Raw genomic sequence first — 216,480 nt, forward strand, 5'->3', positions numbered from 1 at the left:
CGAACTCCAGGCAAGTGTCGCTGACAGAGAACGCTTGCAGGTCCCCGACCCTCTTGATAGAGGCGAGTGCGATCAGCAGGGCCGTCTTAAGAGAGGGCCCTGAGTCCAATTGATTCAAGCGGCTCGAAGGGGGATCTCTGGAGTCCTGCCAAGACTACCAAGAGATCCCAGGAGGGAACTAGGCCTGGCCGGGAGGGATTCAACCTCCGGGCGCCTCTCAGGAACCTGAGGATCAGGTCGTGCTTACCCAAAGACTTGCCATCTACAGGATCGTGGTGGGCGGCAATGGTGGCAACATACACCTTGAGGGTGGACGGGGACAGCCTCCTGTCCAGCCTCTCCTGTAGGAACAGGAGCACTGACTTGATCGCGCATCTCTGCGGGTCTTCAGTTCGGGAAGAACACCAATCTGCGAAAAAGCGCCACTTTAGGGCGTAAAGGTGCCTGGTAGAGGGGGCTCTGGCTTGGTTGATTGTATTCACAACGGTCGCCGGTAAGCCGGCCAGCTCTTCTGCATCCCGTCCAGGGACCAGACATGGAGGTTCCAGAGGTCTGTGCGCGGGTGCCAGAGCGTGCCCCATCCCTGAGAGAGGAGGTCCTTTCTCAGGGGAATTCGCCAGGGAGGAGCTGTCACAAGAAGCCTGAGTTCCGAGAACCAAGTCCGAGTGGGCCAGTAGGGGGCCACTAGCGTGACTTGCTCCTCGTCCTCCCTGACCTTGCACAGCACCGGTGCAAGAAGGCTCACTGGGGTAAATGCATACTTGCGCAGCCCCGAGGGCCAGCTGTGTGCCAGCGCGTCTGCCCCGAGGGAAGCCTCTGTTAGGGCGTACCAGAGCGGGCAGTGGGAGGTTTCCTGGGAGGCGAGCAGGTCTACCTGGGCCTTGCCAAACCATTCCCAAATCAGCTGGACCGACTGAGGGTGAAGCCTCCACTCCCCGCCGGGCAGGCGTTGTCGTGATAGCGCGTCCACTACGATGTTGAGCTTGCCGGAGATGTGAGTGGCACGCAGCGACTTGAGTCCATAGGAGGAGACGGCTGGCGAGTTGTGACATGTGGCGTGAGCGTACGCCACCTTGGCGATTTATGTACGCCACCACCGTGGTGCTGTCCGATCTCAGGACGTGTTTGTCCCGAACTAAAGGGAGGATCTTCCTGAGAGAAAGAACGGTCGGCAAAGAAAGGACGGTCAGCAACTCCAGGCAGTTGATGTGCCAACGCAGCGGGGCCCCTTTCCAATGACCCGCTGCTGCCTGCCCGCTGCACACGGCACCCCACCCGGACCGGGAGGCGTCGGTTGTGACCAGAACGCATCAGGACACCTGCTGCAGGGGCACTCCTGCCCGTAAAAAGCAGAGGTCTGTCCAGGGTCGGAGTGTTTTGAGGCAGGCGGGGGTGATCCTTACCCGATGCGTGCCGTGGTGCCATGCTTGTCTAGGGACTCGAGTCTGGAGCCAGTGCTGGAGTGGTCTCATATGCATCAACCCCAGCGGCGCGACCGCCGCGGAGGACGCCATATGCCCCAGGAGCCTCTGAAAAAGTTTTAGAGGGACCACTGTGCCTGGCTTGAAGGAAGCGAGGCAATCCAGCACCGACTGAGCAAGCTCGCTCGTGAGACGTGCTGTCATTGAGACTGAGTCTAACTCCAGCCCGAGAAAAGAGATGCTCTGAACCGGAGTGAGCTTGCTCTTTTCCCAGTTGACCTGAAGCCCCAAGCGGCTGAGGTGCTGGAGCACCTGGTCTCTGTGTGTGCATAGTAACTCTCGAGAGTGTGCTAGGATGAGCCAGTCATCGAGGTAGTTGAGAATGCGGATGCCGGCTACTCATAGCGGGGCAAGGGCCGCCTCTGCGAACTTCGTGAAGGCGCGAGGGGACAGAGACAGGCCGAAGGGGAGGACTTTGTACTGAAACGCCTGGCCGTCGAACGCGAACCGTAAGAAGGGTCGGTGTCGTGGCAGAATTGAGACGTGGAAGTACACGTCCTTCAGGTCTACCGCTGCGAACCAATCTAGATGCTGAACGCCAGCCAGAATATTTCTCTGCATGAGCATTTTGAACGGGAGTTTTAACAAGGCTCGATTGAAAACTCGCAGGTCCAGGATTGGTCGTAAGCCGCCGCCTTTCTTGGGTACAATGAAGTAAGGGCTGTAGAAACCCTTCCTCATTTCGGTTGGAGGGACGGGCTCTACCGCACCCTTGGCTAAGAGGGTCGCGATTTCCGTGCGCAGGGAACTGGCATGCTTGCCGTGTACTGCGGAAAAGCGGACGCCCCTGAAGGGGGGCGGGAGCCGGGCAAACTGAATTGTGTAACCGAGTCGAATGGTCTGGTGCAGCCAGCGTGATGCGTTGGGAAGCGCAAGCCACGCTTCCCAGCTCTGCGCTAGGGGCACCAAAGGGACGAGTATTTTGGACGTACCGGCGGGCCTCGCAGCGGGGCGGAACAGGTAATGCAGCGTCGGGCGGCTTCGTCGCGGCCTGAGGCTGAGGTGCTGAGAATAGACTCAAAGCACTTACCTTGCTCCGCACACCCGGCAGGGGGCGGGTTCGTGACTGAGGAGGAGGTCTGATGCTGGGGTCCTCTGGACTCGTCTGAACCGGCCGGCCGGGGGACAGTCGTGGGCAGGCAGAAGGCGGGATCGCCACGTCCGGTGTACCGGGGCTGTCGTAATCTGAAGGCAGATTGCCGTGAGAACGGCATTTGTGGGCCAGGTGACCCAGAGGCAAAGCAAATAGCTCTTATTGAGAATGTGGGTACCACAGCCCCCGTCAGGGGGTGTGGCAAATGAAAAAACAAAGGATTCTCCTCCCGGCCCTCCACCAGGGGACGGAGCAGTCTTGCCACCTCTGGAGCTAACGTCTTCGGCTCTGGGTCGGCTGTGGGAAGAAGGAGCAATGCGGGGTGCAGCTGGGGTGGCTTGCTTTCTGTTGAAAGCAAGCCGCGACCGCAACGTGGTCATGGTCATGTTCTCGCAGTGAGAACATGAGCCATCCACAAACGCTGTCTCGGTGTGATCGTGGCCCAAACGCACGAGATGGCGCCTGTGGACGTCTGAAGCGGAGAGCACTCTACCGCATCCAGGAACAACACAGGGGCGGAAGGGCATCTTGAAAAAGACGCGTTCTGAAAAGAACGTTCAACGCCGCTGTGTTTTGCTCTTTTAGAGAAATTACTCTTTTAATAGGAATTTACTCTTTTAATACACAGTGTGTGTGTGTGTGTGTCTGCGCTGTCGAAGCGCTCAGGGGCAACAATGCACGCCGTGCAATGTAAAGGAGAAAGCCGCTGTTGTGCGCGTCAAGATCCAACAGCATGCAGATCGTCAGAGGAAACAGGAACGTTTTAATGTGGTGTGTAACTCGCAGCAAACTGCAGACAGACCATCGGCTCCGAAAAATTTTCTGACTAAACTTCCGTATTTGCCCCGCTTAAATACCCGTATGCCGGGGGCAGGGTATGCAAATACTGACTGCCAACTCTCATTGGCCCTTTTCAATATGTCAGAGGTGAATATCGGCGCTCAAGAGAGACCCCTAGTGTCGCTTCTCCGACACAACGTGGAGAGAGCGACAGAAGGGGAACTAAAGCTTCTGACTCATATTTGCATGATTATACACACACACACACACACACACACACACACATATATATATATATATATATATATATATATATATATATATATATATATATATATATATATATATGTATATATATTAACCATCAGAATAGGGATAAATGTGATGTTCAAACAATCTATAAGCACAAATAAACCTCATCCAACAGAATTATAATAAAGATTAACTCTTCTGTACAATCATTGTTACAGGTTATAGGCAGATTACAAAGTAAACTGTAATATTTAACACAGTATCCATCACAGTGTAAGAACTCCAAGTTCGGAGATGGAAGGGAGGAGACGGAGAGCAATGATGCAGTCAAGTAAGACTCTTTATTTCTCTGCCTTCAACACTCTGCGTGCACTCTTATCAGAGCTTTTCTCAGTTCAATCAGATCTGTATCACACAAACTTTGTCAACATAAACTTCTCTGAGACTTCAGCTTCACATCAACTTCAATATAAACTCTTCAGCCTCACAATAAATATTTAATAAGACACGCCAATCACTGGTCACAAACCCTGTATAATATATGTATATACTAGGGATGGTAAGATTCACCGATTCGCATCGGTGCATTAATACCAGTCGATCGCAAAGGCAATGCTGGTAGATCGCACAAAATTAAAATATGCTTTTGTAAAATTTTTAAAGAAATAAATATAATGTCTTTCCTTCTTTTAATTTCTGTCTGACTTGCACTTGACAAGTACATTTTGACCAGGCGAGAGTTTAGTTTATTCAGGTGCCATGACAACTAGGTTCACGCCTTCCAAGGGCTTCGTGAACAGAGCGCAAAATTGCGAAGCTAGCAGTGTTTGAGACTAGCTACCAGCAGCTACAACCTGGATTATGCAAAACTGTCTGATTCCATTCAGTGCAAGTCATCAGAATATGATAAATGCCCTGGCTATTGTAATCTATTGTACTGTAGGTGTTTTGGGTTTAGTGTTAAAACTGGATGATATCAACATTGAACATTATTAAATATTTTTTAATTCATTAGAAGATGAATTCCATGTAGGGATACATGCAGTAGTCACAACAAGCATTTTTTTTTTTATGAAACTGTGTGTTTTGTTTAGTTAGTAGATCTTATTGAGTTGGTCATTTAAAAGTAGATGATCACGCAAAAAAGTGTGGGCACCCCTGACATAGAATATAGATTAACATGGCAGAGGCAGAGCTCCACCAATTAATTACAAATCCAATGTTTGGAAACAATTTGGGTTTATAAGAGAGATGGAGATTTTGATAAAAACCCATGCAGTTTGTAAAATATGTCGTGCTGCTATAAAATATACAGGCAGTGCGACTAATTTAACAATACACTTGAAGCGCCGACACGAAAGCACATTCGTCTGCTGGCAAGTTACGGAACATTTCTTCATTGTTTATCCCTGAGCATCCTTAAATTATTTCACTGTTATATGTGTGAGCTGTTAAAAGTGTAACTGGAGACAGAACAGGAAAATAACATCTGGTTTTATTTAATCTTTTTTATTTTTTGCACAGCAAAGGCCTGTTTGTGAAAGGGCCATGCATTATAAGTCAGAAGGCACTTAAGTTAATTTATGATTTGCTGTCTGTCTGAACCAAAGAAATAAAAGTGAACTATCTGTACCATTTTGAATTGCATAATATAATATTTTTTCCCATTGCATCGTATTGCATTGAATCGCATTGTGTTGAATCGAATCGAAATCGGATCGCACTGCATCGTAAAAGGGGTGAATCGTATCGCATCGGTAGCTGCTTCATACGTATCTTTAATGTATCGTATCATTGGCTATGCATCGAGATGCGTATCGCATCAGCCTCAGTTATGGAGATGCACATCCCTAATATATACTGTTAAATATATACAGGAACTGTTGAATGCTTGATTTTGATTACTGGTTTTCCAGTAAACGCACGATGTGCGTATGAAGTAGTTCCAGGTCTTGACCGCATAACGTTCCATATATCACTTTGCCTTCCTCGTCCTCAGGAATTCCAACAATTCAGACGTTGTATCGGCAGTAACGTTTCTCAAGGTCTTCCAACTTTTCCCAAACACGCTCCAAGGCCATCTTGGTTGCTAGCATTTAGCAACTAATTCACTCTCCGATGACTCCAGATAATCGATCCGTTTCTCAACATCCAACACTCTTGTAACCATCTCATTGAATTTCGTCTCCATGGCTGCGATCGATCAACGTATTACAGCAAGATCCTCCAAGTCAGTAACGACCTTCGCAAGCATTGCCGACATGTTTAACAGTTGATGTTGAATCTCTTTCACCGCACTGTCAAAATTGAGTCCCTGGTCTGCGGCCTATGTCAGGGGTATCAGCTTGAGCATGTGTCTTTTAATGTCGCCAGAACCCTAGGATTTTGAATTCTTTGACATATTGTCTTCCAAGAACAGTCAAGAATCAGAGTGCATTGAATCTCACTGGTTTATAACATAAAAAGTATTAAAACTAGCAAACTGCGCAGAGCTCGCAATTCACACGGCCCTCGCATGGCCCACGAGTCATTTTAGGGATGAAAACCAGAAAATTTCTTGATATAAAACCTTGAACGATGTCTTAAGGTGTGGTAATCGTGATATAAGCGTAATAATTTACTCTGACCAGCTGCATGTCGGGCCACATTACCATTTCGGGGTGTGCATTATTTTTCAATAATGAAATGGTTTGCCATCAATTATGCCTTACACATATATAAATATACATACAGTATATATATATTATATAAACACTCACTGACCACTTTATTAGGTACAACTGTACACCTACATATTCATGTGATTATCGAATCAGCAAATCATGTGGCAGCATTGTAATGTATAAAATCATCCAGATACGGTTCAGGAGCTTCAGTTAATGTTCACATCAAACATCAGAATGGGGAAAAAATGTGATCTCAGTGATTGGTGCCAGATGGGCTGGTTTGAATATTTCTGTAACTGCTGATCACCTGGGATTTTCAAGCACAACAGTATATAGAGTGAATAGAGAGTGGTGCTTAAAACAAAAAACATCCAGCGAGCGGCAGTTCTGTGGGAGAAAATGGCTTGTTAATGACTGAGGTCAGAGGAGAATGGTCAGACAGGTCCAAGCTGACAGGAAGGTTACAGTAACCCAAATAACCACACGTTTCAACAGAGCCATGTTTAAATTTACATGTAAATGTAAAAGCATTTCCAAACATAAAACACGTTGAACACTGAGGCGGATGGGATACAGCAGCAGAAGACCCTTCTGGCTAAGAACAGGAAACTGAGGCTGCAATAGACACTGGTTGGTAGAAGATTGTAAAAACATTTTCTGGTCTGACGAATCTCGATTTCTGCTGCAACATACAGATGGTAGGCCCACTGCAGCCTCAGCTTTCTATTCTTGGCAGAACTGGAACACGACGTGGTCTTCAGCTGTTACAGCCCATTCGCTTCAAGGTTCGACTTATGCATTCTGAGATGCTATTCTGCTGGCCATTCACCTGGCTCTTTTGGACATTTGTTGTTGAACCTGGTGCATTTTCTCCATTAGTTCAGTGCATTTAGGCATATACAAACCTGGCAATAGCACTCAGATGTTACACATATTAATTTTATGAACACAGTTTTGGTCCGTTTTGAAATGTTGCCTTGTGAAAGTGAACTGAATCAAAAAGAAAATGCAACATTGTAAAAAAAAATTGCCTGTTTCAAAAAAAAAAAAAAATAGAATGAGCTACAGGTCTGAAAACAACCTTAGTCTGGAGCCCTGTATCGAAAACTAGGCTCACTAGGTTTTGGAACTATTAGTTTCTTATACATATATTGACTAGCATCTAGACAAAAATATTAGGAAACTTCCTTTTAAATTCTTTCAAATGTTTCCCTCTGTATCACTCTATCTACACACATATTATGTTAAACTCACATTAAATGTATCATTCAATCTTTCTTTCAAGAAGCTTTTGAAGTTTTCAATCGTGATGTGGCACGTTTCTGCGTGCTAAAACAAAAAGAGAGGAAACCTGACTCCCAGACTTTAAGGATGGAGGTATGGAATGGAATGAGGTGTAATGATATCTCAGATTCACGTCTCCAAAAACTGGAGCCAAAAGCAGCATGCCAGAACACCTAACAATCTCTTGGATTGGGTGAACTGGGTTTTACACACAGGGCGGAGATTCAGCGAGGTGATTTTTGCTTTTCCCTCTCGCTCTATTGGCCCACAGTCGGGATGTTTGGTGAGGTTTAGATAAAGCCCTTGACCTGGTTCATTGGCAGATTGCCCACCACTGTAGACCACCAGCACTCCTCCAGGGCCAAGCTCATGTTTACCCAGGCTGGCCTGAGCTGGTGAGCCCCAAGAAGAGCTGCAATCTGACACAGATGCTGGGAGATTTAGTCATCAGAATTTGGAAAAGTCAGAACCAACAGAATCACACTTGAGCAGAAAAACATGATGCATTATAAAGCATTACAATTATTCTTTAGAGCAAACGAGACGTATCAACACAGGGAGCAGGTTTATTGCTCAGAGGTTACTCTTTCTTAGCTCAGGAGACTTAAATTGTGTGGAAAAAAAAGATGTTTACTTTTATGTATTTTAACATACTTTCTTATATCTCAGTTTAATGTTAAGTCAAATATCGGTAAAACATTGAAGACAAAATTAGACACAAATTAGTTGTTTGTCGACATACAGTAAGAGTATAGAGCTATACAAATGTATGTTGATGACTCAGATCATTTGCTTTTGTAAACATTTTATGTTGAAATGTTCGAGTTGGCATTGAGATTTCTGACTTTTGATTGCAGACTTGAACAGTTTGAGAGTGTTAAGATCTCTTGTGAAACTCTAGAGGAGACAAATTGGAGATTATTGTGGGGTCTTTTTCTCAGGAGAAACATCTGAGAAGCAGGAGACTCTACATTTAATCTCATTGCTGTCTAACAGAAAAGAATTGAGAGGGTTTGTACTATTTGCAAGTAAGATAAAACTTACAGATGGAATGTGACTGAGAATATTCCACACTGATGACATGTTGTGCTTTCAGATTTAGTTTTGGCAAGAGATTCGACTGACAGAAGATGAATTGTAGAATGCGAACTGTGGTATCGTGCAACTAATCAATTAATCAATCGTCCAAGCCAAAATGAATTATTCCGCAATATTCCCAAATGAGAGATAGTGAGGTTAAACCCAATCCTCAAAAACTCTTAGCTACAGTGTATGAAAGCGCTTGATTGGAATAGCAACTTAAGAAAAGGGAGTGACTTTGGGACAAACAAACTCTGTCATGTTTTGGTGGAGTTTGGTAGGAGACTATAAATCTGAATTTTTTCACTACAGTGTTGTGTTTATGAAGTCATTTTTCTCAGAAATATACACTGCAAAAATTCAATTCTTAATCAGTATACTGATGTTGTTTTTCAGTAAAAATATGGCTTTAAAACATGAAAATTCACTTGAGAAACAAATTTTCCATAATGCATTTAGATTTTCAGAGAATGTATTTACAGCCAATAGTATCCAACTGTAGTCCTGCGCAGCACCAGCCACTTTATATCAATATCTTTTAAATAGATTATATATTTTCTGTTAATGTTGTGGAAGCTTATATTTGTTTCCATGCATTGTGCAGTGGGGCTGAAAAAGATGATAAACAAATAATTGAAGGTGTTCCATTATATTCATATTGGCCAAATCACTGGCCTCACCTCTTATAAATATAGATCTAAATGAAAGGGTTGATGATAAACATAGCACGCGATAGCTCAGTAAAATGTGTTTTAGGTTGCAATCTAAAAAAATATTATTATCGTTGGACCACAAAACACAATTTCACTGTTCTACTTTCCATATTAGATGAGATCGAGCCCAGAGAAGTCAGTTGAGATGTTGCTACCGAATGTTCCAATATCCTGACATCGACCTCATTCTACCAGTAACTGACAATCCCCCAAGCACAAATATAGCAAAGGATCGAATTGTATCATCATAGCTCTAACCCTAACAAAAATGCACTGGAATGAATGTCACACACACGGTGTCATTTTGCCCCATATGTTACATTTCCATACCTGGGCCTGTCTGAAACAAGAAAAAAAGTGTCCAATAACAGGGTGATTACTGTGATTAAGCAAGTAGTATTTAACTGGTCATGTGATCCTAAAATGGCAGCCCCCATGAGGTGACCCTCTCCATTTGAATAAAATGGCTTATATAAGGTAAATTTATTCTTTTTTTAGAGAGAGGAATAAATTACTGAGTGCACCTTTTACTGCATTAACTTAACTGTTAGGAATGGGTAAACAGATTTTCTGATGCATTGCGATTTTCATTTGAACAATATTGATTCATAAATCCCAATCTTTCACTCTATGTGCAACCTTCTACAATGCCCGTAAATGACTCGTATATCTGACCAATTATTAATAATATACCCAGCAGAGCAACGCATTTGTGTGAAAGAGTGTGTGTGCTGAAAAGCAGTCAGACCTTGAGTTGTCATGTGTTAATAAAAGAGTGAAAAAACCTGTTTCATGAACCCCGCTTCCTCTGTCCTATACTGTCCAGACCTGTGTGATGAGGTCGGAGGGACGCACGGCCGCCCCCCAATCGGACTAATTAGCCGAAGAAAGGGATAAGGTGGAGGAGCCGCTGCCAGGGGCGGAGGGGCTTGCTACCGGCCACCAGAACGCGGAGGGGTGTTCCATCTGCCAGGGGTCGGAGGACTCGCTCCGATGCCCTGGCGGTACCAGGGCCGTCTACATCCAATCCACGTCAGGATTATGTAAGGGTTTGGCTCCTCCCGTCCTTAGAGGATTTCCCAAAAGATTTCTTGCTGAAACAGTTGTGAGATGAAACCCTTAAGCACAACTTTGACCAAGTGAAAACTATTGATGACCAGCATCTCCGGCCAGACATTGCACTCTCTAATACCCCCCGGTAATGTACAACCTGGAGTTAGCCTCTGTTCTCCATTCATAGCTCGAGCGAAAAAAGTTTGGCTACACCCATTCCAGCAAAAGATGACTAACTAAGATGCACTACATGTCTTTCACTTGAAGCTTTGTTAGGTTCACAATAATCAACAGTGTACTTGTAAGAAAGCTAAAAAAATAAAACTTACCACTGTGAAACGTCCCTCTCAAGTCGTGCTTGCAAAGGTGGTTCGGGTCTTTCAGCTTGTTCTTCCAAACTTTCCTTATCGGACTCAAACAGGTACAGCAAAAACTGATGCCACTGTTACCATAGTTACAATAGTGTTTACAGCTGTTAAGGAAGCCTGAAACTCAGTTATGGTTAGGGGCATTACATTTTCAACACACGCTCTACACGGTTGACCAATCACAACAGACTAGGCCAGCTGACGAATCAGAGCAGACTGAGCTTATCCGAAAGGTGGGCTTGAAAGAGACAGGAGCTAATTTGGAGCGTTTGAGGATGAAAATACTTTTAGCAGAAATGTACAGTATTAGAAATATAATGTGTTTTTTGAACATTAAAGCATGTAAACCTATTCTAGTAGATCCCCAAAATAAAATCATGAACCTGCAAATTAGCATAGTATGGGCTCTTTAATGTTGTGGCTGTTCGGTGAAAGTACAACAGCAGATGCACCAACAACTGCCCAATGCTTTTTATTGTGCATTAAACAGTGTTCCTTGTAACCTTGTTACTGAATCATCACATGAGTGTTTCAACAATTACTTTACCATCTTAATGGTTTTCCAACTAAAATGACTGATATCTTCTGATCATTAGCAGTTTTTGCTCAGTCAAGGATACGTAGTGATTTGAATGTAGTTTGACTTAAACATAGTTTAATTTGCAAGGCAAAGCAAGAAAACTGTGATTGTTTTACTCCCCATATGCCCCTCAGATCTACCTCGGTCTTGCACCAATTCGCAACTGTCTTTACCAAGAAGTCAACTTTAATCTTCTATATACCCGCAGCTCAATACTGTCTCTCTCTGTTTTATTTAGCACAAACATAAACATTATTTTGTCACTCAAAGATTAGACAATTTGTCTAAACCACAAGCTAAACAATAACACAGTGTGGCAGGGCGGGGCCAGGTCGTGATCCTACACACCCGGTGCCATATTAGGCTAATCAAGCCTCCCGAGAGGGATAAAGATCGACTGCAGAGGATCGTGCGGGAGAGAGAGATAGTTTACGGACATGTCTGTCATGTGTGTGGAGTCTTTTGTTTAAGTTTGAAATTAAACAAAAGACACCACACACATGAGGGACCGGCCCCGCCCTCCACCCTGCCACACACAGCTTGAGGCAGTCGACCCTACGGCACGTTATTTGCAGGTTTTGTTTTCAGTAACCAGAGATGAGGAATGCAAAGCACAATGGTTGCATTTCAGAATACACCGCTAATTGTTCTTGTCTTGGTCTGATGGAGATCTCATGACCTCAGAATTGCCTTTCAGAATTGGGCCAGAAAAACCCAAAACCTGTACCAGAACTATTTACACCAGTATGACCTTCATATGACAAAACAAGCTATTTTACCTCAGTAAATCATCCCTTTCATTGTATGACAATGAGCAGTGTGAGGGAGAACTATTTTCAGCACGAATTTTAGTCATAAACAGTCTCAGAAGGTTGAGTTAATGGAACATTATTTCTCACTTCCACGTCTCTCTTTAATTGTTTGTTCTTCACCAGCACAGACATTATTTTTAGCAATCCCACTCACTGTGCTAAACTTGGTTCAGTGCAACCAGAAACCAGCTGTACTTGTAACTCAGAAGTAACCAGAGCTATAACCCGACTTTCACATGTGTTACGTCCACTTTAGTATCTTAAAATTACGCTAAAATGTTAGACACAGTGTCATAGATAGAGGAGAACACAGGAGTCTCAAGGCAATTTTTTTAAGAGTTTAACAGAAAATTTTTTTTTTTTACTTGGCATTCCGTCTAAAACTGATGCAACTTTCTACAAAACGGAGTGTCAAATTTGGCAAATGGAATGCTTGTTAATTCAAACTCCAACTGGCAAAAATGTAAAAGTAAACAAATCCACAAAATGCCTGGGGCCGAATTAAAAACAAAATGTACTTAGGATAAATTATAAGTACGTAAGAACGTTCCTAATTATAATTCTTGAAAAATTCTTAAGTTCTCAAATATTTTCTTAAGAATAAAAAGACCTACAACAAATTCAGTACTTCAACACTGGTAAATTGTAATGATACATTTACCTATTAACCTTTTTTTTTAAAAGTAGACTTTTCAGAGTCACATGGTCAAATGGGCTGTCTTTTCAGTTGATTTTATGGTCCTTTGTTTTGGATTATTACAAATCTCCCGCACAAAAATATTCCATATTTAATCATGAACTTGTATATCTTGAGAATGGTACAAGAGTCATTGTCATCAAATTGTCATCAGCTTCCTCCATGTAACTAAGCGAGCATTTGCATACCATATTTGACATTCTTTCATTATTATTGTACGTGTAGGTAACAAAACATGAAAATCCCTGGTTACAAATCATACTGGTTAATTCCTTGGTCATACAACATGGATAAATCACACACATTTTAAATCATTTTAACATCAGGCTATAATCATTCATTTGTCAGTTATACAAGTTACCACAGTTCAAAGCAATTTTCAGAATTACCTAGCAATACTAGGTATTGGATAAATCGTGGATTTAAATGCATTCTGTACATTTTAGAAGGTTAAATCGGTAAAGTACTGTGACTTTGTATAAAATGTTCCTGGATTAAAATGAAATGTGTTAGTATTAGAGTCGTACAAATCTGATGGTCTTTTGGAAACCTTTCCATGAAAAGTCTGCTTTAGCTCTGTGTGGAAGTTCAGAAGGTCATGCTGAGGGGCCTTTCTGACCAATGACCCTTTTTGCTTTAAATTAGAGTGTCTTGACCATTTTATTGTCCAAAGACAGGCCTTCAGTAGGAAGTTCATGCTTGGTCCGTTAATTTGTGATGTTTTTTTTCCTAGATTGAATTCATGTCATTTCAATTCTTCTGCATGTATAATACTACACATGATTGGTCACCACATTAAGAAGCTTCAAAACAACATTTATTGTTTGAATTTAGTGATAACATTTACATGGTTTACAAGCTGAAAATAAAACAATAATAAAATAGAAAACAGTAAAAAAAGATGTTTGATCTAAAATAAAATTTCTACGTAAACAACCCACTACAACTTTAAGACAACTGTGAGGTTACCCTTATTTTAAGATGCTATTTACGACGATATTTAAGGAAAAAAGAATTCGAAAATTTTAATAAAGAACAATCTTAAGAAAAAAGATAAAAACTTTCTTAAGAAGTTTATTCAGGAATACAAAATATTCGTAACTTTTGTTTTAAGTTACAAATTAAGAAGAAAAATGGCAGTTAAGAAGAAATTTCTTCTTAAGAACGTTTCATGAATCCAGACCCTGTACTCTCCTTTAAGTTGATCTCTATTGCTCTCTCGTTGATTTTACAGTGGTGTCTAAATATCAACAGCATGTTGGTCAGTTATTGGTGGTTAAGGCTGTGGGGTTAGGGAGGATAGACAGAATCAACAAACAGAGATAGAAGAAAAGAAGAAAGATGAAGATGCAACATACACAAGCGGGCGTTGAACGTCCTTTTCAGGACGCGTCTTTATAAAAATGCCCTTCCGCCGCTGTGTAGTTCCTGGTGTGGCCGGTATCTCTCCAGATCCGATGGTCATAGATGCTACCTCGTGTGCCTGGATAGTGATCACACTGAGGCAGCATTTGTGAATGGTTCATGTTCTTACTGCGAGGACATGACCATGGCAAAGTTGCGGTCGTGGCTTTAGTTTCTAAAAACAAACGCCACTCCAGCCGTCCCCCGTGTCGCTCCTTCTTCCCACAGGATACAGGATGACCCAGCTGGCAATGGAGGTGATTTGGGGATGGCAGCGGGCACAGCCCCATGAACCACCAGCCCTCCAGCATACTCATTTGCTTATTATCCCCATCTCGGGATGACGGTGGCTTGCTTCAAATCCAGTTTGCCTCATCCCTGGAGTCAGGTCTGGATGACGACATCGCCGCTGCATCGGAGAGCATTCAGGCGTCTGACGCTGAAGACCTGACTGGACTCCCGTTCTTGGGCCAGCCTGCCCAGTCAGAGTCTGACGTGCAGATGGCCAACATGCTTTCCCGGGCTGCCGTCAGCGTGGGGTTGGACTGGAAGCCTCCATCCTCCCCGAAGCCTTCACAGCTTGATGATTGGTACCTCGGCTCTGGGCGCCGCTCACAGCCACGCCCTCTCCCTTTCTTCCCGGAGGTGCACGATGAGCTGACGAGGTCGTGGAGGGCACCTTTCATGGCCCGCAACCGACCTCCTCGCTCATACGGTCTCACTACCCTCGAAGGCAGGGCGGCCCACGGGTACTTGGAGGTCCCCCAGGTGGACAGAGCGGTTCCGATCCACCTACGTCCTGAAAACGGCGCCATCTGGCGGGATCATCACTGACCACCAAAGCCTACAGCGCCACCGGACAGGCCGCCTCCGCATGCCATGGCCCTCCTGCAGGTTCACCAGGCCAAGGCACTCAAATATCTGCAATTGAGTAGTCCTGACCCCAACGTGTTGCAGGAACTTTGCTCAGCTACCGACATTGCCCTCCAGGCCACGGAGGTCACAGCGCGGACACTCGGGCAGGCGATGGCCACCCTCATGGTCCAGGAACGTCACTTATGGCTGAACCTGTCTAAAATGCAGGAGGTAGACAAAGCCCACTTTCTCAACTCCCCCGTCTCCCAGCTCGGCCTATTCGGCGACACCATCAATGACTTTGCCCATTAGTTCTCGCCGGTGAAGAAACAGATGGAGGCCATTTCCCACATCATGCCCTGCCACCATTCCAGCACGGGCCGTGCTCCGTCTGCTCGCCGAGGGCATCCCCCTGCGGCTCCCAAATGCCAGGCAGCTCCGCCTCAACCTGGGCATAGCTTTTTAGCCCTTTTGATGGCGTCCGCTTTACCTCGGTGCATGGTGAAGAAGCCAACACCCTACGTGCCCTTTCACTCAAAGACTCGATAGAGCCTGTCCCTCCAGCCGAGATGGAGAAGGATTTTTACAGTCCTTACTTAATCATACCCAAGAAAGGCGGTGGCTTACGACCGATCTTGGACTTTGCTAAGGGCAGTGGGTATCCGCATACTCAATTACCTCAAAGACTGGCTCATCCTAGCCCACTCTCAAGTGTCACTGTGCGCCCACAAGACCAGGTGCTTAGGCACCTCAGAGCATCTCTTTTCTCTGCATGGAGATAGACTCAGTCTCAATGACAGTGCGCCTCACCAACGAGCGTGCACAGTCGGTGCTGAAATGCCTCACCTTATTCAAGCCAGGCACAGCGGTTCCTCTAAAACAATTCCAGAGGCTCCTGGGGCATACAGCATCCTCCACGGCGGTCGCGCCACTGGGGTTGATGCATGATGAGACTGCTTCAGCACTGGCTACAGGCTCGAGTCCTGAGATGGGCATGGCGCCGCGGCACATGTGTTCATCACCCCTATCTGCCACCAGACTTTAAAGCCCTGGACAGACCTCTTTTTTTCTGCGGACAGTAGTCCTCCTCCAGCAGGTGTCCTGTTGCGTTCTAGTCACCACAGTCGCCTCCAAACGGGGTTGGGGTGCCGTGTGCAACGGGCACATAGCCGCCAGCTCCTGGACGGTGCCCCGGCTGGGTTGGCACATCAACTGCCTAGAGTTGCTGGCTGTAATCCTTGCCCTGCTGAGGTTTCTCCCACTACTTCGGGGCAAGCACGTCTTGATTCGCTCAGACAGCACCACCACCATGATAGCGTACATAAATCGCCATGGCGGCATGCATTCTCATCACATGTCGCATCTCGCCTGCCATCTCCTCCTTTGGAGCCAGCAGCGACTTGAGTCATTGCACAGCATTGTGCGCCACTCATATCCTGGGCAACCTCAACGCGGCAGCTGGCCCCGGGGGCTGCACAAGTATGCATTTCCCCCAGTGAGCCTACTTGCACGGGTGCTGTGCAAGGTCAGGGAGGACGAGGAACAAGTCACTCTAGTGGCCCCCTATTGGCCCACACGGACTTGGTTCTCGGATCTCACGCTCCTCGTGACAGCCCCTCCCTGGCGAATTCCCCTTAGGAAGGACCTTCTTTCTCAGGGACAGGGCACCCTCTGGCATCCGCGCCCATAACTCTGGAACCTCTACGTCTGTCCCCTGGATGGGATGCAGAAGATCTAAGTGGCCTACCACCTGCTGTTGTTGACATGATCAACCAAGCCAGAGCTCCCTCTACCAGGCAGCTTTACGCCCTGAAGTGACGCTTGTTCATGAATTGGTGTTCTCCCCGGTCTGAAGACCCACAGAGTCTGAATGACCTGATACTCAACCTGCAGATACATGTAAACAGATACATGTTTCCCTCCTTTTATACCCATATGTCCAGGGGAGGGACATGCAAATTCTGTCTGTCAAATTCTCATTGGCCTTTTTTCAAGTTCAGAGGTAACCAAGGCCTTCAAGAAAGTCCCCTAGTGTCATCGACACAACGTCTCATTCCCTCCATCAGGGAACAGAGGTTACAACAGTAACCTAGACGTTTTTATGATCTTACCCTCCGATTAAAAACAGAGGGAATGTGTCACACTTAACGACTGCCTTTGACTTTTCTCAAAAGTATATTCAATAGTATATTAAAGTATAAGTATATTAAAGCACCATGAACTAAAATAAAACAAAAGTACAAACTTGTACACATAATGTTATTTAAATGTAGACTAAAATATATTCATATAATCTAAAGCTGGATCCAAATATAAAGCTTATGTTTATGTTATATAATATAATATAAGTATAAGACCCAAGTATTAAATATAAAAGGTTTTACACATTTATAGAAACGTTCTGCACGTTGGGCCACTTTTAATAGAAGCTTGGTGACAGAAATCTGAGTGCAATGAAAGTTTCACATGAGCTTGACATCTTGTGCGTTCTTCACTAAAAGAAGAAGCTCATTGGTCACTTGACAAGAATACAAGACCCCGCCTCAGAATGATTTTTTCAAACAAAAAGGATGTGTTTTTTCTGTCTTTGAAGCCATTAACTCATCAGAAAGTCCCGACAGTCAGGTTATAACACCTCCCACTGAGACGCTAATGCGTGCTTTGTCTCCCTATGCCTGGCCGGTGATGATGTTAATGAAGCTAACACCTGAAAAACATTGGAAACATCAGCTAGTGAAACTGCACCTTTAGTTATCGGAATCTGCAAAATCCACAATCGGTCAAACTCAATATACAGTACTGTGCAAAAGTCTTAGGCGCATTATATTTTTCACAACATTTGTCTTAAAACGGTTATTTTATATATCCTACTTTTAGTGTATCAATAGGAAATATAAATTTTATTGTTCAACATTCCCTTTGCAAATCAAATTGAATATAAGAACAAGGTGCCCTACAACAGATGGTATGGCCCCCACAGAGCCAGGATCTCAACATCATTGAGTCAGTCTGGGATTTCAGCCTAAATAAATAGTTGAACTGTGACAAGTTCTCCAAGAAGCTTGGAAAATCCTATCTGCCAACAACCAAGGAAAACTGTGTCCAGGTGTACCTAGGAGAATTGGTGCTGTTTTGAAGGCAAAGGTGTTCACACCAAATACTGATTTGCAGAAAATGCACTTCAAACAATGCCAAAAACATAAAGCTTAATTTGTATCACTTCCAAGCAATTCAATGAGAAGATATAAAGGGATTGTGAAACATCCATTACACATCTAAATAAGTGTTTGTCTATAGCAGGTTTTATCACAGGTAAAAATTAATAAATACACAAATAGATTAATAAATGTCACAAAATCATTCTGAAATGCTGCAATACAGCAAAATTCAGACCATCTTCCTATGAACCTGATTAGACTACACCGTTTCGAATAAAGTTTTCTTTTATCCACAAAAAAAGAAAAAACATTTTGGCACTAACTATTTCTCTATTTCTCTAAAACTATTTTGAAAAATTCTCCCCATTTTACTCAAAGTAATGGGTAACTATGGCAACCGAGATTTGTTTTCACCCACGTTAAACCACACCTCCTGTGTGTGATGTGTAGCCAACTGTATCTGTACGCACATTCTTGTCTTCACTCTTTAGAGGGATATTTTTATGTGTATGTATTTATTTAGTTTTGAAGTGACATCTCTGTGTACTGTTTAACTTTACCTGCCATTGACTTTGCCACCAAAGTTTCAATGTGATGTAGATTAGATCATACTTCACATCAGGCTGCGTTATAAATAATATGTGCTGCTGGCATCATTTCCTGTACGAGTCGCAAAATAGATAGCAATCATGATGCCCGTTTCGCTGCATCTTTGAACAGTCAAGAGATACAATCAGCAGCATTAGCTAGCGCTTACCTTTGTCAGCTCGGTTTTGAATTTTTCATTTTTTTTCCATGATTATTTGGAGCTGTGGGCATTGCTTTTAGAAAAAGTCGATGACTGCTTAATTGCATCCAAAAACAGCAGTTTATTTGAAGTGGGGGGAAAATTCCTATGAGACATTTAGAAAAATGCACTATTCTCTCTGGGTTCCACCAAAAACCATTGTGTTGACTAATCCTGAAAGTGTGGTGACAGACATTCTCTCTCACCATCATGAAAGAAAACTTCTTAGCGTTGACTTGTATTTGACTCACTAAAGTCTAGCTTCACTCATCAACTCACACACATAAACACACACCTCTCAATAGTTGTGTCACAACATGATATTAAGCTATCATTAGCCAAAACTGTGTTTGCATCGGCATCTCTGACATGCAACGCCACTGCTACCACAAGGTGGTTTATAATACCTGGAGTTAGCATTCCAATTCATCTCAATGGCAGTTGCTCAGCTGGTACAGGAAACCCTGGGGGGTATGCACTTTAAATGGCAAATTTGCTCATGTGCACTCTGCATCCAGGGTTTTTCGAACCTGACCTTTAATTCCTTACCTAGCAACTATCCTGATCTGTGACATCCGAAGGAAAAATGAGTCCATTTTATACTTTAAAGAGCCCTTCAAAAAACATTGGGCACTAACAAAACATCTGCTATAACAATAACATCCCCCAACCACCCCCAAAATCCACAAATTCTCCTCATTTCCTTCCACTATCAGAGGTCTGAAAGGTGTAATAAAACGATCATTGAAAATTCTGTCTGGAACGATCCTACAGCATGGCCACCATTATTGTTTTTCCTTCAAAGGGCCCTGTGAAGGCATAATTTATGCCATTTGGAATGCAGTATACATCTTCTCATCTCAAAACCTGACAAAACTCTGGTCGTGCACAACATTTCATTAAAAAAACACATGAAATCCAATCTCATCGTTCAAACTAAAACTATTAATCAGATTCCAAAACACCAAAGAATGTGGTTTGGATCAGGCTTATAAAATTCAGATTTTATGTGTTTTTGACCTGTTCAGAATACAAAAACCTAAATGGATTTGAGTCATTATAGGCCACACCCAAACAGATATTGGTTTATATCTTCTAAATTCTGCTTTTTGTCAGGAGCATCTCTAGATCATACCTACCAAATGATGTGCAAAATCTGACAAATGGCCTGGAACAAGTTTTTATTTTTAAAAATACTTTATTTTATTTTATTTTTTTAAATAATTAATTAATTAAATGTGGACATAGAAATCCACATGACAGATTGATTTGGGGACACTGAAGGATTCAGAAGACAATACATTTTTTATCCTAGCACTTGCATATCCTAAGTTATTAGCTTATTTTTGTGCCACTTTTTGGCTGATTCTCCTAAATTTGGTTTATGGCCAGTCTCTATAAGTTGTGTCGAACTTTACCAATTTTCGTTAAGTTAGGACATTGCGTTTTGAAGATTTAGGTAAAAAAGTGAAAATAGGCTATTCCCAAATATTTTATTTGATTGTAACTTCAAAGTGTGTTCACAAATCAAAATAATTTTAATAACTTTTAATCAGGAGGGTCTATAGATAATCTCCACCAAATTTTGTGATATCGGAAAAGCAGCCAAGCAAGAGGTTTGTTTTTTCGTTGTTTTTTTTTTTTTATCTACCACGATGTAATGAAATATTTGCAATGTATATGTTACTTGCAAAAACTTTGTCAATAGACAACTACTTTTTAAATGGAGTAAGACACTCTTTGTGCCATAACGATGCAGTTAAAACATCGACCAGCAGGGGTTTACAGTGCTGAGCTAACCAGCCAAACCTTGACCCCTTACTAGCACCACAAAAACAGTCTGCCCAAATGCTTTTCATGCCAAACGCTTCCTTGAGCTATTTTCAAGTTTGCTTCTCATGACCAAGACTACTTAAACCATACTATGAGACACGTAATAATTTCAAAACCAGCCATTTGTCTCTCTGAAGCTAAGCTCAAACTCATTTTGAGTCTCTAAGAAGAGGACAAACATAATAACCGGCACCAAATGAATAATCATTTCCAAGAAAAATGCATCAAATCATTGGCGGCCTGGCTGTGACCCGTGAGCAGTCATCTGTCCTGTCTGAATTTTTAACATGAAGGAGGGATGTGGGCGGTGGCTGCAGCAAGGTTAAGCATGAATTCATGGACTAATTCCCTCTGAAAAGTCACATTGTTTGTTGAATCAAGGCTTCAGATGTGGGTAAAGTTACAGTGTTTGTGTGGGTGCTTATAAACAGGTCCTTTGTGATTAAAATTCTCTCTGAGTCTTTGGTTTTTAAGCTTTATCTCACTTGTAAAGGTCTGTGAGCGATGGAGCCTGTCATCTGTAATATAACATCCAGCATCCTGACAGGTGTTTGTGATCGTTTAGTTTAGGTTTTTTTGGGTGATTTGAGGAGAACTTAGGGTTGTCTGACCTCCTGTGCTCTTTATTACACTGAAATCACTTGTGTTGGGAGTATTTTGTTTGGAATAAGTAAATGATGACAACATTTTAATTATAGGGTTAACCAACTCTTTTAAAAAACACAGCTTACAATTGATTCATTGTGGTTTCAATGAGTGATCGGTTACAAAACATCAAACTGCTGACTTCCTCAAAACAGATGCATGAAATAGATGCTTTCTGTTTCTCAAAATTCCTGAAATATCTCTATGAAAGATTTTATGTGTGTGCACACATAGGCAAATGTTTCATGCCGAACTTCAGCATCGGTCAAATGATAGCAAAGTAATTGACCACTTCAGTTGACTCGATAGGCCTTTGTAAATACAGTAAGCTGCAACTATGAACTCAGATGTGGTGGACATATTGGCCGATCCACATGAAAGGGAACACTCAACTGGTTTATGTTCATGCACATAAAAATCTGAAAATACTGTGCACATCTCACTGTTTTATTTGGATGCACACGTCACACACACAATCCACAGGTCATGGAAGCAGTGTAGAGCTGGCAATTATAAAAAAAAAATATAGACCATAAACTTGTACCAGTAAACAACCAAATAGCAATCATCCAGAACACCCTAGCAACCGCACAGACATGTGCTTAAAACACTCAGAACATCCTAGCAACGACATAGCAACACCTACATTGAAGGCAACCACCTACATCAATGGAATATTCTGGGTTCAATAAAAGTTAAGCTCAATCAACAGCATATTTTCATAATGTTGATTACCACAAAAATTTACTTTGACACTTTTTCTTTAAAATAAACACACACATAAAACACCTGAGGTTACAGTGAGGCACTTACAATGGAAGTGAATGGGGACAATGAAAATTAATGTGGTCAATTTTTGGAAGGTATAAACAGAAATAGTGAAGCTTATAATTTTATAAAAGCACTTAATTTCTCTGTTAAAACTTGCGTATTATTTGAGGTAGAGAGTAGTTTAATTGTCATTTTTACAGTCATTTTAGGGTTTTAGTGTTTGGGATTACATTGTCATGGCAATACATTTGTAAAATTGGCTTTAACTTTACACAGAAAAGGTTACGTGATTTTATCACACTAAAATCATGTTTACAAATATCCTTTATGTCTTGTGGCTACACTTTTGAAACAGCAAATTTTAATGTTCAAAAATTGGCCCCATTCACTTCCTTTGCATGTGTCTGTAATGAGTAGCAGGCAACCAGGAGCAAGACGAAGATGAAGTGAGAACCCAAGTTCAGTGTTTATTTAAAGTGAATATCCAACATAAACTAGAACAAATGACTTAACTAAACCTGACTTGACTAAGATACAACATTACAAGATCAATACACAAAACGGACAATGGCAAACAGGAGGTCTTAAATACACAGATAGGTAACAAGTAAACAAGACAACCAATCACAAGACTAAACTAATAACAAGACAATAAAACACATGAAATAACTACTTAAAGATCCCAAACTATAATAGCACTGGCAGGGACCAGGGCAGAGCTGGCAGACAGCCGGGAGACCAGGAGACCAGGCCAGAGTCGTTGGAGGCTCGGAGGTCAAGGCAGCCGGCGACTCAGACGTGGTGGACTCTGACTTGGCAACTACTGTAGGAGTGCCGAGTGCCTCTTCAGCCACTCCCACAGTGAAAGATGAACTGCTCAGTATAGGAGCGTAGTCTATATACTGAGCCAGAGTCCACGGAATCCAACATCCAGGTAGCATGGAATAGAAATCCACATGGTCACAGAGTCCTCAAAAGTCCACCACAAAGTCCTTGAGGGGACAATTCCCCTGGCGGAGACACATCAGAGCTACTGCTGGGTTAATCCTTGGGTCGTGTATTCTGTAACATGTAGCAGGCAACCAGAAGCAAGATGAAGACAAACATGATGATGATGTGAGAACCCAAGTGCAATGTTTATTTACAAAGTATCCAACATAAACTAGAACATACTTGGACTTGGACATGGACATGGACACAACATTATAAGATCAATACACGACAAAGGACAATGGCAAACATGAAGGCATGAATACACAGTCATTGGTAACAAGTAGACAAGACAACAAATCACAAGATTGAACTGATAACAAGAGAATAAGACAATAAACACATGAGACAATGACATAACAGAAATAACAGGATAACAAGACTCATGATCATAAACCAATTAGAACAAGACACGTGGAGCCAAAGAGGATCACATGAGGAACAGGAGATCACATGACATGACACATGACAATGGAACAGGAACAAATAAAAAACAATGAAACTTAAAAATAAGACTATAAAGACACAGGTATTACAGAATATCTTACAGTGCCTCACTGTAACCTACATTTTTTTCTCAAAATACTTTGCTGAAGTGAAACATAATTAACAAAAAAGTATCAAATAGTACTATAGTATAACCATGTTTTGTACATGTACCATCCTAATACCATAGTTTTCTTTGAAGTACCTTGGAGTACCACTTAACAAAAGCCACTTTCTGAATGACATCATCTTCCAGGAAGTGACATCATTTTGGTGGGAAATCAACAGCACAATCATAAGTATTAGCAATGGATTTAAATTCTGTGATATTTTGTGGTTTTAGTTGGTTTGTGTCAATCTAAAACATTCCACCAGCTTGATAGAACTACGGAAATCGCTATGATGATATAAACATTTCAAAAGTTGGTTAAAAGTATCAAACCCTGATAACATGCATCACCCAGACGTCTATTTGTTGTGTGTGTTTAATATCTGGATGACGTATTTTTTAGGTTGTTTGTTCATCTGCAATAAGTCTATAAGACATTTCCTCTCTGATGTCAACATTCAGCAGATGACTTTGAGACGTATATGATTTAGAATGTTTGTAAATCTGATCTTTTTAAGATGTTTAGCAAATGTTGATTAAATTGTGATGCTTTCCAGATGAAACGCTCTTAAACAGACATCTCACAGAAATACGTGTGCTATCTAGGAATTTGACGGCCTGATGTAGTTTTCAATCCCTCACTGAGCAATGGCTTGATCATCAACATCAACTAATAGTCTGAGCATCAACTTGTCATGATGGGGATTTTGATTTATCCCAGTGTTTTTAATCATTTCACCAAAAATATTTTTTCACTGAAGACAGACGGTTGTCATTTATGTGGGTTTTTTTCTTCAAAAAAATTAAATAAATACAAATATAAAATAAAATAAAATTATTCTCTTCATTTACTTTACCCTCAAGCCATCCCAGATATATATTAATTTCTTCTTCAGAATACAGACAAAGATATTTTGAAGGACATATGATGTCTGTTTGTCCATATAATGCAAGTGAATGGTGACAAAAAAAGTTAAAGCTCCAAAAAGCACATAAAGTCAGCATGAAAGGAATCCATTTGTCTGCAGTGGTTTTATGTCTTCTGAACGATCCAATTGGTTTTGGGTGAGAACAGACCAAATTATAACTCCTTTTTCACTTAAAATATTGACATCAGCAGTCTCTAGCAGTCTCTATATTTTGTCTGTTCTCACTCAAATCTGACTGGGTTGCTTCAGAAGACATGGTTTAAACCGCTGGAGTCATTTGGATTACTTTTATGCTGCTTAAATGTGCTTTTTGGAGCTTTAGTTTTGGTCATCATTTACTTGCATTGTTCAGACCTACAGAGCTGTACTGCAGAACAGGAATGACTGAAATACACAAACTTATATGACTATAATAAATGACTACTATAAAATATAAATAAATTCATAGTTACAATCAGTTGATGAAAAACAAGGCTGTCTTAGAGTCTCATTTGCCAGAAATATAGCTGAATCAAACATCAAATGAACAATGCTGCGTCTCACCTCCTGCCCTCTCATTAAGGACATCAGTCCTGCTCTTCATCATGGAGTGTCAAATCAAAGGATGCTGGAAAAAGACGTTTTTCCATTTATGGTTAAATCAATATCTTGTGGCATAACAGCCTTCTGTTCCTCAAATAATTCATAATTGCACTTATAGTGCTGATACACTGTACTAAAATGCTATACTAACGTTCTCTAAACAAATCTAGCCTGTTCAAATTCAGAGTGGAATATAAAATCAAATGTGAGCTTCTTGCGCCACCTGCTGTTTACACTGTCCTGAAGTCACCTTACAGAACAGGACTGTGTGTGTTGCACTGGTACAGTGATGGTGTGATTTGTTAATAGCATAGTAATTTGATATATACCATGGTACAAATGTACTTTAAAAAATATGGTACATTACATTAATTGTTTTATAATCATGTATAACACCCTGGTACAATCTGTACAACGTGTTTATGGTTCATTATTAATATTAATTATTCAATATTAATTATAAACAATAACATTAGAAGCATTAAACTTCTTATTGTGAATCTTTTTTTAAATAATTCTACATATCGGTAATTAAGATCACATTTCAAGCAGTGTTGTGAAGTTTGACATGTTATACTTCATCTATAACTATTTTAAAAAAAAATCGAATTCTTGTATAATTATTAAACATGCGAATTTTATGAGCTCATTATTTGAGAGACTCCATGGAATATTTGTAGGCTACTTTACAGTGCCGGTCTATTGAAATGAACGGCAAAAGAGCGAAAAGGTGAATAAAGGATATACTTTTATATAACAACATCTAAAGTGTCACCTAAACTCTATATTTTGAAATAACATTTTGTTGTATTTGTTAGCCTGTGTTGTTTGTCAATTGCACAAAAGTCTGTAAATGACGTCAACTCTCAAGAAATTGTTGGTGTGTGCTGCCATCTGGTGGATTTGTTGTAACTTTTAATAGATTTTAAAACCCATTTTAAAAAACAACAACCAATCATTAGTTGCAGTTAAGGTAGACTTTCAACTCTCTATGTGTAAGTTGTGACTAGAAAACGGCTAATTAATCCATATTCATAAGAATTTTTGTGCATTATTGAATTAATTGATTCATAGTATTTAGCTGTTGAACATTTAGCTCCCTTCTAAAGCATAGATTTGAAATGTACAAACAAAATCTCAATGTAAAATGTATGTAAAGCTTGACTCTTGGTAGTGTATTAATATTCACTATAGGACCCATAGTGGTTTGAAAGACCATTGTTGTTTGCAGCATTTGACTCAGAACAATGAGGATGGGATATAAAGTTTCATTATGTAATTTAATTAGTCCAAACTCCATATGTGTGGTGTTCCCGCTCAGTTCGCTTGTGTTCTAGGTCGGTGTGTACTCTCTCCCTGGAGGTCTAATAAAATCTGACCCTTTAAACACGTTCTAAACGAACCGTGAACGAGGAGGAAACCCGCTTTTAAGGAATGGTCCACCTTAACAGCTCCACAGCTGGGTTTAAACCGCCAGCCCCTTCTCTCCCTCATCCAAATCTACAGTCAGCTGGATGCAGGGGTGGGCTGGGAAGATAAATCGGCCTGGGATTTTACATAGAAACCGGCCCAAAATTTGTTGAGCGGGGGGAGGGCCGGTTCTCCCGAAGGCCAGTCCCTGATCGGCCCCAAAGTGCGTCGGTTCACCGGGAAAATGCCCGGTATGCCAGAATACCAATCCAGCCCTGGCTAGATGTCATATCTGGTCACTTACTATGACACATTTGAAACCAGACTAGTGTTCCAAGTGTCCTCAAGAACCGTGTGTCAAACACACTCTTGCATTATGAATGGACTTTAAGGAGATTCTATAAGCTTGACTAAATAGATTGATAAAGACTTTAAAGGTCTAATATAACGGTCAAACACATGTTTTAGGGCCATAGGTGTTGTAGTCTGATGATTGATGATTGTGGCTGTGCGCCAGCTCCCTGTTGCGCAGGAGATGAAAGGGACTTCAGGAAAGGGGTGGTCCTGCACCGGGCATATATAGAGAGCCGGACTCTTCTCGGTTCTAAGAGAAAAGGAGAGCTGAATCTTGAAGAGACAGTGAGGAAAACTGTCCAAGGCCATATTTTCCCATTTTAAAAATTCCTCTTTTTCTCTGGGAAGTTGAAGCGGAGAGATATTAAACATTCAAGCTGCTGCTATTGACTCTCAAGTCCTGGAAACAGCTCTCATTTTATTATTTTTTTTTTTTCCATTTTAAGACGGCATCGGCACTGGATTTGGTACCTATTTCAGTTTTTATTATTAGTTTATGTAATATTCCTTGAGTTGTGCGAGTCAAACGGTCACTGATCTGAAACTTTAGTACGTTTTTTTTCACTCTGGTCCACCAAGTATTTTGTCGTTTTCTTGAACACCCATCGGGAATATAATGTATTTTTTGCGCTTAGTACTGGGATTCACTGCAGCTCTGTGCGTAAACGCGGCGCAGAGCGCATGGGAAGAGAGCACGGTGGTACCGGTTCGGCTGGACTCGTTCGACACCGAACCGACCCATACGGCAGAAGCATGGGAAAAGGAATCAGAGAGACGCATCTATAGTTTGGACGTTTTTGGAAAGCGGATGATCTTGGTAATGGAACCTGACCAGACCTTTTTAGCGCCTGGGTTTGTGTTCCAGATGGTGGGGAAACCGGAGAGCGAGGAGTTTGACAGCGCCGGAGATGCGCGGTGCTTCTTCTCCGGAACCGTGAACGGAAAAGAACTTTCCGCTGCTGCGATCAACCTGTGCAATGGATTGCAGGGAGGTTTTTACGTCAGCGGTGAAGAGTATTTTATTCAACCTACAAACACCAGTGGAGACGCGCAGTCTTCAGATGGAGACATCCACATTATTCGCCGAAGAAAACAGGGGTACATGACTGAGGAGAACGGTTCTAAATGTGGCGTCAATGAAGAGGAGGAGAGGGTCTCCGAGAAACCAGACGCGAGCAAATCAAATCCAGAGCCCACCCAATCCGACTCTAAAGGTAAATAATTCTAAAAATGTAAAATTGTATTATTCATCATGATATTGTGTAGTTGGTGAAAGACATCACATATAGATACAATTATCTATTATCTGAGAGTATACTTCCCAGTCATTCTTAACGCACGCCTCCGGTAACTCCAGTAAACCCGGTGACTCCGCGTCATTGGGTGCGCTCTGGCGCATGAGGAGCAAATTAACTAGGATGGAGAGTAGGAAAGTCTGCGTTAACGCATTAAACACCGAATCACGTAATTTATGGCTAGCGTAACAGCAATTAATCGTCTGCTAATATGCCTACTTAAGTTGTTATTCACGCCAATTCTGGCAATATGTCAAATTAACTTATTGAATAATAGATATGAATGATCTTAAAGGGTAGATGAGCATTCGCTAAAAGCAAGGCGAGGGTTAACTCGAGTGGGTAGAAAGCTCTCCATTCACGCAGGAGGAGGAAGGGGAGTTAGAGCCTTTAAGAGTTTGGGCTGAGAGAGAGAGGCGGGAGGGAATGGGCTGGAGAGACGTGGAAGTTCTCCTCCTGGTACCGCATGTTGCGCTGATCAGTCCCGGAGGACAGTAGATGGCTTGTATTTCCGCCAACTGGCCCCGTGAATGTGCGCGAGTTTGGAGAAGCTATTAATAGGGCGGAGCAACAATACCCCTTCAGGCAAATGCAGAAGAAGTCTACTAGCTAGCTTTCTATTCCTTTTAAAACACATACAGTTCTATCTTTTTTTTTAACAAAAATTCTGTTTAATGCACATACATGAACTGTCATCTTGCTTCACTATGAAAAAATGATTTTTTTTTGCGACTTTCAGTTAATGTTGGCTTATATTAGATTTAAAGTTATTATTCATGCATACTAGATTTAAGTTGATTATATGCTAGTTTAGGCTACTACTATAATTTGAAAAGAAAATAACTATCAGCAGGTATACATATATAAAATATACAGTCTTTCTCATACAGAATATATACATATACACACAGGGTTGGGGAGTAACAGAATACAGGAAACAGGATTATGTATTTAAAATACAAAATATAAGTAACTGTATTCCACAACAGTTACAATTTAAGTCATTGGTAATTAGAATAGAGTTACATTAAAAAATCATTTTGAGAACTGAAGAGATTACTGTGCATTGTACTGTCATTTGTTTCATTTAATATTAGTCCTTTCAGATGGAAAACATTTATACATATAAATTATGCAATCCAAATTCCATTTGATCAGTGGTGAAACCCTTTCTTATAATGTGTTACATTTATACGAGCAGACAGATAATGTATTTTTAACATGCATATTTTGAGTTTTTATAGTGAAAACAAGAGAAAAAAATCTACTAGTGCTGAAGAAGTAATCCAAAGTATTTAGAATACGTTACTGACCTTGAGTAATCTAACAAAATATGTTACAAATTACATTTTATAGCATGTGTTCTGTAATCTGTAGTGGAATACATTTCAAAAGTAACCCTCCCAACCCTGTATATATATATATATATATATACACATTTTTGATGACATCATCTTTCACATTTGTGTATACAAATTGTCTAAAAAAAATACTGTTTATGTACTAATATAATACTGTTCCTCTCCCTTAAGGCTCGGATATAGTTATTTTTTTCCGCGTGCTGTTCTGTCTCACACAGTCAAGCACATACAGATGTGTTCAATGCACAGACTAGATCACTGTTCTTGTGAGTAGAAAAACTGGGATGCATACCGACAGTCTTGCAAAGAAATTTGCGTCATGCACATTGTATGCACGATGTACTGGCACATGGGAAAACCTGAGTATACTTTGGCCTTAATAATACCACCTGTCATCGACTAGCAATAGTAAGTAGCAAATCATGGTTCATGGCTGTTATGTAAACTAAAGGCTATTGGCTATTTAAAAACAGGATGGGACCTTCAATATAGCCTGCACCAACTTCCTGATTCAATAGGAAAGAACAGGAAAGATAGCTTGTCAAGCCATTACTTATGGTCTTTAAAAGGCACAGTAAAATGTATAAATGCCCTTTTCACTTTGGTATAGAGGGTGGATTTAGATTTCAGCTTAAAAAATAATTTGTTCTGATATACTGTATCTATGGCTTCAATTACTGTCTTGATATCCTCCAGCACACCACAGATCTCGTCGCTTTGTGTCCACACCTCGCTATTTGGAGATCATGATTGTGGCAGACCAGTCAATGGCAGAGTTTCATGGTGCTAGCCTCAAATCCTACCTACTAACCATCATGGCAGTTGCATCTCGTCTTTATCGTCACCCTACAATTCATAATTCAATCACTCTGGCGGTTGTGAAGCTACTGGTTGTTTATGAGGAAGAACATGGACCCCAGGTCTCCTCCAATGCTGCGCTTACCCTTAGGAACTTCTGCCAGTGGCAAAGACAGCACAACCCTTTGAGTGACCGCCACCTAGAGCACTACGACACAGCAGTACTGTTTACAAGACAGGTAAAGTTTTATTGAAAAAACACCCCTAGTTTCATTGGAGTTTATAATTGTATTTGTGAATTTATGAAAAACTTATATTTGTCAACCCTGTTACTTGCAGGATCTTTGTGGAGCTCACTCATGTGACACTCTGGGAATGGCAGATGTGGGCACCGTGTGCGATCCTGATCGAAGTTGCTCCATTATTGAAGATGATGGTCTGCAGGCAGCCTTCACAGTAGCACATGAGCTTGGTAAGGCACTTTCCCATGTCCCTGCACAAACCTCATGACCTGAAACTAGGCAAAGTTTACATTAAGACATTGGTTTTGCTTCTCTTGTAGGTCATGTGTTCAACATGCCCCATGATGATGCCAAACAGTGTGCCGGTGTTAATGGCGACCATTGGAGTTCCCACATGATGGCATCCACCTTGTCAAATCTGGACCAGCTTCAGCCCTGGTCTCCTTGCAGTGCTCTAATGGTCACGTCCTTCCTGGACAATGGCTACGGTCAGTGTCTACTGGACAAGCCCCAGAGGCCTCAGCAGTTACCCCAGACTCTGCCAGGTACTGTGTATGATGCTGACAGACAGTGCCACCTCACATTTGGAGAGGAGTCACAGCACTGTACTGACCTGAGCACCACATGCGCTGCCCTTTGGTGCACCGTCACAACGGCAAATGGCTTGCTGGTCTGCCAAACCAAGAACTTTCCATGGGCCGATGGGACACCTTGTGGATCTGACAACTACTGTATGGCAGGCCAGTGTTTGAGCAAGGCTGAAGCAGCCAGGTATCAGGTGAGAACCACTTGGTATAAAATTTGTTTTACATAATGTGGTATGTATTGATCTAATAAGTGGTAACTGACAATGGTTCTGTATTGTTGACTTTAGACTCCAGTCAATGGTGGATGGGGAACCTGGGGTCCTTGGGGAGACTGTTCACGTACCTGTGGAGGAGGTGTGCAATACTCTTTCAGGGACTGTGGCAATCCCCTTCCCAAAAATGGGGGCAAATATTGTGAGGGCAAGAGAATTCAGTACCGCTCCTGCAACACAGAAACCTGCCCTGATAGCAATGGTATGCCATAGTCTTGTCATTAAACAGTTGGTTCATTAGTATGATGAGATGTTAGCCATTTGATACTCATCTCTGTTTCACTATGCTTAGGTTTGACATTCCGTGAGGAACAGTGTTTGGCCCACAATGACATCTCCTCTCAGGTGTCATTTGTCTCAGGTGAAGGTGTTGAGTGGGTGCCGAAGTATGCAGGAGTATCTCCCAAGGACCGCTGCAAGCTGGTTTGCCGTGCAAAGGGAACTGGCTATTTCTTCATTCTGAAGCCAAAGGTGAATGTCTCGATTAGCTTAGACCCATCAAGAGTTGGAAAATCTAACACTGGTTTGGTGGATACAAGTGTGAGGGCCAGTGATGTTTAATTTGAGGTTTTCTCTAATCCCTTCAGGTGGCTGATGGAACACCATGTACCCCAGACTCCACTTCAGTCTGCGTCCAAGGTCAGTGTGTGAAGGCTGGTTGTGACCGGGTTATTGGCTCCAACAAACGTTTTGACATGTGTGGCATCTGTGGAGGAGATGGATCTGCTTGCAAGAAAGTATCTGGGTCAATGGAACGTGCTAGGTAAGCCCACAATCTGCTCAACAGATTCTTCCAATTAGTTTGAGTTTTCCTAATACTTTCTCAGATTTCATTTAATACTGACCTTTGCTTGTTCTTCAACTTTAGACCAGGCTATCAAGATGTAGTGACAATTCCAGCTGGTTCCACGCACCTTGATGTCAAACAGCGCTCTATTGGAGGCCGTCGCCACGACAATAGCTACCTCGCAGTTCGCGGGAAAGATGGCACATACCTACTGAATGGTGACTACAAACTTACCACCTTAGAGACTGACATCTCCTTACGAGGTACACTGCTCCGATATAGTGGTTCCTCTGCCACCCTGGAGCGCCTGCGAAGCTTTGCTCCTTTACCTGAGCCTCTTACCATCCAAGTGTTGTCAGTCGGTGACTCTCCTCGACCTAAAGTAAAATATAGCTACTTTGCCCCACGTCTTGCCTCTGGTCCCATCGGGTCGAATCGACCCTCCATTAATGCTATCAGAGAAGCAGAAGATGCTGAATGGACCCTCCGTGAGTGGGGACCCTGCTCGCAGACCTGCGGTGGTGGTGTCCAGAAGCGAGATGTCCTCTGCCTTGATGCTCATGGCCGTCAATCAAAAGACTGTCCAGAAGAGCTGTGCCCTGCATCATCACAACCCTGTGCTGTGCAGGCTTGCCCATTCTGGCTGCTGGGCGATTGGTCCGCTTGTTCAAAAACATGCGGCAGAGGCTTCCGCAAGCGTCCACTGCACTGCATAGGACATGATGGCCGCACTTTGCCTCATGAGAGCTGCAATGCAAAAGATCGACCACGACCTCTTCTGGACTTGTGCAACCAGACTCCCTGTTGAAAAAAAATAACAACAAGGCTTGAAACCACCTTGGAATGGCTGTGGCATCTGGTGCTGAATAACAAACTTTTGGGGATTCAAAGGGACCCCTAGAGACTGCAACCAAACTTTATTTAGTGTTTTAATTCCCACACATCCAACACTGGGAACAGGCCAAAAGGCTGGCACACTGTGTACCTGTCATGCCAGGTGTGATGGAGGATGATAATACAGACACCTCTGCTGCTTTGGATGCTAATGTCATGCTTATTGGATTTTGAGTGTGCATGGTTGTTTATGATGGATGATTAGTGGAAGAATGTATGAAACAACTATGCATTTGTACTGTCTGTCTGAGCTGGACCGGACAGACAGGTTTAATTTGTCATAAACAGTTATAAAATTGAATAAGATTAGAGGGGAGAACATATAGGAACTATTGTCTTTTTGCCTGGGTGAAAAACATTGCTTGGAACAGAAAAAAATGTGTCAGTAGGATTGTTACATAAAGCGTCCTCTAGTGGTTCTCCACTGAAAAGTTGTAAACTCCGGCTCAGAGCACATATTTAACATATGCTATTTTCTTGCCAAAATCCTTGCCATATCTCACCTCAGTTGGACACATGCTACTAATCAAACACCACAACAAGTATTATGTATAGATTAGCTTTAAGTTCAGCTTCATAGGTTTCACCATTTTGCAAAGCCATACCCAATCAAGAGGGTGCATATTTTTGAGGGTGAGGGAGACCAGAGACCATGGATTTTATACCTGAGGAGAGAGTGTGCTTGATTGTGTGCAAGTATGTTTGGGTGTGTTAGTTCTGCTTGATTTTGTGGAGATATGGCGAGGGACTTCTCTCCTACAACTACTTCATAAGTAGCCATCCTATCCTGCCTTCTGAGAAGGTATCTTTGTAATGAGGAATTTCTTTTTGTACAAAAAATACAAACATTATTTATTTTTTTACAGCCCATTTAACATAATCTTGTTGCTTTTTATAATTATTGTATTTCTATTTGTTTTTATTATAATAATAATTATTATTATTGAAATAACTGAAGGATGTAGATTATATTAGAGTATTTATACAATATCAATGATTTTAGGTTTATGAATAAAGTATCACGTTCATTTGTGGTCCAATATTGCTGAGTTGTGTTATTTTTGGTGTGGACTGGATGGTGAGACTGAAGCGCTTTAGATTTCAGGATTTTTAAATGAGGGTATGTGGACCCCTGGTGGTTCATGGAGTTACTGCAAGGGGTCTGTAGACTGATATTGATAGACTGGCAATAATACATAATTTAAAAGCTGTATTTCAAAATGTTTCTGTAAATTTAGTTAATGTGTTCTGTAGAATTCTGTATTATATATATATATATATATATATATATATATATATATATATATATATATATATACATACATAGGCCTACATACATATATATTTATTTTCTTTTTTTAGATTTGTAGTCAAAAGAAACAACAGTTTACATCATCTTAGGGTGATCTGGTTGCTTCTATAGAGCAATTATTCAATAAATGTATAGATAAAGTACATAAGTGTAAGTATCTGCATTCATAAAACAAAAAATAAAAGCGTGTCAATATGACTAGAACAAGTCATGACAACGATAAGTAAGCTCAGTTTGTCCCTAAGACTGGCACAGAAAACATAATAATCAAATTAACATGAATTAACAACTGTTCAAGGAAAGCCATCGTGGCTAGCATATTCAGAAGCACTGGGAATAATCACATCACTAGATATAACGAGAAAGACTTAGTTACATAACAAGCCTTAATAATTAAAGAGTACAGCGTGGGGTTAGTCATTATGTTACAAGGGTGGCTCAAGTGGAGGCATATTCACCAGCTTTGCAAGCCAACACTTCTGCTAAATAATAAATATATTCATTCATTCAGCACAATATTAAGTGACTTTTTACACCAACTTTTTCTTGCCCACTTTTTCTTGGGCAAGAAAAAGTCACTTTTTCTTGCCCAACCAAGAAGCTATAGCGCCCAATGGTCAACAGATGTAGAAAGGAAGTCCCAACTTACTGGTAAAAGAGCTAATCACCTTTTAGATACAGACATCACCTGTCAATCAACTCATGAACGTGCATGTGTATTAGCTTTACAAGCCAGGACCATTGCGCTTTTTAGCATAATATGAGGTAAAGAAGCACAATTTATGATACCAGTGTTGTCAGATCTTTCTACAGATTTAAAATATGCAATTTAAACGTAAGCTTGGCAAGCAGTTTTTTAGATTTTGGTATTCCCCATTCAAGTAGATAGGAGCTGCACTGTCATAACTGGAAATAGCCTCCCGGGAGCGTTCCAAAGATGACTGACAGTGGACTGACTTGCTAGAAAGACTTTGATACAATGCAAGTGAATGGTGGCCAGAAAGTTGAAATTCCAAGATGCAAATAAAGGCAGCATAAAAGTAATCCATATGACTCCAGTGGTTAAAATCTTTAGAAGTGATACAGTATGGTTAGTGTGTGTGAGAAATAGATAAATATTTAAGACCCTTTTTTACTATGTAAATGTTGGAAATTTGCTGACAAATTATCATAGTTTATGAAATAGGATTATTTACTGAACAAATACTGGCAAACATACAGTCAAATCATTGAGCCGATTAGAACGTTTACGAGTAGAATACAAAACATATTATTTCACTTACATATCAAATGGCAGCGTGGTAGCACGCAGCGGATACTCCGGATCCAAAATGGTGCTATTTTTGTCACTTAGCCCGACTTTTACGGCACATGGACATCGGAGCAACCGGTGTTCGTGTCTACCATTGCCAGACACTGTTAAAATATAAGATTCATGCAACAACCAAGCTGCATGATGATCTGCAGGAGTTGCTACGCGAACTCGTAGGCTAAAAACAAACCCTAGCTGGCCAGCTCTCCCGTCTATCCTGCGCTCAAATGTTTGCTCCCTGGACAATAAACTGGACTACATCCGACTCCAGCAGTGTGAGCTTAGAGACTGCTGCGTCTTTGTTTTCACGTATACGTGGCTAAGCGACAGAGTTCCGGACGACGCCATTCAGCTAGACGGGCTCACCTCGTTTCCTGCCAACAGAAATGCAGCTCTGTACGGTAAGACTCGCTGTGGTGGCTTGTGCGTTTACATCAACACAGAATGGTGCAATAACTCTATGTAAGTCTCTAGTTACTGCTCATCACTGGTGGAGCTTGTGACTGTTAGATGCAGACCTTTTTATTTACCACGGGAATTCACCACTGTTATTATAACCAGAGTTTACATTCCCCCCAGCGCTAACGCTAAGGAAGCACTCTGTGAACTGTATGGGGGTATGAGCGAACTGCATTACGCTCACCCTGACAGACTGTTTATTGTCGCCGGAGATTTCAACCATGCGAATCTCAAAACAGTGCTCCCTAAATTCCATCAGTATGTGGACTTTCCCACGAGAGGGATGAACATGCTTGATCATGTTTACACAAACATCCCAGGCGCATACCCACCCCCCACCTCGGCTACCCAGCAGGAGCCATCTCTGCTCTTCAGAACTGTTTTGAGTGTACTGACTGGCACATGTTCAAAGAGGCTGCAATATATGGCGACTCTACCAACTTGGAGGAATACACAGCATCAGTGACCAGCTACATTAGCAAGTGTGTCTCTCTCCAAGACCATCACCACACACTCCAACCAGAAGCCGTGGATGACTGCGGAGATGCGTGCGCTGCTGAGGACCCGAGACTCCGCCTTCAGAGCAGGCGACAAGGCTGCCCTAAGAATAGCGAGGGCCAAACTGTCCCGGGCCATCAGAGAGGGACTATTGAGAGCATCCTGGGCAGCTGCATTACTGCCTGGTTTGGGACTTGCACCGTTTCGGACCGCAAATCCCTGCAGAGTATAGTGAGGACAGCTGAGAAGATCATCTGGGTCTCTCCTCCCTCCATCAAAGACATTTACAAAAAAACACTGCATCTGCAAAGCAACCAGCATTGTGGATGACCCCACACACCCCTCACACAAACTCTTCACCCTCCTGCCGTCTGGCAAGAGGTACCGAAGCATTCGGGCCCTCACGGACAGACTGTGTAACAGCTTCTTCCCCCAAGCCATCGGACTCCTCAATACTCAGAGACTGGACTGACACACACACACACACACACACACGTGTCCTGAGTTGCACTTTAATTATTGTCACTTCATACCTGGCTGCTACCTCAATAATTGCTATGTGCATATAACACTCATCTCATAGTATGTTATGTTTACATTTGGCATTTTTAGAAGCTGTCATCTTTTTGCACTACTGTGTACTGGTCGGCGCTGCACTGTCTCTCACTGTGCCTATTGTCATGTTAATTTTTAGTAATTTAGAAAAATGCATAAGCTGTAAACAGATTTCTTTTGTTATAATTAGCTTGTAACTTCATGAAACACAAACAGAATAAAAAAAAACAGCACATGACCCCGATTCCAAGCACAATGTAATGTAATGCATAGCTTTTAAAATAAACTTGGATAAAATGTGACGCTACCTCAGAAATCCTTGTTATCATTCTGGGGGCTGGTCTCTGGTTAAAGTGGACCAATCACAGCTGTTGTGGTCTGTGTCAACAAGACGTGCAGTTTCATTTTTTAAGAGGTGCACGTTCTCGCCGTAGCTACATGTAGTCTACGTGTGACCTAGAAGTATAAGCAGCGCCTGTGGCAGGTTGAACTTCTTCAACTGGTGATGGAAATTCAAGCTCTGCTGGGCCTTTTTCACAATGAGTCAATGTGGGTCTCCCACTTCAGGCCCTATGAGATGGACTCCACTGCTGCCACAGTGCTGTTTAGAATGGTGAGCAGGATCAGTGTTGGGGTGTTCCTCCTAAAGTCCACAATCATCTCCACCATTTTGAGCGTGTTCAGCTTCAGGTTGTTTTGACTACCTGTCAACTTCCTTCTGTATACAGACTCATCGTCATCTTGGATGAGGCCAATGACAGTAGTGCCATCTGCAATCTTCAGGAGCATGACAGTGTGGTCCTTGGCTGTGCAGTCATTGGTATACAGGGAGAAGAATAGTGGGGAGAGCACACATCTCTGGGGGGCATCAGTGCTGATTGTACATGTGCTGCAAGAGAATTTCCCCTGACTCACTAGCTGCTGCCTGTCCATCTGAAAGCTGGTGATTCACTGACAGAGAGACCTGTGAACAGAGAGTTGGTGTAATTTAGTCTGGAGAATAGCTGGGATGATGTGTTGAAAGTCGATCTGAAGTCCACAAAAAGAAGCCTTGCATATGTCCCTGGTCTGTCCAGATGTTGCAGGATATGATGCAATCCCATAATTAAGGGAGTTGGAACATTATTTGCATACTTTTCCATGAAAAAAAAAAAATAATAGTTTACAGCACCTTTAAGTTCTGAAACTTACAGTATATATTTTTTTATAGTACAATGACCTCTTAAATGTCAAAAGATAAAGAAAATTGTATTCATGTTATGATCCCTTTAAATATTTATCTGTTTTCTCAACCACACCTATCGGATCTCTTCTGAAGACATGGATTAAACCACTGGAGTCGTATGGATTACATTTTTGCTGCCTTAATGTGCTTTTTGGAGCTTCTAATTTCTGGAAACCATTCACTAAATTGAAAGGACCAACAGAGCTGAGATATTCTTCTTAAACTGTTTGTTTTCAGCATGAAAGTCACACATCTGAGATGGCATGACAGATTTTTCATTTTTGGGTGAACCATTTCTTTATGTATCTATACAGCAAAAAATAATAATAAATAAAGTTGATTCAATGTGGATTTAACAGATGCATACAGTAGACTATGACACATTTACCGTTTCACTGTTCACATGCATAACTTTCTAACAGAAATGGGAGGGAGGACGACTAAGACATATGCCTGTAAAAACTTTGAATGACAGTTTAAATCACCTAGGCTATATTTGTGTCTCGATTACCCTTGTATTTTCAGTGAGGTCAGAGCTGTGCCATTTAGAGCTAGCACAATTGAAGAGAGATATAAATATAGATTTACGGACAGTCTAAAATGAGAAAAAGAAGCCGCAATTTGGAGCTATTGAAAATGGGTTACGTTCCCCAAAAACGATCGTGCGGCCCTTGTGGTTTTTTATCCGGTAACCGGAGTTATGATGAATGCCGGACTGAGCACTGCATGAGGAGTCGTGACGGCGGAGGCGGTCAGTGTTTTGTCGGGGAGCTGGTTCAGCCTTCTCACAGTCGCATCAAGACTCCTTTTTAGTCATTTGGGCGCAGTTCCTGGGGGAGGGGATCGAGGCGAAGAAAAGAAAATAGCGAAAGGAAGCAGTTAAGACAAAGAGGTGCGTGCGAGTCAAATGAGAAGTTCGGGAACCGAACACGTGGAGCCTAACACAAGAGTTCGTTCATTTGAACATCTGAAGCACAGAATTCTTGACAAGTCAGCACTGACGGATCACTGGCGCGTTTGTTGTCGTTTACAGTCAGATTGTGACTTAAAGAACATTTAACATGTAAAAGTTGGGTAGACGCATTTTTTAGGATTTTCCCCAGATAAATCCACTGGAAAACAATGGAAAATCGGAGGACAGTGAGTTCTCAGAAGAGCTGGAAGTTCTTGAGGAACTCGCTGATTCTTTGCTTATTTGCAGGTAACATATTTTTCTAGTCGCGTATTTAAAACGAAAACATTCCAACGGTCAAACTTACTAAGTAGTTTTGCAATTAGCTGATATTTAAATTAATTACGTACGCATAAACAACCCAAGACAAACTTACTTATCCAGTTATGCAGCTTTTCCCAAAAAAAAAACTGTATATGTTTGCAGACACTTTATTGCTATAATTATAGCTACAGTATTGCTTTTGTTATAATTCGTGACGCATTTAAAGTTTTTTTCAGTTTTCTCAAAAGTTGAATCAGTAAAGTCTTATTTAAACTTATATGTTGAATTTGATTATATGGATTTATTGTCACATTAAAAAACTTATTATCAAAAAGTGCTAACGGTAGCCTACTACCATGATTTTAAAACATTTACCGTGTAATACAATGTTTTGGGCATACACGACGGTGTTATTTGAAGTACTTTGTGAATACCATTGTGTTTATAAAAATACCATGGTGTTACCATCTGATAGTTCACTGGACAATTTAACTGCCACAGTACTTTTTTGTATGAGAAATGTCTTGTGAATTTTGTGATTAAACTATTCAGACATACAGGGGGAGGTATTTGTGTGTGTAGTCACACTTAAATCACCAGTGCTTGTAAAGGGTCTTTGTCCCAAATGTGCTGACCAACAGGACACAGAGCTAAAGTGAAGGCCTCCAGGGGACCACCCAGTCTGCAGGCCCCCACATTTAGTCAATTGCACTGGGAAGCCAAACAGACGCCACTCAAATTAAAGCCAAATTTTGGCTCTTCAGAAGTGATAATTACACCACTTATACCGTGATGTCTGTGGTAAGGACAGGATGGCACTTTAATTGTGTGCATCCAGCAAAAAACATCATCCACCTTGAAAATGGGTTTAAATTGATCAACAGCATTTGTAGCAAAGTGTTGATTACAACAAAAGTATTTTTATATTTTTACGATTTATGCATTTGAATTTCATAACAAAATTCTATCAAAATGAATTAAGTAATCTTTAGTCAAATTAAAATAAAAAACTAAATAGTTTTATTCATTTAATTTAATTAAACATTACACAATTCAATTGAATGAAACGTGTATATAAGCAATAATTGCACACTATGTAATAAGCAAAAACAAATTTGAGTGCATTCACTCAAAAAATATTTTAAGATTTATGCAGTTCAATTTTGTTACAAAATTCCATCAAATTGAAATGGAAAAAATGAAATATTTTAAGTTGAATTTATTTAATTTGGTGATAAACATTACACAACTAAATTTTATGGAATTTTGTTATGAAATTTAAATGCTTAAAAAAAAATAAGCAAAAATATTTTATTTTTGAGTGTTGGAAGTGCCTTACTGTAACTGTGCCTTTTAATAAATGAGGGATATGATGAAAATATTCTGTTTAGCACAAAAATTGCTTTTGCAAATGTTACAAGCCAAAGAACTCTAACCTGGTGCTATTTTGAACACTATTTCATTATGTCAAAGCATGTGTTTATAAGAAAAGTAAACATAAAATGTATCAAATGAAGAGCTTTGGCCTAACCAAACAGGAAACCATTGACTCATGTTGGACTTGGTTCATACAATCTTAATAGTCATGATGCATGTTCCCTTTTCAAGATCCAACAGTAAAATGTGTCATAAATCTTGCTGAATCACTGATAAATTCCATTTGATGCCAAAAGAAACATTATTAGAGCTGCGAGCATGCAGCACATGAAATTAACACAGAAGCGCTGATGGTTCGTTCTGGATTAGACTCATCTGTTAAGGGCAGGAATGATCAGAATAGTTCAGCACAGCCCTACAAGATTTCTCTACAGCTGTATGTTAGAATAACATTTAAGTGTTCCATAGATGTGGGTTATATAAACTTGCAAGCCAGAATAAAAAGCATCAGTCTCAAACTGTGGAAAAAAATCCTACTCAGTATTGTTGTCTTTAAAAAGATCTAAACATTTAAAGTCAACATGTCATGAAACAACATTTGTTGCTTCCTGTTACGTCCTAGGGCTTCCATAATGTGACATGATATTCAGAATAGTCTATGAGAATGAAATATAGACTTTTATTCCATTAGGAAGTGAAAGGATGGTAAATAGTTGGAAAAATAAGCTAATAGGTTTTGGAGGTGGAACAAGTTATTTCATTAATACATATGGCAGCTTGAAAACTAGACTATTTCAGATTTAATTTAACATTGAGCAGATGTTCTATTGTGTAGTAAAGGTGTATTCAGTTGCATTGGTGGTCCGTGATGGAATTTTGTAATATGTAAATCTTTATTGAAAGATCACGCCAATAAAAGATTGCAGTAGGTTTAAATATCATGTTTTATTATGTTTTTTGCTGGTAATTATGCTCCTGTACACAGGTGATCTCCTCTCCCTAATATCTTTAAAAAAAAGTCTTGATAACTACTGTTGCGTTAGAACCTTTCTAATCACCAACACAACACTTGTCAATACAACAAACAAACAGAAAAATCGATGCAGTGCCAGTTACAGACTACAATCAATGCAAACTTATATAAAAGAATGCAGGGCTCCATTCTATCTTGTAGTAGCATCTACTCTCCTAATACAGTATGTGCAGAGGAACTGCATCCTCCACTGCTTCGTTGAGTCAAATTTATATATGATCCTGTTGGTACATGTTTTTAGATCTTCCAGTAACTTTTATTCCATCGATATTTTAACATATTTTAAAAGTTTGTCTTCACCTATCACATTAACCACAAGCAGTCTTGATGAAACGTAAACATAATACTGAAAGCTGATTGGCTTGAATGGTTACTTCTGATAATGGTTGGAGGAAAATGTCATTTATCCTCCGTTTGGCCTTTTTTGGATGCTGTTTGAATGGAAGCAGATGACATTGCATCATTTCAATATGCATTTTGATTGGTCAGTTTTCTAATGACAGGAGGCTTTATGCCGTCAACATCCTCTGGCATTCATATCGATTCATAGAGTAATTTAAACTCACCTGGTTACTGCGCATAAAATAAAAAATAAAAGGCATCTGATTTTTTAATAGATAAACTGATTGAAACAGCTGTTAATTTTACCACTTTTGTTGTAACTTTATTTTTTGAATATATTTTTGAGGAGGCTCTGCCTCCGCTGACGAGCCGCCACTGTTCAATTGAAGTTTAAATAAGTTTTCAATCATACCACAGTTTCAGGAGGCAGTATGTTGTATGGCTTTGAAAAGTATAAGCAACAGCCATAAGACCTTGTAAAAGTAAGAAATAGTCAAAACAGTCTCCCAGTTTGTCCAGTTTAGAACTGCAAATAATTATATTTTGGATTCAATAAAAGTTAAACTCAATCAACAGCATTTGTGGCATAAAGTCGAGTAGCACAAAAGGTCATTTCAACCTGTCCCTTGTGTCTTAAAAAAAAAAACAAAAGCAAAAATCTGAGTTACAATGAAGCACTTTCAATGGAAGTGAATGGGGCCAATTCGTAAATGGTAAAATACTCACTGTTTCAAAAGTATAGCCACAAGATACAAGCATTTTATGCAGTGCTGGAGTGGGATTCATATTCAGCCTGGAAATTTCATGTAGGTCAGAAACAGATCAATATCCTTTTTTTTTATTATTAATCTCCACCTTTACTTTCCTAAGGGCTCTCCTCTCCTAAGAGTTCTATTCTGTGATTTTGGCAGGGGGGAGAATTTGTAGTAAAAAAGAAAAAAATCACTTAAATATTGATCTGTTTCTCATACGCACGTATCATGTCTGAAGACTTGGATTTAACCACTGGAGTCTTATGGATTACATTTATTGTGCTTTTATGTGCTTTTTGGAGCTTCTGCTTTCTGGCCACCATTCACTTGCATTGTATGGACTAACAGAACTGAGATATTCTTCTAAAAATCTTTGTATTCTGCAGAAGAAAGTCCTACACATCAGGGATGGCATTTGGGTGAGTAAATGAAGGATTTTTTATTTTTGGGTGAACTTTCCCATTGATATCATGTTTGTTTTAAAGTCTACTTTAAAACAAACAAAATAATATTACTACAGATCTGAATCTGCACGTAAATACTTCAAAATGTTCACTCACATTTCAAATGGTCAGTGCTTCGTATTTAAGGTAATTAACAAGGCAACAGATTCAAAGAAAACATGTGCAGCAGGGCCTGGGTAGCTCAGCAAGTAAAGACGCTGACTACCACACCTGGAGTCGCAAGGTCGAATCCAGGGCATGCTGAGTGACTCCAGTCAGGCTTCCTAAGCAACCACTTGGCCCAATTGCTAGGGTGGGTAGAATCACGTTAAGTTAACCTCCTCGTGGTCGAAATAATGTGGTTCCCACTCTCGATGTGGCAGGTGGTGAGTTGTGCGTGGGTGCTGCGGAGAATAGCGTGAGGTCTCTGCGGTAACGCGCTCAACAAGCCATGTGATTAAATGCACGGATTGATTGTCTCAGACACGGAGGCAACTGAGATTCGTCCTCCACCACGCGGATTGAGGCGAGTCACTACGCAACTACGAGGACCTAGAGCACATTGGGAAGAAGTGCCATTTTCCAACAATAAGAGTGCAAAAGACTCAAAATAACAAATGTGTACTTTTCTTTTACTTGGAATATAAATGTTATGGACAGTGGCAATATGGTTACTGTGTCTTTAAGAGGGTTTTAGTGCATGCTACAATATTGAAGGCACACTGTGCAGTTTGTTTCGTTGAGTAAAATTTTTTGAGAGCTGTAAAGTCCCTTTATTTTCGTTCTGTGTCTTGCTGTTTCATTTGTATTAATTTACTTCAAGTATTCTTTTATTTTGTGACAATAAGCAATATTATAATCATTTTGCAATGCCAGGAATGAGGATTTCAGAGATTAACTGATGGAGATTTTGAGACCAATCAGTATTAAACTTGTGATTATCTTGTACCAGAAGCACGTTCATACATATAACTAATAGTATCTGTTCTCACTGGATATTCCGTGATCCTTCTGCCACTGTCAAATGAAGTGTCCTGATGGCACAACAGTGAAACCTTTTGTCTCTCACATCCCGCTCTCTCATTGTTTGGTTGTGAGACGATAAAATAGAGTAGAGACTACGTCCGCGATAATACGGAAAGCATATCTGATCCCTTAAATACCAGATGTTACGCATTGTCGGAAAATCCCCTGAACCTCCCGATTAGCCACTCTGTCCCTGATTATACTGTATGTGTAACATAATTTTAGTCTGAAAAATTAAGGAATATAATGGTGTTACTTCGATTACCAGATTACAGGGTTTACCGGTGTTACATCATCATAGCAATGAAGTTACAGATTAGATATTTAGATATTATTTTAGTTTAGATATTAGAAAAGGTTAATAAGCGATTTTATCACACTAAAATCATGTTAACACACACATTATTTGTGTCTTGTTAAAACAGTGGGTATTTTCATGTTGGTTGACTGGCCACATACATTTCCGTTGTAAATATTATGCAGTAACTACGATTTTTGCTGGGTTTATATATAAACTAAAGATGAGGAACGAGACAAAACACATTTTTGTTGTTATCAACATTATGCCACTAATGCTGTTGATTGAGCTTAATTTGTGTTAAATCCAGAACATTCCTTCAAAACACCTTTGGAAAAGGTAAATATACAAAACTGTTCATTTATAATTATATAAATTTATAAGACGTTATTCACAGTCCAGGTGGAACCCAGATGGAGTCTGATTGGTGACCTGTGGTGTAGACACATTTGTTTCCAGCAGCATTTTCAATGAATTATTTTGTGTTAATGTGTTTGTAGGACGCGGTGACGCTCAGTGTGATGGTTGTGTTGAATACTGCTGTGATGGAGTGCCTCCTTTCTGCTGCTCGTACTATGCCTATGTGGGAGATGTCCTCTCGTGAGTAATTGTGTGCAAACACAGACATGCAACAGTCTTCCTCATTCAGTACTTTTATTTTACTCTCTTATTACAATACTGTTGAGTTGACCTCTGACCCCGCCCACCACATCACCCCATTGGCTGCTGTTTTTTCACGTCAATTACAAATACCAAACAAGATTTTGTGGTATTTTTTACCTAAATTACTCAGTTATTCCATTCCTGTCTATATAAAATGAGCACGTTATGTTATCTTCACTTCGATAAAAACCTTCAGTAGATTGAAAGATTGTCAAAACATCTGGAATAAATCTTAAATAAATAAATCTAATAAAAATAAAAATTACATGAAATGACAACAATGGCCAGTAGATGCCTCAGTGATCTCCATAACCCAGTGCTGTAACAAACTTAATTTTTAGATATTATCACAACTTATGCATTGGATATATATTTAGATGTTATAAAAGGAAATTATTTGTACACACATTGTAGCCCCCAACAATATTATTTTCAATTATATTTTGCACATAAAAAAATCAAGCCTATATTTAGGGCCATTACGAATATTTTCATGAAAGTTACACATTGTAGCCCTAATACTCATTAACTTAATGGGAAAAATATGATATATTTTTCTAATTGTAAAATATTAATACATTATAGTAGTTCTCCCTTGGTACTGCCTTTAATTTCCACATATTTTAAGAAATAGTTTTTTATTGTAATACACTAAAAAGTTAACCATGTTATGGTAATGAGTATCATTGAAAACAATGTAAGGAGTTAAAGTATAATGTCTGGACACCTGACTATACTATACATTGGATGGTAAAATGTCATAATTTAAAATATAAATGAAAAAATCATAATAAATGATAAACAAAAATAATGTCAAATTGACTCAATATAAAGTGTAAATATTATACATATATATATATATGCATGTATAATATGTGTTTTTATTTAAGGTTAAATATACCTGGACATTTTCTAGACATGTTTTCACCCATCGGCTTCTTATCTTTTATAATTTTGTGGAAAACAGTGACCTTTTGAAACACATATTTCTATCACGATCAGTGTCCTTAGTATAAAATCAACTCAAATACTTTTTTCCATAGGACAGGAAAATAATCACAAATAAGATCTATCTCATATTTAAATTGTTTCTTTGAGATATCAGTAGATTAAATGAAAAACTTTGCTGAAGCAACTTTTGCTTTGTTTCATTAAAGTATCAATTTTATGGCAGATATTTCTCCTAAAATTCCTAAAAGGAGAAATAATTTGACATAAATGAGACAACACATATAGTAAGAGTATATAGAGCTGTAACATTAACCAAATCTCAAAGCAGCATGAACTAACTTCTCTACACTCCCACATTAATCAGTCTTTGAAATGGTATGACTTGTCTTTTGTGCCACAGAAAAGGCTTGTTTAGTCAGGTGGCTGTTGGCAGAACTGTTCCTGCCCCAGAAATGGATCACTGTTGATTCAGTCTCTGATCAGACAATACAGGACAGAAAATAAATATGAACATGCTGGGTGGTCTGGATTCATAAAGTCACAAAAAACACATGAACTGTACTTGGCACTTCCGTAGGGTAGTTGCATTTAGTTAAATTTTTGACAGTTTTCTACAATGATTCTACAATGATTTATCACTTCAACACAATGTTAAAGGTTAACTCCTGAGAAACACTGTTGATATTTCAACTCAACTACCCTTCAGTACTCCTTAGAAAGCTCCGCCCTCGATTTATCATAATAGTCCTTTTTCGTTTATATTCGTCTGACCTTTTTCTCTTGGTCTGTTTCTCAGCCATTTGTCCTCCTTGAAGTTTAGAAAGTTCGCATCAGCCAGATTTGCTGTCTCTCTTGTAATTAATTTTCTTGTCACTCTGCCCCCACCCCCCCATCCTGTGCACGCACAAGAACCACAACCTGTTGCAGATTGGCTGGAGTAGTGTTGTGTGGATCGGTCCGATCCACTTTGTTTTTGTCCCATTTACAGAGCCAGGGCTGTGTACAAATACTAGATTTGTTTTCAGCCCACCCACAGAATGGACAGCTAGCAGACTGTGAGGAGATTTTTGCAGAATTTGACAAAAAGTGTATTGGATTAGAATTACTGAGTGCACATTTAAATTATGAATTTGCTGTATGATTTTAATTGTTGGATACGGTCGAAAAGGTCAAGAGTCAAGACCTGTCATACGAAAATCACCATGTTTGGGGGCATTTGATGCATTTAAATCTAAATACTTTTCAGTCTATGCTAATATCATGTTATTATTGTTTTTTTCTTACATATCTGATAGGTATCTCTCCATAGAACATGGGATTTGTGCTTTAAAGAAATATTCTGTGTTCAACACAAGTTAAGCTCAATCGACAGCATTTGTGGCATAATATTGATTACCATGACACATCATTTTGAATTGTCCCTCCTTTTCTTTAAAAAAAAGCAAAAATCGAGATTACAGTGAGGCATTAACAATGAAAGTAAATGGGGCAAATTTTTGGAGGGTTTAAAGTCAGAAAACTGAAGCTTATAATTTATTAAAGCAGTTACACTAATCCTTTTGTTAGTACTTGTGCATTATTTGAGCTGTAAACCGAGAGACAATTGAAAGGATCCGGTGTCCAGCTGTGGGGGGTGGCAGGGAGACGTCACTTACACCACCAGGAGATGTTCTGGGATCAGTCGGGTGAAACATCCGTGATAGGTGACTCCCAGCCGATGGCCCCATAGCTGGACAACTGAAGGCACTGGCGGAGGTGCAGCAGGCAGTAATGCCCAGCAGGTTTAGACATATACATGTGCATATGAGAGTGTTGTTTTTACAGTCGTTTTGGTGTTTACGGTGTTACAGGTTAAGTAAGGTTAGTAAGATATTTGATCACACTAAAATCATGTTAGCAAGCATATTGTTTACATCTTGTGGCTATACTTTTGAAACGGTCAGTATTTTAACATTTACAGAGTGGCCCCATTCGCTGCCATTGTTAGTGCCTCACTATTTCCCAGATCTTTGTTTGTTTGTTTTTTAGAAGAAGAAAGAGAGGGACAGGTCAAAATAATCATTTGTGGTAATCAACATTATGCCACAAATGCTGTCGATTGATCTTTTGATATTCTGGACTATTGAACTCTGAATATTCCTTTAATTGCTTTAAAAAAAGCCAAAATAACATTTACATTAATTCTAATTGTTGTCACAATGTTTCCTTTAGCCAACATAACTCAATAAAGTGCCAATAATTCAGATTTTTCCATTTCAGAGGAACTGCGATTTCAGGTATCGTGTTTGGCGTAGTGTTTCTGATGGGCGCAGTGGCAGCCATCTCTCTGTGCATCTGCATGTGTGTGAAGAACGGGCGTGGGGCGAGAGTGGGTGTGTTCAGCAACTCATACATCAACACAGTCAGTCAGGGTTACCCAGGTAACACAACAACCCACAAAACCCTTCAGATGGCACAAAACGGCAAACTAGAGTGCTTACAACAAAACAATTGCCAAGCTTGCTGGAATAAGTGATTGCTTATCAACTATAAACCTTCAAAGAATTAACAGCCAACAGAATTCATAATTATTTATTTGAAAGATGTCACCTATTAGCTTTGACCAGCATCTTTCAAAGGCCACATTCTAAATTTTCTCATGCAGTAAGCAAAATATCTCAAATTTCATATTAGCTACAGACCAATAATTTTTAATGTTTTCTTTTTAAATGATATTACTGCTAATTGCCACAGGGGGTTTTGAAAACATTTTTATTTTTTTTATTTGCATTTAAAATAGGCAAAAGCATGTTCATTTATGTACTGTATATAATAAAATTATGGCCAATGTCCCGAGGGGTACATATATATATTTGGTATTGTGTTTCAATAAAAAAAACTTATTTTATTTATACACTATTTTATTTTGTCCTCATTGCTGCACCTGTTTGTCACAGCTGTCTCGCCTTTCTTTTCACTTTTGCACATAGTTCCATCCCACTTTTTGCTGACACTGATTTTGATGCACTGCATAAACATTTACACATAATTATCTGGGAAGATATATTGAGGATTTCAGAGATATATATATATATATATATATATATATATATATATATATATATATATATATACATACACGCATACACACACACACACACACACACACACACACACTGCTGTTCAAAAGTTTGGGGTCACTTGACTGAAATATTTCACATGATCTTAAAAATCTTTTGATCTGAAGATGGTTGAGAAAATGCCAAGAGTAAATTTCTGCAATTCTAGGCAATTTGTAACTACTTTGAAGATGCTAAAATATAACATAGTTTTGATTTATTTTTGTTTTATAGTCACAACATAATTCCCATAGTTCCATTTCTGTTATTACTAAAATGTGAAAAATAAAGAATAAATAAATGACCGTAAACTTTTGACCTTTAGTGAAAATACACTGTATATAAAAACATTTTACTCTGCTGGTGCCGGCCCTGAATAAAATGCTTCATTAAATATTTTATAATAGAATCTTTTAACAGAATAGTATGAAAATATCCAACTAAGCACTGAATTGTTGATTACATTTTTTTTTTTTTTTAAGAATTATGGTTTATTATGCAAAATTGTGTGCAATAAGATTGAAACAGATTGTTTTTTTATATATAAACAATTTTTTGAAAGGAAAAATTCAAATTGTCTGTTCGACTATTGTAATTCACTGTTAGAGTTGGTAGTTTGATGATGGATAAGGTATAGCAAAAACAAATTACATGGCTACTTACAACATAAATACATGAACTTGAAATATTGATTTGAGTTTTTTTTTTTTTTTTTTTGGAGAGCGCAGATTGATATGAGAGACTTAAATGTTTTTCTCTGTAATTATCTCACAGGCCCTCCACCTCCATACAACTATGATTATGAGATGTACCCATCTGATCTTCGCCCGCCTCCTTATACTCCAACTCCACCCAGAGACGCAAACTACTCCCCACCTCCACCGTATCCAGGAGAAAATAGGAAATGAGCCTCATTCTTATATGAGAGACTACTGATGATGATATTTGCACTCTGTGCTGCACAGAATAAAAAATCCCATTCACAACATCAGGTGACGACCGCACAGCATATGCCCTGTTGAACTGTCGCAGGTGAATATGGGCCTACGGACACAGACGCCACACAGACGCTTCTTAAATGGGGATGTGAACATTTTTGTATCACTGGGATCTAGGGATATTTATGGTCCAAGATTCCATGGTCATGGAAAACCTGGAATTTCAAGAGAATTTTAAAAAGTCAGGACCAGCATAAAAACGCAACCTTTAAATGAAATTAAATATGTGACTTGAGCTTGTAAATGTTTCATTGTGATGCAGTTTGTTCTGTCTGAAAATCAGTGTTGTGTCTTTGATACAGTGAAATTAACTTAAATGTAGAAATAAACTCCATCAGTGTTATTTGTGTTGCAGATTAACATTACATTCTTATATGATGGCAATGTGTCTGAGTGACTAATGAACAATCAGTTTTGTTTTCAACTTTGCAGAAAAGCCACTAAAGAAATGGAAATAAGCTACAACACAACAAAATAAAGCCACAACAGATCTGAAATAAACCACAACAGAAAAGCCACAACACACTGGAAATGATTAACAACACAACAAAATAAAGCCATAACACAACTAAAAAGTATTTTCTTAATATTGGCTTAATGTTGTAGTATTGTGGCTTATTATTTTGCGTTGTGGCTTATTTCCATTGTGTTGTGTATTAATTTCGTTGGGCTGTGGTTTAATTCCATTTGTCTTAAACTTTTGCTTTCTAATCTTGTTGTGTTGTGGCCCCTGAGCCACCGTAGAAAGTCTATTGAACAAGGTGAATATACAAGAACTGCTTTTTAAAGAGCATCCACTCGATGGCAGCAAAGAACAGCAAATACATTTTCTGCGAATAAATATTAACTGTTTACAAACTAAAACGATTTCGGGTTTAATTTCGTTGTTTTTACACATGCATGAGACATGACTGCTACGACTTATTGCTAAAATATGTAAAAAGGTAAAAATAAAACTAATTAATGTAAAAAAAAAAAAATGCAAATGCTTTAAAATGTACAGGTGAAACTCGAAAAATTAGAATATCGTGCAAAAGTTCATTAATTTCAGTAATTCAACTTAAAAGGTGAAACTGATATATTATATAGACTCATTACAAGCAAAGTAAGATATTTCAAGCCTTTATTTGATATAATTTTTATGATTATGGCTTACAGCTTATGAAAACCCCAAATTCAGAATCTCAGAAAATTAGAATATTACATGAAATCAATAAAAAAAAAGGATTTTAAATACAGAAATGTCGGCCCTCTGAAAAGTACAATCATGCATATGTACTCAGTACTTGGTTTTGGCCCCTTTTGCATTAATTACTGCCTCAATGCGGCGTGGCATGGACATGGCCGTGGGAAGAGGTTTTAAGTTGGGGGTGCTGTAGTGGGAGGTGCATTTTTTTTGCGTCAGGTGGACACCTCTTAATAATAGTCTAATAATAAAGTAAACTCACACCAATAAGAACCAAACATATTTATCTTGTAACCAGACTCCGTTGCACACAGCCAGACACATACAAATAGCCAAGACAGTTAAACATGTCCAAAAGGTTGTTGCGCACAGGCAGCTGACAGGCAGCGGACAAGAACATATTCACAACAAAAGCAGATATTTATATTTTTAACAGCACATATATATTATTTAAACTTCCTCTCTGTCAGTGCGCAGACACACACTCACAGAACACAGCTAATGAGAATAATTCAGCCTATGCATAATTAAAACTGTCCACAGGCTGAAAGCGCACACGAAAATATCCAAATATAGGCACATTTTCACTTTTTCAAAAGCCGAATTTGCACAGCACACAATAATATAACCAAATACATTTTTTGCAGCAAAATTATCAGTGTGAAATTAATGCGTAATTTATGTGACGTTAAACTGCTCATCGTAAGCTCATAATAAACCAAACGCTTTACTTGAGCAGGGAGCCCGTTACATTACTCCAAATGTGGCTTGGCGCTCAGGAGTTGAGTATATAAAGTCTCTCATGAGGGAATGGATGTCCAAAGCGTTCAAAACGTCTGTGTGGACATTCATTAGGGACAAGTGTGTGAGTCTCTTCTCTAGATACCTTCACTGTTGCAACGGTTGCAACGTGACGTCAGTTGACATTGACAATGATGCTTTGCGTTATTTTAATTATTAATAATTGTTTAGTTTTGCTCAAAAATTCCTCAAAACTTCCTCATGCTTAAAACTTCTTAGGTTAATAACAACCAGGAGCATTTAAAATATTTTTTAATATGTTTATTTATTTATTTTTTGCATCTGTCAGAGAGTGCTGTAATGTTTACATTTTCCAACGGGGAGTGCTGCAGCACATGCAGCACCCCTACTTCCCACGGCCCTGGCCATGGATGCTATCAGCCTGTGGCACTGCTGAGGTGTTATGGAAGACCAAGATGCTTCAATAGCGGCCTTCAGCTCTTCTGCATTGTTTGGTCTCATGTCTCTCATCTTTCTCTTGGCAATGCCCCATAGATTCTCTATGGGGTTCAGGTCAGGCGAGTTTGCTGGCCAATCAAGCACAATAATACCATGGTCATTGAACCAGGTTTTGGTACTTTTGGCAGTGTGGGCAGGTGCCAAGTCCTGCTGGAAAATGAAGTCAGCATCTCCATAAAGCTTGTCTGCTGAAGGAAGCATGAAGTGCTCTAAAATGTCCCGGTAGATGGCTGCGTTGACTCTGGACTTAATAAAGCACAGTGGACCAACACCAGCCGATGACATGGCTCCCCAAACCAACACAGACTGTGGAAACTTCACACTGGACTTCAAGCATCTTGGATTGTGTGCCTCTCCATTCTTCCTCCAGACTCTGGGACCTTGGTTTCCAAATGAGATGCAAAATTTGCTCTCATCAGAAAAGAGGACTTTGGACCACTGAGCAACAGACCAGTTCTTTTTTTCTTTAGCCCAGGTAAGACGCTTCTGACGTTGTTTGTTGTTCAGGAGCGGCTTGACAAGAGGAATACGACATTTGAAGCCTCAGTCCACTCCTTGTGAAGCTCCCCACACATCTGAATGGCCTTTTCCTGACAATCCTCTCCAGGCTACGGTCATCCCTGCTGCTTGTGCACCTTTTTCTTCCACACTTTTCCCTTCCACTTAACTTTCTATTAATGTGCTTTGATACAGCACTTTGAGAACATCCAACTTCTTTTGCAATTACCTTTTGAGGCTTTCCCTCCTTGTGGAGGGTGTCAATGATGGTTTTCTGCACAACTGTCAGGTCAGCAGTCTTCCCCATGATTGTGAATTCAACTGAACCAGACTGAGAGACCATTTAAAGGCTCAGGAACCCTTTGCAGGTGTTTAGCTGATTAGAGTGTGACACTTTGTGCCTACAATACTGAACCTTTTCACAATATTCTAATTTTCTGAGATTCTGAATTTGGGGTTTTCATAAGCTGTAAGCCATAATCATCAAAATGATATCAAATAGCTTGTAATGAGTCTATATAATATATTAGTTTCACCTTTTAAGTTGAATTACTGAAATTAATGAACTTTTGCACGATATTCTAATTTTTCGAGTTTCACCTGTATGTAAGAATTAATCAAATTGTCGACAAAATTGGAATTTGTTTTGTTTTACAAATGTAAAATAAAACGTTCATCAGGCGAGCAATAACAACTGATTTAAATACAAAAATAATGTTTAATTACTTCAAAAATTAAACAAATAATATATATATATATATATATATATATATATATATATATATATATATATATATATATATATATATATATATATATATATATATATGGGATCTGCGGAAGACTGTATCAGTGAAATAAATTATGCAAAGTATTTGGTGATTAATATACGGTCATAACAACTGCATGTATAATAATTTGCCAATGCAAGATTGGGATATATATATATATATATATATATATATATATATATATATATATTTTTTTTTTTTTTTTATGAAGATAAAAAATGTGTTTAAACAATGTAAAATATCTGATACAGATTGAGGACTACATTATTGATATTATTATTTTTAGTGTCTAAATACAGTATTTTAAGAGGCAAACAGTATTCCCTACACCAGGCTGAAGACCTCGCCCCTCCCTTCCCGTGCATTCCCTCGGTGTCCGGTCAGGTGACGCGCTTTTCTGACTCGCCACCGTACTTTCAGAGCATTCTTCGTGGAGTCGATACGAACAGCACGCGTACATTTGACACCGAACGGATATTTACAAAATAAAGGCCGACGCCGTTATATTGGAAGCGAGAGAATGGGGTGTCGAGAGGTTTTTATACTGTTGATGTTCGCGACATCGACACTCGCTGTTGAGGTAAGAAATCGACAAAAGGTCGAAGCGACAATGTAACAACGAGTCGATTCAATACAACATTATACAAATGAACAATATGGGGATTTTATATATATATATATATATATATATATATATATATATATATAATGACTGTAAATTATGAAATGTGGAATGTACTCTATTATTCTGTTATTTATTTGGCCTAAATGGGTTCTTCGCCCAGTGCAATTCCGTAAAAAAGAAAAATGCGTCGGTTGATTTTAAAATATGTCGCAGATTTTTTTTTCCCGGTTTCATAACGGAAACGTAGCCTACTATTATCGCAAATTTTGATGTGTAAATAATAGCTATGCTTTCTGCGGAATGTATTGCACATCGTGCGATGTTTTCTTGGAGATGTAACACCCGACAGAAATCAGGCTGGATCAGCTTTTATTGTGTAATACATCTACAAATTATTGTAATAAACAGATTTTCGCGGATCATTCATAACATATTGTTCAAACAATTGCGCAGATCTGCTGCTGTCGGAAACACGATGTGTCATTTATCACCTTCATTGTTAGATTATATCTGGTATACATAGCCTACATTCTTTATTTAAATCGTTCTGGTGTAAAATTGCTGTGGGATCAAACAGCACGGATTAAAATGGGTTCAAGCAATAATCCCTGGAATCAAATGAGTTCATACTGGACAAATTGGGAAACTGGAATTTTAATTAATCCTCTAGGATCTTGTTGATGGACCTATTTGCATTGGTCCTAAATTATGACTTGAAACATAACTCTATACATTTATCAATCGCGTCGCATCTTGCTATTTTAACAAGTTCTCGCTGCGTCAGTCAAATAAAAAATACTTAATTCCATTAAAAAACGCATAGTCGAGACCCCTGCGTTGTGTTTCCTTGGGTCTTATTATTGTGAACGAATGACGCGTCGTGTGAACGCCCCCTAACATGGCGGCGAATCACTGCGGCTGAATCGACGCGAGTGTTTTGAGGAACACGCTTTTTCAAATGTAGTTTATTTTTAGCTTTACTTAAAGACTAGCTCATTTGTGTGCTGGATTTAGCTTGTAATTTTCCACACCGCAGTCCGGGTTTTTGTTTACTGAACTTTAATGAACTGAAGGCCTGACACCCTATAACAAAAAGTACCATGGTAATAGCAAGTTTTTGTGTACATGTTTCTTTGTAAATAAAAAAAATGACAAGATATTATTTCAAATATCTCTGAGTACCATGCAAATACCATGGCAAATGAATATTAAGGAATGAATACCTAGATTACCATCAGATTATATGGTACCTTCTCCAAAATCCCAATTTAACCCTTGAAATTTCTATTTAAAACAATCATTGTAGCCTACCATTATTTTATGTTTTGGATGCATTGCTAATGGATTTGGTTTCGTGGCAACATTGCCACGCTCACAAAAATGTTCCACGGAATCCCCAATTTGTAATTTTAGCCAAAACATTGTAGTTGCTAGTTATTTTTACAACTACACAACCATAATTAATTCTTTTCTAAAAGCATAAGAAGCTATCAGATAATGGGATCAAGCAAGCTTTTTTTTACTGATTATTGATGTTTAGTGGTGATTACCTCTTCTATCGCTTCTTCGTGACAGCAACAGCACAATTATGAGTGTTACCACTTTGTGGATACACTAATTAGTACAAGTAATTCCTGGTATCTGCGCATTCAGAGTAAGTGTGGTTAGAAAAAAACAGGGCGTATGAGTTCAGTTCTCGAGCACTCTTGATGACGAAATTTGCATCAAGCTTTCTGTTTGCAGACACGTAAGGCTCCAACACACTTAAGTCGGATTTTTTCTATGGAAGAAGCAGAAATAGTTTCTCCTGGATGAACTAAAGCAACCTAGGCGAACGAAACCCGCCGTTTAGACCACACTTGATGCTGTTTTAAATTGAGTTTGTTTAGGGTGATGTTATGGTATTCAACATACTGTTCAAATCACGGAATTAATGCCAATAATGCAATTATTTCTCTCAGTGAATTCCCGGTTTTAGCTCTGTGTCGCTTCTTTGCTTTAATAAATTTGTCACAGAATCCCTTCTGCATTTAAAAACTCCAAGCTCTCTCCATACATTTGTCGTGGCCACGCCGTCTTTGTGGAAATTGTGCTGCAAATCATATAAAAAGTACACTTCTGCACAATCTCTGAGAGACCGGCTTGGCACATGCCACGTTCAAACCCCACCCACAATTAGCCTAGTTTTAACCAATTATCAATGCTCTTCGACTAGCCAAGTTCTCCTAGGTCAAGAATTTCAGAGATATGTGTGATCAGGAGAAATATCACCAAGCAATATCACATTGGCAGAACAAAAATGTCACTGTATTTTTTCATCATTTGCAGGTGAACTAAGCGAAGCCTTTTCACCAAGTTAGTATTAATTAGGCTTTACAGAGAAGTGCGTCTTCATTTTTCATTCAGAGCCAAAGGAAGTTCGAAACAGCTGAGCAAAGATATACTTTTTGTGAACATTCATGCATGTAAAAATGAGGACACTCAAGACTACATGTAAAACATCAGCTAATATGACATTAAAATGTGTTATCAACAACTTCATGCCTCATTTTATGAGTAGAATTCACACAAGATAAGTGTTTTAACAAATTGATGTTGATTTTCGAAAAGTATGCAGGAGATAGCCTAATGCAGTGGTTCCCTACTGGTTGTGCTTCGGAACCCAGATTTTATATTGGAATTCAAGTGACAACCCACTATAGTAAAAACTTAACCTGTATTAAATGTATCCTGGGTCACATTTCCTTTTTTCTCGCATAGTTTTAATCATGGTTTTGAAGTATAAGGGCATGCATCAAGTGGCATTATCTCACTAGAATTCAAATGGGTCACATCAGTTTTGTGGTCTGCATGCCGGAATATTGAGGGAAGCCCGGTTGATGTGCACGCACATCAGAGAGCAGAGCAGAAAAGTAGCATGAGCTGGTATTGTTACACTCACACGAAAGCTTTAATCGCACCGCGAAAATATCACAGTGCAGATGTGGAGCCTTTAACTGAATGCAAGATTATCATTCAATCTCTTCATTACACATTAAAGTATCATTAAATAATCTCTTTCACTTCGGCGGCCACCAAAATTCTTCAATGGGAGGAACCATGGCATTGTTCTTTCCCTGCTGTCCACGACCCACATTTGGGTCACGAACCACTAGTTGAGAAACACTGGCGAATGTGTACATTTGTCTTGTTTACACTCTGAATTCATGGAGCTAATAAGCTATAACTGTTATTTTGTGATGGCACTGATACTACTGTAAAGATGTGTGTATTATAAAAAGTTTCAATGGGTAGAATATAGACAAAAGAATGATGATAGGCATGTCTTAATTTGGGCAGATGTGTGAATGGCTTTCGCTGCAGAAGGCAAAAGAGTGAAACGGCATGTATAACAAAAAAGTTAAGTCACTCAAGAGTATTTAAGTAGTTTTGATTTCATTTGTAGACTAATTAAACAAGAAAATTGCATGACATGTTCTTGGAATACAGATGTAGGCAAATTTGCACCAGCTCGCTAATAACTCGAACCGGTGTGTTCATGTTGTCTGATCTTAACTGACTGAACATGAATTAGTTGTCAGCCTCAAAGCAGGTGGGGCTCCAGGTTAGGGCTGCAACAAACAATTATTTTGATAATTGATTAATCTAACGATTATTAGAATGATTATTTGACTATTCTGCAATTATTGCAATGATTAATCATTAGCAGCTTGTGCCCCAACTTAAAATGTTGTATTAAACGTGCTTCCTAACAATAAAGAGGACAAAATCATCTTTTAAAAATACCTCTAAATGACATTCACTGAATTAAAGGAAAAATATACTTTTTATTAAGTTTAATTCAGTAAAGAAATTCACTGCAAAAAAATCATTTTGTTATCAAGTGTTGTTAACCCTTTTTCCAATTAAAATAGTCTAAAAATCCTTAAAACAAGATACATTTACTTGAGAAGCAACAGATAAGATATTTAGACTTGCCTTAAGATAATGTATCTTAAATATAAGTGTATTTTGTGTATAATTGTATTTTTTCACTTGGTTATAATTCTGCAAGTGCAGTAAAAACAACATATACTTGTATTCAAGATCTTTTCTCTAAAAGCAAGTCTAAATATATTGTCTGCTGCTTAGGTGAATACATCTTTTTTTTTTTGTTGAGATTTTAAAATATTTGTATTTTTTATATTATATTCAACATTCTCAGATAAACTTTTTTCTTCTGCAGTATAGCTGCTAAAGAAAATGTAAGCTGTTTTAAAGGAGTTTTAAATATATTAGAAAAAAAAGCCAAAACAAAAGCAAATCAAAAACATTTTTTTGCAGTGTGTAATGAGGCGAAGACTCATCTTTTGGTTCACTTCAATCCATCTTTAACTCACAAAAAAACAAACTCTGCATAAAGCGTAAAGCTGCATATTTCCAATATTCTTCATAAGAAATGCACAGTGGCACATATATTATGATTCAATAAGTCACAAGCCATCACGTTATAATCTAGCTCAGACATGGGCAACATACGGCTCGTGGGCCGAATGAGGCCCTCCACATGGTTTAATGTGGCCAGTGGTTCATTTATAAATATTTTTTTCTTTGGATATTTCAGTTAACTTGCATTGGGACCTAACGCCTCTCCACAAGCGTTTAACATGCTCAGGGTTGCCAGATAAGAGACGCAACTCACCAGTTTGAGATTTATACTTGCACAAATTGGAAATATTCTGCCTAATGTTATACTTATTTTGTGCAATCTGGCAACCATGCACACAATGCGCTTTTTCTATCTCTCGCTTTCCCCTTTTAACAAACTTAACTCAAACTTTAACAAACTTGCCAAAGGAAATGTTATACGGCTACTCTGTGTCCATTCTTGAGGCTGCTTGTGATGTTTGGTGCTACTTTGCAGGTAAACCTTCTCAGTGATTAAATTAATATAAAAGTAGATCTCGGCATCATTGACATGCGAGCAAAAGCAAGCCAGAGATGAAAATGTATATGTATTTCTTATTTGTGCAATTAAGAAATGTTGAAGTCCCTTCACACCTGTATGTTACTCTAACTCTTTCAGTAATTATTTATCATAGTCATGTAGCCTGTGTTATTCAGTTGTGTGCTGAAAGTCAAACCATCAAGGAGACTCGCATCATGACCCTTTAAGCATGTAAACGGGTAATGTTTTAGAAAAAAATAAGTAAACTTGCCTGCTTTGCGACAAACATTAAAAGTTCTATAAATTTCCATTTTTTTATTTATTAAAACAGATTACTGATGTAGAGATTGTTAAATTGAATAATACATTTACAGGGAAGTAGAGATGGTAAAATAAATTTATAAGCTCAGCCTTTATTCAGTTTTTTAATGCCTGATACAAAAGTATCTACCTTTGTAGCGCAATACAATACTTTAGGCAATTGCATAATAGTCCTATTAGTCACAGATATGCTTCAGAAAATTGAGTACACAAATTTTTGGGCTTAAAAGATACAAAAACCAAATCAATGCAGAACATTGTATCTCAAAAGGAATACAATGTGGACCCCTATGCACTACTTAAAGCCTGATGTGGCCAAAAATAGTTGCCCACCCCTGATCTAGCTGCATTAAGCATGCACGCTTGAGGAATGAGCATCCCCGCGACAGTGTACATCAGCCGGGTGCAGTTTCAATCTCCCCCCTAAGATCGGAACACATTGCGCAACTCATATAAGAGGTGCTGAATTAAAAAAAAATCCTTCTAAATGAAGAAAAAAAGTTCTAAATGGCGTTACTCCCATTCATTCTTCGATTTCGTAGGAAGTAAGCAAGGGCCTTTAACGTACGAGCATAACCAAAGTATATGTTGGGCTTAACTGGTGGTGTTTTCATGGAAACTATGGGTTCAGATTCTGGGTTCCCATGGTCATGGAAAACTTGGAAATACCAATGAGTTTTAGAAGTGTGTTTTCCAGGCCTGGACAAATCATGGAAATAAAAGTAACCAAAAAGTTATGGAAATTTCTGTAGCGAATATACATTTTTTGAGTTACACTCTGCTTTAAAATATGTAATCACCTAAATGTTGCTCTTTGTTGGAGCTTGTGTAGAGAAAATCTTTCAAACCAAAGTGATTTCTTTTCAATTTATTTGCTCAAATTATTCGCAAAACTATTAATTAGTGAACCCTGTAAAGTTCATGATGAAATCTTGTTTGTTTCAGCTGTAACTTGTGTAACTCCATATTCTGTGTGATCTGTTTGCACTCCAATTAAAATGTCGTCCTCCTTTATTGAACACTAAAGGTCAAATGGCTCACAGTGGTATGGCTGGCATTCTGAGCTGAGCTTTGTAAAATAACCTTTGTGTTTGCATACTGAATTAGCAGTATTGTTTGTAGCAGTGTGAATCAGCAGGTGAATGAAGTAGATGTTGTATAATCGAGATTGGGTTGGTGTACAAACCTCACAGAACGACTGGGTGGTATATCGAATATTCCCTATTCATATTTATATGTATATGTGGTGAGCAGGGCGGAGCCGAGTGGCATCTGGGCAGAGCGAGGCTCTAAGTGTCAAATAACTTCCACCTATGTGCCACACTGGCCTCACGTTCCAGTGAGGTGCAGCAGGAGTATTTGAGGAGAGGAGACAGTGATTTGATGCAGCTGGCTGAAAAGCAGTGCAGAGCAGTGCGTTACACTGATGCCGAAGCCCGGGAAGGAGGAAGGATGTGCCATCCAAGGAGTCCTCGCCGCTGACTGGGGGTCGCTACGCAGAGGGAGTGTTCGATCCGGTGGTACTGGAGCCCCGTGTCAACTGGCAACTGGAAAGAAAGTCTAAGGGGTCCAGTGTCGTCACTCGGCGTCAGGGACGGAAACAGGACAGCGGGCCGAAGCCCTCTCGACGGCATATCTGGGCCGGCGAGCACCTCTCTCTCTCCCCTCTCTGATTACTCTCTCTGTTATTCCTGCCCCCTCTTCCATTTCTCCTCTGTTTCACCCTGTTCCCCCTCCCAGGTGGCAGAGGAGAGAAAGAAATGTACGAAGCTTGTCCGCATGTCTGAATGTCTTTATGATTTGATTCAGCTGGCTGAAAAGCAGTGCATGTTTTTGTTTCTTTTCAGCCTCCTCCTTTCCCATCTTAAGCGTTACAGTATAATATGGTAATGTTATATAGACTGACCATAATGTTTTTTTAGCGTAATAGTAGCTTCACCCATTCATGATATATTCAGTATATTTATTTATTGAATTGAACACTAGGACCTATTACGATTTTAATTAGATTAATACTTTTTTTTTTCTCCAAATATGTCAAATTCATGTGTGAAGATTTGAAGGCAGTCGTATGTCAGATAAGAGTGCATTTATATAATTGAGTCAGTACTTGATACTAATACTACAGAAGCACTGGTATTTTTAAATGTTTTTTTCTAGTATCGACTTGGTATTGAAGCACCGGCACTTGTGACATTCCTACTCTAAATTATGATGATTTGATCCATTTCATGTTGAGATTGGTTGTCACACACAGGTTTGTGGAGCCAATGTGATAATCCATAGGAAATGTATATCTCTCACAGTGCATCTGCTTCCATGGTAACAACCCCGCTGAGAGTCTTTATAATGAGAGAGCTGTGAATCACCCAGGCGTATCTTGACAGAAGTTTCTTGTGGTTGGATTTAACCTCTGAACTCTGCAGGATCCGCAACTGGGAAGTGTGATTAGCACAGTCCCACATGCCTGCTTCAGCCACATCCTAGTGGAAGATTAATGATGCCGTAACCTTGACACCGATGTTTGAAATCACCACAGGATAACTGCAGCCTGATGCGCCTTCTGTTGCATATCATTGAGTGGGAATCATGGATACCAGCAGTAATTAGACATGTTTGCTAAGTCAAGTAGCATTGGTACTATTGTATGTACTGATTTGAACATAACCCCTACTCTTAAAGGCCAAAGTATTCTTCGGTTTTGACGCAAATGCTTAGTGGCTGCATACAGACTGAAACTCTTTCAAAAGAATACTCCATTTTAAAGTGCGCGACGGCTGCTATGACATACTGGACTATTTCTCTTCAAGATTTTAGACCTTTAAACATGTCTTTATATACCTTTAGACTCAAGTTGCAGGTGTCTCCTGACCTCCTCACATATGCACGCTTAATATGCACATCCAATTATGTTGTTTCCACCTTCTGTCTCCTGATGCTTGGCACCGATTAAATATTCTTCTTGCAAGTCTTTGTGAAAGCAATGGCTCAACTGTGAGTGTTGCCACCTTGTGGACCAACTAATAAGTGCAAATAATTCCTTGTGATGCACATACTACGTGTTCAGAGTACGCGCATCCTGTACGGTTAGCGTCTGCTTCTAACAGTGTGTAAAGCCCAAAGTATACGTTGATTTTGATGTGAAAGTCTGTGTACCATTGAACACGAGCCTGTCAAAGTATACTCCATTTGGCAATGTGCACATCAAAGGTGTTTGTCACATGCGCACTACGACTGCTATGAGATGCCGGACTATTTTTCTTCTGGAGTTTAGATCCATAAATATGTCTTTATATTTACCAGACTCTAATTATACAGATGCAGATATCCCCTGACCTCCTCACACACACTTATTTAATGTGTACTAACACATATTCAGTGCTTGAGCACTCTGCTTTTGACAAGATTTCTGTCACATGTCCTGAGCGTTCACGTCTAGTTAGTGCATAAGTCGTCCTGCAGCATTACATTAAGCAAAACTAACTACACAGACACAGCTATTGAAATCAGCACATCCTGTGATAAGCTAGAATATCAACGCATTCATCTTTATTTACAAAACATCTCAGTGCGGATCTTATCCTTGAAGCTGTAATGAGTGGACGCTGGAAAACTGGCAGGAATGAGAGCAGAGACAGGAATATTGCAGCATGCCACGCCCCAGTGCTCGCTCCGCTCTCGCAGGGGACTCTAATCATAGAATCGGTGTTGAGCTCTGAGGGAGATCTCATGAGACATTCAAGGTCTGTTTATGAGACATTTATATTGTTATACCTGTATGGTATACCTAGATTGTATGTTGATCCTCCAATGAACTGTGTTTGATTATTGAGCTCTTCTGATTGGCTGTCTAGTGTGAATGCTGCACATAGGCTGTTCGTTCTGCATCCTGTTTATTCACAGAGAGGATGTCCACTAATTTTACCGAAAGGGTTTGGACACAGACGCAGTCAGTGCTGTGTGTGTGAGGTTGATTTGTCTAGCTGTAGTTTGTAAGTAATCTGCAGCTTGAAAGATGACCTGCATTTCCAGTATAGGCAGTACATTTTAAGTCAACACTATCAGCTACATTTCTCACTCTCTCAGACACGCACACAAAGTAATACTGCAGCATTATGTTGTCTGAATGATGTAGAACTGCTTTATTACACTGTAAAAACAGCATTTTGAAGCATTGTTTAGACTACAGAGTAAAGAAACATTTATCATCTTGCCGCTGTTGTTGCCAGAAATTTAAATATTATAGGGTGGTACATTTTCACCATTTACTAAGAGTTAATTCATATTTTTTACTTATTAAATACAAATAAAAAAAAAAACATTTTTGCATATTTTTTCTGTTAAAATGACAGAATATTTTTACAGTGTAACTAAATGGGCCATGGTGGTGGACTAATCATTTAACAACTGACTAGTGGATTAGAGGTTGACTAGTTTATTTAAAATAAATAAAAAATAGTTTTATTTTTTTAGTGGTGATGTTTTAATTAGCGTGCTGTGCTTTAGTCCTTATACATTTAGCATTGTAAAACCCTATAGGAAAAGTTCAATTTCATTCTCTGTAAAGCCTCACCACTACAGACATCTTTTGCCTTTGCTTTGTGGGCTGTGCAATATAGACAGAAAAAATAAATATATATTTTTTTTTAGATAATGCAATTGCGATTTTAATTATGATTTTGTTGTTGCCCCCTTCTGCATAACGCTCATTCGGCCCCGTTTCGCGGCTGACTCTTCAGGAAAAGGCTGTTAGGCTGCACGCATGTAAACATAGCTTGCATGAATTCTGGCTTGTGAGTATAATTGTTTAACCGATATACAGTGCGTTCAGAAATTGAGACCCCTTAATTTTTTTTCCACATTTTGTCATGTTGCAGCCTTATGCTAAAATGCTTTTATTTATTTATTTTCACATCAATCTACACTCCATACCCCATAATGCAAAGCAAAAAAAAATGTTTTCTATAACTTTACAAATGTATTTAAAAGGGGAAAAAAGGAAATATCACATTGAAATAAGTAGGGGTGGGGCAATATACCAGTAGGCATGATAAACCGGTAAAAATTAGCAAAACGGTACACGTTTTGGATTATTGTCTCTATCGTGGTAACGCAAAATTGCCACACAAGAATTGTGTACAGACATAACACGTAGGCCAACACATTACACACTGTCGGATAAGTGGAGGAAGGCGGAGGACCTGCTCATTCCTCAAATTCATTTGAATGAGAAGATGATAGGAAATTATAAAGGTGCATCCTCCGTGGTGTGGAATTGGTTTTGCTTTAGAGAACACAATACCGAGCAGCAAACAGCGATATACAAGGTTTGTACATTGTGTTTGTCGATATATCATGTGTGCATATATATCAGTGGTCAGGGCTTCATGTGAGACTGGTAGAAATAATGAAACCGTTTTTCACTGACAGCTGCACGTTTCTTTAGATGAAAAGCTTGTCTAGAACGTGAGGAAAAATTACACTAAATCCACTTCTGCGGCATGAAATTTCACTTGAGCCACCGTCAAAGCAAATTCAATGACATTTCATCCCACGCTCCAAAAATGCCTCCCATCCAAACACGCAGCAGTGTTTTTGGCTGAAACACGCAAGTGCGCGCGAGTATTGAAGTCATCCCAGTCCCTTAATTTGTGCTCATGTGACACACACCCGTTACTCATTGATATCAAGTGGGGATTTTAAAATGCACATCAAAACCCTTTCTAAAATTCTGTTCGAAAGATGTTTGATATCAGGAAACAAACCAGCCATATTTTCCTTCAGATATTTTATGTTCTTTATAGAGATTACTAAAAACACAAAGAGCTAATTAAGTATTTTATTTATGGATTTTATTTATTTATGTTATTTTACTTTTTGTTTTGCTTAGAGAATATATTAAGTTTCTTGAGGAAAGTTATAACAATAATCATAATAATAAGGACAAGAAAAGAAAACAATTTGTGCACATCATTAGACTGAAATGTGGCATTTATTTGTTTACTTTGACTATGTCAAGTTCAAAATAAAGAGAAAGTTATATAAGATGAAGTTTTAATTTTCTATATTATTTGATTCACTACATAGATTACTCAAAATTACACATTGTGGCATGGCTTGATAAATAATGCAAATTTATTGATTTTTCAGAAAAATTTGACTAAATCAAAATCGTATAGCATTATCGTTATATAAAATGCCTCCTATTGTGATCTAGGATTTTGGTCATATCGCCCGACCCTAGACATAAGGATTCAGACCCTAAACTCAGTACTTAGTTGAAGCACCTTTGGCAGCGATTACAGCCTCAAGTCTTTTTGTGTATGATGCAACAAGCTTTGCAAACCTGGATTTGGAGATTTTCTGCCATTCTTCTCTGCAGATCCTCTCAAGCTCTGTCAGGTTGGGACCATCAGTGGACAGCCATTTTCAGGTCTGGCTGGGCCACTCAAGGACATTCACAGTGTTGTCCCTATTTCCAATTGCAAAGTTATCAAAAATCTGGGTTTTGCTTTGTTGGTATGGGGTATGGAGTGTAGACTGATGAATGCACGTTTTTGGAAGTGAATGCATTTAGAGGGTGGAATGTGAAGATGAATGCACATGGAGGGTGGAACATTAAGATGAATGCTCGGGGGTGGGGGGGTTGTCATGGCAACAATCTCTGTGGAAGCAGACATCTTTATTGCACTTTGGGGACAAATTTGTTAACCCTCAATCTGACAAACCCTCTCTTTTGGGACATCCGCTGATGCCCTCAGTTGGAAAAAAGGATTCATATTCATACATAAAATTATGTTTGTTTTTTTTCTCTTTTAGGGAAATTTCGGTACTACTTTTACAAAATGATTATTTATTAACATTAGTAAATGCTGTGAACAATGCATTTATTAATCTTTGTTTACAAAATATAAAATACCATTGTTCATTGTTAGTTCAGTTAGTTTATAATACATTAACTAATGTTAACATATACACCATTTGATTTAAAAAATGCATTGGTATATGTGAAATTAACATTATGCATCATTAATAAGTGTTGTAAAAGTATTGTTCAATATTAGTTAATACTTACTAATGTAGTCAAGTAAATTTTATTTGTATAGCACCTTTCACCACACACATTGTTTCAAAGCAGCTTTACAGAAGGTAAAACTGTAATGTCTATAATGTCGATGTGTCATCATTGTGTTATTAGATAAAATATGATTGTGAATCGTGTTTAAAATAAGTAATTAAATAATAATTGTATTTATAACCCCAGTGAGCAACCCGAAGGTGACCTTGGCAAGGAACACAAAACTCCATAAGATGTTGGTTAATGGAAGAAAAATAACCTTGGAAGAAACCAGGGCCAGTTCCCCTCTGGCTAACGTCATGAATATAATGCCAATATTTCTTATGTATAGTGAAAGCCATTGTTTAAAATTATTAAACTAAGTAAGTGTTAAGGGACAGTGTTTAAACTTTTTGTATGAACTGTAAGATTAATGTCTTCGAAGTCCATCCTGGATTAACTGCAGAAGTTCTCATAGATGCTATTGTTCTTGTTAATTGGCTGATGAATGCTTTTGTTGGCAATTGAAAGTCTATGTATTCCATTTCAAAAGTGTAGTCCATCAATAGACCGAGGTGATGCAGACAGAGATCAGATAGGTGCATCGCAGTTCAACCTGGCCGGTAGTTAACAAATGTTAATGAATATAATCTTATTGTAAAGTGTTTAGTAAATTATATATTTTTCTAGTTTCTCTCTACTCTGATATAATGGTTTAAGAATCGGTCTAAATAATTAGTTAGCAAATAGATTGAACCAATATTATTTTTTAAAATCTGTATCCAGTAATCAAAGTCATGGAAATGTATTGGTTAAACAGGGTGGGAACACTGCTATTGTGGAGAATTAAAAAAAAAAACTAAAAAGAAAGAAAGAAAAGTATGATTGCCTAAATCCGCCACTGTGTGTGTGTGTTTGGGGAAATGAGTGCCCTGTAAACACAGTAACACACCCACCCAGAAGATCCGGTCTCAACCAAGAGCAGATATTATCACGCACACATAATCAGTGCACACATGGGATATCAGATGTGTGTGTGTTCTTATAGTCCTGTAGATTTCCCTTTATATGAACATTTATAACACAGTGTCCTAACCAGACACAGCACAATAAAGCTATCATCTCAATACCACTGTGTTCTGTTCCATTGTGGGCTAAATTTCATAAAAGTTTTTGAATGCAAGAATGTGTATTTTGTAAACACCCCCTAAGAAATGTGTGACCAGGTGAACCTGACACTAGCCTAAGTACACCGGACTCCCTTCCTTAAGACTGATTAGTCAACTCATGCACTGATTAGTGAATTGTTTGAAAATGTGTATAGCAAATATAATAAATAAATACTAATATTACATTTTGTTCATTTCTATATTATGTTTCTGGCATGAAATTGTGTAGACGGCACATTGGTTCGTGAATTTACAACCCGGTTTCTATCAGTGTGTGTGTGTGTGTGTGTGTGTGTGTGTGTGTGTGTGTGTGTTTTTGAGCTGTCACTCCTCCACACAGTTTTCCTAATGCTGATCCCTTGTCAGTCAATGACATGCCCATCGTTTCCTCCCCTCAGGTGCATATCTAAGCAGCGACTGTGTGTCTGCCTCTGGGGGTTTCCCTCTCGCTTGTCTGTCTGATTGTGTATACAAACACACGGGCCTGCGCCTCTACGATAACAACATTTCCCAATAAAAAAACAACCCTACCTGCTGAGAGTGGATTAAACATACTGTATTTGCATGTAAATATGATGTCACAGTTCAACTCATGGACTGAAATTCATTGGCAGGAACATATCCTACTTGGTAATGTCACAATGTCGAATTGGCTGATTAAATACGATAATATTTACCCTCACGATTCCATTGCAATTACTAACATATTAAAGCTGTTTTGATTAGACATTTGATAATTGATTTCTTTTAAGCACATTAAATATAAGAAAGAAAAAAAAAATACTTTTACAAGTGAACCATAAGGAACATTAAAATATTAAAAAAGGCACGTCATGACACCTTTAATCTAAACATTGTGGTAAAATCTAAGTGAACTGTTTTTTTTTTTTTTTTTGGTTTGTTTGTTTGTTTCAAGTCAAAAATATAGTTAATGTAACTAAATTAACCTGAATACATCATTAGTTTACTCCAACAAATGTCAAAAATACTGTAACACTAATGACTCCAATAAGAAATTGTGATTAAATGTTGCCAAGAAATTTCTGTCTACCAAACATGCATGCAACATGTTGTCTTATTCTCACACAATTCAGAGGGTTATTGGGTTACTTTGAGGTTTAAACATTCTGCTTTAACAAGTTAAAGTTTATTCTGTCAAGTAAATGATCAAACAACACTTCAGTCTTTTCAAGGAAGCTGACAAACATCTAAAACAAGTCTGACGTGTATATTAACTCAAATAAATTACTTATTTTTACCAAAGGTCTTCAATGTCGTAGTGTAATTTTTTGCTGCTCTCCTTTAAAGGTGAAGTGTATAATATCTGCTCTTTCAGCATCACCAACTGTGGAATTATTGTCTGATTTCAAACTGGGTTCTTAAGCACTGCCTTTGTCTGCCATTGGTCAAAAAACAGGTAGTCCTGCCCCAAACTCACACTATTGGTTGAGTCAGAAGTTGACATGAGCAATGTTCTGAAAGTGTCGTGGAGTCACATTGTTTACACACTTCAGGATGTCAAACTATCTATGGATTACATTAATCAGACAGACCAGAAAGTGTTTTAACATCTTTATAGCTTTTAAATATTTTTTTTGGTCCAGTGTTGTTAGCAGTGGCAGGTGTGTTAGCTGGATCTTGTAGCTGGATCTGACACTGTTGTTCCGTACGGAAACCTTCTATCTACTCGATTAATATCTCAGTTTACTAGAGGAGGTCAGAGGTCAGATCGTAGATTTCTCTCTCTGATCTGTTGGATTCCTCTCAGCTGTAGAAAACAGATAACAGACGGTCAGCCAGCATTACGGGACGAATACGATTAGATGGCAGCTGCTGCGAGGGCAAGCAGCAGTTACATGCTCTGTCACTTTCATTCTTGCTCAATCCTCTGATGCCCCAATCTCTTTGTGGATAAAACAAGTGACCATTTGCTAAGCCCCACCCAACTTAGTTACTGTTTTTAAGACTATTAAGAATTTTTATTTATTTATTAACCATTTTTATTCCCTATTTTCCAACTACTTAATAGGTCCTCGTGGTGGCATGGTTACTCAGCTCAATCTGGGTGGCAGAAGACAAGGTTCAGTTGCCTCCCACTTCTAGGACCATCAGTCTTATCATGTGGCTCGTTGTGCATGACACCGTGGAGACTCCACATTACCACATGCCCCATTGAGAGTGAGAACCACTAATCATGACCACAAGGAGGTTACCATGTGACTCTAACCTCCCTAGCAACTCGTCCAATTTGTTTGCTTAGGCGACCTGGCTGTAGTCACTCAGCACACCCTGGATTCGATCTCGCAACTCTAGGCGTGGTAGTCAGCATCAATATTTGCTTGGCTGCCCAGGCCCCAGCCTATTAAGATTTTTAGCATTGTGACATTATTTTTATAAAATTTAAAGACATTTTCTCTTAAATTCTCATTATAGAAATGCAAAAAAAAAAAAAAAAATCCTCATTGATCAGTCGGTAAAGTTTTTAAGGCAGGGCTTGGTGAAGGGTCAATTGATGCTCAAAGTCAAAATGAAACATCATTTAGAACCAATTTTACTTCCCTAGCCTGTTCCATGTGAAACAGGATATTGAACAATGAAAGATGTAGGATGTGCTTGACTTTTATCTAAGGGAAATTGACTGGAGTGTAAAAAATGGGCGTTCCATTTGAAAATGTAGGCAGACTTGAATTTGAGCTTGCTGAAACATACTATTGGTCAACATTATTTCAGACCTAGGTGACATGAAACAAAAAGGAAAGTTTTTATGCAGATTAATTGATTGCTGGAATAATGTGCAGTGATGAATTGTGCACAGTAAGACCAGGAACAAATATTAAAAAAGTAATTTTTGAATAATTGATTAAATATGTTAGAATGCAGAGGTCTTTAAAATGTCCTTGAAATGTTTTAGGACCCTATTATTTCCAGAATCGCTGAATCCAGTCACTGAAATAGAATCATCGCTAAAATGTGAAATGTCATGGAATTTTACATATTTAGGATAAAAATTAAAATCATGAAAAGCGCTAGTGCAATTAAAATGACAAATTTATTAAACCACAAAAGCTGCATTTTAATTAACTATTTTGTCAGCATGTGCTTCAAAGTGAATGTGTGATAGCCATGAGCATCACACACACGCTTTGTGTTTAGTAAATGTGGCAGGGTGAAGGGCGGGGCCCCTAATCAGGCTAATCAAGCCTCAGAGAGATTTATGGGCAGCTGTCTGATACCTGTGTGTTTGGGATTTGCAGCTTTGCCGAGTTATAAAGTGGATGTCTTATTAACCTTGATGGAAAGCAAAGCATCTTATCAATCTTTTGTGTGTTATGGGTTTGCAGTATGAACGAAATTCAAGATATGAGTAAATGAGTGCTAAATAATGGGATGTCGTAATTATTTTTTCCTGACATTTAACAAAAAATATAAATGTAATTATTAAATTAACATGTATTAGTAATTATAATTAATATATTAATTATATTAATAATTTGTTAGAATTATTTCTATTAAAGGAACTAGGATCTATCTACTTGTCCCTCATTTCTTTAAAAATCATGGTTACAATAAATCACTAACAATGAAGTGAATGGGGCCAGTCAATAAACATTAAAATACACTTTGTTTCAAGAGTATAGCCACAAGATGTAAACCTTGTTACGTAGGCATAACCTGTTAATATGATTTTAGTGTGATAAAATTGCTAATATGGTTCAACGGCATTGCGTCATTGTGCAACGAAATTGGATACATCTTTAAACAGAAAATGTTAGTAAGTGATTTTTATCACACTAAAATCATGTTAACTCGCATAATGTTTACGTTTTGTGGCTATACTGTTGAAACAGTGAGTATTTTAATGTTTTTGGACTGGCCTCACTCACATAATTTTTTAGCGATTTTCTGTAATCAATTTTTTTTTTTACTGTAACCATAAAATATTTTTTGTGGTAATCAATATTATGCCACACATGCGTTTTTCTTTTTTTTTTTGACTGATCTTAACATGAATTCCTTTAAAATATTAAACTAAATATTTATTAAATTATTGTATTAAATAGCGTTGTGAAAATGCCTATTTAAAAAAAGAAAATTTACTTTACAAATGAAAGTTTTTTTTTTTTTTTTTACTGTTTCATTTATTATGTAACAATTGATATGTTAGCACATACACAAAACTGTAAAACTACTAAAATGTATAGAATTTCTACAGGTTGACACATCTCACTGTACATACATTTGTAATGCCCAGTAGAGCTGTTTAATTCCAGAAATTAAGATCCCAGACTAATTTTCTTAATTTAAAATAAATAAATACAGTAAACAGTGCAATATAAGGCACACTTCACACTATTTATGATTTATAGTATGAATGGCAAAGGTTTGTGCTTTAGAGTGAACTCCAATGACTTTGGATTCCCAGCGCCTCGCAATCAAAGAATCAATTCTTTTTGAAGTCAACTCCCAGCCCAAGTGTGTCTGTGAAAGGGTGAGCGTGTTTATTTGAGTATTTATCAGAAGTTTCCAGTATCTCACTGTATTCATACTGTAGCAGTACACTATGCTAACAAGATGTTGTCTTCTTGCCAACACATTCAGTCTACTAACAAGATTATTGAACACAAAACGCTTGCACACCCTCCTCTTTGTCCTTGCTTCCCCTACCAATGTCTTTGTTCTTTTTTTCATAGCACAATGCTGTCTTTGAGCAGCGTTTCTCTTAGCCTTTACTAAAACCTTTTCACATAGTAATTGAGGTGCACACTCGAGCTGAAAACGACCCGCAGATAAATGTAGAAGAATTCCTCCCTTATGAACTGCTGTTTGATTGTGAAATGGTTAAAAATAGTATGGCATGGTAAGCAAGTCGCTATTACTGATGGAGGAGTTGTAGTCTCAGTGCTGGCACCTGTAGGTGATATGTGGATGAGCACTCAGTCATTGTGATTACACATTTGTTTTCTCAGGTTCATGGAGTAACCACAGCAGAATTTATTTAGTAAAATTCTGAGCGCAGATAAGAGTTCAACACAATAAAAACAAATGAGAGTTCAAAATCAGACACATTTGAAGTGTTTTTAACTTCTTGACATTGTAGTTCACTAATGGTCGCTTGATCTGTCTCCCAGTTGAAATACTTAAACTGTATAATAAAAGTATATACTTTGCTGGTGATAGGAAAGTTCAGAGTTTCCTTCAAATGTATGTGCCATTAAATCATATGTAGTATTATTAATGTAACTAGCTAAACATGTCAGCATGTCAATTAGTGGATGACTGATATGGGTTGTTCAATGGCTGATGCTGATATCGATATCTAAAGAGCAGTGAAACAAACTTTTTTTTATGCAGAATTTACTACAATTTGTGTAAACTTGAAAATATAAAACCTTGAAAACAGAAAGTGTTGACTAATTATTGACAAATCTGTTGGTAGATTTTGAAACTGACACAAGGGAAAGTTAACAGTTTTGTTGATTGGCAAAGTAAACACTGTTATCAGCTGATGCCAATAATCGTAAAATGGCCAAATATCGGCCGATATGTGAAACGTGTATGCCTCGCAAGATGGCACCTGTGTTTGGCCTGGCTGCTGCCTGCTTACCTCATTTTTTCCTACCTGTCCTGTGTATTGCTCTGTTTTTTCTTCTGCTTGTTAACGATGGACTTGCTGCTCGGGAGTATGATTGCCAGATTCTTCTATACATACATACTATGGTGGATCATGGTGTTCTGTCTCCGTGGGCAGATATTCCACAATATTTGCTGCCCCCATTTGTGCCAGCGCCTGGTGATTCCAGGAGTGTATTCCACCACCGAATTCCTGCCGTCACTTGAAGAAGCGAGGGAGAAGGTCTGTGTAAAGCTGAGCCGGCTCTGGAAGTGAAGAGTCGCCAGAAAATGGCTTTGTAGAATAACATCCCCTTGCCCATGGTTGGAAATGTCAGATCCTTCTGTCTTCCCTGACACTCTTGCAGAGATTGATTTCCCTCTGGTGAGCGGATTTTACTTGTGCGGCAGAATGAGTCCTCATCAACTGCACACTTTTCCCCACGGTCATTTAGGCAGGACATACTAATCCTTTTTATGGTATTTTAATTTACCATCCACACTGCCAAAAACTGCTCCATTATAAATAATTTTTTCGGGTTTTTTTTTTTTTTCGTTTATTATCAAGCTATCTAGATTTGTGATTCTTGGTAACTATAACATTGATATTGATTATTCTTCTGATAAATCTGCTTCTAGCTTTATAGTCTTTTAATCTTACTCAACCTGTAACTGGCCCTACACACATCAGAGGGCATACTCTGTACCTTGTTTTTACTTTTGGTTTAAATATCTATTCTGTTCTTTCCGATGATCTTTTTATTTCTGATCATAATTGTGTTATATTTGACCTGTCTCTTAATTTGGTAATTTTACCTTGTTGTCGTGAAATTCATTTTCGGATCCTAAACCATCTCTCTGCTGCAAAGTTTTCTCCTTCCTTTTATAATCATCCTTTTATTATGTCAAATAGTGTTGTTGATTCTCAAGTACAATCTTTAAATGAGCACTACCTTTCAGACCTGGATAAAGTTGCTCCTAAAAAGACTATATTGGCTCCTCTGATTAATTCCTCCCCTGGATGAATGAGAGTACTCGTTCTTTTAAATGAACCTGTTGCAAAATTGAGTGTTTGTTGAAATCCACCCATCTACATGTTCACTATCGGTGTTTAAAATAACTTCTAATGGATTTGAATAATATGGTTAAGGATGCCAGAGTTACATACTTCTCTAAACTTGTATCAAATAGTAGATATAATCCCCAAATACTGTTTGGCACCATTAGTAACATTGTCTCCTGCATTACCTGCTGCTCTAATTTCTTCAGTTGATGAGTGCAAAAACTTTCTCTCTTACTTTGTTGGTAAGATGACATACAAGCAAACATCATTCAGTCTATTTCCCTCAAAATATCATGCCGTTCCCTGCCAATAATCCTGGAAACGTTTTCTCCAATCTCACTACAAGAGCTTACCAAACTGGTTAGCACTATGAAAACAAGTCCCTTTGACATTGTTCCTACTGCATTTTGGAGCACAACTCTATAATAGATTTGATGGCAGATAATTATCTACTGCTATACAGAGAAAACAGAAGTTCTTATTTCTGCCCCTGATGGCATTGTCCCAAAAGTGATGGAAAGTCTTGGCTTTTAATTAGAGCCTGACCGATATGGGATTTTTCAGACCGATACAGATTGTAAAGGGTGAAAATTCACTGATTGCCGATATGGTGGCCAATATAGCACATTTTTGAGCTGGAAAGAAAACAGAACTTTTATATGTGGATTGTGCACCGATAGGACTGCAAAGATACTTAGAAGGCTGCTTTCTTAAACATATTTGACATTATTATTATAATACATTGTCAACAAATTCTAGAAATGAACACTGAGAAAATTAAGAATAAATAAAAATGCAATAAATCTCTAAATCAGTAGTACTGTTTAGTATCAGTCAAATGCAGTCTATTTTAATACTGCCAGTCAATTAGGGGCAGGTTGTAAAACAAGAAGTATTTACACCTGCCGAGTCAAGAGATAAACAGCGACAGCGATGTTACACCGCTATAAAATTTTTAAATATTACATTTTGTTGATGCAACAACTGGAATTGTTTGGTTGAAGGGAGTACCAAAAATACGAATCCTGAACAAAATAGTTTGGTAAATACATGTTTATACATGAGCTTCCACTCAGCTGACAAGCAATAAAAGTAGCTACGTAGTTATCTATAAGCTCGTTGTCACAGAGAACAAAAGATGGACTTTATTTACTTTCCAGCATTACGTCTCACCAACTAGATAACAACGTAGCATGAAATCAACACTAAACAGACACAATCCACCACCGCACCGTTGTCTCCTGAGCTGCAAAAAGATGCTCTGACAAACTATAGCTGGCTAACATTGCAAACAGATGTGATAGACATGAGTGACATGATTGTCAGGGAGAGGGTTAATGTTATATTAGTTATATTGAAAAGGGAACTTGATGGGGTCATTATTTATTAACTTTCCAACATGTATTTCACAAACTAGTTAGCAACTTCAAATATCAATAAAGCAAAAATATTCACTGACCTTCCGCAAGGGGGTTGACCATATTATCAGATATCGCAATATTTTAAAGGCGATTAATAAAAAAAAACAATTTAAATATCGCTTAGCCCAAAAGGGAAGTTAACATTTTCATGAACAACTGTAAAATGAAGTAATTTTATGGAGACCTGCACAAACACATGTACTCAATTCCATATTACAATATGTTACCTTTTAATTGTTGCATATTTGTTTTAATTTTGTGTTTTTGAGTAGTCTATGGGCATAATAAACCTTTTATTTTATTGAAAAACTTAAATACTTGAAAATAGTAAATTTTTGTGTTATGGCTCTTTCGACAAAATGTATCAAGCAAAAATTAAAAAATGGTCTCCTCAGGGATAAAAGGTACCTGACCCCTGGTTTAGAGCCTTGCATGGTCAGGCACCTGCTTATATTAAAGAGCTACCACAGCCATATATTACCAGTAGGAATCTGAAGTCCTGTGATCAGGGTTGGTTGGTTGTTCCTTGCTCAAGACAAATGGAGACTGTGCCATTGAGGTTGTAGCTCCTAAACTTTGGAAATCTCTCCCATTGGACTTAAAATCTGTGGACACTTTTAAAAAGCAGTTTGATACACACTTGTTTAGACTTGATTTTGTTTAAATTTGTTTTTGGTTTGTGTTTTGTCTGCTTCGTGTTTTTATCTGGTTGTCTGAATTTATGTGTTACTCTGTTTATTATTTGCTTTTTAGTCTTTTATTGTGAAGCACTTTGTGACATCTGTTCACAAGGGAAAGTTAACACTTCTGTTAATCGGCCAAACCAACACTGTTATCGACCGACGCAATAAATAATGGCCAAATATCATCTGATTAATCAGCATGACCAACATATCTGTCTATCACAAGGGAGAAAAATGTAATTGGTGGGATTGATATTTGTGATTTGTGATATGGCCATTTTGTGATTATCGCATCGGCCAATTAAACAGTGGCTAATGTCAATCCTTCCTATCTTAAATCTACTTGTCATATAGAGACATTTTCACCATCCATTAAATTCCCAACAGAGAAAAGTCAAGTCCCGCCCTACATTTATGTTTTCGTTATGCTGGTTCAATCTGAAATACATCACATTACAGAAGTATTTTACAGGTTGCAGATGAAGTTTCATGTTGAATTCATGCTGTAAATGTCATGCTGCATCAGATGTTGATTTGCATTTGCTGACATGGTGGTTTTATCATGGTTTTGCAGGTGCCGTCAGACACAGGTACAGGACTGCTGGCTGAGCCGCAGGTGGCCATGTTCTGCGGAAAACTCAATATGCACATCAACATTCAGACCGGAAAATGGGAAACTGATCCATTCGGGACCAAGACCTGCATCGGAACTAAAGAGGGAATTCTACAGTACTGCCAAGAGGTACAGAGAGACATTGCCTGACTTATTTATTTTAAAAAATAACTGGGAAAAAAAAGATATATATTTTATATATTTTTTATTTTTATTTTTTATTTTTTTTCAGTTATTCAAAAATACATAAAAAATGCAATTCACACAAAACAATTACTTGAAAATACCTCTAGTATAATGAACAAGCTTTTAATTTTTAAATTCAAAAAGTTATTTTGATATTTTTATGGGACATAAAGTAAAAAAATATATAATAATACAATTCTCATTAAAAGCTGAAAATCAAAAAAAAATAAGCCTTAAAACTATTTTTAATAAAATAAAATATTATTAATAGGCATTTGTATATACTTGCGAAGAGATTTGTATATACTTGCGAAGAGTGTACTTTGAAAGGCAATGCGGTCGAACAGGTGGGATCCGATCCAGAACACAGAAAAACGGAGTACACTCGTGCATTCAGAAAACAGTAGTGTTTCTCAGTTCTAAGAACTCTGAGAATGAACTTGTGTTCTTATGAAGACCAGTCTTTCTACCTTTGAATATTTAACTCGGAAGGACAGAAAGACGTAGACAGCATCTATTGCGAGCTTTAAGATGTGCTGCGATCCTGTTGCGCAATTAACCGTCACAGCTCATTTGAATCCAGTGAGAGAACTTCTGGCATTATCATACCAGTGAAAGCATTAATATCATCACACCAGTGAGGTTTTGATAAACCTGTTCCAAACGCTAAGCAGGAGTCTTTGACCGCTTCGACATCATAGGCCATCTCCTAGCATGTTGCCAATCATAGTAAAAACAGGGTGAACCATCCTGCGTTACAGAAGAAATTACACACTTTGTTACAATAAGCATCTCTCCTGAGCACGTACATGTCCACTAATGTAGCCCAGTAACAGAGTATCCCTGACATAAACCATCATGAAAGATTGCAGTGTGCCGAAGCGAGGCGTTAATCACCACGGAACAGGCGAGACCGCTGGATATGGAGAAAAGGAGGGACGCAGGCTCAAGCCGGTGAAAATAGCCCCCTCTAATCATAAACTCTTAAACGCGCCACACATCATGGCCGTACTGGGCAGGCGAAGCCACTTTATATGAAGAGAATATAAAAAGCCGTGACCAAACATCCTCAAGTTCTCTGTGCTCTATATCCCATCCTTGTGTGGTCCCTCGGCAGCCGCGGAAGGAGTATGGCAGGAGGACAGGGGACCGGCTTCGGCTTTTAGAACTAAAGCGAGCGGAGAGTTTTTATGAGCCCTCCAAAAACCCAATCAAACTCTGCGAGTGTTGTGTCAGCTCTGCCCAGACAATCACAGTGCTTGTGTTGAACGGGTGAAGACACCTGATGTAGAGGAGAAACACAAGGCACAAAATCCTCCTCAAATCTCCATGCTCTATTCCCCATCCTCACACGCCTCCCTCATGCGGTTCCTCGAGAACTGCAGGAGGCGTATAGTGGGAGGACAGAGGGATGGCTTTGGCTTTCAGAATGATAAACGAGCAGAGAGCAAACGTCTTTTCAGATTCATGCATTCACAGTGAACACAATCAGCCTCAGTGAGTGCCGCTGTACGTAAAACAGTGCGCATGCCCTCCAGACAGAGGGTTTTCATGTGTGTGACAAGGAGGGTGAATGTAGTAATCCGCAATCGCCGGAGAACAACAGTGAGAACTCTGATCCACCTGCTGTGAGGTGCAGATCTTTAGGCGATTCTAGCAGAGAGAAATTTAATTTTCATGCGTAGTACGAGAAAGAGATTACTGGCACCCTGAAGGAGAAAATTAGAGAGATAGCACTGTTCACCACTGTTATATACACCTACTGATGCACACAAGGGAGGCGAAGCACAAAGAGCTCTGCCAATTCAAATTGGCGAGATTTCTGAGATTGGCTATGCTTGCGGAGATATGCTTGTTGATATTATTATTAATTTAATGATGTTATTATTAATTTCATTTCACTTTTGAAAACAAAAATGTATTCATATTTTGTTGTCGTTTTTTTGGTGAATCATTATCATTCTCTGTGTCTCCTCGGACATGCGGGCTGAACCTCAAACTTTGAAAACTACTGAAATGAAGGATAATATAAAGTTTTGATAAACGGCAACTATATGGTCATGGAACAGATCATATAAAAGGAACCAGTCTTTAAAATAAATTTCTTCCTGTGTTGTTTAGGTGTATCCAGAGCTGCAGATCACCAATGTTGTGGAGGCCAATCAGCCAGTCAGTATCTGGGACTGGTGCAAGAAAGGGCGCAAGCAGTGCCGCAGTCACATGCACATTGTGGTGCCCTACCGCTGCCTAGGTACACATGCATGTGTGTTTAATTATACAGCATTCTCTTGCATTAATCACGTATCTGACTGTTGAACATGTGCTTTGTGTTTGTCTGTCAGTCGGGGAGTTTGTGAGCGACGCTCTTCTGGTGCCTGATAAGTGTAAGTTCCTGCATCAAGAGCGAATGGACATGTGCGAGAGTCACCTGCACTGGCACACCGTTGCCAAAGAGGTCAGTAAACTGCTGTTCATAAAGCCACCATGTGTTAAGCACAGTAAACTGCTGCTTTAAATGACGTGCGCACGCTGTCTCCTTGTATGGGTCGCAAGGGATGGACTGATTACAAAATCTGCATATGAGTCAAGGCTTGCATCTCTGTGTGTAATTTTTCTAGCACAACAGATATTAATGTTTTAATATGTTGTTGCAGGCACAAATCTAATAAAAGGTGCTAAATGTAATAATAGTTGCACTTTACATAAAAGTTATTTTTGTTAAGGGTTTATAAATGTTATGAATGGAGGCAGCGAAGGCAGACGAGGAGAGTGGATCTAAATGCAACTTACTTTATTAACGAATAAACACAAAAGAAACAACCACAATGGGAAAACAGGAAACTAAACACGATGAAATAAAACTGAGAACTCGGGCAGGGAACACATACCAGGCATGACAACATTCAACGATTGACAAAGGGGAGTGAAAACAACCGGGTTAAAATACATGGACATGGGAAAACGGGAGCCAATGAACAAACAGAACTCAAACAAGATGACAAGGTGATAAACAGAAACCAATGGGAAACTAACGAGTGCAGGTGAAAACAATGTACAGCGAACACGAGGGCTAACAAGATGACTATGGAGCTACAAGTGTGACAAAAGTGAAAACTAAGGAACTACAGTGACAAAAAATGACAAACAAAGGGCAACAGTGAGACTAGACAAGGTATACATAACAGAGCCCCCCCCTCAAGGATCGGATTCCAGATGATCCTAAGTAATAAAAAGAAACAAATAAAAGAAGGCACCAGGAGCAAACGGGCAGACCAGGGGGGCACGAGAGCAAGAAGGCAGTCCAAGGGGGCACAGAGGGCAGGCAGGAAGTCCAAGGGGGCACAAAGGGCAGACCAAGGGGGGTACAGAGGGGACTGGATCAGGGGGCCTGGGAGGTGGCCACAGGACAGGGACTGGTTCAGGAGGCCTGGGAGCTGGCCACAGGGCAAGGACAGGCTCAGGCGGCCTGGGAGCTGGCCACAGGGCAAGGATAGGTTCAGGAGGCCTGGGAGCTAGCCACAGGGCAAGGACAGGTTTGGGGGGCCTGGGAGGCAGTCGAAGGACCGAGGCCGGTCCTGGGGGCCAGGAAGTTGACCACGGGATGTGGATTGGCTTGGGGGACCTGGGAGGTGGCCGCAGGATAGGGACCGGTCCGGGGGGCGGAGCCGTAGAAGGCGTAGCCGGGGGAGGCCTTGGAGCCGTGGGGGGCGGAGAAGCCATAGGAGGCGGAGCTGAGGGAAGCTCAGGAGGCGGAGCTGCGGGAGGCCCAGGAGGCGGAGCTGAAGGCGGTTCTGGAGGTTCAGAAGGCGGAGCTGAGGGAGGCTCTGGAGGCTCAGGGGGTGGAGCCATGGGAGGTTCAGGAGGCAGAGCAGAGGGGGGCTCGGGAGGCGGAGACCTGGAAGGCTCTGGCGGCGGAGCCGATGGAGGTTCAGGAGACGGAACTGAGGAAGGCTCAGGAGGGGGGAGCCGAGGAAGTCTCAGGAGGCGGAGCCGAGGAAGGGGGTGCCGTAGGAGGCTTTAGGGGCGGAGACCTGGAAGGCTCTTGAGGCGGAGCCGAGGGAGGCTCAGGAGACGGAACTGAGGAAGGCTCAGGAGGGGGGAGCTGAGGAAGTCTCAGGAGGCGGAGCCAAGGAATGGGGTGCCGTAGGAGGCTTTAGGGGCGGAGACCTGGAAGGCTCTGGAGGCGGAGCCGAGGGAGGCTCGGGAGGCTCTGGAGGCGGAGCCATAGGAGGCTCGGGGAGAAGAGCCGTAGGAGGCTCGGGAGGCGGAGCCCAGGGAGGCTCAGGAGACGGAACTGAGGAAGGCTCAGGAGGGGGAGCCGAGGAAGTCTCAGGAGGCGGAGCCAAGGAAGGGGGCGCCGTAGGAGGCTTTAGGGGCGGAGACCTGGAAGACTATGGAGGCGGAGCCGAGGGAGGCTCGGGAGGCTCTGGAGGTAGAGCCCAGGAAGGCTCGAGAGACTTGAGGGGCGGAGCCCTGGGAGGCTCGAGAGACTTGAGGGGCGGAGCCCTGGGAGGCTTGAGAGACTTGAGGGGCGGAGTCCTGGAAGGCTCGAGAGGCGGAGTCCTGGAAGGCTCGAGAGGCGGAGCCCTGGGAGGCTCGAGAAGCGGAGCCCTGGAAGGCTCGAGAGGCTTGAGGGGCGGAGCCCTGGGAGGCTCGAGAGACTTGAGGGGTGGAGCCCTGGAAGGCTCGAGGGGCGGAGCCCTGGGAGGCTCGAGAGGCGGAGCCCTGGGAGGCTCGAGGGGCGGAGCCCTGGAAGGCTCGAGAGGCTTGAGAGGTGGAGCTCTGGAAGGCTCAGGAGGTGGAGCTCTGGAAAGCTCAGGAAGCTCGGGAGGCAGAGTTCTAGGAAGCTCGGAAGGCGGAGCTCTGGAAAGCTCGGAAGGCGGAGCTCTGGAAAGCTCGGAGGACTTGAGAGGCAGAGCCCTAGGAGGCTCGAGAGGCGCTGGCTCTAGGACGGGCACGATCACTGGCGCTGGCTCTTGGACGGTCATGACTACTGGCTCTGGGACGGTTGAGGCTAGTGGCGCTGGCTCAGGGACGGTCGAGGCTACAGGCGCTGGCTCAGGGACGGTCGAGGCTACAGGCGCTGGCTCACTGACGGCTGAGGCGACAGGCGCTGGCTCACTGACATCGGGGGCTAATGGCTCTGGTTGGTTGACCGGGGCTGACGAGGGCTCAGGCTCGTTGACCATGGCTGACGAGGGCTCAGGCTCGCTGACCGTGGCTGACGAGCGCTCAGGCTCCCTCACCGTGGCTGACGTGGGCGCAGGCTCACTTACAGTGACAGGCGTGGGCTCTGGCTCGCAGACCGGGACAGGCGTGGGCACTGGCTCGCAGACCGGGGCAGGCGTGGGCCGGAAGGCGGAAGCCTGTCTTCTCTTCCTCCTCTTTCGGCCGGACGAGGCTGAGCACGCCGGCTTGAGGATCGCGGATGCGGGGCACACCGGCTCTGAAGCGGACGAGGTTGGCAGCGTGTAGGTCAGGACGTGCGTGGAGAGACGAATCGTGGCGGACAGGGGGAGTATCTTCGTGGGAGGAGCAGTAGCGTCATCCTCCAGAACGTCCACAGTGAGCGGCGATCCGCTGACTCGCAGGGTCTCCTCCACGAAATCGAGGAGTGTCCAGCAACGATTCGCCGGCGGCAACCGGTCCCTCAGAGACTCGTGCAAGTTACCCCGGAAGAATGCCACCAGGGCGTGGTCGGGGAAGTCAGAGATGTGTGCCAGCTCCAGAAAATCTTGGACGTGGTCCTCCAAAGGGCGGTCCCCCTGCTCGAGGCCAAGGAGCCGGTAATTCGCCGAAAAGGCTGCTAGATCCATGTGTGGTCAATTGTTCTGTTATGAATGGAGACAGCGAAGGCAGACGAGGAGAGTGGATCTAAATGCAACTTACTTTATTAACGAATAAACACAAAAGAAACAACCACAATGGGAAAACAGGAAACTAAACACGATGAAATAAAACTGAGAACTCGGGCAGGGAACACATACCAGGCATGACAACATTCAACGATTGACAAAGGGGAGTGAAAACAACCGGGTTAAAATACATGGACATGGGAAAACGGGAGCCAATGAACAAACAGAACTCAAACAAGATGACAAGGTGATAAACAGAAACCAATGGGAAACTAACGAGGGCAGGTGAAAACAATGAACAGCGAACACGAGGGCTAACAAGAAGACTATGGAGCTACAAGGGTGACAAAAGTGAAAACTAAGGAACTACAAAAGTGACAAAAAATGACAAACAAAGGGCAACAGTGAGACTAGACAAGGTATACATAACAATAAATGGGTTTATTGATGATTAATAATTTATTTCCAAATGCATTGGAAGTCATTATGCAGTTATAACGTGGAATAATGAGGCCAATTTGTATTCAGTATTTGCCAAATAGTGAGACATTTTAACTCCGATGTTCTAAATGTTCAATAAATAATTATTCATACTGTTTGTTCCCCAGTCATTGTCGATCGTTTAATGTGGATCTTTGAAAGTAGATGTTTGGATGTGTTTGTTCATATGTTATGTTACCTTTGCCCTCCGTGGATGTTTCTACCCCTTGGATGTCTTTCGTGTTTTTGTTTTATTTTCCCATTGTGGTCGTTTTATTTGTTCCAGTGTTGTTTGTCTAGTTATTTTGTCAATAAACTGCATTTAGATCCTCACCCCTCTTCTGCCTTCACCTGCCGTCGTAACAGAACGACCGATCAAGATGGATCTAGCGGTTCAACAGGCGAATTATAAACTTCTCTGCCTCAAACAAGAGGACCGTCCAGTGGAGGATCACATCCACGACTTCCTGGAGCTGGCGAAGGTAGTGGACTTCCCGGAATACTCCCTGGTGGTGTTCTTCAGGGCAAATCTGAACAGTTCGCTCAAGGAGCGGTTGCCACCGGCGACTTGCCGCTGGACACTCCTCGAATTTGTGGAGGAGACTCTACTGGTCTGTGGCTCGCCGTTCACTGGGTGTAGTTGAAGAGGGCCCTACCTCTCCTTCCACAGTGGTCACCCCCCAGCCTTCCATGGCTCGTCCCTTCATGCCTGCCACGGCCAGCGAGCCAACGCCCACACCAGCCAGCGAGCCAACGCCCACGCCTGCCTCGGCCAAAGAGCCAGCGTTGCCAGCTTCGTCCGCCCTGAGGAGGAGGAGAAGAGGAAAGGCTTCTGCTCCCCAGTCTCCACCTGCCGCGGTCAGCGAGCCAGAGCCCATGCCTGCCACGGTCAGCGAGCCAGCGTTGTCGGCCTTGTCCGCCTGGAGGACGAGGAGAAGAGGAAAGGCTTCTGCTCTCCAGCCTCCGCCTTCCACGGCTCCGTCCACAGAACCTCCCATGGCTCTGCCTCCAATGTTCAGCGAACCAGAGCTCAAGCATTCAGTGCCTGTAGCCTCGACCGCCAGTGAGCCAGTGCCTGTAGCCTCGACCGCCAGTGAGCCAGTGCCTGTAGCCTCGAACGTCAGAGAGCCAGCGCCTATAGCCTCGACCGTCCCAGAGCCAGCGCATCACATCTCGAGTCTCCCAGGGCTCCGCCTCTCGAGCCTTCCAGGGCTCCGCCTCTCGAGCTTCCCAGGGCTCCGCCTCTCGAGCCTTCCAGGGCTCCGCCCCTCGAGCCTTCCACGGCTTCAATCCCAGAGCCTTCCTGGGCTCCGCCTCCAGAGCCTTCTATGGCGCCACCTCCCTCGGCTCCGCCTCCAGAGCCTTCTACGGCACCGCATCCTGAGCCTCCCTCGGCGCCGCCTCTCGAGCCTTCCACGGCTCCACCTCCATAGCCGCCCACGGCTCCGTCTCCTGAGCCTCCCTTGGCTCCGACTCCAGAGCCTTCCATGGCTCCGCCTACCACGACTCCATCTCCAGAGCCTTCTACGGCTCCGCCACCTGAGCCTTCCACGACTCCGCCTACCACGGCCCTGTCTCCTGAGCCTTCCACGGCTCCACCTCCTGAGCCTACCACGGCTCCGTCTCCAGAGCCTTCTACAGTTCTGCCTTCTGAGCCTTCCATGACTCCACCTTCCACGGCTCGGCCCCCAGAACTCTCCATGACTCCGCCTACCACGGCTCTGCCTCCTGAGCCTTCCATGGCTCTGCCACCTGAGTCTTCCACGGCTCCACCCTCCATGGCTCCGCCACCTGAAACTTCCATGGCTCCGCCTCCGAGTTCTCCGTGGCTGTGGCCCTGAGGCCGACTCCCAGACCTCCCGAACCTGTCCTGTGGCCAACTCCCAGACCTCCAGACCCTACCCTGCGACCGGCTCCCAGGTCTCCTGAACCTGTCCTTGCCCTGTGGCCAGCTCCCAGGCCTCCTGAACATGTCCCTGTCCTGTGGCCACCTCCCAGGCCACCTGACCCAGTCCCCGTCTTGTGGCCCTCTTGGACTGCCTGCTTGCCCTCTGTGCCCCCTTGGACTGCGTGTCTGCCCCTTGTGCCCCCGTGGACTGCCTGCTTGCCCTTTGTGCCCCCTTGGACTGTCTGTTTGCCCCTTGTGCCCCCTTGGACTGTCTGTTTGCCCTTGTGCCCTCCTTGGTCTGCCTGCCCCCCTCCTCACTCCTTGGATGATTTCAGTTTTTTTTATTTTATTTTATTTATTTTTTGGGGTATTTTTCTCTTCTTTTTTTTAGGAGCATCTAGAATCCGCTCCTTGGGGGGGGGGGTTATGTCACGATCCCTTGTTGTCTGCCCCGTGTTTCACTAGTCAATTGTCACAAACTACAATTCCCATAATTCACTGCCCATGCACTTCATTGTTCTCACCTGCATGTCATTTAGTCATTATTGTGTTTGTGTATTTAAACCATAAACATCATATAGATAGACGCCCTATCGACCGCTACTGCCTACTGGCGCGGACGAGCCGTGGCGCCACCATCTTAGACCAGTCACCCGCTCCACTCAGTGTAATCTGTATGGCAGGTGCAATGAACTGTCAGCGCATTTAATTAATCATACCTCACTGAATACCGAACTGAATTTCACGCGGAGTTTTTTTGCTGCAAAGGTCATTCATGTAGCTATGATACAGGACACATGGTTCGGCGAATTTTAATATTCACAAAATACAACCAATAGTACGGTAATGTTAAAACTTACTTGTGAAAAGTAATCTCCCGGGCCCTATTTGCGATGGTCCGCGATTAAACAGGAAAATGCTCCACAGTGCTCTGGCATCTTAACTGCTGCAGAGCAACGAAACTAGGAGTACGACCGGTTTAAGATGGCGGCCTTATTTCTCATTGCGAAGTGGCCAATAGGGCATCTAGTCTCTATATAATATCTATGATTTAAACCCTGTTTGTTCCCCAGTCATTGTCGATCGTTGAATGTGGATGTTTGAAAGTAGATGTTTGGATGTGTTTGTTCATATGTTTTGTTACCTTTGCCCTCCGTGGATGTTTCTACCCCTTGGATGTCTTTCGTGTTTTTGTTTTATTTTCCCATTGTGGACGTTTTATTTGTTCCAGTGTTGTTTGTCTAGTTATTTTGTCAATAAACTGCATTTAGATACTCACCCCTCGTCTGCCTTCACCTGCCGTCATAACATACTTATTTTAGTCATCAAAACCATGAATACCAGGCTATTAAAGTGAGATAAAAAGGGCGGTGTGTGTCATATTGCCACAGGTGTCAAAAGAACAGTGCTGCTTCAAGTGTGATCTCAACTACTTTAAGAAGTCTGCGGCAGGTTTAGGATTTTTTTTCTTCCTGTAAAGTGCCAGTTTGCTATATGTTAGGTAAGCTAGTTTAAGCTGATTTAATGTACAAGGTAATAATTTATTCAAAAATAATGAGTAGGAGCTATAAACATTTTAAAACTCTTAACTGATAAATGGTTCATTGGTGTGAAATGTAAGAAATATTACAATTGACCCTTTGCTAAGCTCATAACGTCTCATAACACACTCACTTTGATGCTGTGAACTCTTTATTTACTATCAACTCTACTTAGATGTAAATTAATACATGAATTAATTAACGTTAAGATATTTGCTTTACCTTGTGGTAAATGAGGGCTGTAAGAGTATCCACAGCATACTCTTGTTGAGATTTTTAAAATACTATTCAAAAAGAAAGAAAAAAACACTACATGTATCCTCTCTGAGTACATTCTATCACTATTACAAGTGATCCAACAATAAGATTCTGCTTAAAATCACTCAAACACATATATATACAACACCATCCTTTTAGGCTCTCATTAGAAAATTGCAAACGAGTGTCAGAGATTTATATTTATATTTAATTTATATTTAGGGCTGTAATTACACTTAGAACGAAAAGTTTTTACATTGAGGACATTTATTACATTTAGCTCCAAATGTTATTATATATAGGGCTGTTATTACATTTAGAACCACAAGTTATAACATTTAGGGCTATTGTTACACTTAGACCCACAAGGTATTATATTTAATGCCTTGATTACATTTAGGACCAATAATTATTCCATTTAGGGCTGTTACTACATTTAGCACCAAATGTTATTACATTTAGGGTTGTTATTCCATTTAGAAGCACAAGTTATTACATTTAGGGCTGTTATTACACTTAGAACCACAAGTCATGACATTTAGGGCTGTTATTACACTTAGAACCATAAGGTATTACACTTAGGCCTTTATTATATTTATAGTTATTACTATTATTAGGGGTGGCTATGGCTCAGGTGGTAGAGCGGGTCGGCTGCAAATCACAGGGTTGGCAGTTCGATTCCCGGCCCACACGACTCCACATGCCGAAGTGTCCGTGGGCAAGACCCAAAACCCCAAGTTGCTCCCAATGGCAGGCAAGCGCCTTGCATGGCAGCTCTGCGGCCATTGGTGTATGAGTGTGAATGTGAATGGGTGATTGGGACACAGTGTAAAGCACTTTGGTAACCTCCTAACGTTAAAAAAAGCACTATAAAAGTGCTGACCATTTACCAGTACATTAGTGCCCTCTTCATATGTTAATAAATGTTTTGTCTGAATGGGGTTTGCACATTGGATCATTATATTGACTTACTTTGAGAGATGTTTTGTGATTTCAGGTTTGATATTGATGTTTGTGATGTTTGTAAACACAAATGAACATTATTCTCAGAATTGATTTTGACCCATTCAATCACATACTCCATCTCTCTCTCATTACAGTCTTGCGGTGACCAGAGCATGAATCTCCATGACTACGGGATGCTATTGCCATGTGGTATCGACCGTTTCCGTGGAGTTGAGTTTGTGTGCTGCCCTGCAGAAACAGAAAAAGAGTCAGACAGTGCGGCCGCGGAGGAAGATGATTCAGATGTGTGGTGGGGGGGAGCAGAAGCTGACTACACAGAGAACAGGTGAGTGTGTGCACATGCCTCACAAACACTCACATACACAAATGTCCGGTCTTGTGGCAAATTGATGTAGAGGTCAACCGATAGTGGATTTTGCCAATGCCGATTAACCATGGTGGTGGAAAAGCTGATAACCGATTAATCATCAGATTTCAGTGTTAATACATTTTCTTAGTCTTTCCATACTGCGATGGACACAGACACTGGTGCTAAAAGAGTCCAAAATCAATAAAATCCCAGATGCAGTTAATTGATAGATGATTTAGTGCATAAGGTGGTTCTTTTAACCATAAACGAGCCCAAAATACACCTGGGACTCTTATTTTGAGATGTCCATGGAAACAAAATATGCACTCTTACAATCATCTACAAAGTATTACAACAGAAATGCTATTATGTAAACATCGTCATATAACAAACATGAGCAGTAATTCATCAACAGAAGCTCATCAGCGATTGGACATCTTTGGCTGTTGCAACAAATCTTGCTGTTTTTTTCAGTGTCACTCACTGGAGAACTGTGTTTTTTAGACGGCATGTCTAGTAAAATAGACATCAACTTTTAAAAGTTGCTCTCTTTCTAACATTCGTTCTGTATCTCACTAGGGATAACGCCTCGGGCGTGGCCAATCCTGGAAGCACCAATAACACACCCAGTCTGTCTGTTGACAGACCAGTCAAGTCAAGTGGTTTTTATTGTCGTTCAACCATATACAGTTAGTACAGTACACAGCGAAACGAGGCAACATTCCTCCAGGACCATGGTGCTACATAAACAACATAGGACAAACACAGAACCACATGAGACTACCAGACTAAATAACATTTCTACATAAAGTGCACGTGCAAACTTGTGCAAAAAGTATGGGACAGTACAATAAATAATTAAAAGGAAAAGGACAATAGGCACAGTAAGAGACAGTGCAGCGCTGACAGTACACATTTGTAATCTGAGCAAAAAGATGTATAATTGCCAAATGTAAACTTAACATACTATGAAATAGTGTTCTATAGACATAGCAGTTATTGAGGTAGCAGCCAGGTATAAAGTGACAATAAATTAAAGTGCAACTCTGGACATGTACAAAAGTTGGATGGTGTACAGGTGTGTGTGTGTGTGTGTCAGTCCAGTCTCTGAATATTGAGAAGTCTGATAGCTTGGGGGAAGAAGCTGTTACACAGTCTGGCTGTGAGGGCCCGAATGCTTCGTTACCTCTTGCCAGATGGCAGGAGGGTGAAGAGTTTGTGTGAGGGGTGTGTTCTCACTATTCTCTGCAGGGCTTTGCGGTCCGAAACAGTGCAAGTCCCAAACCAGGCAGTGATGCAACTGCTCAGGATGCGCTCAATAGTCCCTCTATAGAATGTAGTGATGATGGGGGGTGGGAGATGTGCTTTTCTCAGCCTTCGAAGAAAGTAGAGATGCTGCTGGGCTTTCTTGGTAATAGAGCTGGTGTTGAGGGACCAGGTGAGGTTCTCCGCCAGGTGAACACCAAGGAATTTGGTGCTCTTGATGATCTCAGAGGAGCCTTCGATGTTCAGTGGAGAGTGGTCACTCTGTGCTCTCCTAAAGTCAACAACTATCTCTTTTGTTTTGTCCACATTCAGAGACAGGTTGTTAGCTCTACACCAGTCCATTAGACGCTGCACCTCCTCTCTGTATTCTAAGTCGTCGTTCTTGCTGATGAGACCCACCACAGTCGTGTCATCTGCAAACTTGATGATGTGGTTCAAGCGGTGCTTTGCTGCACAGCCGTGAGTCAGCAGAGTGAACAGCAGTGGACTGAGCACACAGACTTGTGGGGACCCAGTGCTCAGTGTGGTGGTTGTGGTGGAAATGCTGTTCCCGATCTGGACTGACTCAGGTCTCCAAGTCAGGAAGTCCAGGATCCAGTTGCAGAGGGAGGTGTCCAGGCCCAGTAGGTTTAGCTTTCCAATCAGATGCTGAGGAATTATTTTGTTGAATGCTGAGCTGAAGTCTATGAACAGCATTCGAACGTATGAGTCCTTTTTATCTAGGTGGGTGAGGGCAAGATGGAGGGTGGTGGCGATAGCATCGTCCGTTGAATGGTTGGGACGATACGCGAACTGCAGTGGGTCTAGTGAGGGGGGCAGCTGAGTCTTAATGTGCCTCATGACGAGCCTCTCGAAGCACTTCATGATGATGGGTGTGACGGGAGGGTAGTCATTGAGACAGGACACTGAAGACTTCTTTGGCATGGGGACGATGGTGGTGGCCTTGAAGCACGTTGGAACGATGACGCTGCTCAGAGAAATGTTGAAGATATCGTTAAGAACATCTGCCAGCTGGTATGCACATCCTCTGAGCACTCTGCTAGCAATGTTGTCTAGTCCAGTAGCCTTCCGTGGGTTGACTCTATGTAGAGTTTTCCACACATCAGCCCTGTTAAGACCGAGCACCTGGTCGTTGGGAGGAGGGGTGGTCTTCCTCGCCACCACGTCGTTCTGCGCCTCAAACCGAGCGTAGAATTCGTTCAGCACATCTGGAAGGGAGGCATCTTTGTCACAGGCAACTGATGTTGTCCTGTAGTTGGTTATGGCCTGGATGCCCTGCCACATGCGCCGCGTGTCACTGCTGTCCTGGAAGTGACTGTGGATTCTCTGGGCGTTTGCGTGCTTTGCCTCTCTGATGGCCCGGGACAGTTTGGCCCTCGCTGACCTTAGGGCCACCTTGTCACCTGCTCTGAAGGCAGAGTCTCAGGTCCTTAGCAGCGCATGCACCTCCGCAGTCATCCACGGCTTCTGGTTGGAACTTGTGGTGATGGCCTTGGAGAAAGTGACATCATCAATGCACTTGCTGATGTAGCTGATCACTGATGCTGTGTATTCCTCCAAGTTGGTAGAGTCGCCATATGTTGCAGCCTTCCTGAACAAGTGAAAGTCAGTACACTCAAAACAGTCCTGAAGAGCAGAGATGGCGCCTGCTTGCCAGGTTTTCACCTGCTTCTGAAGCTGTTTTTTTTCGCCTGACAAGCAGACTGTATGCTGGGATTAGCATAACAGAGATGTGGTCTGAATAGCCGAGGTGGGGGCAGAGCTCCACCCGGTACGTGCCTGGGATGTTTGTGTAAACAAGATCGAGCATGTTCGCCCCTCTCATTGCAAAGTCCACATACTGATGGAATTTAGGGAGCACTGATTCGCATGATTGAAATCTCCGGCTAAAATAAACATCATCACAGCAGTGATGAGGGAGTCCCACCTCCCCATATAAACCAGTCATAGGTGCCTACTTCATTCTCATTAAGATCGTTGGAAGCTATCCTCAGCAGTACTCGTGAGTGGTGGTCACGTAACAGTTCATCAGGCGAGCCGTTCAGGTACATCGCAGAATGCGGCTGTGTATATTCACTGTCAAAGTGAATAGATTTTCTGCTGTATTTATATTGTTTTCTCTAGGTTGTGCAAACAAGAGCGCCGAGGCGGGTTTGTGTTTTCCTGCAGATTTTCAAGCTTTTATAGCTTCTACCTCAACTGCAAGAGGATTAACACAGAATCAATTGGCACGTTGTGGTGAACTGATTCTGTGTTCTTGAGTTCGGCTTCTGTCGTGGCAACTGCGAGTTCACTGAGTGGCGGAGCGAAGGGGAAGTATCCCTCCCATGCTTGTGGATCTATGATCTTGCTGAAGGTTTCCCAGCAGCTATGTATTGCCTGTCGGAAGGTCAGGCATGCACAGGCCACACTCGTTAATCCCAAGTTTTGCCCGCATTGTTCCTGTTTCTTACGGAAAGGAGGGTGTTGGTCACAGCATTAAATAATGAGAATCACTGTTTTTCTCCACGGCCAGTGTAGAAAGGAGGAGGGTGAAGCTGATGATCATATTTTCGAGGACAATGGCAAGGAGGATGAAGACAATGCCGTTCTCCCTGGTCTTCCTTTTTCCAAGCCAGGTAGTTGGTGTAACGATCTATCGTTTCTGGATCAATACATTGATCCAATAACCAGCAATCCAGTGTTATCGATACAACACGTAAATATCGATATAGAAATTTGTTTTAAGATGCACCTTTATTTTAATACTCTCGTGTCAGCTACGTCTTTACGCATTTCAGTCAGGCGATGAAGCAACCTTGTTGCATTCATTTCACTTTATGAGCATTAATACACTTTTCATGTGGGACAAGGAGGTGCGCAGGGTCTGTGAAGCCAAATTGCTATCCGTGCGCGCATAAGTCGGGCTTCCCATGAAGCGCTTGATCCAGTGACAGGATTATTGCGAGCATGTCAACTGGGCACTCCTTAAAAGCATGACAAACACAGAGCAGCTTGCATACATTATTAATTCAGGCTTGCTCATGCGACCCATTTGAAATGTACATGAGAATTTGCAATTTAAAAGGACAGTACATGGAGCAGTTCAACCATCATATGAAATGTCTTGACAACGCTGACATTCTTAACAGCACTAATGAGGGAAAGAGAAACACCTGCTGCCCAGTAATAGTATCAATTATAAGAGTTTACACATCAACCGCAGATAGCATGGATAGTTGGAAACTATTCATGGGTATACAAGTACTATGACTGGCCAGGGTACTCAGAGGGATCTGTATGATGGCAAACGGCTGCTGTCTCATGATGCCCCGTTAAAGTGATTTATTCCAGCCGTCCCAGCTTGTGTTGAAGAAATGTGTCAGTTTTGGGACAAGCCTTTTGCACGCAGAGTGCCTGTTAAAGGTTTTTCTTTGCTGGATGTGCACGAATGAAGGATATGGGGATGTTCAGCCCCCTCCAGTGGAGGCATCAGTGGCAAATCACCTTCAACCCGATCGTCGGGCATTCTTTTCATCTGTTCCTGCTTTATTGCCTGGACAGACGGAGAGATAGTCAACCTCAATTTACCAAAAGATAAAGTGATCTTCAGTCCTAGCTTTAAGGGCTGTTAATGCCACCTTGCTCCTCACAGCATATCAGACCAAGCTGATGGAAGAGATGGGAAGACAAATTGATCCGGGGGCGCTGGATGCAGCATTGCCGGAAAAGGTCTGCATTATTGTGGATCTCAACCTACGTGCGTCAATAGGAGCCGTCCAGAGCTGTGGCCGCAGCTTGGGTCTCACCATTGTCTATTTGGCTCGGTCTGCCTGGCCTGTCTGAGAGGGATAAGGTAGATTTCCTTGATGCCCCAGTGAATCTGAAAGCCTTTTTTGGGGCTACGGTGCCACAATGCGGCAGCAGTGTGATTTAAGAAAAAAGGATGGGGAAACATTTAAGACCTGGCTTCTCTTAAATATCAAATGCTCGCCCCCCACAGCTGTCACGTTCCGGGTGCACAACCCATTTTAGAGGTGGACAACCTGGTTTTAGAACCCAGACCAGGTTTCCCCCAGCAGTCAGGGCAGGGCACAGCCAAAACATCCCCAGCTGAGAAGCAAGGCTTCTTTTGTGGTGGTGGTGACCAAACATCATCCGTCTAATCTTCGGGGAACAAGAAGAGATGGGCGACCTTACCAGTGTTCTAGTTCGAGACATGGAGTGGGAGAACAGCACTCGCAGAGTCTCTGTTCCACTCCTCCCTCAAGAAGTGAGTTGGTTTTCCACCCCCCAGCCAAGAGAACACTGAAGGGGAATCAAACCAACCATGTTTTGTGTTACACGGTTCATACACAAACAATTCCCTCAGTGCTCTCAGTTTGCATGTCCCCTCTATCCACGGGGTCAGAAAAGAGAGGGGAGAAAATTTTGCACAAAAAAGTGTGTGACAAAAATATAAATCTCCTTTGTGCCAAGGGCACAGCATTGTATAAAAATAAATCACAAAATAATACAGCATTCAGACCTGCTGTCCCTAGGTCAGCCGATAGATGGCGCCGCAGGGAATTTGCAATCAGGGAATAGGTTATGAATTTTTGTCGGTACCTTTCAGATTTCATTAACACCCGAGTCTTCAGCAATTGTGTGAAAGTGGTGTTAACACCTCTTAGATTAACAGTTCTCAGGTCTAATTTAGCGAATGTGGGATTCAAAATAATCTAGATAAAGAGCTGTTGATGCTAGAGGTCGACCGATTAATCGGCCGATTTTTTGTGTGTGCATTTTTTAACATAATCGGCATCGGCCAATATCCAAGTATATCAAGCCGATTATTAGGCAGGCGCATCAGTGGGCAGCCTAGTGTTGTTGTGGAACACGTGTTCGACGCACGCTGCCCCTAGAGTCATTTTCCAGCAGAGTGAGCAGACCTCATCCAGTGCCTAATGAAGGAGCTAAGTTCCTTGCAGAAAACAGTAAGGATTAAATTTGTATATTTTCTTTATATTTAATTAAAAACTTCTGATATGTTACTGCCAACTTCAAGAAAAAACGCGACAAACGCGACGTTCGGCTACTTTTGATATTGATAGCGTTGTCACTCAATGCAGAGAAACAAGTAATAAAAAAGATACCAACGCACTATAGGCTAGTGAAGGACTGGCTTTGGTAAGCTTGGACGTTATCGGTTCTGCTGTCTGTACTGGAGAAATTAAGAAAATTAATTTATTATTGCTATAAAGAGAAAGTTATTTTATCTCGCTAGCCATTTCTTATGTATAATAATATGAAACCATTCGTCTGTGATGCAATTTAGCTATTCGCATTCAGAGAGAGAGAGAGAGAGAGAGATCTCGCTGACGCGGTGCCACAGCGAGCACAACATGAGCCCTGCTTAATGAGTGACAGAACTAAACATTCAAACATAGCCTGGTTTAGATCTGTGATTATTAGTCTGATTTTATTTTAGATTTCGCCTTCCAAAAATTATAAAAATAATATTTATACATAAGCCGCATTCTGTCTAGCACAACTTCCTTCCCTTCACAGCGGTGCACTGACATTTCTCACTAAAACTCAAACTTAACGTCAGAATCAGCACGATCGGTGATTGTTGCAAAATGCTACTGTTGCTAAATTGCGGGGCGCATTTAATAATAAAAAGAGCACTAGAGATACTGTTCCCAAGGCGGCGCGCGCTCCGAAACAGACCACAACGAGACAAGCAAAGTATAGGCTACTTTGGGTTTCATGTGCGCGTCTAAACGATCAAATATACACAAAAATATGTCAAAACGACCGGCTTGGAGATTCACTTAAACACAGTTTATGTCTTAAATGGATGTAGTTATGGAAATAGTTGGGAGAAAATAAGGTGCATCAGGAGCCTATTAGATCTGAACTCGGTCTTAAAGGGGAAGCTGTCTAATAAACATGCTGACGATTGAGCCATTACTGCGAATCAAACAACAAAAGGCAAAGAGAAAATCACTTACAGCTCTTGAATGAGTAACTTCTGCATTAATAAGCATTAATCTATCTATGATAAACTATGCAGTGTTATTTTACAATTGATTACTTTACTGTTCAGGTGTGGTCTAAAAATAAATCAAATAATATTAGTAGACCTTCCTGAAATTAAATCACTGTGCCTATATAACATTTATCTTTGTGTAATATATATATGCTATATATATATATATATATATATATATATATATATATATATATATATATATATATAGAACAAAAAGAACTGTTAAGAATACCGTTAAAGTACCGAAATGATAAGCAGTATCGGTAAGAGTAGTAAAACCATTAAAACCTTAACGATACCCATCCCTAGTTATGCCTGTGCTTCTCTTGGATGCTCTGAATATTGGATTTCGTGTCTGGATTGCCCCTTAATTAAAGCTGCATTTGGATCTCAACCTTCGTGTCTCGGAGAAGTTCGTAACACCTGCTTTGTTTATTTAATATATTTGTTATACATTATTTATACAATATGTTTTTACATTATACATTTTTAATTTAAGTGTACAAGTGCAGATTGGTCAAGTGTTGAATAAATGTATTTGTTGAGAAATTTTGTCTATCTTAAGTAATTATTTGTGTTACATTTTATCTTTCAAATAAAAGGTTCAAATAAGAGGTTAAAAACAAGCACATATCGGCCAAATATCAGCCAAAATAAATCGGCTGCATTAATCGGCCATCGGCCAACCCGGATTTCAAAAGATCGGCATCGGCCTGAAAAAACCAATATCGGTCGACCTCTAGTTGATGCCCTCACAGGAAATAATTTATCTTGGTCTCCGATTGAACTCCGATCAGTATCGATTGTTTCTGTCAGAGGAACGCATCGGATCGATTCGTGGTTGTTTGCCCCTTTTTCTGAAAGGGAAAGAAGTCTCATTCAGGTTGTGTCTTCGCCTATTTGATCAGGTTTTCTCAATGGTGTCAGTAATTTCTTTGGGAATGCTGCGATATTGTGCAAATGATAGTTTCAGCATTGGATTGCAGCGCAACACTTGTGTTTTTGCCGTCACTTAAATCACAGAGTAAGAGTCTCCGTCACTGGAGAATCCCTGCTTTCCTTCATGGGGTAACCCCTTTGGTGCGGTCTCCCTGAGGAAAGTGGTGACGACAGACCCGTCACTCACAGTTAGGGGCACTATGTGAAGGCAGAATAGTGTATGGGGTTTGGCCTGTGGCGCACAATCTTTCTGGAGATACTGACAGTGTTTCTAGCATTGAATGTACAGTTCCTTCAATGTCACAATGTCCTTTTCGGATTGGACAACACAACAAAAACTGTGGCATACATAAACAGACAAGGGGGTACGCATCAAACAGTGGCTACACAGCCTTTCACAAAAGCTGATTGTGTGAAGCGGTGCACGCTTTCTCTCCTTACGGGCGATGCACGATTCAGGAGTGATAAATATGGGGGTGGATCTCCTGTCCAGGGGGATTCCTCTTTACGGAGAATGGAGACTTGACCCTTAGGTTGTGAGTCAGCTGTGGGAGAGATACGGGTAAACTGCCATAGATCTCTTCGCATTGCACAAAATTGCTCATTGCCTTTTGTTCTCTCTGGTGAGAGATGGTGCTCCAATGGGTGTGCATGCTCCAGCGCATCCTTGGCCAAACACGCTACTTTACGGTTTTCCTCCACTGAGTCTGGTCATTCTGGCTCTAAAAAGAGTAAGAGAATATGATCACTCAATCATTCTGATCGCCCCGAACTGGGAAGCTGTGGTTGGTGGAGATAATTCAACTTTTGTGCACCCAGCCTTGGCAGCACCCGCTGCGCAGGGATCTCCTGTTGCAAGCACAGGGGAAATATTTCACCCCACCCCGGAGCGAGTTGCTCTTTGGGCCTGGCCCATGAGAGGCTAAATTTGAGTGTCACGGGTTACCCCCCAGGGTGATTGAAATGATTCAGAGTGCGAGAGCTGTTTTAACACTCTGCGTATGATCGGAAATGGGCTGTGTTTGAGCAGTGGTGTGCACACAGACACATTGTTCCATTTTTATGTTCAGTGGCAGATGTTTTTTGTTTTCTGCAGGAACTTTTAGATAAAGGCAGGGCCTTTTCTATTGTCAAAATTGATCTCGCTGCCAAATCAGCTTGTCATGTGGGAACTGACTCTCATACGATGGGTCAACACCCGCTTGTTTGCAGGTTTATGAGGGGTGCAAGACATTTGAACAGGGTGTCAAAACCACTGTCACCATCATGGGATCTGTCCGTGGTTCTGAATATGCTTTTTCAGCTTTATTATTGGCCTTAACAACTGCAAAGCGGGTTAGTGAAATACATGATTTGTCAGTTCATCACTCTTGTATGTACTATGCGGTGGCTTTATTGAGAGTGTCTCTTAAAACGAATCCAGCCTTTCTCTCAGCTGTAAGCCAGTGGATTAGCACATTTTTCACCCACTGCCTTTTTCCTCGCCAGAGGATGAGCAGCTTCACTGTTTGTGTCCAGTACGTACTCTACTCTTCCTCATTGCCTTTGTTCTTTCCACGTATAAATGTAATCAACTCATTCTACCAGAGGCATGACTTCCTCATGGGTGCTGTTTAAAGGCATTTCAGTCCAGGACATTTGTGCAGCTGCGAGTTGGACATCGCCTCACACTTTTGTCTGATTTTATAGACTGGATGTTACAGAGCCGTCATTGGCTCATTCAGTCCTTCGTGTGGGTAGTCATTCTGCCAACACGTGTAAAAAAAACAATAAAACAAACACACAAATCAACAATAACACAGTGAAGCACAATTGAGTTTGTGTACATTGGATATGAAAATTCGGGTAACTGTCTGCTTTGAAAAGCATATCTGCAATATGGGAGTTGGCTACATCCCATAGTGAAATACCAAACAAATGTTAGAAAGAGAACTTTAGGTTACTCATGTAACCCTGGTTCTCTGATAACAGGAGTGATGTATCTCACCACACTTCCCTCCTTGAAGTTGCAGAGAATGAAGTAGGCACCTATGACAGTGGTATATATATAGAGGGGAGGGACTCACTCATCACTGCTGTGATTGGTCTATCAATTGGCAGACTGGGTTTTATTGATGCTTCCAGGATTGGCCATGGCCGAGGCATTACCCATAGAGAGATACCTCACTCCTGTAATCAGAGTTCCGGGATTACCTGAATAACCTAAATTTAGATGTGTTGCATTGCACTATTTTTTTATTTTCTTTTAGCACAGATCTGGATAGCCCCTTAGACTTTTTTGGGTGTTTTATTGGTGTCTGTTTGGAAAAAATATTGCCTGAAATATCACTTGTTTATTTGTGTCGATCTATGCATTTTTAATAACAGATTATGTATCACATGCCTTGCAAAAACTCTTCATTTGCAGCACACGTGCAATTATTTTGTGGCAAATCTGCCCCGTTGTTTACCAGAAGTTTTCCAGAATATTTTTTAAAAGGGATCAGAAAATTGAAGCTACAAATGGTCAAATTAAACATTAATCTTTCAATGTGTTATCTTTGCTACTCACAAACAATGTGAAGTCATGTGACAACAATATATCACACTACAGTTTAAAACATTAACATTTTTAGATTTCAATTTAACTTTAAAGTGAACACAGTGTCATGAATGTATTCAATATTTTAAAAGAGTGAAATGTTCTCCTTTATTCTCTTCAGTATGGCCCGAGACACTGAAACCACAGCTGCTGTAGTTCAGAATGACGGAGATGCTGATGAGGAAGACGAGGAGCCGCTGGACGCAGATCAGGATGGAGATGGAGATGAGGATGAGAAAGATGAGGAAAATGATGAGGTCATTGATGAGCGCAGCGACAATAGGCAGAGCACCAGTGTTGCCATGACAACCACCACCACCACTGAGTCCGTGGAGGAAGTCGTCAGAGGTGAGCGAGCTTATGTGTTTGTGTCATCTAATAATTTTCTGCTCTCGTATCACATCTAGCGACACGGCTGGATGATATATTGAATATTCACAATATAATTGCTCTGATTTTGCTGACGAATTTGAGCAGCATTGTCAACACCACATTGGTTTTACGGTGCTTTTCATTTAACCATTATGTTTCCTATAGTCAAAGTTTCATTAGATACATTTCACAATACTTCCTTGTCTCCAAACTGGTGTTAATATCTGAACTTCTGAAACAAAACTTTGCTCAAGTTGGTAATTTTGATTAAATTCCCTGAACCAGTTCAAACCGAATCAATTCAAAACTCACAATGAATTGTTTGTCTAATCACTCAAAAATATTTTTCCTATGTTAAAATTAGGACTGTTGATTTAACACATTAATTCTGTGCGATTAATTATATAAAAAAATGTACGCAATTAATCATGTCCCCGCCCAGACCGTAAAAGGAATATTTATTGGAGAAATTCAAGCTTGAAGTAACACCTGTTTTCTCCAGGGGACAGTAAGTGAAACTCCAGCTGTTTAGGCAAAATGCACCTTATACAGAGAACAAACCACACTTAGCCACAGTAGACAGCACAAGATGATAAAACGTTCTTGCGTTCAAACATGGCTTGGAGTGTAAATCAAAGATCTCAAGGCTCAAAGTGAGGCGCTCCACTTTGGTTATAATTTATATAATTTTTAATTAGATAATTAATATTAAAAACATTTGGTTATTATTATCCACTTTTGGTCTACAATTATAAAAATGGATTGGAAACTCCTGAACGAACCTGTGGCTTGAAAATGCTAATAGCTCTATAGTCATTTCAAAGCAAATATATATATATATATATATATATATATATATATATATATATATATATATATATATATATATATATATATATACACTCACCTAAAGGATTATTAGGAACACCATACTAATACTGTGTTTGACCCCTTTCAGCCTTCAGAACTGCCTTAATTCTACGTGGCATTGATTCAACAAGGTGCTGAAAGCATTCTTTAGAAATGTTGGCCCATATTGTTAGGATAGCATCTTGCAGTTGATGGAGATTTGTGGGATGCACATCCAGGGCACGAAGCTCCTGTTCCACCACATCCCAAAGATGCTCTATTGGGTTGAGATCTGGTGACTGTGGGGGCCATTTTAGTACAGTGAACTCATTCTCATGTTCAAGAAACCAATTTGAAATGATTCGAGCTTTGTGACGTGGTGCATTATCCTGCTGGAAGTAGCCATCAGAGGATGGGTACATGGTGGCCATAAAGGGATGGACATGGTCAGAAACAATGCTCAGGTAGGCCATGGCATTTAAACGATGCCCAATTGGCACTAAGGGGCCTAAAGTGTGCCAAGAAAACATCCCCCACACCATTACACCACCACCACCAGCCTGCACAGTGGTAACAAGGCATGATGGATCCATGTTCTCATTCTGTTTACGCCAAATTCTGACTCTACCATCTGAATGTCTTAACAGAAATCGAGACTCATCAGACCAGGCAACATTTTTCCAGTCTTCAACTGTCCAATTTTGGTGAGCTCTTGCAAATTGTAGCCTCTTTTTCCTATTTGTAGTGGAGATGAGTGGTACCTGGTGGGGTCTTCTGCTGTTGTAGCCCATCCGCCTCAAGGTTGTGCGTGTTGTGGCTTCACAAATGCTTTGCTGCATACCTCGGTTGTAACGAGTGGTTATTTCAGGCAAAGTTGCTCTTCTATCAGCTTGAATCAGTCGGCCCATTCTCCTCTGACCTCTAGCATCAACAAGGCATTTTCAGCCCACAGGATTGCCGCGATACTGGATGTTTTTCCCTTTTCACACCATTCTTTGTAAACCCTAGAAATGGTTGTGCGTGAAAATCCCAGTAACTGAGCAGATTGTGAACTACTCAGACCGCCCGCCTGGCACCAACAACCATGCCACGCTCAAAATTGCTTAAATCACCTTTCTTTTCCATTCTGACATTCAGTTTGGAGTTCAGGAGATTGTCTTGACCAGGACCACACCCCTAAATGCATTGAAGCAACTGCCATGTGATTGGTTGATTAGATAATTGCATTAATGAGAAATTGAACAGGTGTTCCTAATAATCCTTTAGGTGAGTGTATATACATATATATATATATATATATATATATATATATACACACCGATCAGCCACAACTTTAAAACCACCTGCCTAATATTGTGTAGTTCCGCTCATGCCATCAAAACAGTGCCAACCTGCATCTCAGAATAGCATAGCTTCTATGTTTTGGATCATTGTCTTGCTGCATAATCCAGTTGTTCTTAAGCTTCAACTCACGGACTGATGACCGGACGTTCTCCTTTAGGATTTTGTGGTAGAGAACAGAATTCATGTTTCCCTCAATTATTGCAAGTCTCCCTGGCCCTGAAGCAGCAAAGCATCTCCACACCATCTCATGCTTGACCATAGGTATTATGTTCTTTTCATGGAATTCTGTGTTTGATTTATGCCAGATGTAACGGGACCCCTGTTTTCCAAATAGTTTCACTTTTGACTCATGTCCATGGTCCAACGAGCCCGATCCAAATCCGATACTGTGTGTTAGTCATGTTCATTAATGTCAAACTCCAAAAATGACATAAAAGAATCCAAAAATCACAATTAAAGCAGTTCATGTCTCGTGCATTTTATTCAAAGCCACTTTAAGACGTGCAATAGCTCTGTGAATCACAAAAGGCTGTGTTTAAAAAGTAAATGTATAGTATGCACAGCGCTAGTGCTTTAGTGAATGATGCTACTCTGTTGACACAAACTCACGCACAGGTTGGTGATGCACTCGCGGTTATTTTTAGCCTTCACAGCGGTGTGCAATATTTGAGCGCTACTCAAGAACAGCATCTCAAATGTAGATGCTCAATAGTTCGGTTCACTTATAATATGCATTTAGAAAGTCAACAAAGGGGCATTTTACCAGAATTTGAATAAGAAGCTAATTAAACCTCTGTGAACTTGCCTACAAACAAACACATACAGGACTTCCTGGAGAGTTTAGAATGTCAAAATAAAAGCATGAGGGTTTCAAATATTTAGTAATTTTTCATGGTATTAATGATCAGTTGAATACCACTTTGGTGAACAAAAGTGCCAATTTCTTTCCATCAGTGCAAAGTCTGTACATTATTCCAAACGTTTGGTGCATGTGTGTGTGTGTGTGTGTGTGTATATATATATATATATATATATATATATATATATATATATATATACTGTATATACACGCATACAGTTGAAGTCAAAAGTTTACATACAGTTAGGTTGAAGTCATTAAAACAAATTTTTGTTACCACTCCACAGATTTTATATTAGCAACTATAGTTTTGGCTAGTCGTTTAGGACATCTGAGGTGTACCTGTGGATGTATTTTAAGGCCTACCTTCAAACTCAGTGCCTCTTTGCTTGACATCATGAGAAAATCAAAAGAAATCAGGCAAGACCTCAGAAAAAATATTGTGGACCTCCACAAGTCTGGTTCATCCTTGGGAGCAATTTCCAAATGCCTCATGGTACCACATTCATCTGTACAAACAATTGTATGCGAGTATAAACACCATGGAACCACGCAGCCATCATACCGCTCAGGAAGAGGATGCATTCTGTCTCATAGAGATGAATGTAGTTTTGTGCGAAAAGTGCAAATCAATTCCTGAACCACATCAAAGGACCTTGTGAAGATGCTGGAGGAAACGGGTAGACAAATATCTATATCCATCTATATAAATGTGTCCTATATCGATATAACCTGAAAGGCTGCTCGGCAAGAAAGAATCCACTGTTCCAAAACCACCATAAAAAAGCCAGACTACAGTTTGCAAGTGCACAAGGGGACAAAGATCTTACTTTTTGTCCTCTGGTCTGATGAAACAAAAATGTATCTCTTTGGCCATAATGACCATCGTTATGTTTGGAGGAAAAAGGGTGAGGCTTGCAAGCCGAAGAACACCATCTCAACCATGAAGCATTGGAGTGACAGCATCATGTTTTGGGGTGCCTTGCTGCAGGTGGGACTGGTGCACATCACAAAATAGATGGCATTATGAGGAAGGAAAATTATATGGAGATATTGAAGCAAAATCTCAAGACATCAGCTAGGAAGTTAAAGCTCATTGCAAATTGGGTCTTCCAAATGGACAGTGACCCCAAGCATACCTCCAAAGTTGTGGTAAAATGGCTTAAGGACAACAAAGTCAGTTGTATTAGAGTATTGGAGTGGCCATCACAAAGCCCTGACCTCAATCCGATAGAACATTTGTGGGCAGAACTGAAAAAGCATGAGCAAGCAGGCCTACAAACCTGGCTCAGTTACGCCAGCTCTGTCTGGAGGAATGGACCAAAATTCCAGCAACTTGCTGTGAGAAGCTTGTGGAAGTCTACCCAAAAAGTTTGACCCAAGTTAAACAATTTAAAGGCAATGCTACCAAATACTACCAAAGTGTATGTAAACTTCTGACCCACTGGAAATGTGATGAAAGAAATAAAAGCTGAAAGAAATCTTTATTCTAATATTTTAGATTCTTAATATAAATTAGTGATCCTAACTGACTTATTGACAGGGAAATCTACAGTCAGGAATTGTGAAAACTGAGTTTAAATGTATTTGGCTAAAGTGTATGTTAACTTCTGACTTAAACTATATATAATAACCACAGAACACACACATATATATATGTGTGTGTATATATATATATATATATATATATATATATATATATATATATATTATCTGTAAAATAATTTTATTTTATGTCACCCAGCCCCATCAAATGATGGTTTTCATTGCCTCATCTCATGTGTGTGTTTGCATGTGTGTGTGTCATGTCAGAGGTGTGTTTTGCAAATGCTGAGTCGGGCACGTGTCAGTCGATGTTGCCTCGCTGGTATTTTGAGCGCAAGGAGGGCCGTTGCGTGCCCTTCATCTACGGAGGCTGTGGAGGAAACCGTAATAACTTTGAGTCAGAAGAGTACTGTCTATCCGTCTGCAGCAGTGTGTGTAAGTCATCGATAGACGGCTTGTGTGTGATAAACCTCTCTTAAAGGGATAGTTTACTCAGAAATAATCATTAACTCACCATCATGTTGTTTTCAAACCTGGATGACTTTCTTCTGTGGAACACAAAAGGCATACAGGTTTAGAACAACACGTGTGAGGAAATTATAACAATTACAATTGAGTGAACTGTTTTTCTTTCTAAGATTGGATCCTTTCAAACTGATCTTCTCTTGTTGATCTGGGCTTCTGACTTTCACACTCTCTCACATGTTTGTTTCATTTCCAGTGTGTGTGTGTTTGAGAGAGAGAGAGAGAGAATGTTACATAAACACTTATATTAAGTGTGTTGAGCTTGGCTTGGGTGCTAAATAAAAAAAAATCCCCTAAATCTCTCTTCTGTAGCTTACATTTTTTAACTAATTTCAGTATTTTTGTGATACAGAAGTGTGTGTGTGTTTTTCATATTTGTATGCATAAAATATCTGATACTGCGACTAATATTCTTTATACGTTTCTTTTACTTATCAGATATATTTAACCAGCCCTACAAACTTTGAGCTCAGAATTCTCCTCTTTGCTGTGTCTTCACATCTTTATCTGTCAAAAATCGATCCAACTGCTCTTTGTGGTATTTGCTAAGTCAAGCACAATTATTGTTATTGCTCATGCTTATAATCAAACCACTAACAGTAAGTATTAATGGTTCAGTGTGTGAGTTGTCCTGCATTGTTTGTGCTCCGGACATGAGTCAAATCATGTGTCTTGATGAGGAGAGCTGTGCGGTTACTTTACTAAGAGATCACACTTATCTTTTTATTTGAGAAAAAAAAATCCTATAGACTTAGGCTCAGTCATATCTAGAGAGCAGAATATCAGAGAGTGCAGGAATCTATAAACAACCACCTAGCAATGCCTTAGTAACCACCAGAAAACCCTAGCAACCACAAAATCACCCTAGTAACCAACTAGAAATACCATAACATCCACCAGAACACCTAGCAATGCCCTAGCAATCACCCAAGCAAAAACTTTGCAATCCCCTAGCAACCACCAAAATACCCTAGCAACCAAAACAATACCCTTGCAACCACCATGACAACCATATATCAATGCCTTAACCACCACCAGAAAATCCTTGCAACAAAATATCAATGCCTTAGAATTCACCAGAACACCCTAGCAAGCACTTAGCAATCCCCTAGCAACCACCAGAACACCATGGCAACTGTATCAATGCCTTGGCAACCACCTAGCAATGCCCTGGCAACTACCAGGACATACTGGCAACCACCTAGAATGTTTAGCAACCACCTAGTAATGCCCTAGCAACCACAAATACACTATAGCAACCTACTAGCAATTACCTGAAGACCCTAGCAGCCACCCAGAATACCCTAGCACCCATATATTAATGCCTTAGTAACCACCAGAATACCATAGCAACCACCTATAGATGTCCTATTGACCACCAAGAACAACCTAGCAACCACTAGAACACCCTAAGAAAGTATGTATATCTATGCCATGGCAACCACCAGAATACCCTAGCAACTGCCCAAAACACCCTAGCAACCATAGATAAATGCCTTAGCAACCACCAGAACACCTTATCAACAACCTAGCAATGCCCTAGCAAGTATCAGAACACCCCATCAACTATATATTAATGCCTTAGCAACCACCTAGCAATGCCCTATTAACCACACAGATCACCCTAGCAACCATATATCGGTGCCTTAGCAACCACCAGAAGACCCTAGCAATGCCCTATTAACCACACAGATCACCTTAGCAACATATATCGGTGCCTTAGCAACTAACAGTACACATTATTAACCACACAAAACACCCTAGCAACATAAATAAATGCCATAGCAACCACCAGATCACCCTAGTAACCATATATCAATACCATAGCAACCACCAGAACACCATAGCAATATATGACTTGGCAACTACCGGAACACCCTAGCAACCACCCAGAACCCCCTAGCAACTGTATATCAATGCCTTAGCAACCACCAGAACACCTTAGCAACCATATAGCATTGCCCTAGCAATCATCCAAAACACTGGACCCTAGCAATGACCTTGCAACATTCACACAGAGATATCATGTACATCTACATGCCATTGTATCTTAATCACAACCATTGGCACAATTATCACAAAAACCCCAGAATTTTCAGTTTAAGGTTCTATTGTTCTCGCTAAAACCACAATGCTGACATCTCCTCACTGTGCAGAGTTTCTAATGTGTTTATTTTGCCTTACTAGAGCCTCTTAGTCTTGCCATAGTTCAAACATAACAGGGTAGTCTTTTGAAAGTTTTCTAGTATCTTCTAACTTCTCTGGCATCTTTACTCACCTCGTCATGTAACAGTCTTTAACAGTCTGTTGGAATGCTTCTTGACAGCTAACTAACTCTGTTCTTCTGTTGCAATGTAATAAAAGCTATTCTTTCTGTCATTCTGAAATCTTCCATTTTTCTCTTGGATCTGCAGTGCCCACTCCCTCCTCCAGCCCACTGGACGCTGTGGATCGGTACCTGAAAACCCCCGCAGACGAGAACGAACACGCTCACTTCCTGAAGGCCAAAGAGAGTCTGGAGGCCAAACATCGTGAGCGCATGTCACAGGTATTACGACAAACTAATTCCAGAGACAAGAGACACAGCATTTGTTCATCAACAATACGTCCCAAGACATTACTTGATGGATGTTTTTGCGATGTTTATGGCTGAGAATGCACAGTGGGGTCCAAGTGAAAATGCTTTTGTTTTCCTTTTTGTTTCAATATAAATTAGATGATATAATACAGGGTTCCCACGGTCATGAAAAAAACAAAAAAAATCTGGGAATTTTAAAATTGGGTTTTATAGCTCTGGAAAAGCCATTGGACATTTCTATAGTATTTTTTTATTCTAGTTTTTCTCTGCTCTAAAATATTACATGAGCTTAATATTGATCTTGTGTAGAGGAAAACGTGCCTGCAAGCCATAATGATGTCTGATTTGTCAGTGAATCGTTCTTTTTAGTCAGTTATTTTGAGTGAATTCGTAGAAACCGTTATTATGCTAAAAAAAAAATTTGGTCTTACATTTTTCAAAATCATTAAACTTTGTTTATTTCCATGTTTCCAGGTTTAAATTGAGATTTTTAATCTCAAATATTCAATGTGGTTTCAGACTTTTGGGCCCCATCTAAACAAATCTAAGATATCAAGGAAGAAATAGCAGAATTCACAATGTGCAATTTGTTAGTTTTTTTGTCCCCTGTTGGATACTGAAGATAAAGAGGTTCTAGTCATGTGATTTTGCCATCGTGTTGTCTGTAGGTGATGAGAGAATGGGAAGAGGCCGAGAGACAGGCCAAGAGTCTGCCACGTAACGACAAGAAAGCCGTCATCCAGGTGAATTTACCTTGCCACTCTTAGATTCAGTACAACAGCATGTCCCTTAAATAAAACCTTTTTCATTACATGTTAATTCCCCCAAAGCCTATGAGCTAATTTCTAGTCTCTCGCTTTTATTGGAATATCGTTTTAATTTCCCCTGCCGCTGTGCTTGACTTCTCCATATTTCTCGTCGTGAGCACAGCACTTTCAGGAGAAGGTGGAGGTGCTGGAGCAGGAGGCCGCTAGTGAGCGACAGCAGCTGGTGGAGACGCACATGGCTCGAGTGGAGGCGCTACTGATTGACCGACGGCGGCTCGCCCTGGAGAGTTACCTCGCCGCCCTGCAGGCAGATCCACCCAGGGTACGTACATCTATATTAACATACAGTATGTTCGTCTTTATTCTGACTCGCAGTCTTCACCTCCTAATCATCTTGCACAATGGCTCCGTTTCAAATCTAGTAAGCTATGTTATAATGTAAGTATGCTTGTATAGGCAGCTGCCTTCTAAGGCAGCATCCTAACTGAAATGGGACCTCATAAGTGATTGATTTGTGGTGTTTGCTAAGTGAAGCATCACAAGAACAGTTTCAAATAATTAGGGCTGTCACAATTATGAAATTATGAAGATTGTCATACCAATTGTCATGCTTAAAGGTTTAGTGCACCCAAAAATGTAAATTATCATTTAATCACCCTCAGACAGACAGACTGTCACATAGATATTCCGAAAAACCAGCAGAGAGAGCGAGAGCAACTTAAAGCGAATCAAAAGCTTTTTGCATGTTTGTTAACATTTGAACTTTTGACAGTTGGAGTATGAATTAATGAACATTCCGTTGGCCCATTTTAACATTCTGTTAATGTAAGTCTGGGATTTTTCTGTTTTTTGATTGTACAATGTGTAAAAAACTGTAAGTCTGATCAGTTAGAAAAGACATAGCACAATATTTCAGAACCGTCTGATGGTCTGTGCCAAGTCTGGTGGATGTACTTTAGCTTGAAAGTTCTTTTTGTCTCGATTTAGGAATTTTGAAAAAACCCTAAACAAAGTTTGTTGAAAAACAATAACAAGTGATCATTTGTTTTTGCTCTCCTCTGAGGGTATCACTGATCCTCTCTTTGTTTTGTCTGTCTTTAGCCACGTCACGTGTTCAGTCTGTTGAAGAAGTACATACGAGCGGAGCAGAAAGACCAACAGCACACTCTCAAACATTTTGAACATGTGCGCATGGTCGACCCCAAGAAAGCTGCACAGTTTCGTCCGCAGGTATGTTCAACATCAGGGGTTTTCAAAGTCTGAAACACTAATAATAGCGCTAATGCACTAGCACACTATATGTAGCCATCATTTGCACTGATTACAACTGCAATGATGGGTAATGGGCATATTTTACTGAATTATCAAGAGTATTTAAGTAGATTTGATTCCTTTTGTAGACCATTTAAACAAAAAGTTGTATGACATGTTCTTGGAAAATGTCTCCATGCAAACGATTGTACAGATGTAGGTAAATTTGTACCAGCTCGCTAATAACACTGTAAACCAGGGGTGCCCAATATGTCAATCGCGATCTACCAGTCAATCGCAAAGGCAATGCTGGTAGATCGCACAAAATTTAAATGTGCTTTCTTTAAATTTTTATAAAAATAAATATAATGTCTTTCCTTATTTTAGTTTCTGTCTGATTTGAACTTGACGAGTATATTTTGACCAGGCGAGATTTTTGTTTATTCAGTTGCCATGAGAACTAGGTTTGCGCCCTCTAAGGGCTTCTGAGAACAGTGTGCGAAATTGCAAAGCTAGCAGTGTTTGAGACTAGCTACCAGCAGCTACTGCCCTGATTATGCAAAACTGTCTGATTCCATTCAGTGCAAGTCATCAGAATAAGGTAAATGCCCTGTCTATTGTAATATATTGTGCTGTAGGTGTTTTGGGTTTAGTGTTAAAACTGGATGATATCAACATTGAACATTTTTTTTTATTTTTATTAATTTGAAGATGAATTCCATGTAGGGATACATGCAGTAGTCCCAACAAGCATTTCTTTTTTTTTATTATTTTTTTTTATTATTATTTTTTTGTTTTTTTAGTTGGTGGATCTTATTGAGTTGGTCATTTAAAAGTAGATCATCACGCAAAAACGTGTGGGCACCCTGCTGTAAACCATTGTGTTAAGGTTGACTGATATTAACTGACTGAAGCTGACAGTTAATTCCCATTCAAAGTAGGTGGAGCTCCAGGTCTGACCTACAGATGACTTGATCCAATTGCAGAAGGGTGTTTAGCAGCTGATTAGAGGTTTTCCTGAAAGTTTGCCCTGGCAAGCTGTTACGAACCACAGAAACTAATTCAAAAACACCTTCTTTTTGGCCAGATTTAGTTCTAAATGACATCACACCGGTCCGTTCTTCGATTTATGTAGGAAGTTTGCAGGGGCCTTTAGAAGGCAACTGCCTATGCAGACAGTAGACAGCAAGGCAGCTCACTAGTGTTAAAAAATTAGCCATTGATTGAAACCTGTTTAGATACACTGATAGTGAATGGTCTGAGAGGGATTTGAGTAGATTAAAGGCTCAGTTACCCACCTGACCTTTGACCTCAGGTGTTGACCCATCTGCGTGTGATAGAGGAGCGGATGAATCAATCTCTCGGGCTGCTGTACAAGGTGCCGGGTGTTGCAGAAGACATTCAGGACCAAGTTGGTGAGTTCCTGATGCACATGAACATACACATTGACATCCACTAAACATATGCATGAAATTCACATTAAAAAAGGCACTTATTTAAATTAAACTAAGATGCAAAAATGACTAATTTGGAAATCCCACAGCTTATGTCTGATGGATGAATACATAAATATAGCGTAACAACCTTGAATAATGTTATAAGTGGACAACCCCTTTAATTTGATCAAATGACTTTGACATAAACACATGATGAAATTATTCATTGATGCATATTCAGTCTTGCATAAGTAGAAATGTCTGACATCACTGAACACTTATGTTCACCTCGTTCTACTGCTCCCTCATTTACTGTTTGCTGTTTATTTGTGTCAAGTGCGTCATCAAGTCCGTCATCAAAGTGCCATCTGTGATCCAGTCTCACATGCTCTCTGGCTTCAGTCCTGCATTCGCATGTCATTAAGCTCATCTGTAATTAAACCTCTGATCAGCTGGTTGTTTTCTCTGTAATCCGCTTCACTAATGTCTTCTCTTTGATTTGCTCACCACAGTGTTTCCTCCGGTTTTCTGTCATGGTCTCTTTCACATGCTTCCTTTTTAATTCCGCCTTTAATTCTTTCTTTAAACTCAAAATAGAGAATGTTAGTAAATCTAGATTATTCTGTTAAGTGGCCTTTTTCTTTCTTAAAAAGTTCTTGTAAAATTGTAACCTTTCTCTAAGATAAATAAGGTCTTTAACTGCTGGGTTTATTGCCATCTCAAGCTAAATTAATAAACAGGATATAATTGTATCTTCAGAGATGTAACAGGGTTGTCATTTTACAGTCTGATTAGACATCACACGACTTGTCTAGGTGTCTAATAAAAGGAGAATTGAGTGTTGATATTCTAATCAAAGTCATTGTAAGATGGTTGAAAGTGTTATTGAGTCTAATTTGCCATTACTAGTTTATTAAAAAGAGATGTTCAAGCTGATATTTTATTACAAATATCCATTTTCAATAATCAATTGTGACATGGTTACAAGGTTGACAACTGTAGATCGTTCCATTCTGACAAACTTAATAAAATATAACACAGTGATTAAAAAAAAAGGAGGCATTTACATGAGTTAGAGTTCACATACTCAGGGAAAGTTACAATGTTAGCAGGGTTGACACATATTCTGAGGACACAAAATCGATAATGGAAATCATAGACAATTAATTTAATTATCAGTTAATTATATTGATACAACGAGCAAGGAGAAGCTTCATCAGTGACATGACTTTAAAACCCAGTGAAAAATGTGTTGCATGATGAAACTTGTTTGAAAAAGAGACAAGCTGAAGAGGAAAAAAAACATGACCCAAGTTGTCCAGCACACAAGAGCACTTTATAAACTCTTCAAATAAGATCACAATAAGTGTACATTTTAATGTGGAGTGGTTGCTTTTTCAGGTGCGTTGACTGTTTGATGCGCTTAAGAGTAGTTTCTCTCCAACGCATAACTTACATTTGACCTTATTTTCTATGTTTTATGATGTATACATATTATGAATTCAAAATTAGGTGTGTATTTAACAAAACTGTTTGTTTTTACCACATGGAAATCTCCGTTAAACTTCACTGAGCAAGCGAGTTCATGAATCCATGTCAATCAAACAGATCACAGTCATTAGGGTTAAATGATAAAACCTTACCAAACGTCCTTAAAACCTTAGCGACACCTTAAACATCTCTCTGATTAGCACCGTCGTTCCAACGTGCTTCAAGGCCACCACCATCGTCCCCATGCCAAAGAAGTCTTCAGTGTCCTGCCTCAACAACTACCATCCCGTCGCACCCATCATTATGAAGTGCTTCAAGAGGCTCGTCTTGAGGCACATTAAGACCCAGCTGCCCCCCTCACTAGACCCACTGCAGTTTGCGTATCGTCCCAACCGTTCAACAAACGATGCCATCGCCACCACCCTCCATCTGGCCCTCACCCACCTAGATAAAAAGGGCACATATGTTCGAATGCTGTTCATAGACTTCAGCTCAGCATTCAACACAATCATTCCTCATCATCAGATTGGAAAGCTGAACCTGCTGTGCCTGGACACCTCCCTCTGCAACTGGATCCTGGACTTCCTGACTGGGAGACCTCAGTTGGTCCGGATCGAGAACCGCATCTCCACCACCACCACACTGAGCACTGGGGCCCCCCAGGGCTGTGTGCTCAGTCCACTGCTGTTCACTCTGCTGACTCACGACTGTGCATCAATGCACAGCTCGAATCACATCATCATGTTTGCCGATGACACAACCGTGGTGGGTCTCATCAGCAAGAACGAGTCAGCATACAGAGAGGAGGTGCAGCGGCTAACTGACTGGTGTAGAGCCAGCAACCTGTCTCTGAATGTGGACAAAACAAAAGAGATGTTAGAACACTATTTTATAGTATGTTATGTTTCCATTTAGCATTTTAGGAAGTGTCATCTTTTTGCACTACTCAGATTACAAATGTGTACTGGTCGGTGCTGCACTGTCTCTTACTGTGCCTTTTTGCACACGTTTGCACGTGCACTTTATATAGGTATGTTATTTTGTCTGTGTAGTCTCATGTGGTTCTGTGTTTGTCCTATGTTGATTTATGTACCACCATGGTCCTGGAGGAATGTTGTCTCATTTCGCTGTGTACTGTACTAACTGTATATGGTTGAACGACAATATAAACAACTTGACTAAACTGTGCTATGCGGTTAGTAACTGTGCAACATCATACCACGATTTCAGTTTCAATGTAATGAATTGTGCAGCTTTCATTGATATCACACTGATGTCTCAAAGGTCATGGTGTGCCAGTTTTTAAAGTGTTTTAGATGATTTCTCTTCATCATGTGAGCACAATTATTACAATGATCCTGACTTTTCAGCATGAGAGTGAAACTTTACCACGCTTGCAGATGATTGTACTGTATTAAAATGTATTTAATGCTGAATATAATGTATAATAATGCTAAGGGTCCTGATATTTTATAGTCCTCCTGATAATGCCAAATGTAATTGATGTCTGATTTCACTAGTAACATTATTTTACTCAATAAACATACACAGATTTTTGAAAAGAATAGTTTAGAAACATTTAATCAGTGACAAGACTATTTTAAACATTACAATATGAATTTAAAATATTTAAATGTATGTAATCAGAGATAGTGCATACTGTATACAAGCATACTGTATGTATCTAACATAATCATAATTTTTTTTCAGTTGGGCAGAATTAATAATACTTTTATTCTGGTGTCACTATTGCCCTCTGCTGGGCTGATTTAAAAAAAAATGTTGTCCCTCCATCCACGATGGATCATTTTACGCTTTAATGAACAGTACTTTTTGTTAAGTTTTACAAGTAAAGATAACTGTTATGCGTAAGTCCTTAATTCAGTACAGGGGGGGGGGGGTTATCGTATTTTAATAAAAATAATTTTTTTATCCGATTGATCGATTAATTGAATACATAATAGAAGATTTATTGATTACAAAATAATCATTAGTTGTAGCCCTAAATGTATTTCAAATAGTTATTTTAACTTAAAAATAAAGTTATGTTTTTAATTAAGTTTTTCATTTAACTTTAAAATAAAGTTACAAGTTGCTTGATCTCTCTCTCTCTCTGTGTGTGTTTGTCAGAGCTGTTGCAGCGGGAGCAGCAGGACATGTCCTTGCAGTTGGCGAACCTTCAGAGTGACGTGCGGGTGAGTTATGGTAACGATGCCCTGATGCCCGACAGCACCGTCAGTCTCGATCTGTTACCTGCTGGAGACACGCAAGGTTTTGGCTTCATCCACCCTGAGAGCTTCAATCAGCCCAACACACAGAACGAAGGTACACACACACTATTATTCTTGCTTTTACTATATTAGTGAGTTCAATGGTTTTATAGACATATTTTTTTAAATGTGATTTACTTGTTATTGTTTTTGTTTTGTTTTGTTTTTTCAAATTAGGACATACCAAATTTCTCCAAAGGGAGATTTTATCAAATTAAGTTAACTTCTGGAGACAAATGTTTAAAATCTTTAAAACTTTATGACAAAATATAGCTAAGTATGTACACATACAGTACAGAGTGCTGGACATATTCCAACAGACCATGCTGTTACATGAGCGTCTGTGCCAGGTCAACATTGAGCTCCATATGGGAACAGATCCTCTCATCCTTCACACACACACACACACACACACGTGAAAAAATCTATACCCTCGAATGAGCAATTCATTAACATGCATAATTTTAACAGTATATTAACAGTATGTAAAGTGAATCAGTAACCAGTGTCCCATCTCTCCCTCTGTACAGTTGAGCCTGTTGATGCTAGACCTGTTCCTGACCGAGGACTCCCGACACGACCCGGTACGGTGTGATATTATGAATGTCTGTTCCAAACACCAATGAGCTGCCTAACTAGACAGCATTTTTAGTAGGGCTGTCCATTTAAAGCGTTAATGTAGCGTGATTAATTATTTAAAGATAACATAATGAATCATGCCCTCTGATGCGTATGTAAATTCTGTAATAAAAGTACAGATTTTCCTACTTTTTAAGCAAGTCAAGCTTGAAGTACACGTGTTTTTAAGAGTCACGTCAATAGGTGGCAGCGCGCCTCAACAAACCTCACAGGCAAAGCAGCCACAGAATGAGAATCGCTCACTGATGAAGCACAACAGAAAACAGGAATTTTGAGACGCAATTTTCAAAGTTTCCTCTACTTTTAACTTAACACAGCATCCTAAAAATGTGCCGTTTATGACTGAATACCAGTGAGACGCTCCAAACATAAACTTGTTCAATGAAATGAGAATAAAACAAATATTATATTGTGTTCTTAAGCCACTTTTTGCATTGTCTAATCAATGCTTTATTCTTCTCCCACAATAATGCAATTTATTTCAAATTGAATTTCAATCTGTATTATAGATACAGATAATGTAGTAGATTTATTATAGTCCCTACATATATTACATATACATATTACATGTATTACATATATTATACATGTATTACTACAAATATTTGAATTATTATGCATTACTTATATATGAATTGTCTTTATTTGGCTCCTTTCTCAGCAAATAATCATGTATGTGATTAATTGGATTAATCGGCATGCCATGTAATTAATTTGATTAAAACATTTTAATTGATTGACTGCCCAAATATTTAGTTATCATAAGTGCACTCCTATTGTGAAGGACGCACTCAAGAGGGTAATAGATTTATCCAGATGTGTCAATCGTGCAACTAAATTGCTCCACAAGATTGTTTTTAACCTCCTGAAACCCGCGTAACTGCTGTGTGTATTTTCCATTTCTCTTTTTGATTTGTAACTAGTAGGACCTAATAAACAAGAAAAGAAAAATGTCCACAAATGATTTTCTACTAAGCTGAATGAATAATTCTTATTAAAAGTAATGGCAAGCATCATCAAATCACTGCCAATCATGTTAAAATAAAAATTCTGAATTTATGTAATGATTACCGTAGTCCCATGCTGCCAAACATGTTGAGTGGTCCAAACATCATCTGCAGCCTGAAAGTGAACTTTTGATCGGATTTTAGGAGTGAATCCACTTAGCTGCATAGAAAGCTATAGGTTGTTCCCTTGCTCCCTATTTAATTAATGACTTAACCTCCAGTGTGCTGTCTGTATGCACTGGTCTCAGATCAGTTAAAAATGCAACTTATTTTCATCCTAATTCCATATAAAGCCTCTGAAAGCAACATTTTCAGCTTTCGATGAATACATTTATTCTCAATGTGAAAATGCATAGTAAATATATAGTAATGCATTTACTGATGTCAATGAATAGAACCATATTGTACAGTGATAAAATAAAACAATAACAAAATGTATATTAAAATGACATTTTGATGAACATGACAAAATTACATGTTCAAAATGAACATGAACACAGATGTGTTAATGTTGAAAAATATTCAACTTTTGAGGGAACGCTGTCCTAATTTTAACATATGTGGACATCATGTTTAACTGACGCTAACACACAGAAAATTAAACAGATTTTTTAAAGCCGCATATCAAGTGAAACTAGAGACACTACTATTTACAACCAAGCAGGTTTCAATAAAAGAAACTTAAGAGGTTTCTTACCAGAGGCACTTTTATTGCCACTGCACCAGTAGAGGCCATTCCTGTATATCAGCGCTGTGCTGTTGTCACATGATGTGGTTCAGCAGAATTTTAACCCTTAAATGACAGTGTAGAGTATTGAGAACAGTATTCAGCTGCTTATTATCAATTTAATTTATGCGTTGCATATAGCGAAGCCAAAATAAAATGTCCACAGGTGTGGACACGGGGTCGCACAAGGTTAAACTGTTGTGTTGTCATGACTAGTTATCCTGAAGAAAAAAAACAGACCGTAGAAGAAGACAGTTCACACTAAAGTACACTATAGCGCCCCTTGAGGCAACACTGAGAATGCAGTATGTGCATTTGCAGTGCGTTTTGAATGCTCGGACACAGTTCATAATGTAACAATGTTAATCTGCACTTTCCTTAATTTTCTCTCTGTCTTTATATTTGTTTGTTTGTTCAGTATCTGGACTGAATCCTGAAGATGTTCCTGAGTTGCGGATGGAGGCTGAAGAGAGACACAGTGACGTTTACCACCAGAAACTGGTACCACAACACACTTCATATATTTATATATGTTGATCAATGTTGTATGGTCAAATTTAAGTAATCTCTTCAGTGTATTCTATCAAAAATACAGCTGAATTAAAAGGTGGCGGGCATCTGATTTACACGCAAACCAACTAATTACAGTTCGCATCCTATACATGATCAGCAACACCACAATAATAAACCGTAGTGCAGTAAAGCTGTTACAGCACATCAAGAGAATTTTAACTCAAATTGAACATCAGAACATGAAACTGACATAAAGAATATAGACATTTTAAAAACTATAGTAGCTCTTTGACCTTGTTGCCATGTTACGAGTTGAAGTTGTCTCGGCAACGGTGTCCTGATGAGATGGCAGCTGGTCTTACTTTAATCTCTCCTCAGGTGATGATGGCTAATGCATTTATTTTTCTCACGTTTTCTCTCATGTAAGGTTTTCTTCGCAGAGGATGTCAGCTCCAATAAAGGAGCTATTATTGGCCTGATGGTTGGTGGTGTTGTCATAGCAACCATCATTGTCATCACACTGGTGATGCTGAGGAAGAAGCAGTACACGTCCATTCGTCACGGGATCATTGAGGTCAGTGAGAGCAAAGGAGAAATGGACCCCTTATCAATATATTCATCATATATCTGATTTATAGCTCGTTCTGTGTGTGTTTGAGGGCTGTCAATAGATTCAATTAACTTTTCAGAATTACAGTGTTTGTTCAATTCTAAGTATTGAGAAATCACACATAAAATAATTAAATGTTAAAATGTCAAATTAAGTGAATGTTTTAAAAAATAAACTGCTTTAAAGAATACAAAAAACGAACCACACTTGTTTTACTTCGGTCTTAGGTTTGACGCGTGTGTGTGTGGTTAAACGTCTCTAATCACATCTAACTCTGTCTTCAGGTGGATGCTGCAGTGACTCCAGAGGACTGTCATCTGTCCAAGATGCAGCAGAATGGTTATGAGAATCCCACCTATAAGTTCTTTGAGCAGATGCAGAACTGATGGTGTAAACGTTTCCCTAAACCCCTCCACCCACCCCTCAGGATGGGACAGAGCATGTGACGGCATATGTAGCTCACGGCTACAAAATCACGCTTCTTATTGGTCCATGTCTGTTAAATGCATTATTGATATTCAATTTAATGTACAGTTCAAATTCAGTTCAGTGTACAATTCTAATTGAAAATCAATCCATAATTCAAATATAATTATCATTTCAGGTGCAGTTCAAATTCAGTGTATAATTATAATTCAATTCCTTGCATGATTCAAATGCATAATTAAAATCCAATGTGCAATACAAATTTTGTTCAAATTCAATACATAATTCAAATTTCAGTTCAATTCAGTATACAAATCAAATTCAATGCATATTTTGAAATTCATTTCAGTTCACAATTGCAATTCAATGCATCCTTCAAATCCAATACATAATTACATTTCAATGCACAATTTGTAAATTCTGTTTGGTTCGCAATTCAATGCATCTTTCAAATTGAATGCATAATTCGAATTCAGTGCACAATTATAATTCAATGCAATTCAATCTAAATAAAAAATTCACCCCAGAATTTTTAACTAATGAAAACCATTTGATTTAGTTTAATTAGAGTTGATATATAAATCTCTAAGTTGCCTTAAATGTAGGTAAATGTGATCTTTAGACTCCAGTACAGTAACAGAGCTGTAGCAGGTTCAGGTCTTGGCTGGAATCGGACTTTGTTTAGTCAACACTAGTTGTTTCATGTTTAAGGCTGTTGAGTTACTGGTTTGTCCGCTGCACTGTCTGTCTCACACTACTAAACAATTAAACACTGGAACATCAGTGGCTTCATCCTCTTAGACAAACCCCCCCCCCAATTGCACCATGACTGCAGCTGTGCTGTGTTTGGTGACGCAGGTCATAGACAATAATATTGATCACAAAAAATTGTGAAATTGACGTCTTTATGAACGAGATCTTGAAAATATTTTATTGATTGTTTCTGGTTTGTTTTTCAAAAAATAAGAAAAGAAATCAATGTAAAAATGAATACATTTTTTATTTTTTTTTTATGTCGTCACTATTGAAGTAATGCAAAAAAAAAAAACAAAAAAAAAAAAACAATAAGAATAAGAATAGTTGTAACTGTAGTGCATGATAAAACAAAATATGAAACGAACTGCTATTTAAATCTTTATCTTTTCTCACGTAGAGACATTTTAGAAGGTTTAACGGTTAGTAACTTGACTTGAGTCACACAAAAAATAAATGAAATTGGCTTTCTGCTTTGATCAAATTTAAATCAGTGGTTCTCAACTGGTTTTGATTCGGGACCAATATTTAATTTTAGACATAAAGCAGCAACTGAACACAGTACTAAAACTGTTTATCGAACATAAAAATGTTCTTAAAATCAGATATTGAGGTTATTAACATTTAGGTTTGTAAAGGATGGCGGCATGTCATGCAACCTGTCCATATTGACATCTGTCTAATTTGGCTCGTTTCTACCGAATGAAACAATTAATTTTGGCCAAAATACAAAAAAAAGGTTTGATCGGACATACTTTTTAAAAGTCTATTATGCCAGTGTTAAAATATACATTTATATAGCTTGTTGTTTTGCATTTAGCATCGTTTTCCCTGCTGTCTGGGATCAGAACATAACTGAGACCCATTTTTGAATCGTGACCCAACAGTTGAAAACCACTGATTCAAAATCATGTGCTTTTATTTTAATATCTTGTTTGCTTTTTATGAAATGAAACTCCAGCTCTGGACTGCTGGTTAAGGTTATCAGTGTACATTACTATCTTTAAGTTAAATTTTTCTTATCCTATGCATTTCAGAGATTTATTTACTACTTTATAAACAGCTATTTAATTTAGATTTTCCATTGGACTCGTGGTTGTATGTGTTTTTTAAGCGGGTGTTCTTGGTTGGGATGGGTGGGACGGGACATTTTCTATATGTTTGTAATCAGTCAGTTTTGTGTTGTTGCATCACTCTATGTGAGCAGAAGTAGAAAACGTCTTTCACCTCTTTGTTTCTTGTTTGTCTCATGTTACACAGCAGCACCACTGAAGCTTGTGAAATCTCATTGCGCTTATTCTTTGCTGCAGAAACAGATGTAGCAATTTTGAAACCTGTCAGGATTCACTGAAATTCAAATGTAATGCATAATTCAGATTCATTGCAAATTCAATACACAATTTAAAGTCAAAGCGTAATTCAAATTCAGTTCAACTTCAATACACAGTTCAAATTCAGTGCATAATTAAAATTCAATTTCATGCACAGGTCAAATTCAATGCATAAATTCTGCATTAATGCATGAAACCTGTCAGGAACATTTCCAGGTCAAAATTTCACCCCTAGGTCAAAAGTAAGAAATGTTAAATAAATTTTGCATAAATGCATAAAGAAAGTGAAGCCTATTTTTAGGACCATAATAATGTTTACGCATTGTGACATTATTTTTTATGATAATCACAATTCTCCTTAAAGCCTCATTACTGTAATGTGAAGAAATAATTTTATTTTACATCCATCATGTAAAAACATGCTAGTATTTGTTGTACTGAATTTTCGGTCAATTTTAGTTTATAAACAGAAATTGTGTCTGAAACTGATGGTTAACATTATTGTATTACAGTAAAAAGAATGAGATTTGTTTTTCTTTTTTTTTTTTTTGCCTGTGGGGAGGAAAATGTGTTTAATTATCATGCAAATAATATCACAATGCAAAAAAAAAAAATTATAATAATAATCTCAGCTACATTTCATTTTCTCCATGCAAAAATGTATTTTTGTTTTTAGGATGAAATGCAACCTGATTATTCACCCAGAATGTCTTTGTTGATTAATTCTGAATGCAACATGAACTGCTTCTTTTGCCTGTAGTTAACACATCCCACCTCAGAAAGGTTCATAATCAAATATAAACCTGTATAATGAATGTCAGTCAATCGTTTACTTAATCGACTCTCAAGACAAACAAATCAGTGATGAATGTTTATCATGGACAAATATTTTCATGTTTATTTTATCTGGATGGGATTTCTCAGTGTGGATTGCTGTATAGTGCTGTGGTTGGATCAGATCTGGAATGGTTTTTAAATGTTGACTGACTGCACATTAGTTCTACAGAAAGCTGATGAGCTTCTTCAGTGGCATTTCATTCTTCTCTGTGTAACATTTGCTTTGATTGGAAAAACAATTACGTTTTCTACAATGTATTCCATAAATAAAGATTTGAATGTACATACAGACTTTTTTTACTCTTAGTTTTTATTTTGCAAATACAGTACATCAGATATAATACATCAAATGCAATCAGAATGATCAGGCTTCATCGAAACTCAAGGGCCCAATGGTGAACAGTATTGTGATGTGTGTAAGATGTTTTTAATAATTTTTTTCTCATCATGTCTTTTAATCTCCTTGTATTTAAACTGCTCAATTAATCGAAACCACGCTTTTAACGCAAAGTAGAAAACAGCAAAGTTTTGTATGTTTTCTCCAAGGAGGGTTTGTTTGGTAAATGTTGCCACTGTAATAACTGACTGTTTACTATTCCACACACAGAGACCTTCCTGCAGGGGGCGCTCAGAGAGCAGAATCCTCCATTGAGGAGCATTGAAATCTCAGGGCGCGTCTTATTGGAAACATCAGTACGCTAGAAATATAATCATTTAAGTGTATTAATTGCGAACATTCATACCAGACAACGAATTGAAATCCACCCCAGAAATCTCTATTAAATGATTAAGCAAGAACCTCACCCAGTTATCACATGGCTTTGAATGGTTCTTCCGAAGCAGCGCTGAGAAAAGTGACACGTACGCCTCTCGACCGTGCCGTGTATTCTGAATGCATAAATTATAACATTGACAAATTTTATTAACCATGAAATATATATAGCGAAGATTAAAAAAAAAAAAAAGACTCATCGAACGTACTTGAACAGACAACTTCCGGGCCCCAAATTCTCGCCTAGTTTCCAGCCCTGTTGTGTTATTTGTCCATATTACCACTTAATATCACAATTATACGAATAGGCTTACGAGTATGTTGATTAACCCCCAGAGACCCAAACACAGAGGTTAATGCTATATTTTATTTGTCCTTAAAAATGTTTTTGTGAAGCCACTTATAAAAACAAAAAATAATTAAACAAATGTTGATTTGACTATTGTGTGACTTTAGCAGAAATTATTTTTGCAAGCTGTGACACTCAATATCGGAGAATATTTAGCTCGAGTCGGACCATTTGTATTAAAATGGAACGGCCAACGGATGTTGACAGGCAAGTACCGCCTTACAGGTAAAAGAGCCAATCACCTTTTAGATACAGGCATCACCTGTTAATCAACAACGCATGACCATTGGCTGAAGGAGCCTGTAACCGTGTTTGTTGTTTTGTTTGTTTGTTTGTTTGTTTGTTTGTTTGTTTGTTTGTTTGTTTGTTTTAAGAGCGAGCTGAGCTAAAATAGGCACAATTTATGATACTATTATTGTCAGATTTTTCTGCTGATTTTAAATGTATTCGTTGATAGTAATCTTGGCCAGCCGTTTTGGAGATTTAGGTCTTTCCCCATTAGATAGGAGCTGCACTTTTATGCTGCTTGTTTAGGTAGAAAATAGCTGCCTGAGAGCGTTTTTCTCAGTTTCTTTTTTCTTTTTATTGAATAATTCAACACATTTTACATAGCACAACATATCAGTTTTCCCAGTTCAGAGTGTCAGCTACTGTTATGTGACGTTACACATAAAAAAAATAGTTATTGTTTAATTGATAGAAACAAACGTTGCAATTCTGCGAAAATATTATAAAAATGGCACTGTAGCATTTTAAGTTTTTTCTTAACAAAACATTGCATTCACTTACAAATATTACACATTTTATATATTTATGATACATCTTACATCTTATAGATGTTTTTCATCATATATATATACATACATATATATACATACATATATGTATATATATGTATGTATATATATATATATACATATACATATATATATATATATATATATATATATATATATATATATATATATATATATATATATATATATATATATAGATCAGTGGGGAACAAACCTATAATAGCAATATACGCACAAGTCATCAGATCCACATTGTCATGTCAGAGCCCTTCTATCGAAATTATTCTACAAGGTCTGTGGGTGGTCCTCCGGCGATGAGACCAGAGGCTGTTCTTTTTTTAACGGTGTGCTGAAACAGTTAATCATTTAATGGATTGACTGCCTTTTTGGTAATCTTCAACATGTTTTACACTAAACAATCCTTTTGAAATGAACTATATGTTGCGTTTACTACGAATAAAATAGTAAGAGAAGACTTGGACAATTTTGCGACAGGTAATAGTCAGTTTATGACTTTTCCCGTTCATTTGTATGGTACCCGCAAACGGCGACTTACTGTCGCACACACGCTAGTTTACCGTACATTCTCTCCAATGAGAAAAACTAGGATGATGTCATCATAGTATAAAGAATCTCTGGTCATACCCATAAACCCTCGCTGTGATCTGGAAGCAGTTCGTGTCCCTGCGGCTTGAGTGTCAAACACAAGGTGACTGAAGATTTACTCTTTCATTCAGTTTATTGCTGATTCGAATGCACTAGTGACTATTATATAGCCATATGTTAACTCGTATGGTAATTTAAACGTATGGGGATGTTTTGCTGTGCCGCAGAAGCGGTTTAGTTTGTGTTTATGTCTCGTGAGGGTCAGACAGCGAGCGCATTATAATCAGCACGAGTCACTATTTAACTCACCTATAGCACCGTAGAAACACTCATACTTGTAAAGAACTGCTATTTATTTCGTTTTTACTTTCAGCACTGTTAATAACGCAATTGAAAGATTTTGACAGTTAATTCAGTACATAGGTCATGTGATCGCGATCTGTTTATCTTGATCGTTGGCTTATATTTGTCCTTTTAATATTGGGTTTAATCAAATTTGGACACACATGACTTTACATTTCAAATATTAATTTACTGAGGGGCTTTGACAAAGTGTAGGCCTATATTGCAACTAAAAGACCGTGTGCAATATTAGTTTTGTAAAGTAGGTTGAGGTTGGTGATAAATGATTAAGTTTTCCAAAGCTAATTCTAAAACTAAATTAATCAGGATCGTATTGGTCATTAAAACAAAAAAGGTCTATCACAAATGTTGTGTGCATTTATTTCTCCAGATCTTTTTTTTTATTATTTTATTTTCTTATCATGCACAAGATGTGATTTTGGAGACATGATGGGGAAAAAAAGTACCATTGCAGTACCAAAAATGCCATGGGTCTACCCCAAAGTATACTGTTTTCTAATTCTCAGTTACAACCGAAATGTTAGGTGTGGTCAAAATGAGTAAAACATAACTGATTCTCACGCACAGAGTTGTGTGCACAAAATACTTTTCCATCAGCTAATATAATTAATTTCTTGTCAGTAGCATCATGGCTCTTCATCGGCTCTTCCAGCTGTCGTCTCTCTTTCGTTCAGCGGTGACCGTCACCCTTCGCAGGAACATTGGACTGTCCGCTGTCATCTTTAACAAGGCCAAAGACCTGGATCCTGTACAGAAACTCTTCCTGGACAAGATCAGAGATTACAACACCAAGAGCAAGTCTGTAACCTTCGATATAAACCCATGTATTCACTAAATTAATCGTTGTTCAGTTTTATGGTTCAGAAAACATATTTTCATTAGCTGCTCATGATATGTGTGCAATGTCATTTACTTGATACAAACTTCTTTTGTTGTGGAAAACAGTCTTGTGTTGAGACTGTTATTTATGTTTAGTCAGGTAATTCTGTGTTCTATTGTTCTCTTCCTCTGATAGGTCAGTTGGTGGTGTGGTTGATGCTGGACCGGCCTATCAGAAGAACCTGATGGAGGAGATGACCAAACTACAGCGATTATATGGAGCTGGAGATCTGACCCAATTCCCACAGTTCAAATTCCAAGGTGGGTGTTTGTTATCAGATGTGTTGGTTCTTTTTACATGGAAGTCACAACTGTCAAGTCAGAGCTTTCTGTGAAGGCAGAAATCATGTCAGTAATGCTAATTCTGACATGATGTGAACACGCCTTTTTGTTCAAAATTTATTAATGTTAGCATCTACATTGCATCTTTAAAATGTATTAATTAGGGCTGTCGATTTAGTGTGATTTAATTATTTAAAAAACTATCACGCAAATAGTCACAATGTACATTCTCCATTAAAGGTATGGATTTTCCTACCATATGAGCAATTAAAGCTTTAAGTATATCTGTTTTTACGAGCTGTGTCAATAGGTGGCAGCGCACCTCAACAAACCTCACAAGCAACGCAGCCACAGAATGAAAACCAATCACTGAGGAAGCACAATAAGAAAACAGTAATCTTGAGATGCGAATTTCAAAGGTTCCATTACTTTTAACTTGACAGCTTCCAAAAAATGCCAGTGAATTCCAGTGAGAGGCTCCAAAGGCATCTGTCTGAGGCAAGCATTTGTACATAGTGACAATTAAAAATAGCACAGATGGAACACAAGAGCGTGTCCTGTGAAAACTGGACACATTGACAAACTCAGTAAAAAAATTGATTGCTGTCAACTGTAGGCTTGTTCAATGATACATGTAAACAAATATTATATTGTGTTCTTAAGCCACTTTTTGTATTGTCTTATCAATGCTTTACAGCCCTAGTATCAACATCGTGAAATGAACATTTTCAGCATTAAACTATTGTTCGTTAGTTCATATTAATTGTGTTATCTAATCATAAAGTATACAACTTTATTGCTAAATCTTATGAAAATACTTGAGGAATATCGTCAACCTATTTTATTTAATTTTTTTAGCAAATGTAAGCTAAATTCATCAGTAAAAAAACTGATGTATAATAACCAGCCCAGATGTTTATGACTGACTGACTTCTGTTGAACACAGATGCAGAATATCTCTGCTCTCAAGGTCCATACAATGCAAGTAAATTGTGACCTGAACTTTGATGCTCATTAATGCTCAAACGCAGCATAAAAGTAATTCATACTACTCCAGTGGTTACATCAATGTTTCAGAAGCGATATGATAGGTGTGATTAGATCAATGTTTAAATTCTTTTTTTTTACTATAAATCTACACTTTCACATTCAACCACCTACTGTGTAGATTTATAGTTAAAAAGGACTTAAATATTTATCTGGGTCTCACCCACACCTATCATATCACTTCTGAAAACATGGATTAATTTCATGCTGCCTTTTATGTGCATTTTGGAGCTTCAAAGATCTGGTCACCATTTACTTGCATTGTATGGACTTACAGAACTAAAATATTCTTCTAAAAAAAAATTCTGTTCTGCAAAAAAAATTCTACACATCTGGGATGGCATGAGGGTGAGTAAATGATGAATTATTTTGGGGTCTGTTGAAAAATCAGGCACGTCGTTGATTTTTCTCTTTCTGATCTAAACTTAAATCAGCACAACAGCCAATGTCTAGATATGTACAAGACAATCTTTGACAAAGATGATTTTTGGGAGACTACACAGTGTTTCTTGCAACTGAACTTTATTAATATAAATATTACATGTTTTGCGTGTGTTTTAGGCTAGTCTGGATGGTTAAACTAGTGATTTGCGTTTAAGCAACGATTAGTAACTGATCTACATGTTTCTCATGAGTTGTCTGTGTCAACAGAACCCAAACTGGAGGAGGTGACAACGACTAAATGAACATCACAATCTCTCCATCACTGTTTGGTTCTGACGTCCTGAAGTAGATAGTTAATAAAATACCTTGGTTTAAATGTCCTTATGTGCTGTGTTGGTGTGAATTCATTGTATGTTTACAAATTGTGTACAACACAAAATGCATCAAGTGTAAAGGTTTATTAAAAACATAATGAAAATATACAGCAAGTTGAAAACTGACATGATATTCAGTCCAAATAATAATAAAAAAAAGGCACAAACATGTCTGACAATCTGATTACAGATTCTCCGTCTCGTTAAGGCACAAGGTTGCACAGGCCGTGAAACGGCTTGATTGGTTCGTCATCGCTGAAGAGAATCATATTGGCCACTAGGAGCACACATTGTTATTCTCACCCTAGGCCAGCAGGGGGCGCACTGGTTACATTTGTATAATTGTTTACATGAGGGCAGTACAGAATCAAACTCTCAAATCAGCCCATTTAGTTTTCCTTTGGAGAATTATATATATATTTGTATTTCCATCTAATTACAGTTGCTGTGGTGCTGACTGACGTAAAGTTCCTTTGGTTCCAGTGTCACAGACATGAATCTTATTCGCCATCACAGCATGAAAGACTGCGTGTGTTTGAAATCCTGAGGCTAGAAAGAGAACAAATATTCCTTTAGATTGGCAGTTTTGGTTAATTTATGTCTTTATCAGGTAGTTGAATTTCATTGCAGTTAAAGGGATGTCCCAGGTTCAACAAGTTAAACTGAATCGACAGCATTTGTAGCATATTGTTGATTACCACAAAAATTTATTTGGACTCGTCCCTCCTTTAAAAAAAAAAAAGCAAAATTCAAGGTTACAGTGCAGCACAATGGAAATTAATGGGGGCAATTTTTGTAGGGTTTAAAAGGCAGAAATGTGAAGCTTACAATTTGAATAAAGCACTTGCATTACTACTTCTGTTAAACTCATGTATTATTTGAGCTAAGTTGTTTAAATTGTCTTTTACAGTAATTTTAGGATTTGATGACATCATGGCAACGAAATTGTAAAATTGGCTATAACTTTACACTGAAAAGGTTAGCAAGTTATTTTATCACACTAAAATCATGTTAACACGCATAGTTTGTCTTGTTGCAATGCCTTCGAAAAAGTGAGTATTTTAACAAAACAAATTGGACCCCATTCACTTCCGTTGTAAGTACCTCAATGCAAGACAGATTTTTTCTTTATAATTTAAAGGAAAAGAGGGACGAGTCAAAATACATTTTTGTGGTAATCAACATTATGCTACAAATGCTGGTGATTGAGCTTAACTTGTATTGAACCTGGAATATTCCTTTACTGTGAATCTTACAAAAAAATAAAAAAAACAAAGGCTGTTGATTAAACCGGTTAATCCAGTGCAATTAATTATCTAAAAAAAGAACAAATTATTTAAGCATTATACATTGAATAATTATTTGAGGACCTTTCTCAGCAAATATGTGATAACTTACAATTAATAGGCATATCATGTAATAAATTATAATTGATTGACAGCCCTAAAAAGAACACAGAACAACAAATCTGGGTCACATTTTTATATATGTTAGTGACATTTTCACCCCAAATTCTCAGAACTTTAATGTGAAAATTTTCATTTTCGTAGACAAATTAAACATGTTTGTCAAGAAAAATTGTAAGTATACATCATGATAATATTTGTTATAGTGATAATATCACTGTGTCTGGACTGGGTAAAACATTGAATGGTTCTAAAATAGACTTCAACTACACAGAATATGATTTCTAATTTTTTCCATTTTGATTTAGGGTTGAATCATAAGTGATCCAGACATTCCTTCAAAAGATTTACAATTTAGAACCACAAAAATAAATAGAAAACTGGTTAAATTTTACAATTCATCTCGGTTTATATAAAGAAAGGCATGACTAATATTACTCACTTCCTGTGGGGTGTGACTGTATCCTGAATGTTGACTGAAAGAAGAGCATATAAAACATGAATTAAGTACTGAAATACAAGAATCAAAGAGAAAAATATGCTATCATATTACACATATACTCTCACTTGCGCACACACACATTTTCTGTAATTGCCTTTTAACTGTCAAGTTACTGTTGTTAATATTTTCCTCCTGCAACCTTGATGAACAATATTTCACACTGTAAACTAAATCAGTGTGCTCTGAGGTTCATATAACCAGCTGGTTATTCGATATTGTAAAGTCCTGTTGCAAACGCTGCTGGTTTTGGACTCACTTGTCCTCAGTTCTGTTGAGGTTCTGGCTGCTAATGTGTGCCGCACCGTGACACTGCGGGATCCAGAACGACCTGCAATCATGGACCGGTGAGGTCATAGGTCAAACAGTCTGTGCCAACGCAACACCGTGCACATGCAGAATTGCAGACTGTTAGTAAACGACTCTCCAAGTCACGGCAATAATGGATGAGAGACGTCGAGTAGTGAACTAGTCTCATGCAGTAACCATATTTTGAATACTTGAGTCACGATTAAGACAAACAAAATTAATCAGAACAAACAAACAAGCTCAATCGCACTAGCAAACAACAGTGACTGATAAGAATGCTGACAGCAGACTTTTCAATGTATTGTGTTTGGTGATTTCTCTAGCAACTGTTTGTCTGTTTGACCATTACTGTCGCTCAAACACACATACACACACACTATGTTAATAGCCTCACCTTCCTCTTTGTCCTGTGAAGGAACAAAAAGAAGAAATGAAAAAGAAACATGGTCAAAAACGTATATTAGATTAGATTCAACTTTATTGTCATTGTGCCAAATAAAAGTACAGAGCCAATGAAATGCAGTTAGCATCCAACCAGAAGTGCAAATAGCTATATATATATATATATATATATATATATACACACACATATATACACATGTGAGTATATACAATGTTTTTTTTTTTTTGAGTGCTAAGTTATGAGGTAGAGATGCAGAGACCAGCTCAATGCAAATGTCTATGAATACAGTACAAAGTGCAAATGAAGAAGTATAAAATTGAAGGTGCGTTGTACAGAATGAAGTATAAATATGTAAATATATAACAGTGCAAGCGGCATCAGAAGTTATGTGCAAAGAAATGTGCAAGGGAATGTGCAAAAGAAAAAGAAAAAAAACATATGCACAATGTACCATACTCCACATTGAGTGGGTGTTCACACATACAGCAACTTCATTGCATTGATGCAAACTTCTTTTCAACATTTTCTAGTCACATCACTAACACACATTGCTATCGATTGCTGTTACTCATGTCACCTCAAATCGGCAACTCTCATTGAAAACTAATGATCTCAGGTCACTTTGCAGCTGCAAGTCACTGAGAGCGTGAACGGACCCTTACAGAAATCACGAACACACAAGCTGCTAAACTTACGGCTGAAGTATCCCTGCCGGTGAGCGTAACACACTCCAAAAGCACACAATAACCCGATCAGGCACACTAGAACAACACCAGTGATCAACGCGGGAAGATTCAGATCATCTGACAGAAGAGACAGAGAGAAAGTGTGAATGAAAATATCTAAATGTCATTGCATTTCATATTTGAAAGAAAGATAGCCCAAACATACTTCACAAGCAAAATATTTGACAAGAAGTTTATTAGGTTTGTTGGGAGAAGCTCCAACAGCATTTGAAACATGCCGATCACACATGCTTTCATCTTTTGTTATCGAATGCAATGTATGACTGAAGTGAACAAATACTTTTTGGTGTCAATGAACCTTAGAAAGCATACACACACACACGCTACACACCAATCTGCATGTGTGTGGCCTCGCAGCTCTTCGAGGGTCCCACGTTGTTGTTGGCCTCACAGTGATACTGACCTGCATCAGTCTTGCTGACCTTCTGAAAGACCTGATCCATACACAGATAGAAAAAACTAGTTAAAGAACATCCTTCGGGCATGATGTGTGTGTGTCTGGCTGTCAGTGTTATTTAGAAACACTTGTGTCTGCGTGTCAACATCAGTTTGTCAGTGTGACAGTCACAGAGCTAAAAAGATGTGACAATCAAATCTATAAAATATGACTGAATTCAAAAAATTCAAACAATATCTTCACATTTCTTTCAACAGTAGCTTTTTTGGTGTTAAAATGCTTTCACCCATTCCAGCTTTATATGCAGAGACAACTAAGTAAGCCATTCATAGGTAAACTTTCTGGAAAACTATAAACCTTTTTTTTATTTTAAATATATAACATTTATTTTGAGCCATTTCAGCAGCCTATGGAGGTTCCCTCCTTATCTTTAAAAAAAAAATGAAAGCAGCAAAAATCGAGGTTGCAGTGAGGTACTTACAATGGAAGTGAATGGGGCCAATATTTGGAGGGTTTAAAAGCAGAAATATGAAGCTTATCATTTTATGAAACACTTACATTTATTATTCTGTAAAAATAAATTGTGAATTATTTGAACTGTAAAGTTGTTTAAATCCATCGTTTCAGGGTTTACAGCGTTAGGTCGTTATGGCAGCGAAGTTGTAAAATTGAATATAATGTCACACAGAAACGTTATATTTTAATGTTTATGGATAGGCCTCATTCACTTCCATTCTGGAACCAAGATTATTTGCTTTTTTTTTTTTTTTAAGGAGGGAAGAGAAGAAATGTACTCTTTGTGGTAAGTAAGCAAGTCCATGTTTATTTTGCAATTCTGTATGGTGCAGGACCAAATTGGCAAATTGACCAAATTAAATCCATCAGCCTATCAGCCATAAGCATGAAAACGCCAATATGAAAAACATATGGTTTATCTACAATGAACATATTTAAGCTCATAAATGTTAATTTGGCAGCCCTAGTTGAAAGAAAACACAAAGCAAAGGTGTTTCTCATTCTCACCAGCATGCCGGTGAATTTATTGATGGTGTATGTGGCATTGGCATGGAGTATCGGCAAGGGTTTCTTGTCTTTATACCACGTATAGGCAGCGGGGGGGATGCTGTGCTGGTCACTACAGCGTAACTCCACCTGGGAGCCAGTCAGAGCGGAGCTCGGGATGTCACATGACGGCGTGTGCGGTGGCACTGCGAAATAAACATTTAATACACAGATCACACACACAAAACATAGATATATTCACAACAAACCACAGCAAACCGATGCTGACAACATAAGATTAAAAAGCAATTTAAATGCACTTTTTATTTGACCATTATGTTTCCTAATAAGCATGCATAAAGACATTTCTTGTCTCAGGAGCATGAAGACATTTTCATAGCGTTCATAGACTTGGGAAGTTTTATTCATACAATGAATCAGTTCAAACTGTCAGTTTAAATAAATCCGTACTTGTAATGTCACTCAAACAAAGTTAATGAAAGTCTGTAATTTTATAAGTTTTAAAATGTAAATGTAAAAATTAGGGCAGGGCATTGCCACAGACCTCCCGATTAGATTTTACAACAATATTTCCTAGCCAAAGTAACACGTGTTACGTAATCAGACTACATAGTTAACACAATATATTTTTTTAAACCCATAATATCGGAGTTACTTTTTAAATAAAATAATGCTTTGCTTTTTTTAAACTGTCCCTGTATTTCGAGAAATCAGGAGTAAATGTGAGCAAAACTTCGGGGAGGAGGTGTAGTGCATGATTGGCATTGTAGTTCTATAGAGTGTGAGGCCAGAATCTACTTAGCAGAGATGAGTCACTTCTATTTAAATGAATGGGAGAAATTAGAATGCCCAACCAAGTAGCTCTGGCACCCAGCAGTCAATGAATGTAGAAAGGAAGTCCTGCAGACATCGCCTGTCAATCAACTCGTATGTGCATTTCGTGTTTTAGTGTAAAAGGAGGTCATCAATCAGTTGAATGAAATGTGATTGATTCATGTATTAATACACACTGAATTAAAAAAATTATTAAACATGTTTAGGAAGAGGGATTATAAGTCTAGTCTTCCACTGGCCACAACATAATGGCTGAAATACTCGCTCAGTTCACAGACTTATGCAGCCGAACTGCTCTATGTTAGAGCTTCCTGTAACTGGGAGAATGGGATGAGAAAAGCTGAATCTGGATCAATGACTCCAAGCTAATTTCTACATGTTTTGTGTATGCAGAGAAAATGTATTAGTTTCTAATGTTTTATAATAAACAAGTAGTTTGATTCATGAAAGAAATAATTTTAATGACATTTTGGTAGCATTTATTTCTTGTTATTTTTCTCATTTTTATCCCCTTTTCTCCCCACTTCTCACTACTTAATAGGTCCACGTGGTGGTGCGGTTTCTCACCTCAATCCGGGTGGCGGAGGACAAGTCTCAGTTACCTCCGCTTCTGAGAGTGTCAATCTGCGCATTTTATCACATGGCTCGTTGTGCATGACACCACAGAGACTCCCAGCACGTGGTAGCACATGCTATTCTCCACAATCCACGCACAATTTACCATGCACCCCACTGAGAGCGAGAACCACTAATCGGGACCATGAGGAGGTTACCCCGCGTGACTCTTAACCTCCCTAGCAACCGGGCCAATTTGGTTGCTTAGGAGACCTGGTTGGAGTCACTCAGCACAGCCTGGATTCAAACTCACGACTCCAGGGTTGGTAGTCAGCGTCAACACTTGCCCCACATTTTGGTAGCATTAAAAACGATTCCATTCAAGTTGTCTCAACATGTGCCTTTGAAGTTGTGCCATCCGTATGCACCATGGATCGACTCAAAACAAGCTTGAACTGAGATTTTTCTTAAGTGAAAAATACAAATTTATTCATCAGACTTTAACATGTTAGGCTGTCCTTCCACACTGAATTTAATCCCGACTTCTGAAGAACATCTCAATTTGATTCTGGCATTGTCGATGGGCACAGCACATGGTGATATATATGATGCAGGTTCAAGAGTTGGGCTATGCTATTTTAGGTAAGACAGTAGTTATTCTTTATTATTCATATTGGCTGCCATGTTGATGGAAAAACAAATCATGAATATTCATGTTATTGATTATTATAAATATGACCTACTTTCTACATACGTTTGTTTACTATGTTATTTTGACATGAGTGGTTGCTTGTATGCAGTGCATGGCTTATTTGTATGGAATGCATAGCAGAAGAGAAAGTGGCTGTGAGAAAAAAGTAACGCAAAAGTAACGTAGTGCTTTACTTTCCATAAAAAAAATACTAAATTGAGTAACGCAATATTCTAACATGTTTCTTTTAAAAGTAACATTATCCCCAACACTGATTGTGATATTGCGATTCTGTAAGTATTGTGATTTTATGATTTTATATAAAAACTTCTTAAAAAGATAAACTCCTTTTCTCAGAAAGAAATGTCTATCGAAGAACAGTTGTCTATGAAATGACAATTGTTTAACTCTGTAATATATAATTTGCAAGTAAAATGTAGGAATGTGCAAAACTACCAATTGACCAGTCAGTGTTCTGTCTGAGCTAGGTGACTAGTTTGTGCAAAGGAACCCATGTATAATGCTGCATCATGTCCATTTGTATTCAACCAATAAATATATACAATATATACTTTTAACTTATTAAACTAATTTGGTTATTTTAGAATATAAAATATAACATATTACCATAGGCTATTACTATTATCATAATGATAATTTTGCAACAGAAAAATGGAGGCTAAAAATTAAACTTGTTCAAGAACCATTTCTGGGGCTGTAATGAATGACACACATGACAGTTCACCTTTAGTCCCAATGTCATTGCATGTTATTTGCATATGCATCCTGAGATAGTCTAATATCCATTGCATTCACATAGACAATACTATTCTTACATACTGCTCCCAGATGACTGACAGGGGAAAAAAAGAAGAACTCATTATTTGCGCATGTTTCATGAGACACGGTCACGCTGCGAGTGGCAGATATCTAAATCCACAGTAAAATGAGTCCTATATCGATTTAACTTGAAAGGCTGTTCAGCAAGGAAGCCGCCACTGCTCTAAAACCACCATAAAAAAGCCAGACTACAGTTCACAAGTGCACATGGGGACGAAGATCTTACTTTTTGAAGGAATGTCCTCTGGACTGATGAAACAAAAATTGAACTGTTAGGCCATAATGGCCATCATTATGTTTGGAGGAAAAAGGGTGAGGCTTGCAAGCCGAAGAACACCATCCCAAACGTGAAGCATGGGGGTAGCAGCTTCATGTCATGTGGGTGCTTTGCTGCAGGAAGGACTGGTGCACTTCACAAAATAAATGACATTATGACGAAGGAAGTTTATGCGGATATATTGAAGCAAAATCTCAAGACATCAGCCAGGAATTTAAAGCTTGGTCGCAAATGGGTCTTCCTAATGGACAATGACCCCAAGAATACCTCCAAAGTTGTGGCAAAATGGCTTAAGGACAACAAAGTCAAGGTATTGGAGTGGCCATGACAAAGCCCTGACCTCAGTCTGAAAAAAATTTGTGGGCGAGTGTGTGCGAGCAAGGAGGCCTACAAACCTGACTCAGTTACATCACTTCTGTCTGGAGGAATGGGACAAAATTACAGCAACTTATTGTGAGAAGCTCGTGGAAGTCTACCCAAAATGTTTGACACAAGTTAAACAATTTAAAGGCAATGCTACCAAATACTAACAAAGTATATGTAAGCTTCCAACCCACTGGGAATGTGATGAAAGAAATAAAAGCTGAAATAAATAATTCTCTACTATTATTCTGACATTTCACATTCTTAAAATAAAAGTAATTAACTGATCTAAGACAGGGAATGTTTTCTACGATTAAATGTCAAGAATTGTGAAATGTATTTGGCTAAAGTGTATGTAAACTTTGACTTCAACTGAAGTAGTTATATTAGTGCAAATAAATGAAAATTATTCAATATCAGTCTTGTTTTTGGTTATTTTGTTAAAAACATTGTGGAAAACACACCTTGAATATTTTTTTTAACAAAAGTTTTACTTCGGCCTTGAAACTATGACTGGGCAATAAAACTGTATCGGTATTTATCGATACAACTTTACTAATAAGAATATAAAAATGTTTGATATAATGCTCAATAGTTTCATTTAAATGCATTAAAATGTAAATAGACATGAAGTTGGGTTGCATGAACAACACTCAAGCATGCGCCATCCCTGGATCATAAACAGCCTATCATATGGCTTGATAAAGGAGCGTGCTATGAGCGACAAGCAAACAGCCAATAACAAGTTGCGTTGCTGTGGGGTTCGGTTGCGCCATTGCCACGAGACATCAGAACACACGAACACATGTGAAATGGTTGTACGGCTGTGAAAAGCCATTTACAATTTGCATATCTTACACAGAACCACATCGTTGGTTCTCTGACTAAAATACTCCCAAGCTTTAGATCACCATGGGCAAGTTTTTTTAGCTGCAGTTTGTTCTTCGGGGAATACATGCTAAACCGGTTGGTGCCATTTTAATTATTCCAATGCGACGCACCGACGCATGTTATGCAAATCGACGTATTTCTGTAATCGATGACGTCGATTACGCCGATGAATCAACCCAGCCCTACATGCCACGGTCCAAATCACTGAGATCAAATTTTTGACCATTCTGATGTTGATGTGAAATTTAACAGAAGTTCCAGACTGTATCTTCATGATTTTATGCATTGCACTGCTGCCACATGATTGGCTGATTAGAAAATAAAACGAATAAGTAGGTGTACAGGTATACCTAAAAAAAAGTGGTCACTGAGTGTATATCAGATATCATCAAAATGCTGAAAAATATTGAGATATATATATTTTTTAGCCCTACAACAAACATCTACATGACCACAAACAGAATTTTTTTCCATGTGAATTTACCCAGCACTTCGAGTGTGACGTTTGTCTCTCCGAGTGTGATGGTATCAAGCGGCGCGCTGACCTCACAGCGGTACTCGCCAGCATCGGCCTGAGTCACCCTGTGAAGTACAACCGTCGCCCCGTCAATCTCCGCACGACTACGAAAGGGTTCTAAAAACACAAAAGATGCTGATCAACACATTTTAAAGCAATAAGAGTGACAGTGTAGTGCTCTCAAATCTGTTGAACTGTTGTTGTTTAAGTTGTCTTTAAGAATTGTATACAAGAATGGTTTTACAAATGATTTGCACAAATTGTGCTCTGCTCATTTTTCTTGAACAATACCGGATGTGGAGGAATAATCTGCATAGATTTTAAAGAATGTGCAAATTTCCACAAAATCTTGTACAATTTTGAGAATTAAAAACATTACAATTTAACATAATTTTGCATAATTCTGTTGGCGCCAAGTGTGTACAGCTCTTCTCACAGGACACGTGTTAGTTAACAAATGTCAGTCACCTTTGAAATGGCCCTCAAAATAAACAAAGGACACATCTTTATCTTTCTTCTTCCATTCAATGCGTGGACTCTTCTCTCTCTCTGTTTTAAACTCACAGGAGAGCTTGGCATCTGAGCAGGAGAGAGAAAACAAGTAATACTTAATGAGATAATCAAATATTGAAAACACAAAATTCACAGATGTCTGAATGGAGGCATTTGTCAGTGTTGGTATGTGAGCGGAACGGAGTAGGTGTTTTTAATTAATTCCCATGAGAGCCGAGTGACAAGTGACAGCAAGCACTGAGAGAATCAAAAAGTTACGAAATTTTCAACTTCATGCAATTGAGAGATAAAACAAATCCCATCGTTTGAACTCTAAAATAAATTTAGCATTTTTACAACTGTAATTGTGCATATGACTTTATTGACTGTGCACTGAAAGCAATCCCTCGCTGAACATTGTATAGACCCTCTTGTGTTCAGTCACATCCCAAGTGTTATGAGCAGGCTTTCTAATGTGCCAGTGAATGCACAAACTAACCTGAATATTCCACCACTTGCACTCTGGGGCTGCTGCTGGTTACAGTGACAGGGGCCACCTGAAGGACGCCTGAAACACAAACAATGATGATTGGTGATCAATTCATGATCAAATGACATGTTCTGCATTTTCACAAAGGAAAGAGCATAGTTTGCAACACTGTTTTCGCAGTATTTAGTCGACTACATAGTTAAAAATATGTCAGAAAGACCACAATCCGATATGAAAGAAAGAAGACCAACGGTAAATCAGCATTCAAACACTACAATCATCATTGTAATGAAATATCCATGCAAGTCAATAGAGATTTACAAACTTAAATCTAAATTATGTTTATACAGCTCGAGTTTCGCTTACTGCCCCCTGCTGAAAACAGGTGGTGCTTTAAGCTTGAATTTCTCCGATGGTAGGATTATTCCTTAAAGATTTTATTTTTAGACACATTATTTTCTTATATAATTATTCACACTGAAATAATTCATTAAATCGACAGCCTAATTTTAAACATATAGACACACACATTGTCATTAAGTGAAAGGTTAACCCAAAAATTGAAATGATTTCATCATTTACTCACCATCCCTGATATGTGTGGCTTTCTTTCTACTGCAGAATACAAATTAAGATTTTTAGAAGAATATCTTAGCTCAGCAGTTCCTTACAATGCAAGTGAATGGTGACCTGAACTCAGAATGTCCAAAAATCACTTAAAGGCAAAATAAAAGTGATCCATTTAATTCCAGTGGTTAAATGCTGGTCTTCTGAAGCAATATGATAGGTGTGGGTGAGAAAAAGTTCAATATTTAAGTCCTTTTTACTGTTTTAATCTACACTTTGACTTCCACATTCTGGTAAGGAACTGACTTTCACATTCAGACACCTTCTGGTTGGGGCTGAAGGTAAGATTGGAGATTTGTGGTAAAAAAAAAACAAACAAAAGGACTTAAATATTCATATGTTTCTCACTCACACCTATCATATCTCTTCAGAAGACAGATTAAACAGCTGGAGTCAAATGGATTACTTTTATGCTGCCTTTATGTCCATTTTGGTGTGCAGGTCAACATTCACTTGCATTGTGAGGCCCAACAAGAGCTGAAACAATCTTCTAAAAATCTTAGTGTTCTGCACAAACAAGTCAAAATTTGAATTATGTCTAAAGAATAATGTTTACATTTCTGACCATCATGGACAACATAAAGTGCATTCATTAAGTATTGGTGGTGGCGTAGTGGGCTAAAGTGCATAACTGTTAATCAGAAGGTCGCTGGTTCGGTCCCCACAGCCACCACCATTGTGTCCTTGAGCAAGGCACTTAACTCCAGGTTGCTCTGGGGGGATTGTCCCTGTAATAAGTGCACTGTAAGTTGCTTTGGATAAAAGCGTCTGCCAAATGCATAAATGTAAATGTAAGTATTCAGACCCCTTAATTTTTTCACATTTTTTTATGTTGCAGCCTTATGCTAAGAATATTTAAATTATTACATTATTATTATCATCACCATATTAATCTACACTCCATACCCCACAATGACAAAGCAAAAACAGATTTTTTTATAACTTAGCAAATGTATTAAAAAGAAAATTGGAATATCACATCGACATAAGACATTTAGACCCTTTGCTATGACACTTGAAATTTAGCTCAGGTGCAAGCCATTTCTCTGGATCATTTTTGAGATGTTTCTGCACTTTGATTGGAGTCCACCTGTGGCAAATTCAACTGATTGTACATTATTTGGAAAGGCCCACACTTATCTTTATAAAGTATCATAGCTGAAAATGCATACCAGAGCAAAAACCAAGCCATGAGATCAAAGGAACTGTCTGCAGTGCTCAGAGACAGGACTGTGTTGAGGCACAGATCTGTGGAAGGCTACAAAAAAGGTTTTGGTTGCATTGAAGGTTTCCAAGAGCACAGTGGCCTCCATAATTCTTAAATGGAAGTCTGGAACAACAAGGACTCTTCCTAGAGCTGACTGCCCGGCCAAACTGACCAATAAGGGGAGCAAGGTCTTGGTAAGAGAGGTGACCAACAACCCGATGGTCACTCTGGTTGAGCTCCAGAGATCATGTGTGGAGATGGGAGAAACTTACAGAAGGACAATCATCACTGCAACGGGTCTGGGCTTTATGGCAGAGTAGCCAGACGGAAGCCCCTCCGCAGTGCAAGACACATGACAGCCCTCTTAGAATTTGCAAAAACCCCACCTAAAAAGGACTCTCAGACTGTGAGAAACAAGATTCTCAGGTCTGATAAAACAAAGATTGAACAGTTTGGCCTCAATTCCAAGCATCATGTCTGGTGGAAACCAGGCACCGCTCATCACCTGCACAATACCATAACAACGGTGGAGAATGGTGGTGGTAGTATCATGCTGTGGGGTTGTTTTTCAGTGGCAGTGACTGGGGGACTAGTCAGGGTTGAAGGAAAGCAGAATGCAGCAAAATACAGAGATATCCTTTTTCTTTTTTTCCCTCCCATGTCTCCCAAATTGGAATGCCCAATTCCTACTACTCAGTAGGTCCTTGTGGTGGCCTGGTTACGCACCTCAATCCGGGTGCCAGCCAGAGCATGTGAGTGGAGCGGAGCAAGCGTGGAGCATTGAGCGGAGCGTTGATAAATCCACCTGAGCAGACAGTGCCTTTTTGAAAATTCCGCTCTGCTCGTTCAGGCCACTCAGTGCCGCTAAGGTCAACCCAGAATGCGCTTCATGATATGCTGGTTTAGGAATCTGCTTAACAAGCAATAGACCTGAGGTTATGGAGCTCTAATATTGTTTTATTGAAGTTGCAAACCTAACCTCAATAAATGCAAAGTATTAATCAAAGCTAAGATCGAAAATATTGAAAGGGAGTGTGGAGGGACCGTGAGAATTAGCAAATATTCCTTTTGGAATCGTACACGTCACATTGCCAGAGAGCACGAGGATGTGCTACGTGATGTAGTGCAGCAAAAGGTGAGCTAGTAGGCTACACTACTATTTGATAATAAATTAATAGTTAAGTAATATATCTTGTTGTTTTGCCATCATGTTAGTGCAGCTGCCAGCTTGATGAAAGACCGGTTCTGCATTGTTGCGAGCGTTAGAGCACCCTCAATTGAAAAAAAAAAGCATTTTGCATGCACACACACAAAACCAATAAACATGTATGTATACATATTCATAAATATAAAATTGTAGGGAATATTAATAAAGCAACAACACTGAAAAAGACAAAAACATTCGCTGCTCTTATCTGGATAACATAATACACCCTTTAAAACTGAACACAAAATTCATATTTGGAACCAAGTATACTACAGAGAAATGTAATGTCAGATCGGGATTTGAGCAAATGATTTTTTACCCGTGAGTGGTACTTGAGCGGAGCGTCCACTTGGGCCATGACTGGCTGAGCGGAGTGCACATGCATGGAACGCACAACTTACCACATGCCCCATTAAGAATGAGAACCACTAATTGGGACCACGAGGAGGTTACCCCATGTGACTCAGCCCTATCTAGCAACCAGGCCAATTTGGTTGCTTAGGAGACCTGGCTAGAATACAGATATATCCTTTATGAAAACCTGGTCCAGAGCGCTCAGGACCTCAGACTGGGCCAAAGGTTCACCGTGTCCTTCAGTGGCTCAGCCAGTGGTACTTCTGTATGACACGATCTGCAGAAGAAAGTGTTGGATGTGTACATATGTTGGATAGCATGAGTACAGGCCGAGTACATGATCACAGAATTTTCATTTTTGTGTGAACTATTTCTTTAAGTCCGTGAAACTGCATCAGTCTGTTTCTCAAATGTTCCGTAATGAAATAGTAATGTTTTAGAAATAACACACAATTCTCCAAGCGCTCCAGGAATTGTGTTTCGGATTCCCAGTAGAATGAGCAGGCAGAATATGGGGTTCTAAAAATAGTAGAACTCATTCTTACTACCTGATAGATATAAAAGTAACACAATGGTCGTCATGAGCTTCTGTTGTCCCACGTTTGTTTGTGTGTGCGTGTGTGTGTGTGTGTATTAGGATTTCCCAACAGGAACAGGAAACAGGTGGAGCACTTATTCACTCATCTGACAGTCATTGTTTGACTTCCTGTTGCCGCTCATGTAACATTAGAGAAACTGAGTTATTAAGAGCAGAACACACAAGAATCACATTCACCAAACACCACACTACAAGACGACACAGACATGAGAGTATCAGGTAGAAGGATGGTGTTTGTCAAGGCATCAAAAATGTAACATGTTTTCTGTTTCAGGAGCCCACATTCCTGTCTGGAGAATTTCTGTTCTTCACTCAAAGCTGATGTATCACTATGAGAGAAAGTCAAAGTGACTTTGATTTTGAGTATAGTACACAAGTTGTACTAAGTAACTTTACAGAACTTTTAAGATGCATTAAAGTAGGGACACACTGATGTATCGGCCACTGATATTTCTAGGTCAATTACTGACCAAGATTTGCACTTAATTCATTGTCACTTTATACCTGGCTGCTACCTCAATAACTGCTATGTCTATAGAACACTATTTCAGAGTATGTTATGTTTACATTCTGCATTTTTATAAAGTGTCATCTTTTTGCACTACTCCGATTAGTAATGTATACTGGTCGGCGCTGCACTGTCTTGTACTGTGCCTATTGTCCTGTCTCCTTTTTAGTAATTATTGTACTGTCCTGTACTTTTGGCACATGTTTCAAATGCACTTTATGTAGGAATGTGCAGGTCTTATTTAGTGATGCACTGAAATAAAAATTCTGGGACGAAATTTTTTTTTTCTTTAAATACCCATTTTAAAATGGTTTTATTTTATTTTATATAATTGTATTAATATTATACTTTTTAATTAATTACATGAATTTAATGAATCTGAATTGAAAAACTACAAATCAATAAAATGATCACACACCAAAATTGGACAGAAAATATATTATAACAATATTAAATATATTATTCTTTATTCAGTTCTTTAACAATCAAATTTAACAGATATATATTTTTTATATTCCAATAAATGTAATGTTAAAGAAAACTCTAATGATATGCAAAACAGCAGTCAAGTAATTAACTTAGCAGCTCTAGTATAGCATCTTGCAAATACAAAAAGTTTAAATATGCTACACAGTCATTTTAATGAAAACACAGGCAGAGGGCCTCTATTCTGTTTATGTAAACATATTTATACTTTAATATAAAATTATTGTGCAAAACAACAGTTTAAAACAGCGGTAATATAAGTAAAACCAACCTCAAACTGTAAACGACAGATGAAGCCTCAAGTGAAGAACATAGTTTTGCAGGGCTAAACCTATTTTAAATGTAATTGCTATAAATACAGCAAATTGGACTGCTTTCTATTCAAGTAAAAGCGGCAGGTTTCTCTACAAGAACAAAAGTTGCTCAGCTTTCTGGCAGGAGAGACGTTTCCTCTTCTCATCAAGAACATGAGATGCTGCACTGAATAGTCATAAGGCCTCACTGTGCTGGTGCTTGGGCAGATAAATACCTGCGTGCAATCCGTGCACGCAATCTTTGTTCATGCCCCAGTAGTGTAGTCTGCTTATGGGGAGCTGCGGTATTGCTTTGAAGTATTTCCACACCGCTGACATCGGCCTTTGCTTGGTAGTGCCATGATTATGATTAGATCGATCTAGAGTGAAACTTGAGCACTGAGGGGTGGGGAGGCATCATATCTTCGGCCTTTTTTCTCTTTCTGCCAAAAGAAAAAATAATATTTTCTGTCAAAAATGTTTGGTGGCCAAAATTTCGGTGTATCCCTAGTCTTATTCGGTCTGTGTAGTCTCATGTGGTTCTGTGTTTGTCCCATGTTGTTTTATGTAGGACCATGGTCCTGGAGGAATGTTGTTTCGTTTCACTGTGTACTGTACTAACTGTATATGGATAAACGACAATAAAAACCACTTGACTTGACCAAATCAAATTAAAAAACCATTGGCATATCGGTTATAAGCATGAAAACGTAGACATGTTTTCAATTGAGAATGAAGGATTCAAATACAAATAGATTCAAATGCACAATACAAGGGTTGGCCCTTCTAAGAATGTAATATATAAATTGTATTTTTTCTCGTTCTCACATTAATGAAGACAAACCGGTGTAACCGATGTGACAGTGGCACTTAAATACTGTATACACAATCAGGAAAACCATTCAAAACACTTTGACTCACTTTGTCAGCTGTGTGAGCAAGCATCACCCCTACCGGTCTGGATGGCAATATCTATTATTCATTACACCAGGATAGAATTTAAAAGGGGTTTTGTTCCTTTGGAACTAAATTAAATTTTCGTGACGTGGTTCACATTTCTGTGGAATTCCCCAACATATACATGTATAATGTATATTGTGAATTTGTGATGTTCTATTATATACATGTAAAATGTAAGTTAGTTTTTTTTTTTTAATTGCAAAAACAAAATTGGCTCTCTTTAAAATTTTGCCCTGCAGTGTTTAACAGATCCAATCCATGTTCAACGGACCTTGTTCACAGCAGCACCGTCTTTGATATTTGACAGGAATGACGACGAGGCTGGGAGGGATAGATATACAGTCTCTTCAATGGGCTGTGCTGCAGTTTAAAGTGTTTTTGGATCTTTCCATGCACAAAACATGGAAAAACATCTTTCCATGATCATTCAGCAGACAAAAAACTCCAGACAACATGAGCTGTTGAAAATCAGATGTGATCTTGTGAGCATTATATTTTCCGTGCTGTATCCCTCACAGCCTTGTTGTAATTCACGTTAAAAATCAAAGATGGCTACTGTGAATAAGGTCTATGGGAATTATTTATTGATAGAACAATAAAAAAAGATTTTGTACTTTGTATATTTTTAAAGCATAATTTCTGAGCAAAGCAGTTATCTGAAGCCAAATAGATAAGTGGCAAAATATCAGAATTGGTATACTGTGGATAGTCACGTGAATCCATGCAAGGAGTGGACGTGTAAACAACGAGCTCTGCGCACTTGTTTTTAATCATTTTTATGTTATAAACCAGTGAGATTCAATACACCCTGCTATCTGTTCTTTGAAGTTAACATGGTAAAGAATTAAAAAACCTCGGGCTCTGGAGACATTAAAAGACAATTACGTGCTCAAGCTGAAACCTCTGACAGGCCTGAAGAGACTCTGTTTGGATGGTGCGGTGGGAGAAATCCAGCGGCAAATGGCGAGCATGTCTGTGATGCTGACGAAAGTTGTTGCAGACTTAGAGGATCTTGCTGTAATACGATCAATCGATACGGCGATGGAAACAAAATTCTCTGAGTTAGTTAAAAGATTGTCGGACTTCGAGAAACGTATCGATTATCTGGAGTCATCGGAGACGGAAGTAGCTGCTAATCCACTAGTGACCAAGATAGACTTGGAACGCATTTTGGAAAAACTGGATGACCTTGAAAATTGTAGCCAGCGAAACAACGTCCGAATTGTTGGAATTCCTGAGCAGGAAGGCAGAGATATGGTGAAATTCCTAAACAAGCTCTTCCCTAGTCTGCTCAACATAAAAGGCCATGAGCTGGAAATCGAGTGAGCTCACCGAGTCCCAGCTCTCAGATCCACTGAGGGAGACAGGCCACGATCAATTCTGGTCCAATTTATGAGATCATCCGATAAAGATCTTGTGGAACGCGAGTTAAGAAGCAAAGGTAAACTTTCTTGGAAGAATCACAAAATTTTCTTGTTCCCAGACTTTGCGAATTCGACGAGAGAAACATGATGAATTTAAGGAATGCAAGAAATTCTTCCATCAGTGGAAGCTCAGCATCATAGGTTTGGGAACTTCACTTTGCAGTTGGATCATGAACTTTCTTACAAACAGACACCAGTAAGTTAAACAAGGAAACCACTCCACCTTGATTCTCAACACTGGAGTGCCACAAGGCTGTGTTCTAAGCCCTGCTCTATATATATATATATTTTTTAACATATGATTGTTCTACAAATTGCTGCACTAACACAATTTCAAGTTTGCAGATGACAACTCTGGTGGGGCTGATAACTGTCAAACGACGAGACAGCCTACAGGCAGGAAGTGAAACACTTGGCAGAGTGGTGTCCTGCAACAATATTGTCCTTAACACTTCAAAAACAGAAGAACTCATAGTAGATTTCAGGAAAACCTGGAAATCCACTCATTCTGCCCTCTACATCACTGGAGAGGAGGTGGGGTGGGCGGAGAGTATCAAATTCCTGGGAATAAATATCACACAAGATTTGACTTGGTCCCTGAATACATCACATTTATTGAAGAGGGCCCAACAAAGACTTTTTTCTACAAAAGTTAAGAAAGTCCCACTTGCCGACCATGTTACTCAGTCATTTTTCTCTCAGTACCATGGAGTATTCTTCCTAATGTATGACAGTGTGGTAAACAAGCTGCACTGCTGATGCTGACCGATTGAGCAGTGGCACGCGTAGTGCAGGCAGCACAGTGAGTCATTAGATCTGGGCTCACAAGCCTGGATGAGTTACATTCAAACAGACTCCTTAAGAAGGCTAGGAGCATCAGCAAAGATCCAACTCATCCGGGACAACAACTGGTTGAGCTGCTGCCATCAGGAAGGCGGTTCAGAACAGTGGCAACACGTACAAATAGACTGAAAAACAGCTTCTATTGGTGTAGGCACTTTATGTGAGCTATTTGGAGGAGATGATGCTACTTCACATTTCATTGTAAAACAATGACAAATAAATAAATCAATGATTGCTTTTGCACTGATGTTCCCGGCCAAACTGAGAATAGATACCAAGGATAGCCGCAAAGTATTTACATGTCCCAAGCAAGCACTATCCTTCACAGAAACAATGGGGTGAGTAAACCATTTGGTGTTTCTCATGTGGCCCCCGAGTGGGCTGTCTCACTGTACATAATCTTCACTATCTGGAGGATGCTGGGCACCATTTTTGTTTCTTTTTGTGTTGGTTCTACCTAGCGGCTGGAGTTTGTTTTGTGTAATAACTCTCCTTCAAGAAACTTTTGCATTGATGGAAGATCGCTTTTACACTTAAGTTCCCCGCCATATTGAGAATGGATACTAAAGGATGGAATATTAAAAGTGCCAAAGCAGAGCTGAAGCACCGAATGTCGTCTGATGGCCTCAGAGAATTGACCAGATTGAAATACAGATTTAATACCATTTTGTTTCGGAAAGTGGAGTTTTGGTTATTCAGGGAAAGACAGTCATATTTTGAGTCGGGGGACAAAGCAGGAAAACCTTTGGCTAGATATATAATACTATAATACTATTCCCTCAGTAAAATCTGCTGGTGGTGAAATATTTATCACAGCCATTGATATTACCAATGATTTTAAAAGAAATCTATCTTGAGCATAATAGTTCCACGTCTCTTATCTACTGATGAACTCCCTAAATTGATGACTGAAATTTTTTTAGATCTTATGCTACAGAACTGACTCCACTTTTGCTAGAAGTTTTCTACAGAATCATTAAAGGATGGAGAGCTTCCACTAACCATGACACAAGCCCAGATCAGTCTGATTTTTAAAAAGGATACAAAGTCAATGGGTCTAAATACGAAGATTTGGTTCTGACAGCGTACTGTCCAGTAACGGCTTTCCAACCGGGTGCCTTCCAGTGGCCCAAACAGGGCATCGAGTATATGGGCATTTTATTCCCAGCAAATTTGTCTGATTTAGTTAATTTTGATACTTTAATAAAAAGGATTGAGCGATGTGGGCAGTTGGGCTCAATTACATTTATCGATGATTGGAATGTTATTAAAATGAACTGTATTCCTATACAGTTCACACTATAGATGTTCCCCTCTCTTATTTCAAGCAATTTGAGAGCATAGCGAAGTCTTTCATTTGGAATTCTAAACACCCCAGATTACATTTCAGTAAACTGCATAGGCTGATTGACAAAGATGGGCTAGGCCTACCCAAGATTTTGTTTTATTATTATGTGTTCCATCTCAGACATTTGGCTCATTGGTCTCTTCCACCTGAAAGAGCCTCTCCCTGGCTTTGGTCACTGGTGCGCAATATATTAGGCATTTGGGTATCATTCTGCCCCAGACACTGTATTTTGGGTGATGGGGTGGTCATTAACATTGAAAATAGACATGTAAAGAGTTGGGTCTTAACCAGTGTCATGATTTCTAGACAGATCATTCTAAAGGGGTAGAGCACCCTCCTTTCAGGAGTGGTGCTCTGAGATGGGAAGGATGGCAGCCTTTGAGGAGGGGTCGTTTAGAAGAATGGGAAAATATAACGGGCTCATGGAGAAATGGGGAGGGTATATATAATTTATGGATGTGTGATTATTTTTATTATATTTTAATTAGTTTATTTATTTATTTATTTGTGTCCGTCTCTATCAGGCGCACGCATTGGCACGCGGAGGGGTAATCACTGGCACACCAGCAACGGCGAGAGAGGAGTAGACTATTTATATAAATTCCGCACATGCATTTCAATCTAGATCTTTATGTAATCCTTCCTCATGATCACACAGCATGTTTTCATGAGCTGAATGGGAGGCTAAACAAAGCAGAGCATCACTTTTTGTTAATTCCGCGAGCAAACGTGCCCTCTTTGCTTTGGTCAGGCTGCACGGATGACAGCCTACATTCCATGTTTCAATTGTTTCTTTTTGCTTTCAAAACACTACTATTAATCTTTAAGATTTCCAACCCAGCATACAGGTACAACCTCCTTAAACCATTGTCAAAATTACATTAAACGATTAACAGAGAAAACAAACCCACATTGTGGGATTCAAATGTCTTTTCAAGTCTATTCAAAATCTAAATTAAACCTGGAAATAAAGTTTTAGGATTTTGCGATTCACTGAAAAGGGCTAAATAGTTGATCGGCTTGTGAAGTGCAAATGGCTTGCACGCACAGTGCGAGTCTCGTCACACTCCCATTCAGTTGAGGAAAACACGCTGCGTGATCATGAGGAAGGATTACATCAATATGTGGATTAGAATGCAGGTGCGAAAAACATAAATAAAATAGCCCGCTCCTCTCTCGCTGTTGCTTGCGTGCCCTCTGCGTTATTTTGAAAAATGTATGACATAATCTAAGAAACATTTCCACACAATTTCATGATCAGTAATCAAATATGTGACCTTAACCATTACTCATTTTGTATAAAAGGACAGGTTTATATTCATTAAAGTGCTTTCACAAGATGCTCTGTAAAAATTCACATGTAAGATCATGGTTATATCATAATCGAGTTTTGCACAAATTTTTCACTCAAACTGTTATGCTGATAAAATAATTTGTAATAAAAAAAAAACTATTAAATTTGAAAAATGCTGAATAGAAACATTTTCACAAGTGGACTCAATCTTCTGAATTTTTTGTTTGTTTATTTGTTTATTATTGACCAGTGAAATAAAAAAAATGGCACTCCATTTCAAAGAGGTTGCCGACCCTTGGTCTATATAATTTGCGACCACAGGGATGTTGTTGGGGCTAAGATTGATTCTGTGTGATCGTTTCTCTGTTCATTTATAAGAATCAATAAAAATTGTTAATCTGAAAAGAATCGTTATACTATATAATATTTGGTTCATATCTGTATGGGCTAAAACATTTCATATTGGTACATCCCTAATTTATAGTGATATTTTTTCTATTTTGGACTTGTCATTGTGTGGAAAAGATAATCGTGAACATTCCACTAAAGAAAGAAAGTCATACAGGTTTGGAACATTTGACAGAATTTTTCTGATCTCAGACCAGGCTGTGACTGCAACTTATCGCCGCCTCCCTCGGTGTACTGATCACAACCTTACTCCCCACATCTTTATCACCTCACCCTCCTTCTGAAAGCAGTGGAGATATCAGGCTTTTCCTTTCTCAGGGAAAGAGAAGGGAGTCATTGTGTCAAGCTTTCATGACATTGTCCAGTGTGGTATGGTAAATGGTCTGCACTTATATAGTGCTTTTTTTTTTTAAACTTAGAGGTTCCAAAAGTGCTTTACACTGTGTCCCAATCCCCCATTCACACACATTCACAAACCAATGGTGGCAGAGCTGCCATGCAAAGCGCTAGCCTACCATTGGGGTTCAGTGTCTTGCCCAAGGACACTTCGGCATGTGGTCGTGTGGGCCGGGAATCGAACCGCCAACCCTGCGATTAGCAGCCGACCCGCTCTACCACCTGAGCCACAGCCGCCCACAGTATACTGAGACAACACTTGCTGGAACTGACAGAGTAAGATAAGCAGGAACCTGACACCTGAACATGAAAGCTTGAGTCAGCATATACACAATAATATTAGACTTACAGCATTTTAAATCTCTTAAAGGGCACCTATTATGGAATTCTGTCAACTCTGAGTCAATGTAATGAATCGATTTTCCAACGAGTCATTTTCCTTTTCATTGTGACATCAAGACGAAAAATTATCAAATTGTCCGCGCCCACTCATTGCGCGCGCAGACACCAGGGAAAACTTGAAACCATCTTGTCGACAACAAGACGCTGTGTTCTGAAGTGCATATCAAAAGTGACCTTTTTTTCACTGCCCAGGGATGGGCATGTGAAGAATCAGTGGCTAGAGTTTATATTTACAACTATACCACACAAGTATAGCCCGAACCTTGTGCTGTGTTCGCGACATTTTAATGACAATTGCTTTACGAACATGAATGCTTTCAAGTGTGGATTCGCGAGCCGGTTGATACTGAAGGAAGGTTCAGTACCAAGTTTATTTGGATCAGCTTCCTCCTCCGAATCACAACCTGTAAGTATTATTAATAATTGTTGCTTTTATGTGTTTTTTAGCATGCTTAATAAGTATTTGTGTGTGTTGTGTAAGTTGCACTCAGCGCAGCTTAGGTCTCCAATGTCAATTTATTTGAAATATGTGAAATGTTTGTCGATGTTATTGGAGTTGTTATAAAGAATAGAGCAATAACTTGTAGTAATGCAATGCTTTACCAATATGTTTATGCGTTGGGCTAACGCAAACAATAACTGATTGGGTGTTTACCACCGAACTTTGGGCTATGATCGCTAACATAAATCAACTCAAATTCCTTCTCTGATTTTGATTTTTTTAACTACAAAGCGGTGATGAGCGTTCCGTTTCCGACAATCTCTGCACAGAGTATACCAATCACAACTGACTGGGTCATCTGACCAATCACCGCAGATTAGCGTCACGCAAAGGAAGGGTTTGGAAAAATGAGTCGTTGAACGAATCATTTTGGAGTCGGTGAGCAAATCAGGTAAACATAAATGCATATTATAAGACAACAAAAGTGTTTTTTGTCATTGCATGCATGTAAAACTGTTGTTGGGGACTCCCAAAACAATATTAGGAACATTTTAAATGCCATAATAGGTGCCCTTTAATAACACTTTTCCATATGCATGAGTGACTCATCATTACCAATGTCAACGAAATGAAATAATTTGAGGTATACGTGGAGATATATTTATATGCAAGGAGGGATGCACCAATATTTTTATTAGATAATCGTGTTCTAAATTGAAGCAAGAGCATGCAAAGAAAATGCGACTAAATGAAACTGTGCCCCATCTGCACTTACATCATGTAACCAACTACATATCTTGCAAATAATAATAAATCCTTAATCTGGTGACTATATAGGCTATAAAAATACATAATTATAGTGCATTGTAATGCAGAGATAAGTCCCTGTCATTTCAAAATAAGAGTCACAGGTGTGTTCTTTATAGTTAAAATTCCAAAGTTATGCACCAAATATTTTTTTTTTATTGGTTGAGCAATAAACTGCATCTGAGATTTTATTATTTTGGACTATTGAAGCCACTACATCTGTGCAGTTTATAGTAAAAAATATATTTATTTTTTTATAAAAAAAAAAGACTAAGATTCACCAAAACAGTGATATGGTGTCATATAAGTTGATACGTTGCAAAATATTGGTATCAGGCACATCTTTTCATATTGTTGCATCGTTTTGTCTCACCAGGGATGATGGTCGGACTCGCGTTTATAGTCGAAGGAATGAGCGTTACGCCGAGGCCTGTACTCTGGAGCGGGATCGATTTGGAGGTGGAGTGTCCATCATGGTCTGGGAAGGTGCGTCACAGTATCATCGGATTGAGCTTGTTGTCATTGCAGGCAATCTCAACACTGTTTGTTACAGGGAAGACATCCTCCTCGCTCATGTGGTACCCTTCCTGCAGGTTCATCCTGACATACTGCTCGTCCTCTACATTACTTCCTGCAAGACAGGAATGTCAGTGTTCTGCCATGGCCAGCAAAGAGCCCGGATCTCAATCCTATCGAGCACGTCTGGGACCTGTTTTACCAGAGGGTGAGGGCTAGGGCCATTCCCCACAGAAATGTCCTGGAACTTGCAAGTGCCTTGGTGAAAGAGTGGGGTAACATCTCACAACAAGAACTGGCAAATCTGGTGCAGGAGGAGGAGATGCACTGCAGTACTTAGTCAGTATCTGGTGTGACCAGCAGCTGCATTGTTACTTTTGATTTTGACCCACCCCACCCCACCTGTTCAGGGACACATTATTCCATTTCTGTTAGTCACATGTCTGTGAAACATGTACAGTTTATGTCTTAGTTGTTGAATCTTTTTATGTTCATACAAATATTTACATATGTTAAGTTTTCTGAAAATAAAAGCAGTTGAAAGTGAGAGAACGTTTATTTATTAAAGTTTATTTGAAACATTTTTTAATTGTATTATAATAATTTTATGTGCCGTTTTTGAGTTAATATTACATTAGAAACTACATGGAGTACTTGTACCTTTATAAATACTTTGTCACACTGCAGGACTATTGAAAAAGGTGATAAAAAATGCTGGAAAACCTTGAAATGATGTGGTTACAGCACCTAAAATACATATTCCCCTGGCCTATACATCATATAAATGTTGACGTAAACAAAACAACTGCATTTGCAGCCCATTTTACCTGAATAGTGAAAACCAGAATAAAATGTAGTTGGTGCTTGATCTTATTCATGAGGAACTGATGGTCTCCATAATATGACAGGTGGTTGGGAAACAAAAGGGTCATTAGCAAGAGGGCTAATGACGTCAGCTGAAAAGAAAAGCTGATGAAAGCTTGCAAAGAAAAATATTTATTTTAAAATAAAGTGCTCTTAAGAATCTTGCTAAATAAGCTCAGGAATGTGTCCTGAATTAACTGTAAAAAGGTGATTCAAAATTGTGAATAACATAATGGTGTGAAGTTACCATTCCTATAATGCATACTTTCCCTTTTAACATAAAAGCTCAATGCTTTAAAAAAAAAAAAAAATACAGTTCATGCCTGTGTTTATTGAATGTGAAGTATCATCATACAAATAAATTAACTTACAAAATATAACAATAAATAATAATGGCTGTAAATTAAGGCAGAAAAAGCTGAAGTTTGATTTATCGTTGTGTTGATTGGTTGAGTGTTTGCGAGTTTGGAGCACAAGAAACAGCAAAAGCCCTCTGTGTGCATGTGTGTAACTCTACCCTGCAACAGCTGGCACAGACAACCCCACCCTCAAACACACAAACAACTGAGTTCATCCCCCTTTCTGTCTCACTTTCACTGACACACATCATATTAGTGACTTGTGCACGCTGAGATGCAGAATCACAGTAATAGATTTTCACACTCATGCCAGAATCAACAGATGCACTTACACACCAGAGATGTTCCTCATACATCTAAACCCTCACAAACATACCATTCATGACTGGAATACACCACTAAATCACGGACCAGAACAAAATAAATGTCACTCATGTTGCGCATTACTGCACAACTCAAACAAGCACTTTTTAAAGTTAAATCGAGTATCCACTACCAAAAACATACATGGTTCTCCTCTTTCAAATAATTGATTTCAGGTTTCCCACACCTTTTGACCAATGAAATTACATGACTTTTCGTAATTCAAGATTCTATAAAAATCACTCACAAAAAAAAAAAAAAAGTAAAAATAAAATCTGAAAATAAAAAACATATCCAGCTAATGAAATATTTTAGAGCAAAGCATAACTAGAAAAGGTCAATTTCACTCTAGACATTTCCATGACATTTAAAGGGATAGTTTACCCCAACAAAAATGAAAATTCTCATTTACTCCCATCACATTTACTACCATATCAGATGACTGAGTTTGTTCTGTAGAATACAAATGAAGATTTTTAGAAGAATATCTCAGCTCTGTAGGTTCATATAATGCAAGTGAATGGTGACTATCTTTTCTAAAGCGGCCCAATAAGTTTTGGATGAGAACAGACCAAAATATAAAAATATTTCACTGTACACCTTCCCATTGCAGGTACATGGCACAAACATGGTTTTAAGCTCGTTTACACTTTTTCTAGTGCTTGACATAAACGCAAAGCACTAGATTGTGCTAGAAAGTGTAATCGAGCTTGAAATCATGATCGCCAAGGAGACCGCTGTCAAAATTTACAGTGGAAAAAGGAGTACTATTTTGGTCTGTTTCACCCAAATATGATTAGATCGCTTCAGAAGACGGATTAAACCACTGGGGTTATATGGATTGCTTTTATGCTGCTTGTATGTACTTTTTTTGGAGCTTCAAAGTTTTTGAATTTTGAGGACCTACAGAGCGGAGTTAATCTTCTAAAAACCTTTGTGTTCTGCTGAGGAAAGAAAGACACATCTGGGATGGCATTAGGGTGAGAAAATGATGACAGAATTTTCAGGTGAACTTTTCCTTTAAGATTAACCTTTTGAAATTCCCTGATATTTCTAGGTTCTATCAGACAGTGGGAATTCCAATTCTAACTAAGAGAGACATGAAATGAACTAAAGCTCGAAACTAACTTTCATAAAAGAACTATGTACTTAGCTTTAAAAAAAATACAAAATTGTTTAGAACTATCACACATATTGGATAATAAGTTCCAAATAAGTAAAAAAAATATTGTCAAACATATGTTAACTGCAGTTCATCAAGAGGGTTTCGTTTCACACAGAGAAAGTTATATTTAATATAATTAATGCCATTTAAATCGAACAACTTTATATTCATTAAACACTCATCTTTGGAGTTTTTCCATAAGGTTATTACTTTAACCCTTACCAAAAAAGTACTGTGGCGATATAGTGCAGAGACGGTATCGATATATACTAATTGTAACAAAGTAAATCATATATGACGCCCCAAACACACACACAAGCACTTACTGAGAGTAGTCTAGTCTAATCGTATTCTCTAAAGAAGATAATGAGACTTTAAGAAGATCAGATGGAACAAAGCACTTACTCTGTATTAATATCAGAACAGCCATGGACACAAACATGTTCTCCAGAAACTGCTGAACTCTCCAGAAGAATCCAAGCAAGAACAAAACAAACACTTATAGAACAGTTATATCCCCAGTATATATTGTCACAATCTAAGGCTTTTTCGAATGTGTCAGAAAAAGAGCGTGTGCGCCTCTGTCAGCGGTCCTCCTGACTGACTGACTGACCGTCTGAACTCAACTAAGCTGCGCGCTTGTGACTGCTGGACGTGTAGAGGGCGGGAAAAGCGCTAATTACATTCACTCATTACGACGTTAACCATACAAACAAACAGGCGTATATAATGTATTAATATTTAATAAGTGCTCTAAAATCTGTAGGATGCTGTACAAGAAAACTGACATCATTTCGGTCACATTTTTCATTTTCAATCAAAAGAAATAAACAATATAACGTATAGTTCCGGCTCTTAAATGTTATTGGTTGGAAATCTTCACATCAGTTGAGTTTTATGTGAATGCGCCATGTTGCTTAGCAACCGCTCGTGGCCTGATGAACATTACGTGGCGGAAGAACTGTTTACTTATTTACAGTAAAACATTAGTACAATTTAAAATTTGATTTGATAATCCATGTTCAGTAATTTTATGAACTATATAACTTGGCAGAAGTGTTGTTTATAATCAACATTATAAAGCTTGTTTAATGAACTTAATTTTATCCTGTTGCTCCCATTTTATAAAAGCAATAAGCAACATGAGGCAGTGCTGTGATCATTTAACCAACACCCCATAATCATGGTAAAAAAAAAATTCACTGTGACACATGGCTGTGAGTGGTTTGCACGATTTACGCCAACTTTTGGATCAGAAAACGTATTAGGTGAATCATCTAAAGTTATACCTGGCCCTGGGTTTGGCTTTATCCAAACAAAGGGCTATTTTGAAGGACCAGACACAAACATTGCCTCTGAAATTTTAGGCTATTATTCCAGTCAGTCATCGATATAAAAGGAAAAACAACAGCCACTGTAGTTAGTGATGACCTTGTTGGAAAGTCTTATTTGTGTTGGACTTAAAGCTTATTGAAACACATTGGTGAAAAAATTAAATTTCGAGAAAAGACGCAACATTTTCAAATGCAATTTTGCCAAAGAAGGTTAATATAATCTATTATTGTAACCATAGTTTCCTCCAAAATTACTACAGTAACAAAAACACCCTTACAAAAAAGTATTGTGATGGTAGCATGGTACATGTTATTTAAGAGTAATACCATGGTGCTTTGATATAGAGGCCCAACGATATATCGGTTTTGCTAATTAATCAGTGTACATAACCGATTGTTCCAAAAGTCAGCTGAAATTAATGCAGATAGCTTTTTTTCCACATGATCTACTATTGTTGAATTACCACTTATATTTGAAAATTACTATGTTTATAGATTATCGGAAGTGTGCACATTTTGTTTCCCTGGCTTAACTGTTGTGTGAGCCCTTGGAGCACAGACATTTCAAAATAAGTGTCCTGGTGTATTTCTGACTTCCATAGTTAAATGTCCCATTTTGTGCACTGAATCTTAATTTACTGTGGTAATTATTTCGATTTTGGATGCACAATTATGTGCATTTGGTATTTTAATCAATTTTAAGCCTCTATTTCTGTGCCCGTCCCAGTAAGGAAAGACTACGAAAAGTTTGTTAGGAAACAAAAAATGAATTCAATAAACATAAGCCAATTAATTGGTTATCAGCTTTTTTTTACTACCCTAGTTATCGTATCAGCAAAATTCAATATATAAACCAATGGTATTGAATGATTACCACACTCATGTTCCATGGTATTTCCATGGCACTGTAAGGTATCAAATAATATCACGGTATTGCAACAGAACATATCCAAAAATATCCAATACTATAATTTTCTGTAACTGTAAAGTCAAGACACCGGTAGAAACATTAATGAGAAGGCTAGTGTTTTTATTTGTTTTTTCATACTGAATAGAACTAATAGAATTACAGTGTTTGTTTTGGAGAACACAGCTAACCACTGTAACGCCTGGATTTCAAAACATTTCTATAATAACATGTGTGACCCTTTGAACTACGACAAACAAGCATCTATTCAAACATCTCTTGGTCTGAGTTCAAGCAAAGAGAGAGTGTGTGTGTGTGTGTGTGTGTAAGCATTTGTCTTTAAAGGGTCTGGGTGTGTCACACACACACAAACAAACACACGTTGTCGGGCAGAACTGAGACAACAGCTGCTATACAGTGTTTTACCCCAGTGTCAGTAGAGTATCATGTATCCTCCATCATGTCATTGCATTGGTGTTGCAGCAGTGCCAGAAATCAACAGAAACATCACGTGTGACTGAATACTTGCATTAAATACAATACACATCTCACATTGAGGTTGGCCTGCTATGAAAAGTTCTGCCTTGTTGCCTGTAATCGAGTGTTAAATTGTGATGGATTGAAATAATCAAGAGTCCTGTGGCATTTAAACACACACACTGTGCACCTGTCTGCATGCGACAGACGCTGCAGCTGTTACAGTCCTGACAGTCACATTTACAACAGAGCCTTTGTCTTTGCCCTGGCAAAGTGCTGACCACTTATTTTTCTCTCTCTCACACACACTGAGCTCTAACAAGTCGGAGTAAAACAAGCCAACACATGCAGAAGGCTTCAGACTCAAGCATGATTCTTCTGAGGGTTTAAACTCCAGCAGATGTAGAAACATGCTCTTATATCACAACAAATATTTGTTCTAAAATCATGGCTACATTTGATCAGACTGACTGTTGTACAAATATAATAAATACTCAACATAGTAAATACAAAATAAACCAAAATGTCCTTCTTAATACAAATTCCTGGTCTTACTATTGTGACCGATACATCTGTGTACATTAAATGTTTGCCTTTGTAACCTTTCATCAAAAGGTAGTGACTTGCTGCACCTCTGAAACAACTTTCCTTTTAGGATGACTTCAAGGCTACACAGGCTTGGACAATGTTCAGCAAAAGCCAAATAGCTATTAAGCATTGTTTTAGCAAACTCACATTCCCCTCCATTCTACTTTGAAACACCAACTGTTCAAGAGCCAATGAATAAAATCAAGTCCCGGCGAGATTTTCTCTTTGAATATCTTGTTGCACTCAAAAATACATCACATTACAGAAGATAATGGGTTTCCATTGCCATTTCATGTTGACTTTAACTGGTTTTATCTGGTTATTTAAATATTTTCTTGACAGTAATGCCTTTGGAGTATGGAGGACCAAAGTATTTATTGTATTTATTTATTGGTTAACCAATAATTATATTGATAATTAAATGTACCCATTTAATTTTAAATTGAATAATCAGGCTTTACTTTATCCATTAGGTGTCATTCGGAAATTCTGCCTAATATTATTAAAAGCGACTTTTGGAAATAGTACATTTTAATTACGTTATAAAAACAAAATATATTTAAATGAAGTACTATTTTTTTAAGGTATATTATTAAATGTTTTAAAAATAAATGCCCTTTTTTAATGGATTAAATAAATAAGTTTTAATTATGTTTCATTTCAGTACTTGTGGTCTTCTATGTCATTTTAAGATGTGCACACAAATGGGTCATGACAAATCATGTTGTGTGAGGTGATAGAAAAATGAAAAATCTTGAAAAACAAAATAAATAAATAAAAATTCACTACCATAGATATTATATAGAGACTAGATGCCCTATTGACCGCTGCGCACTAAGAAAATACGGCCGCCATCTTAAACCGGTCGTACTCCTAGTTTCGTTGCGCGGCAGCAGTTAAGATGCCAGAGCACTTTGGAGTATTTTCCTGTTCTAATCGGCGGACCATCGCAAATAGGGCCCGGGGGATTACTTTTCACAAGTAAGTTTTAACATTACCGTACTATTGGTTGTATTTTGTGAATAGAATATTACCAGATAATTGAGAAGGAGCAAGGATCTTTGATATTACTGTACTGAAATCGTAGCCAGCTAACGTTAGCTAGGTGTGTGTGTGTGTGTGTGTGTGTGTGTGAGAGAGAGAGAGACTGTGTGTGTGTGCGCGCTTGTTTGTTTGTTTGAGAGAGAGAGAGAGAGAGAGAGAGAGAGAGAGAGAGAGAAATCATTATAAATAGTTCAACTTATTAAAATATCTTACTTTACTGCAACTATCTGTTTCTGATTCTTTATCATATTTATAGTGTGTGATTTATAAAATACCTTATATCCTACATCACATATTTTGATTTTGGACGTCTGGTCACTTTATATCTTATATCAGAATATTATATTACTGTTAAGCCTAATTAAATAATTAAATGCGCTGACAGTTCATTGCACCTGCCATACAGATTACACTGAGTGGAGCGGGTGACCGGTCTAAGATGGCCCCAGTAAGCAGAAGCGGTCGATACGATAGGACGTCTATCTATATGATGTCTATGTTCACTACATCCACAGCGCCATCTACGCATAACTCACAACCCATGTGACCCTACCCTCCCTAGCAACCGGGCCAACTTGGTTGCTGAGGAGACCTGGCTGGAGTCACTCAGCAGGCCCTGGGATCCGAACTCGCGAACTCCAGGGGTGGTAGCCAGCGTCATTACCACTGATAATAACATCATAAACAACATGAATAAAAAATGTTGAATGGTGTAAATGTTGGTTTTTAAAATGTCTAAATAAATGTCAAAAAAGTATTAATTATATTTTAAAACAATTGTTTCACTGCTTTTTTCTTTTTAGAAATATTAATAAAAACGTACGCAACATTTATTTTTCAAAACATTTCAGCTTTTAATGAGATTTGAATATATATATATTTTTTAATGTTTTATATACAAGCTAGACAATGTAAGATTTGTTGGTTAAAAATGAACAATTTCAGTAATGATCAAGTTCACCAATAACCCGTCAACCAAACCATGTTTTTGCCTTACCCCAATTCACTATGGAAAGCCTAGAATTATTTTGGAGCTGTCGGGACGGATTTGGCAGAAAATGGCATTCTACCATCAGTCATCTGTGCATTACGTCATGTTTGTAAATAAAGAAAAGGAGGTCTGGAGCTACTACAGCAAGTGTATATGTGCAGTGGTAGTTTGAAGATGACAGCTTGTAGTCACAATAAATAAGCAACATTAACCATGGATCATTCAAAATTTTCAAGTAAGGACAAAGGGAATTTTTTTAAACTTTGCTTGTAATAATGCCAATCGCTAAACCAGTTACTACCTTAGTCTATTTGCCTGCTAGCCAAGTTATAATAGTTTGCACCATTTGACTTCCTGACGTAACTAGCAATCGTTATCTAATGTCAGCTTTGCCTAACTTTAATAACATTATTTATGTTGAAACAATTGTTTTCAATAAGTCAAAACAACAGGGAAGAAATGCTACTTACCTGCTCATAAGACATATTTTTCAGATATCCAGCTGATTCTTCATTTCGTAATTTTTTTTTATATATATAAAAAAAAAAGTTATGGCGAGTTTTGTGGTTGTTAGTTCATTACCTGTAACCATGGTTACACCTGTTCTCAAACCATCATATTCATCCGTGCAGAAGAGCAGAGCATATGGGGCATTCACATACAACGCGAATCGCACGATTACAAAGTCAATGCAAAGACTCTTCATTCGAGGCACGAAGAAAAAATGCGAAATCGCTTCCTTCACGTGTCCGCGTGATGCTGCGAAAGCCTATCAGCATTGAGATTGTCCATATGTCACTGACGTACTGCCATAGTAGCAGAAGAAATCAGGAAAAATGGATGAGAAAATGTTGTAGCGGTGTGTGGGCACCCGGTATTGTATGACACAAAGTCAACGTATCTGGGACTTCCACAACAGATACAGAGCAGCAATCGTTGTGATATCGGCCATGATTAATGGTGGAAATTTAAGTTGTCGTAGAAGCCCCTCCTCCTGTCCTTTTCCAGAAGTGAAGGGGGAATACTCGCGCGAATGTGAGTTTAAACACAAATTTAATCCAGTGGTCAAACTGGCGCGAGCAATGCAAGGCAAAAAAAAAAAATGTCCGCGTTGTATGTGAATGCACCATAAGTCCAGCAAACATAATAACTAGGGCTGTCAATTTAATGTGTTAATTCAGTGCGATTAATAAATTTTTAAATAACCTATAAAAATGTTACGCAATTAAATCGCAATGCCCCCGGACCTTAATAAGGAATATTCCTGAGAAATTAAAGCTTGTAGTACCACTTGTTTACTCCAGAGGGCAGTAATCGAAATTTCAGCTGTATGGGAACACGCAGTTTATACAGTGAAGAAAACAACCCTTAAGCAGGCAGCACAACACAGACATGCGTTACGTTCTTGCATTCAAAACACTTGGAGCGCAAATTCAAACAAAGGGATCTCAAGATGTGTTCCAAGTATTAAACGATATTTAACTTGACAGAGTGACCTAAAAATGTTATGTTAATGTTATGACGCAGGTGTAAATTGGAGGGTCCTTAAACAAGCCCTATTAATAAATCTCGAACTGATTGACAACTTAATTTGCAAAATGGATTGCTGTGAACTGTATGCCAATGATTTGCTTATGTTCAATAATATGGTAGTAAACAATACATTGTATTCTAAAGCCGTTTTTTTGTATTGTCTTATCAATGATTAACTCTTCTGCCACAAGAATGTAATGAATTTTAATTATCTGAATATATATATGACAATTTTTAAATATTTAAAGATAACCAAGTATAATTATTTCATCATCATATATTGAATTATTGTTTTTTACTTTAATTATACACAATTAAATGTGATCAATTAATCAGGACACCATGTGATTAATTAGATTAAAACTTTTAATCGATTGACAGCCCTAATAATAAATAAAACAGTGCTCGTCTGCAAGTAACTTGCAGTACTACACTTCAACAGCTAGAGGGCCAAAAGTTCCAAAATGAATTAAAACTCTGAAATGGAAAATATACTCATAATAAATTTATTCAAGCAACTGTGAATTTGTGTGAATTGCATTTGTACAGGTGAAACTACGAAAAATTAGAATATCGTGCAAAAGTTCATTAATTTCAGTAATTCAACTTAAAAGGTGAAACTAATATATTATATAGACTCATTACAAGCAAAGATATTTCAAGCCTTTATTTGATATAATTTTGATGATTATGGCTTACAGCTTATGAAAACCCCAAATTCAGAATCTCAGAAAATTAGAATATTACATGAAATCAATCAAAAAAAGGATTTTAAATACAGAAATGTCAGCCCTCTGAAAAGTATAATCATGCATATGTACTCAGTACTTGGTTTGGGCCCCTTTTGCATTAATTACTGCCTCAATGCGGCGTGGCATGGATGCTATCAGCCTGTGGCACTGCTGAGGTGTTATGGAAGACCAAGATGCTTCAATAGCGGCCTTCAGCTCTTCTGCATTGTTTGGTCTCATGTCTCATCTTTCTCTTGGCAATGCCCCATAGATTCTCTATGGGGTTCAGGTCAGGCGAGTTTGCTGGCCAATCAAGCATAGTAATACCACGGCCATTGAACCAGGTTTTGGTACTTTTGGCAGTGTGGGCAGGTGCCAAGTCCTGCTGGAAAATGAAGTCAGCATCTCCATAAAGCTTGTCTGCTGAAGGAAGCATGAAGTGCTCTAAAATGTCCCGGTAGACGGCTGCGTTGACTCTGGACTTAATAAAGCACAGTGGACCAACACCAGCCGATGACATGGCTCCCCAAACCAACACAGACTGTGGAAACTTCACACTGGACTTCAAGCATCTTGGATTGTGTGCCTCTCCATTCTTCCTCCAGACTGTGGGACCTTGGTTTCCAAATGAGATGCAAAATTTGCTCTCATCAGAAAAGAGGACTTTGGACCACTGAGCAACAGACCAGTTCTTTTTTTCTTTACCCAGGTAAGACGTTTGACATTTGAAGCCCATGTCCAGGACCCGTCTGTGTGTGGTGGCTCTTGATGCAGTAACTCCAGCCTCAGTCCACTCCTTGTGAAGCTCCCCCACACATCTGAATGGCCTTTTCCTGACAATCCTCTCCAGGCTACGGTCATCCCTGCTGCTCGTGCACCTTTTTCTTCCACACTTTTCCCTTCCACTTAACTTTCTATTAATGTGCTTTGATACAGCACTTTGAGAACATCCAACATCTTTTGCAATTACCTTTTGAGGCTGTCCCTCCTTGTGGAGGGTGTCAATGATGGTTTTCTGCACAACTGTCAGGTCAGCAGTCTTCCCCATGATTGTGAATTCAACTGAACCAGACCGAGAGACCATTTAAAGGCTCAGGAACCCTTTGCAGGTGTTTAGCTGATTAGAGTGTGACACTTTGAGCCTACAATACTGAACCTTTTCACAATATTCTAATTTTCTGAGATTCTGAATTTGGGGTTTTCATAAGCTGTAAGCCATAATCATCAAAATTATATCAAATAAAGGCTTGAAATATCTTACTTTGCTTGTAATGAGTCTATATAATATATTAGTTTCACCTTTTAAGTTGAATTACTGAAATTAATGAACTTTTGCACGATATTCTAATTTTTCGAGTTTCACCTGTATGTATTTTTTTATAATTTAATTGATATGGACAATAAAAAAAAATTAAAAGAACATCACCACACTGACCAAAATACTAAAGATGACTTGTCCACATGTTGCAAACACATTTATTCAACAATATAATACAGATAATGAAAGCTAAGGGAATAGATTACTGCTTAGGTGGAGGGGGTGTGGCTTCAGATGTGAGAGTCGCTGTCTTGATTGAGGGAATCTCTACCTGCGACAAGAGAAAACGTATAAATATAATAAAATAGAGAGGTAGCACAAGATTTGAGTCATATATACCTTTAAAATACTTAATTGCAAACCATTATTGTCTATTAAAGAATTTTGAATATTTTCCCTAAACAACGCAAGTTCTCGTGTGCACATGCAAACCACTGTGCACAATCTTTTATCATAGCGCTAGGATGCACAGATGTCAATTTTCACTGACAAATTACTTCAGTTTTGTGTCGGATACCTCAGAAGAAATTTTTCCCAAGGACTAGTTATATTATACCTTTGGGTCATTATTTTGTCTGGCTTTAAAGTGAGTCAATATCTGTCACTGCCATTCTATTGAAAAAAAAAAGGCCTCTGGATATTCATTTAACGGTTTCCATTTGTGTGGCGCATCAGATAGAATGTCTGGGTTTGGGACAACATGAGTGAGTAAATACAAAATGTAAAAATTTTTTGGTTGAACTTTCCCTTTAATTGATAATAAACCTGGAACATTCCTTTAGCCTGTTAAACTGCAATATTTCTTACTAGTTTCTCTGCTCTACTGCGTAGTTTTCTCCACACTGTATGATGAGCCTAAAAAAGAAACAAATAAAGCAAATAAAACACACACAGAATAAAACAGATTTGGAAATATACTTGGAAACAAGAGGGTTACTACAGTGTTTTTAAAATCAAATTTAAGATTTAAGACCTTTTTCAAGAGCTGAACAAATACAATTATTACCATATCCCCATACCAAAACAAACCAACACAATCTCAAAATAAATCATGAATCACCAACTCTTAAACAGTCAGGGACACGCATTCAACATGGACTTAACTTATCAGTAAAACAGGGTAGGCTATAGTGTTGCTCCGATACCAACATTTTGGCTTGTGTACGATACAAGCCCTGATAACTCTGTATCGGAACAAACTCGATACTTGGGCAACAAATAAAATAAAAAATACAAAAAGCTTTACAGTATTAATGAAAACTTTAAATGAAAATCTGATTACCTGAGGCAAAAGTCTGCCATGGCTGAATCACAACATTCTGATATTCAAGTACACTTGCTCATGTAATATTGCTTACAGATAATAATATAACCATTTAATATTATATTATTGTTTCTATGAGTATTATTGTGACTGCTTTGAATATTACACTTTTATACAGTAGTAATATTTTTCTGTAGTAATGTCTTCAATTTCACGTTATCAGTTGAAAAGTGTTTTCATTTCAGTGGGACTTTTATTTTGAAATATATTTGACATTCTTCCTGTATGTGAAGGTTTAGTTTGTTATATCAAGTTTCACGCAACTCCCGAGCTGAAATCTCCCAGCTGCAATGGAGAAAGAGTTTGTTTGAGAGTTCACAGCTGTGTATACACCAAACACACTGATCTGTGGCTCTGCAGATGGATTCTATAGGACAAACTGCATGAAAATCAAGCATTTGTAGTGGGTGTTGCGTTTGTGAAGATGACAGAGCAGAGAAGTGCCTCTTATACTGTGGCGTGCAGCGCATATGACTATATTTAATTAAATTACATCCTTCTGCTGTTAATGATAACACTTGGCCATATAGAGGCTTTTAATTAATGTTTTCTTAAATGATCTTTGATTTCATCTCAAACCTCTCACATTACATTATGCTAATGGCTGATTGAGCTGATTCGATAATGTGTTGAACGGCAGTTAGTCTGCCTATATTAAATGTTCAGAGTATTCCCTTCCTTTGATGGGGAGGGCCAGACAGACTACAAGTCCAAATTGGGGGGAATTTGATTTATTGCATGAAACTTTTAACTTTAAAAGACACATTAACTTTGAAATACACCGGGGACTCTCATTTTGAATCCTGATACGAACCACAAAATACTACGCTAGCAGCTAGGAATATTATTAATCTTAAAACCAAAAATATGACGTTGTACTGTCTACAGTTCTACATTTGCCATTACAGTAATATTACAGTAATTAAGAGTAATAATTTAATTGCCCCAGTGTCACTGCACACAATGGCTTTATATCTACTGCAAACATGACATGTACATACAGTGAGGTTGACAGGCAGTGACAAGCCCTGAGCTCTGCGCTGGATGCCCCGCTCTCGCTCTCCTAACGTATGAATGGCTGTGACCTCATATTGCGAGCACAGACCTGTCCGGCCAATCAGAGGAGCCTCACTCAACATCACATGATCTCCACACCTGACAAACACAGAGAGAGGACGATGTAAAGGGCGTGTTTGGATCAGTGGTGTGTATGTCTGTACATAGGTTCAGATGTATGTTCACCTGTACAATGACACTGTTCCACTCTGACTGTAAGCAGCTCTTTCTTCCACTTCCTCCTGTTTAAACCTGCGCGCGCGTGCACACACACACACAATGATGAGAGAGATATAAACACACAAATTCTCATCAGAAATGTGAGATAGTTTCTGCAATACCTGCTGTGAGAGAAGATCTCCAGCGCTACAGATGCTGAAACCTCCAGCGGTTCCCACGGTAAATCTTTCTGGATGAGATGTAAAGCATCACGTGTCAAACTGCGCAGATTCTCCTGCAGCACATACACAGAACGAACAACACTCACTTACACACCTCAAAATACAAACACTTACAATGTAATCACACAGAGCCAGACGTCTGACTAGTGGTGTAAATTGTGATCCACTTTTCAGCTAATTCTGGCCAACAAAGTGTACACTTATGCAGAAAGAGATTGACATGTAAAGTGAGCACGCAATGATTTGGGAATGAACTTCATGAATTCATTTATGAAATTGAATTTCATAAAAAAAATATGTAATGGTTAACAGTTCAGCTATGCATTTGATGCATTAATTGGTTATTTTTGTAATTTACTTTGATAAAAAAAGCCTACTGAATATGTCAAATAAATATATAATTTACAGTTTATTTAATGGTGTTTTTTCCAATGCTGCCCATTTCCTGTGTGCGTAAAGTACTTTACCAATAAAACATAATTAGTATTGAAAACACTTTAGACCTACAATTGTGCAATTTTAGCAAATATATGCATGAACAAACAGACAGCCCCCAATACTGCATATGAGCACTTAAAGGCCAAATCACACAAAGACCGAAGATTTCGGTGCAAATGGGATAGGAACAATGGGTTCCCATGCCGCCATTTGCACCAGGTTCGACAAATAGTCCACCGACAATATAAAGATTTGTTTTACAGAGACAAGTGGGTGCTGACAGGACTCGAAGGAAAGGTTGCAAGGAAAGGGACAGTTTTAGAAATTATAAGTTATAGACAAGAGTCATTGCAATTTCTTTGCCGGTTCTACGGTATACACAGCATGTGATTGATTTATTGTCTTTTTTTGTTTATGATCAACAAATGACAGTAATGAACATAAGAGATTCAAATAGACATCATAAAGCAAGTCTGTGCATTATGAATAGCCAAACATTGTGTTTATTTCACAATATTCTAAAGTTATGTTCTAACTAATTCTGTGGAGTATATAAATCGACAAATACAGTTAGACAATCATACACTGCAACAGTAAGGATATCTTAACCTTGGTTTGTTCACTTTCAGAGAAATGCACCGCATCTGTTAAACACAGAGGAGGTGGTGTTTACGTGTCCTGGAAACCCCCAATCCCCCCCCCTCCCAAAAAAACCCTGAATCAGATCTGCACGAATAGTGTAAATTACCTATTTTGGATTAAAAACTGCAAGTTTCGCCCAAAGGCAACCAGTTTGCAGGCATGGATGTGTTATGGACGTGGTCAGATGCAAACGTCTAACACAGTGTGACATCACAATGTGGGGGGAAGTAGAGAACGGGTAACTCTGACATCTTGGTTTCAACAAATGCTCTTTTCGCAGTGAGTAGGAAGTTTTGAGTTCTGAAAATTACAGTACGTTTTTATAGTACAATGACCTCTTACATGTCAAAATTTTAAGAAAACTTATTCCTCATTTCATGACCCCTTTACTGTACAGTGCATTCATAAAGTATTCAGTCCCCTTCATTTCTTTTTTTTCCACATTTTATGTTGAAGCCTTATGCTAAAATGCTTTATTATTCATATATATTTTCATCAATCTATACTCCACACCCCATAATGACAATGCAATAACCAGATTTTTGATAACTTTGAACATTTATTAAAAAGAAAAAAAATTAATAAAAATCACATTGACACCAATGCAGACCCTTAAATCACTATTTATTTGAAGAATCTTTGGCAGCGATTACAGCAACAAGTCTTTTTAGATATGATGCGAGTGCGACAAGCTATGCATAGCTGTATTTGAGGATTTTATGCCATTCTTCTCTGCATATCCTCTCAAGGATATGTCAGGTTGGGTCCATCAGTGGACTCTGGACAGCCATTCAAGTCTCAAGCTCAGGCTGGGCCATGGACAACACAAGTTGTCCCTAAGCCACTCTTGGATTGTGTTGGCTGTGTGCTTAGGGTCATTGTCCTGTTGGAAGGGGAACCTTCAGCTCAGTTTGAGTGCTCTTGACCAGGATTTCATTAAGGATCTCTGTATTTTGCTGCGTTCAGATTTCCTGGGAATGGGATGGTATCATGCAGGTGATGAGCAGTGCCTGGTTTCCTCCAGACATAACGCTTGGAATAGAGGCCAAACAGATCAATCTTAATTTCATCAGACCAGACAATATTGTTTCTCACAGTCTGAGTCCTTTAGGTGCTTTTTGCAAATTCCAAGCAGGCTTTAATGTGACTTGCAGTGAGAGGCTTCCTTCTGGCCACTATTCCATAAAGCCCAGATCGGTGGAGTGTGGCAGTGATGGTTGTACTTCAAGTTTCTCCCATTTCCACACATGATCTCTGGAGCTCAACCAGAGTGACCATCGGGTTCATGGTCACCTCTCTTACAAAGGCCCTTCTCCCCTGATTGCTCAGTTTGGCCGGGTGGCCAAACGTCTTCCATTTAAGAATTATGGAGGCCGTTGTGCTCTCGGGAAAATGTAATGCAAACATTTTTGTAGCATTCCCCAGATCTGTGCCTTGACACAATCCTGTCAAGGAGCTCTGCAGGCATTATATTTGACCTCTGACCTTTTTTGCTCTGTTATGCATTTTCAACTGTGAGACCTTATAGAGAAAAGTGTGTGCCTTTCCAAATCATGTCCAATCACTTAAATTTGCCACAGGTAGACTCCAAGAAACATCTAAAAAATTATCCAGAGAAATGGGATGCACCTGAGCTAAATCACAATGGGGCTTTTCCACTGCACGATACAACTCGACTCTGCTCGCTTTTTGGGGGTTTTCCACTGTGGATAGTACCTGGTACATGATACTTTATACAGGACCTACCAACAGTGTAGGGAAAGTAAATAAAAATAAATAAATAATTATAAGTGACTACAGAATCAAAGGAAATGTGGAAGTGGTTCTACCAAATGGACAATATCTAAACCAGCGAGCAATGGGACGGATGAGTGCCCCGGACTCAGCCACGAAGGAGGATGGTACATTTTGTTATGTTAACTCTATATTCTGCTTGAAAGCTTCATTTTATTTAGTTGACCAGCTACTGGAAGCTTGCTTCTAAAACAATCAGGCCAATTTAACTGTTACACTTGTGTAAAATCACCATGCAACAACTGCTTTATGCAGCACAATGAGCTAGTAGCTAACAGTCGTGTTATTGTTTTGGTCGGTTTGTCTCATGTTTAAGATAATGTCACGGCAGTAGAGGTGGCACAACTATGATGATCAGCCTATAATCCCACCCACATTGAGACGGCACTAAACTACAATGGAAATGCAAGCTCAGAAAAGTAAACCGAGTAGAGTTGAGGCGAGTCGAACCGTAACGTGCAGTGGAAAAAGTGGCACAAGTGTCATAGCAAAGGGTATGAATACTTATGTTAATCTGATATCAGTTTTTCTTTTTAATAAATTTACAAAGTGATAAAAAAATCTGTTTTTTGCTTTGTCAGTATGGGATATGGAGTGTAGATTGATGTGAAAAAAATTTGATAATTTAAAGCATTGAAAGGATCTGAATACATTCTGAATGTACTGCACATTGTTTCATGTATATTGTGATGGTTGAATGTAAAATGAAAGTTGCAATTTAGAAATTAAGTTTAAATTATGCTGTGTAACTGTAGCCAATTCTCTTAACTGAACTGATTTGAGATTTAGAAAAGAGCAGAAAACTCTATATTCACACAAAACAGTGAAATAGAAGATTTTATAAGTATGAAACCCATCTGTTTTAAGACCCATCTGTCATGAAAACTTAAAACCATTAAAGCTCTATATGCTGAAATAATTTTTATTTTCACAGACGGAACTGTGTAAACAAAGTAGCACATACAGTTCTGCTCAAGGATATCTAATTGACTTGATACAAAGACTAAATATATAACCAGCTGAGTTCTGACCTCTGTGGGAGTCCAGGAGTCTAATCGAGGGTCCAGAACCAAATCACAACAAAATGCACCAGCAGTCACTGAAAACACACACAGGAAAGACTGTATTTGAACATCTCTTAGAGAACGCATGCAATACTGTCCTGTGTTCAGATTCTGCTTAGTGAACCGGAATTTTCATCGGTGCAAATGTTACCTGGTATTTCTGGAATCTTCAGGAGTTCTACACTATATTCGTCTTTAAACGCTGCATCGAGCACCAGACCGAGAATAGCCGCACATGAACGCCAGTATACCTGACACACAAAAACAAAAGATTTTTTTTAAATTTGACACCAAATATAATTCCACATTAAGCATTCTGAATGGTTTAAATTGAGGTGGTTTCTTTTTCAGATAAAAAAAAAAAAAACAACAACATTTACATAAATACAAACAATCGCGTGTATACCTATCAGCACAAACAATCACCTGATTGGCTATCTGAGGGTCTTTGTCTTTGAAGGTGAGGAGTGTGAGATCACAGGAGCGGGTCAAGGGTTGGTGCATGTGCCAGAGCTCACCATCAACAAGAGCGATAGCAGAACTCTTCACGTGCCACTCCGACAGATCTGACAGAAACACAAAAGAAAACAACAGCAAATTAACTAATGAAATGCATTGGCAAATAAAGAATGAGTATGTTTCATTCACTTCTATCACGTCTTTGCCTGAGAAGTTTGTCAAATTGACGAGTTGAAATAACAAGGTGATGTGAAACAGGTGAGGCAATCATGTTATAGTATATAAGGAGCCACCAAAAAAAACAGACCTTCCAAGAGCAAGGATGGGTCGAGGCTCTGCAATTTGCAAGCAGATATATCAAAACAATGTTCACAAAATACAAACTGGAAGGATTTTGGCCATTTCACCCTCTACAATGAACAATATAGATAGCAGATTCAAGGAATCAGATCAGATCTTGGTGCGTCAAGGACTAGACCAAAAACCACTTCCGAAAGTGTGTGATCCATCAGCCGTCACGGTCTTAGAAACCGTCATTTGTCTGTAATGGATATCATTACATGGGCTCTGGAATACTTCAGTAAACCATTGTCAGTCAACACCATTCACCCCTGCACCCAAAGATTCAAGTTAAGGCATTGTAAAGCAGAAGCCATATATCAACACTGTCCAGCACCGACGTTGAGGCTTGTGGTTAGACGAGTCCACACTTCAAATAGTTTTTGGAATAAGACAAAGGATTAGTCGACATTGTAGACAACAAAAAATTGTCGACAAAAATCCGCTGTCGAATAGTCGTCGGATTTCATTTAACACAAAATGAGATCTTTTTAAACACTAATGATGACGCGTGAGAGCAGCACTTCAGCTCGCATTTGATTGGAGAGGAAGAATGAACAGCACTCCAAACAGAGTATTATAATACAAAAATGCAAAATAAGTAAATACAGAAGCAGTGTATTCGTGAAATAAAGTGGAGCCGTACCTGGTGTTCCACTTGAGAAAAACTTGCCAGTCAGAGCATATAAAAAGCACTGCGCTGTTACATACTGTATTTAATGCATCCTTTATTAAAGATCAAATAATGAAGCAGGCCGTATAAATAAGCACAAACTCCAAAACTGGCATTTCTCTGTGCGGTCAGAGCACCTTATATGAGTCGCTTGAAAAACAGCGTGAGGTTGTTTTTCTTCAATATAATTATCTTATATTTTAGTACAATGACAATATAAAAGCAAATTATTTAATTTTGAAAACAACATTTTGTCTTTATAGTATCACACTTAATATTTTTCTCACGCAATATAAATCGGTCTTAATACATAAAAATAGTCAGAATATTTAGATTTTAGAATGGGATCTCTCACAAGGGAATAATCACATTTGGGGGGGTTATCTGGATCCAAATGTTTGAAAATCCCTGTCTTATCCAGATCCATACTGAGACAGAAAGGTCTGTATTAGATATACTAGGATAACTACAAATCCACTTCTTTCCATTTTCTTCTGAGTTGCCATGTAGGCATAAGCATAGTGGTTCTCAAAGTGAGGGGCAGAGGTATTGTAAAGGGGCACGAAAAACTGCCCCGCTCTCATGCAAATAAAAAAAATTTAAAAAGTGTGACAGTACATGCATAAACTAATGTGCGCAATTTCTTTTCCTCAGCCTTTTCTCCTTAAACCTTGTTTATACTTGCGCCTGGCAACACAGCCCGTCCTGCGTGCACAGCTCTCGATGGACTGAGGTGTTTATGTGCCTTCAGGTGTGACGCACTTATGTGAAAAAAAAACATTTTTGTGCGTTCGCCAGATTAGGATGTATGAATAGGTGAATTAACACTTCAATTTTGGTCAAGTAATTATGCAACGTTATGGTATGGCGTTTTGGAGCTTAACAGTAACAATCACTATTCTCTCATCCCTAAATCTTGTGTTTCATTATTCATTTCAGCAAAAAAACTGAAAGAATGCATTTCATTGTGTTCTTTAAATATTTTTAATTTAAAAAAAATTAGATTATGGAGTTTCTGTGGCAGTGACCATAAAAAAATTGAGAACCTCTAGCAAGGTGCTGAATTTTGCCCCTGTAGGGCAGTATTGGCAAGTTTTTAAAAAAGCTTCATTATCTCCAAAAGTAGCCTAAAACAATGCATAAATAGCTCTTTAACTATCAAATATTATTAATCAATAACCTGTGTGTCCAAGATGCCATCTGTCGAAAAGGAAAATAACTTCAGAGCAAGTACAGTAATTAAATTTTAATGAAACATTGTGAAGACAATTATTTCCTTTCTTTGGAATAACGTGCCCTGATGAATCATACACAATAAGACCAGGAACATACATTAAGCAAGAAAAGTGTCAATTTTACATTTATGTTGTGTAATCTCATGTTGTTCCATGTCAGTTGTTAAGATGCGTTACGTACTTTGAAAAAGTATTTGCCCCCATCCTGATTTCTTCCGTTTTTGCGTAAATGTCAAACTAAAACTTGTTTCAAAAATACAAACAAAATCCAACATAAAACAAAATGCAATCGGAGTAAACACAAAATACAGTTTTTAAATGATAATGTTATCCAATACCAACTAGGCCTGTGTGAAAAAGTGTTTGCCCCCGTAGTTACTAAATCCCCAAATCTATGAAACTGCATTCATAATGGGGTTCAGCTGGACTAAACACACCCAGGCCTGATTACTGCCAGCCCTATTCAATCAAATCAACACCTAAGAACTTTTTCAGCAGCATGAAGTTGGCTAAAAGGTCTCACCCAGAAGCACACTATGCCAAGGTCAAATGAAATTCCAGAAATTTTGAGAAAAAGGTGATTGAAATACGAAATCAGTATGGGAAAGATTACAAAGCTATTTCAAATGCTCTGGTAGGCCTTTTCCATAGAAATCGTTTTGTTCTCGTGCCGAGCCTGTGCTCTGCTGGTTCACGACAGGGAGCTGACCTGAGAGCTGAATGGTGACATAATGGGTTACGGTCTACGGGGAAGTTTCACGTGACTACCTCAAACAAAAACAAACATGATGAGTCACAGTGTGTTTGTATACAACTTTGACTCTTGTTTTTGAGGACATATTTAAACATATGGATTTAATGCAGTCCATCGTTATTGCATTGCTCAAGATATGACAGATACAACATCTTTGCTAAAGATGACAGGTAATGCAATTACATTATATTGTATGAACTATGGTTTAGCTTGCAAAGTTCTGTAAACTGTTAGTGGAATCATTATTAACATTGTTAAAGCAGATGGTTGTATTTGGGTTTTTGCCATAGCATATAATATTATTGAGAATCCCACCATTTTACTTTGCAGATAGCCCAACCTTCCAAACTTAGTGAGTGGGTGGTCAAAATTCCCTTACAGAACAAAACAATGCACAAAAAAAGATGAAAACATTGTAAGAAAAGCTAAGTTGCAAAGTTGGCAAATATAACATCTTCCGCTGCTGAGGACACCAGCGATTCACTGTTTATCACAACCGTTACTGGCTGAATTCAATAACACTGTTAGTTAGTAGGCTGGTCGATGGCAGAGTCCAAAGCACTGTTTCTCCATCCACTGTCGCTTTTGCTTATGTCCTTCTTATGGTCCCTGTACTCCCATAAGTGTTTTTCAATTTGTTAATGATTTGGTCAATTGTCCGATTGAAGGCAGTGGTGGCTCAGTGGTTGAGGCTCAGGGTTACTGACTACAAGGTTGGGGGTTCAAGCCCCAGCACCACCAAGATGCCACTGTTGGGCCCTTGAGCAAGGCACTTAACTCCAGGTTGCTCCGGGGGGATTGTCCCTGTAATAAGTGCACTGTAAGTCGCTTTGGATAAAAGCGTCTGCCAAATGCATAAATGTAAATGTAAGGCAGAGTGCATCAATTCGTACTGGCCCAGGAACCCGCACCCAAACCATGTAAGTGGAAAAGGGCTATGGGACTCCGAAATAACCGCAATGAGAGCCATTATCTCCAAATGGAGAAAACTTGGCACAGTAGTGAACCTTCCAAGAACTGTCCAACCTTCCAAAATTCCTATAATAGTACAGCAACGACTCATTCAGGAAGTCACAAAAAAGTAAAGGACAACATCTAATCTACATCTGCTGGCCTCTCTTGCATCAATAAATGTCACTGTTCATGACTCCACTATCAGAAAGACACTGGCCAAAAATGCCATCTATGGAAGAGAGGTCAGGCGAAAACGACTGCAACCCAGAAGAACATTAAGGACATCTCAATTTTGCCACAACACATCTTGATGATCCTCAAACCTTTTGGGAGAATGTTCTGTTGACTGATGAGTCGAACGCTTGGACTTTTATTGGAGGGGACATGTCTCCCTCAATGTATATTGCAGTTACGGCCCTGCACCCATCCACTGAAATAAAGATGCAATCTTGGTTTATTATTTTTATATATATATATATATATATATATATATATATATATATATATATATTTTTTTTTTTTTTTTTTGAGTGAATTAGAAACCTGAACAATTTAGCATTACTCAAGGATAAGGTGTTGGAGTGCTGGCTGCTGGAAATGGGGCCTGTCTAGATTTGATCAAAAACAACTTCTTTCAAATAGTGATGGTGCTGTTTTTTACATCAGTAATGTCCTGACTATACTTTGTGATCAGTTGAATGCCACTTTGGTGAATAAAAGTACCAATTTCTTTCCATAAGAGCAAAATCTGTACATTATTCCAAACTTTTGACCACCTGTGTGTGTGTGTATATATATATATATAAACACTGTAGTTTGTTTACACAGGTTGCATTTATTTCAGTATTATATCTCGCTTGAAGATCTAAAACTATTTAGTATGAAAAATACACAAAACAGAAGAAATCATTAAGGGGCAAATACTTTTTACTTCACTGTGTGTAATGTATGTTAGTGTGTGTACTGGCGGTCACTCACGGCGTGCACAGCTGTATGGAGAAGACACGCCTTTGTTCATGACGAGGAGCGTCCCCTGTAGTCCTGGCCCCTGCAGTGACACCTCGATCTTTTCTGTGCGTGGATACAGTGATCGCTGACGTGACTGCTCTTTAGAGAACAGAGCACTTCGATGACTGTGCAGTTCTGCAGACGAGAGACGAGCAGCTGCTGCGCTGGACATCAGACCTGCAACACAACAGATAGTTAACATCTGTGTATTAAATTATGAAAGTGTACAGCTTTAAACATATGTGAGCAGGGCATTCTGTGCATCCTCTTAACTATTATCGATTAATAACAATATGCTTAAAAATGAATGAATGATAAAACATTCCTTGTTGCATGTGTAACTGTGCTAATAAACATATATTCTCCACTCTCTTATAAAATAAGCACTGGCATTTTCTTGGTACCTTTTGGTTAGTGTTTATAACTTGCATATCTGAATATTTCTTACAATAACTTTGCAAATGTATCTGATTATCTGGTTTATTATGTCTAAATTCCATACATATACATGTAAATTTACTAAAAGAAATCGCAACTCTTTGATATTAATGAGCAAACCAAGGCAGTCCAACGCTAGAATTGAAGACTCGTCGAATAAAATAAAAAAACAATCAACACTCAATTAAATATGAAGCTGTACAATGTATTTATTTGATTCATGTATGTACGTTATATTGCTTATTGGCTTCTTCTGAAGACAATAGTGTTGTGAGCGTCTGAAGGTCAGTAGTTTGATTATTTATGACAGTCAAATAAACTTACGCCGCTGAATCGTCTGACACACTGTCCGACACGACATGATGACTTACACGCAGATCCCGCGGTGATGCTATCTGTTAAATATGAACTACGGAGAACGAAATAGTAACAAAAAAATTCATAAACCTGCTAACTAACAGGTCGGCGCCATGCTTTCACGGTTTCCGGTTAGAGCGCGTAATAAAGTTCCGTGTCGTAAGCGCGTCTTCTTCTTCTTTTTATTGGCGGAACTCAAATTAATATTGCATTACCGCCACCTGCTGTTAGTATGGCCAGAAACTCTAATCTCTTCTCAACCACCTCTCTCTCTCCCAGGCCTATCAGAGCCAGTTCTTCGGCCAGCGCTGTGTGTTCAGCTCCTCTGGCCTCCCCATAGTTCACATCTCCATCTATCCACTGTGTGTATATGATATAGTATATATATGTATATATATATATATATTATATATATATATATATATATATATATATATATATATATATATATATATATATGTATATATAATATACACACACACACCTTCATATATATACCCAAATAACTTTATATATTTCCTAAACATACACCACTCTGTTTATCTATTCTACTCTTAGAACTTAAATCTTCTAATTAGACCTGTGTTCACCAGGAACCTAATCACTACTGAGATGTTCCTTCTATTTCTGGTTTTAAGAAACTCTTTAATGTTATTACTTGCTCCCCTCTCCTCAACTTCTCCAATACTATTTATCTTTCCTCAGCATGCTCCGTACAGTTAATAATCACATACTCCACTGTTTCACTGACTCCACACCATTCACACAGTTCTGTTGGGTGTTTGGATATTAACTGCATTGTTTTATTAAGTCCTGTATGCCTCAGTCTTAGTCTATGATGTTCTCTTCTCTCCTGTCTCTTGCACTATATCTTCCCCTCCCCACTACTGATTGTATTGAGTATAAATGTCTTTCTTTACTGTCATTATCCAAATATTTTTGCCATTTCCAAAACATTTCCTTTTTTATCATTGATTTAATTTCTGACCAACTATGTGATATTTTGATTTCCACTGTATCCCCTTCCATCGCTTGTTTCACCAACCTATCAGCTTCCTCATTCCCTTTCACACCCACATGAGCCAGACCCCACATAAACTGTACCTTCAATCTTACCATTTGTAATATATATATACATTTTGAAGAATATCCAGAATTATATCTTGCCTTGATTCTGACTGGTGAGCATCCAGACTTATTAGAGCTGAACTTGAATCTGAACATATACAGTAATTGCTTGTTGTAAATTCGATTCATGAATCCATTGTATGGCCAACAGAAATGCCTTAAGTTCACCTATATATACTGATACCTGATCAGATAACCTTTTCTTCTTTTAACATTTTAACTTTGGAATGGTAAATGAAATCCCCACCTGTTCGCTATATGTATTTTTGATGCGTCTGTAAATAAGTGATTATTATTACAGTACTGTAGTCCTAAATACTCCCTTACTCTTGCCACTTTGGTCATTCTGACCCTCTTTTCGTCTGGCCTCCAGTAATGTTAAATCCACGGAGGAATTGGTGGCTCTTGGTGCATACATGTATTAATTTAAACCCATTTCTCTTACTATGTCACCTACAAACCATAAAAAACTATTACATCTCATTTTCCCATGTTCCCAACATGTCTCTAATAACTTTACCATGGGATGTGACACATTTTCTATCACTCCACTAGATTACACAGATTCCCCAACTCTCACTTTGATCTCTCTGTGTATAAGAAAATCTCTAATCCAGTTATATAACCTTCCCCCAATCCCTAATTGCCCCAGATTCACCAACAATTCCTCTTTCCATAACATGTCATACCATGGCCGTGGGAAGAGGTTTTAAGTTGGGGGTGCTGTAGTGGGATGTGCATTTTTTTTGCGTCAGGTGGACACCTCTATAATAATAGTCTAATAATAAAGTAAACTCACACCAATAAGAACCAAACATATTTATCTTGTAACCAGACTCCGTTGCACACAGCCAGACACATACAAATAGCCAAGACAGTTAAACATCTCCAAAAGGTTGTTGCGCACAGGCAGCTGACAGGCAGCGGACAAGAACATATTCACAACAAAAGCAGATATTTATATTTTTAACAGCACATATATATTATTTAAACTTCCTCTCTGTCAGTGCGCAGACACACACTCACAGAACACAGCTAATGAGAATAATTCAGCCTATGCATAATTAAAACTGTCCACAGGCTGAAAGCGCACACGAAAATATCCAAATATAGGCACATTTTCACTTTTTCAAAAGCCGAATTTGCACAGCACACAATAATATAACCAAATACATTTTTGCAGCAAAATTATCAGTGTGAAATTAATGCGTAATTTATGTGACGTTAAACTGCTCATCGTAAGCTCATAATAAACCAAACGCTTTACTTGAGCAGGGAGCCCGTTACATTACTCCAAATGTGGCTTGGCGCTCAGGAGTTGAGTATATAAAGTCTCTCATGAGGGAATGGATGTCCAAAGCGTTCAAAACGTCTGTGTGGACATTCATTAGGGACAAGTGTGTGAGTCTCTTCTCTAGATACCTTCACTGTTGCAACGGTTGCAACGTGACGTCAGTTGACATTGACAATGATGCTTTGCGTAATTTTAATTATTAATAATTGTTTAGTTTTGCTCAAAACTTCCTCAAAACTTCCTCATGCTTAAAACTTCTTAGGTTAATAACAACCAGGAGCATTTAAAATATTTTTTAATATGTTTATTTATTTATTTTTTGCATCTGTCAGAGAGTGCTGTAATGTCTACATTTTCCAACGGGGGGTGCTGCAGCACATGCAGCACCCCTACTTCCCACGGCCCTGTGTCATACAACTTTTTTATATCGAAAAATACAGCAATACTCATTACATACTTTTATTTATGAATGCTTTCTTAATATCTACCTTTAGACACATAACAGGATCCATTGGACCTCTTCCACTCCTAAATCCACTCCAAAATTTCCCACTTTTTCCAGATGGTACATCTGTCTATCTGTTATTATTCTATCCATTAATTTACACAAATGAGAAGTAATGTGTCTATAATTTAGAGGTGTACAGGGATCTGTCCCCGGCTTCCTGGTTGGCAGTACCAGTGCATCCGTCCAGCTTTTGGGTAAAGTGTCGGCCATCCATATCTTATTCAAAAAATGCTAAAATGTTTCAACATATAACTTATTCCATCCTGACCAGGAGCTGACATTTTCATTCTCCTTAAAAAGTTTGTTTTAATTCAGGCATTCCAAATGAGATATCCAACATATTATCCATTGCTCCTCTCTTTTCCACTAAGTGTGAGTATTCTTTAAGGGTGTCTTCCCTTATTTACTTTTATGAATGCCCTTTGACATTTCTGCTTTATCCAGATTACTGCTAACTCCTCACCCATCCTCACGACAGGGTACTCAAATTAGTTTCATAGCCCATTCATTTTCTTAATCATAATCCATACTTCATCTACTAGAGTACTCTTTTCTATTTTATTACAGTCACAAATAAATCCATTTTGACTCTCTTACCATCTTCTTGACTCTTGCTTAAGCATGTTTATACTCCATCAAATCTTTAAATAAGAGTTCTTCTTACTCTCCTAATCACTATTGCTTTGTCACAGTTTTTATTCCAACAGGGAACAATTTTCACATTCCTTCTTCCTTTATTCCTGGAAATATACTCTTCTGCAGCAATCTGTATAGCCATAACTATCTTTTTACTGATCTTCTCAATATTATTACCAATTAGCCTTCTCATATACCCATTTCCCTGTCATTCCCCCACCTTCCTTACTTGTCCATTTCCCTGTCGTTCCCCCACCTTTCATGCTTGTTCCTGCATTACTTATAATAGCAGTCAGTATTGGAAAATGGTCACTACCCACTGTAAATTTCCTTAGAACCTTCCAATTAGCAATCCCTCCTAACAAATCTGATGACAGCATTCAATCCAAAGCTGACTCTTGTCTTGAAGACACCTCCATCCTCTTACAGCCACATCATTAAGATACACCACATTTTTTATACCATCAATTCTTCAGTTACCTGCCCATTTACATCCACTCTGTTCCCACCCCATAAAGTGCTATGAGTGTTGAAGTCCCTACACCAGATAACATTCTAACCACTCTGGCATATGTTCAAGATCACTTAAAACCAGCCTTTGAAATTGGTAATAGAAATGTATATAGCATAACTCAAATCTTCTTCCCACACCGCATCCACCACATACTCCATTATGTTTCCCTTCCCTGTAACTTATTTCTGATTTTATTAAAGGAACATATGAAAGAAAGAAAGAAATTCTTCTAATTCACAATCATTGTCTCATCCATATTTCTTCTTCCCTCTGCTGTTTATCTTAATTCTTCAATTCTAAATGTATTCACTTCCCTTTCTCCAATTACATTTGACTTCCTCAACTCTACTGCTCTCACTGCCTCTGCATGTGGCAAGTTATTTTTCTCCCTCCACTTCTGCTGCTATCTTTCTGACTTCACATTCTCCATAAGCAACACTGCTCAACCACAATTACAACACTTAGCTTCAACACCCCCTTCACTTCCCCTTTCCATTTTCCATAATCATGCTCTCCTCCACAAAATGTACATCTCTTTTTGGACCTGCAAACCTATAAGTTTATACTTATACTCGAAAGTCTATACACTTTATTTCCTTCTCTATTCACTTGTAAACTTGTAAATAAGTTCCGCCATAGAAACTCCTAAAGGTAATAAAACCACTTGACTTGACTTGAGGTACACCAGTAATTACTCCACTCACCCCAATCTTTTCACCTATTGGACTACAGCTCATTACTACTTGTTTACATACACTTTCATTCTAATTGCTTTATTCCTCTGCTCATTACTATCACACAACACCATCGAAGCCCCATCTTGAAGAACTTTAGCACACCTAATTTCACCTATAAGCTACATCAACGCATTTGTAAAGTGCAATTGGACTAACTCCATTCATTCTATATCCTTCTTTAAATCTTACCACCATTTTAAGTTCCTCCCATGCCCTAATATCCACCTCACACCCCTTATCACTATCCCCAGTACTACTTTCTCCCTCCTACACGCCACTTGTTAAGAGGCAGCCTGTCATTAACAGAACACTAAAATACTGGTCTCCTGAGAGAGAAGAAGCCTTAATGTGCTGTTTTGAAGCAACATGCTGGGATGTTTTCTGTGAGGACTATGGGGATGACATTGATGGATTAACAGATTGCATCACCCATTATATTAAATTCTGTAATGATGACATCATGCCCTCCAGAGAAATTTGCTGTTTCCCAAATAACAAACCATGGGTAACCAGCAGTTTGAAGGTACTGTTAAATGAAAAAAAAAAGGCGTTCAGAGAGGGTGATAGGGATAAGGTCAAAGAAATCCAAAAAGTACTGAGGGTGAAGATTAACGAGGGGAAAGAAGCATACAGGTGCAAATTAGAACAACAATTGCTGCAGGATGGAGTGAAGCAGGTCTGGGCTGGCATGAGGAAGATCACAGGTATGGAGCAGAAGGGGGGTTCGCTACTTGATGGTGACCAGGACCTGGCTGACAATCTGAACAGATTCTTTAATAGATTTGATAACCCGATGCCACATCAGACCGCCACACCTGGTCTGCCGCTGCCTGGTGTTGTTTCCCATCCCTCAATCATCCCATCAATGATATCGTCTCCCCTCTCTCCCCTTTCTTCCATCAGTGACATCATAATCTCCCAAAAGACCTCTCTTGACTCCAACTTTTCTCTAACTGTACCAACGGTGTTAAATCAATCTCAGGTTAAGGGTGAACTGGACCGTCTGAAGCTGGGAAAAGCAGTGGGGCCTGATGATATTGGGCCCAGACGGTTGAGGACATGTTCTACCCAGTTGAGTGGTATTTTTACATACCTGTTTAATCTAAGTCTGCACCTACAAAAGGTCCCGAAACTGTGGAAAACATCCTTTTGATTCCAATTCTAAAGAAGAGATATCCATCTAACCATAACGATTACAGACCTGTAGCACTCACCTCACATATCATGAAGACGTTCGAGAGACAGGTCTTTTCTTACATCAAGGCCTGTATGTCAAACTACGTGGATCCGTTGCAGTTTGCATACCAGTCCAACATGGGTGTGGATGATGCTCTTATTTACATGCTACAAAGAACTCATGCACATCTGGACACCTCTGATGCATCTGTGAGATTCACGTTTTTCGACTTCTCAAGCGCCTTCAATAAGATCCAGCCCCGACTGTTGTGTGAGAAGATGAGGAGGATGCAGCTGGATTCAACATTGGTCCAGTGGTGTATGCACTATTTATCCAGTAGACCACAGTACGTGCGTCTGCAGAATAGTGTTTCTAATACTATTCTGAGTAATACGGGGGTGCCGCAAGGAACTGTGCTGGCCCCGTTACTGTTTACTATCTATACAGCAGACTTCCAGTACAATAGTGGCAGTTGCTTCCTCCAGAAATTTTCAGACGATACGGTCGTGGTTGGCCTAATTAAAGGAGGTGAGGAGGAGGAGTACAGGAGAACTATTAAGGAGTTTGTGGGTTGGAGTGACCACAACCATCTCCAACTTAACATCTTAAAAACAAAGGAGATGGTTGTGGATTTTAGGAGGAGGAAGAAGACACCGTTAACCCCAATCGCCATCCAGGGCAGTGAAGTGGAGATGGTCTCCAGCCACAGATATCTCGGTGTTTACCTTGATGATAAGCTGGACTGGAAGAGCCACATGGAGACAGTGTATAAGAAGGGTCAAAGCCGACTTTATTTTCTAAGAAGGCTTAGGTCATTTAACATCTGCCGTCCTTTACTGTGTAACGTCTATCAGACAGTGGTGGCAAGTGCTCTGTTCTTTGCTGTGGTGTGCTGGGGAGAGGGTGCTCGCATGGGAGATCTAAATCGAGTCAACAAATTGAAAAAGAAAGCAGGATCGGTTGTGGGGACTGAATTTGATATGATCCAGCATGTGGTTGAGAAAAGAATACTCTCTAAACTAAAATCAATCATGGACAATCCCTTACATCCAATCCATGCTCTTGGGGTGATCAACAAGAGCACCTTTAGCCATAGATTGATCGCACCAAAGTGCAAGTCTGAATGTACCAGGAAGTCCTTTGTACCAGCGGCCATCAGAATGTTTAATGGTTTATGAATATTCACCTGTTACTGAATATACTGTTATTAATTCTGCTATTGAATATCCTGTTTGAAAATGCATCTGTTATTGTTATGTATTATGTATTGTTATTGAGTGTTAAAGCTGCCGTGACAATATAATTTCCTGCAAAGGATCAATAAAGTATCAACAACAACAACTTACTGACACTTCCCAACAATTTTTATCTTTCCTTTTTTATTTTCTTTGTATATTTTCCTCTCCCTCCCACTACCTGTGTCCATCCTACCTCAATTTTTCCTCCCCCGATTCCTCTACAAAACATTTAGTTTCTGGTCCAGAAAACAGCACTTTTTATACAAGATTTTGACATCTAAGCTCATCCAATTCAAATCGTGAGCTGCTTTCGAATAACAATGAACTATTTGCCTTTGAGCTGATTGAAGTAAACACTTGTGCTCTCAGTTTTTCCTGCCCTAATGAGTGGGTCAGTGTCGAAGTTTCCGCTTTGTCAACACACCACTGTGATTTCAATGTGATTGTTTTTTAAATGAATATTACAGTATATTTTAATGTTATATTTTAGTTATTAGGGCCCAAGCCTTGAAAAGGCGAAGGCCCTATTGTTTTCGTTAGAATATTATTTTTCTTACGACTATTCGGGCACTTTTGGGGCTCTTAACGTGCTCTAAAACTCTTGAAACTTTGCACAAGGGTCAGAACCCACGGCCATTAGGGCCGGGCTGAAGCTGGTACCGGGGCGTGGCAGATAAATACTGGCCTTCTGGATTAACACATTTAAGTGCTGCAAAAGATATTGACCTATGACATCCTATGACATAAAAAATGATTCTTCATTTGAATTATCTCATAGATGTGACTATTGTGGTTCACGGTCATAGGCCCTGTCCCAAATGGCACACTTCATATGAATTTTCAGTCTTGTGTACTTATTTCATGTGTCCATTAACTCCATGAGACCGTAGGGTGTCTCATTTTTCATTTTAGGTATCGGATGGGTGCTCACGCATACTTTGTGGTCGATATGTGCCCTCAATGCGCACTTTTGCAGTGCAAGCTCTACAGCAAACATCTTCTCGACAGTCAAAGCGAGGTTACGTTATTGCCCATCGTGCACAGCAACCCTAAAGGAACAGGGGGTGGCGGTGCCACCGGCTTGGGCCCGCCATCGCTGCTCGCAGCTATATTTATATATTGAATTCTTTATAAAAGGTTTTTTCTCTCCGCAAAATTATGTATTTATTTGCGTATATATACAGTATATATGTGATTAATTGTGAACCAATTAGAGTTTTTTAATACTTATAATTCATTATAGTAACTGTTAGGTAAACAGTTAAATTGTATACTTTTTCGAATGTCACAACTTTAAGGGCAATTCTATATTCTGAATAATTTACTCTTTTGTGTAAACCTGTAAAGCATTTGTCAAAGTAAAATACAGAAGCACATATGAGCCAAGTAGAAAATACACTCAGCAAAAACAAAAGAATTGCATGCTCACTTTTAACTGCTTTTATTTTCAGAAAACTTAACATATGTAAATATTTGTATGAAAATAAATTGAAAGCATGTGGTTGAGAAAAGAATACTCTCTAAACTAAAATCAATCATGGACAATCCCTTACATCCAATCCATGCTCTTGGGGTGATCAACAAGAGCACCTTTAGCCATAGATTGATCGCACCAAAGTGCAAGTCTGAACGTACCAGGAAGTCCTTTGTACCAGCGGCCATCAGAATGTTTAATGGTTTATGAATATTCACCTGTTACTGAATATACTGTTATTAATTCTGCTATTGAATATTTTCCTGTTTGAAAATGCATCTGTTACTGATTATTCGATATAGGTATTATTGTTATGTATTATGTATTGTTATTGAGTGTTAGAGCTGCCGTGACAATATAATTTCCTGCAAAGGATCAATAAAGTATCAACAACAACAACTTACCGACGCTTCCCAACAATTTTTATCTTTCCTTTTTTATTTTCTTTGTATATTTTCCTCTCCCTCCCACTACCTGTGTCCATCCTACCTCAATTTTTCCTCCCCCGATTCCTCTAAAAAACATTTAGTTTCTGGTCCAGAAAACAGCACTTTTTATACAAGATTTTGACATCTAAGCTCATCCAATTCAAATCGTGAGCTGCTTTTGAATAACAATGAACTATTTGCCTTTGAGCTGATTGAAGTAAACACTTGTGCTCTAGCCAGTTTTTCCTGCCCTAATGAGCGGGTCAGTGTCGAAGTTTCCGCTTTGTCAACACACCACTGTGATTTCAATGTGATTGTTTTTTAAATGAATATTACAGTATATTTTAATGTTATATTTTAGTTATTAGGGCCCAAGCCTTGAAAAGGCGAAGGCCCTATTGTTTTCGTTAGAATATTATTTTTCTTACGACTATTCGGGCACTTTTGGGGCTCTTAACATGCTCTAAAACTCTTGAAACTTTGCACAAGGGTCAGAACCCGCGGCCATTAGGGCCGGGCTGAAGCTGGTACCGGGGCGTGGCAGGGGGGCTCGACGGCGCCCCCTGGAACGGGGTCCGAAAACTTGGTCCATAAATCAACACGCTTGCATGTAATAATATGAAACTTGGTACACATATAGATCTCATCGTTTCATATATCCTTCATACTTTAACTTTTTACCCCAGCCCAACAGGAAATCGTCTATTTAGGGTTGTTTGGAAAACGCATGCAATGGAATTTGAAATACTCCTCCTAGAGAATTCCACCAATCGCCACGAAACTCGGTCAGCATGAAGTCAAGACATTGAGGATGAAAAATTGCCGGTGGATTTTTGATATCTCGAACGGTTTGGCCGTGGCGAGGAAACGAAATGATGGCGCTAAAAGAGAAACAGGAAGTGTGTTATAACTTCTGCATACATTAATTGATCTCGATGAAACTTCAGCAGTGTGTTCGCTGTAACAGGCCGATCGCATTGTGTGACTATTGTGAGTCAAAGTTATAGCGCCACCAACTGGCAGAAGGAAGTGTGTCACTTTCAAAATGCTTTGAAATCACCCTCTTATTTTTACCCGATTTACTTAAAACTTTTGGTGTGTAATGTAAACACACGGCAGATGTAGACATGTGAAAGGATTATTGATATCTTGGATACTGTTGCCGCGGCAATGCTTCAAACTCAAATATTCTTTTTTGATGCTTTTGAGACTCTTAGCATTCTTGAAATTGCATGAAACTCGACAGACACATCACATTTATTAGCCAGTAGACATGTGCAAAGTTTCAGAAACGGGCGTGGTGCAGGGGCTCAGTAGCGCCACCTTTTGACAAAAGTGAGGGGTGTAGCGTCTGGAGGAATCAATGAAGGATAATCATTAACTCAGCAGGTTCCGAACAAACAAGAACTTACTGTTAAAACTCCCCTAATTACTGCAATAGCGCCGACTAGTCTCCACGAGCACAATAAATGTATTGACAAAGAGACAATGAACTATTGACAGAGGATCCTCATGGTGCTTTCTAAAAACCCCCGCACATGTGATACTCTGTGTTTCACCACGTGAGAAAAGGGCACGTGAAAAGTTGGCAACAGAGAATGTGTGTGTTTTTCAGTTTTAAACTTAGAAATGTATGTCTAATGAAATATGTTTTAATCCCTGTGTGTTTATTTGTCTGATGATAGATCAAAACTAGTTGAAATTAGTTTAGTAGTGTAGTAAAACCTGTTATAGTTAATAAGGTGATCTTATATTTAATAGCCTAACAGTGTATATCCACGTCTAAGTGAACCAAGTACATCTTTCTTGGTATCAAATTAAACCTTACGATTTGTCCTAGCCGAAAATAAATATAAGGTCACCTTAGAATGGTATTTCGGCTATGTTTACCATCTTTTGAGTCATTCAGCCCAAAATCTCTTACCGTCATAAACACAGTCATAAACATGCAAATGAGCCTGACGGGACAAAGGAATCATTCTCCTGCCCAAAGGAAGGAGAATTTTACGACCCCCAAAGGAAGGCTCAGACAGGGCTGATTCTCACCAAATTCGTAATGAGAAGGAGAAATGACACCTTTTAATCCTATATATATATATATATATATATATATATATATATATATATATATAATCCATGTGATAAAAATATTGACATGTATCTTATGTTCCATCTCATAATTTTCCTAAATGTTGTTTGGTCTATGTTTCTTGCAAACTCTAATGGGTTAATGTTTCAGACTTTGCATACCATGGTTACCCGAAATCATATGTGTGGCATATTTGGTCTCTATAACTTGGTATTTCGAAGATTGAAATGACTGCGTACATCATATGTCGATAACAACAACATATTAGTATTACAAGTATATTTCCTAGTTTTCTTTCTTGCACATGCAATGAGAAATGTGAGAACAAAAGAGCAATAAACCAAATTCCCGCCTGGAACCCAAACCCTTCTCATTGGTCGAGCCAATGAGAGGTGGGACACGTTTTCTAAGGGCATAAATTGCACCAACAACGGATCTTAGTCCTCTTATCTCTTAGCTCTCTTATTCCTCTTACTTCCCTTATCTCCTCTTATCTTCGAAAGCTCTTATCTTCTTCCTCTCTCTCTTGCTTCCAACTCCCAACTTACTTCATCTCTCCTTGGACTTCCCCCGGCACCCCTCTCTCTCCTCTTCTGCTGAACATTTGCAACTGCTTGGAACAACCCCTCAACTCTCTCTTCAAGTGAGTCTCAACTCCACGCTCTGGAAACACCGAACCGAAATCCTCCGCCTCAAGAAAGCCCCGAGGACGCGACATCCACGCAGCCTTGCTCAGCCACACATAGGCCCATTTTGCAAGTATCATTTCATCTGAAATCCAAACGCTTTAAAGTGTGTAATTCCATTTGCTGGCTCTTAAGGGTTAACTGTTGTAATAAGTTGCTATCCTTAATAATCTCTTTATTTTCCTTATTGCGTCTACTCTGTTTATTTTATGTTTATTTTATGTTTATTTTATGTTACATGTTAAGTGTCTGTTTGTCAAGTGTAGTGATATATTCTAGTTCCTTGTATTAAACCCAATTATATGCTTGATTGTCTGTGTGTGTTGATCATAAGACAAAGCCTCTTTAATGTGCGATTTTAAGCTACGAGCTGATATTATCAAAGTAAGTTAACGTGCTTTGATGAGTAGGCTTATAACTAAGAATAAACCTTCAAGGGAATTGATCAGGAATATTTAGCAAAGCTGTTCGCTGGACGAACTGACTGGTTGCGGTAGCCTACGGGTCAATTCCATTGAGGGTCTAATTAAATTAATATAGCCTGTCTGCATATAATGTATATTCCTAATTAATTATAATTCGTGGTGTTTAATTATCTATATTTGAAGCAGACTCCTGGACTATATAAGCCCTTTTTGGGGCATTTTTACAATGTGTATGGGTATCCGGGTCAAATCGTCTGATTAATCATTGATTACGATCATTGAAATTAATTATACATTTCCCCAAACCTGCCCTGCATACCCTACAGGGGGTTGGTTTTACACTTTGACCCACAGTCACAAAACTCAGTAATTATGTTGTAATTCATCGAACCGGACAACTTTCTAATTTACAGTCATTAGCTCAGACCAACAGAAAGTCAGATATTGTGGTTTGAATGTGGATGTTTTGGAGAATTTTCTCTGCCTCTCCCACTGACCCTACGTCTCTCTGTGTCTGGGGGGAGGGGGATGATTTGGCTGTTGAGTGAGAATGCTTTTATTTTAGTTTTTCAAGGTTTTGGGGCCTTTAACGTGCTCGAAAACTCTTGAAACTTTGCCATCAGGGCCGGGCCGAAGATGGTACCCGGGCGTGGCAGGGGGGCTCGACAGCGCCCCCTGGAATGGGATTCGAACACTTGTCCATATATCAAACATGCTTGCATGTAATAATATGAAACTCGGTACACTTGTAGATCTCATCGGGCCGAACAACTTTCGTGCTCTAAGTTTTACGCCAGCCCAACAGGAAGTCAGCTATTATGGGTTGTTTGGAAACACATGCTCTGGAATTATATATATTCCTCTTAGAGAATGAATCCAATCACCACCAAGCTCGGTCGGCATGAAGTCAAGACATTGAGGATGCTACATTCCGGACGGATTATTGATATCTCGAACGGTTTGGCCGTGGCGAGGAAATTGATTTAGGACTAAAAAAGGACACATAAAGTGTGTTATAACTTAGTTAGTTCTATCTACAGTTACAAAACTCGGCGTATATATTGTTCTCGTCAAGCCGAACAACTTTCTAATTTACAGTCATTAGCTCCGACCAACAGAAATTCAGATATTGTGGTTTGAATGTGGATTTCTTGGAATTGTTCTCTCTCTGACAGACAGAGTGCCCCCTCCCGTTCTGTGTTTTTTCTCTCTGTCTCTCTCTGACAGACATAGTGGCCCTGCCATTCTGTCTGTGTGTGTGTGTGTGTGTGGGGGGGGGAGGGGAGGGAATTTCTCTTTTGGAACTTTGAAGCTCCAAATCGCCCTGAACATAGACATCCCAAGTCATTGAAAAGTACAAATGGTATTATTTAAAGTTTTTTTTATTTCTCTCTTACGTTGTAAAATGCCACGTTTTTGAATGGCATGTAAAATGTAAAAATAATCACTCAATCTCCATTTTATTCTCTGATCTGTTGCTATTTTAATGATTTAAAAATCAAAGCACTGACCATTTAAAGTGTGAGCTTGTACATTTTGAAATAATTATAAACAGTCACAGCAATGCAGTGTTATTATGTGCCTAGATAGTCTTTCAAATAAAATGAGTTTACCCCAAAAAGATATTTCTCTCATCATTTACTCACCCTCAGGCACGTGCACACATAGACATCAAAGGGGGCTTGAGCACCTGCCCTTTTTCTTCCTCGAGAGAAAGTGCCCTTTTTCTGGGGTGTTTTTTATTTATTTTTATAAATAAATTAATATATATATTCCTGTTTGCGCACAGCTTCCTGTCAAACAAATATATTTATTAAATAAAAAATCAAAACATCAGGTCGGTAGATGAGATTTTGTCGATGCCCGCCCTCCCTCCCTCCCTCCAGCGTCATGTACAGTGCCTCGACTATACAGCTAATTAGCCAAAAGCAAATATACTTAACTTGTGTCTTGCTAACATTCATGACTCATGAGCTACTAGCTAATGTAATAGGTTAGCTAAAGTCTAGCTAAGGCAATATATCATGGCCATACATGCCAATATATACTGTACTTATTGGAGACATTACAGGTGAATACAGTCAAATTTGTGTGATGTACTTAACATAATGATAAATAATCTTAAGATATTATATCGTATCATTGGGGATTTCTTTAAGACTGCAAGGGAAGCTCAGCTTCCCCTATAATGTCAAAAAAATAATGGTCAAATATGTACTATTGTGTAAACAATTTATTGACTAAAAATGCGTTAGAACACGTTCATCTCGAAGACGAGTTCGTTCAGAATCAGCTACATTACATATAGCAGGTCGGCTGACTCGATTTACTTCTCATACATTCCCGTAGCGTCAGTGCATTTCCCTGTTGAAGCCGAGCGTCCATTGACTTCAACGGGGCTGCTCTGAACAGTTTTTTTCAGTGCTCGAAAATAGACGGTCATTGGATAAATGCTGCGATTATGTCCCGCCCACGGACGCTCAGCGTCTCTGGGGGTGAATGAGGAGTGGGCTGGCCCGGACTCCGGGCTTCCGCGTGATGATTGGAGGATCTGTCGAAAGACTGCATCTCCTTTTGATTGACAGCGAATCTGTACTATAAGAAGTCACTGAAGCTATTTCGCGCTCAGTCCCATCACGGATTTCTCAAGTGTAGTCGAAAGACAAACTGCTGCAACCTATTTCTTTATGTTTGTTTGGCGAAATTGCTAGTCAATTTGCATAATACATTTCACACAATTATACACCACATTCCTTGTTTCAGTTTTACCAAGTTTAATATATTTTGTTTTAGAGCGTTCGTTCGTTCGTTCGTTCGTTCATTCATTCATACAGTAGGCTAGGCTAGCGTCGTACGGGTGAAACTGCGCACGATGGCAGACGGTGCTAATATTGTCGACCTGATTTTGGCGAAGCCATTTGAAAGTCTTTCTTACGAGGAAAAAATTAGAATTAAACAGCAGGGCAGATCAGCACCTAAGATTGATTTAGTGCAAAAAATAGGGTAAATAAGTTTATAATGTAGGCCGAAAATGAGCTTCCCCTCTTTGAAAGACCAGCAGCCACCACTGTATCGTATGCTATGTATTGTGAATACACCCATGTTAAACATAAAAATGTACTTCCATTGCATATCATAGGAACACATAAGCGTAAATTATAATTACATTGATAAACCTGTACAAAGACCTCCAGATAAATACTGGCCTTCTGGATTAACACATTTAAGTGCTGCAAAAGATATTGACCTATGACATCCTATGACATAAAAAATGATTCTTCATTTGAATTATCTCATAGATGTGACTATTGTGGTTCACGGTCATAGGCCCTGTCCCAAATGGCACACTTCATATGAATTTTCAGTCTTGTGTACTTATTTCATGTGTCCATTAACTCCATGAGACCGTAGGGTGTCTCATTTTTCATTTTAGGTATCGGAAGGGTGCTCACGCATACTTTGTGGTCAATATGTGCCCTCAATGCGCACTTTTGCAGTGCAAGCTCTACAGCAAACATCTTCTCGACAGTCAAAGCGAGGTTACGTTATTGCCCATCGTGCACAGCAACCCTAAAGGCACAGGGGGTGGCGGTGCCACCGGCTTGGGCCCACCATCGCTGCTCGCAGCTATATTTATATATTGAATTCTTTATAAAAGGTTTTTTCTCTCCGCAAAATTATGTATTTATTTGCGTATATATACAGTATATATGTGATTAATTGTGAACCAATTAGAGTTTTTTAATACTTATAATTCATTATAGTAACTGTTAGGTAAACAGTTAAATTGTATACTTTTTCGAATGTCACAACTTTAAGGGCAATTCTATATTCTGAATAATTTACTCTTTCATGTAAACCTGTAAAGCATTTGTCAAAGTAAAATACAGAAGCACATATGAGCCAAGTAGAAAATACACTCAGCAAAAACAAAAGAATTGCATGCTCACTTTTAACTGCTTTTATTTTCAGAAAACTTAACATATGTAAATATTTGTATGAAAATAAATTGAATAATGTGTCCCTGAGCAAAAGGGGGAGTCAAAATCAAAAGTAACAGTCAATATCTGGTGTGGCCACCAGCTGCATTAAATACTGTAGTGCATCTCCTCCTCATGGACTGCACCAGATTTGCCAGTTCTTGCTGTGAAATGTTACTCCACTCTTCCACCAAGGCACTTGCAAGTTCCCAGACATTTCTGTGGGGAATGGCCCTAGCCCTCACCCTCTGATACAACAGGTCCCAGACGTGCTCAATTGGATTGAGATCCGGGCTCTTCGCTGGCCATGGTAGAACACTGACATTCCTGTCAGAATGAGCAGTGTGGCTATGCTGGAGGGTCATATCAGGATGAGCCTGCAGGAAGGGTACCACATGAGGGAGGAGGATGTCTTCCCTGTAACGCACAGCATTGAGACTGCCTGCAATGACAAGATCAGTCCGATGATGCTGCACTGTTCAAGATTTTCTTGTCAAAAAACAGTAAAGAACTGGCAGCAGGGTTGCCAGCATGTTTCTGTAAAATTCAAGGTGTCTTGCTGTTGCTGAAATTAACAGATAGATACAGTATATAACTGTAATTTAGCAGCATATAGCAGTGAAATAACTATCTACTGTTGTTGAAATTAACAGCTGTTCCCAGCATGCACTGCAGCATGAAGAAATGACTTTGATTTTTTTACTATTTACTGGTTTATTTTAACGTTGTTTTTTGTTGTAGTCTAAGTTACTTACTTTTAATGTTCAGCTTTTACTTTTTTACGTAAAAATATGTTTGTCAATTGTCACCACGGTTGCGTTTTGCATGCCGGGAGCAGATAACTGTGTGTGTGTGTGTTGAAAACAATCTGAGTTATGCTGTAAATTCATCAAAAACATCAAACACTCAATTGGCTGATCTCATTTTGCTGAAATATCCTTTAATGTGTGGCTTTTATGTTTTAATGTGTAATGCACATCACTATTGCCATGTATAGTGAGGGATGGCTGAATTTTCAAGGTAGTATCAGACATTCAGGCTGACCTTAAGTTTTGTCTTCCAAGTAGCACAGTGAAACAACTTGCTGGAAGAACATTATATAATAATAAAGAAGGTCCAAGGTGCCAGCTCAAGAGAACACTAATCACCATAATGGTGACTTCAAACAATACACAACTATTGATATCAAAACAACAACACTAATTAAACTAAAACTTCTATTATGTCTGAATAAGAACTTTTGTATGTGTTTTATTCATTTATTTATTTTTTGTAGCCCCAATGCATTGCCAAAGCATACATACTTATTCAAGTGCAAAGGCTTAAGGGTATTTCACCATTATAATCAACAATGCAGTGCTATACTGTTATTTTACTGTGTTAAGGTTGTTGTTGTTTTTCATAAAAAAATTCACTGTTCAGTCCTCGCAAAATTGTACATTTAATATGTACATTGCTTCAAAAGGTTGTTTTCTTTTCTTTCTTTTTTGACTTTTCATTACACAGACTGTAATGAGGCTGATGTGAGATGATAAAGAACAGAGGTGTTGGTCAGAAACATCATGAACACTAACCACGTGCCACAAACTAAAATTAAAATTTTAGCTTTCACCAAGACGATATAATGACTCTAAATGGTAATTTTCCCTTAATGCCTTGCATAGAACAGCTATTTACCATAAAACTAGTCACTTCACAGTGAGCCTGCTCTTGATCTCCCAGAATGCAAAATTTTTAATAGAAAACTACTGTATTTAAGAATCACAGTAGATTGCTGTAGGAATTTTTCTGTAAATTTAGACCAATTTTTTACAGTGTGTGACACACCGCCCCAGACCATGATGGACCCGCCACCTCCAATTCGATACCACTCCAGAGAACAGGCCTCGGTGTAACTCAATCCTTCTACGATATACGGGAGTCCGACCATCACCAATGGTGAGACAAAACCACGACTCGTCCGTGAAGGGCACTTTTTGCCAGTCCTATCTAGTCCAGCGAAGGTGGGTTTGTGCCCATAGGTGACTTTGTTGCCGGTGATGTCTGGTAAGGACTTGCCTTACAACAGGCCTACAAGCCCTCAGTCCAGCCTCTCTCAGCCTATTGCGTACTGTCTGAGCACTGATGGAGGGATTGGGAATTCCGGGTATAACTCGAGCATTTGTTGTTGCCATCCTGTACCTGTCCCGCAGGTGTGATATTCGGATGTTCCGATGCTGTGCAGGTGTTGTTACTCGTGGTCTGCCACTGCGAGGATGATCAGCTGTCCTTCCTGTCTCCCTGTAGTGCTGTCTTAGTCGTCCCACAGTACGGACTTTGCAATTTATTGCTTTGGCCACATCTGCAATCCTCATGCCTCCATGCAGCATGCCTAAGGTACGTTCACGCAGATAAGCAGGAACCCTGGGACTCTTTCTTTTGGTGTTTTTCAGAGTCAGTAGAAAGGACTTTTTAGTGTCCTAAGTTTGTACAACTGTGACCTTAATTGCCTCTCATCTGTAAGCTGTTTGTGTCTTAATGACCGTTCCACAGGTGCATGTTCATTAATTGTTTATGATTCATTGAACAAGCATGGAAAACTTAGTTTAAACAATTTACAATAAAGATCAGCAAAGTTATTTTGATTTTTACAAAATTATCTTTAAAATACAGTGTCCTGAAAAAGGGACGTTTCTTTTTTGCTGAGTTTATATGGCCTAAAAGATGTTTGTAAAGCTGCAATAGCAGCAAAATGCATTGAACATTCATTTAGTTGGTTTCCTCATCATTTTAGCCTATTATACCAATTGAAGAAGGGTCATTTTTATTTACAGTATTTATTTATTTTGCATGTTGAAAAATCTTTGGCCTTTGCCATTGAAGACTTTTCTTGCTATTTCTATGAGTTCAATCAAAAACAATAATGAACAACCCTTCAAAAAAAGCAATAATACAATTAATAGGCTATCATTTTTTCAGTTCTTGTTCAGTGCCACTAAATAATAAGTGCCAGGTGTTACTTGCTAGTTATACAGTCCCTTTACAAAAACTGACCATGGTAACCATAGTCCCAGGTCATTGTTAGTATAGTTATTACTGATACAATCAAGCGGTTCTATTCACTGTCATCAAAATTGTCATAAAAAGTTTCTGAAAGCTGCAGTGTGTGAAAGGCATCTCATATACTTTATGATTTTAGATTATTAACAACAACTGTAGTTCCCCGTCTGTCGCTCACTTCGACGTTGTTTCGAAGGAGCGACACTAGGGGTCTGTCTTGAGAGCCTCGCGCATGTCTGAACTTAAGAAAAGGCATTGTCCCGCCCCGGACATATGAGTATAAAGGGAGGCAAATATGCGTCTGTCCATTCAGATTTTTACTTCAGAGCCGAGCGGTTGTGTGACCAGCGAGCTGTGTTCACTGACTGTTCACTCATCTCTACAAGAGTGTATGCTGTTGGATCTACGCCGCATATCAGCGGCTTTTTCCATCTCTGCACAACAGTGCAGCTTTGCCCCTGGGCGCTTCGACAGCGCTTTTAAAAGAGAATATTTTCCTAAAAGAGTTTATTTTCTCTAAAAGAGCAATACACAGCGTCGTTGAACATCCTTTTCAGGATGCATCTTTATAAAAATGCCCTTCCACTCCTGTTTAGTCCCTGTATGCGGTCAAGGATGTAGTCCCTGACGGTCACAAATGCTGCCTCGTGTGTCTGGGCAGCAATCACACCGAGGCATCATTTGTGGATGGTTCGTGTTCTCACGGCGAAAACCTTACCATGGCAACGTTGCAGTCGTGGCTTTCCTTCCTAAAGAGGAACACCACGCCAGCCCCCCCGCATTTCTCCTTCTTCCCACAGGATTGAGGATGACCTGGCTGGCGATGGAGGCAATTTGGGGATGGCAGCAGGCTCGGTTTCGCCGGGTAAATCCCCACGAACCACCCACCCCCCCGACATGCTTGCTGACTTCCGCCCGGGCTCGGGGTGACAGCGGCTCACCTAACGGCCAGACTGCTTATCCCCTTGAGCCCCCTGAGCTGCATGATGAGCTCACCGCTGCATCAGAGAGTGTTTCCAGCATCTGACGTGGAAGACTCAATTAGGCTGCCACCTTCGGGTCGGCACGCCCAGTCAGAGGCTGATGCCCAGATGGCCGACATGCTTGCCTGGGACGATGTCAACGTGGGGTTGGACTGGAACCCTCTGTCCTCCCCACAGCCTTCACGGCTAGCTGACTGGTTCCTCGGGTCTGGGCGCTGCTTACAGTCATGCCCCCCAAGTTCCTTTCTTCCAGAGGTGCATGATGAGCTGACGAGGTCGTGGAGGGCACCTTTCACTGCTTCGTCAGCCACCAACCTCCTAGCTCAATTGCTCTCACTACCCTCGACGGTGGAGTGGCCCACGGGTACTCGGAAGTCCCCCAGGTGGACAGAGTGGTTGCAATCCACCTGTGTCCCGAGAATGCCACCACCTGGCAGGATCTCTTGGTGCTCCCCTCCAAAGCCTGTAGGATGACGTCTTCACTGACCTCCAAAGCCTACAGTGCCGCTGGACAGGCCGCCTCCACCCTGCATGCCATGGCCCTCCTGCAAGTTCACCAGGCCAAGGCACTCAAAGATCTGCACTTGATTAGTCCTGACCCCGACGTGTTGCAGGAACTGCACTCAGCGACTGACCTCGCCCTCAGGGCCACAAAGGTCACAGAGCGGACATTCATGCAGGCAATGGCCACCCTCGTGGTCCAGGAATGACACCTCTGGCTGAACCTGGTCGAGATGCGGGACGTGGACAAGGCACGCATCCTCAACGCCCTTGTCTCCCAGTTCGGTCTCTTTGTCGACACCATGGAGGACTTCACCCAACAGTTCTCAGTGGTGAAGAAACAGACGGAGGCCATTTCTCACATTATGCCCCGCCACTCCACTAGCGTGAGCCGTGCTCCGTCTGCTCACCTAGGGCGTCCTCCAGCAGCTTCCAGAAAACATCTATGGCAATTCAACAGATTTGAAGTATTTTAGCCACGTTTTGGTGAGATTCATTCCTTTTCGTCGGTAACACTGTGCCTCTCTGTGCAATCTGGTGGCTGGTGGTTTCCACGATATAAGTTAACAGTCTCCCGTTGACATTATCATCATCCATTCAGTTCTTCTGAGCATTTTTCCTCAAACTTATGTGATAGTCTGTGCCCCTCTGCTCAATCCATCAGTTATTTTAGATATATTTTCTCTTTTTTGTGAGATATTTCTTGCCATTACCTGTCGGTTCACCCGGAGGAATCATATAATTATTATTTTCCTAGCCTGTCTTGTGCTTCATTACCATCATTCTCCTTGACTTTAAACTTTACGGTGCTATCCAAAGGTGTTATTAGCGAGTAATTATGGCTCACAGCTCGATTGCCGCTGGTTTCCCACTTGTAAGCTGTGTCCTAAGAATCTCCTCCCGGACGACAGTCATGACATCTGCCCATCATGTTTGGGTGTTCAACATCTGAGAAAGGCTCTCACGGACCCGTGTCTGCACTGCAGTCTTTTACCTTTGTCGGAACGGCAGCTCAGTCATGCTGAGTTAGACCCTAATTCAGCTGTGAAACTCGGGCAGTTCTCACACTCAGAAGCACAGGGCGTCTTTGGCAGCCAGCGCTCCCCTCCCATCTAAGAGGAGGGCCACAATGTGAAGTGAGGAACATTCGTAAGTCGAGGAAAATTCACTTTCTAAGACGGTTTCTGTGCTTTCTTCAGAGATGGCGGAGCTGAAACGAATGCTTCACTCGCTTCAGCCTATCACATCTGCTACACCTGTGAAGATGACACAGAAGGATGAGAATGTTTAGGATTGTGGAGGTGGGGAAGAGTCTCTTGATTCCCATCAGCATGTACATGATGGCACCACAGACGGCCGCCTCGGTGTGTGTGTGTGCGTTGTTTTGTTTTGTGTTTTAACTCAGTTTTTTGCGACAGTACTAGGAGCTCTTTCACCAGAGATGAGCTCGTGAACATCAGGGGAACAACACCAGAGGACTTATTTCCTACTTTTCTTCTCCCTACACTGGAAATTTTGGACATTCTGGTCAAAGGTGCGCTAACCTTTGCTCATGCAGTGAAACGCCGAAGGAGAGGGAAACGGGCTGGTGCGCTTGTGCGTCTTCGTCAGTGGGGGATTACGCACTCCGTTACCGGGAATATTTCTCTCTAACGTGCGTTCACTGCCCAACAAACTGGAGGAATTACAACTGCTGTTGGGGAAAAACAGGGACTTTTCTTCATCTACTATTTTGTGCTTCACGGAGATGTGGCTTTGTGGATTAATACCGGACTCTGCGCTGCAGCTGGCAGGCTTCCAAATGTACAGAGTGGACAGAGACACGGAACTTTCCGGCAAAACTAAAGGTGGAGGAATCTGTTTTTACATCAACAGCGGTTGGTGCAACGATGTGACAGTGAACCAGCAGCACTGTTCTCCTGACCTGGAATCTTTCATCATAAACTGTAAGCCTTTTTATTCACCCCGTGAGTTTGCTTAATTCATTCTGGTCGGTGTTTACATCCCGCAGGTCGCACAGCGCAAGCTCGCTGACCAGATACTGTGTGTGGAGTGGACCAACCCGGACTCTTTAGTTATTGTCCTTGGTGACTTTAACAAAGGAAACCTCACTCATGAACTCCCTAAATTCAGACAGTTTATTAAATGCCCGACCAGAGAGGAGAACATTCTGGATAACTGTTACACCACAGTCAGCTTATCATGCCGTCCCCCGTGCTGCACTGGGACACTCTGACCACATCATGGTCCACCTGATTCCTGCATACAGGCAGAAACTAAAGCTCTGCAAACCTGCAGTGAGGACATCAAGGAAGTGGACCAGTGAGGCTGTGGAGGATCTCCAGACGTGTTTTGACTATACTGACTGGGACATGTTCAGAACTGCTACAAACAGTCTGGATAAGTACACAGAGGCTGTGACGTCATATATCCGCTTCTGTGAGGACTGCTGTGTTCCATCACACACCAGGGTGAGTTACAACAATGACAAACCCTGGTTTACAGCCAAACTCAGAAGGTTAAGGTTTGATAAGGAAGAGGCCTTCAGGAGTAGGGACAAAGACAGATTTAAAGAGGCAAAGTACAAGTTTAGCAAGGCAGTGAAAGAGGCTAAACGATGGTACTCTGAGAAGCTCCAACACCAGCTCTCAGCCAAAGATTCTGCGTCTGTCTGAAAAGGGCTCAGGCAGATCACCAACTACAAGCCTAAAGCTCCCCAGGCCATCAACGACCGAACAAGTTCTACTGCCACTTTGAAAGACAACACCATGTGTTGGAAAGATGCTCTTTCCAGGGATCAACTTTAACACCATCATTCTGGCTCTGCTCCAGGAGAAGCTCTCCCAGCTAAGTGTGCCTGACTCCACCTGCAGGTGGATCACTGACTTCCTGTCTGACAGGAAGCAGCATGTGAAACTGGAGAAACACGTCTCCGACTCACAGACCATTAGCACTGGTTCCCTCCAGGGCTGCGTTCTTTCTCCTCTGCTCTTCTCCCTGTACACTAACAGCTGCACCTCCAGTCACCAGTCCGTCAAGCTTCTGAAGTTCGCAGAAGACAACTCCCTCATCGGACTCATCTCTGATGGTGATGAGTCCGCCTACAGGTGGGAGGTTGACCACCTGGTGACCTGGTGCAATCAAAACAACCTTGAGCTCAACGCTGTAAAGACAGTGGAGATGGTTGTGGACTTCAGGAAGAACTCAGCCTCACCTGCACCTGCCCCCATCACCCTCTGTGACTCCACAATCGATACTGTGGAGTTGTTCTGCTTCCTGGGAACCATCATCTCCCAGGACCTCAAGTGGGAGCTGAACATCAGCTGCCTCATCAAGAAAGCACAACAGAGAATGTACTTCCTGCGGCAGCTGAAGAAATTCAACCTGCCAAAGATAATGATGGTGCACTTCTACACAGCCATCATCAAGTCCATCCTCACATCCTCCATCACTATCTGGTACACTGCTACTACTGCCAAGGACAAGGGCAGACTGCAGCATGTCATCCGGTCTGCAGAGAAGGTGATTGGCTGCAATCTGCCGCCGCTCCAGGACCTGTACATCTCCAGGACCCTGAAGCGTGCTGGAAAGATTGTGGCTGATCTCTCCCACCCAGGCCACAATCTCTTTGGGACACTCCCCTCTGGCAGAAGGCTGAGGTCCATCAGGACAAAAACCTCACGCCACAAGAACAGTTTCTTCCCATCCGCCGGTACCCACCCTGACACTCTCCACACTCCACCTCTGGCTCTACATGCCACTTTACTTACCCTGCTGCTCTTTTACTTTTTATTCTTACTTTTAATATATACTGTGTGGACATATTTATATTTATATTGCTTATATTTTAATACTTGTTTTTTATATGGGCAGTGGTGGCTCAGTGGTTGAGGTTCAGGGTTACTGACCAGAAGGTCACGGGTTCAAGCCCCAGCACCACCAAGATGCCACTGTTGGGCCCTTGAGCAAGGCACTTAACTCCAGGTTGCTCCGGGGGGATTGTCCCTGTAATAAGTGCACTGTAAGTCGCTTTGGATAAAAGCATCTGCAAAATGCATAAATGTAAATGTTATATTTAGAGAATGTGTGACATGCGCCTACAACACCAAAACAAATTCCTTGTATGCGTAAAAAACATACTTGTCAATAAAGCTTTTTCTGATTTCTTTTTCACATCATTCTGACTTGGATATGTTTTCTACAATTGCTTCTGATAATTTTTTTATGATCCTGGGAATGCTGTGGATGTTGCGGCACAACCATCACCTCTTTGCAGTGCATCACTGTCATGTAAATTACAAAATTTTAAACTGTAAAATTTACAGGTTGTTCTGTAAAGTTGTTTAATTTATACCGTATTTTTTACATAATTATTCTCGCAACCACAGCTGCCTACGGAGCCCCCGAAGTGACCTGTGCAAAAAAAAAAAAATCAAAGAAACTATCGCGTGCGCACGAGAAAGTCTCTTAGATTTTTTTTTTGCACAGGTCACTTCGGGGGCTCCGTAGTATGCTTTTTGTGCTGTAAGATGAATTTAGAAGTGATATTTGGTATGTGGTGAGGCTAGTATGAATAAGATGTAACTCAACTACAGGTAGTAAATGTTTATTCACGAAAAGAAGAAAACAATTTATTTTATTCACATGCATAATTATTCACATTTAGCCTGTCAATCAAAGAAAATGAAAGTTAATACAAAGGGCACACTGGGACCAATTTAATTTGATTTATTTTCAGTTCAGACCAAAGTTGCATATTTTTAATCTGTTTTAGAATATGACTATGTAATGAACAGTCATTTCTACTGACTGACTGTGGATGTGTGAACGCTAGTAAGCTGGAGTGATCTCTTCAACTTCAGTCACAAACAGCATTAACACAACATAGTGCAAGCCAGCTACTGATATGATATGCTTAGCTTTGGTTTTAATTAAATGGTATTACAATTGCCAGACAGTAATCAGAGCTTCCATCAGTAGCCTCTGTCTTTGAGATTTGATCACCAGCGCAGGGCTAATGCTAACAGCATAGGTGTTCAGTAGATCAAAACCCCTATCACGATTAGCATTAAACCTGAACTGGGAAAACTCAAGCTCCTTTAGATTCACTTTACTGCCAAATTCTGGGGAAGGACCTGTAGAGTAAATAAAGAATTAGATCAGCATCATTTGCCCTTAAATTATACATTTGTATTAAATTATTACATATTTCTGTTAAAAAATATTGAATTCTGCATTGTCATAGGCTAGCAACTGATGACGCAATTCAACTATTTCACAGATATTTTCTCCAGTCAGTTTTCAATGCACACAATCAAGACTCTGTCTTGTGACTTGTACTGTAAAGCAAACTGAAGCTGATCATTTAGTTCAAAATTAACCAACAGACTTTATAGGATGGCTCTAAAAGCATGTAGGGCAATGTGGTTTATTTGAAAATGAATTGAGGGGAAATCATGTAAATTATCTACACTTCAGAAATATTACAATCCAGGTTGAACATGATCTTTAAATACTGGCAGGGGCGTAGCAAGCTTTTCAAAAGTGCGGAGGATGGATGTAGTTTGTTTATTAACAATAAAAACAATGAATACAATGACAGAAGGGTACAAAAGGTATAACATACAAGATTGAAAAGCTTGTATGTTATACATACAAGAGAGGCGGGACTTAAGGTAGAACAGCCAATCATCAGCCGGTCACACTCAAAGCCGGTGTCATGTTTGAGAGGGAGGTGGAGAGGAGGCAGCCACAGTGAGCGCAGACACAGAGCGGCCAGAGACACGGAGGAGCGGCTGTAGTAAGGCGTTTGTGCAAAACTGCAGAAAAAAGTGTGGGTGTTGAACCCTCTCATCGGGAAAAGTGTGGCCCCCACGGGTGCGATGCCCCTGACTGGCAATCTTGAGGCACATGACAGCCGCTTTGCATATACAGCAGTCCTAATAAGTCTTAATAAAAAAAAAAATGTGTCTTGTTTTCCAGTAAAACAAATACAAGACTGTGCAAGATTGTGGAGTTGTTTTCAGAATGTCTTGAATCAAGTTCATTTTTCTTAACCCATTGTTGGGGATTTCCCTTCTTTTAATCATAACCACACATATTTTGTTAGATGTATGCTTAAAACTATTTAAAATGCTAGTAGGGTAAAAAAAGAAGACAAAAAAGAACAGTAAATACATGATATAATTTCCTAAAAGTCTTCATATCTGAGCAATTTTGCATCTGGAGTAAATGTATCTTGGTTAAAGCATGTTTACATATTTTTACTGGAAAGCAAGACAAAAAGAAAAACATTTTTTTGCTGTGTGAATTCAGTCTGTTGGTGAGAGCTTCGCATATAACTGGCTTAATATACTGAAGAAAAAAATTATGTATATTTTTGTCTTATTTTCCAGTAAAAAATACCTAAACATCCATAAAACAAGAAAGAAAAAACATTACTTAAGATGCACAATGATTTAAAGTCTTATTTTCCAGGAAATCTAGCTACATTTGGTGGGGTTTATGCTTCAAACAAGAAAAGACTATTTCCAATGGAGTAAGAAAAATATACTTGTTTTCCCTTTGTCAATTTGTTTTGACCCCATTTGCATTTAGTATTTTCTTGTTAGAAGCATGAACGTTGCAAAACAAGACAAAATATCTCAAATTGTTGCTTCTCAAGTACTTGTATCTTTTTTTAAGAATGTTTAGATATTATTACTGGAAAACAGGAAAAAAATTGATTTGCTATGTAAGATTTGAAGCACTTTAAATCTTCTACAAATGCTGAATATAAGGAAGGAAATGTAGAAGCCGCAGAGTGAAGTCTGTTTGTCAAAATAGCTCAGCTGCACCATGTGGTTTCCATCAGAGCTTCAATATATTTACCTACATGAACTTCCTTCCTCCGAGCAGCTGGCAGCACATGTTCTTATCTCTTCACTTATTCCTCCTTGTGTAAAATTGTGATTGCTCAGTTCTACTCTCTCAATGATGGGTTAGTTGAAGTCGTAAGCACGTGTCCGTTAGGTATTCCGTTCATTTTCAAACAGTCTTTCTCTCTCTCTGTTCACAGTCACAGAGCAATGCTACAGACATATATATATATATTAGTGTGAAGTGACTCATCTAAAATCCCCACCAACGGAATTTACAAGCTGGGGAAAAATATGATGATTGCATCTATGCAAATTAAACTTTAAGTAGTTCATCATATAGAGTGCATTAAAATAAAATTTTCACTATTATTCTATAATTGTCCAGGAAATCAAAAGTATTACTGGAAAGTTGCTTCTTGTTATGCTACTCATAAAAACATGTTTAGGGATTTTCGAATATTAAAAGCTGGTAATATCCCCCCAAACAAATGACAGTCTAAATGTTGGACAGTCTAAATTTGTACTAAAATAAATTTTGTATGTAGAAAATTAAGCCTATTTCAGTTGCATTAACATTTTTCAGATTGACTGTTTTCAAATGGACTATTTTCTAACAAGCTAAATTTGTAAAGTACAAAAAACAGTACAAACATTCTGTGTAAAGAGTTTAAGATGTGCTGGGATGATGATTAACACCTGTGACAGGTGGCAATTGTTTATGATATACACTTTTATCCAATGTGACATCTGCAGTGCATTGCAGGTTTGCTGGGGATTGAACCCATGACCCTGCCGTTGCTAGCATCATACTCTACCAGTTGGGTTACAGGAACATTAAAATAATTCTTAAATCAGTAACTGTAGCCTGAATAACTGAGAAAACAAACAGTGCTAATTTTGTGAATGTCTTAATTTGACTATTTTGCTGGGCCATATTTAACCATGGCACATAACAGTAAGTTAATTTCCTTTCTTTATATTTGGTTTACTTTATCCACACAAGCAACAATCACTGATGATGATGATGGTGGTAGTGATGAAGGTATTTCAGTTGTTTCAGTTGGCTTGACTCAATCAGGGATTTTCACTCTTCAGGGCTGTTCTCTGGTTATTCACAAAATGACTGTTGGCACGTCATAACCTCAAATGACCTGCTTAGGCATTTTAACACACATAACCTAATAAAGTTTAGATCATTTTAATTTTTTTTCTTGTCCTCAAAAATGTATCAACTTGCAACTACCTGCTAAGACAATAAACTATTTTTTGTTTGTTTTATTTGTTTAGTTTTTTGCATATTTGCATTTATGTTTAAAATGACCATTATAAATGCAAGAATAATAATAAATAAAAGACAGACATTGTGGTTTAAAATGATAGAATGTAACATTCTCTTAAGAGAGTTGGTGCAAGTTGACAATACTGATATATGTCAGGTAATGTCAGATAATAATATATTTGAGCTGTTATGGAGATCTGTTGGAGTTTTCTTCAGCAATGACAGGGAAATTGTCTTATTTTTGTCATTGTTCAGCCCTGTTAATATCTTTACTGCACATATTAAGATTTCTTTGAATGCAAAGATAATGTTTGATAACTTTGTTAGATCACATGTAAACCAAACTACACTCAGTTTTTACTGATGAGAAAAACATTATGACCACCTACCTAATATGATGTTGGTCCTCCGTGTGCTGCCAAAACAGTGCCGATCCACCGAGGCATGGACTATACAAGACCCCAGAAGTTGTCCTGTGGTATCTGGCACCAAAACATTAGCACCAGATCCTTCAATTCCTGTAAATTGTGAGGTGGATCCACTGTGGATCGGACTTGTGGGTCCAGCACATCACATTCTTGCTCAATCAGATTGAGATCTGGTGAATTTGGATGCCATGGCAACACCTTGAACTCTTCATCATGTTACTCAAACCATTCCAGAGCAACGTGTGCAGTTTAGCAGGGTGCATTATCCTGCTGAAAGAGGCTACTGTCATCAGGGAATAACATTGCCATGAACAGGTTTACCTGGTCTGCAACGATATTTAGGTAGGTGGCAAGTGTCAAATTGACATCCGCACGAATGGCCGGACCCAGGGTTTCCCAGCAGAACATTGCCCAGAGCATCACATGTCTTCAAACAGCGCGTCCTGGTGCCATCACTTTCCCAGGTAAACACTGCACACGTACATGGGCGTCCACGTGATGTAAAAGAAAACGGGACTCATCGGTCCAGGTGACCTTCTTCCACTACTCCAAGGTCCAGTTTCAACGCTCACGTGCCCATTGTAGGCACTTTCTACGGTGGACTGGGGTCATCATGGGCACTCTGTTCAGTCTGCGGCTACTCAGCCCCATAAGCAGTGTGTTGTGACATATGCCTCCCATAACCATCATTTTTTTTCCTCCCCTTTTCTCCCCAATTCCAAATGTGTTCTAAGTCCTCTTGGTGGAATAGTGACTCCGGGTGGCATAGGACGAATCTCAGTTGTCTCCGCATCTGAGACGTCAATCCACGCACCTTATCACATGGCTTGTTGAGCGTGTTACCACAGAGACATAGAGCATCTGGAGGCTTCACGCTATTCTCTGCGGTATCCACAACTCACCACGCGCCCCATTGAAAGCGTGAACCACATTATAACGAACACAAGGAGCTTACCCCATGTGACTCTACCCTCCCTAGCAACGGGGCCAATTTGGTTGCTTAGGAAACCTGGCTGGAGACACTCAGCACACCCTGGATTTGAACTTGAGACTCCAGGTGGGGTAGCTTAGCAAGTAGAGATGCTGACTACCACAGGCCCCCCTCCCATAACCATCATTAACATTTTCTGTGACTTGTGCCGCAGTAGTCTTCTGTCAGTTCGGACCAGATGGGACAGCCTTCGTAACCTTCACACATTGATGAGCCTTGGACGCCCAACACCCTGTTGCCAGTTTGTGGTTTGTCCCCCCTCGGACCTCTGTTGGTAGGTACTCACCACTGCTAACTGGGAGCACCCCACAAGCCTTGCTTTTTCAGAGATGCTCTGACCCAGTGTTGATAGCATATGTTGTTTGACACAAATTAAATGACACTGTGAGGAACAGAAGTTCTGTTCGTTCAATTGGTATTAAAGTCTATATGTTGAGGTTTCTTCCAATTTTTCAAACCACGTTTTCCAGAGTTGTCAACCCAGATTAATGACAAGTCATATTACGTAGTACGACGTGGCGAAATCATAAGAAATCATACAAGCTGGCTCATATCAAAACATAAGGTTTTTACTCCCCAAAAACTAATTAACCAACGAATTATGTTATCACGATGTAATTTCAAACCTAAACCAAACCTTAAAATTTAACACTTACCCAAACCGTATGTTCACCATGATTGCAATAGGAAAATAACTTTGTGTACCACAGAAGAAAAAAAGCATTTGAACAGGTTTGAACATTCAGGGAAACGTATTACAGGTCACTGAGAAGTAATTTGTTTTGCATGAATAAATAAGGAATCAGCAGAAATTACAATGCTGTGCAAGCACTGTATTATAGTACTCAGTTGATGAAGTTTGGTGTGGCAGTACTACTTTTATTGTTTCTCCATTGAAAACAACATATAGACCCACACTGTCATAAAGCTTGCAAATCTTTAATAAATTTGCATTACAAACACAAACCTTGTAAACATTAGTTTCACTGATTCCCACACTTTGAACATCAAATTTGATACACATCCAAGAGAAATGATACACAACCTATTCTTCTACAGTTTCTACACAAAATGCTAGAAATTATTAAAACTGTTATGACTTAAAATATTTCAGATTCGTCACTATTTCTTGGTCCTGAATCATATGCAAGTAAATTTGTTTCAATTATAAGAAGTCTTTGTACAGATGGTTGGATTGAAGCACACAAGATGCACTTTGGGCCATTCTCAAATCATGTTGGAGAACATGATTATCAGGTATTGTTTATGCTGGCATTAAAGCAAAATAGACAAAATAAATATGAGCATATTCTCAAATGAATGTACTCTTTAAATACATTGTACTGCTGTTCTGTTTTTGATTTGGAAACAACAGTCCGTTCAGAGTCCACATTCAGACAAGGGTCAACAATATCATGCAAAAAGTTTTAAAATGTTCTTAGGACAAAGGTATTTTGAATGTTAGGACAGGGCAGGTCATCCCATGTTTTTTATACGTACAATTTATTAATTAAGATATTTGTTTTATTTATGTACAAAATCATTTCAATTTTAGTTGTTACATTATGACGAGGGTGAGGCATGGCCGGGCCATTATGGTGCACGGCCGGCGCTGAATCAGCTGATCAACGGGAGAGCGAAATAAAGGAGCCGGAGGCGCCAGTTCGAGAGAGTGAGAGACGCACATGGCCGCGTTGCATGTGTGTCTGTGTTTGTTTATGTTTTTTTGGTTAAGTTTGAAACTTTGTTTACTGTTCAGCTGGTTCCCGCATCCTCCTTGCCCATCCTTGAACTGTTAGAGTGGTGCCAAAACCTGGGAGGGAGGAGGGATGCGCTGTCACGGAGTCCTCGCCACTGCTGGCCGCCAAGAGCTGGAGGAACCGCTTCTGTCCCCCGAAGATGGGCAAGGTCCAGTGTGACTACTTGCCCCATATATTGCAACACAATATGCTTACAATTGGGGCAAGTTGTCACAAAATCTCAATGTGTTTTCTATAAACTGAATATTTTTTCTGATCAAGAAGAAAATTTTCATTAGCTTTTTTTGCAGCAAAGATTTTAAGGTATGAGACTATGCAGAAACTGAATTTCAAAAATAATAAGTAATATTCACAGGAGTAAAAAAAGTTTATATCATATTTACAATTTATACAGAATATATATATATATATATATATATATATATATATATATATATATATATATATATACACACACACACACACACAGTATGTAAGGAATAAGACAAATAGAAGCATTTTAACTACTTAAGTCTCAGACTTCACTCTCCACTGTACATATCTTATTATTATTAGACTCTTTTATATATATAATATATATACATATAACTCAATATTTATTGAGACACCAGCTCCAAGTGAAACTCCTTGTACTTTAGTGTATTGAATGTGTAGGTAAATGAAGCTTCTACAGTTTAAACTGAGAAGAGGGGAAATTAGATGTTTAAGTTTGACTGATGGGGAGAAAAAGAGAGCAACTGACAAATTAAAAAAAGAGAGGGAGGGGATGTGTTGTGTTGTGTTGTGAAACAGGGGAGCCCCCTAAATACTGGAAATTCACAGCCTACATCTCTTTACCATATCATTGATGTGGTTACAGAAAAGCTTCCAATACGCAGGATGAAGAACTCCTTCCCAAGCATTTGAATGTGTCGATATGGAGAGTGAGTCCAAGTCAAAAGCTCTGTAACACTGATGAAAGCAACAACTCAAAATAACCACTCTGATCTCACAATATTGTAAACACTATTCTAAGTACTCATGAACAAAAGTACATTTCTAGTGAATAACTCTTCCCCCCATCCAGATGTTCACAGATGAGACAATAAACAATTATGTCACTTCCCTTTTCATTTATGAAGAGTTGAAACCCCAGACAAGAACTTTATGTTCAACGATTTGCATATCTGTGATGTAAATGACACACTGCACATACTGCAAAAAAGAAGTGGTTTATTGTGAAACGTTTCAATCACACAGAGAGATAGCGTGACAGACTGTAACCAACAATGTACAAAAGATTATTTAAAGATTAGAATGAGAATATTGATTAGTAATGATCGAAAGGTGGCATAGATGTATGTTTGTGTAAGTGGGTGGCAGCACTTCCCAAAGTCTGTTATACACACTTGACATGCATATACAGTGTAAGGGGAATTCACTATCATAAAGGAAAAAGCATTTCAGATATTTATACTCAACCTCATTCAGTGTCAGATACTTCTGATTATTTGTCCAAAGCAAACATATTTCTATTGCATTGTTGCTAGGATAATAATATTAAATACTTATATTGTTAGATCTTTCTGAGTGGTTGCTAGGGTGTTGTGGGTTGTTTCTAATGCATTTTGGGAGGTTTCTAAGGTGTTCTGGTGGTTTACTATGACATTCTTGGATGTTGCTAGGGCGTTTTGAGTGGTTGATAGGTTGTTTGGGTGGTTGCTTGGGTGTTCTGTGTGGTTACTAGGGTGTTCTGTGTGGTTGCTAGTGAATTCTGGTTGGTTGCAAGGGCATTCTGGGTAGTTGCTCTGGCCTTCAGAGTTGTTGCTAGGACATACTGGCTAGTTGCTAGAGCATTGTGGGTTGTTGCTAGGACTTTTTTGGGTGCTTGCTAGGCCATTCTGGGTGGTTGCTAGGTTGTTCTGGGTGGTTGCTTGGGTGTTTTGGGTGGTTGCTGGTGTGTTCTGGATGGTTGCTAGGGAATCCTGTTCAGTAGCAAGGGCATTCTGGGTGGTTGCTCTGGCCTTCAGAGTTGTTGCCTGGACATACTGGGTGGTTGCTAGAGCATTGTGGGTTAATGCTAGGGCTTTTTGGGTGGTTGCGAGAGCATCCTGGTAGCATACACAATGAAGTTCTGCAATTGTTTTCAGGGAATTAATAAATTGTCATCTCCTAAGTTTACTACTGAGAGTTAAGGGTTAAGGTTGGCATCCTGTCTGTGATGATCTAAATTTACTGATGCAAAGAAGAGTGGGCGCACCGCACCAAACCTTAGAGACAGAGGGAGAAAACCAGAAAGAGAGTCAGGGGAAAATACATCATGCTATTGCATGTGCTGACTTCATGCATATATGACATTTAAAGTTCAAAGAACGTTTCTTGTAAAACGCTTTCATCACAGCTGCATCATATTAACATTTAGAGCTGTGGTTCCCAACCCTGTTCCTGGAGGTCACAACATTACACATTTACACATCTCCCTTATCGTTAGTAGAGGCTCCAAGACCTGAATTGGGTGTGTCAGATAAGGGAGATACTGTATACAAAATGTGCAGTGTTGGGGGGCCTCCAGGAACAGGATTGGGAACCACTGTTTTAGGGGAACGAGAGCTGTGGAAATTTCTTCATGTTGAGCGGGGAGGGGGTTGACACTGACCTGTCCTCAAATCTCTATCACTTTCACACATTCAACAAAAATAGTGACAGTACACACAAGAACCAATGTGTGCAATTTTTATCCTCTGCCTATTCCCTGCGGTGTTTAACTTTTCATCTGGCAGCATGTGGTGTCAGGTGCGCTCACAGCGCTTATGCAAACAAAGATGTACTCATGTGCGCCATTTCCCTGATAACACATGAATATCACCCAGATGGCTATTTTATGTGTGTGTTTACATCTGGAAGATAAATTTTTTAGGTTGTTTGCTCATTTGCAATACGTCTATAAGACGTTTCTTCTCAGATGTCAATAAGACATTCAGAAGCTGTCTTTGAGGCATTTATGATTTAGAATGTTTGTAAATCTGATCTGTTTAAGATGTTTAGCAGATGTTAATTAGATTGTGATGCTTTCCAGATGAAAAGATCTAAAACAGACATCTCAGAGATGTACGTGAGCTATTAGGGTTTCAAATGGGTGAAGACATTTACATTTACATTTATTCATTTGGCAGACGCTTTTATCCAAAGCGACTTACAAAAGAGGAGGAACATCAGTGAATCATCTTAGGGAGACAGTGGTACAAAAAGTGCCATATTACAAAGTTTCACTATCATCATAATAGTATACAAAACAGATTTAAGTGCAACAAGAAATGTAAATAATTTTTTTTAGTGACCGGTTAAGTGCTTTTGGAAAAGATGTGTTTTTAGCCGTTTTTTGAAGATAAAGAGTGAGTTAGCTTCCCGGATTGAGTTGGGAAGGTCATTCCACCACCGTGGTATGATGAAATTGAAAGTCCGGGAAAGTGTTTCGGTGCCTCTTTGTTTTGGTACGACAAGGCGACGTTCCTTAGCCGACCGCAGGCTTCTGGTGGGAACGTAGCTCTGCATAAATGTTTTTAGGTATGCTGGAGCAGACCCAGTGCCTGTTTTATATGCCAGCATTAGGGCCTTGAATTTAATACGTGCATGAACCAGCAGCCAGTGGAGAGAGACAAAGAGTGGTGTAACGTGCTCTCTTAGGTTCATTAAAGACCAGATGTGCTGCTGCATTCTGGATCATTTGGAGAGGTCTAATAGCACATGCAGAAAGGCCTGCAATGAGAGCGTTACAGTAGTCCAGTCTAGTTATGACAAGGGACTGAACGAGCAGTTGTGTGGCATGTACAGAGAGGAAGGGTCTTATCTTCCTGATATTGTAGAGTGTAAATCTACAAGATCTTGCAGTTTTTGAAATGTGGTCTGTGAAATTTAGCTCATCATCAATGGTAACCCCTATATTTCTGACCATTTTGGAAGGTGAAACTGTAGTTGGACCCAGCTGCACGATGATGTTTTGTTCAACAGCCGGGTTGGCTGGAAAGACAAGGAGTTCGGTCTTGGCAGGGTTGAGTTGAAGGTGGTGTTCCTTCATCCAGGCTGAGATGTCTGCCAGACAGGCAGCGATTCGAGCAGTCACTGTGGTGTCGTTGGGCTGGAAAGACAAGTAGAGTTGCGTGTCATCAGCGTAGCAGTGGTAAGAGAAACCATGTGACTGGATGATGGGTCCCAGTGATGTTGTGAATATGGAGAAGAGAAGTGGCCCAAGCACTGATCCCTGAGGTACCCCAGTAAGTAACTGGTGTGGCTTGGATACTTCCCCTCTCCATGCTACCTCAAAGGACCTTTCTGAGAGATAAGAGTTGAACCAGTCAAGCACAGTTCCAGTGATACCCAGTTTAGAGAGGGTGGAGAGAAGGATCTGATGGTTGACTGTGTCAAAGGCAGCAGAAAGTTCCAGCACAATCAGAACGGATGATTTCGATTCAGCTTTCGCCTGTCTCAGCGACTCGATGACAGACAGCAGGGCAGTCTCAGTGGAGTGTCCACTTTTGAAGCCTGACTGACTGTCATCCAGCAGCTTGTTCTGTGAGAGATAGGCGGAGATCTGATTGAAAACTGCCCTTTCAAGTGTTTTTGCCATGAATGGGATGAGAGAGACTGGTCTGTGTGGGGTTAAGTGCAGGGGGTTCAGCAGTGGGGTTACTCGAGCCTGCTTATATGTAGTGGGAAAAGTGCCTGCAAGAAGGGATGTGTTAATTATGTGTGTAAGTGCCGGTAGGATGGACGGAGAGATGGCCTGGAGAAGGTGTGATGGAATGGGGTCAAGGGAACAGGTTGTGGGGTGGTTGGAGAGGAGGAGTTTAGAGACCTCAGTGTCAGTTAAAGGAGAGAACATAGGGAAAGAAGGGTTGCATACAGGAGCCAGGTGTTTGACAGGGTGTGGTGCTGTGAATGTATTGCTGATGGCTGTAACCTTATCAGTAAAAAATGTGGCGAATATATCTGCTGTCAGTGATGTGTCAGGTGGTGGAGGGGGAGGGCAGAGAAGTGTGTTATATGTTCTAAACAAGCTACGAGTGTCAGTGGTGCTGTTGATCTTGGTCTGGTCTGAAGAGGTCAATTAACACTCATATTTGGTCTGTTGCTCACACTACACTATCATATGGCTTCAGAAGAATTTAAATCTAAGGCAGTGTTATGGACGACTTTTAATTGCTTTGATGTGTGATTTTGGAGTTTAGACAGCCACAAACACAATCCCTCAATCATCCCTCAATCTTGTGTTTCACTGATGAAAAAAATCATACTGGTTTTGAATGACGAAAGTGAGGAAATGATGGCAGAAAGTTCCCGTTTTTTTTATTTAAATGGTTATTAAAGTTTGTCAGTATTATTAATCAGGTGTAAATTATTATCCAGTGGTCTAGGCCATTACTGAAACGGCGCTGTCATATGATACATGTTACATTTTTCAGTGCTGGCCAGGATGCAGTCGCTTGATATTACTGAATGAGGATTTTAAAAATACTTTTATAGAGACTGCTGAGGCTTATTTCCATACACAGGTACAAGTCCTTGCAGTTATCAGTTTAAAAAAAAAATAACTATCTAGTGTAAAAATGTAATGACAGTCACTGCCTTATTTCATTCAACTATTCAGGTTGTGGTCTAAATAAAGAGAAGTTGTCAGTTGCACATCCCCTCAGGATTGTAAATAATAAAAGTAAAATCCACACACTCTTTTACTCTTTCCTTTTATTAATTAAAGAACAACAACAGCAAAGTTTCGATCAAAGAGATCTTCGTCCCCTTAGAATGAGACTTAATTACAATTTGAACAGAATTCAATCAATTAAAAGTTTTTTTGGAATGTTCTGAAGAAAATGTTAGTGGTGTTTGCCATGAAGCTAAAGTGTTGTAGATGGTTGCCAGGGAATTGCTGTGCGGTTGCTAGGTGGTTGTTTACTGGCTCAAGTCAAAACGAGTCCACCGTCATGGCTCGAGTCCCTAATTCAATTTTAGTCTATGGGATTTTTTCAAAAGAAATATGGTAAGTGTGATCTCTTAGTAAATTAACAACACACCTCTCCTCAACAAGAGGGTTTGTTTATGTTTGGAGCACAAACAGGGTTTGTAAATCATTAAGTTTAAGTAATAGTAATTGTAACCACTAATGCATGCATGCCAAAGGTCGCATTAAACATGACTCGTGTATGACAGCAAAGGAAAAAATATCAGAAAGAAAGGAAAGTTACAGCACTTGCATGTGGTGAATTTTCCCTAAAAGAGAAAGTTCAATAATATCAAACATATAAGATTGTGTTGGTTTGGGAAAGTCCAGGGTAAAATCACCTGTGCGCCAAACTCAGAGAAGGTCCATATCTTATTCTTGACATGAAGC

At 39.4% G+C, this 216,480-nt stretch overlaps 6 protein-coding genes across 10 annotated transcripts; 4 read left to right on the forward strand and 2 right to left on the reverse strand.

Moving 5' to 3' along the window:
* Positions 1-27,442: 27,442 nt before the first annotated feature.
* Positions 27,443-34,465, forward strand: adamts1 (ADAM metallopeptidase with thrombospondin type 1 motif, 1). Its single transcript, XM_052137445.1, has 8 exons — positions 27,443-28,386; positions 30,525-30,865; positions 30,966-31,098; positions 31,189-31,646; positions 31,743-31,929; positions 32,020-32,198; positions 32,315-32,490; positions 32,596-34,465. The coding sequence occupies exons 1-8, from the start codon at positions 27,789-27,791 to the stop codon at positions 33,320-33,322; spliced, it is 2,799 nt and encodes a 932-aa protein (XP_051993405.1). The 5' UTR covers positions 27,443-27,788; the 3' UTR covers positions 33,323-34,465.
* A 5,107-nt stretch (positions 34,466-39,572) lies between these two features.
* cyyr1 (cysteine/tyrosine-rich 1) lies at positions 39,573-51,818 on the forward strand. Its single transcript, XM_052137676.1, has 4 exons — positions 39,573-39,970; positions 45,757-45,856; positions 49,130-49,290; positions 50,743-51,818. The coding sequence occupies exons 1-4, from the start codon at positions 39,892-39,894 to the stop codon at positions 50,874-50,876; spliced, it is 474 nt and encodes a 157-aa protein (XP_051993636.1). The 5' UTR covers positions 39,573-39,891; the 3' UTR covers positions 50,877-51,818.
* A 3,272-nt stretch (positions 51,819-55,090) lies between these two features.
* On the forward strand, positions 55,091-122,928 carry LOC127651249 (amyloid-beta A4 protein-like). Of its 2 annotated transcripts, XM_052136993.1 has the most exons (17): positions 55,092-55,281; positions 78,152-78,319; positions 80,498-80,627; positions 80,719-80,831; positions 89,499-89,689; positions 100,637-100,863; positions 105,752-105,919; positions 108,424-108,557; positions 109,256-109,330; positions 109,518-109,676; positions 110,456-110,584; positions 111,921-112,020; positions 115,663-115,857; positions 116,333-116,386; positions 118,594-118,676; positions 119,116-119,262; positions 119,583-122,928. In XM_052136993.1, the coding sequence occupies exons 1-17, from the start codon at positions 55,222-55,224 to the stop codon at positions 119,682-119,684; spliced, it is 2,235 nt and encodes a 744-aa protein (XP_051992953.1). In that variant the 5' UTR covers positions 55,092-55,221; the 3' UTR covers positions 119,685-122,928. The 2 variants fall into 2 exon arrangements, with proteins under 2 accessions (XP_051992954.1, XP_051992953.1); XM_052136994.1 differs by lacking the exon at positions 105,752-105,919 and having other exon boundaries at positions 55,091-55,281.
* Positions 122,929-125,135: 2,207 nt separating this feature from the next.
* On the forward strand, positions 125,136-128,505 carry LOC127651253 (ATP synthase-coupling factor 6, mitochondrial-like). 2 transcript variants are annotated; one of them, XM_052136999.1, is made up of 4 exons: positions 125,136-125,272; positions 126,157-126,330; positions 126,548-126,672; positions 128,392-128,505. In XM_052136999.1, exons 2-4 carry the CDS (start codon positions 126,161-126,163, stop codon positions 128,424-128,426), a joined length of 330 nt encoding a protein of 109 aa, XP_051992959.1. In that variant the 5' UTR covers positions 125,136-125,272; positions 126,157-126,160; the 3' UTR covers positions 128,427-128,505. The 2 variants fall into 2 exon arrangements, with proteins under 2 accessions (XP_051992959.1, XP_051992960.1); XM_052137000.1 differs by having other exon boundaries at positions 125,190-125,272; positions 126,154-126,330.
* Positions 128,505-162,185, reverse strand: LOC127651251 (junctional adhesion molecule 2A-like). Of its 3 annotated transcripts, XM_052136997.1 has the most exons (10): positions 162,026-162,185; positions 139,241-139,309; positions 138,718-138,828; positions 138,217-138,366; positions 133,282-133,466; positions 132,193-132,295; positions 131,811-131,918; positions 130,663-131,119; positions 130,347-130,380; positions 128,505-129,047 (listed from the first exon to the last, which is right to left on the reverse strand). In XM_052136997.1, the coding sequence occupies exons 1-8, from the start codon at positions 162,147-162,149 to the stop codon at positions 131,103-131,105; spliced, it is 867 nt and encodes a 288-aa protein (XP_051992957.1). In that variant the 5' UTR covers positions 162,150-162,185; the 3' UTR covers positions 128,505-129,047; positions 130,347-130,380; positions 130,663-131,102. The 3 variants fall into 3 exon arrangements, with proteins under 3 accessions (XP_051992957.1, XP_051992956.1, XP_051992958.1); XM_052136996.1 differs by having other exon boundaries at positions 130,347-131,119; XM_052136998.1 differs by lacking the exon at positions 162,026-162,185 and adding an exon at positions 156,508-156,711 and having other exon boundaries at positions 130,347-131,119.
* Positions 162,186-165,038: 2,853 nt separating this feature from the next.
* On the reverse strand, positions 165,039-178,094 carry mrpl39 (mitochondrial ribosomal protein L39). Its single transcript, XM_052136995.1, has 10 exons — positions 177,929-178,094; positions 177,137-177,343; positions 172,171-172,310; positions 171,896-171,995; positions 171,712-171,779; positions 167,747-167,859; positions 167,592-167,657; positions 167,351-167,504; positions 165,833-165,880; positions 165,039-165,296 (listed from the first exon to the last, which is right to left on the reverse strand). The coding sequence occupies exons 1-10, from the start codon at positions 177,963-177,965 to the stop codon at positions 165,228-165,230; spliced, it is 1,002 nt and encodes a 333-aa protein (XP_051992955.1). The 5' UTR covers positions 177,966-178,094; the 3' UTR covers positions 165,039-165,227.
* Positions 178,095-216,480: the final 38,386 nt, after the last annotated feature.

The sequence above is a fragment of the Xyrauchen texanus genome, chromosome 11 (genome assembly GCF_025860055.1).
Source record: "Xyrauchen texanus isolate HMW12.3.18 chromosome 11, RBS_HiC_50CHRs, whole genome shotgun sequence".
NCBI lineage: Eukaryota > Metazoa > Chordata > Actinopteri > Cypriniformes > Catostomidae > Xyrauchen > Xyrauchen texanus.

Coding starts and splice junctions, on each gene's coding strand:
- adamts1 (XM_052137445.1), top strand. CDS start 27,789: ATGTATTTTTTGCGCTTAGTACTGGGATTCACTGCAGCTCTGTGCGTA. Junction 30,866..30,965: donor CAGTACTGTTTACAAGACAG/GTAAAGTTTTAT, acceptor TGTTACTTGCAG/GATCTTTGTGGAGCTCACTC. Junction 32,199..32,314: donor TCTTCATTCTGAAGCCAAAG/GTGAATGTCTCG, acceptor TAATCCCTTCAG/GTGGCTGATGGAACACCATG.
- cyyr1 (XM_052137676.1), top strand. CDS start 39,892: ATGGAAAATCGGAGGACAGTGAGTTCTCAGAAGAGCTGGAAGTTCTTG. Junction 39,971..45,756: donor GATTCTTTGCTTATTTGCAG/GTAACATATTTT, acceptor ATGTGTTTGTAG/GACGCGGTGACGCTCAGTGT. Junction 45,857..49,129: donor TATGTGGGAGATGTCCTCTC/GTGAGTAATTGT, acceptor TTTCCATTTCAG/AGGAACTGCGATTTCAGGTA.
- LOC127651249 (XM_052136993.1), top strand. CDS start 55,222: ATGGGGTGTCGAGAGGTTTTTATACTGTTGATGTTCGCGACATCGACA. Junction 55,282..78,151: donor CATCGACACTCGCTGTTGAG/GTAAGAAATCGA, acceptor ATGGTTTTGCAG/GTGCCGTCAGACACAGGTAC. Junction 112,021..115,662: donor AGACATTCAGGACCAAGTTG/GTGAGTTCCTGA, acceptor TGTGTTTGTCAG/AGCTGTTGCAGCGGGAGCAG.
- LOC127651253 (XM_052136999.1), top strand. CDS start 126,161: ATGGCTCTTCATCGGCTCTTCCAGCTGTCGTCTCTCTTTCGTTCAGCG. Junction 126,331..126,547: donor GATTACAACACCAAGAGCAA/GTCTGTAACCTT, acceptor TTCCTCTGATAG/GTCAGTTGGTGGTGTGGTTG. Junction 126,673..128,391: donor CCCACAGTTCAAATTCCAAG/GTGGGTGTTTGT, acceptor CTGTGTCAACAG/AACCCAAACTGGAGGAGGTG.
- LOC127651251 (XM_052136997.1), bottom strand. CDS start 162,149: ATGAAGAGTCTTTGCATTGACTTTGTAATCGTGCGATTCGCGTTGTAT. Junction 138,367..138,717: donor TTTTGAGGGCCATTTCAAAG/GTGACTGACATT, acceptor TTGTGTTTTTAG/AACCCTTTCGTAGTCGTGCG. Junction 133,467..138,216: donor CGTCACACTCGAAGTGCTGG/GTAAATTCACAT, acceptor TTTATTTCGCAG/TGCCACCGCACACGCCGTCA.
- mrpl39 (XM_052136995.1), bottom strand. CDS start 177,965: ATGTCGTGTCGGACAGTGTGTCAGACGATTCAGCGGC. Junction 171,780..171,895: donor GAAGATTCCAGAAATACCAG/GTAACATTTGCA, acceptor GTGTGTTTTCAG/TGACTGCTGGTGCATTTTGT. Junction 167,658..167,746: donor GAGATCTTCTCTCACAGCAG/GTATTGCAGAAA, acceptor ACGCGCGCGCAG/GTTTAAACAGGAGGAAGTGG.